The sequence below is a fragment of the Filicampus tigris genome, chromosome 3, assembly GCF_054856515.1.
Source record: "Filicampus tigris isolate MCC_2025a chromosome 3, RoL_Ftig_1.0, whole genome shotgun sequence".
Lineage (NCBI taxonomy): Eukaryota > Metazoa > Chordata > Actinopteri > Syngnathiformes > Syngnathidae > Filicampus > Filicampus tigris.
This window is the reverse complement of record NC_141219.1, coordinates 6,504,854-6,757,322: the sequence shown is the minus strand read 5'-3', so window position 1 is coordinate 6,757,322 and position 252,469 is coordinate 6,504,854. Positions and strand designations below refer to the sequence as shown.

Below are 252,469 nucleotides of genomic sequence, written 5' to 3'. Positions count from 1 at the left end.
AACTTGGGGGTTCATTTATAATGTCATAAGTGTACAAATCAAAGGTTCCGAAACAATTAAACCGTTTTTAATCATAATAATGCGGATAAAATTTCGATTTATGAGAAACTGCTCCTCAGGAAGAAAAGAAAAGAACTGAAAATGAGCATTGCAAATGAAGACAAGGCCCAATTAGGACCATCATTCGAAGGTGCTGTCAAATTAAGAGGTTCTCGGTTGCCATGACGACATGATGCGGGTAGATATAGACTGCACATTGGCCAATACCCCAGTTTTTTTTTTTGTTTTGTTTTTTTAGTGGTGGGGCGAAAATTATGCTAACGCCCGATTTGTTTAAAAATATTTATCACACCGGATGTTGACCATATTTGGACGTCACTGTGGATGATATGCAAATTATGTGTCCGAAGTATTTTCGCTTGTTTCCTCCGAGCGTCTGATTGGCTAAAAGGCTACGAGTTTTAAAAAAGAAATCCTTTATTTAGCTTAGCTACACTTTTTACTTTATGAGGATTCGAAAGTCGTTTGCTTCATCCGTTTAAGAAGTTTCCAAAAGGAATAGTTGGCTGATTAACATGTCATTGTTTGTTTGTTTTATCAGATGATGAATTATTTCATGTTGGACTAAAAGAAAAAAAGAGGGAATGAGGCACTTTTTTTCGACACCAACGAGATAAACGTTCACTTTAATACATTAATAATAAATCAACTATACATTGAAATGTGAATTTAAAAAAGTAACAAATGAAAAACATAATTTCATTTTTAAAATCATTTTTATATGAAAATAATGAAATGTTCTGTTTTTTTTTCATCTGTCAGATACACAATTTTAAAACATTCCTAAAGATGTATGAATGATATGAACTTTTAACTTTAATGAACTTTTACAAAATATATATACATGTTTTTACTTTAAATAAAAAAATCGAAACATTTCGAAGCGACGGTGAATTATTTTACCTTCCAAACACACACACACACACACATTAAAAAAGACAAAGTTTCATTTGCATTTCAAAATGAATCGAAATTTAAAAAGGTAACATTTTTTATGTATATTTTTGATTTGAGATAAAAGATACATTATTTTTCTTCTTTTTTTTCAGCAAGCGTACATTCTTTTATAATCCTATTTGTATATATTTTTTTCATTTTAATATATACAGCAAATGAAAAACATGCAACTCCAAATTGTGTTTTTTTATTTGAATCCCCCTCCCCCCCCCCCCCCCCTCCATCCAAGTTAACATCAACGATGTGAAAGGTGTGACACGTGCGACGCCTTGGAGGCCGGCCCCATATTGTTTGTGTTCTGTGAACTTTTGATCTCCTGAGCGCCCTGTAACCTCGTGCAGCATCGGAAGTGCAAGTGGAATTCCTGGAGGTTAACTGCGCGGAATGAAAAAGTGGACACACCGGGTGGGGGAGGGGTAGCACCTGCACGGACGCCCCCCCCCAACCCCTTTGTTGCTTTTCATCCACTTTGTATTGTATGTTGAATGATTCGTTTTTCATTTTCTTTCTTTTTTAAAAGTGTAATTCCATTTTGGACTTGTCCGTGTTATCATGTCGAATGTTTATCAAATCTAGACATGTCATGAATAACAAACAGACTGTATTGATATTTTTTTACAATCGAATGGTGAACTTTTCTTTTTACTGTTAATTAGTTTGAAGTATTGTGGGGAAAATGCTACGACTATGTGTCATTTATATTCGAACTTTCATTTGATTGGGACTTTTTAGAATAACATTTACAACTCTGAATATTCTTAACTTTGAATTGATCTTAACCTCACATTTTAACTTTGCTTTGTCTATCGAAAGGCAACTTTGTTTATTCTGTCAATCACATTTCATTGATTGTATTTACATTTTGTGATTTGTTTAAAAAAAAAAAAAACGTTTTAATTCAATTGAGAATTAACTTTAAAAAAAAAAAAATCATCTAAATTGGGTATGTATTGTATAGCTCACTTTCGATATTTTAAAAACCATTTTTTAAATTATTTTTGTATTGAATATATTGTGTCACAATTGTGTGTACAACTACAACTTTTATTTGGAACGTTCCAACCATCTGGGTCAGAGAAAGGAACGTTGTTCCTAGTTTTCCTTGGAGCGCCCCGCCCCCTTCAACTCATCTTAGTGATGTCTTAAAAAAAAAAGCTCCTTTATTATTTATGACCAGTAGAAATGACGTTTCAATCTTGATGTGAATTTACGGTTAAGGTGAACTTTTTGTGCAGGGATGGCCATGCACTTGTCTCAGTGGAAGAATGAATGAGTGAGGTGTGTGTGTGTGTGTGTGTGTGTGTGAGAGCGAGGTTTCATGATAGCGTGCAAAGCGAGACGTCTGTCTGTATTCGGGCACGTTACGTAAGAGCGAGTGTAATCGCTTATATAAGCAGAGAGGAGAGTGAAATGCACTGAAGCTAAATTGGTGCATTCAGTGATTTTTTTTTTTTTTTCTTCTTCTTTTTTCTCCCCTCTTCAAATCCCAACTGTTTCGTCTTCATCACATTCAAATGTCTGATTGACGTGTAGGCCTGTTAATCGGGCCGTCGTGTGACCGTGTCACATATTGAACGTTCTCGGACGGGGGTCAACAAGTCCTCGAGGGCACCGACCCTGCCTGTTTTGGATGTTTCTCTCCTCCAGCACACCTGATTCAAATGATCAGCTCATCAGCAAGCGACGCAGATAAGGATCCTGATCATTTAAATCAGGTGTGTTGGAGGAGAGAAATATCTGTGGATGGACTGTGGAATATACATTCAAAACCAAAGGCGGCAAGTAAATGTACACTTCAACTGATGTAATCAAGGAAGGACAGAAAGAAAAAAATAGTTGTTTATTTTTTAGTCCTACTCCACCATTAGAACTGTTCAATTTTGTAATCCAACTGTTGGGTTGACACTGTTGGGTCGGTTTTACCCAAAATTGGATTAAGTTAACAAACCATTAGATGGGCAAGAGATGCCCTTCTCGCAACATAAAACAAAACGCATTGTTGTTATATCCCGACTCTTAGCATGTTTTTAATCATTATCGCGTTGCAGTCATGGGTTGGAAAGGACTCTCTTCCTTCTGTAATTGATTCTGATTCCTTCTTTTTTATTCACCTGGGACTGGAACCTGCTTTGGACTGTCTGCTTTTTTTTTTAATGAGGAAGTCGATCAGGGTCGAGTTACACTATATTTTTCTGCGAGCCAGCAGTTTTTATTACTCTGAGCGTTTTTCACATTACCGCCAGACATTTTTAAACCCTCTTTTACCCTATCGTTTGGGGGGAAAAAAAACCTGAAAAATATGAATTAGTTCCTCGGATTGAATGGCTGGACTGCGAAAAGGCAAATAAATATGTCGATGGCAGTGAATGAGTTAAATAAACACAGAGTAGAATCAATCCAATGATGGTTAGCTTTGGTTAGCATTGGTTAGCATTAGCTCGTAAGCTAAATCCCCTCTTATTCTTTATGTCTGAGGATGTTGTGATGCTTGGACCGAATGTATATACTGTAGGTTTAGCAGACTGCATACGTGGATCAAATGTCTCCGGTCGAGCTGATGTTGTAATGCTGAGAATACGGAGAGAAAGGCAGGAGATTGGCTGCCATCACAGGGGCTCACACAAAGGTGTGTGTATGTGCGCGTCTGAAAGGGGGCCTCTGGGGACCCTCGGGCTGAATGGGGAGCAAGGGGGGCGTAGGTTACTGGGGAATGGGAGCGCTTTTGCAGCGCTGACCCGCCATCCCGCTTGTGTCCCGCCCCGCTTTGAGAGGCGACGTGTTTATTAGCCGCGGGTGGGCGTGGGTCTGTCACACTGAAAGCACGCCGCTGCTGACAACTTCATCCGCCGCCATGACAGGTGCACAATGGCACCATGAACCCGCAACATCATTCTACACTTCAGTAGCACGCGGGAACTTGTACCGTCACTCTAAACCTGGTTAAGTTGAGTTTACTTGAAAAATATTAATAAACCGTTTATCTAACTCTAAGTCATAAAAGGAAAAAAAAAAGTAAGTTCATTTACTTAAGCAGCTACAATTAGTAAGGAAGGTGATTCTAATGGATAAAACCAACTGCCTATTTGTTACAACTCTAAATATTAAGTAATATCTCAAATTTTGCAAACTAATAAATCAGCCTGTTCACTTAGGTGGATTTAATCCAGTCCATAATATTTCCTCTTCCGTCAATTTCTAGACTGCTTATGTGGGGCCCTAAACCGGACGTTGATCGCACATATTGACAAACAAGCGTTCACAGTTACGTCAATGAAGCGCAATCAACCTTTTGGACTGTGGGATTCCGCAAGCAGAGATGGGCATTCCGTCCCAGGGACGGAGCGGCGTGTCCGTACGTCGCGGATGGACAGACACCCATTTTGGGGACAGAGGACGGAGAATGAGAAGTTTTTTAAAAAGGACGGACCAAGCAAGGACGGAAGTGGGTTTTCGTCCGTCCCTGTAATCGTCTCGAACTTGAGCTGTCAAGTAACGACGGACATGCTGTGTTGGGTTCTTTAAAAAAGAAAGACCACTGAGCCTAGTTTGAAACCCTAAGCTTAGTTTAAAAACCCTACCTTGAAAATCGAACCCTAGTTTGAAACACTACTTTGAAACCCTACATGTAGTTTAAAATACTACTTTGAAACTCTAACCCTTGTTTAAAGCCCTACCTTCAAACCCTAGTCCTAGTTTGAAACCCAAATTTGAAACCCTATTTTGAAACCCTTACCCTAGTTTGAAAACTTAACCCCAGTTTGAAATCCTACTTCTAAACACTACCACTAGTTTGAAATCCTACTTCTATACCCAAAATCTAGTTTGAAACCCTACTTCTAAACCTTAACCCTAGTTTGAAACACAATTTGTAAACCCTAACCCTAGCTTGAAACCCTACCTCTAAACCATAACCCAAGTTTGAATACTACTTCCAAACAATAACCCTAGTTTGAAACCCCATGTGCAAACCCAAACCACAATTTGAAACCCTACTTCTCAACCCAAGCCCTAGTTTGAAACCGTAACCCTAGTTTGAAACCTTAGTTTGAAACCCTAGCCCTAGCTTGAAACCTTAACCCTAGTTTGAAACCCTACTTCTAAACCTTAACCCGAGTTTGAAACCCCACGTGCAAACCCTAACCATAATTTGAAACCCTACTTCTCAACCCAAGCCCTAGTTTGAAACCGTAACCCTAGTTTGAAACCCTAGTTTGAAACCCTAGCCCTAGTTTGAAACCTTAACCCTAGTTTGAAACCCTACCTCTAAACCGTAACCCTAGTTTGTAAACCTACTTCACACCTTGACACCACCAACAGGCCGCTTGCAGAACAGCAGGCAGCCAAAATAATGACAAAAATCATTTTTACGTCTGAGTGGCTGTTGGTTTTTCTTTTAGAGTATATTTGTATTTTAAAAGAATAACTGACACGTTATTATTAGCAGTGTTAACCTTTATTATTGTTTTGTTATTATTACTCTTTATTCATGTACACTTTGCTTCAGCTACATTTTTTTAAGCGCTCTTAGTAGAGCTGAATTTTGCCAACACTTCATCTCCCACCATCGGATCACGTTACCGCCGGTGTCTAATTGATGAGCCGCACAGCGCTCGCTAATGCAGAAGGTAATTGTGCCGGACAAAAGGCCAAACACCACACACACGCACACACACACACACACACACACACTAATACACACTCGTAGCACTTGAGCCACGTTAACACATTAGAAGCAAGTGTCGTCACCTCTGTGGCCATGTTGAATGCAAACAACACAAAAAACATTCCGGGTGGAACGCTTCACAAAATCCAGGGTTCAGTTCTTACGGTTTTGTGGTCAAGATTTTGAGACACTGAAATGCAGTGGAATCTTTTTCAAAATGGCTCTTAAAGCTCCAACCTTTACTGTAGTGCATACAAAAGAATTGACTTTCACATCCAATTGTATATTTTGTGTACATCGACGACATAAAGTCAAGCGCTGAACCGAGCAAACTGCATGAGAACAACTTTGTCTTGATTTCGTGACTTCAAGTACAGAGTAGTTTGTTTCCGTCATGAGGGATAGCGGGGATGAAGACCGCATATCGGCTTGTGGTCCCCGTGGTTGTACACGAAACATCCCAAAAGCTCGTATGCCGTATTTTTATTTTTTTACAATATGCTCTATGCGCCTCCACTAGTCCAAACACAGCATTCATGAGTCACTCGGCAAAATCCACCCGTTTTTGTCCATCTCAGGGGGGCGGCCATTTTGTCACTTGCTGTCGACCGGAAATGACGTCACATTTGCTCATTGCTCAGGTGACCACCAATCATGGCTCCGCTTCAGAAAACAGATGAGCTGTGATGTCATTTTCAGTCGACAGAAGTGACAAAATGGCCGCCCCCTGAGATGGACAAAAATGGGTGAAATTTACTTAGTGAATGCACATAGAACATATTATTGTAAAGAATATTTTTGGGTTGACTTCCCGTTTATTTTACCCCGAGCGTGGAGCCAGAGTACTGTACAAAAACTCTTTCATTTTTTTCAATTATATTTCACCCCCCCCTTCCCAGAATTTCTCTCTTTTAGACTCCAACGAGGAACGTCTTCTTGGGCTAGAGTTCCAAAGTGTTGTTCCAAAGCACCAGCATCACGGGGGTGGGGGCTGTAAAAGAGGTATCGGGGGTGTTTGTGCTGTCTGGTAGCCGTCAACGGTGACCTCGGGGTCCAGCCTCCCTCAGGATAGGCCGAGCGAGTGACGTCCCATCCCGAGGGATGACAAGAGCGACGTCTTTGTCTGGCGTCTTCGTCTTCTTCTGGGAATTGGACGAGCCGCTGCGTCGGAAAAGAAAAGAGAGGCCCTTTTTCCCGGAGTCCCCGTCCCGCCGCTGACCTCCGCCACCAAAGAAAAGCCACGCTGAAAAGGAGCCCGCCCGTCTCAAGATGGCCGCCGGGATGACAGCAGGGAAGAAAGCCAATCAGGGAGGAGATCAAAGGCCTTTCACGCCGCTCCAGAAAAGGGGATCAGGAATACGGGAACGGGAACCGAGCCCCCCCCCGCTCACACGTCCTCTGCGGCAATTAGACAACGGTGAATGGGAGAAAGGTCAAGGCCTGCCCGCAGGATGGCCTTCATCATCCTTTTATCCCAAACGCCGTTCACATCACTCACTACACACGCGCAAAAACAAACACACGGCCACAAACGACGATGTATACGAACACACGCCAAAATACATGCAAAAAACCCCCCCAGGTGTACTAATTATACACACCAAGCCGTACGTACTCATGCACGGACGCAAAAGCACGACACACTGAAATGCGCAAATTACAACATCCTGCACCAAAAAAACGCGCGGACAACCGCACACACGCATACTTGTACAAAAAATACACACACAACCACACACCAACCTATGCAAAAAAAAAAAAAAAATGCACACACAACTTACACGTGCACACAAACACGCAAGGGCACAAATAAAACATGCACAGGCACACACGCTAAAAAAATGGGCAAAAAAAGCCCACAAAAAACACACTGATATGCACACACATTTAGAGAAACACTTTTCCGCACATGGATACAAAAACACTCACAACATATAAATAGTTGTACATAAATACACTAATACACACACAATTTTGCACACGTGCACGCACGCACACGAACGACATACACCTAGCAGCATATTGTCGCTGTCCTGCGAAAAACACTTCTGTTAATTTTTTTATTTTTTTCATTTTTTTAACTTTACGTGAACGGTTAAACACACACAAACACCACTAGAGACACAAGTGCACACCCAACAAACACGCACAAATATAAACACGTGCGCGTGTCATGCTTAAGCCGTCAGTGGGGCTCTTCACTGACGGGAGCTTGTATGCCACACAAAATTGGGATATTAGGCCACAAAAATGCAACAGCGGAGTACAAAAATGTCATATCTTGGTTATTAGTATGAGTGATTTTCTAAATTCCACCATTTTTAAGATCTTCCTACAATGCTAGTTTTAGCCTCATAAATTGTATAATTTGCCGCAATCATAATAATAAAAACAACTTTTTTAATTGTAGACAAAATGTATTTTGGTATGACAATGTTCACAAAAATTCCCTTTTGCACTCCATCTTTATACTATTAAAATACACACACACACACACACACACACAGATGTCACAGAGACACTAAAAGGTCACCTGCAGTTGACGGTGCGTCAATCACAGCCGTCATACGCCTCGGGCTCCCCTGAATCGGAACGTTTGATGTCACCGTCATGGCCGCCGTGATGTGACGTCCCTCCAGTGAGACCCCCTGGAGGGATGCCAGGAACCCTCAATCCCGCTCGTTAGAGCCAGCACGTGTGTGACCGATGTGGAGTAATGACATCTTACGTTAGTTGCATTCGCGTGGGAGTGCGCGTGACATCACAGTGGCGCAAAGTAAACCTTTTTGACTGGCAAATATGTTGCAACGCATTTGCGAGTATGTTCAAACGTACTCACAAATATGTTCAAACTTCGCCCCCCTCCCCCATAATGCCACGTGGTAAGCAAATTTTTCTTGCCTGCATTATACCAATACGTATGACAATTAAGTAAACGTTTCCTCGTAATTTTACGGTTTTATTATGTCTGCACTGCATGATTTCCATCCATCCATTATCCAAACATTCACACTCACAATCTCACCTAAGGGCAATTTAGAGCGACCAATTAAACTACCGTGCATGTTTTTGGAATGTGGGAGGAAACCCACGCAAGCACGGGGAGAACATGCCAACTCCACACGGGAAGGCCGGGGACGGATTTGAACCCTCGACCTCTGCGCTGTGAGGCCGACGTGCTAACCAGTCGACCGCCACGCCACCTGCGTGATGCCAATTTGACATTTTATCCATTATGCCACGGGGTATGTGCATCAGTAGCCTGTGGCATTATGGGAAAAATGCTGAACGGAAATCATGCTTTGCAGACATAATAAAACCATTTCATTAGGAATAAACAATATTGGCTAAAATGCTAAAAGAAAAAAAAAAAGTTGTTTTTAAATTGCGAATGCACAAGTCAACACCCCCGTCGCATTAGTATCAGGAGCGGAGCCATGGGTGGGCCTGGGTGGGCAAATTGACAGACTGCCCCCCCACTTTTAAATTTTTTGTAAATGATTATTAAATTATTTTTAAATTTGTGTTTCATTGTGTTTTTTTATTTTATTGAATATTAATGAAATAATTATGGTTGTCTCAGGAAGACCTGAACTTCATATTATTTAGTTTGCCATGAGAAATGTTCAGGCCCACCCTGATTTTTCCAGGCCCACCCACTAGCCACGTTCTGGCTCCGCCCCTGATTAGCATATGGGAAAAATTATACATTTGTAAAATTTAGCCTACACGTATTTTCGAACGTAAGTACATATATTTGAACGTACTCACAAATACGTTCGAACATATCTAAATACATTCAAACGTACATACAAATATGTTTCCACAAGGACATTCGAACGTATTTGCCCGTCAAAAAATGTGTACTGGAAACTGGCAAGTCCACGCTTGCATACCTTAAGCCCTTTCCGTGTAGAAATTGACGTTGCTGATGATAATACACCAAAGGCTCACGCCGAGACCGAACAAATCCTCTGAGACTCAACTGCGGCGGCCATGTTTGTGGCACGTATAGGTGCGATTTGACTTGCTAATGTGCATCTGGTCCATATTCATTATGGTAGAGCCTGCGCTACATGCCTCTAAGTGACGCGACCTTGCCGCGACTTTGACGGCAACTCATTAATATTGAGCAGCATCGTCGACGCTAACGAGACGCCGGGGTGAGAGGTTCGACGACGTTGTCACGCCTTCTGTTGCGCAACCACCTCCGTGACCTTGTGAAGGTGACACGTGGCGAGCACAAAGTGATGAATTAGCGTAGAAATGAATTTCCCCCCCCCAACACCTCATATCACAATTTTGTCAGAATTCTGTTTTCTTAAAATTACAACCGCAACATTTTTACTCTCTCTTTTTCCACAAGTGACTTTTCTTTCTGACCAAAATTATGAATTTGTTGCGAAATTGTGACTCTCACAATAAAACTATTGACATAATATTCCAACGTTTATTTTACAACTCTTTTTGTCGGATTATTTTTTTTAAAAGTCATGACTTTTTTTCCTGAATTTTCACCTTTAATTTTTGTATCATGGAGTATTGTCAACTTTTTACTCACATTACAACTTTTATGTAACGGCTTATTTGTCATAAAACACTACCTCGTGCTTTCATCTGAGTGGATTGAGATGTTGGGATTGGGGGCTGCAGGTGTCACAGCAGGTCGTCAGAGTCCTCATGGCGATGCTAATGGCGACGCCCAAAAGCCACTGTGGGGGGCTGGGGGCGATGGATGGCCATCGTCACCAAGAGGAAAGACACTTCGCTTTGCGTGACACTGCATTTATTGCTGTTAGAATGCCAGACAATAATACGTAAATACATATTTTTTAATACATACATATATACATATATATATATATATATATATATATACATACACATACATATATATATATATACACACATATATATACATATATATATATATACACACATATATATATATATATATACATACACATACATATATATATACATATAAATACATATACACACATATATATATACATATAAATACATATACACACATATATATATACATATAAATACATATACACACATATATATATACATATAAATACATATACACATATATATATATATATATATATACATACATAAATATACATACATATATATATACATATATATATATATACATACATATACACATATATATATAAACATACATATATACATATACATATATGTGTGTCTGTGCGTGTGTAAAAACATAAAATAAAATAAAACATGAAATAAAATAAAACATCAGATATTAGGAGTAACCATTCAAAAAGTACATGAAATGAAAAGTAAACAAGTCTGTCCTTTGCTGTCTTGTGGTTTCAGTACTCAAAAGTATTCAAAAGTATAAAGTACATAAAAAAAATAAGATATTCTAAAGTCATCAATAAATGACGAAGGTGGGCGTGTTGGTCCTCAGTATTTGTCGGTTTACGTTGTCTTCTTTTTCTTGATGCCTTTCGGCTCGCTGTACTGGACCTAAAAACAACAAGAACAACGTCATCAGCATCAACATAAATCACAACAATAACAACGCCAACCTCAACCAAAGCTGAATAGTGCTCCAGAGCTGTTTTCAAAGTAAAAGCAGAAGTTGTCTTCAAAAGAAAAATCTGAATATTATCATATATCTAATGTTCACTGTGCAGTCATGTGACCACCCTGCTATGACGTGAGAAGAACTAAAATGTAGCTGATGCCGGTCTCGTCTTGGCAAAATAAAAGCCTTCGCCGTAAAACTCTATAATGACGAAGATGAGGCTACTTGTACGGCGGCAAGTGAGCAATAGGACGGAATTACGTTTGTTGTTTGCGTCTGACGCAACCGAATGGTCCAGCTTACCTTCTGCACGTCCGACGGTACCCTGCTCAGAAAGTCTATCAGCTCGTTGTTGTCGATGGCGAAAGGGTTGCGCAATCGCTTGGTGAATTTGTTGATGCCTGTAAGGAAAAAAAAATGGGAAAGAAAAGGAGAGGCGTCATTAAGACTCAGCGCTTTGTTGGCACACAAACAAAAACATCACAACTAAACATCAATTTCTGCTTGACATCTTTCCTTTCCCACACAGTCATTTCTTAGACTTTTTTTATTTAATCCTACACACTTTGGACCACCCCGACTTTGATGCTTTCTTTATTATTATTTATTGATTTTTTTTTTCCATTTCCATTTTCAGACATGTACAGTGGACCCCCTCAATTTGCTGGGGATAGATTGGGCCATAAATAGCGAAAATCCATGTTTAATATTCAAAATAATGAATTTTCTTTTTTTTGGGTTCAAATAACCTATTTTACTTGAATTTAATTTTGAATTTATTAGAAAATAAACCAATAAACGCCTACGTATTATGTTATTATTAGAATGAACTATTTTCTTTTTCTTTGATTTTTTTTTTTGCATCTGTTGGCTGAGCAGAATTCAAACGTTAATCTTTTTGGAACTTCATTCATTTTGACAGATTTTGGTTAGCAACTCAATGACGCAAATATGTCAATTAAATAGCGTTGCATTGCACGAATGTTAACTTAATCGCCCGTTAAATATCCATCCATCCATTATCTATACCGCTTGTCCTCACAAGGCAATTAATGAAATCAAAATGAGGTTGAATCTTGAACCATTTTCACGCGCTGTTAAGATGCCAAAGCGTGCGCCGTCTTTGATGTTGGCACGTCAGCGCCGCATAAAAGAAAATGCAGAAATGAAATGAAACGGTGCTGGAATTGTGGCACCTCAAGTCATTTGTAATATATATATATATTTTTTTTTCAAGTCATTTTTGAGTGCCTCTTACCCCATATCAAGACAAGGTAGCGCAGCGGGATGTAATACGTGAGCACGGTGGCTATAACAAAGAGCAGCAACGCCAGGCTGGACAGGAAGGGCTCGGACCAGTTGAACGTGCTGAACAACAACAAAACCACACACACACACACACACACACACACAAAAAAAACAAAAAAACTTTCTGACAAAACTATCAAAACATGAAATGTGGAACAAGTGTAATGGTTACTTTTTAATCCTCTCCCCGAAGTTGGCGACCTCATCCAGGAAGGTCTGAAGGCTGATGATGATGTCCTGCACCATGTGAATCTTCTCCATCAGACCTCGACGCTCCGATTCCTGATAATCAGCGACGCAAATAAACACGCTTGCGTTGTCCGCGTGTTGTTGGGAATCGATTAGTTTGGTGATTATCCTTCATTACCTTCTCATCATCCTCCTCTTCGTCACCTACGTCCATACTGCTCTGAGAAGAATCACGGCCAATGTTCACGTTAGTGAATGAAAGAATCATTTTGCCAAATTTGTTCATTTACAGAGCGGACAAAGTGTTGAAAAATGGAAATCCAGCTTACCTCCTTCAAACAAACAAACAAAAAAAAAAAACAACTGACAAACCGCAGCATGACGACGCTCACCAGGTCTTGACTGGCGTGTCCGGAGCAGATCTGCAAGTAGTTCCATGAGATGAGCAGGACCAGGATGAGGGGCAGCATGTAGAACTCCCAGTGCCACACTGTCAACAGGAACACCTGCACGCATGTCACATGATTACTCAGCCAATCATAGAACAGCAACTGCTGTACTTCCTGTTTGCCGCATCACCACTTCCTGTCCGTTCTGAGCCTCTGTGCTTTTCTTAGTCTGATTCCTTGTCCTTTCTATGCTCTGTTCTGAGTTGCTCCCCAAATTATGAGCATACGACCATTTTTTTATTGGTCTATGCAGTTCTGCCTAGCAACAAGTGACCTGATATATGAATACAGTGATCTTCTTTTTTTGTCTTTTTTTGTAAACTTGCGGGTGTTTAGTTCATAATGCCAGACTTCACTTACATGCCTCCTTAAAAAATAACAGGGAATCTGTTCACTTGAATAAAGGCCACGCCTCAATTAAACAAATCCTTAAAAGAGTATTTTGTTCAACTAAATGAATGAAACAATTTAGCACCTTTAAAAATATTGCAGGTGCTTCATCCACTTGGAAAAAATAAACGGCTTTAAAATAAAAATAAAAAAGCCTATTGCTTTTCCACATGAATAAACAAACAGCCTCACCTTAACAAAATGCCTCCTCAAAAAATATAGGCATGAGGTTTTCTTGAAGAAATAAACACTGCACGTGAATTAAAAAAAAACCTTCTTTTAACGATGCTTCTGCCATTTGAAAAATAAAAGGGCCATTTTTCGACAGCGTTTAGGGAGCCTGAAAACTAGTTTTGGTGTGTTTGTGAAGTGCAGGCCTCCGTGAGAGCCTTCACTCGTTGTTGTGAAGGCCAAGTCACGATTTGCTGTAAAAGTATCTTGGGTCATAACGATTGTAATCGTTGACTTGTGTTTCATGTGCAGAGTGGGAAACACAATCCACGGTTGAAAAAAAAAAAAAGAAAAAAGAAAAAAGAAAGGCTACCAAATGTCGCTACTGGCGGGATCTCCCAGCTTAATGCTGGAGGAAAGCGCGGCCGTGCCAGGGCGGTAATCCCAGGGACCCGAGCCAAAGTAGGGATTTAGGAAGAAGGAAGGAAATAAAAGGTGAGGCATTTAGTGTGAGAAGATGAGAGCAGATGGCCGTGCAGTGTCTGTGTCTCTTTATCTCCCTTGACTAGACCGCCGGCGAGGACCGCCCACTTCCATTCGGCTTACAAAAACAGAGAAAAAGCCGCGTTATAGAGTCATCATTCTGTGAAGTCTTCACGGGATCTCGGAACATTCCGGACCCCCGGCGAGGCTTGGAAAAGGGAACCGCAACATTTCTGATCCAGATTCTGGGAAATTTCCAGAAACTTGGGACACTTTCCGCAGGGGGGTTGTGAGAACACAAACGATAATGCAGGCAGGAAGTAGTGGTACTAAATGCTCTGCCTCAATGAAATGCCTTCTTTAAACAACGCCAAGTGCCTCGTACACTTCAATAAATAAATGCCTCGCCTCGTATGAAAAGTGCTCTGTCCACTGAAATGAATGCATCACCTCAATTCAATGCCTCTGTTTAAAAATCGGGTCTTTTGTGCACTTGAATTAATGCCTGGCCTCAGTTAAATGCCTCTTTTTAAAAGATGCTCGGCTCTTTAGCCACTTCATTGAATAAATGACTCACTTAAAGGCTTTCTATACTTAAATAAATCAACCCTGCGCTGCAATTAAGTGCCTCTTCTTCAGGTTCAACACCTCGAATGAACAAATGCCTAGCCTCAATAAAACACCTTCTTTAAGTGGACCAAGCAATTGGTGTTTTTTTTAAACACCTGGCCTCAGTTCAAAATCAACCGATTTATTTGAAAAAACACGGCACCTTCAAAAATAACTTTCTTAAAAAATAGGTGCTAAGTTAAATATTACTTTTTTTTTTTTACTTCGCTTCTTGCACTTGAATAAAAACCTTACCACAATTACACAATTAAACATCCAATTACATTGGAATAAACACCGCACCCCAATGAATGACCTCTTCACCAGGTGTTACATCCACGTAAACACCTGGCCTCTGTTAAATATCGCTGTTAAAAAAAAACAACTAGGTGCTTCGTCCACTTGAATAAAATGCTCGACTCAAATAAACGCCACTGTTTTACTTGAATAAATAAATACCTCAATGAATCTCCGCTTTCCAAAAAAAGAAACCCGGGAGTTTCTTCCACTTGAATAAACACCTGCGATCTATCAACACCATTCTGGAAGCAACTATTCTCTGCTCACCAATCAACTCACTGCATTGAGTCTAGCTCCGCCCCCTCTCAGTACTCCTCCATTGTTGTTTCGCATGCAATGGCCAAAAATTGAGTACAAAACTAAACTTCTTTACAATGCAACTTGAGAGGTTCTTAATAAAGCGAATGTCAAAAACTCACCACGAAGGCCAGCAGGCTCCTTTGGACGCTCTCCCACTGGAAGCAGCTCTTCACGTACTGCAGCGTGGACGTGATGGCCCGGTACAGCGCCTGCACTCGCAGCACGTTCCTGGCCAGAGCCTGCAAAACAAATTTAAAACAAGATTAGAACGGCGGCGCAGCGGTAAAGTGGCGCAGGTTCTAGTCACAACTCACAACCTTGACTCGAGAACATCGAAAACGTCTTTGATGCTCACGAAAAAATGTACTAGTTTAGTCTTGATCATAAAAACGACTTAAAATGTATGATTTTGTTTACACAAATGTGTTTTAACAAGAGCTCCATTGGATTGAAGTTTACAAAAACATGAACGTTAGCTTCATTGATGACAAATCATCATCGATGTTTCGTAAATTAGCATCGAGCTGGCTGTCCAAACAGCGCGCTGGAAAGTGCCGGGGCTGTGTTTTGGCATCCGGGGCTCCGCTGCAGTCGGGCGGGGAGGGTTCCACGTCAGAAATATGACCTGATTTTGTCCAACATGAAAACAAGCAGTAGGAGCCACAGCGCACGTCACAGCCACTGTAAGCCAATTTGGACGTTAGCGGGCGATGTATTGTGTGGCAACAATGAGCCTTTTGTGGGCAGTACAGACAGTCAGGCACCCGGTCTGGCACCCTGTCCCACACACTGTATATCAAACTAATGTGGCAGAACACGGCACGGTTGGCGGCCATTAAGGCTCAATTCGAAGCAGCGGGCCGCTTTTGCTTTTACCACTTCACACGAGGGAGGAACACTTGGACTGGATCCACTCATCTGCAGCAATCCAGCGGCGGGCGGTGAGTTTCGGACCTGGGCCTTCAGATCTTAATAACACCATCACGTCGCCGTAAAATGAACCGTAAGGTACATAACGTAGCGTGTATAACATATACAACAACTATGCGTGGGATTAAAGAGGCGACACGGGCATTTTGCATGTTTCATGATGATTATCACATTATCGCAAAGGGAAAGCAACAGTTACCTTATTTTCCAATATATCACCTCCGAAAAAGTCCAAGCCGCTACTCTACGGTATAGTTGTTCACAATTGGTATTTATCAAGAGAAAAAGTCAAGCCAAACATTTCATCTTTTTCCAAAATATGTTCTATGCAGGCCCACTAGCCTAAACACGGCATTCTGATTAATATTGCATTTGTGGAATAGAAGAAATCCACTTGTTTTTAGCTAGCTGAGGGGGCGGCCATTTTGTCACTTCTGTCGACTGAAGATGACATCATGGCTCAGCTTCAGAAAACAGGTGAGCCGCGATTGGTCGTTATCTGAGCCCCGAGCAACTTCAATGTCACTGGAGGGTGTTTTTTATTTATAGAAATGAAATTGTATTTACTGTATTTAAGGAGAGTGCGCAGAGAGTGCGCAGAGAGTACCATCGATCGATGTTAGGGAGAACACGCTAGACAGTAGATTGATCAAGAGTGTCACACCTCACCAGACATTTATTAGGGGTAAGTCATTTATTGGAGGTCCTTCATCTACCTCTACCGATAATACGGGCTATTTCTTTATTCAAATGGAGAGAGCGCCATTATTATATTATTTAATTTATTATTATATATTATTATATCAGTACCTTATTTACTGTTTACTAAAAATTGTGTTTCTTGACTTCTTTTAGGGGCAAGTCGTTTATTGGAGGCATGGTGCCCAGGAAATTGCTTTGCGAGAAATTAATCAAAAGTGTCTCAAACCTTTTTGGAAAATTTGGGATTATCTTCCATGAATTGTCTCTCCCGGGGCTGGAATGTTCTTATGCTGGCTCGGATCTGGATTACAAACATTAAAAAAAAAAAAAAAAATCTGTCAGAGGAGGTTGGCGCTTTGAGGAGTCCTGACATTGTGGACGTGGACTCACGGGATTGAAAATGATCTCCAGCTCCAGCGTGATGTTGCCTTTGAAGAGGCTGCCCAGGTCCTCCTTTTTCAGGGGCATGGTGATCTGCTGCCTGCTGCGGATCTGCGTCAAGCACAAACACAAGACGGGTCAGCGGGGCCGCGGGACCGACCGGGCCGTGAACCGGACCGCCAGTCCAGTCGGATCACGTCTCGGCGTGACACGGAATGCCGACACTACGCCGGAGGGAAGGCGTGACGAAGGGACGGAGGAGGGAGAGAAGGAGGCGGCTTTGTACCGAGAGAAGAGGAATGGCCACTTTTCCCAGGAAGTCTGGAGCTTTGTCTCCATCTTCATCGAAGACGGTCACCAGCAGAACCTCGTGAACGTCCCGGACAGGACTGTGGAACCACAACAACAAATTCCTCGTCGTTTACTTTTTTTTTTTGCAGCTAATTTTTTCATGTACAATATTTTATGTCTAAATTCCATTTTTTTTTTTTGTTATTTTGTTTTTAAATTCTTCATTTCAGTGTCTGAATTCATCATTGCGCACACTATTTAGCAGCTAAATTCCTTCGCTCTGCACAATTTGTCAAAATTTCTTGTCGTGCACGTATCATCTCATGTTTGTAGATTTCTTTTTACATTTGAAGTTCTTGTGTACATTGATTCTCAAAATTCATTGCTGTGTGCATTATTTAGTATCTACATTAATTTTTGTGACCAATATTTAGCATCTTTTTTTTGTTGTGTGGATTATTTAATGTTTGAGTGACTTCTTGTTAATGTTTGAATTACGACTTGAACGAATGATTTAAAGTCTTGAAATGTACAAACTAATTCTTGAGTGGTTGGTGCTTATCAAAATAAAAATATACTTACAGTACTAAATATAAGCAAACAAAAATTAAATAAGATCTGTGTAATTTTTGGATACATTCAAATATTCTGGCGTTGAAGGTGAGTTGCATTCCTATTATTACATAGCAAAAATAAATTTATAACTTTGTGAAAATACTGACAAGGTGAAGACTTTGTTCCACTCAGGCTGGAGGCTCTTGTAGATGGTGTGCGTCTGCAGCCTGTCGTTGCAGATTTCCAAGACGCAGAAGGGGTCGCTCTTGCCTACGCCACGCAAAACAAAGGTTCCCACCATGCAACGTGTTTTGCACTTGACACCGGAAACCCAAAAAAAGCTTGAGGTTACCGTTCAGATCGGCAGACAGCAGGTCGCAAGCTTTGATGACTTTGACTTGGAGAAAGCCCACGTCGCTGAGGTTCTTCAAGGACCTTTGAAGGCTCTGAAATCACCACAAGTATGATACTAATGCAACATTAAGAACACAACCGCCAATATTATGATTAATTTTGTTTGTCAATAAAAAACTTATTTTCTTTCTCTTTATTTATGTATTTCCAAATATAAAAACATGTATAGTTATGTTTTCGTTTTTGCCAAGACATTCATTGGGGGGACATTGAGCTATTTTTTAACGGCAGTTAATGATAAGATTTTAAAGTGTTAAATTAAAACTAAATCTTGGGGAAATTATGCTAGTTTAAAAAAAAAAATGTTTTTTTGCCAATACAGACATCTTTGGGAATTTCTGAGCATTAGTATGAGATTATTACTGTGCACGTAACGGAGAACATCTGGCCACATTACACTCGTTTTCAGACGAATGCTGCCATCTAGTGGCCTTCTAAAGAAGAAGGCCAGAGACATTCTTGCAATTAGGAGAAACTTGATGAACTTGTCGCTTATTTTTAAATTCTATTTCATTACATTTTTGCCAACAAAAATACATTTTTAAGCTATTTTTATGACATTATTCCAGTCTTTTTTTTCTGCCCAAAGAAGGAGAAAACCTCTTTGGTGGGGACCAAAACAAAGCGGTCGTAGTGGTACTGACATAGTTGACCAGCTGGTTGTTGTGCTCGGCCGGATCATCGAGGGGCGCCACGGGGAGGTCCGAGATGGAGACCCCGATACAGCTGGTGATCGTGACCAGGAAGACCAGACGTCCTCGGCCCGAGTCCAACGATAGCGTGAAGAGCTGCCTCTCATCTGAGGGGACGCCGGAAAGATCTACCTCACACCTGCGTGAAAAATCGAATCGTATGGAAGCGGAAGCAACGTACACAAAAGAAGTCCGCGTGCAGGGACTCACACTCCCAAACACTCCTCAGCTCGTCGCCCCTCATTGGACCAGAGTTCCACTTCCAGGATGCTGGAGCTGTCCAGGAAGTGGTTCATGGTGAACCTCTCCCTCCACTGAGGCTTGGACACCTTGCCGACATTCTGCATGGGGGGAAAACACACACACACCAATTTATAAAAAATTTTTAAAAATTTTTTAAAAAATTAAAAACAAATAAAAAACTCATTCAGCCTGCTTCGTTCTTTAACCCGACTCACCAAGCATTATCTATATTTGTCGCATTCATTTATTTATACATATACGTATATATATTTTTTTTTGGGGGGGGGGCTAATTGGTTCAATAAAATGTATTTTTTTATAGTAGTTTTATTCACTTGTTGATTTATAGTAAATAAGACCAAAAATATGAGTAAAATAAACAATTTTACATATATAGGATACTTAGTATTTTTAACACATTTTATACAATAAGTAATTAATCCATTGCAAGTAAAGATAATAGTAAAATAAATGTACACATACATATAACATAATTGTATATAACATAATACAATTATGAAATAATTGCTTGAGTAATCTATTGTAAATGGTATTGATTAAATAAACAATTGTAAATACAAACTTAACATGATTACATATTTGGTTGGTTAATCTATTGCTAATAAAATAAGTACTGGATTCATTCATTGTAAATAATAATAATCATTTTAGTTTAAAAGAATAAATGTGGCGCTTGAACAAAAAAAAGTTTGCCATGCCGTTTGACAGTTTGACGTGGTCCCGCCCCACTTTATTATTTTTGGTTTCCTTTTACCTTGCTCTTGTATCGCTGCTCGCCAAGCCGGAAGCGGACAAAAAGCTGTCCGGTCGGCGAGTCGACGGGAACATCCTGACCCTCCACCAGCGTCACCTTGGCCACTGAACTCCACAGCTGACTCTTCCTCAGCGCCTCAGACAGCCGCGAGCTCTGCTGGAAAGAAGCCGACTGTCGGAGACGGAACGCTAGTTAAACGGAGCCAGCCGCCTCTCCCTAAGGTGCTCCTGGCAGAGGCGGGAGGAAGTTTACACATGTGCAAGTCGGAAGTAGGTGTCAAATCTTGACATTCAACTTTCTCGCAAGTGCCACGTTACTGAATAGAAAATATTTCAGTAAGTTGAGTCCACACTAAATTTCAAGCAAGGCAAGTCATTATTTTCCCTGATTTTATCAAAAGTATATTTAGGTAGTCCAAGTCAAATCTCATGAATACCAAGTCAAAGTCAAGTTGGCTATTTCATAACTTTGACTCAAGCGAGTCTCAAGTTCTAAAATGGCCGACTTTAGGTCTGACTCCAGACAAGTTATGAGACTCTGGCCCCCGACTTGTGCCTCCTGGATCTCACTGCAGCGTGCAGGTGTACCTAATGTGTTATTATCGCACATGCTCGGTGAAGCAGGCAGCGCCGCATTGCGGTAGCATGCCGTCGTGCAGACATGCGTGTGGGTTTAAAAGCCGACAAAAAGCATGCATGCAATCAAACACCAGTAAACAGGGCTGGTGTACCTTTAAAAAAAAAAAAAAAAAATTAAAAAGAGGGGCCACGACGTTTCTGCGTCCCACCTTCACTGCAAAAAAAAAAAAAAAAAAAAAAATATATATATATATATATATATATATATATATATATATATATATATATAATAAAATCGCAAGCCTATACCAAACCTTTCGCGAACGAAATCAACGTTCATCATCCTGGGAGCGAAACTGCTCATTCAAAACAAATATTCATTTAAAAAAAAGATGAAGCCTTTCATGAACCCATTGCACATTTTTAAACATTTTTAACAACTACCATTAAATCAATTTATAGGTTTGTAAACATAATGTAGCCGTGACACATCAATAAAATACAAATTTAACCCAATTTGTTTTTGTAAACATTGAACACAATTTGGTCAGGGCAACATAATTCTTCACTAAACCAAATGTACTTTCATAAACCTGCTTATTAACATGTCAACTCGATCCATTAAAAAAAAAAAAAATTAAAAATGAACGTGGCTTATGAACAAAACAATGTTCATTCAACGAACATCACCTGGCATGAAAACGGTAATAGTCTTCTATTGCAGAAATGACGATGCATACACGTGATAACAAACTGTTAATGTGGCCGTGCCTTACCCGACTACTGCGTTTTCGGATTTGTGGCCAGCGCTGCGGGTGGGAGCATGCGTGTTAGGTGCGAAAAAAAAAAAAAAAGTAGTCAGGTTAGTTGGCAGTGGCTGTCACAATGCAACACTTGTTACTTACTGAACACATTAAACAAATAAAAGGCAAAGTCAGACTTCCAGGCTAATTTGTATAAAAATCATAGAGCGTATGCCCAAAATGAAAAACAGCTCCTAAAATTAAAGGGGTCATAAAAGTTTTACAAACCTTACCCGAAAAGCTCTTTAAAATGACAGATAATTAAAAAAAAAAAAAAAAAAACCATGGATAAGAGAATTTTAAAACATTCTTATAGATGTTAAGATTTGCCATTACTGTGAAGAGAGTTTGGTAAATTTTGGACATTTTTATGATTTTTTTTTTCAAAATTTCAATATCAATTTTTTATTTTATTTTTTTTTACATCGGTGCATATTTTAAGCAACTTAAATCAATTATCTATAAATTGTTTCATCCCTAGAAATTGTGATTTTCACAACATTCCTACTGATGTGAAGATTTGCCACTATAAAGCCATTTCGGGTGTACATTGTACAATTCACACGTCATTTTTCCTGCTTGCAATGTAAAGGCAAAACTAAGTTACTGTCGGTAGCGGATGCTTCAAACTACGGTCAGCTCAGACTCTGACATCTGAATGCTCAAAAATCGAATGCTAAAAAGTAAAAAACAATGTCAACTGCGAATTGGAATGACTGACTGTGCCTTTAAAAACATGACAATGCACAACAACAAGCTGCCGCTAGAAGCCATGCAACAAAGGCGTGCGAAGGCGCCCCCTACAGGTCCGCGGCGGCTGTCTCCATCTCTGCGCTTGAGGCTCATGTCCAGCAGAATCTCGCCCATGTCATCCTCAAGGCTGTTGGGGTCGTCCAGACGCAGACACAGCTCGCTCACCCTCCACAAACGAGATGGGAAAATCAAAATATCATCTGGAACGTGTCTCATAAAAGCGAGACAAACATTTGGGGAGACAAAGTAATCCCCCGCTATATCACGCTTCACGGTCCTGGTATAGCACATATTTTTGGGGGTGTTATTCCTAACATGTTTTCGTAAACATCAAGAAACAAAGAACATTTCAAGCTTGACCTACATTTTCATAGTTTGCATTATATATTTTTTTAATTAATCGGACGATAATCTGTGTTATGTATTTTTTCCTGGTAAAAATCGTCTCTAGTTTTAACGATTATTTAGTCTTGAATTAACCCGACGATGTTTGTCTGAACATCAATTTAAAGTGAGCCTATTTAAGATGCTTTTGTAAATGTCAAAGAGCATTTTAAGCCCTCAATGAAGTCTTTTTTGAGCCCCCCAATTTTTTTTTTCCTAAACAAAAACAAATGAGTTTTTAACATATTTAACAGATATTTTCGTGAATAACAATTTAGACTTCAATGAACCTAACATATAGTCTCCTAGACATCAACAGCATTTTAAAAGCAGGGGTGTCAAACTCATTTCACATTGTGGGCCACATGCGGCCTCGGTAGATGTCTTCAAATTATACCATTCTCAGCTATAAATAACCAAAATATCAAGCATTTCCTCTGTTTTGATGTAAAGAAGCACAAGAACATTAGGAAAATGTTGAAATTTAATGAACATTCCTTTTACAAAACATTTCATGAAACACCTTAGATTTCCTTAGACAAATATGCAATTTACTTTTATCATTCACATATTTGCATTGCAACTGATCCCACTGATTGTACAAAGACACAAAAATTTAGCAGGTAACTATGAAAAATACAGCAATGCACAACGTGATATATAAAGAAAGGAATTTTTACACAATGTTGCCTTCTACTCTGATCAAAACAGTGTGCCCTCTGGCGGATAATTCATGAATTGCATTGTATTAAAAATAGTATTTCTGTGTCTTTTATGCATTTTTTTCACATTTAAATGATCCTGCGGGCCTGATCGAACCTCCTCGGGGGCCGGTTCCGGCCCGCGGGCCGTATGTTTGACACCCCTGTTTTAAAATCTTGTAGCTCACACGTGTGTTTTTTTTTTTAATAAACATTCAAAAATCCATCAAAAGAGATGATTGACAGGGCTCACTTGTCCAGGTCCAAGTCGCTGAGGAGGATGCTGGCCGAGCCCATGAAGTCGTCGGTGGTCAGGTCGCGGTCGTACACCTGCGTTGTCACGGCCACGGTTACCACGGTGACAGATGAAACACTTTTTTTTTTGTTTTTTTTGTATCGGTCATCATCATGGTGATGACCCACCTTGACGTAGAGCCACTGGCTGAGGTTGCGCACGGGGACGGAAAAGCTCTCGCTCCACATGGGGTTCAGATTCTTGAGGACCACTTTGCTCTTGTAGATGGTCTTGCCGTCCAGCTTGAACTTGACGTACGGGTCGCTGGTGCCTGAAAATGAACAAATAAAAACATATAAATGATGTATAGTAGGTTGATGTAAGAATGCTAAATTGAATACAACACCAATGTCTGCAAAACGTTGAACAGGGATGGTGAATGAGGGAACATCCAATTACATTTCAACAACCAATTGATATCCATTTTCTTTATGGTCTGGATAAGGGTGTTTTTTTTGTTGTTTTTTTTTTGGGGTGATTGAAAGTCAGCTGTCCAACCCCGACAAACATAATGGCGTCTCCCATTTGTTTTCTCTCCTCCATGAACCAGGAAGTAGCCTGCTAACTAACGAACAGAAATGCAAAGCTCTTTAAATTGTTTCCATTTACGCTCGGGCTGCTCTTACTTCAGCCTTGGTGGGGGCAGGATTACTTTACTTTTTCTTACTTACTTTGCAGCAGCATTCTAGATTATAGATGATCATTATGGCATTGCTGAAACAACAAATCTAATGGTGGCCTAAGCCTTTTGCACAGTATTGTACATTAGCTATACGGAAGACTCATTTATGTTAGCTTCACTGATGACACAACATACATTCATGCCTTTTTTTTTTTTTTTTTTTTTTTTTTTTTTTACAAAACGAAACCAGAAGCAGATGAGCCTACAATAAATGTGGGGGGAAAAAAAAGTTGGAAAAAACGGTCTCTCCTTTTTGAGCATCGTTTGTATATATAAAAAAAAAAAAAAAAAAAATGTAGTTATTACTCAATGACTACTGGAAGTTACCACATGCTGCTTCCAGTAAAGAAATAATGACACCCCCTTCCAAGTCAATGGTTTGGTTTGCTGGGCCACAACTTCCTGTTTTGCTCCCACAGTAAAATTACTGCTAACCCAAGCCACATTTCCCTTTTCTAATTAGCATAGCGACCGCATTTGTTTACACTGACATTCTTTTTGCTTCTGTTACAGATCCATCTTTGACAAGTCAATCTCACAGTTGTCATATGCAACAGCAGAGGGCTACGGTGCCGAAATGCATCTTCGGTCAGGCGTACGCTTTCAATTTCAATTAACCTCGTGCGTTTTTTTTGTAAAACTTCAAAGGTGATTAAAAAAAAAAAATACCCCAATGAACATTTTGTGTACGTATAGAAAAATGTTCAATTGTTAAAAAAAACAAAAAAACAACAACTAGGGAGTATCGGGCCGATACCAGCCACCGATACTTAAGGCAAAATAAATAAATAAATCTGACATTGAAAAAGTCTTCTTTGCCAGTAGTTGGTGCTACCCAGCGGCCGTTTGACACGTCAGTGAATAATCATGTGCGTCAGAAAGACACAGAGGTTATTGTTCACAGTTATCTAATTGAATTTTTATGTATCATTAGTTGCCCTGCGACTTGCTGGCGACCGGTTCAGGGTGTAGTCCGCCTTTCGGCTGAAGTCTGCTGGGATAGGCTCCAGCATACCCCGTGACCCTGTACAAGAAAAGCAGCGTTGAAAGTGACAAGTGACATTAGTGCTAGTGGTCTCGGTACTTGGTATCGGTGAGTACTCAAGGAGTCTTGAATTAACCAAAAGGTACACTTTCTAAACATCATATCAAAGACATTTTAGTCGTCAATGAACCGAATATATTCGTTTAATCAAATTGAAGAAGTCCTTTATGAGCAATGAACAATATTGCCTGTTACTGGTTTTGCTGCAGTAACCCGAGTGTGGTGCTAACGACTAAATGGCTAATCAAACAAAGGCTCAGCTTCTGCGACTACACGCTAGCCGGCCTCAACAAAGAGAAGTAGAACTTTGACCCCTTGTCTCATGTTCGGCGTTATCTGCTCTGGAAGAGTAAAGTAAACATAGAGTAGCGGGGCGAGGCTCAGACAGGTTACAAAAGCGCCACCGGGAATCTTACCCGCAGCAACGTTGCGGCTAGCGCACCGCTAACACGCAGTGATGTTATCTCACATTCCTGACAGTCACTTATTTGACAGGCAAGATTACAGCAAACTTACAAATTGATTTAGGGAGAAGAGGTAGCCGGGCTGGGCTAATGAGTGTCGGGTAGGGCTGTAACGATTCACTCAAGCCCCGGCTCGATTTTCAGTTTCCGATTCAATTCGATTTTTTTTTTATTTTTTTTTTTAAATTGCTACCATGCTTTTCTCTGTGCGCTCGTGTGGTTCTGAAACCATTCATTAAAGCAGTTTAACTCTAACATGCCGAGTGTCGGGACAATTTATTATTGTTTTCAGCGTTGCCAACTTTGAGATTTGGTCTCTCGCAACAATTTTTGTTTAAAAAAAAAAAAGCAACGTAAGGAACTTTAGTCTTCAATGGAATATTAAAGACAATTTAGACTTCAATCACTCTAGTTTTTTTTTTTTTTTAATGCACTGAGGCTGCCTTCAACGCAGTCAAATGTCTTGAAACTTTGAAAGATTGCTTTGCAAATTTTTCTAGCAGGACTCACTTATTCTGTAGATAACCAATCGGCTGTTCACATTTGGGTTTCCAGGACAACTATTGACTTAAGCGGAGGGGCTCTCTTTGAAGAGATTTGCATGAAGGTTAACTCCCTTAACTAAAGCCGTTAACTCCCTTAACTAAAGACAGACTTTTTTGGGGGGGGCGGATAGTTTCGATTTGGCATCAAACGAGCGCTTCAAGTTCAGTAAAACCTTCATGTTTATTATAAGATTACGAGATAGGCGAGTGTCTATTGCTTGTAAAAGGAGCCCAAGTGAAACGTGATAACAGATAAGAGAGCAGAGGTGTTGTGAAAGAAAGCAAAAAGGAAATGTGATAAGAAGCAGTTAGAAAAGGAGATCAAGTCAGTTTTGATAAATCAATGCATTTGTTGCCCCGATTTAAAATAGCTCTATTCGGACCAAAGCGCCCCTACCATTTATCTTCCACGAGCTACTTTTATCACAATAAACATGCCGGACGGAGAGCTTCATGTTTAATAGCATTCATCAACATCGCAAATCACAAGTGAATATGCTCAAATTGTCCAACATGACTTAAATGCACCAACAACATATCCTGAAAAATGGTATGCTCCTGACTGTGCATTTCATAGTCCCAAAAAGAAACATTCCTTCATAAAAGGTCAATAATGTTGACCAACTTTTATTCAACCTGAAAACCCATTTCTCATTTCACACGTTGACTCAACTTGGCCAAGGAGCATCATCTAGACCACTTTCACACATCAAATGTCACATGCTGAAATGATGCGTATGTATCCTGGCAAACGACGCCGGGGACTAATGTGCGTCTCGTTTTGTCGAATCTGACTGCGGCGTTCGATACCAGGGTGGGCATTAGTGGTCGCTTTCAAGAGTGGTTTGGCTCCCGTTTAGCTGGCAGCACTTTTTGTTTTAACCTTGATTGCTCCGAGTCCCGTTCTACCCCTCTGTTGTATGGTGTTCCACAGGGATCTATTTTGGGGCCCCTGCCGGTTTCACTCTATTAACATCCCACCTTGTTGACCCGGGCGACCTGGTGTCTTATTTAAAGCCAACAGTTTCAAATTTGGGTTTTGAATTGGACAGCGATTTTAAAGCGGAAGTCAACGCAAACATATTTTTTTCAAGAATATGTTTTATGCAAGCCCGCTAGTTGAAACAGGGCATTCTGATAAATATTGCGTTTGTGGAATAAGTGCTAATCCACTCGTTTTAAGCCATCTCTGGGGGCGGCCATTTTGTCTTCTGTCGACTGAAAATGACATCACAACTGCTCACAACGACCAATCACGGCTCAGATTCAGAGAACAGGTCAGCCGTCATTGGTCGTTGTAAGCAGTCGTGATGTCCTTTTCAGTCGACAGAAGAACAAAATGGCCGCCCCCAGAGATGGCTAATTGCTACTTAACTTATATTCCACAAACACAAAATTAATCAGAATGCTGTGTTTCAACTAGTGGGCCTGTTGGGAACATATTCTTGAAAAAAAATATGCTTGGGTTGAGTTCCGCTTTAAATTTAAATTTTTTCATCTTAGGGCAGCTGGAAAAGGTAAAGCCTCTCCTTTCTCAACGGCACTTAGAAACTGAAGACTTGGAAACTTCCATGCCTTCGTTAGAGGGTTGGGGGGGAGTCTGCGATTTTGCGAAAACTCAGTCAGTTTCGCTTAGTGGCTTGAAATTGGCCAGACATGTCTACCGTAAAAGGATACATACAAAAAAAAAAAAAAAGTCTCAATGACCCATGCACGCAATTGAACGGGGAGTCCGCTATTTTAGCACGGAGACGCCATTTTGTTTTTTTTGGTCTTCTTACCGCAGCGGTCCCTGATGACAAGGTTGCGTCCCTCCTTCAGGTTGATGGTGAGCAGGAAGGAGCTCAGAGATTCTCTGCCGCTCTCGAAGACGCTGGGAGACTCCATGTCACACTGGAGGGACACGCCCACACACGGGGTTGACAATGAGTTTGTTTCATCACAACTTCCAAATTTCAATTACCTCTGAAATGTCCAACAATTTGACCAACATTTATAGGAAAAATCTGCCCCACCCTGAAAAAAAGCTGACTGAATTTCTAAAAGATTAACTCAGACTAAAAAAAAATAAAAAATAAAAAATTATTATGAAGTGTCTCTATAAAATATTTTCAACTTTAGGTCTTGCAGTATAGAAGAAAAAGCTAAAAAAAAATGTTATAGTATAGTGACAAGAAAGTGTCAACGGTAAGAAAAAAGTAATAATGTTCCAAGAAAAAGTCTTAGAAGAGAAAAGTTGCAGTTACAAGTAAACTTTAAAAAAAAAAGTTAGACAGTTTAAACAAAGCGATTGACGATCCGATTACACGCTGGAGCAATCTTGAAATAAATTGCTGTATATACTGTTTACTGCACCTCAACTAAAGTATTCTCAAGCATTTCTGTGAATATTTAACCATTTTTGCCATGCCACAAGGAAGGGCAGGAAAACAAAACAAAGAGTGCGATATGAATTTCAAGCATTTAGCCGCAAACAAATAAGCAGATCTCACACTGGAACCCTAAACTCTGAATATCCCGACAACTCTACGCAAGTATCAGAAAAGAAAGCGGCAGCCTCGATTAGCAGAGAGCAGAACAGCACAATGGCAAACATCCTTTTCACGCTTGGTCTTAAAATGCATTGTTAAGGCCAGCCGATGACAAACATCCAAGGAGGGCAACGAGGAAAACACACACACACACGCACACCACATACACAATGTGGGGACATTATAAAATAATAAAAATGAGCACGCAAGACATGGCCGCACATGCAGAATGCGCGCATTTGATGGATTTAGTGGCTGGGAAGCTTTGTTCTCACAGCACCTAATGTGTTTCTAGCGTCTATAGCGTTTGACGATCACTTCAAAGATTCAACTTGATACTTTGCAGGTTTTTTGCCCCTTAAAAAGGAAACAAAAAGAACACAGGCACAATGATACAATATTACCATCAATAATCCTTTGGCATCTTCTTGAGTTTAGTGCTCGATAAGAAACGAAAACCGCGGACAAATAGCGTAAAAAAAAAAAAATTAAAAAAAACATTCCTCACCTGGCATCATGTCAGCAAAGGTGCGCTAGCAAAACATGCCGGGCGGCCCTTTTTTTTTTTGAATTGGACCCGGCTCCCCAGTGAGCAGAAGTTTTATGCGGGCAGCGGCCGCTCCTTAATGTCCACGGCAGCAGCTGGGCGGCGGCGGTGACACGAGATACCTTGTCGGCTTTTGTTCCGGCGCCAAAACTATTTGCTCGCCGGCAAGCTTCCGTATCGCTCGGACGCCGCACAATGGCGGCAAACGTGGAAAGACTGCAGTCTGATTTGTAAACAATGGAGGCATGACATCATGACTCCTGATCGCAGTATGTACAGTGCGGGCTCAGCTGACTCCACTTTACAATAGGCAGACTCGGGGCTGAGCAATTAATCGGAATTCAATTGCAGGTACGATTAGTGCGCTCCACGATTAGGAATTTGGCATAATCGTAAAAAAAACAAACAATTATTGATATTCATTTATAGCCAACACACTGTTTGTTTACACAAGGAAATCAGACTTGAATTTATACATTTGTAGCTTAGCTTTGTTTTAATTTTTTAATAACTCATTTTATACATTTTGTTTGGTCCAAAAAGAACTTACTTACATTTATTTGTCTTTGCGTTTAAACCATAAGTGTTAACTATGGATATGAATTAGAATTTCATAACGCATTGAAAAAAAATTAAATTACTTCCTGTAGCAGCTCCGCTCACTTTGAAGGCAAATTTAGAGGAGAGTCACTGTCGCAAAGACGGACTTTAAAGTAGTTCTACTTTAAAAAGTTGCTCGACGGCTCATTGGAGAGATCCAAAATAATTTGCGCATTTTGCAAAGCCAAGTTCAAATACTACATTAGCTGTACGTCTTTGGTGTATCGTTCAGCTAGAGGAAAAGAATCGTATTCAAGGACCAAAGAAAGCTATTAGAACAGTCTTTGAATCAAAATATACTTTCAATTTTTTTTTCCACATTTATTCCAAGATTTTACTCAAGTAAATATCAGTTCTAAGCTTCATAAAAATTGTAGCTGGAAAAATACGATTCATCGCCATCAATTATGAAAAAATTCACGATTAATTAGTTAAAAATTTCTAATCGCTTGACAGCACCAGTTTAAACATTTTCTTCTTTTGTACCAAAAATATAAATGATTGTTGGAATAATCGTGATATCAATTATTACCAAAATAATCATGATTCATATTTTTTTCATAATCCTAATGCACACCTGCCAAATGAATAGGGGTTACAAAGCGAGCCGGAAAAATTTGTGAAAGACCAGCAATCTGTTTACTCCGACTGTGTTTTCATCCCGCCCATCTGACAAGCACGCTACCAAACCGTCGGTACCTCACACACAAAAACAAAACAAATTCAGCAAAACTCAGCTTGTACACGTGTTGACCGCGACCGACAACATGCTTGCGGGCGTCTCTAAGTCCGACTTCAGGTCATGCAGAGTTTGCGAGTAAACCCGCTGCCTTCGTGACACAAAAAAAAAAACATACACACACCTGCGAAGGAATGTTGACAGTGAAAGTTGCTGGATGGGATATTTCACAGCCGACTTGGGACGATTGTTACGGTGGAATTCAAACACACTTTGGAAGCGGCAGAATCAAATATCAGACTCAGTTGTGTTGTTCAAAGAAAATCTTGTGTTCCGGGATGCATCCTGAGCAAACACACCCGACACCTGTCATGTGACCCGCTTACCCAGGTGTGGGTCATGTGAGGAACAGGGACGGACGGTTGTTGAAGACCCACAATATGCTTACCTCAGTTGTGTTTATTAATAATAATTCGATGTCTTTATTAGAGCCCGATCGATAGGGATTTTTTTGAAACCAATGACGATAATTTGCCCCTTTGCGTTGTGTCATAATATCTCGGCAAAATCGGCAAAAATGGGCAGATTCTTTTTTTTGCTTTTTTTTTTCAGGGGGTTGAATGTCATTACCTTTATCCTGCCCTGCAACGTGTTAAGGAGTTCAATAAAACAAAATTGTCAAAAATTGGCCAAAGCACAGCCAATCTCTGCCAATTTTAAAAGCGCTCGCGTCGGCCGATTAATCGTTCGGGCCCTAATCTTTATATAAAGCGGTCAGATATTGTTTTGATAAACTGCTACTCACTCATGTAGATATGGCATGTTGTTATAATACCAAAATTCAAATATTAAAAGTATAAGCAGTCCTAATAAAATGACATTACCCATTAAAGTGACCCTAGTGAGGAACTAGCACCAAAAACCAACTCCTTAAGCGTTTTTAGTTGGGAGCCCCAATCATCCCGCTTTTCCCTCCGCCTTGCACGTGGCCAAGTAGGGAAATAAAAATATTTCATGACTGTAACTAAGTCGACTTTTCAGGTATCTGTAGTGAAAGAGAATGTCAACGCCCCCAAAAATATTTGCAGCAATATGTTCTATGCGCCTTCACTAGTCTAAATATGGCATTCTGATTAATATTGTGTTTGTGGAATATGAGTTAAGTCGCAAAATCCACTTTTTTTTAGCCATCTCACGGGGCGGCCATTTTGTCACTTGCTGTCGCCTGAAAATGACATCACAGTTGCTCACGTTGCTCGGACAAAAGGCTCCACAGAAAAAGAACCCATATAGGAGAATTTGTGAACAGTTAACTGCAAATAGGCAAGGGATGACTGCCTTTCGATTGTACTTCTTAGGCTAGGTTCACACCGCAGGTCTTAATGCTCAATTGTTTTTGGTGTAATCGTTCATATTACATTATGAATGCGACCTCGGTCTTGTCTGCTGTATGAACACGTGCGTCGTCAAAGTATCCGAGCCGTGGCTGAAATACTACGATTGCCATAAATGTCCACTTTATGCTTCATTTTTCAAGTGGGATTAAATTAAAGTAATATATAAAGTCAATAGTGTTACTCAAATCAACTTTGCAGATCCGTTCCCCTGCTGCCAGCTGTTTCCCTCTGCCTGCACATTTTGGGCTCCGGATGACGTCAATGTCGGATATAAGCGAACGCGTTGGAAAAGATCGGATACGTATCCGATCTAGGACCACATACGAAGGCGACGCAGGTCGGATTAAAAAAAAATCGGAATTGAGCCGTTCAGACTGTCACAAAAAAAAAAAAAAAAAAAAAAATCAGACACAGGTCGCATATGGGCAAAAAAAAAAAATTCCGATCTGGGTCGCAATTTGCCTGCGGTGTGAACCTAGCCTTCGAGACTTTGCGAGGCTCAGGTCCGTGACACCCACTAACTCCTCCATGCAAATCGTTTCTCCCGTAACTCACCCGCAAAGTGTCTTCCGCACCGTCCGGGCTGTACACGGTCATCATTTCGGGGAGGGCCAACTCCTCAGCCGCCATTCCGCCGTCACCGCCGCCTCGGGCCGACAGCCGTCGCTGTCGCCACCCTGAGGGTCCCTCGTCCATGTGCACGCTGTTGAACGACTCCTGAGAGGACGTCCAGTCGGTGTAGTCTGCAGGCACGCTTAGTGTGTGCTCGCTCCCTGTGGATGCACCTCCTCCACCTCCTCCTCCGCCTCCTCCTCCCACCCCTAAGCCATCTCGTCGGGCAGGATGGGCCAGTGGTGTGGCGGGGCTGCTGTAGCAGGGTGCGGGACTCTTGCGGAGGTAAGGCGAGGAGGAAACGGTGTGGTAGACGTCCCGCTTCAAGTCCCGCATGTCAGGAACCGAGGAGCTGAGGCGGTGGTCGATGTCGGATACTTCGAGACGGGAGGCGGCGGGCCCTTTTCTGCCCGCGCCCGACTTGTCCCGCCGCAGCTTGCGTCGCAAGTGCTGCAGCATGCTGGGATTCTCGCCGTCCTGATTTTTATTTTTATAATTTTTTTTTTTTTTAGAGAGTGCTCACGGACATCTACGACACAAAGAAAAATGTTTTTAAACACATTAGCGATGCTTCCGTAATGCGTTCTTGTCATATTTATATTAAGGACACACCGATCATCATCCAGGCCGATTATCGGTGCCGATAATCGTCGTTTTGACGAAAAGCGGCGTCTGCGTTTGTTTTTTTTTAATCGATACCGATAATAAATCAATTTAAAACTGCGTTGAAATCAAAACAACGATATGTGAAAGTTTACATTTTCTGTCGTTTTGAAATTTTGGAGGACTTCATGTATTGCAGAAAACATTTAATTGAACTTTTGAAGATATGTTGATGACCCTGGGTGCTCTTTGAACCTTTTGCTACAATTTGATGGAGATGTATATTGTCAAAAATGCATAGTTTAAATAAAAAAAATAAAAAAAACATTATGCAAATCTGAAAATTGTTGCCAATAAACATATGCTTAAACACGTTTTTTTTTTTTTTTTTTTTAATGCTAATAGTTTCTTTTTTTCTGAAAATGAACACCAGCTCCAAATATCGGTTATTGGCCTTCCTGACTACTAATAATCGGTATCGGTCCTGAAAAAAAAACAGCAACAAAAAAAAAAAACATATCGGTCCATCTCTAATTTGTATAACTGATTTTCCGTTTACTTCAACAAGATGTGGTGCAAAAAAACCCACATTTTTAACAATCTTATTTGGTTTGCAGGTGTACAAAGAAGTTCATATCAACTGAGAAAAACAACGAAAAGTCTCAATCTTGACCCTCATTGGCAAGGGTACATTTTTAACATTCTTGATTATCATACAAGTATAAAAAGAAAAGAGCATAACTATTGTTATTATTTGTTTTTTTTTTATGCATCTTAAAAATTTTTTTAAAGGACAACAGAGAAGCATGAACGTTGTTCAAGTTGCAGTGAGCAAAGTGTTGTCTGTTGACTATTGTCATCTTCTGTAATCTGAAACTCACCTTTCCGGCCCTTGAACACGCCACTAAATCGCAAGGTATGGACGCCAAGAAGTCAAAGAAGAAGAAACCACAACAAAGGCGAGTGTTTACAAAACACAAGACGCAACCAAGGGAACATGACGGCGCACGGGTGGGAAAACACTGGAGTATATTATTTTTATTCATCCACTGTCACAAACAGTTATGCGAGACGATTGATTTTTTTTTAAAATGTCAGGTACTCTATAGTTATCATTAAATTATTTACAATGTCTCAATTAGCCAATTATTTAATGAGATGCATATTTTCTCGAAAAACAATTCATAGAAAAGATGAAGCTTCAGTAAAAATTGTAAAACAGTTTTAAAAATGACAAAGTAGGAATTCATGCAAAATTTTCAATTGCAGAATTTAGAATTAATTTACGGTAATTAAAGTTAACTAGGTAAAATGTTTTTGTAAATTTTGTATTTACACTGAATCATTAAACACTTCCACCAATTATTTAATGAATAAATACTAAAACAAACAACAGTAACAGTAACAATTTTCTAAACATTTTAGATACATTTTTATCTTAATCACAGATTACATTTTTTTTTTTAATTTAATTTACAAGAAATCCAACAGTATTCCAAGAGCTAAATTAAGTTTTAAAGCAAGTAGATTTCATACATTTTAAATTTTTTTTTAGATTTAGTCAAAGAGGAGTGTTTTGATTATTTTACTAAAGTTACATTTGAATATTTACGGTACAATAAATGAATCAACTTTACTATTTTTTTAAGTAGTAATTGTTTTAACTGCTTTAAATGGGGAAATTACCTCAATCATTGGGTGCAGTAGACAAAAAGCTAAAATTTGTATGTAAAATAAGTAAAACAGTTCATTTCCAATGATTAAAAAAAAAAATACTAGCTCATTTTAATTTTGTATTGTATTATTTATTGATGAAAGACTTATTTTGTAAAATAAATATATCGTAGCCAGATTCATGAAGTCAGTGGGCCATATGTCTGCAAAGCGTACTTTGCCTCACATCAAAACCTGTGCACCGCGAGAGCATAACGCTTGCGTCACAGGTCTGCGGCCCGACCCAAATACGGGGATTAGGAGCACAGCAAAACAACACCGTTTTAGTGAGAGAGAGAGAGAGAAAAAAAAAAAAACATCTACAGGCAGGCCAATGCTGAGCGAGAGAGCAAAAGGACACACACAAGAATTGAGCATCAGACCAAAACGGAACGCTTCCTGTGTCTTTTCACACATGGCTTCTTGAGACTTTTTTTGGTGGGTCTAGTCATGATAGATATGCCCACCAAATTTCAGGTGATCCATTGAAACAGACTTCGGGGCTGGATTTTCAAGACCTTGCATTTTGATTTGTTTTGTAGCTAGCTATCAAACTTTGCCGTCATGCTTCGCCAACACACATTGATTAAAAGGAAACGTTTTCACAATGTTAAATTGGTCTGTCTCGTGTATGTTTTAGGTTTTTGCCATTTCAGTATCGGATTTGACAAACCTAAAACAGGTATGGTTTCCATTGGAAAATGTTGGTACGTATTGGGACCAAACTAAAACAAAACAATAATAATAACAACAACAATAATAATAATAACAATAATAAGAGGCACTCACTCTTTAATTTATGTGTAATCTGTGATTCTTTTCAAGTGGTTTAAATCAGCATTAGCTGTTATCTTGAAGAAATAGATGCAAATAAAAGTGTATTCATAGAGGAAACAGCTCCAATTAGGTCCCGGGCACGGACGATATGGATTTTTTTTTTTTTTTTTAGGCCGTTGCCGATTACAATATTTTAAATAAAATTTAAAAAATAAATCTTTATATTTAGGCCATACATGTATACAGCATATCATCAACATAATAAATGCAGTTATTGGCAAAACATTAATTACCGATACGCATGATTCCTTCTCACGTTGCCATCAATGTGCCAATCGGTCCACAATAATTACCTTCATCACGTTCACTCCGAATACGTTTCATGACTCATTCACAAACGACAACTACACAAGACGATTAGGCTCTCAGATTTGCTTACTAATTGCGGAGGCGGATAACCAAAGATCGTGAAAGATATGACGGCATCAGCCAGCCCACAAATGCATTTGAGCAAACCGTGGATGTTTCATGGTCTCAACATTAAAAAGCAACAAATACTGTCAAAGTGCCAACGGGTCATGGACAGACAAATGTTGTTGCAACTCCCCATCGACGACCTTGACAGTGATGAGAAAGAGAGAAAAAAAAAAAAACACAGTTGGAGGACTAATGTGATGTTAATTTACCAGGCTGTTTTTGTTTTTTTTTGCTTGTTTTTTTAAATGTCTTGCACTGCTTGCATTAACAACAAGGCTGCAAACAGAGAAGTGCTAGTATACAAATGCAGTCAGTGTTGCCCACGGAGCGATTTGGTCACGATATTTAGCCAATTCTATGACCTCTATGATGACTATTAAAGAAAAGAAAATAAAAAAAACAACAACTAATACTCATTAAGTCGTTGTAGCTTTACATTGCCATTGTTACTTTCTGAAAACAGTCCATTGATTATGTTAACCATGTAAAATGTTCATTTTATCAAGGATCATGTTTACATCTGTGTTTCTATTATTTCTGTGGAAGCTGTGTTCATGCTGAGGGGGGAAACAATGGAAGATGGAAAAAAAATTATTTCGGGCCATATTGCCTAGCCCTAGTTTTATATATTATAATGGCCGCAGTTTGATACCGTAACAGTAACTCACTCTTAGTGCCTTTGGGGGAAAAGAATCATTGTTTTGAAACGAGAGTAACTTGGAAGTCAACCAGGATTGACTTTTATTGCATCGCTAGCACACTCACTCACACACACACTCACGTGCACACTTTCTCCTGATGATGACCATGTGACTTCCTCTTCCTCACATAAATCAGTTATTAGGACACAAAATGGAGGTCTCATCACACATATAGAGAGAAGTGATTTTCACCAGATCTTATCGCCTCTGCGCCTTTTTCGTCTTCTTGTCAGTCCGTGAGTGTGCGAGCTCAACTAGAGAGTCGTGTCAGAACATGACAGAGTTCTTTCCTCGTCGCTCGTCAGACCAAAGTATGCGTCAAGAAATAGGCTGTCGACTTATTTAAGTAACTGCAACCACAACACGACTTGATCAAAGTGTGATCAACTTTCATCCGAACAAAAATCGGAATTTCTTTCTTCGTAATGTAAGATCTTACTTGCAGTAGGTTTAGGGCTGGACGACTATGGAAAAAAAAAATAATCACGATTATTTTGATTGAGATTGAAATCACAATTAAGAAAATGTATTTCAAAATTTGAAAACTTGGGATTTAACTGGCATCTCGGGAATTGTATTTTATGCCATTATCATGTGGAAATGTGCGTTGGTATGACAAAAAAAAAAAAAAAAAAGTCCCTGGATCTTTGTATCCTTGAATTTTAAGGAAACAAAAAATCCTTGAAAATTCAACTTTAAATATAAAATGGTATCGAGCCGTTTTTGACACAGAAAAATCACGGTATCCCGAGCAAGAATACATGGAGTACAGACATGGAGTTAAGAAGAAAGTTGAACTCTATTAATATAACTCATTTTTCATACATTGTCAAACATTTGTGGCTTTGGGTAAAACCCGATTGTCGCAGTGCATCGTTACATGTGCGGTGCTCTATCGCTTGGTGTGCAGGTGTGAGTCACCAACTGTTAATTGTTACGCAGCGTTTTACCTGAGGAATGCAAGTGTGAGTGGTTGTTGTTTAAATGTGCTCTAGCGAACAGTCAAGGGTGTACCCGACTCCTCTCTGCAAAAGTAAGTTTCGGTAATTGTCCATGGGCGTGAAGGTGCGTTTCTATATGTACCTGGCGAATCGATGAGTCCATTGTTTGTCTATATATGTGCTCTGACCGTGGCATTCAAATGAAGAATGCAGAGAAGCTGAAGTGTGAAAAGTAAAAGTTTGTTGGCTTTAAAGTGATTTCTAAGTGAAAATCGGACCCGGAAGCCTCGTCTTGCTTTTTCACCAACTTTCCCCAGCGTCGGATGTCAGTTTGAAGCTCAAGTTAAGAAGCTCACCTGTCCTGCTGCCCGCCCTCTCGGACACAAAAGTACAAAAGAGAGGAATATTGACGTTTATTTACCTTCGAGGCGACGGCAGAGAAACGTCTCCCTGCGAAGTGTGTACTCTCTCGCTCCCTGCGCAACTGCGACACATCGCGGTGACTGTACACAAGCCTCTAACCTGCTTCCCCTCCCGTTTTCCCCTCCTCCACCATTAGACAGTAGCGACAATGGCGCGAAAGAGTGTTTCCGTTAAATATCAAAATAAAAGCTTCAAGGGGAAACGTTTGCTTCAAAGGAGATAACGACCGTGTCTCGGTGATCTTTTTAACCGTATTTAATTGTTAATACCGGTATATATCTGGTGATAAGTCAACTAAAAATAGAGGGTACTTTAACACAGCGTTACCTAGAGTGAGTATGAAATGTACATAATGTAATTCCGCTTTTGTTTACTTGTGTTTTATGTGGATTGTTTTGTTAAACTCAGAGAACTAAATAAAGTAACGGGGAAAAGATTCAATAGAGCAAAGCAAACAACACAGGAAAGTAGCCACAGTATTTTTTAAAGTTTTTTTTTAATCTGTGTTGAGTCGTTTGCACCCCTTTGCGAATGTTGTGGAGGATGTCCTTCATTTCCTATTGTCAACACAGGAAAACCACACGTTGGCGAGTAGTGTACCGTAATGATTCTTAATTTCTCCTTCACTTTCCATCAATGCCACTCAAACCTCATCGTTTTTGATTGATCTAAAAGACTGTTTATTGGTTATTTGGAAAGTGATAGCAATAATGACATTTTGTGGGGTTTTTTTTGTTTGTTGCGAAGGCGTTTATTGGAGGCAAAGAAGAAATCTGACTTTTTTTGGGGTCAAGGGTTGGGTAAACTGTAATAGATCAACTTCCCCGCTAGATTACGCTATAGTACACTAAAACTGTACCTATTAGTCGTAAGATATGAGGGTTAATTCACAGTATTGAGAAATAGACTAAAAAGTAAATATTGTGAAGAAAATATACTTAACTGTTACGAAACAAGTGAGAGGTGAACAAACCTGCTCTGTTCAACACATATTTGAAATTTGTTGAGTTGAGATGTCTCGTTCTCTGTACTTGTTCGACAGCGTTCCTCCTCGCACTCGTCTTTCCCACTTTCTGCAGACATTTTCACAAGATAATCACAACACTTTACCCTCACACTTGCTCTTTAGCGATGTGTTGAGTTGATAAAAACGCATCTTGTTTAGGCACTAGCATGCTGAGCTACCTGCACCGAGACGAGTTTGTCCGCACACAAAGACGCAATAAATTCTGTTCATTCAATCAAAGTAGTTATAGGAATATTGTCGACCCTTCAGTCCAGTCAATACCAGTGACAGTCCAGTCAGAAGTAATTACTTAGTGGAGTGCATTTAATGACACAAGACATACACGTCGCAAAGACTAAGTTTTATGGCAACGCCACTCACTTTGACAAATTACGACATTAATGGCCATCCTGACAGCTGACAGCTATGAAACATTTGAACATACTACCGCAAAAATTATCAGCTTAACTAATGTAGGTTATAGGTTTGAATAAAATATATATTAGTATTTTTCATTTAGTCTATAAATCACTGACAACCACGTTCATCAACACATCACAAACGCAGGGATCGAAAGTATTGTCGAAAAGCGTTATGTGGAAATGCGTAGAGGACCCCGCATATTCGCGTTTGGCATTCACGAACTCACCAAATCACTGTTTTTTAATGGGGTGCAACCTATCTTCTCTTATTCGCAGAAAAACTCACCACATGTTCTGCTCCAGAATTTTTCCTCTCATATTGTAAAATGGGGGCTTGACCAATATGTAAGGGGGCTGGGAAGAAACAGACTAAATATATTTGAAAAGAAAAAAATAAATGTTGGATGGGTTTAACTGCAGCAATACAGATCTCATATATTTGTTAATTTCTGTACTGCAATAAAATTAACTAGAACATTTTTTTTTTCATTTTTGTGGAAAAATACTGTCTACAGTACGATATTTATTGTATCGTAGTATCTGTTGAGACAACGAATGGCTACTGTCAGCTGTAAACACGCCTTATAAGTATGTATCCAAATCACAAGGCAAAATCGCATGGATAAAAATGGGTGGATGTTTCATCTTATAATTCATATCAAACAAATGTATTAATTGTATAAATCAGAATACCGTGTTTATACAAGTGGAGGTGCATAGAAAATATTATGAATAAATGTTGACTTCCCCTTCAACATCTATGGAAAATTTAGTCTTCCCTGAAGCTGACAGGCATGTTTTCGGAATATGGTAGGAAGCTGGCGTATACAATGAAGACGTGATAATCACTCGTTCACCATAGTGGGAAAATATGACACACAAACAGCATAAACACATAAACTGTCTGCTAGTAAGAATAATGCAAGATCCATACTTGGGTACAGCCAAAGTGATATATTAAAGATAAAGTACTATATACACAACAATAGAGAAACATTTTTATACTGCATACATAGCAATATCCTCATCAGCATCTTGTGGCATGTTAAAGAAAATAGTAACTTTTGGGGGGAGGCGGGGGAGACCAGGAAGTGCGTCAGTTGAATCTGCATAACGGCAGCTATTCATCTAGGTGACCCAGCTGTCCACGCGAAGACGCTTGGTCACCGCACTCTCGTCAGCCTCCGAGCGAGCGACGGCCAGCGGCAGGAAGTCGGGGCGACGGCGCAGAGGATGCTCGTCCCGCTGGGCGGCGCCCTCGGAAGTAGCCGAATAGCCCCGAGGAGGAGGGGGTGAGGGGGGCTCATCCTTGATGTTGATGTTGCTGTGGTTGATGGTGATTCCTGGCCTGCAAACATGGAGGGGGAGGGGGGGAAGGGAAAAGAGGTAAATACAGTAAATGGTTCGACATTACGGGTGACAATGACATCTAGCGGACACTTTGACAACAACAATCTGTACTAACAACTTTGCTTTGCTACTACATTGTATTAAATTACTGTAAAAGTGTTCTCAGAAATGGATTAAATAAATTTTCTTCCCCAAAATTCTAGAAGCAACACCCCATAATGAACACATGAATACACATGAATAAAGTTCAGATGTGCCCCATACCCTTCCATCCTTCGCATTTATATACAATAGTCTTGTAATATTTGTTGCATTTTTGCCATTTTTCACTAAAATTGGACAATTTAATATTTTTATTCCTTTTATTTAGAAATGTTTTATTCATGTATGTCATTAACTACTCAATAATTCACATATTGTAAATACAATAAAATATTTATTATTTATATTAAATTATTTGTGTATAAATTATCCTGATTAAAATAAATTATATTATTTATTAAAAGGAAGAGAAGAATTGAGATACCGCAAAATTGAGGAAGGCATAAAATGATAGACTGAAAAATAAATAATATAAAACGAATACTCAGATGAATAGTTGCAGCTGCAGAAACAGCTGATATACAGTACGACGCAATATTATTTATATAACGTATTGCTATGTGCATTTTTTAAAAATAAATTCTTCTTCCTGAATAAGGTTTACTTGTCTACCATTGTAACAGCGGAGTCAGAAACTTGTTCATATAGTAAGACGTAAACCCAGTTAAAACTACAATTCCCATCATGCACAAGGAGCGAGAACGGCCCAATCAAAGAAGTCCATGTGTGACGCTAGGGCCCTTTATAAACGCAACACACGGCTTCTCGCTCTCTTTCTACCTCTCCCAAATCACCAGCGCAGGTCGCAAAAGACTCGAGGACAAGACAATGTAAGTTTACATATTCGCGTCATTGGCGATGTTGTGGAACAATTGAACGTTTATATTTTGCTAACAAAAGCCGCATGGAATCGTAAGTGAAGCAAGCGTGTAGAAATGTAGGCTAAAACTGAAGGCTAGGCCGAAGCTCAATGCAGTTGAGTGGGCCACATTACACGTGGTCGGCGACTTGCTTCTGCTAATACAGTACATCTTCGCCCTTTTTTCAGTGTGCCATCAAAGCAATTTTTCGTTAAAAAAAACCAAGATAGGCTATATATCTTAATGGCATGACATAAACTTGTATAAACATCAACCGGGCTCCTATCGAAGCCGTTTTTGCTCATTTAGTAGCATCGAATGGTCAAAAGGAAGCCGACAGGAAAACTTTCACCGACGGTCGCTGTTCAGTTTCAACACATAACTGATACAGCAACAATTTTGGGGAAGGATATTTTCAACAGTTATAACTAACAAGTCCACACGCACTTACGTAGTTTTGTCTTTTTCTGCAGGTGTTAGGCATATGAAGTTTTGAGGACTCCAAAGCAGAGGTATGTCTAAATTTCAACAACTGCGTACAGTGGGACTGCCAACGTCAAACACAATCTGGAGATTCACTTTTATACGTTTAATTTAAAATATTTTCCTAAAATTTTTCATAAATCTTGGAAACCAAACAGAATAAATGAAAGCCAATTGAGGTCCAACTAGTAGTTTTTGTTCCAAATGGCACACTCACAATGATGATGTTCTCCCTCTCGATTTACTGTAGTAATTACCCTCAAAAGACAAAGGCAGTTCCACTGTGCATCTGCCTCTGGCTGTGATGACAAACTTGCCCTCACTGAGATCTGTGATTGTTTTTAATTACTGAGCCATGTTGCAATCAATTACCTGAATTGATCAATGTGATCTTGTCTAATGGTCAATTTCTCTCATTTAGGGTGAAAAGTCTTCGGTGGCGATCAGGTAAATGGCCAATTAGTGTACTACTTACAAAGATGTTTGGCTTCCAGGTGAATTTTCAGGATGAACCTACATTGCAACTTTTGCCATTTAGCTCCTTGGTGTGCAAAAAGTACTTTGGGAGAAGGGGATAAACTGTCATGGTTGTGGTTCATTATATTGTTGGTTAATACTGAAACTTAAACCAGGTATCTCCACTTGTGTAGTTAAAGGGGAAGTCAACCCAAACATTTTTTTCCCCAAAATGTTTGAAATACGGCATTCTGACTAACATGGCATTTGTGGAATACAAGTTCAGCAGCAAAAGGCACTCACTTTTAGCCATCTCGGGAGGCGGCCATTTTGTCACTTATGTCGACTGAAGATGACAAAGTTGCGCAGATAACGACCAATCACGGCCCACCTGATTTCTGAAGCAGAGCAATGATTGGTCGTTCCCTGAGCATTTGTGATGTCATCTTCAGTTGACAGAAGTGACAAATGGCTGCCCCCGAGCTAGCTAAAACGGGTGGATTTCTCATATTCCACAAATGCAATATTAATCAGAATGCCGTGTTTATACTACTGGGCCTGCATAGAACATTATGGGGGGGGTAATGTTTGGGTTGACTTTCTATTGCATGCAATCTTAGGGCGCAGGCTTGTGTAGCTTGTGCCCTCAAAGTGCATGCAAGAAGATGCAGGGTGGTCTTTGACTGTTCTGACGCTACCATGGCAGCAGCAGCCACTCAACTGTCCTACAGATGAATAATGGTTGCATTACATTTGTACAAACCTCATTTTGTTCTAATTTTTATTTTCTTTTTTTTTTTTGTCTAGTTTGTCAAGTGTTAAAGGCTGACACTCTTACGGTATGTAAACTTGTTTTATGCAGTTTTTTTGTGATCTATGATGACCTTTTTAACAAGAGACTGTTGGATGAGTCTTGCGGATATGGGACTGAGATCAAGCCCACATTAATGAAGTTTGTTTAAATATCTTTGAAATACACTAAAGGTGACCTTTTTTTTTCTTCTTCCCCCTCAGGTTTTTTGAACTTCGTGTGCATCACCTGGAGTTGATGGCATTGGAGCCTCAGTCTTTTAATGTACCTTGGTTTCCTGTATTTCATGTAATTTGGAATTGCTAATAAACATTTTGCATTTTGTGGTTTGTCTTGTACATGAACGCTACCTCATAAAGGGGTTAGTAACTAATGCCCCCTCTAAAAAAGATACCCAGTTATTTGCTGAAAACGTTTTGGGTTTTTTTGGCGCTTAGGCAAAGCAATGGCTCAATTTTGCTTTCGTTGCATTTTTAGTAGCAAGAACTGAGGGTGTGAGCCAAATTTAATCAGGCCATAGCTTTGTCCGGCCTCTATATACAATTAAATTTGTGGGAAAAAATTATTTGCAGATTTTCAATATTTGTTGGTCCTTATTACTTTTTGTGGCGCTTCTAAGAATTGCAGCGTGTGATGGTTACATTATTCCATCTTAAGTCTTCACATCTTACCCCAGTGAGGTGGTCATTTGTTGTTGCCATGTGGTCATGGAGTTTAAAGCTGGTCCAGCAGGAGAGGAAAAACCTGAGAGTTCAGTGCTGTTCAGTTCGTAAACTGACAAAAAAAAGAAAAAATCATTTAGGCAATTCTATTACAATGTTTTTGGAACATATTCATACATGGGTACTAATTGATGTACACATTAAAGCATTAAATGACATTTTTCTACATTTAAAAAAACTACAACCTGGCTGGATTAGTGATTTTTAAGTTTGAAGTATAAAAGTATCTTTATTCCTCCCCCTCCCCCATTTAACTCATTCATTGCCGTACATTTTCAGACTCTTACGTTAACGTCTAACGTTTGGGGGAAAAAAAATGCACTAGCTACATCGTCATTTTGATAGACTGCGCATACTCTACTTGAGTAAATGCGATAATACCATTCCTCCTCAGATTTGGACACTATCATATTGTCAAAATATTGTACACGCGTGTTACCGTTGTTGTACGCAGAGTTGATGGTGCTGTAAAGCAGGTTGTGCTGAGTCATGCTGGGGGTGCTGATAGATACCACCGGCGTACTCAAAGCTGGACTCGAATGACAATGTTCACCCTGAAAACACACCATGACGCTAGTAGAGAATCAGATTTTTTTTTTCCCTCAAGCGTCCCTTACGTCCAATCACTGAATCGATAATGTGAGGAAATGTTTTCTTCCGTCTTTAGTTATAGCTGTGCCGCTATTTCTGGCCAAGTGGTGGCAGTATAAACACAACTATTAAAGATCTTTTCCTTTCCGATTTCTCATTGAAAAGAATATTCCAAGTTTTCCTTTAAAAATAGAAAAGGATGATTTTGTTTAACCACTAACAGTACAGACAAATGACAAGAGTATAAATCATTTTTTTATACATAGTATAAAACAAGCAGACAAAAGTGATCTATTATGATCTTTTCTTGTTAAAACTACAGGAAGTAGAAGTTTGTCTGTTTGGTGTCCTTGCGATGACCGCACCCTGGATGAGGTCATTTCATGTTAGCGCATACAACACCATGTGCTGGTGACAAATTAGTGGATGTATCACACACATTTGCTGATAGTGTAGTTCGTCACACGGCACGGATTCCTGCTCGCGGACTGTAGGTGCAAGGAAGTAATTGGCCGTATTTTGTTTTAAAATACCATTACTCCATTTAACAAAAAAATAGGCACTAACTGCATTTAGTGTATTTAAAAGTCTGTAAAGGATTTAATGTATAAATATCAAAATATTTTAAAGTATTTTACACTTTTTTTTCCTGTGATTTAAAGAATGGCAAAACATTTTTAAATGAAAAATTTGGTGCAATAAGTTGACATTTTGTTTTACAGGGGCTCACCTCACTGCTGTGCTCATAGACTAGTGACTCTCTCACCAACAGGCCACAATTGGGGAGAAACATAAAATTCATAAGCTGAGCCAAGTTTGGTTGTTACCCGAGTCCTTAATACGTCATTTTCAGATGACAGCAAAATGCATTTTTAATTGTACGTGAAAAATATAAAATTCATTCTTGGTAAAATATTAACTTCTTACTGCTGAATATTACAAAATTAGTAAAGTACCCCTTCATATAAATGCAATAATACAACACCTTATTTTGGATTTTGCATATTCAAAATGAATTTAATAAATGTTAAAGATGCAATGAGAAACATGCAAGACAATTCACAAAAGTGGAAAGTAAGGACACACAGTTGCGCGCACACACGTACATACCAGCGTGGCCAACCCAGCTTTGGACGCAGGGATGAGCACTCGCAGGTCAGACTTGCGTGCCGGCATCGGAGATTTGGGCTGGAGGATTTTTCGAGATGACTCCACAAAGCCATTCACTAACCCCCCAAAAAAAGAATTGAACATTTACGTCATGTATAACTTGAAAAAGCTCAGCAGCAGCAGCAGCAGCAGCATGAGAAGGACAAAGCGCATGTGAGTGCAGCTATTATATATTATAGAGGAGATCAGACTAAATTATTGAGCTTGTTACATAATGCCGGTGCGGCCTACGGGGGAGGGTGAGCATGAACATAAGCAAGATCGAGATACTGAATGAAGATGACACGTTTGTCATTTCAATGGTTGAAAATGGATGCCACACGTTTCACTATTAGGGTAAACAACTCTCTCTCAGCAAACTACTAATTTACTGACTACCTACTAACAACTAACCAATCAATCAGTCTTGCTGAATTGTGTCGCAGAAAAAGCCAAAGCGATTTTAAGGCAGAGCTGACAGTCAACAACCAATTTACTAACTAGCTACTGTAGGTAGGTATAATGTTACCAGAGCTGGGCAATTTATAAAAAATTTGCAGTCCCCGCCAACAACCGGGGCACCCTTCCGCCGTCCGTTTATCCGCCATTTTGTCCGACAGGAAAAAAGAATACCCGCTTATGGGCCGGTCCGCTTATGATTTTAAACGGGAATCCGTTAGCGTTTCCGATTACAAACTGCGACCAACTACCACTAAATGTTGACACGTCTAATCCCCCCCCAAAAAAATATTCATAGTCATATTCGAACAGATAGTGTGCAGTATTATGCAGTTATTTTGTGTATCTACATCATTCTGCCCAAAGAGCTTTACAAAGCCTCACATGAACTTATTTTACTTTCAAACTTAACTTTAACTCAAATTGTTTATGGTGTGTGCATTCAAGTGTCTGTGTCTGTGTGTGCCACTGTCAAGAGGAACATACCATCTGGTCCAGATCCATTTTGAAGCATCAGATCAGAACTGCTTTGCATATCATCTAAACATAAACGATTAGCAAATTAGCAAGAATTTGGTGTCCATGAAAACACACACTAGATTCATATTAAACGTAGCAACTGCAACGACCATTTTTGTTAGACGAATCTAAAATAAAGTGTCGTCATGGTTCTAACGCATGCAGACAAACCTATTGACTAACCAACTTTTCAAGTAACTGCTTCACGCATACCTGTGTCGGTGTTGCTGGTCGGCCTTTGTGTTGCGTGGACGTTCCTGTGCAGGTGAGCGTGCTGAGACGCCATCGCCATCATTCGTCCATCACTGCTTCCTCCTCCTTCCGCGTGCACCAGGTTCTGCTGCGGCGCGCTTGACGACTACAGACAGGTGACATCAGCATGTTAGTGAGTCCAGTGACTCAACACATGGCGACGAGATTAACTGACTGGCTAAATAAATGAAAAAAAAACGATTTTTGTTATGGTAGAATTGTTATAACTAGCTCTGCTGGGGTAGTAGGGAAGTAACGCAAAGCAAGATTTTCACTGGTTGAATGAAAGTTCATTTTAATTAGGGATCTGTAGGTGTTTTTCAAAGGGTGTACAAAAGATAGCAAGGTTTTTCACAAAATGTTTTCACAGCTAGTGTCTCAATAGTTAAATGTCACAAAGCACAAAGGTGAAGAGATACATCTCATAACAAAGGCGAACTGCACAAATAAGCCCTAGCAACAGCAGGGCACCGCCACATCCCATCTGGAAGGGAGGGAGAGGGCTTGGTTGTTGTTTTTTTGTGAAGATGGGTGCAGTATTTGCACCTTCTAGAATTATGGTTTAAAAAAAAAGTTCAACATTGGTTTCATCAGATATTAGTAACATCTCCCAAACAAGTGGGGGAAAAAAGCTAGGGTTTAAAAGAAACCAATGTAGAACTAACTAATAGCTCACAAGGTCTGTGTTTGAATGCCACAGATGAAATGATTGTGGGTAAGTATTGTGGGGGGAGGACCCACCATCTTGTGGCTTCTGATCATGTGATCAAAGTCATCATTGATCTTCTTGTACTTGGCTTCAGTGTTTGGTGTCAGGGCATAGGTGGCGCCGTCGGCCGCATCCGGGCTCTCGCAGCCTCGTTGCTCTTTCTTGTTCAGTGCCTTGGGGAATAAAAAAAAAAAAAAAAAAGGGGGAAAAACTGATGAAAATGTCTGACAAATAAATCAAAACAAAAAAAAAAGCAATATTGGACAAAAAAATATAAAATATCTGACAAAAATAAAAATGTTTTAGAAAATTACACATGGCATTAGCCTAATTTTGGGGAAAGTACATAAATATTAGATAATAATAATATGTTTTACTTATAATGTGCTTAGGTTTAATATGAAGCACTAGATGAAGACATGTTTTTGGAAAAAAAAAAGAAATATGTGATGAAAAATACAATATTTGGGAAAAGGACCAAAATATTGAGGGAAAAATATTAAGAACATAATATATTGGATATATATATCCAAAAATTAAATATTAAAAAAAAAAAACAATTAGGACGAATCAGAAAGTATTTGTAAAAAATAAAAACATATAGGAAAGCTATAATAATACATATAGACAATAAAATATTGGACATAATAAATATTGCCCAAAAACATTTACAAGCTAAGAAAATTAAATAAACACACCAAATATTTGTAAAACAAACAAACAAATATTTCTTTAAAATTTCTTTAAAAATTAAAAAATGATTTCAAAAATACAATATATTTGACAAAATACATTCATATAGACAGAAACACCAAATGTAAAAATGTGAAAATACTAAAAATATTAGAAAAAATACATAATACCAGGAAAAAGCACACAAATATTAAAATAAATCTGATTTGTATTTAAGTAAAAAAGAAAAAAAGTCCTAAACGTCATAAAAAAAATAAAAAAAACATCAATCAAGTAAAATGAAATGTTACCCGTAACAAGTAACAACCGATTTCACGACATAAATGACTCCAATATCTGGTGTTGCAATTGCGGTTGTGACACGTGATGAGGCAGCAGGCCTCATCGTAGCTGCACTTTGTTCATACAAGGGAGGATGCTACCGGCTGGCTGAAGTCGTCTTTCCTGGCGTGACAAACCACACTCGTGCCGAATGGTCAGCGAACACTTTTACGGCGACGACGCAGGCTGGAGTCAAATGTCAAAGCTTTGCAAATGTTTCCGTCCGCCATGTAAACCACGGCTGGGCGTCACGCTAGCAAGTGATACATGCAAGCAAATGAAGCAAAGAGAGGTTGACACAGGTGCCTTCTTGTGGTTAACACCAGTGCAACGGCTGTAATCTCATATTTGAGCGAGGGTAGGCAAAGTATGGCCTGGGACCAAAAACGGCCATTCCCATTTTTTACTCTAGCCCAACAAGCATTTTACCAAGAGTCCTGTAATATTTGTAAAATTAATTCAGCATTTTTTTCTCCCTGAAAATATGTCTATTAATCTTATTTGTGTGTATTCCCCTCATAAAATAATTGATCTATGACGAATAATAAAAGTAAACAGCATGAATAAATGAGGAAAATAAGCAATGTGACATTCTACATTTGTGTATTTATTCTACTGAGTGACTGGTAAAGAATTATAATTAATTATAAACAATACAACTCAAGCATGAGAACTAATTATTAAAATAATCGGTTTTACGGGGATTTTTATTGTTTACTTATTAATTGCTGTCATTATATAATTGTTTAATTAATTTACTGGAAATAAACTAAGGTAAAAAAAATATTTTAAAAAATTATATAATTTACACATGCAAGAGGTTTGTAATTATTTTATGAAATACTTGGCTAATTAGTCGAAATTAAATTAATTGTAACAATCTTTCAAATTAGAATTTGTTATTTTATTTAAATAAGCTTTTCAATTTTAACATTTGTATTCATTGATCACTAAATAATTGGGTAATTACTATATTGTAAATAATACAAAGACAAAATCAAATTTACATAATTTACATTTACAACATTTAACAATGATTTTATCTACTAGTACACTAATAAATTACAAAATTTTAGTGTTTATTCATGTTTTATTTTCTTTCAAGGATCTCATTTACGGCGGCACGGTGGTCGACTGGTTAGCACATCCGCCTCACAGTTCAGAGGTCGTGGGTTCGATCCCGGCTCCGGCCTCCCTGTGTGGAGTTTGCATGTTCTCCCCGTGCCTGCGTGGGTTTTCTCCGGGCACTCCGGTTTCCTCCCACATTCCAAAAACATGCATGGTAAGTTGATTGGATACTCTAAATTGCCCCTAGGTGTGATTGTGAGTGCGGATGTTTGTCTCTGTGTGCCCTGCGATTGGCTGGCAACCAGTTCAGGGTGTCCCCCGCCTACTGCCCAAAGACAGCTGGGTTAGGCTCCAGCACGCCCCGCGACCCTTGTGAGGAGAAGCGGTACAGAAAATGGATGGATGGATGGATCTCATTTACCAATTGATTTATTATTAATAATAAAATAAAAAATATTTTAAAATTATATGTTTAAAAAAAAGACATTTCAATGATTAAATAATTGTCTAATTAATCATAACTAAATTACAGCACAAATGAATCATTATTTTATCATTAACCTGAAATGTTTTACACAGACACCCTTTTTTTTTTTTTTCAAACCATATGTACCATTGATGTGGCGCATCTGTTAGTTTTCAAAATCAAATGCGGCCCTTGAGCACAAAAGCGTATCCACCCGTGCGCTCGAGACACGCTGGAAGCGCCCCCCCCGCCTCAAAAGTGGCACGAAAATGACGACAGCATGAGAAGGATGACGTCCCACCTCCACGATGTCTGTGTTGGTCCTGCTCTCATGGGGCTCGTTGTACTCGGTGTACTTGAGCAGCACTTTGTCCATGTCGGTGCTGGCGTACTGGAAGAGCTTGTTGGAGCCGTTGAAGACGATCAGGGCGATCTCGCAGTCGCACAGCACGCTCAGCTCGTACGCCTTCTTCATCAGGCCGAATTTTCTCTTCATGAACGTCACCTGCATGGACACCATTCAATTATTATTATTATTCCTTTGGAGCAATGATCAGGAGACTGAATTATCATTATTATATTGTGTGGCATTTTTCAGACCTGTGATCAGCAGCTTTAACTGTTGTCATGACATTATTAAGAACACAAGTGTTGTCTTCTAGCAGCACAGAGATGAGTAATGAGGAAAATAAAAGAGAAGTTACTAAAAGCGGAAGGCAAAGTGTGTAAATTTAGTCAAGGAGAACATAAATACACATCAGCCTACATCCAGCTCAGCCAAGACAAACTTTGATGGGATGTAAACACCACCATCCCTTGCCCCAGTGCCCATAACTCCCTCCGCACAAAACAAAAAAGCGATTAGGTACTATAGCAGTAATATTTTCATCATTTATAGTGTTGGTTTCAATAGGCATCGAATAACATTTAATTCAAGAGCTGTAGCAAATATTCTGCTTTTACAAAGACAACTAGTACAAGCTGTCCAAAAATACAAATGTTGCATAGAATAAACATCTTTTTGTGACTGAATGACAAATCAAATACTATATTTAAATGGCCTGATTTAAAAATGGCAATTTAGGAAATTAAATATAAATCCGTACAAGTACAAAGTAGGCCAAAATTTGGTACCTGTATACTTGACTTGGGGTAGGAAGAAAGAAAGGAAAGTAGGAAGGGATGGAGGAAATAAAGTAGGAGGGGGGGAAGGCAACAAGTCTGGTGGTAATGGAGGGAGGTGGGGGGGAAGATAGCGGGTGGGAAGCAAGGAAAGTCACAGGGATGATAAGAAGGGGAGGAAGGAAGAAAGCAAGGAAGGAAAGAAAGGGCACACATAAACCCACACATGCACTTGAAACCCCAACACTGGCATTGGAACCCTCATTTGAAACATTAACCCTAAACATTAAGCCTAACCCTGGTTTCAAAACTTGATCTGACACCCTAACAAACCCTAATCCAAACCCAAAACAAACTTTTGTACGTACCGAGCCTAAGAAACACCGCCGACAAAAACAAACAAACGATTTCACCTGCAATTCTTGGTTAGGTTAGCAAGATGATGCTACAGCTATGCTAACCTAATTCCGCATGTTAAACGCAAGAAATGGAAGGGAATGACTCTACTGAATTCTGTACATTGGCTCTGCGCAAGCACTGTTTTTAAGCCAATTTCTCAAGTACGCTCTTGTCAAACTCTGTCAAAAATAAAACAAAACAAAAACGTCGCACTACGAGACAGATAAAGCGGCGTTCCCGGAATAGGGAAGTAGGAGCTCAGCACACAGGCCCCTCCAGTCATGGAGACGCTCCGGTCCAGACGTGCAAACATTAAACACAAACACATATTTATTTCCCTGGCCGCGTGGCTATTTACAGCGCCGCCACCTCGCTCGCAGACAGGCCGCCGTTTGTTGCCCGATATATATTTAGCCAGCGTCGCACCGCGTGGGATTCCAGCGCACAGCGGCGGGCGGCGCGACGCTTGCCAGCAGACGTCCGGGAGAGAAGAAGGAAGAATTGTGTGTCCCGCCCTGAAAATGACAGGGTGCCGTCCGGACCAGGCTAACCCCAAATTGCCATCCTCACCGCTGAAAATGTTGAGAGTCCACAAAAGGATCCTTGAGGGATTCCTTTGCAAAGCATACAACGTATTTGCTGTACTATTTTTAACAGCAACATCAACAAGTTAATTAGCGCCCAAACCACGAGCAATAATGTTTACATTGTGTGTGTATGTGACATTTGTTTACATTATGGAATCTTTATTTTCTATATAGAGTACTAGAGGTTAAAAATGGGCACATCCTAATTTTTTTTGCTGATGCAAGCCCGGACGCGCTTGTTTGGGAATTTGCTTCATCTCCCTGCGCCACGCTGGGCGTTAAGGCGCACCGAGGCCGTTTCCTTTGATATGAGCTCGCCGCATCTGACAATTTGGCGGCTGAAAGTCGTCTGAATATACACACACATACTTACAGGGTGTCCATAGTCGCTTCACAATTGTAAGACTTTATTACAAAGGATGGTTGATATCTTAACCAAATTTATTTTACTGTAACTCTTTTAACTTTAATACGCCTCTATGTTGGCACTAGTAGTTGCGCGAAGCACGTCAAGGCACTACTCAATTTCTTGCCATTTGCTTTATTCGATACACGATATCTTTTGAATAACCCCATCGAAAGAAGTCCAACGGAGCGGTATCTGCTGAATGTGGTGGCCAAGGAATTGGCCCATTCCTTCCAATGCACCAGTCTGGAAATGTTTGCTTAAGAAACTAATGTACTGTACATGGAGTCCCTAATCTGGTATATCGTCGCTGTCCTGTGAAAAACACTTATGTCAAGTTTTTTTCATGTTTTTTTATTTTTACGTGAATGGGATTTCCGCGTTACAGGCATTGCATTAACGTGAAAAGGTGTAAAAAATAAATAAATAAATAAATAAATAAAAATAAGAAATACAAAATTGGATATACAGTACGTGTTTATACAGCGAATATATTTATTTACCTATTTATTTATTTATTTTGGACCTGTACAAATAAATGACATATCAACCCCCAGTCCAAACCTTATACAAAGTCACTAACCTGCCGGTTCCTCTCATCCACGATGCGGGTGATCTGGATCTTCTTCCGCCCCATCTCCAGAAAAAAAAAAAAAAAAAAAAAAAAAGATTTGCGCTAACCGCAAGACGGAGAAGGACGATGAACGAGTGTAAGTAGAGGTGATCCTCAAAGCATGGTCCCAATGGCGGTGTAACCTGTCCAGACACACATGACAAAGTGATTTTAGAAAAACACAGAGCAAATGCTATGTCCTTGAAAAATATTCTGGAAATGATCAACAAACTTCCATCGACATTACGCCCACATTAGTGTTGGATCATATGGACTTTAGATAAAACGTTTTTTTTTCCAGCCTTTTCTTTACGTTTCCTGATACCAAACAAGCGTTGAAACTTTTTTTTTCCAGCAAGTTTTTTTCCCCCCAGCATCAACTTCCACAGAAATAATGGAAACAAATATTTTGGTAGTTTTGAAAACCTCAAATACTTCTTGGAAATTGTCTCTTTGTCAAAACATGTACGTCAATATGAACCTCAATAAAGATATTTTAAAGAGTTATACAGGTGAGTAAAGGCGACCAAAATATTTAGGGCTTGGAAGCACATACCTCGGGTCACAAGTTTCCAACTGGAGGATAAAACCCTGCTTTTGCAACACATAAACGCTTTTGGCAATTGGCTCCGTGAGGCTATTTTTATGTGTTCCGGTTTACTCATTTTTTGCATTATCTTCAATTGCGGTTCCGAATGCTAATCAAACCGTGTACTCACTGTTTAGCGTTAACCTCGGACAATTCAATCAAGTACAATCATCGCCTACCTCGTCTGACCCTCTCGTATCCAAATCTTCCTCAGCAGGAGTGTCTCTCGCGTTCCAACACTTTCGGGCTGAACTTGCCTTTTTTCCCGCCTCCCCCTCACATTTCCCTCTCTGCTCTTAATCTCTTCCTGTCTTGGAGGAGGCATCAAGTGAGGCTATTTAGCTCATCCCCGGCTGGATTATGACACCAATGAAATGAAGAGTAAGAGCGCAACATCAAAGCCAACGCCATCCCTTTTCCATAGCGCTCGTCCTCATGAAGCAGAAGCTAACGCTGGCTGACTTTGGGCGAGGCGCGCCGTCCCGCGATCAAACGTTCCCGCGAAACCTTGAGGCGAAATGCCGTTTCACCTTCAGTGTGAATTTAGCATTACACCTTGACATTATCCTGCTTTTGGTAAGCGTTTGATTTTTTTTACGCCAGAAACAAGCATGTTTACCACAGAAACGTCAACTCTATCATTGAACAAAAATTGTTGTTAGACTATCCAGGTCAGCAAACCAACAAAGAGCTGCCAATGATGGTCAAGTAAGGGAGTTGTAGATTCTTAGAAAGTAGCACACACACTGCCCTTCTTCACACTGAAATATAACCACAGACCAGGCGCCTACACTCCATATGCTACATCATTAGCAAGAAATGCTACACATCTTCTAAGCGCAAACACTCTCCTCTTTGTCCCGCACTTTTGACAACCAATTGCTGCGGCACTTTTGTTTTTTTTGTTTGGTCAAAAGGAGCCTCAAGCGATCAACAAAACCACGAGGACAGAAAACGTCAGAGTGCGTGCGACACATACATATTTTTATCTTTATGAAACAATACCACGTCGCAATGAATGGCTCCTCTAATCAATACGCATTAACCGTGCATTTCATGGATTTTGAGTTAGACGACAGAAATGTTCCCGGCGGGGGCCCGCACCACTGGCAAGTCGCGAGGAAGGCCGATATGATGTCATGGAGCCACGCTGTTGACTCGCTGGCTGGGAAGTGTGCTTGTGGTTTTTCTTCTGATTCATTTCATTTTTTGATTCAATAGGAGATTCGGTTTCACACACACAGAAAAAAATAAATAAAAATTATACAGAAAGGTCTGACGGACAAGAGATCAGTGGATGCACACCCACTGCTTGGTCGATGTTGTGCAGCGCACGCTTCCAAGACGACTGTTTCGAAAATGCTGCATCACTTTGGAAGCGGTTAATCACGGACTCAGGAAAGCTGTAAAAGCCAAAATATGTAGAATAAAAGGATCTGCGTTGGATCCAAAGCACAGGCTCGACTGTGAAGAATGATGGAGGCCATGTCATGGCTTGGGCTTCCATGGCCGTTTCTGCGAGCGGGCTAGCTAGTCTTTACTGAAGATGTAACTCATGATGGTAGAGAATCTAAAGTCTACAAAAACATTTTGGCTGGCAATTTACAGAAATATGCATCCAAACTAATCGAGAGAAACTGCCTCATGCAGATGATGACCCAAAACACACAAGATTTCAAAGTGGAAGAAGGTCTTAAGACCGGCCAAGTCAATTACCGGACCTGAACCCTCTTTTCTTTTTTTTTTTTTAGCTGTACCATTGAGAAATTAGGTTGCCTGGGCACCCAAATTTGTGTCAGTCTCAAATCCGTTTTTGGTACTGTTCACACAGAATACATACAGGAATAAAAGGTTTTTTTGGGGTATTTGCATCAGCGATTGGGAAGTTAGCCATGGGGGGGGGATACCAGGAAGCCGGTACCAGAGTGTTAAGTTGAATACCCACGACTCACTTTGGAAACGGTTATGGTTGTTTAATTTGTCATCCAACAGTAAGCACCTAAATGGCGCCCATCCCACCATAAATATGCAAATATATTGACACATATTTCCTTTGTAAAGTCGCCATCTGATTCTTTAATCGTGCTCGGGCTAGCCGATGAATCGATAACACAACAACGTAGCTGCGAACAGAGAGGAGAAAGTTTACAGTCCGTCAGTCAGTGTTACCAATTCAGCGATTTGGTTTGCTACATTTAGCCCCTTTTCCGAGCAATCTTTTATTGTTTCTCAAAAAAGCGACTTTAATTCCCGCTAAGAAACCCTTTTCATTGTTACCGTATGAAAAGAGCTTGAGGAAGGCAATAACAGAGTCTAGCTGAACATTGCCACAAGGCATGATGTATGATTATTTAGCCACATTGAAAACTTTCGACCCGAGATACGTGCTTCCATGCTTCAAATATTTTGTCTGCGTTGCCCTGCCTCGCCTGTATGAGGAAAATAGTGCAAAAGAGTGGCAGGGTTCAAAGGATCACATTTACGTATACTACAGTTACGTTTTGACAATGTATGAGATGGAAAAAAATACATACATTTTTAGCATTTGTGTGGAAGGTAACGCAGGGGCAGGGAACTGTTTCAAAGCATTTTTTTTTGTGTCAGGAGAGACAATGTAAATCCAACAAGGGTAAAAAGAAAAATAAAGAGGGAAATTGTTTTGAATAACATAGTTGTAATTTGCTTTTTCTACAAATTGTGTTAAAGTGAAAGTGTGCTAGTTTATTTATTTATTTATTTTTAACCTAACCGCCTAACCGCCACCGAGTTGCCATCTGCATATTTAAACGACCCGCGTGGTCCCTCGTCGGCGACAGCCAATCGGTGTCGAGAACGTAATCTTCACGCCACTCGCAACAGTCACGCCGCCACAAAGAAAAAATATCAAACAAAAACAACTCACACACACACGCAAGGTACACTACACTTTTTTTTTTTCCTTACTCGGTCACGTGTCAGGAGTGCGGCACCTGCGTGTGACGTGGCACAGGCTAATTCCCTTCTCGACGCCGTTTGGCTGACACGGACTGACTGGGACAACGCGGGTCGTTTAAATATGCAGACGGGAACTCGGTGGCGGTTTGGCGATGCCCAGCTCTGGGAATATCCATCCACAATAGCAAAGAGTGGCAAGGAAGTGGCATGAAATTAGCAAAATTTCTTCTCGACAGGAAAGTTTATTACCTCTTTGATTTTGTAATTGATTGTACAATCCAAAAAATGAAAAACTTAACCAATAACTTTAGTGCTATTGTAACACTACGAATAAGTCATGCTATCAATGTAGCAGCCGTGGCTAACGTTAATTTGATTACAGGACTAATGTTAGCTTATTGCTTGGGTTGCTATTTGGTTGAAGTCGGGCAGCGTTCTCCGTGTCTGTTTATCACAACAACACATTTTCATAATTGCATGCTATTACGCAATATAAATCGCAGTGTTTGAGAACTGCACTCAAACTTTAGTTATAAAGTGAGGCTACATTCAAATCGTGCTAGCTGTTTTAAAAATGCAGCTCCTCCTTTAACATGAAAAGAAAATCCGGAGATTTTATTTTGAGGTCATATCACCCAGCCCTAAATGATGCTGATGTCTTTCACTGGCTAAGATTTTCCCACTGATGTCATGACGGCGGTGCAGATGTGCGGCGTGTTCACATCACTTTTAAATTATACGTTTGGTTTTATGAGCAGAATTGTCAGACCAAACTTGACCACATGGGAGAAAATGTGTGTCACGTGAAACTTGTCATGTAATTAGTATCATATAATATAATAATATATTATAAAACAATGATCCCTTGAAAAAAAACCTTAAAAAACTTAAATACTGTATGTTATTGAGGCAGGACGAAATATTTAAATATCACGATTTAAAATAACTTTGGGTAAAGTAAAATGTGTTTTTTAAAAAAAAAGCATCTAATAAAAATATTCAAAAATAATTTACACTAAAGGATATGTTGCGGTTTAGAAAAACAGCATATTGTCGTTGACCTGTGAAAAACACTTAGGTCCATTTCTTTCATTTTATTTTTCATAATGATAATAATAATAATAAAATAATAATAAATATTTGCAAATATTTATGTGTTAAGTATTTGATGGGCTGTAAGAAATGGTATACAAATACTTAACATTAAATATAACATTCAAAACACTTTAAGCATATCAAATTGGGTGTAAGAAATTCAATACTTTAAAACAAAAATGTTTAAACAATTAAATAATGAAGATAACGTATGTGGTAGGTTGGTCCATATCCTTAAGATCTAATCAATTATTAAAATAACCTATAGAAAGTACAATAAATGTGGCAAAGAAAATATTTGAATGTTAAATACAAATATTTACCATGATTTAAAGTGTAATATGCTGAGTGTAAGCATAAAAAAGAAGTATTTTCATATTAAATATAAATATTTTAAATAATTCAAGTTTAAGTATAAAACTTTGCGAGCTTGAGGCAAAACCAAATAAATACTCATCTGAATAGTTAAAAGTAATTTGGGGATGCCATTTGTCACACAAAAAAATAAAAACACAAAAAAATGATGACAACACTGGAAGCAGTCCCCAGAGCGCCACCCTCGGGCAGTTGCAGGAAATTAACCTTCTCACAAACGAACGCAAACACACGGCCACACACGCACACGCACGTGCACACCAGGGCTGGGCAATTAATTGAAAAATCATCATGATTTCGATTTTGTCTTCTCACGATAATAAAAAAAATTATAATCAATGAAAAAGAATTGCAAAACGACGTGGTGTGTGTTTGCAAATTCCTATGCTGTGAAAGCACCCTGCACCAAAAACTGAACACACAAAAACAATTACAATGTATATTTAAATACAAGACAAACTTAAATATAGAAACATCACCAGTGGTAATGTTACCAGTCCATGTAAAACCCCATTGACAGTTTAACAGAAAATTAGCAACAATTTCTGGGAGTAATATTCCTTTAAATAAACATGCACCTGATGGTTTGCATATTCACAGATTTAAAATAACAACAGTTAAAAAAAATGTATATCTTTTAAATTTCTTCCACTGTATAGCCTGCACAAAAGTCCCCAACATCAATAAAGTATAAGACTAGTACGTCAGCAGCCCACTTCACCTCATTCTGCTATGCAGGAATTGCAACTCATAAATCCACACGTAAACTAATTAATACAGTTTTACTTCCACACAGTGTTTGGGTATGGGATCAAATTCATACAGTAAATGTGTATTTTTTTGTAGTAAATAAATGTTCAATCAATCGATCCAAAAAATACATTATCAAGAATGGCCAATCATGGTCTACACACTTCATGTTCCCTTTACCAGTTAACATGACGTTTTACAAGTTAACGTGACTTTTTAAGACAAAAACATCATGAGGAAGCATCATTCATTCCTTCACTTGACTATGAAGCTAACGCGGCTAGCTGGCTAGCGTCACGGTTGGTCCACACTCGAGAGTTGCTTTAAAGTGTTCAGAACGAGTTGATCTCCCCCAGCCGAGTGACTCAAAGTCCAAAATGAATTATCAAAACATCTTGAAGGTTCCAAACAGCGCGTTGGAGACGTCAACGCTCGAATCCCAAACGCTTGTTTGTCGACACAAACGCGTGAAAAACACACGATTCATGCGCACTAAAGTACACTGAAGTTCACTCACCGTCGCCCACTTTCGACGAAGGAGAAGTTGAAGATGAAGGGAAGAAGGAGAAGATGAAGAAGGACGGAGCAGAAGAGGGAGTCAGTGGGTGGGAGGAGACGACTCCGCCGCTCACACGCTCACATCCTCCCCGCCCGAGGAAGCTCACGCTCCGACGACAAGCCGCGCCCACCCCTGCTGTCGTCTGCTTGACTACACGACAGTGCAGCGTGCACTACCTCGAGAAGTACTTGTCGGTCGTTACTCACCGTCGAGTACTACGGTACTCCTTTAAAAGTTATGACACACCCCCAAAAAAAAAAAAAAAACACTTCTTGTATATGTGTTACTCTTGTGAGAGTAATGACACCACACCACAAGAAATTCTTGATGACTGGGGTACCACATTCATTATTCTCTGGGCATTGAATCGCAACTGGACTGTAATTTAAAAGACGGTTTGCCTCCCTTCCGAGCAGGATTCGTCAGTTCATGCAACATTAAGGTTTGGTGAGGACAACATCGAAGGTACACCCCAAAACACGAACGGTATCATTCTTTTGGAATGTAAAACGACAGACGTTAACATGCCTTGCAATGAAGCGTCATTGGGTGGAAACTCGTAAATGTAATATGTGAACAACCAGTTTTTACAGGCATGATTTCATAAGTAGTTATTCAAGCATTTGTTGCGTATATGTATTATACATATCGCTGGCGTCGGGCCAAAACCTACTTGTACCTCCAAATGTGTCCCTTTTCAGGAGACCCCAAAAATGGCAGGTTTGTTCAACCATTTGCATCGTGAAAGAGAGCAAGCCATTTTCAACACTCTAGTTGGGTCAGTGATGTGTAAAAATAACACCGATGCGTGTGGACTGATCCAATAGTATAATTTGGGGAACAAATATGAAATTTACCAAAATTTAATTTATGAGATTGACCAACGATATGGAAAGAGAAACAAAACCATTGAGCCTCTTTGGAATAGATTAAAGTATGGACCTATCATCCATTCCAAAAACACTAAAAGACTGCAGGTGACGAAAATGTACTGTTGTAATCCAGTAAAAGTATCATCCTGTCTAATAGTAATAATGTCTAATACCCGCACCATAATCTACTCTTTTACTTCAATGAAATTATCACACCTTACTATACAAGTAATCAGTAATCTTTTATTAGAAGTGTGTCAATACTGTTGATAGTAAGCGGCAATGTCTTGACGTTCGATCGTTGCTTTCCCTTTAATTTCCCTTTGAGGGATTCCAATGAAATAAGATAAAATAAAATAGACCAATGCTCCTTCATTAGGAAAAAACATGACGTCATTCTCATTCAAATCAAGTACAGAGTAATTAGCAGTCTGATGAGTTGTCAGCCAGGCAAAGACCACTAGCACCGCCGTGTGGCCAAGCATGAGCAGCAGTATGGAAACAGCATGTGTAAACCAAACATCCATCCATCCATTATCGATACCGCTTATCCTCACAAGGGTCGCGGGGGGCGCTGGAGCCTATGCCAGCTGTCATCCGGCAGTAGGCAGGGGACACCCTGAACTGGTTGCCAGCCAATCGCAGTGTAAACAATCAAAAAAAGAGTAAATAATGGAATTGGGGAACGCGTTTTTAAATATTTGATTTAGTTTCCACGTCACTTGAGAAAGTGATTGCAAAGTCAAACATGAATCAATAAATAATAGCTTTTAAATACACATCTTTCATCTCAGTGTTAAAAAACAAACGTAAAACATTATAAATTGACTCTGTGGCCAATGTGCAAGATCCCGCTACAGGAATAAGAACGTAACAGGTGATATCAATGTGCCTCCGACACGCTGACAGTGTTTGTGGCCGCCAGGAGTGAGGAGAACAGCGAGTCGGACTTTTTCGACAACACGTCTGGAATGTCCAGTTCTGCCACCTGTAAGGTTAGGAGTAACGGTTAGGAGTTTGGATTATGGAGTCTGTCATTTGTAGCACATAACCCACTTAGGATTACTATTAGGATGTTTGTCTGTGTCAGCATGCGTGCGTGTGAGTGTGTCACCTTTCCATTGTCCATAACCAGAATGCGGTCGGCGTGCATTACGGTGTTGATACGGTGGGCAATGGTGAGCATGGTGCAGTCGTGGAAGGCATCTCTGATGGTGGTCTGGATCAGGGAGTCGGTCTCGGCATCGATGGACGCCGTCGCCTCGTCCAGAAGAATAATCTGCACGGGGGGGGGAACTTTCATTTTTACTGTAGCGTGACAGTTTTTACCACGGTCTGGGTCTGGGGCCACCGTTTGATGTGGCCACAGGTTAGGTGTTAGGATAAGGGTTTCCGAGTTACGGGTTAAGGAAGTGGAAGGGTTAAGATAAGGTTAAGATTTAGAAATTAAGATAAGGGATTTAAAGGGGGAAATCAACCCAAACATATTTTTTCAAGAATATGTTACCAGCAGGCCCACTAGTTGAAACATGGCATTCTGATTAATATTGCGTTTGTGGAATATGAGTTATACGGCAAAATACGGCATTTTGTCACTTCTGTCGACTGAAAATGACATCACACACCCTCGGGGCTCAGATAACGACCAATCACGACTCAGCTTCAGAAAACTGGTCAGCCGTGATTGGTCGTTACCAGAGCCCTGAGCAGTTGTGATGTCATTTTCAGTCGACAGAGGTGACAAAATGGCTGCCCCCTGAGATGGCTAAAAACGGGTGGATTAACTCTGATTCCACAAATGTCACATTTATCAGAATGCCTTGTTTCAACTAGTGGGCTTGCATAGAACATATTCTTGAAAACATGTGTTTGGGATGACAATTGCCTCGGGCCACCTGCTGAAGGGGCCTGCGAAAGACGGGTGACGCTGGCCCAAATGACAACGAGTCGCTGTAGGGCTGTTGTTAGCCGCTAGCTTGGAGGGGGCCCCAAGGGACGGCAGAGATTGGTCCGTATCAACAATACAACTGGAAGCAGACACTGCAATGACATGTCAAGATTTGTAAATCTCCCTTTTGGGGTCCCCTATTAGCAGCCTTGTTGGAATATATAGGTACTGTAAAATACACAATGTGTATTTTTTTGGACGAAAACATTCATTTAAGTTGGAACAACTTTAAAATATAAATGAATGATATTTATGGCAACAATGTTAGTTAGCACAACAAAGCAAGCAAGTTGTTTGTTCTAAAACAATTTGCCGAGTTGTTTTTACTTTTCGCTTTAAGTTGGGGGACAATACAAGAGACAATCAGTTCTGTAAACTCTTATTTGTTTGTTGAAATTCAATTACCAAACTTAACATTTTAGCAAAGTTTGTTGTCTTGAAATTTTGAGTTCACCCAACTTTTTTTTTTTTTTTTTTTTTTTTACAGCGTACAGTACAACAAAATGAAGGGAATTCATCATTCAGATAATGTGAAAAAACAAAAAATAAGATTATCAAAATAAACAACGTGATAGTGGCATTTAAAATTAAATACGACTTGAATTCTCAGAAGATTATGACTTCTTATATGGAAGAAATCCATCCTTATTCTTATGGCTTTTTTTTCTTGGGGAAAAAAAAAAAATTCTTATTACATTACAACTTATTTTCTCCCCCCCCCAAAAAAATTTTTTTAGTCTAACATTACAAGTTATTTTTCTAGGAACTAGGCAACTTTTTAATCCCTATACGAAATTCAGGGGTATGTACACTTTATGGTAAATTGGAATCAGGTTTACAAGGGGGTTTCTTGGAATGAATACCCCCCCTGTCAAGAGCTCCATGGACCCCAAAAGTTTGCGGGGTGCTGCATTATAGAGCACGTGGCCGCGTCCCAACCTTGGAGTTGCGTAGCAGCGCTCTCGCCATGCACATCAACTGTCGCTGTCCGACTGAGAAGTTCTCTCCATTCTCAACCACGTGCGCCTCAAGATGACCCTCCAACTTGGAGATCTGTGGGGACAAAATATCAGATGAGGACTAGTCAGGAGATGTGAATGAGCGAGCCGCAGTTGTTTCTCAAATGTTGTTCAAACGATCATGCTATTGGCGAATAATAAGAATGACAGATGCAACTTGATTTGCTGGAGAAAATGCTTTTACTTGCAATGCTAGTAGCACACAGCTGCCACTAGGTGGCTCACTCAACAACAAACCATGGAAGTGGTGAACCGCCACACACAAACAAGCCCATGGTGCATAATGAAAACTAACAGTTAATGAAAATTAATAAATAATACGGTGGGCGAACACACATAAAAAAATTGTCGCTGTCCTGTGAAAAACACTTATGTCCATTTTTTTAAAATGTTCTTATTTTTACATGGTGTTTCCGCGTTACAGACATCGCATGAACGTGAAAATGAAAATTGTTTCCATTTCATCCCTGGCGCACGGATGGCTCACCGAGTCCTTCATGTAGGTCCTCTCCAGCGCTGCCCAGATCTCCTTGTCACTGTAGCTGTTAAAGGGATCCAGGTTGTGCCTGTGGAGCGTAGACACAGGTGGTCCTCAACCACTGGCAGTCCGCAAGGCGCGCCGCATGTCCGCTTGCTATGAGTTACCTGACTGTGCCGATGAAAAGCACGGGGTCCTGGGGGATGATGGAGAGTTTGCTGCGCAGATCTTGCAGACCGATGGTCGAGATGTCAACTCCGTCTATCAGGATGCTTCCCCCCGCCGGCTCAACCAGCCGGAACAGCGCCACCCCTAAAGAGGATTTACCTGCAGACAGCGAGGCAGCAGACGGAGGACAAGGGTCAAAGACAATCATGATGTCGTAAAACAGGTTTTCACCGTTGTCGTTTTTTGGGGAGACATTTGTAAACAATCCACAGATGAGAAAACCTGGAATCTCATTATGTTGGTTGGCATGGGGGCTTCAAAAGTTGCACATTTGTCACTTAAAAAAAAAAAAAAAAAGTAAATATTTGAATGCTTACCATTTCTGATTCCGATTTTTACAAGAAATGCTACAAGACAGCACAAACATTTTTTTTTAATTACAAAAAGGAGGCTCAAGTGTGCAACAAGTCGTTTCTGAAGCCTCACCTGAACCCGTCCTTCCCACGATGCCCAGCTTCTCTCCAGCTCGGATGTGGAAGTCCAGCCCGTTCAGGACAATGGGCGTGTTCTCTCGGTACTTCATCTTGTAGTCCCGGAAGGTGATGGACCCGCCCGCGGGCCAGTTCTTTGGGATATTAGCGTCCTTGATGTGCCTGGGACCCTCGGACATACAACCCTGTTTACGAGGAGATTGCATTTGAGGTCCAACCGCATTACTGTGGATTCTGGGTTGGTTTTGTGGGGTTCTAGGAGGCCATCTGACCTTGATGTACTCCTGCAGCCTCTCCACTGAGTTGAACCTGGCCTCTACCTCTGTGGATTGCCTCACCACGAACTGTAGCATGCCCGTCAACTGCACACACAGCACATACGCCAGGTCTACTCGTAGGACGTAAAAAAATACCAATACTTTTTTTTTCCAGGTAGCTACACTTGATTCCTCTCTCTGATTAAATTGTATTTTTACTGGCCACATTTGAAAACAGATATCGGTACTTTCTAATCGTTGTTTTGAAAACTATTTAAAGTAATTTTAACATTTAGACCCCATACATTGTCTTCTTTGAACTGATAACATAAATAGTATGTTCCCTTGAAAATTAATACATAATATAAATCAAAAATAGGAAAGCGAAATAAATAATAAACTCGCCCTTGTTATGTATAACTCTTAAAATATTTAACACAAAAAATGGTCCCTTTTAAACGCGCACAACATTTTATTGACGGGCTTATGAAATGACTTCTCATTTTGGAACTAAAATTTTAGATGTTTTGCAATTGCACATACCCCCTGCAATGTGCTCGTGTACCTCTACCCTGGTTGGGAAACACTGCTTTTAGATAACCATACGCTAATGTTCTCTAAACATTCTATGCCACTTGCAGTGCTCACACTTTCGCCACCTCTGACTTCTCAACATAATTCCGCCGGCTGCCTTTATTTACCTGCGTGGTGTAGGACAAAGCCAGGCCCTTCAGGGACGGACTGATGTTCTCATTGCTACTCAGAACCACATAGAGCGACACGAACAAGGTCAACACGGCCGCCATGAAGTCAAGCCTGTAGGACAGCCAGCGGGTCCCAGCGGTAAAGAGCATGTAGTGGTTGGAGTTGATGTCGTTCAAGGACTTGAACCTAGGACATAAGACAGGACAATGGCACCCTACCATTGGTGTACCGAGCGCAACCGTTGTGATCCTGAAGAGCGTAGCAAGACGCTCGCGAATGTCATCTTACAGCTTGATGTGGCTGTCTCTCATGTTGTAGGCGTGGATGGTGCTGAGGCCCTGCAGTGTGGATGTGGTGTGAGAGACGCAGGGAGAGCGACTGATGTTCTCCATCTTCTTCATAAGGCGGATGCTCCTCTGGACCATGCTGCGGAAGCAACACTTTTTGTAACTCTTTGTCCGAGGTACAAAAGCGCACATCCCGGTGGTTCGAAGCGGAGTTAACGCACAAGAGCATGAGCGTGAACAAAAGTCCCATGATGAGCACAGGGATGAGCATTGTGGGGAAGACGGCGGAGATGGTGACCATTGTGCTGGTCACCAGCAGGCTGAACTGCAAGAAGGGATCCATGTGGAGCGGGAGAACACTGTCCAGCTCCTCCTGGTCTTTGGAGAAGCGGTTGAGAATGCGGCCAGTCGGCGTGGTGTCAAAGAAGCTCATGGGACTGCCGACGATCTGGCGAGGACGGTATCAAACAATCCATCAGCTTCATTTACGGTGCTGGGGTCCAAGTATAGACATTAAAGATTTCTTAAAACGGCCTGTTAAAGTATGCAGGGTCTGACACCTACATGGTTGAAAAGGATTTGCAAATTATATTCAGTTTTTATTTACAGCACATTTTACACAACTTCACTAGAAAATAGGTTTGTAGTTGGTATAATTGACGTAGCAGCATAAAATCACCACGTGTATGCTTTTTGATCTACTGAAATAAAATCATGATGATCAGATGAAATCAATTTGAAAGATTTTTAGCCCTCTCTGGGGCGGCCATTTTGTCACTTCTGTCCACTGAAGATGACGTCACAAACGCTCAGGGTGTGTGATGTCATTTTCAGTGGACAGAAGTGACAAAATGGCCGCCCTCTCAGATGGCTAAAAACGGGTGGATTTTGCCATTGCTCATTTTTATTGTAATAAGGCATCCGAGATACTTGAAATTACATCGCCCTGGCATTATTATTCAACAATGTAGGGTTCAGAAAAAGAGATACATATTCATCCTCTTTGATGCCTAGATAATATGGGTACCCTCTTGACCATGGTGTCATGGAAGTGGCAGGCGGCTTTCAAGGTGACTTGAGTGAAGAAGAAGCTCTTCACCATGGCCAGGGACATCATGACCAACACCATTATGCCGTAGACCATCTGGTAGAAGTGTAAGTCTGGGTTCTTGGAAATGTCGCTCGGCTCTGACCTGGTCCCGTTGGCTGACTGGACATAGTCAGCAACAAAGTCAACATGTTAGCACTGGGGACTTTGTGTTTAGTGAAGATAGTAATGGCAACAATAGGGCAAAAAATAGTAGTGACAATAATAAGAGTAGAGGAGTTGTGGTGAATAGTAGCAGTAGTAATAGTCATCATCATAGTAGCACAAGTATCGAAGTAAAATTAAGAGGTGGAGTAGTAGCTGTTTTTGAACTGGAGTTTTAAATTCATACCTCGGGCTGCATTTGTACGCTGAAAAAAAATGGAATGTTGAATTTACTCAACTTTATTTCGTCAAGTGGTTGCACTAAATATATGTCATCATCTGGATCCGGATAGATTTTCCAAGATTTTTTTTTACGTGCAACCACTTGATGAAATAAAATTGAGGAAATTCAACATTCCATTTTTTTTTTTCAGTGTACTTCAATATACGCAGTCAGCATGCATTCTTCAATCTATGCTGGCTCTTTTGAACAAAACACATTGTCTTACGTTTGTGTGTGTGTGTGCACGCGCGTGTCCGTGTGTTCTCACCCCACTGCCCTGGCCAAGCCAATAGCTGAGCCACCAGTTACTGAAGGCCGTGCAGCTGATCATCAGCACCAGGTTCAGGAAAATGAGGAAGGTGATGATGTAACCTGAAGAAATGAATGTATTCATATACAGTCGACCCCCACTATTTGAGTAGCAAAATTCCACGTAGACTTGACACCCAGTGAAAAGGAGTGGGAGAGAAATAAATACATTGGTAAAAAAGAATATTCAAAATAATGACAATAAACCTCTTATATGTGTTTTCCATGAAAAACAGGGGTTAGCTTTCCCTAAAAAAAAAAGCAACCCCCCCTGCCCCTTCATCCCACCTCCAAATATGAAATACTATTGAAAAAAAAAAGTGAAAACATTCTGAAACTGTATACGTGTGTAGATGTGTGATTTTGACCTCCTGCTGCCTTGCAGTATTGTCCGTAAATCCTCCAAGATACAGCGCCCTCTGTGGATAACTCCTTGCTGACTAGCTGGTCGCCATCCTCCACTGCTGAAATTGTTTGACTCATTAGAATATAAATATTCACACAAGATACAATAGACACACTCTTTGGACCCCTGATTATGTACACTTGCATTATCGAATGACATTCAATACAAAGCTCAGAAGTGAAACAAATTTTAATATTGTATATCTCTTTCAGGTGTACCCAAATTGTATCAAACAATCTATACAATAAAGGAGTTCCGACTCACCTTTTTGGCTGGTTATGTCTCCCACCTCAACTTCGTCTGTGATGTCGAAAGCTGTGAGGAAGAGCAGCTGTCAGTTACCTGGGTAATACAAGTCAAACACTCCAAAAAGTGCTATCATAAAACAAAAGTAACAGTTGTGTCACGGAAGGGTTCGGGTTAGAAGTAGTAGTAATTGGAGAAGTACATAGAAGTACAGGGATGTCACGATATCCAAATGTCACAATACAACAGTGCTTCTCAATTATTTTCTGTTATGCCCCCCCCAGCAAGAAGAAAACAATTCGCGCCTCCAACTCCACCACCAACTCTCCGCCGCAACTAAAAATAACAGCATTTGTCTATAAAATAGTTCTAGGTACACCTCTGCATAACATCGTTATACGAGAATACCCTTATTAACATTGTTTATTAGTCTGTAAAAGGAAAATGTTTTAAGTGCATCAATTTGCCTGAAATAAAAAAAAAAAAATCCTTGTTTAAGCTGTAAACATGTAAAAATGTTCCCCAGGGTCACACGCGCCACCCTCAGCATCGCGACCCCCAGCAACCCGGGGGGGGGGGGGGCCGCCCCACTATTTGAGAAGCACTGCAATACAATAAAAAGAAGTGCTTTGCCACCATCTTGTGGCAACTATACGCAATTACAAAAATTTTGAGAGTTTTAGAGCATCAATTACTTCTGGATTTCCGCTGTTCGCAACAGGGATTCACTCTAATCATCATAGCAGTAATAATTGAAGTAATTGTCATAATAGTGAGTAGCAGCAAAATAGCAATAGCAGTTGCAAAACTGATGGTTGCTTGGTATAATAAGTTAAAATTATACTAATCAAATATCAACTCAGTGTCCTCTCGGTAATGGTAGTCATATGTAATATAGTAGTAGTGGTACTAACTGCTGTTTCTGCTGTTTGCTCGTTCTCTCAGCTCAGCTTCCACCCCATTCACGGGCTGAGCCTCCTCTTCTTCTTTCTTAGCCTGAACACAAGAATAAAGTAATAAGTAACGCTTCAATGTTAAGAAGAGGAAGAAGGAGAAATAAAGACAAGTGAACGTCAGTCAGACTTTGGCCTGTTCTGCCTGGTAGCCACTGATGAGCTGAGCATAGCGTCCGTTGGCCTTGATCAGCGCCAAGTGGTTCCCTGACTCCAGGATCTCGCCGTTTTCCAGCACCAGGATGTCGTCGCAGAACTCCAGATACTGATGGAGTATTAATAATATTAATACATGCAATTACGTAGCCCGTTGTTGGAGGAAAGTGTGGATAAAAATTGCTTTTTGTAGTGCTTTCATTTTTGCGGCCTTGGTACCTGCAGTTGGTGTGTGACAAGGATGATAGACTTTCCCCGCAGCTGGCGCTTGATGCACTCCTCAAAGATGTGCTTGCCCACGTGGGCGTCCACGGCCGAGAGAGGGTCGTCAAGCAGGAAGATATCTTTGTTGGAGTAGACGGCCCGAGCCAGGCTGATCCTCTGCTTCTGGCCGCCCGACAGGTTCAGGCCACGCTCGCCGATCTGACCACAATAATAATAAGCACTCAAGCCTTGAAGGAAAAGTGATGGAAATACACAACAGCGGTAGAGAGCAAATACAATGTTATAACGTTCAATAACAATACAAATCAACGATAATGATGGGAAGCAACACTAGTTACAATCAAAATCAACAACAAGAATAGAAATACACTAGAAAACGCTGGAAATCAAATTACAATAGGAATCAACAATAACAACAGAAATCAACACTACTACTACTACATCTACTTTATTTCGGTTTGCAAGGACTAGGAAGCATTTTAATCCACCAGAATTGCACCTTTGGCAACAATGTGACATGGGATTTTGGTTAAGGTAAGCAAAACTTTAAAGTACAAGTTTTAAGAGTTAAAAAGGTCAGCAGGCTCCCATTTCACAGTTCAATAGATTGGCAAATAAGTGTAGGCTATGTGAAATGTCAAATGTATATGAGTGTAAAACTGTTTGAGCAGCAATCCAACATATTATGGCGTACATAGTGTACATCACTTAACATTTTAATCAAATTGGCTCAGATGGGTGGATGGATTTTTCATCAGTTGGACCTTCTTTTTTTTCCGGATTGACGGTAGAAGGACTGGCGGACCTTTGATGTTTACTGACGGAAGCGCGGTTAAAATAACATGACGGACTGTCCGACTGACGATTACAGTTAGGTTTGGCTTGAAAAAATTGACGGATGACGGACGGGTACCCAGGCTGCTGACGGATGAAGAATGACGGACCGGTCAACTTTAGTGAAATGCCCACCTCGGGTCAATAACAATATAAATCAAATAACAGAAACAAAAACAACACCAGAAATCATCCATTAACACAGAAATCAACAAGAGCAATAGAAATATTAGTACAGTAGATATAAAAACAACGTGGAGTATACCTCTGTGTGATCGGCGTGTGGGAGTATATTCAGATCGGCTCTAAGGCTGCATACGTCCAAAACTCTTTCGTATCTGCACAAAGAAACTCAGACATGAACACAACTTTTGAACTGACTCATTATTTCATGCTAAATCAGAGAGAGCGAGAACATGTTTGAATGTCCAAAATGCATGTTGACTAATGAAGTGATAAAATGTGTGTGTGTATATGTATTTATTTAGTTCAATACTATACGAAACCTGGGGTCCAATGACAACATTTTGTCTGGTCATTTGTTGTATTCTTGATCTATCATATATTCTAATGATATATTTGAAAATCAATGAAAAAAACCCCGTGCTGTGCTCAATCTTACAAAAGTTCTAATTTGCCCGTACTTTTCTGTATGTAATCTTTTTTTTTTTGCCCGTACTTTTCTGTATGTAATCTTTTTTTTTTTCCCCGTACAAAAATTGTTATACGATGTACACAATTTGAAATGATCAAAAAACGTATAAAATGCGGGGAAAACGTCTAAGTTGACAGGTATGAAAAATATTTAAATACAGCAATACTTTAGCGGTAATAGCAGTGGTAGTAATAATTGTAGTAGTCATAGCAGAAAGAATAGATAATAGTAATGTTAATAGTCGTTGTATCAAGTTCATTTTGTCTTCCTTGTTATGTATATTTTGATTGATTCATTTATAACAGATAATAGTGATTTTAGGTCGTTTAATTACCTGACATGTTTCGGCGTGTTACTTCCGCCTTCGTCAGAGTGTCATTGGTGTAGTTGTGGCGCGTCTTTATCAGCTGATGTTCCATGAGGAAACATGTCAGGTAATTAAACGAGCTAAAATCACTAAAGTCTGTTATAAATGAGTCAATCAAAATAATGTTGATAGTCATACTGTAGTGGAAGCAGCAGCAGTAATAGTAATAGTAGCAGTAGTGGTAATAGTAGTAGAGGCACAACAATTAATCAATTAATCAACATCTAATTGATTATCATATTATCATATTAACATCATATTAACTATTTTGATGAACTATTATTCGTTTAGAGACATTGTTGAATTTAAAATTAGACAAATCCTTGGAATTTCTTTCTTGGAATATTCTCAGATTTCTGTACTCCTCCATGAAAGCAGACTGATTATCTTTCTGTTTAATCAAGAAATATTTAAAACATCTGTTTTTACTTTGGAAAAGCATGATCAACATTTATGCACATGTTCTGTCAGTTGTTTTTCTTTGTCGTTTGAATTATTCCAGTCAATCGCTTGCGGTGATTTGTTTTTCATGGAGTGCATTACTTGTCTTTGTCCATAGGGTTCCCCATCAGGATGTTCTCTTGAACGGTTCCATGGAAGATCCACGCTTGCTGGCAAACGTACGCAAAGGTACCATTGGCCGAGACCGAGCCCTGGAGGAGGTGCATCTAAAAAAAACACAAAGTTGAAGTTCTTCACATTGGGATAGAGTGCCTCGGCGGAGGTGACTCACCTGTTCTAAAATGCTCGAAATCAGTGAGGACTTCCCACTTCCCACATTCCCGCAGACACCCAGCAACTTGCCCTCGGGAAGCGAGAAGGAAATGTTCCTCAAAGTGGGCCGGTGGTCGTATTTTTCATCAGCCTTGAGTCCAAGCTCCCCGTTGTCCATCACCATCCCGTCGTTGACCACGCCGGCTGGTTGCGCGTCGCTCTGGATGTCTGGTTTGTTCCAGGACAAAGTAGCGTTCGCCATCTCAATGGCCGAGCCGGCTGTCCTCTGCACCAAATAGGGATCTGGATTCTGGATCAGCAATATTTTCTGGAGGAAATGATAGGAAAGTTATACAAGGATCCCGCCAGGAGGGGTTCATGGACCTTCAGCTGTCCCTCAGGACCACCGAAAACCTCTCCAGTAACCTTCCCAATGTTATAGTAATAATATTATGACATTTTTCTTAAAAAAAAAATGCTTTTCTCTTTGCTTGTGCCAACCTTGCAGATTTTTATCAGGCCATTCAATGCTAGGCGCAAATAAAATTTGGGTAGAAATCTCAGAGTTTCATAAGGTTTGTTAAATTTCACTCATTACTACCGGCTTGAACTGCCAGTTATTCTTAATATATGCCTTTTATTTTCTTCATTCATTTATCCCTACCACAGTCTAAAATCCTTTTTTTTTTTTTTTTTTATACCTTGTGTGTTTCAGTGGAGTCGAGGATAAACATTATACATTATTATTATTCGTATAAGAACTAGATTGTGTCTGTGTGTGCTTGAATCAAAGTTATAAACCTCTATGCTGGAAAAATCTAACTCAAAGTTATCAAAGAACCTTCACAAAAAAAGACGCCGCTTGCCCCCTTAAACAACCAAAACCAGACATGGTGCCCCGTTGTTTGACTAGTGGTGGTCGAGGGTATTGCAGGCATTATTCCCAGACACCACCATAAATTAAATGTGCTCTTTAGAGCTCCCTAATTTAGACTACATTGAACGAATACCAAGTCAAGTTTCCTACCTTGAGACGAGTCACTGATACGCTGGCGTCGGCCAATGACTTCACGGACACCGGCAACAGAGCCAGGCAGAAGCGCAAGGCGTTGAAGATCGAGATGGTGGTGAAGGCCTGGTGACGACATGGGAAAAAGATCACCCTCATCGTTAAATCTCTTTGCTGGTCCAAACACAACCAGCAAACTACACTTACAACCTAAGTTTCAATACTTGTTACACAAACTTGTTTTAATTTCACCCCAACAATCTATTCTCCTCATTTTCTTGCATTTTTATTGCACAGCTTCCAGTACATGTGGATGTTAATTTTTTTTTTTTTTTGTCCACTCAGATTTCAGCCGCTATGTGTTTGCCATGCCAATGTACTCTGCCCGGGGTCTTCAGAATCAGTAATACAGTCTGATTTAACTGAAACGAGCAGACTAGCATCTCCCTCCCGCGATTGTTTTCAAGGCCGCTATTTGTGGTTTGCAGTTGTGGTGTACTCACTTCGGTGGCGTTGAGTTTCCAGCCCAACAAGGTGTGCAGCATGAAGGTGAGCACGGTGGCCAGGGTGGGGAGGAGGCTGGTGATGCTGGTGTTGATGTCCTGGATGTAACTGGCTATGCGCAGAGGTTTTTTCTCTGTTTGTCTCAACTCTGGAAGAAACCACGAAAAAGGTCACCGTCATCATTTGTCACAAAAGTCTCCAAAGAATGTAGGTGATGACATCATTTTACTCATAACTGTATGATTTTATCTTTGAAAAATACAAAAATACTCATAATATCCTGATGTTTTATATATATTTATTTTTGCATGATTTTATCATTGTTACTTGTATGATTGCATTCTTGAAAAATTACATTAATGCAATGTTTTTATGAAAAAAACGTGAATTATTTATTTTATGATTTTTGCCCAACTACAACTTTCTTTTCCCTTACGATTATGACTTTTTACTTCCAAAAATTACATGTTAAAAGATATGATGTCACTTTTCACATGATAAATTCCTTTTGATGCTGGCATTATAACCCTATTGGGTAATTTTTGTCATTTGCCCTGGAAATGAAAGCCATACCTGCGATCTTCTTCTCAAAAGAATCTTCCCAGGCGTACATCTTGATGAGCTTGATGCTGTTGAGGATCTCGTTCATGGTGCGAACGCGACTGTCCGTCAACAAAATGGCTTTGTGCCGGAACTTGTTGATGAGCTTGGCCAAGAACATCTGAACGCCAGGGAAAAAGCACAACAATTGGTGATCTTAATAGTCTCAAAATAATGGCGGCGGCGTGTTGGTTTCCTGACCTGCACTGGGATGAAGACCAGGTAGGTCCCGACACCCATCAGCGCCGTGATGCCCAGGATGAAGCAGGCGTAAAAGATGCACAAAAGGAAGAGCACCGGGATCGACAGCACAAAGCCGCCATACGCCGCCGCTTCGTACAGCTTGTGGCCGTCGCTAGTCAGGACGTTAACGATCTTTGGGGAGACAGACGGCCGTGTTTGAAACAAGTCCACTTGAAGAACAGTCATTAAAAAAGTGACAAACTTCCTCTGTCACCAAGGCCAGACATATATCTTGCATGAAAAAAAAAATCTCTAACCCCTGCATATTCGTAGTTTGGCATTTGTTGTTTTTATGTACAGGCAACAGAAATTAAAGTGTTACTTTAGTGCCACCTTGTGGCATTTTGGTGCCAAGAAACAATGTTGATGCGAGACGAGGTGCTTAATTTAAACACAAGTAGTGCTTTGCCAACATCTTGAGGCAGTTGTAAACCTTCTCATCTCATCTAAATTTACTCACAAACTCAGTGTAAAATCTGGGCCAGTTTAGCTATCATCAGATATTATTCTGTTGTATGAATGGCAACAGGTCGATACACAGGTCAATTGTACATTCCGCCATCTAGTGGAAGAGAATTGGATGGTTCTGTCCATCAGCACGTCAATGGTATGGATTCAAAACCCAAGTGGAAGCTGGACGGTAGCTACTGTACCTCTCCAATGGAGATGCCGCTGTGCACCCGCAGCGAGATGACCTTCTGGTAGGCCAGGGTGCTGAAGGCCCCCTTCAGCCGGACGGCAGTGCGCAGATTGAGAGCCCACAGCAGTGAGTTGAAGAGGCACTTGAAGAACTCAGAGGTAAACAGAGCAAAGCAGAGGCCGATTCCATGTGTCCGAGTTGACTTGGAAGGGTCGTCTATATAATTCAGGATCAGTTTTACCAGAACAGCCTGGGAGAGGTTGAAAATGGGGTTAAAAATGGTGGAAGCTTGGACCAAACAAAACCAAGGGTCCAAGCCTACTGGACCGGGGATCGCTATTACCCCCGGATCGGTATGAACCCCTTGTTACAGGGACTACACAAGATGGAGTTGACTAACCGGACCCAGAAATGCTGCCACCATGCTGACGACACCGGCCGTAACGGAGAGAATAAGCCTGGTTCTTTGGAAACGGAGAATGGTTCTGACCAAAGAGGCCTTTTCCAGACCCGATTTTGCTACCTCCTCCTCCCATAGTCTCTGGAGCCTGAGGAGAGCACAGGGATGGTTTGTTATTCCGGAATCTTTCCCATATTTGTCTCTACATCGGGTACGCCACAACATCAAGACCAAGGATCACGGTGACTGTTGATTGTCCAGAGGGGAAATTTTAGTTTTTGAGGTGTCTGTGTAGATTCTCAGTCATCCAGGTCAAGGTAAAACTGGAGTCTTCCTGGTTGTTGAAGTCACTTCTAATCCAAAAGGCTTCTTCAGTTCGAAATTTTGGTCCCCCTAATTATGTCCCCAGCGGAAGGTCACTTTAGGTTGTTATTTGATTAAAGTTGAAATGTCTTCAATGAACAGGAAGATTCCAGTTACCTCGATGCAACATTCTCCAGGAAGGATCGGTTATTTCATTTTTTTTTTTAAAAATCACGAAGAACAGCTCTGGACCTGTTCGTGCTTCCACCGGCCTCATCCAAAGCTGACAGGTTGAGGGTGCTAACGTCCAGCCTGTTTCGAAACATGGCCCACATCATGGAGTTCATCCACGTGAAGGTACTGAAGGACAGTAGCCCCGCATTGTCAATCGGATGGGGCCTAGGCAGAAGGAGCCAACAGACCTTGTGTTAACTATGGGTTAGCGACTTTTGATAATGAAGCACTGCTGAGCGAAGTGCACTGACTGCGACGAGGTCCAACGGAAAGGTTTGAGGGTCTGAATGCTCCGCTTGTACTTCCCAAAACGTGACTGGGAAGTTGCGCTGCCATCGTTATTGGGTTTTTTGATCTAAAAGTCCAAATAAGTGTTAGGCTGCTCATGAAAGCAGAGGAAGAGGTGTTTATTTGTTGCGTACTCACACAAAAGAGGTGTTTATTTTGCTGCAAATCGGGATCTTCTGCCTTCATCTTGTCCTGCAGTCACACACATAGCATTTACCACTGTTTTCCAACCTTTCATGAGCGGAAGGAAATATTTCACATGAGGAAAATCTCACAGCATGGAGCCTATGCCGGCTGAATTTGGGCAAGAGGCAGACTAGTACACCGTGGACTAGTAGCCAGAAAATCACAGGACACACATACAAACGTTTACACTCACAGTCACCAATTTGGCCTAAATAGATCTTTATACTTACAAAATAGTGTTTCTTATGAAATCCATGAAGTCCATCCATGTTTCAAAACATTTAATTTTATTTATCAAATGAACACATTTTGAACTCTTACAAAAAAAAAAAACAACAAAAAAAAAATCACATAGTTGAAGGTCTCTTTCAAATGAATTAAAAATCTGAACTTAAATGATCCATTAAGCAAACAAAAATGCTGTGTCATTCTTTGGGCTGTCGGTGCATGTAGCCTTGACCTGAATTTAAAACTACAATGGAAAAAAGAGCACTATTTCACCGAACACTGAAATTAAATATTTGCAAACTAACTTCCATGAAAATTTTACCTGCTTGATGGGACTTCTGCTCCTGAACCGCTGCGCACAGCGTCTGCAGATCAGGGCTGTAGGAAATCACTTTCATCTTTACGCAGGACTGTAAACTGCCGTCTTTTTTAAAAAAAAATTAGATTTTTTTTTTTTGTGTAAGCGTTTTTATTACATTATAATCCGCCCCCGGCCAATAGCTTTCCGGTTGGATTCTTTTAACCATGAGGAATAGTGACTACCGCCACCGGTGGTATGGAAGGGTATTACATCTCAGGCACGCATAGAATCTGTCGTTGCGGTGTATTTTTCCAGCGCGACGTACCGACAGCTGGCCCGACGCCACTGGTGGTAAGAATCTGTCACAGTTGCCCAACGTCGGATCTAGGCCTCAAGACTGTTGGCAAATCATCTTAACTGCCTTGATTTTTTTTTTTTCACCTCAACTTGGGACTTTCTTGGAATTTTAAGGTTATGACTTATCCCCACCTCTGCTAGTGACCCAATGCAACTGCTTGGGGCTGTGTGCTGAAGTCAGTTACACACATACAATGCTTTGTCAATACAACCAACCAGCCAGTAACAAGTTTATTTAGTAGCAAGTAGTTTTAAAACAAACTTTCTTCTGTGTCCAACACGCCCTGCCTTTTGGCTATAATTCCAGATGAAATGGCATGCATCTTGTTTCTCCGTGAGCCAACTGTGTTTCTGTTGTCTGTGCATTTCTCTGATGTACACGCGCACTGGGTGCCCTTTTTTTGACGCAGAATTTGGGAGAGCTGTTGTTACACCCACCCGCCCCGCCAATTCACCACCACAAACACACGCATACATATTCCACCTCAAAGTGCCGATACTTAGAAATGATGGTACAAAAAAAAAAAAAACTCACTGACAAATTTCGCTCGTGGTACTTCGTGGAAGACTAATATAGAGTTATTCATGAAAACACTCATTTCCGCATACTTTAATGCACAACTACAAACATCATTACTATAACTAGTGTTAATTGTAACTGCAACAAAGCAAGTTGGGAATGCCAATTTTCTGGTTGAGGAACATATCAACAACCTTCAGGTTACCAAATGGGCGCTCTATCACACGAGCCACGTTACACCTACTGTGAGTTAGTAAATTACTGGTGTCTCCGAAAGGAGGCGCCCCCTCCCAAATCCTCCTTTTGGAGGTACAAGTATTCCGCCTGACATCAGTGATTTACAAAAGTCACATAAGGAGCGCAATGGCTCAGGTGGTAGGATGGCAGTCTCCCAACCTGAAGGTTGTTGGTACGTTCTTCCACCGTTGTGTGACTTTTTTTTTAATAAACTAATACAATGCAAGTAAAAGTGACTCAAAATCTCTCCTTGTAAAATTTAATTCGAATTTCTGAGTGAAAAAACACTAGTGTTTTTTTTCAAGTAAATAACTCTCCAAATGTTTTTCTGTGTAAAATTTACTCTGTATATTATGCTTTTCCAAGTGTAGATTTTTAGACTGGGACCAAATATCGTCTTTTTAGAGTAAAATGTACTTTATGAAAATTACTATTTATGTTCTCATACTTGTTTAAACAAACACCGATCATGATCTTGTATGCATGTTCAGTTGTAATTTTGATTTTTGATTAAAATAGAATATGTATATTGATATTGGCGGGAATGGTAAGATATTTTAGATTGATACACCAATCAAGAGTAAAATTATACAATTTTCATTAAAGAAACACTGTGTTGCTTTAAACTTCAAAGTAAAAGTTCACTAAGGCTATTGCATTGGGATTAATGACTCAATGTATTATTTGGTAAGCTTTATTTTGAAGTTAGTGAATACCCTCTACTGAATGCGGACTAATCAGGTTGTCTTATTGTGAACACGCATTTTTTTTCACCAACCATTCTGCGGATCGTGCGCATCCTGAACCGATGCTTGATCCTTACCAATCAAAGATGATTCGTTCCACTGCATCACAGTTTTGTTTTGTTTTTTAATCACTAGTGTGTACAGGTACACAAATGCGCGTCGTGACGCAAATAACGGTTCGCATCAGTGATTTCTGTTGCGAGGTAACGAATGTAATTTTGTTTAAACAATACTTTTGTTTTTTGGATTGTTTTGGGGCTTCCGCCATGACACCAGTAATGGCGCATAGACGTTCCAATCGACTTCCTTGCTCCCATCCTCCTCAAAGTTGCTTAGTGCCAGTAAAAACGATACAGACCCCCCCAGGAAATGACAAAAGTCACATTTAATTCCATGTAAGTCAATGTTTCATCAAAAGAGTTGTGAAAACATTTTATGAAGGTGGAATTCTTGCACAGTGCTGCTTTAAAACGTTAAAACGGACTAAAGTGGGTTGGTCTGAGCCATTTTCAATGGCTGACATATGTGACTAAACGTACCTTTCAATGAGTAATACACAAATTTGAGTCGTTCAAGAGTGATAGTTAAGTTGTCACGAGTGAGACATAAAGTTACCACGATATGGAGTGACAGACACACAAAGTTCTTTAGCTATGAAGTGAGCGATGAACAAAGTTGTCTTATCGTGGAGTGGCATACAAACAAATTAACGTCACGGTAGTAGTTAAAAAACAGTTACCTGCAGGTGCGCGAAGGATGAGGAGGACAGCGTCTAGCGCTATCCAAGCTAATCGAAAGACTGAAGCAGCATTTTTTTTTCCCCCTCTGCTTTGGTTACACAAGAAGATTCAAAGGTTACAATGAGTGGAAGTGAGCACGTGTAGCACATTTACAAGCACCCATGCGCACACACCCCCTCTCGCGCACACGCGCACGCACGCACACACACACTCACGGCACATCCTGTTGTAAACACTTTCTACAAAACATTTGACTATGTGGACTGCAAATTTCTCCTTCTAATATTGTAATTTCTTGAACACTTACGGGCAGAGCAGGGCATTTGCAAGTGAAAGTTTAGTCAGACACTAGGACTCCATGGTTTTTCAACCTACCTAAACTCCCAGGCCTGGTCATTTGACCAGGAAGGGAGGGATGTGTTGGGGGAGCTATTGAAATGTTCAAGTATATTAGCCCCTCCTTTGCAATGCAATTGGCCCCCCTCCCTCACCCTCCTCAAATTCTGCAGGTTATCCACCTCAACACAAAGCCACGGGGGGGGGGGGGGTTGCTCTCTGGTATTGCAAGCAGACCATACTTCATTGGCCATTTGTTTGGGGGGGGGGGAAGCCCAACCCATGCTTGTTTGGGTAGCAACCTACCCATCATTCGACTTTGTTGCTCACAAACACATAAGACAAAACCTGGTGAAAATAACAAAATATATATACATAAAAAAAAATATATATATATATATATATATATATATATATATATATATATATATATATATATATATATATATATATATATATATATATATATATATATATAAGTGTGTCCTTTATTTAACCTGGTAGGTCAGCTGAGAACCATTTTTGATTCAAAATGACAACCTGGCCATTGTTTAACTAATAGTTGTATGATCTTATCCTTAAAAATACTTTTTCCTTCATATTACTACCTTTCCACTAAAATCACACATTTTTACTCAATTTGATGATTTTATCCTTGAAAAAAAAAATCAATTTTTCCTTCTTAATATTTGCTGAGAAATTCTTCCGCATTGTGCAGAAAACGGCTCCATGGCCGTGTCTGGATGACCTGGCATCTATTAAATAGTTCAACAGAGAATATGCAGTCTTCTGGTAGTTGCTACCAGAGCTGGGCATTTTACTAAAAATTCACGGTCCGTTTATCGCCGTCTGCTTACAGCCAGGGTACCCTTCTGCCGTTCGTTTATCCGCCATTTTGTCCGGCCACACCAAATAGTAATTGCCGATAGGCCGACCCGACTATCATTTTAAACAGACTTCCGTTAGCGTTTCCGACTACCAACTTGGACAAAAAATGTAGTTCCGCCTATGCTATTTTTAAAAAAAAAAAATTTAAGTTTCCCGTCTATCGTTTATTGCCTACAAATGGGGTGTCCGTCATTGCCGTTTAGGCAGACTGGTGCCTCACATTGGCGGTATTCCCAGCTGTGGTTACTACTATTTTGAGCATTAAAGCTAAATGCACCAAGTGAAGAGTTCCCACAGAATGTTTCAGTTATCATGTATAAAAAAAATAGAAACGATGCCTGCGTGATGGCTCTGCTAGCTGTAGAACTCCAGGTCTAGTCTTGTCTTCCCATGGGAATCTTGAGCTTTGTGGAAGCTCGGCGGAAGCTCAGGGGTGACGGCGTCAGCAAAGGTCTGCTGGAGGACGTCGCCGGTGGGCCCGGTTTGCCAGAGCATCTTCTTGATTTGCTGGTTCTCCCTGGTTGCCGCCTGCCACACCACCTCCAGCTCCTCCTCCACCTCCCTGAACAAGAAAAAGTGACGACATTACATGCAGCTCATGTCTACAACGTGTGCTATTGTTTTTGTTTTGTTTTTTTTGTTTTAAACAATGACACATTTTTACTCAGTTTTGCGATTTCTTATTGAAAAATTCCGTTTGTCATGTTTTTTTTTTAAATGAAAAATACCACGCCTTTACTCATGCGTGCATGTTTTTTTTCTAAAAGATAGTTTATTCATTGTTATCCCAAGTAAAATATGACATTTTTCTTATATGACGTTTTGTAAAGTACCGTACATTTATCACTCTCCCCTTTTCATGTCTTTGCTCTTCTCACTTTTTCTCTTTCCGCTCCCCCTTTCTTCATAACTGTAGCAGTTTCTCCTTCCCTTCCTTGAGCTCCTCTCTCCATCTTCTATTTCTCCTCCTCCCTTTCTTCTTCCTCAGCTCCTCTTTTCTCCTTCTTCCATTCATCCTTTTACCCATGTCTCCCTTTTCCTCTTTTTCTCCTCCTCACCCCTTCCCTCTGCTTTCTCCCCTCCAACAAGATCCACTGCATTCATCTCTCTACCTCTTTTCCCTCCCTCCACCTCCACCTCATCTCACTCAACGTTATTTTCTTTTTAAATTCAATTTTATGATAATTTATGAAAAAAGACTTCTTTGGTCATATTTTCAATTTCCCTCTGAAATATTGTATGATCATTTTTTTTTCCATCTCCTCCTCCCTCTCGCCCCTCTGCTCTTCTTTCCCGCCCTCATCTCCTCTTTTCCCCTTTTCTCCTCCCTCCCTTTCTGCATCTCTCCTCCTCCCGCTCCTCCTTTCTCCCATCTAACACAGTCAAGTGCATCACCCTCTCCCGCGCTCTCTCCGCCTCCCTCTCCTGCGTCCTCCTCCCTCAGCAACCATCTCCTCTTTTCTCCACTGCATCAATCGCTCCTCCCTCTCCTCATTTGTTGCCTTTCTTCCTCCTCCTCCTCCTCCTCCCACCGTTTGGACTGCAGCAGCCTCTCCTCCGCCCGCTGCCTCTCTCCCAGCAGCCTCTGCAGGTGGACCATCTCTCGGCGGTGAGAGGCCGCCTTGCCCTCCGCCGCCTCCTCCAGCGCCGCCAGTCGGCTGGACGCCAGCCTGCGGTACACCTGAGACAGAGAGCGAGACGACGGGAGAGGGACAAGAGAGAGAGAGGGGATTTGCCATGAGGGAGTTGGATGCACATGGAGGAGAACGACGTAGCAGCAACAGCGCCGAAGCGAGGTGAGTGTTGTGGTGTGATGTGTAGACGTACTGTAGCAACAGATGTGCAGCACACACAATCACACTCAAACAGGTTATGCTGCCCAACTGCTTCAAGCAAGTTGACATCACGATGAAGATGCTTTTAAGGAGTGATTATTTTGAACGTGACGTTTGACATTTTGTATTGTGTTTGTTAAAGCTGTAATTAGGGAACAAGCATCCGATTGGAATCGCATCCATCCGTCCATTTTCTAGAAAACTTGCCCTCATCCCGGTAGAGTGAACGGTGAGCTGGAGCCTATTTCAGCTGACTTAGCATATTCGCTGTTTGGTACCGATTTTTTTGGGCAACCTATGCTGTTATTTATTGAAAAACTCACCTAAGCGCTTCTTTTGTGCTCAGGCCAAAGCCCTGTCTTATACTAAAATATTGCCTTTATAATACCAAAGTAATACTTTGGTATTATAAAGGCAGAGGTTTTATTCCTAAAATATGCCTGTAATTATTATTGTAAGCTGTTGCAACATTTATGCACAGTTGAAACATTAACATTATGCACGGTTGAAATTGTGCTTGAATATAGGAAAATTAAAATGTAGTAATGATTAGATTAAAATGAGTTGAAAAAAATATATATGCTCCAATAAATCTTTAAACACAAACACTTCTTTGTCGATGTACCCAACATGTATGTTTTTGAATTGTGGAAGGAAGAGAAAACCCATGCAAGCACGGAGGACAGTCAAAATTTAAACCCTGAACTTCAGAACTGTGAGGCAGACGTGCTAACCACTCACTCCACTGTGCTGCATGGAATCTCATAGGTTGTTCATGTTATCTCAACTTTGCCACCAGGCCCCGCCCACACCCCCAAAAGTGATGAAGAGTCACAACTTTGCAATTTAGCATCACTGTCAGGTATACTTGATTACAATTGGGTGGCAAATTCTCCGGGAGGAGTTTGTTCTGGTATAACCTCTGGGAAAAATAAAGACACATTTAAAACAAAATGGCCGGCTAGTCGTGCATTTCACAGCTGGGCTTATCGACTCCTGTTGTTTAGGCCAGCTTTCCACCAGACAAAAAGATAATTGCCGGCTGTGAAAGTGGAGAAAATGTCAATTATGTGTTGTTTCTTTTTCCCCTCAGGATGACAGCTCATAAAGATGAGTTTCTTTGCTCTCACTCTGCTGAATGACGTTAAGTCACTGGAGATGTGGATTGTTTGTATTCTGGGCAACCAGAATCTGAATTAGTCTGTTAATATGAATCACTTAAAACACGCAGTATTTACAGTGAAGGGGACATAGTAGGGAAAATTGACTTTTCAGTCTGTGTATCAAAAAAAAACACAAGTAAAGTGTGAAACTTAGTAAGAAAGTCAATATTTTCTTAGCTACCTATTAGTCAATGCCTTGAAATAGTAGTTCCATGACCACGCTCGTAACTCAATCACAAATTTTTCCCCGTTGAAAGGAATGGAGATGCCTTTCCTGCCCCTCCATAAAAACCACCAAAAATTGTGTTTAAAATTGTTTGTACAAGGAGAAATAGCACTCTATAATATTGTACTTTATAAAACAGATTAATAACATAATAAAATAGAATGCAAAGAACTAAACAGTTTGCACATAACAATTTAATGCTGCAATACAATTAATTGTGCTGCTCCTTCTGGTGGTGTGCCCGTCTTGGCCACTGGGGGCTGTATAACAATGTACAGCAGATCTCAGCAAACTACGGCTGGGGGGACACATTTGGCCTGCCCAGAGTCTCTGACCGGCCCCGGTCATTTAAAAAAAAAATGAAGCAAAATTTAAAATATGCAGTGCTTGTATTTTGAAAATGTGTACTTTAATTTAATGTGCACACGTGTGGACATATTACAAGCAAACTCCTGAGGACGAGACACAACTTGCGTCTGCAATGTTGCCAACTTAGCAACGTTTTCGCTATATTTATCAACTTTTCAAACCCCTCTAGCAACTATTTTTCCAAAAAAGAGACACGCAAAAATTACAAAAGTGGTAACTAATGGTAACAATATCCATATTTCCGGCATGGTGGAAGGAAGAGGGCTAAGAAGATGTGGCCTGGTAATCCTGTATGCAAATCTACTATTTCATATACTATTCGCATTGTGTGTATTATAAGTCACCAAGTATGACTATACATTACAGTCAATAATGTTATACTTCACACTTATCTATATAGTTAGCAGCCCTGAAGAGGAACAATGAGTAGGCAGTTGGTGCAAAAAAATAACCTTACATCAACGCTTATAATTTTGTTTAAAAATTGTATTTCCTAATTATAACAATACATACCATGTATACACACGCAGCAATTAATTGCAGCAAGACAGTATGTTTTTTCGTAATACATTAAAAATAATGAAGAAGAAAGCTGAGGTTGCGATGTTGACTTGGCCCTTGACAAGTGCTCCAGTTTCTCATGTGGCCCCTTTGCAAAATTAATTGCCCACCCCTGATGTACAGTCATGCAGACACAAATGAAGAATATACTTCTACAATTACTACTACTACGACTTTAAGTCACTCAGTAAAATCCTGGAATATTAGTTGTTTTACATCGAGGATAAAGAATATATGTCTGTGATTATTGTTATATTTATCTGCCGAAATGTGTTGCTCCACCTTTTGAGTTCAAATATCCGTTTGCTTCTAAAAACCCAACTTTCATGTCCATGACAGTTTGTATTGTTTGCTAGCATTACTAAGCGTACTTTTCTAAGGCAAAGCAATGTGTTTTTTTTAAATACACAAAGTGTAATTCTCTTTTTTTAAGGCCTTGTCTACATGTACCCGAGGTTTTTTTGCATTGACAACATAAAACTCTGGCCACAGTGGAGATTTGCGGATATCTCCGGACCCGCGTTTGGCTGTGGACGGTTAGACCCGGAGATTTACGCCGTCACTAGGCGACAAAAATACTATGACGTCACTTGCCCGACTTGTGTTGTCAAGAGAGTCAACATGGATGCCCGCGGAGCTGCGTTGGTTATCGCCATTCTCCAGGCGCTTTTTGCATATTTGTCCGCAACCAACTACTGCTTCTCGTTGAAAGGTTTAAAATCAGTTCTGGCCTCTTGTCGGTCCTCACGAACGAGCCTGGCGCCGTGTTTTCGGTTTCGTAGAAGTGACGTCAAAGGACCGAATTTCCTTCTGAATGGACAGTATTTGGCTAACTACTGCCGCCTAGAGGCTTGGCGTGCGATTGAAAACGCACTTTTGCAGTGTAGTGTAGCTGCGTTTTCAACAAACGAGGATGTGTATTCCAACATGGAGTGGGGGAGAAATATTCGGTTCTTTAAAAAAAAGCCCAGTTACGTGTAGACAAGGCCTAAGTTTAAAGCAAGAGTAAACCTCAATTGGGAGTGGCATCAAACAGCCTGAAGCCTTTTTTTTAATGAGTTGCTCAATATTTGCCAAACTGCTGCTTATTTTGAAGTAAGTTGAATAGAGCTCAGTGCCACCCTACAAAGCTCATTTTTAAAGTTGGTGCTTCCATGTCAAAGCAAAATAAATAACTAATTAAATCATCCAAGTCATGGCGTTTATTTGGAAATACTCGTCAGTCGAGTCACTCATATCTCAAAGCACCACTGTATTTGTGTTTGGAGATGTGTCCACTGTATCCACCATTTGCACAGCTCCACTCCTCTAATAGCAAATAAACTCCTGACCTGTACTTAAAGTCCTTTTGAAGTGAGAATAGAAATGTCAATGTAATTAATTTGATAAGCCATAGTGTTGTTAACAGCAATGAATAAAAACAAAAAGACAATTATATAAAATGAGTTATCATTGTGAAAATGGAGATACTGTGGGCGTGTCTGCTCATCTTTCAACTCTTATCAATCAAACACAAATCAATTAATTCTAGCAGTCACCTACACATCCCTATATATTTGAGCCCCCCTGAATTCACTTTACACGGTCTTCAACAATCCGTTTTTTTTTTTTTGGAATAAGTGTCCAAAAAAAAAAAAAAAAAAAAAAGAGGATGGAATCCTATTGTTTGGTTTTGGAGGCTGTTGGGGCTACAAGGACCCTCCTGGGACTGCAATATGACCCAAAAACCGATCCCAGTTCAATGCACACTTGGTAAACAACGGTGGTCACCATTTCAGACGAAGGCAGAAAGAAGCAGTTTTACTCGGGGTAAACAATCACGCACTAATCGTTTTCCGAGCATGGCCTAAAATTCTGATCGAGAGTGCAGCAAGGAATCAGCTGAGGCGATGATATTTTCTTGCCCTCCAGTTCGAGGCCAGAGACTGGCAGAATAAAATAAAATCTAAATTCTGATTGAAAATGTCAGAGACAATGAAGGATTGATACACGATTAGCTATTCACAAATTCACCTATTCGTGTTTTTTTGCTGTGAAACTAGTCCTTAGCTACTTTCTGAAAAAGTAACCCATTGGTATTTTTGTGTTCTTTTTATAATGCTCTAAGATGCCACAAGACAGCACCAAAGCCCTGGATAATAGGAACGTGTCAAATAGTCGGTGTCAATGAAATATGACAGTGATATTTTTCAACTGAGAAAATTAGGGGTGTGCAGCTCTACACAAAAGACGATCCAATACGCTTTTCGATATGTGGGGTGCGTAACAATTCAAGGACGGTTCGAGGAGGGGCTAAATTAAGCCCGAGTTATTACTGGTGTGCATGTACACACGCACGTTAGGTGCATTTTGTAGGCATCAAACTATGTGAAAGTCATGTATTTTTAAAATTAATGTTGTATGATGACAGTTTGTACAAATAAATAAGCAATTATAAACATCCTTAGTGGGGGCATCAATAACTTTTTATTTTTTGGAATTTGCAGCAGTGCTCGGGACCAAGCCCCCACGATTAACAGGTTTTACTGCGTAAACGTCTTTTCCAGCTTCTCAAGGCCACTCGCAGATTATTACCTGTATACAGCTTGCTTTATAAGGCGCTACAGACTGCAGCAAACACACTCCAGCTTCTTTTTGGTAACACCGTCTAACTGCTCTTCGGCTAATTAACCCCTAGTGGCCTTTTGTACAACTGGAAAATATCTGGATCAACATCCTGCCACAACAACTCCATTCCATCAACAGCGAATCCAGCTCCATAGCAGGGTTAAAATCGTTTGGGAATTTTCATTATAGTTAGCTTTTATTTCGTTTTGAGTTTTTTGTTTGAATGTAGTCACTTTTAATTAGTTCTCAGAGCAAATTTGTTAGTTCTAGTTTTTGCTTTAGTTGACTTTTTATGAGTTTTAATATTATTCTTTTTATTTTGTGTACTGCTTGTGTGCAAGATTAGAAAAACTTCACAGAAAGTATTGTGTAGAAAACACTAAAAGTTATTGTATTGAAAACAACCATCCACAAATCAAATATCGGCACTGTATAATAGTCCACAGACTTTCAAGTGTAACAAGTGCAGTTCATTGTGCTGCTTTTAAAGTTAGATGAAACAGAACTCTAGCGTCTTAAATAAAGCTACACTGAAAAAAATGACGTGCTGAATTCACTCCATTTTATTTCGTCAGGCACAAAATAAAATCATCTGGATCCAGATTTTTCAAGTAAATGTAAACTCTACTTTAAAAAGGTATTAGGATCCAGATGACTATATTTTGTGCAACCACTTGACAAAAAAAAAATGGAGTAAATTCAACACAAACTTTTTTCAGTGTACGATGGTCTCACTTTCCATCCCTTATTGGATAAGTTGCCAACTTCTAGAGTGAATTTATGGCTTGAAATAAACATATTTAGAATCAAACCCAAAGGCTCATGTATTAAATTCATTGACAGATTTCACTAGTATTAGTTAGTTTTCATCAGTTTTGAAAATACTATTCATTTTGATTTTATTTATTTATTTATTTTTTATTTTTTTTTCAATTTTGCACAGTTTCAGTTATTTCCTCAGTTGTCGTTAACTATAGTAACCTTGGTCCATAATGGCGCACAAGTACGCAATAGCCAGGACGCCAAAATTTCTTTCAGTATTTAATGGCCTACGCTGTGGTTACTCGCTAAGTGCTCTTTTCATTGTCTTCCATGGTGACTCTTCCAGTCCATGGTAATGGCTTTCAGAAGCACTACAAATGACAGTCATATGAGCAGAATCATGCAAGTGTCTACAATAAGACGTGACTATCGATCCCTTGGAGACGAGACGGTGCTGGGGAACCCATTACGGGTCAAGTCAAGTTTGCTTGGATCGATGTAGGTTACAATGATAATTGTGGTCTTGGCTGGTAGGTGAAGCACGCGAGGTCTGAAGTGCACATTGGATGACGGAAGAAAAGGGGACTTAGAGATTATGTCTTGGGATGGTTCTGGTTCTTTCAGAGCTTCTTTGGTCAATAACAAAGGTAATGAATGCCAAAGTGTCCAACAATTCTACTTGAGTGATGAAGTGACTTGATGGCTTTTACGAGGGAGACATTGCACGCTTCAAAGAGAAAGTCAATCCAAAGATATTTTTTTCAAGAATGTGTTCCCAGAAGGAACCACTAGTTGAATCACGGCATTCTGATTAATATTGCGTTTGTAAAATTCTATTGCATTGTATGACTCCACAAACTAGTTTCAACTAGTAGGCTTGCATAGAACATATTATTGTAAGAAATATGTTTGGGTTGACTTCCCCTTTGCGTAATTGGCTTGGGGAAAGGAAAATGGAAGCTTTTAAATGTACTAGGGACCCATAAACACAAGTCCTATTCCAGACCAAAACTATGGACATTTTGTGAAAAGGATATAAAAACAAACATTTGACAATGTGTCTCAAAATGGAAGTTTTTGAAAGACAAAAGGACTCATGCTTGGTGTTCAGTTAGGCCCCCTAATGCTAACTAACCATAACCGTAACCGCAAACTGGAACCAGAACCCTTTTTTTTTTTATGTTTACATTTGTTTCCATGCCAGTCCGTCCAAATATTTCGTCTGGTCCATGGCGCAATAACCCCATTCCTTATCCATAACTTTAATCATAACCACAACCCTAACATCACCTACTAATTGAGCCCTCACACTTGACCCATAACTCTGACCCTAACCCTCCATAAATTGTTATCATTGATCCTCAGTCTGTCTGCTTCAGAGCGCGACTGCAAGATGAGTTGCCCTCAGGCTGAGTTGGAGGAAAAGGAGCGGCCTTCATCCGAGGAATTAGAATGTAAAATCTGCTACCAGCGCTACAATGCGCACAACCGCCAACCTAAACTCCTGGACTGCCTCCATCGGGTGTGCGCCCGCTGCCTGGTCAAGATCCTCTACGTTGCCGACGGCGCAGCCTGCATTTGCTGCCCGTTTTGTCGCCACCAAACCCAGATCGGCGAGTACGACGTATCGGCCCTGCCCGACGACGCCAATATCATGTCCCGCCTAAGGCTCCACAACAAGTCCTGGAGCTTGGACCGCAACCAGGAGGTGGTCCTCTCCCCAAAGAGTTTCTTCTCCTCCGGCCCGTCGGGCGACTCATCCAACTGCCTCTTTATCACCATCATGGACGTGCAGAGGGAGCCGCAGCGCTTCCCGAGTCACGACGGCAGCTCCGACTTGGAGCGCAACGTGGAATCGCTGTCGGCGGGTTCCAACGGGCAGGCGGACCACGACTCCCTGACCAAGTTTTGTAATCACGTGCCACGCATCCTGGTGTGGCTGCTAGGCTTCTTGTACTTTGGTTCATTGCCTCTTGGGATTTACTTGTTGGTCATCCAGAGGGTGACTCTTGGCATCGTGTGCGTCAGTTTGGTGCCGTCCAGTCTGACGGTGTGTCTGGTCTACGGCTTCTGCCAGTGCTTGTGCCAGGGCATGTGCGACTGCTCCTCAAGGGGATGAACGCCAGCCAATCAAAACCGGCGGCGGCAATATGGACGGAGACATGCATACCGTCGATCAGCCCGTAGCATTTAGAGGCAGGTCTAAGAGGTCGATCTGAATCGAATCCATGTGTATTTCCGCACAAGCGTTCAAGCATATACAACGAAAACGTACATTCGTTTCTGGAACTGTGTGGATGACCTGATGAATGCGATTTACTGAATGGTTGTGACATTTCCTATTAAGATGCTGCTTTTTTTTTTTTTTAGGAAATCACTGTGGTGGTAAAGCCCTCCTGTGTAATTCTTAAGTAAAATTCAGTCGTGTAGGTGTTTTTTTTATTAACTCATTTGATGTAATTGTATTTCTGTGAACCTGCAGCTTGGTGGCGAAATAAATTGGGATTTTTTATTTTATACACGTCTATGAATCATTACTTCATACTGCAACATTGTGGCTCTTTGTCGTTTTGTCAAGTGTATTTTGGAGCATGAAAACATTTATAAACAGGTGTCAAAACATACCTTCGATTGATATAAATGTATTGTTAAAAAAGAACCAATTAACTGACAAATCAGCAAGAAACTCAACAACCAACTTCCTGAGTAACTGACCAACCACGGAGAACTTAACCATGAATGAACAACTAAACTCCCAGACAAACTAACCAACTAACAAACATTCCAGCTATCTCAGTAACTTAATAAACAACTAACTAACCAAGTGAGCGTCCAAGTAAACAGCCAACTGACCAACCAACTACTAAAGTCAAAGACTAACAACTGACTAATCAACTGACAGTCTAACCAACCAAGTTAATAACCAAACAACTAGCTAACCAACTGATCAACCCAGTAAACAACTAACCAACCAACCAACAAACCGACCAATTAAAAAACTAACTGACCTATGACTGACTAAAGTCACTTAATAAATAACTAACAAACAATCCAGCTAACTAACCGAATAAGTAAACAATCAACCGGCTACTGACCAAGTGAACAACCAACTGCTGAACTAGCAACTAACAATTAATCCATCTGACTACACAGCCAACCAAATACGTAAGTAAGCAACCAACAAACCGCCTTACATACAACTTGACCAGTAAATTAGCTGTCTAACCATTAAAGTAAACTCAGAGACAAACTAACTGAGTAACACACTAACCAACCAACCAAGTGAACAACCCCAAAAACTAATAGACCAACTTTCCAACCAACTAGCTGACTAACTAACTAACTAATAAACAGACAACAAAAATTTCAAATTTTTGAAGATTCAAAATTAAAATCGCAGGTGAACGAGGTTTCAATGTCAGAGAGGGAACGGACAATCAAAAAAGCAAAAAAGTTTTACACCAAATTACATTTCTGGGTGCAAGGCGAGACCCAGCCGGCTGTGGCCAAGCTATCACTCTGTAGGCTCTGTGGTGAGCCTTAAGTAACTCGTCGTGAAGAGCTGCTGAACAGACAAATGAATCACTTCATACATACAAGATTGTATCAAGGTAAAAGTTGAGTTGTTTGGCAAAGGTTTCACCATTTTGACAGCAAACGCCTGACTCTGCAGCCGCCTTGCAAGTGCACATTTTGTCCATTTGACTAATAAGACACTGATCAGTGTCTCGGCTCCGGCGATAATGACGTCAGTGTGACTAAGTGGCACTTAGCCTTTCTTGAAAAAGTCTTGCGAGGCTGCCTTGATTGCCTTGCTTTCCAACCCATTTGAGTCTTCCAAAACCACATATTCCACTAATCTGCTCTCAAGTTCAATTGTTGAATGCGCAGATAGGCATCATGTAAGTAACGCTTATTGAGCGATGAACGCAAACTAAATTGCGGTCCTCATTGCAAAGTCGTGGTGTGCGAGCGCGGTAATGACTGGCAAGCGGATGCTAATGATCCTTAATTGGAGTCAGTAGCCTGTATAACAAACAACTCATGTTTCCTTTCACTGCGCTGATTGCGCTCGTCTGGCCTCCGCACAGTCATCGAGGACCTCGGAGGCGTAATGAACCCTGTCAAGAGAGATGGCTGTTTGGTGACGGCTAATGTTCATCAATCGTGTGGTGACTGACAAGAGAAGACGGGGGCTGTGAAGAGCACCAATCAATACGAAGATACTATTTTACTTTTATTGTTTGTGGAGGTGCGAATGGAGCCTGGATGGGCAAATTTTGGTGCTCACGGGCAACATTTTATAAAATTAACGCAATATGGGCCAGGTCATAAAAGATGCGGTTAAAAAAAAAAAAGTTAAAATGTGTATGTAAAATTGTGAATTATATTAAAATAATAACTAACATTTTGTAATGATAATTCTAATGAATTTCACTTGAATTAATTATTCAAGTACGATACATTTTTTAAAGTGTATGGCAAACTGTTTATTTCCATTCAAGTCAACCAAACAGTTACTTAATGATATGAATAAAATATTTTTTTTAAATATCAAAAATATATCAAATTATTTAATAAAAATAAAGAAATAAATTATACATGTCAAATTATTTGATTGACTCATTATTCTATGTTTTTAATCATACATAATTATAAATATAAAACTATCTTTTATTTTATTATTTACTTAATTAATCAACTAACAAATTATTTAATGAGATAAACGAATATGAAAAATGTGCAGTTTTGGAGCGGGAAAAAAAAACGAGTAAATGCACTAAATATTAAAGGTTTCCTGCTAATGAAATGATCTTAAATTGCGGGCTATTGTGCATAGCACCCCATCTATAGAGCAACTCACCTTGACGCGCTCCTGCAGCTTCCCGAATCGGACGGTGCCGCTCAGGATGCTATTGCTGAATCCCTGTTTTTCCTGCTGGAGTATGGAGGCCTGAGGAGGAAGAGGAGCGGTGACAGGAAGGCAAGAGTTGAGCAACACTTGAAGGAGATAGTGAGAGCCTGCCGAGTCTAGAATCACCATTCGTGAACTCACCTACTTGCGATATTTTCTGTGGAACCTAACTAATAACGACTTGCTGAAGATTGCACCTATTTATGCCCCGTTCAAATATTTTTGCAATTTTTCTGTAAAGTCCTAAGTTATGAGTCATTTACAATATATGTGTCATTGTCCTTCCACTCCTAGGAAACCAATGTGAATTGAAGATGAAAAAAAAAAAAAAATCAGCTAAGTGATGGTTCAAATTCAAATATATCGAGAAAAAAAAAACCCACATAAATCAAGGCGCTTGTATCTCAAATCAATTGTTTAGGTAATTCCAAACATTTTTAGGGGGCGCATCCATAATTTAGCAAATATTTGCTATTCGCTTTTGTGCTTGGCATGGCCTATAACCCCTCTGAAAAAAAAATCGAATGTAAACCTTTGTATAGTAAATGTCAGTAAAACTAAAGCGGTCTACTTGCACCTTGAAGATACCTGACATATGTAGCGAGAATTATGCCTCTAATAGCCCAAAGCCGTCTGTGTGCACAACTCAGATAACAAGCAACAACAAACTCTTAGCACCAGCACACGCACAAATTGGCTCCTATTATGCTCCATCTGGGCTGGCGTGTGTCAGGCTGACCTTCTACACATGACGGGCTGTCGCTTTTTAAAAGTCTGAATGTGTTGACATTTCAAAGTGTCGTGACCGTGCACACACTACGGTCCCCCCGTGTTCTACAGCAAGGCAGTTGTCACAAAGACAGGGTGACGATGGTATGCGCAGCAATGTGCGTCCTATGCCTTCGTTGTTATTGTCGACTGAAAACATTTGGACTCGACACCAACATTTGAATATGAGCTGTAGTTTACAAGTCTGCATGGACATTTTAAAAATCTGTTTAAGCTGGGTACACTTGGGCAAATTTTGATCAGCTCAAATCAGCAAAGGCCCAATGATCGGATGTGTCTGAAAGCTGATCCTGACCTATTATCCTGGTGATAGTGACTCTGCTTGGGGCGCGGGCTGAAAATCATAAATGTTATTCAACTCGTTAATGCGTGTGATCAAAAGCAAGTTCCGCCGACCTCATGAATCCGTAATTGTGGTCCAAGAAGTGAGGTATGGTGAATAAGACCAACCCACTCCACAGCACAAAATAATTGTTCACAGTGGGCTTTCGTATTTTCTAAATTGGTTAAGCTAGGCTTCCATACACGCTTCATAAAATACTTCCTGGATTTCTCAACATACTGTACGCCCTGAAACCTTGGCACAATTTGTCACAGCACTAGCCTGGACAACACAACAAACCTGCCATTTACCTTTTGCTCACATAAAAAATGGCTTCTAAGGCAGATGTAACTACATGGAAATAAAAAGTTGAAATCTTCATTCATCTTTTGAGGCCTAAATATCAGAGCTGGGCATTCCGTCCCAGGGACGTAACAGTCCGTTCGCATTTTGTGGACGGAAGGACGGACGGACGACGAAACGTTTTTTAAAAAGGTGGGACGTGGCGTCGACAGCAAAAGTAAAAGTAATGATCGTCACCGTTCCAATACTTTTGGGGGGGGGAATGTATGTTGTTCATCGACACGTTTACGGGGCTTTGCCACCTTTCTCTGGTATAATAATTCCTAGAAATTAACATTTGAGGCCTGGGCCAGTAGTCAATTGTCTCGGGGCATTCAAGCAGGTCTCTCATCTCGCCTCCAAGCTGCTTAGCTATATAAACGCGCTGTTGGAGTGTACTTGAAAACCCAAGCAATCACGCCAAGAGTGTGCAACGGTGGGCTCGGTCATTGTCCGGCCGACGCAGAATCTTCGAGATGAATGAGACTCATTCTTGTGGATGTGTGCGATACATGAACTCAACCTCCACACAGCTGCTGTCATAAAATCCTGAGAGTTGCCACGTTTGAACTTGGTACGTCTACCTGCATGTATTCTCCAAGGTACCTCGGCTGCTGACTGATGCTACCTTTGTCCCAATTCTGAGGCTACACTGCTTCTATCCACCGTGGCCACATGTTTCCAAACATTCTTTGTGCTCAGTCCTGTAAAAGAAAGTATTCAGTGCTCTTCATTTCGATTTTCAGTCATTTTTTTCCACGCAAAATTCTACACATAACATAACAAGAGTGAAAATATGACGCAATACTTTTTTTTTTTTTTTGCAAATTCATTTTTGAAAAACAGAGAATTTGGAAAAATACATAATCCCGCTCCCACGCTGAGTTTCTGCAACCATGACTTGGCAGCTAGGAAAGGAGAAGATAAAGAAGAACATAAGCAGAGCTGCAGTGTTAGCAAAGATTAGCATAGTTAGCAATAGTTTTAGCCTCATCTTTGTCTTTCTTTTGAGCACTGTTAGCTTCTGATAAGTGGCGATAATGTGTGAGTCCTTACCAGTTGCTTTTCTGAAAATAAGTCGTTACAGGGGCTATAAAAGAGTAGCACTTGCTTTGTTGTAATGGCCTAGCCCCGCCCCCCTGACTCAATATGATAACGTTAGCCATACATTACCTTTGCGTGGGACATCGCGTGATTATGAGCAGCGTGTGAAAAGTAGATGTTGAGTGTGCAATTATAACTTTTCTTTGACTGAAGAATGACAGTTTTTATTAACTCATTCACTGCCAGACATTTTCAGACCCTCTTTTATCCTAACATTTGAAAAAATTTGAAAAAAAAAGTAGAAATAAGTTCCTGGGATTGAATAGCTGGACTGTGAAAAGACAAGTAAATTTGTCAATGAGTTAAGACACCGTAAACTGCAAAAAAATTGCACAATATCCCCTAAAAGTAGATTAATATTTAACTGTCATGAAATGGAAATGGTCTAAAATAAGCCACTTGCTGTAAATGTTAAACTGTAAAACAAACCTGTCCAGTATAACTTAAGATAACCAATGATGACACTTCTATTTTTTCTTCAAAACCTAAAAGCATTATATGAAATAAGCTGTGAACTTAGCTCCTGCATGATATGTTTAGGTCTTGCGTAATGTCAGGCGACACGACGGTTCAAATGTTTTTCTTTGGATAGTTGCCAGTGTGGGACCATAAAACCTTCAAATCTAACTTGAAAGTGAGTTATGCTAACATGTAGTCCCCTAGCATAACATGCAAGGTACCAGACCGAGACAAGGCACTAGGCCGTCCTTTTTTGGATGGTGGACATTGCTAGCTCATCAACCATTTGGTGTGTTTTCTTTTTTTTTTCTTTTTTTTTTACCAGCGCGTTCTTTTCTATCGGTTTTCGGCTCCACCGATCGACTGCATCACTACTATGTGCATCACACGTGTTCTGCGTCGTCATCTCGTACCATGCGTACAAGTTGGTCACGCTCCTGCGAGATGCGATCTGCCACGGAAACAACGGCTTCCAGGTAAGTGCGCGTCTTTCCCTCCTTCAGCACGTACTCGTCCTTCTGCTGCTTCAGTGCACTCAGGCGCCTCTCCGTCCTCCTGCAATTGGTGGGAGTGCAAAGGAATGAGTAATTATGAGGAGAAAGCAAAATCAGTGGATGATGTATCATGGACGGATGGTGGCTAGATGAACGCATGGAAAGACGGCCGCATGGTGGCTAGCTGGATGGATATCCTGCTAAAAATAATAACTTGAGCTGACCTGTTGACTTGTCTGCTGCTCTCCAGCTCCGCTTGCGCCCTCTCCACAGCCGCCATCAGTTCGGCTTTGTCCGCTCGCAGACTTTGATTTTGATGGCGGAGGACATGCGCCTCGTCCACCTCACTTCTGTTCCTGCTCTGCTCCTGCTCTAGCTGCCTGAAAAATGTGATACAAAAAAAAAAAAACAGAAAATGGAACTTAGTGCCGCATGGGAAAGCAGCCCACCGCCAATACGCTGTTAAAGCAATACAATTAAGTAAATACTATCAGTTGTTGTTGTTATCATTTCGGCTTTTCCCCTCAGGGGTCGCCACAGCGAATCGAGTGCACGCTCGATTCGCATCATCGATCTGGCAAAGCATTTTAACCCTTTTAGCCGGGCACACACACAGACACCATCACTGAGAGGGAATCGATCCCACGCTGGCCGAACACAACTCGGGCGCGTGTACCACTACACTATCAGTGACTTCCAAGTAAATACTATCAGTTAGTACGACAAATTCATTTGGATCAATGCAATGTCGATACACTCATCTAACATTACATTTAGGGCATCTGGAAAATGCTCACTTTAAAGCAGCAGAATATTTTTTTGTACCCGTCCACGATCTTGTCTTGGAGGCCGACATTCAATACCATTTACTTCATGCTCGGTTTGTGTTCTGACAGTCACTGTCAACTATGGGACCTTATATAGACAGATCTGCCTTTCCAAATCATGTCCAATCAACTGAATTTAACACAGGTTGACTCCAATTAAGATGTAGGAAAACAGGATTCACCTGAGGTGAACACTGCGTAAAAATAAAAAATAAGTAAAAGTTTCTTTTTACTCTTGTCATTACACAATGCTGTGGGTTGAATTTAGAGTGAAAAATGAATTTATTCAATTTTGGAATAAGGCTCCCAAAAAAAAAAAAAAAGTGGAAGAAGTGAAGTGTTGCGATTCCTTTCTGGATACGCTGTATGACGATTACGGGGATGACATCATGACCCGCCCTTGCGGAGGTAACGCAACGCTGTACCATCTGAGCTTCCCGGCGATGCTGCAGTGCTCCTCCCAGGTGACGGCGTCCTGGAGGCGGGTCCTCAAAGTGGCCGCCTCCCTTTCGCTTTGGCGCGCCTCTCTCCTACTCTCGTCCACTTCCTCCTGCAAACGTTGGTTTTCTGCCTCGAGCAGGATCAGCTGCTTGGACGTTCGGGACACTGCGCAGGGAAGGAATGGGGATATTCATTGATGAAAGGATAGATGGATGGCTGATCATAGACACCGTAGACCTTCAGAGAGGCGCTTGCTGTGCTCGGTCTCGTTCTTGGCATTCAGAGCCTCCAGCTGCTCAATCAGCAGCTGATTCTCCTGCAGCACCAGCATGGCCTGCTGCTGTACTTGATGGCTGCGCACGCACGCACACACACACACACACACACACACAAACACACACACTTCCTTTTCAAATTCTCATCATCTACATGTCATCCTTTAAAACATTCTCTTTTTCTACTCACCATTTAAAATTGTATTCTCATATTATATCTGTAATGTTTTTTTTATAAAATGTATAATATAGTACTCATAATCTCTCGCTTTCAACCCTTCACATGCTATCTCATCTTTCCGCATCTTCCCTCCTCTTTAAAGCGGAAGTCAACCCAAACATATATATTTTTTAGAAATATGTTCTATGCAGGACCACTAGTTGAAACACCAGCATGCGGATTCATATTGTGTTTGTGTAATATGAGTTAAGCAACGAAAAACCACCCGTTTGAACCATCTCTGGGGCCATTTTGTCACTCGTGTCGACTGAAAATGACATCACACACCCTCAGATAACGACCAATCATAGCTCAGCTTCAGAAAACAGGTGAGCCGCGACTGGTCATTATCTGAGCCCTGAGCGTGTGTGATGTCATTTTCAGTCGACACAAGTGACAATCGGGAAACCCAAACCTATTTTTTTCAACAATATGTTCCCAGCTGGCCCACTAGTTGATTAATATTGCGTTTGTGGAATATGAGTTAAGAAGCAAAATCCACCCCTTTTTAGCCATCTCAGGGGGCGGCCATTTTGTCACTTCTGTCGACTGAAAATGACCTCACAGACCCTCGGGGCTCAGGTGGCAAAATGGCCAACCCCAGGGATGGCTAAAAACAGGTGGATTAACTCTTATTCCACCAACGCAATATTTATCAGAATGTCTTATTTCAACTAGTGGGCTTCCATAGAACATATTCTTGAAAAAAATGTTTGCGATGACTTCCCCTTTAACTCATATTTTATATTAATCATATTGCCTTGTTTCAACTAGTGGGCCTGCATAGAACATATTCTTGAAAAAAATAGGTTTGGGTTGACTTCCTCTTGATTTGATCAAGAGGCCACTCAGAGTGTGGTCGCCAGTTGCCCATCGCTGGTCGAAATCTGTTATAAAGCAACACCATCATGGGAAAATGCAATGCATGAGGTTGTGTCTTGTATTTACCATTCCTCCTGACTGAGGCCGGCAGTCTTCTTGGCCATTTGACGGTGAAACATCTCATTTTCTTTCACCACCTCCTCCACGTGCACCCGAAGCTTCTTCACCTCCTCCTGCGTGAATCAATCACAATCTGTTGTCATCCGTGATAAAACCGATTGGTTTAACCGTTATGTTCACATGCGTCTTGCCTCAGCAGTCCGCAGGAGAGCGTCTTTGTCATTCAACGTGTCTTCGTAGGCCAACATCAGAGGAGACAAATACTTCATGTCCACCTACATCAACCAAGGAAAAGAGGAGCAATGTTAACAGGTTATACACTGGACTGGTTGCCAGCCAATTGCAGGGCACATAAAGACAAATAAGCATTCGCACTCACATTCACACCAAAAATTTTAATTCGCACAGTATAATATTTTAAAAGAGTACAACGCTTAAAAAAAAAATTGAAATGAAATATCACAAAGTTGTTGAAGTTTGACATTGAATAGAAATATATATCAAATAATTCATATTTTACTCTTTGAATAAAATCTGTTGATGTTTTTTTTCTTCATATAAAAAAATCTTAAAATGCAATTTGTCCCCTTAAATTGTAATTGTTTTGACTTTCAAGCCATCTACCAGCCATTCTGGAAAAGGCCTAGTCATTGTCGACCATTCTATGATGACAGCACAACTGATGGTCCATTGCTATCTTTAACAGCTGACGATGTCGCCCTGGCAACAATAGAGAGAGCCTGTGAGCCATCAACATGACTATGAAGATAAATCTCCTGATTTAGATGCACCAATTACCACAAGGTATTGTACTGAGCTTACTTCAGGCAGTTTTCATCTGTTACTCACCAGCCACGGAGGAGGAGAACCCGTCTTTGGGAGGCTGCTTAATCTGGAGCTCTGCAACACAAATCACAACAACACAGTTAAGAGATTGCAATTTCTGTCGAGATTGCGTGAGAATGCTGAAAACCTGACGCTGAGCTGAAATAATGCAGAATTAATTGAAATGGAAGAAATGTTGAATGTGTGAATTGGGAAAATCAAACATGAGTTAATACACGCAATCTGGTGTGACTTTCTCCTTAAAGCTTCAATGCATACTGAGCTGCAATCAATTTCTTTTTTGTTATGTAGTGTCATTGGCGCTACAGAATCCCTGTAGACAACACCGAGCGTGCAAGGGATGGACCGATTATCAGACGGGCCGATTATCGGCTCCGATATTCAGTGTTTTGATGAATATCGGCATCTGCCGTTTTTAAAAATGTTTTGGCCGATAATAAATCAATTTAAAACTGTGTTAACTTCAAGGAACTATTTATTTACATTTTCAGTTAACTTTAAAAGTGTGCACTTTTAACATAAGTGAAATTTGAACATTTCTGTCATTTCGAATTTTTGAAGGACTTTATTTACTGTAGAAAAGTATAGGGAGCTATTGTTTAAGTTTTCATTTAAATTTTGAAGACATGCAGATGACACTTGGAGGTCCCTTTTTGTTTGAATTTTACAACAAAGAAGTATATTGGCAAACATTTACAATAATAATAATTTTAAAAAAACATTATGCAAATCTGAACAATTGTTCAAAAGACATTTCAACAAAGTTAAGTGTTTTAATTTTACTTTTTTTAGATTGTGACGCCAATATTTGCCTTTTTACTGAAAATGAATATCGGCTCCAAATATCGGTTATCCTTCTCCATGACTACTATAATAACGGTATTGGTATCAGCCGTGAAAAAAACATCGGTCTATCTCTACTTAACATTTTTGTTTTTACCTGAAAATAGTAATTTTCAAATAATAATTTGAATACTCCCACAATGCCTTTCACCATTTTCAAGGTGGAAATACCAGAGTTTCCCTTTCTCAGGTGTTCTATAATGTGCAATTATTTGTCTTTAGTGAGTCCTATGTTAGATATTTTTCTGTATTTTTTCATCCTTCATATGTGTCTTGTCAATTCTTTCTCTCTGTTGCTATTCGCTGGAGGTGAAGTACAACTGTCTGTGGTGACACAATGTGTAATGCTTTACAGAATTAATTCACCCCGAGCAAACGTCATTTTCCCTAAAAACTGTCATGTTTAGTATAGTTTTTCCTTAACTAGCAACCACGCTCCCCTGAGAAAAATAGCGTGCGATTGGTGAGAAACGCTAGTTGCCAGATTTGCAACATTACAGCTGCCAGGTAACCTTAAATTATCTGCTGTCGTGCGAAACTAAAAATCAAGTCAACTCACATCTAGATTACAGATGGCACCCCTGCAGAGCAATACTGACACCTAGAGGCGTTTTAGGGGTATCACCAGAATTGATAATCAAATGAATTGTTCATACGTACTCATGCCAGCATGGCTTGTAATCTATCCAGGTTGTACCCCGCAAAGTAAGCTCACCCAAGACCCGAACGGGGACAGGAAGCATAAAAAAACTTACTGATGGATGATTTATGTGGCTGTCAGCCAAGTATGCATGTTATTGTTTGTACCTCGTGCTTGTTGAGCGGCCTGTATTTGGTCTGGTAGGCGCTCAGCTCCACACTGAGACGATGGACGCTGCGTTTGAGAGCGTCGTTTTCGTCCACTAGCTCCTGCGCCTGTTGCCTTGCGTCCAGCAGCTCTGCCTGCGAGCCTAAAAAAAAGAAAAGAAAAAAACATTTTATAGTATTAACCTCGTCCACCTCGCTTCAATTTTGTTTAACCATTATCGGTGTGTTGATGCAAAAGTAATCGAGTTACCATGATTGGAGGTTTTTGTCTGATATTGTAAATCTTGGAAGGGGACGTCAATTCAAGCATATTTTTTTTCGAGAATATATTCTACACAGACCACTAGTTGAAACGAGGCATTCTGATTAATATTGCGTTCATGGAATATGAGTTAAGTAGGAAAATCTAGCGGGGCGGCCATTTTGTGACTTCCGTCACACATTTTTTTTTTTTATGTTTTACTATCATGGTTGATCATCTTTTTGGACAAGGGAGCAATTTTCGGCTGAAAGAAACATGTACCTGTAGGCGAGATCCTGATTGGCTGGGCTCCCCCGCGACCGACTTCCTGTTCCAGGTGTCGCAGCTTGTCCTCCAGCATGGCGTTCTTCTCCTTCAAGGCCTTCACTGCTTCCCCATCCTCAGTCAGGACGCTGGCCTCACGAAATGGCTGACTCCGTGCTTTTGGCTCTTTGGAATGGCTGGTGGCTGCGCAGGAAATAGATGACATGAAATGCTTCGGGATATGAGAGGAAGAACAAACTTGAGGTTGTGGATGCTTACATGGCATGTCTTCCTTATACTTTGTGGAGTCTTTTTTCTTCTTCATTTTCTTGCTGCCGCTGGCTTGAGGAAGCACGATGTTTTCCCTCAGCAATTCTGTCAAAAATCAGTCTATTAATACTTTCAAAATGAAATAAAATGACCAAAATCGGCGAGTTGGGAGATCAAAGAACTTCCCAGACTGATCTCTTGAGGGCATGCTGTACAGTATTCGCATGGTAACGTAGTGGATGTGACGATCCCCTTCAATTCATCCCTTCATCATCTTGGCATGCACGTCCTTGCTTTTTCTTGTATATAATAATATACTTTTAACTCATAATAGTACAACTAAAGTTCTTCCTTTAATAAACGCTTTAACTGACGCATGGTGCGCTCTGAAAGTGAGTACCAGGAATTTTAACGATTCTTTGGCTTTTTTTTTTCCCACAGAAGGAAGAATTGGAATGTAGGAAAGGGAAATTCTTTCCTGGCTGCTCAAGACAATATAGTGATGATGACACCGACTAAGGGTAGAAGCTAAGTTTTACTGTTGTTATCTTTTCCCGAACGGTATCGTTAATAAAGGTTTTGACATGACTTCAGATAGGAACATTGCATTGTTTTCTGCAATGGTTGTGAGTTTGCATGCTTCCCTCAGGGTGCATCATGAATGGCAAGCAACTAACAGGAGATCTTGTGTGACAGGTGACTACTACCTGGAGAAGATTCCCTGCTGGACATCGGGCTTGACTGAGGCGAACTTGTCTGCGAGACAAGGAGAAATATTTTGTTATAATAATATTAACTCCAAGTACTTCTAATTGAAACTGTTTCTTTTGATACAACTCTTGTACTGGATCCATTTGGAGTCCCAGTGGCCAGCATGCATCTTGAGGTTCAAGGTTCAAGACTCACAGGCAGTGTGGTGAGGGCACTCAATGCAGCACCAGAAAGCAGCATTTTTTTTGTTTGTGTGTATTTTATTTATATTCTGGTAGCACTGTTTTTTTGTATTGTGTTTGGCATCATTTCCTTAGTGAGTCCGTCCAACTTGTTCCTGAGCTATTGCTTCTTTGTTACAAATTTAATACAGAGTAGGATTCAATGCACATTCTGTAAATAGACTTATCAATTGTATTGATCTTCACCAAGTGCTTTAACGGCAAAGCGTAGACTGCTGCTTCCATGTCTGAAGACTTCTTCTGTCTGTCCAGACTATGGTAGACATGTTCCTCCTCCTCCTCCACGCCTCCCCCTTCATCTTCCTCTTCCTCCTCCACCTCACCCGCCTGTTGCTGTTCCTCTTTGGAATGGTCAGGGGAGGACAGAGGCGGACGAGCGACAAAGCCTTGTGACCATCGATCACTGAGGAGGACGGACAGTGCAAGTTAGAGTGGGAAAAAGCATTATAACGGCTCTTACTGGCATAAATAGTTATGAATGGAGCGTGTGTGTCACCGCGTGTAGAGCGCAGTGCTGATGTTGCGCTCGGAAAGCAAGGACTCGGATTGGTCGCTCTCAGAGAGAGAGCGGGCACGGGCTGGCGGGAGCACCCACGTCTGTCCGGTCAGCGAAGAAGACAAAATGGCAGCCGCTAAGGCCGATCTGCGGACAAACAAAAACAAGCTAATTGACACACAATATGAAACATCTGCATATTAAAAAAATAAATAAAATGTAAAACATTTCCAAAGAAGGTTAAGAAGGAAAGTGACAGACTTTTCTGGGGAAAAAAAGACTGACGGACAATTTCTGCAACATATAATAAAATGAAATTTAAGAAAGGATAAGAAGGCAATTCATATTCCAAAAAAGAAGAAATTACTGAGACAGGGCGTTTAACACCCAACACTCACTTCCCCGCCCTGACATGTAAACTACATCACATCAGGCGTTTGCACTGACGTCATTGTATCCAATGCCGGTAAAGTACTGTACAATAGGATGGAGGGAAGAGCAGACTGATGAGAAACAATGAGAGGAAGTTGAGGAAGTTGAGGAAGACGAGGAGAGGCGACTAGGGGTACCTGGGTCTTTCGGGTGAGGGGGCAGGGCTGCGCGGGGGTGGGGTACGAGGCACAGCAGCCTTGGGGGCGATGGAGGCGGCGGGCACCAAACCATGTGCTATGTGTTTCTACATACACGCACATACATGCGGGAGATCACACACAATAACACACAGAAAGCATATAAGCCGAAGGGAGGTGACGACACAAAATGGTCTGGTGGAGTTGTTTCTTGTACTGTGTTCAAGTCAGTCTGTTAGATAAATAACACTTTTGTCATGTCCTCTCGTGCCCTGTGCCGTTTGTACCATCATGTCCTCTGCTATTCCACCCTTTCTTGCCACATCCTGCCCCGATAAAAACCCAACTCCTAACGTTACTCTGTTACTACTGTTTACGTTGTTTTTCGTTTGCGCGAGCTCTCCGTTTACTCGAGCCCTCCGTTTACTCGGTCCCCTCTCAAACACGAGATAGGCAAACATGTCAATATTAAAGTATACAAAAACAACATTAGTGGATTAACACTCACGAATTGTTTGTTTTTCTCCCTCCAGAGGTTCAGCTTCAACATGGCGGGCGATGCGTCTCTACTAAGTTCTTCTGATATATCTCAACGCTGTGGTGTCTGGAGGACAAATGTAACGTGTCTATGGTTATCACTTCAATGTTAACTTAATGCAACTATTCGTTTTTAATGTACAAATGCTAATCTTTCAGGCTGCTACTTGTGGCTTCCTCGTATCTAGACGCTTCTCCGCCATACGGCACCTCGCTTCATCCGCCCCTCCGATTGGCTGACCTATTCCTCTCCGTCCAATCGGAGGTGCGCTTGATTTTGCCTAGCAACCGCTTGCCTAGCCATTGATTATCTTTGCCCGTAGAGGGCGATAAGGTTCCAATAACAACACTCAAAAGATTTCGTCGGTCACAGATTTTTAAAAAATAGAAATGAAAACATACAAGTCTTCTGTAGCGCTTATCCTCACTCTAGAAAAACATGTTTTTGACTTAATTTAATACGGCAAGTGGTTGTCTACGTTAAAATAGCGGGGATAAGCAGCCTAACATTGCTCATGTTGACAAAAAGAAAAATGCTAAAAATACAATGAAAAATGTGTACCGTAATTGTTTTTTTTTTAATTTGCAAATTACTAGGGAAGATTTATTTTTCTTCATTTTCAACATACCGTGGTTGTCTTTTGTACTGGGTTAAAGTAGTATAGTAGGCTGACATTTCACACAGCAAACACATGAAGAAAGGCATGTAAAAGGATTTAGCAGAATGTCATGTGAGTTGAAAAACACCACTGTTGACTCGGCGGGTGTCCATAGTCATTCCAGTCATTCTCTACCTGGTTGTAAATACAGATTTTTTTTTTTTGTTCCCTTTATTTCATTAAGATTAGATTCAACACAAGACATTCAACACAAGAATTTACATACACCACAGAGGAAAGTAATAAAACATCCCCTGAATGGAAGCCAGTTAGCAAGACAAGTTTTTTTTTGTTTGTTTGTTTGCAATATACGACGTGGGTGTACAATATATGCATAAACCTTAGGACGATACAATACACTTATAAATCATCATTATGAGCACTTTTTACAACAACATGGCACTAAGTACAATGCGTCAGAGTGTTTTCTTATGACAATGTACCAGCAAACACACACAAAAAAGGGAATAAAATACATTCCTTCAACGTGCAAAAAATGTTTTCCATTCACAAACAACACAAAAACCCAACAGGAACATATTTTTATATGACATAAATAATAAATTTGATTATCAAACATGTATAAGAATCTACTTTGTAGACAAAAGCGATCAGTCCAACACTGCAAAAGTGTCAGCAAAAATGGCCGCAGTCTTTCCGTGGAATGTTCAATTAAAGGTGATGTGGTCAGTCTGCTCCTACATTCACATTAAAAGATGCTCTATTACTAATTATGGACGTGTTATGGAAGTATTTCTGTGCCATTTGAGTTGGAATTGGAATTTCCCAAAACTTATTTTTTTTAAAATCTTAATTTATTTTAACATTGAAAAAAAAGAGGGGGAAAAAATCCCAGCAATCAAATCTAAGCATTTTGAGACATCACTCCCCCCAACTGTAAATTTATATTGATACCAAGTGCTAGAAATATGAGGTTTGAAGTTTATAACCTTGTGGGTGCTAGAAAAAAAAAATAGGTGTTTGAAATTCAAATATAAAGTCAGATGCCACAGATATACTGTACTTTCATAACATTGAGGCATTTAGTGGTACATGTGAGGCAAACATTAAATCAGTAATGCGTATTTACATTGCTTTCCAGGCACTCAAATGGAAAAAAAATAAAAAGTCAAATTTTGATGCAAACATTGGAATTTAATGTGTCCATCCAATGATGGGGACCCTTTGTAGGTCGGGTCGCTAACTAATGGCTTTGCTCAGCTTTGAAATCGGTGCACACTTAATTGAGAAGCAAAGTTGCAGAAACTAGTAAACAAGTGGTAGGCGGAGTTCTTGTACTCATAAACTCAAACAAAGACAGACGTGCACCCGGACTGGTTGGACTTCATTCTTTTGAGATCACAACTTTTTTTCTTTTTTTTTTAATTCTAAGAAATGTGACTATTTTCCTGAAGTTACTATTTTTACTCAAATCATTATGACTATTTTCATAAAATTTGATTTAAAAATTGTTTATTTTTGTGAGATTAGGCGTTTTTATCCCCAAGTAAATGTGACTCTATAATTAAAGAAGCAGTACTTTATTCTCATAAATGTATTCAGATTTTTACTCAAATAAATGCTTATTTATGGTACTAAGAATAAAATGTTTCTCAAATGAATGCAATGAAGATTGTAATTTCTTTGAAAATACAACTTTATTCTCAGATCTCTATTTTAACTCACTACTGTAACTGTTGTCAGTTTTGAGGAGAAAAACTTGATTCTGTTGGGATTATCCTTTTTTTTTTAAAAATTGAATAATCAAATTTATTCTACTAACTATAACTTGAATCAAGAAAAAAAAAATCTCAAATAGTACAACTTAAATTACGATTTTATTAGCTTTTATTTATTTGAAACAACGTGACTGAAGTTTATTGAGGTAACAATAATAATGATAATAATTCCCGTGAAATTATTTTTTCCCCTCCCAAAATAACGTGAATATCCTTGTAAAAGAAAATGTCTTTACTTGCGTAAATGCAACTTTATTCTCCGACGAAAATTCTTCTTGACGAAAATATTTTATCCCAAGAAAATATGACTTTATTCTTGTAGCATAACGCCTTTTTGACTCAAGTAAATGAGACTTTATTCTAATAAGATTAATATTGTGGGGTACATCTTTAATCTTGTAAATTTATGATTTTTATGTGACTTTTTTCACTCACATGAATTTGATCCTCTAACATTCAGAATATTTTTTAAATTAGCTATCGGGATTAGCGATTGAGGATTTAAAAAAAAATCTTAATGGGGGGCTATCGCGGCCGTCTGCCATTTTTTTTTTTTGTTTATGTTGGAAAGCGAAATCTCCAATTTCCAGGAAATTTTGCAAACGCAGCACAAGGACTCATCTAATCCAACGCTCGCTCACTCACTCATGTCACCAACTGGCTGGCTGGCTCAGGCACTTTAGTCAAGATCCCTTTAAAGGCTGTATTACAAAAACATCTGGTTAGCAGCAAAACATTTCATTCATTTGAAAAGACAATTTCTTCAATCAGCGGTTTTAAGTTGGGAGCGATATATGTGTTTGTGTACAGTATAAATATTCATTGTAAGTGTTTGTGTCCCCACAGTGTTGCGGTGTGCACCAGAGAGGGCACCTGTGCTCTCAGAAGAGGGCGGCGTCCTTGTAGGAGCTGGGGAAGGCCGGGCAGGGTTTATTCCACGACTGCTCTGCGGTGGGCAGGCTGACGGTACTGGCGCTCTTCAGTTTGTTCTTCAGGCCCCAGCTGAGGAAGGACGACTTCTTGCTGATCTTGCGCGACTTGCCGTTCTTGTCGTCGCCATCGTAGGCCAGACAGATCATGGAGTACGTCTTGGGCAGGTTGCCACAGAAGGTGGCGCTCTTTGCCGGCTGGACACACACAGATGACTTCTTTTTATGTGCTTTTTTTAAAAAAACGTTTTTAACGTGACACAACGGAATTTTATTCTCCAAAAGTACAATTCTTTTCGACAAGGCTATGTCCATTTCAATCTAAAAATGCCACTTTATTCTCGTAAAACTATGTTTTTGAAACATAGCTTTTTTTTTAGGGTGATGGGACTTCTTCTAAAATTACATTCTTTTTAGTCCAACTTGAAAACGTACAACTTTTCTCATAAAGTCGGATTTTCATTCTCGTATTTGTACAATTACGTCCTATGTCCACTGAGATGCAACTTCATTCTTGAAAAATTACTGCTTTTTTTTTTACTGGAAAAAAATATGCCCTATTTGAAAAAAAGTCTTATGGTTAGGGTTTTACTTCACTTTTTTGTACTTTACTTTATTTTCGCGAGACTGCAACTTTCTTCTCATAAAACTACATATTTTTGTGTGTGGCTATTCTCTGTAAGAGTACATTTTTTTTTTTTTTTTTTTTTTTTACTCAAATTATCCCGATTTTATTGCAACATTGGTAACGCGGCACTAGAAATAGCTTGCATTAGGCTAGTAGGACTACATTTCCCATGATTTTTAGAGGCAGGAAGTGGTCCTAGTTCCGGTATGATGAAAACATACGACATTTATCCATATATAGGGCACACCGGATTACAAGGCGCACCGTCGAGTTTTGAGTAAATTAAAGGATTTGAAGTGTGCCTCGTGGTCCGAAAAACAAAGTAAGAATTTATTCTTTTGAAATGATTTGTTTTTTGATCACTGAAATTTGTTCTTCATTCTTGTAAAGTTACATATTTTTGGAAACTCAAAAAGTACAGCTTTATTCTCATGACGGATTTTTAAAACGCAACCATCCTTGCAAGATTATGGCTTTTATTTATTTTTTATTCACCCCCGGAAATGAAGCAGGGAGCGTAGTGCGATGCGAAATAGCCTCACCATGGTCGGGTTGCTGTCTAGCACGCTGACCACCGTGATGTCCACGCCGTGCTCGTCCACGTCCTTCAGCAGCCTCATCACCTCACCCACTCCCATCCACTTGCATTCCGCCTCGCCCACGGCAACAATGTAGTCGCCCTCCTTCAGACCGTCGGCCTGCCACAGACGAGAGCGCTGACGTCAGACCTCCTGACACCGCAGAGTCAATATTTACACACCAGGTCCGCTTCACCTACTTTGATCAGCAAACACGGACTTGCTTTGCTTTTTGCTTCTCAATAACATACGGCAATCGCGAGTCCTCTGATGATTCAATTGCAGCGGTTTGCTGACTCTAAATGATTCGCTTGTATCGGTTCACTGACTCGATTCGCCACAGACACAACGGACTGAGGAGTACTCGTTTTGGCATACGGACTTGAGATGGCAGACTCACCAGAAATACTGCAGACTCAGAAGATTCAATTGTAGTGGTTTACTAATTTGAGTTTAAGGAAACACCGTCGACTCAAACGAGTTATCGCTTCACTGCATGGCTAGCATACACTGATGCATTGTAGACTTTTTTTTTCTTCTATTACTGTATGTCAATTATCAGGTAATGTTGAAATTAAACATCTAAAAATGGCGTTAAATATTGTGTCCGATCCCTATTAAGAAATCAATCAGATTGAGTTGTGTCAACCCATTTGTTGGAAACGCAGAAGATCAATGCTAATCCGACCCTATGATGATGTTTAGCTCCTTTAAATCTAAAGCTCAGGTTTTACATGCGGCTCTGAATCAGCGCTCAGGTCATCTACGGTCTAAACTCCAGAAAAGGCGGAGGAGTCACTTGGGGGTTGAAGATTTATTTAAGACGTGTTATTTTAAAGCCGTTCTTGTCAAACGTTAACAAAAGCCAGATGCTTGACATGAACTCCCTGCGGCATACTTTGAATATCAAATCACTCAACTACTCTCTCTACATTAAATAAGACGGAGAATAAAGCTCCTGATTTTAATTGAATTCCGAGTGAGCTGGGCTCATTAATAGTCGCAGACTCTAATTAAAAGCCTCGCGGGCTACGAAAGAGATTAGCAGTGTTACATAAAGCCACTCAAATGAGGTCATAAACCTCTTTAGAACCTTAATACTGCTTTCAACTCCATGTACACTGTCTGTCTCTCCTGGTGACTTAGGTCAGTGAACCAAGACCAGCAACTCATCCGAGTCTGTGGTGTTTTCCGTAATCTTGAGTCACTAAACCGATAGCACTTAATCATCAGTCACCAATGCTTCCATTATAACTCGAGTCGGTGTTTCTGGTTAGTCCAACTCAAAATCGGTGAACCATTGAGATGAAACCCTCCGAGCCCGCTGTGTTTCTACCAACTTGAATCAATGAAGCAAAACATTAAAAAAAAAAAAAACCTTCTGAATCTGCAGTGTTTCCATTGAGCCGGAGAATACAACTGAATTGTTTCAGGTCTGCCACATTCCTACTAACTTGAATCGCTGAACCAACACGAAGAAACCATCCGAGTACGTTTTCGCTACCTTGAGACCGTGAATCGATACGGCAGAATCGTCAAGAGTTCTCTGTGGTTCCGTTGAGTCTGCCAACTCGAATCATTCGAATGATTCGAATCGAATCATTGAGTCATTGACGCTGCTGTTCCCTCAACTAATCACGGAACTGATATAGCGGCTATCGATATTTGATCCCCCTCTTTATTTATAGAGCAAAACCGTCACATTTGACAATAGACATGGCATCGCCACACTTTCAATTGTCTTATTCCAAATTGACCACACAAATAAGTGAATAAGGACGACAGTTTGTACTCACAGCAGCAGGGCAAAGGGGATCAAGCGAGACAATTTGGACCGGTGCCTCCCCCTTAAGGGTGAAGCCCAGGTCTCTGTCCTCTGTGTGCAGGCGCACCTTCCGGGGGGCTGTCCAACGCTGCTTGGCAGAGAACACCGACAGAGGACCCTGAGTGGACACGCACACACATTGGACATGTGGGTCAGTATAGCCATATAGCCCCAAAATTAATCCCGTTAATCCCAAATGGAGACGATTTGTACGGCATATGTATAAACTGGACTGTTTGATAAGATGATACAAAAGGATGAAAAAGTCATCCCAAGCATTCTGTACTTTCCTTCCACTGGATACATTTATATCTGCTGGGAAAATCTCTCCTCCGCTAAATCCCGTCAAACCGTCATCGTATGACGGGATTACCCACTTTTTGGATTGAAGTCGATCAAACAAAGGCCGCAAAGAGTACTAAATAAAATCTTAAATTCCATGAACGGCTTATGCATACTGAGGTCCCCCTAAAGGCTATTAATTAGTTCTTCAGAAATACATCAAACAGTGATAATTAAAATAAATAACATCAAAACGTCTTGCTTCTCACATGCGCCGTCCTTACACAAAACTGAAATTGGTCTTCTGCTTTTCTTTAGTTCTTTCAATCAAAGAAACAAATGTACAGTTTAAATAATCAAAACAACTCAAAATAATAGTCAACCATGAAAGGTTGTGGGTGAGGTAAAAAGTGAATCGTTTCTTCCTAGTTACATGTAATATGTTCTTCCGTAATCCCGCTAAAAAAAAACAAAAACATAGAAATAAACTTCCAGCAAAAACAATACCGCTCGCCTTTGTGCATTTTCGCACTTGTTGGAGGTTATCTATTAATGAATTCTTCTGTGCTAGACGCACCACCTCATCCGTCACCAAGTTTAGCAGAAATCATCACAGCCATCAAAACAATACCTTTCACCATAGGGGAGATTAAAAATGTCATGATGGCAACATAAGACACCACTAGCGTAAACAACTAGAGTTAGACCGATGTTTTTTTTTCAGGGCCGATACCAATACCGATTATTAGTAGTCAAGGAGGCCGATGACCAATATTTGGAGCCGACATTCAATTTTAGCAAAAAGAAAAATATTGGCGTCAAAATCATTTTTTTTTTTTTTTTTTTTAATTTTGTTGTAACGTCTTTAAGCATATGTTTTTGAACATTTTTTCAGAATTGCATCATGTTTTTTATTCTTATTCTTATTATTGTTTGCCAATATGCATCTTTGTTGTAAAATTCTAACAAAAAAGGAGCTCCAAGGGCCATCAGAATGTCTTCAAAAGTTAAAATAGCTCCATATATATTTTTACAGTAAATAAAATCCTCCAAAATTTCAAAATGAAAAGTTAAAATTTCAATTATCTTTGTTTTGGTTTCAAACAAAAACAAAAAGTGGAGAGTGTTCCCAGGGTCAGTAGAATCTCTTATAAATTTAACTGGAAATTTAAATAAATAATTCTTTGAAGTTAACTCAGTTAAAAAAGGCAGATGCCGATATTCGTCAAAACACTGAATATTGGAGCCGATAATCGGCCCGGCCAATAATCAGTCTATCCCTATACATTACTGCCAGTAGTGTGAAACAAAGTACACCCTTTTTCTATTCCACTTAATAGAAGTATATGTCCCGAGCACCACTGTCCACCATTAGTATTAGTGTTTAGTGCTTGACGATGATGATGACAAAACGTACAAATACACACACATTTAATACACTAACATTGTGAGTAGGAGATTAGTAACCCACATACCAGCCTCTGGAAAAAGTCGCCGACTTTCACCTTTAAGGTGGCGGGAACCTCCATCTCTGCTTGTTGCTCGGTTTTTGCTAAAGAAGAAATAAAATCATTCAAAACAAACACGGTCATGACTGCTGTGACGTATGATACACTCTGCTCATCATGCAATCCCCCAAAAAATGTCATTTTAGCTCGGGGAGCACTCACAGATAATGTCGGGCGCGTCCAGGTAGTCCGTGAACTCCTCGTCTGTCTGGTTGTCACTGGCCTTGTGCAGCGAGCGCTGGTGGCTGGCCTTCAAGATGTCCTGCAGCACCTCCAGTTTGTTGAGGTGATGGCACAAGCAGTAGATCCTCAGTGCCTCCTCGTGGCCCGCGATGGCGCGCCGGATGTGGGCGCTTCCTATATAATGCCATTTTTTTCAAAATTCAAATTCTAAATTCAGAAGACCAAGCCATATGTTGCCAGCGAGGGAGATTGTGTGCAAAGAGCCTATTACTGTATATTCCGTGTAGTATTTGTATGTTGGATATGTGCCTATTGGGGCGTGGCCTTCTGGAAATTTTGTCAAGAGCTGGAGTAGGATCCTTACAAGCGTTCTCATTTTGTATTTGACTGTTTTTTCCTACAAATGAACGACTAAAAAAAGTGCATCCGCGACTGTCTGACGCCATTGCAGTAGCTAACCTTACTCACTCTATTTTTTATTCTCACTTAATTTTTTATTTTGGCCTCGCAACACAAAGCACATTTTTAAAAAATGCTGGGAAAACAATGAAACAAACCACAAACTATGATCTCAAAATACTTATAAATTTGTCCTAAATTACCCTGAAAAACAAACGGCTTACGTATTTTTTGATTCCGATAAATTGCGCACGTACACGCACAAACAAGAGAACATGCTCTGTAACTTCCACTAACAACCCAGGCTAAACTCCAATTTCCTAGTCTTGCAGTCGAGATGTATCAACAAACAGTTCTTCCTTGTTTCTGTACAATTTTAGTAATTGGATAGGTATTTGACATCTTTTGGCATCAAAGGGTTTTTTATTTAGAAAGAGCACAAAAAACGGAAATTGGTGACTTTTTCGGCAAATAGCTGCTGATAAGGTATGCAGAAAAAAACACTAAGCGGCGATTCACTGTATTAGGACATGCACAAATGACACAATTTGTGCATAAAGATTATATTACGTGGAATGCACAAAAACAGCATATAATAATAAGCTTTTTTTTTTTTTATTCCTATGACGGCGCTGAATGCATTTGAGAACGTCAAGACCCAATTATAGTACAGAAGTCAAGTGCATACTAACCATGAAGCAGTGTAATTAAAAGCAAGGCTTGCAGTAAATGCTGATCCAGATAAACCAGAGACCCATACTTCAAATAAAAGCAACCAAGGAATGGCAAACGCAAAAGATTCTGCACACATGAATCATGAGACGCAGCCCTCGGGTCACATGATGGCGAACTTACCAACTCGCTCTCGCTCAGATGCCTTCTTCAGAATGTCCAGAGGAGAACAACCGTCTGGGAGGTGATCATACACTTGGGACAAGGTCTTTTCCTGCTGGTCCTCGTCGTCGCCCGGACCAACTGGACACACGCAGAACACGCACAACGGGCATGACTTTTAGATTGTGCAGTTCACCAGTTAGCCAGGTTTTCGGTCTGAGTTCGAGTTTCTGTACTCAGCCACATGTTTTTAGGTCATTACGTTTTTATTTTTAACCGGTTTGTGTTTTACAGTGTGCGTGTCTCAGGTCATTATGGGATTATTTTTTAACTTGTACAGTATGTATGTATGCGTGTGCGTGTGTGTCTGTGTCCTGGGGGACAAGTGGCAGGACACATTGTTTTTTTTTTATTAATACAAAGCATTTTTGAGTGAACTTGCATTTTATGTATGAAAAGTGCTGTACAAATGAAGTTTGATTCGTTCTTACTAAAACGCTGCTCATAAAGTATTGCTTAGCACCTGTTCTTACTTCCTTGCACAGCTCTCCAAATGAAGCCAAGTGTGCTTGCTTTGGGCCGTTTATGGAAAACAGACGTGTAAAACTAAATATAATTCAATATTCTACATTTAAACAGCAAAATGTTCAACCAAACTATATAATGCAATTTAATGAAAGTCATTTCTCTTAATATTTCATATAATGAACGCCATCAAAGGGTTAACAGAGATTAGCATGTTATCACATAAAATATTACGTTTACTTCATTTTGTCCCTACTGGGACTCCGTATTCGTGCAGTTAATGGGTCTGTCCATTCACTGTTTTGCACAGGAATCCCATAATGAGCAGCCCCCCCCCCCCCCCCCCCCCGCCCCTTACCAGACCACTACTCAGTCAACATCCCATTCATGACACAAAGTACTCTTCGTCCCCACACTTAATCTCACAGCATGCTAAAGTCATTAGCGGCGAAAAGATGCCATTACAATCACAAAAGAACAGGCTTCCTTCTCTCTTATTGGGACTTTTCTTTTTCTCTGTCAGCTCTCAGCAATTCTTGGAAATGAGACTCTTTTTAGCCGGTGTGTGAGCGTGTACGTACGTGTGGTTGTGTGAGTCTCTAAATAGCCCTTATGTAACAGCATTGGGGCCTGAAGTGAGTTGGGCTGAGGAAAGTGATTTCATCCACTAACAGCAACCATTCACATCCCGACTGACAGTATGTACAGTATGTATGTACAGGACGCATGTCTTTGTTATAAACAATAACTATGGGTACACCACCCTGAACTATCCAGTCAAGAGTTGGGCAAACTATGGCTTGTTGGCCACATACAGTAGGTCAAACTTTTTTGATCCGACACACCAAGCATTTACAATATTAATGGCCATATGGTTAATAATATTAATTCAATTTACATTATTTTTCTAGGGCGGCAAATGTATGTAGGTAAAATACATCAAGTTGATTTTCATATTAAAGTAATATTAAATCGTTTTTGTTTTTTTTTAACATTAGACCGTATACAATTATTTAACTTCTGATTTAAAAAAAAACCGGACAAAATTAGGGTTGCACAATATATCGAAAAAATATTGTTATCGCGATAGTGGCCTATGCAATATGCATATCGCAAAGACATGCAATAACTGTCTTATGGAATTGTATGCTTTTATTTGAATTTGACCAGTCAGATGCAGACTTAAATGTGCATCGCATCGCCACCCAATGGGTGGACATTATCTAAATGAATTACAATGAATTAGCTAAGAACACATTGAGATTGCTTAACGTGCTGCATGAAAAAGTACTGCTTTCATTAGATAATAAAAATGTAATTTCTTGAAGTATATGCTAAATATTGCAATAATATTGATATGGCTATAGCAGCATTAAAGAAGACGGTGAGACGTTCGTAGCATGTGGGACATGCTTTGCCAGCCCCCGTTCTCGAACATCACGCTCGTTTAGGATTTCAATCAAGTGTGCAGGTGTATCTGATCGATTGGCCGGCGAGCATATTCACTATTTTCACATGCACACATCAGCTCCATGAGTCATGGGAGAATAACAACTAAAAGATACAAGTAGATAGCAGACATATTTGGGATCTATGAGATAAACAAAACCAGCCTTTTATCTATAAGCACACAATCAAGCTTCTGTTTAGAACAGTGTCTCTCAACCTTCATTGAGCCAAGGCACATATTTCAGATAGAAAAATCTCACAGCACCAAATCAAAGAGATGCTGATTATTAAACATCAGAGATGCAGATCACTACAATAAACGCTAATCAAATTTCACTTGCTCTGACCAACCAATCAGCTGACATAAAAATACTGCTTTGGCGCGCTGAATAATACATCTGATTGGTTAAAGAAACATTCCCGTTAGAATATTTGAATAATTTGAAGGACCGGAATTTGAACCCTTCCACCCAGGCTCAGTATTTTTGAAAGACCGTACATTTTTGGGGAATCTTGTCATGTTGCTACTGATTGTGTTTAAAGGCCTAGATAGACCAATCCGACGTTGGCCAACTGTGACCAACGCAGTAACGCCTGTGGCCTCTGACCGACTCTCGGCTCGTCGCTTTGGAAAAAAATGACAAAAGTACACCGCAAAAACAGACAGCGAAGCTGAGCATTAAGTAACTTCTGCACATGCGTGAGATGTAATACCCCTCCATACCATCGGTGGCGGTAGTCACTATTCCTCATGGTTAGAAAAAGCCAACTGGAAAGCTACTAGCGGGGGCGGAATATAAGAATGTAAATAATGCATTCCGCTGTATTTTTCGCTCATGATGAACTCGCACGCGAAGCAAACCCTCACTTGACACAGTGTTGTGCAATACTTACATTGTCAACCCTCGCTCGTGTACTTGTAAGAAGATTAAGGCAGCAAAGGCGAAATTCAAGGATTTCCGTCGCTGACTGTTTATCCGCATTCATCACTTCCTGTTCTTGCCCCGTGCGCTGAGCCGCTAGCTAACAGCCAATCAGAGTGAGCAAATGTCACGACTTGTGACGCCGATTGAACATGCTGAACCGCCCACCTTACGCTTCCCGATGGGATCCGATGTTACGACGTGTTCGCGACATCAATCAAACGGCGCAAAGACACTTCCCCACATCGGAATGGTCTCTTAACAATAAACAGTGGATTTACCGTGATGGTCCAGCAGGGCCGAGGCCACAAAGTAGTGCGCCATGGAGCGATAGTGGTTGGTCTTCACTTGAGACATAGTGGACCAGAAAAAGGGCACGTTGTCTTTCACCGGTGTCTGGATCATGGACTGGTGGACGTGGTCGTAGACCTCTGACACCTTGGCCGCCTCCTGCGCCATCCTGAGCAGGGACAGAACCTCGTTGCGGACGCCGGGCAGGGCGAGTTGCTCGAAGAGACACTCTTGCGCCTGCGCCAGCATCATGCGGATGAGCATGGCCAGCATGGCAGGACTCATGTCGTAGCTGGGTGTGTGTGTGAACGTCTCCTTAAGGTGGTTCAGGATGCCTGAAAGAGGAGCAACAAAAATTGTTCATTCTTTTAAATCAAGGCCAACTACAGGCCAGAGATTACTACTTGTAAACTCAAATTTATAGACAAGTTACTCCTTTGTCACTCACTAAAGTGATTCAGCTCACTTGAGTCAGTGTTATCGACTGTGATTATGTCCGTGGACTGACACAACAGAAGCATCTAAATCTACTGTGTTTTCCGCCGAGTTCTCGCACCGATACAACCCACCGGTAATCATCTGAGTCAATGTTTCCAGTGAATCCGCTACCTCAAGTCAGTGAACTGAGACAACTGACTCTTCTGAGAGTAATCTGTTGACAATCTTCATACCTGCTGCCTTCTGGAAGGCCGAAATGGCCTCCCTCAGGCCGGCCGATGTCTGCCGGTCGCTGCGGGTGCCGATCTGTGAGAAGAGGGCGGCCATATTGAAGAGCATGCTGGCCTTCTCCAGCGACAGGTTTTGCTGGCACACTGGGACACCTGTGAAGGAGTCATACCTGAAAGCAAAGATGAGAAGCATATTGTCAATTGCTGAAATTTAACATTGGCGATCAACTTGGAGACCTTGTTAGAGCGTACCAAGTGAAGAAGATGCTACTGTGATGCGTGGGTGAGAAGAATCGACTCTCCACCAGCGGAAGATGATTGAAGTACTTCGCCAGCAGCTCCACGCCAGCCTCGCTCCGACTTGGTGTCCTGCACGCCTGGAAACCAAAACAACATAAAGTTGGTCATCCATTTTATAGATGTCAGCAAATCTCGCAAGATCAGTCAACACCAATTCATCAGAGAGTGAGAACAAATTTTCTAGTTTTTGCCTTTTATTCTTAACTGTGGTTAACCTTTTTTGCATACACTTCTACAACAGTTAACATAAAACATTTCTTAGGCTTTGATGAGTTGGTTCTATCAGTTTACTGTCTTGAGTTCGCAGACTGACCAGCAACACAACGGAGTCTGATAACTCGGTTGTATCAGGTGACTGACTCGAGTTAGTGGACTCATCGGAAACATCATGAACTTTGAATGATTAGGTCTTATTGCTTCACTTCAAACACTTCAGACATTTCCCTCCATTATTTACTGTTTAAAAATTGCTCCAAGTGTTACAATTTTGTTTTGAATCTGAATCTTTTTTTCTTTGGTGCTAGGTCATTTGAAACAGACAAGCTCATGGTGACTCAAGACTGTAGTGCGGTACTGCTGTACACACTGATGTAATAAATAAACTAAAATAAACATTTGATTAATAGGGATAAAGATGTTCCTCAGGTTATGTCATAATACAGTGACTCATCAGGCCATTGTAGATTCCTCGCCACAAACAAAACCAGAAAAAGAGTCATGGTGGTTGTACGGAATGTGGGTGTGTCAAAGATAATAATAAAATGTGTCTTATAGTACCACCGACTCAAACCAAGGTGTGGTTCAGTGGAATTGTTAAGTTGAAGTTAGTTTGGTAGAGCTCTGAGCTTGTGGAGATGAGTTATTAGAGATGTGTGCTTTTACGAAGACTCTTCAAACCGCCACTACCCTCTGACTACATGCAATGACAACAAAAGGACAATTCAGGTTTAGCATCATCCTTCTGTCTAGTACACATTGTTTCAATTGGGTAGCGATTAAAAAAAAAAAAAAAATCTACAGTAGGAGTGGTTGGCCCTTGATGGAGAAGTGGAAATGGCAAAATGTTCTGAAAATGTCAGCTATAAAACAAAATGGCAGGTTTCTTGGGGCTTTTCAGCCATGTGTCCTTGTGACTTTTTTGTGAGTCTACCCATGGTAGACATGCCTTTCTAATGTATTACGGCTATGAGAAACTGGCTTGACTGGGTGAATATTTCAATTCGGGGGAACGCTACCAAGTCAATTCTCAGAGGAGTGAGTCATTAAACTTTACGGCCACATTGCGCTCCCACACAATGAGGAAAACAACAATTAGTGGCAATTTAGCCTTGGAAATTTTCAAAATTTTGTGGGCATGCCATCTGAGTGCATCTACCTGCCGCAAGTCCATTAAGTCAGCAAGCTCATCTTCGTAGTTGGCTCCATCTTCGTTGTAATGCGAAACAATGTACTCCTGTTGGAAACAAATGTCACAAAATAGTTGAGGTTTAGCCATGTTTGTCTTGAAAACACAATCACTTATTTTCGTATTTCAGTACTGTATTTTCGTCTCAGTATTGTTTTGTTCCTGAGTGAGAAAAATATTTCACAGAGTGGCAGAAGCACAGATGTGTTGACCCAAAAACATTGAACAAGAAAAACTATTCTAAACTACGATGCAACATTAGCACTTTAGCTTTTAGGTCAATAATCCAACCGGTGAAGCATCTATATTAGTGTATCTTACCCTAAATGGCGTGGAGAAGTCAACTTCTTTGGTCTCCTTCAGACCCAGGGCAATGAGCGGGATGTTGGCCATTTCCCTGTGAGAAAAACACACAAAAAGACAAATACAGAATATTTTAAAATAACATTTTCAATCATTCAAAGTTTACCTTATTAATTACAATAATATGGCAGGCGTTTTGTTTTGCAATTGTTCAGAAATGTTGAAAGTCCTTTAAGCTATTACTTTTAAAATCGGTCCCATTAAAATGGTATTAAAGAAGAAAAATAGCTTGTTAAAAGGTACAGTATATCATAAGATGAAATATGAGCTAGTAAAACTAACAAACAACAACTGTGATGTCACAAAAAGTTACAGTGCCTCCGGAGAGGATTCACAGTGCTTCACTTTTCCACATTTTGCCACATAACCTAATTTCATATTGGATAACATTAGTTTCTTTCCACAAACTTCTACATACAACATCCCATTACGACAATGTAGCTTCGACCATAACTTGAGCGAGAAGAATTCCTAACTAAAAGCTTGTAGTAGTCACTTAAAAGCACATTATGGCTAACCAGCCAAAGGCTAATTAACTAAGGTCCAATACAGAGCAGGAAAGACAGCAATTGTAATCATTATTAGTCATGATTGAATACCTTAATATTGTGCTGTAGTGGGCTGCTTCATGCTGAGAATTGTTTCTAATGTATTTGACAAAAACAAGAGATCCAAAGCAGATAATTGTTCACGAGCTGTTGCAAACTTAAAGTCCAATATCGCGCAAGAAACAAACAATTAGGTAACTACCTAGCCGACTGTTATTTTCATTTAGTGAATACGTGAAAGTTGCTATATTCATCCAATTCTGAGCTCATTAGGCTCAGGTTCGCAGGTGTTTTAGATTTAGTGCAACACAAAGTCCACACAATTGTGTGTTAAGGAAACCTCCTGGGGTGTTTTTCTTTCTTTTGGACTCTACTAACACAAACCAGGCACTCATAAAGCACCATGTTGATCAGTAGCGATCTGCTGTGGTTACAGGAAGCTGCCGACAGATGGAACACGGGTTCTTAATATCAAGGTGAACGATATGCAAACTTGCGAAAGCAACTACTGCTTCTGCCTGCCAAACAGGCTAGAGAGGATCACGTTCCTGTTCCTGCTGACTCTTGTGAATCTCAGACACTTTCCTCTACTAAGAGGATGAGCTCACCACTTTCTGGTTTGGCTGAAGGCTCTCAACCAAATGAGTGCATCTGCTCTGAAAAACCTTTAAACCTGCACACGCACATACTCGCATGTATGCACACTCCCTCTCACCTCTCACTGAAGTGTTCAAGACACGGAACAGACCCTGAAGGATCTTGTTTACATTTCAAAGTGCTCGACGTGAACCCTGAACTACATTACAATGGGGAAAAAAAACACTGTTGAGGTTTTCAGGGTACTTGAACGTTTCAGGAATCCAAACCCAGAAACACAGCTGACTTGGACAATTCACAGATTCAGATGAATTGGTTGTATCAGTTTAGTGACTTAAGTTATCGGACTTAGCAGAAACACTGCAGAGATGAATCTGTTGAGTTGATTTGCTGACTCAAGTTAGAGGACTCATTCAAAACACTGCAGACTCATTTAATTCTTAAATTCGTATGGCTTGCTTGTGTCAGATCAATGACCTAAATTAGGGGACTCCACAATAACACAGTGAGTTCATCTTAGTTGGTTTGATCGGTTCACTGACTGCAGTTACTGGACTAACCAGAAACACCACACACTCAAATGACCCTGAGGATCTCTTAGCTGATTCAAGTTAGGCCGGTTACACACATGAAGTAAATCGGGTTGTTCTAGTCCCAATTTTGCCCCTTCCCGACCGAGGATGTCAAACGACCAACTATTTTATAACTTATGAGAATGCCCTATAAAATTATCCTTATGTCTGAGGTGTGTTAAGAGTGCCTTTATCTCAATAATTGAGTCCCAAACAGATCGGGCCAACAATCTTAAATATTAAACTTATTCAATATTCAGGGAAAGACGACAACTCTCGAGTCATGTGACTCCGTCAAGTGTGACGTGAACGGAATGTAGCCAATCAAAGAAGTCGTCTAACTGACGAACAAGGAAGTGGTGGTGAATAACACAAAATGGCCGTTTCTCAATATGGAGAATGCAGAGTACGGTCTTGTGAACTCGCCAAGTAGGGTCTTCCTAAGAATGTACGATAACTTCTTCCTAAGAATGCGAGTCTCTTTGTAAATTGGAACGGCTGCGTATTTGTTAACTTACTCCACGTACTTCCGTTATAGCAGCATCAAATGGATCTTGGGATATTTTCCTAGCCAAGCCTTCACAAGTACCCAACTGATTCATCCTTGGTTTAAGCTAGGTGACCAAACTGCTAATACATCCTACCCGATGTTTTTTGTATATTCTAAAGTGTCAGTTCTTGTGTCAGACCTATGGCAGGACAGAATCTTAATATGTGTGGTGCTCTGTGTTGAGAGATTCGGAGCAGCGGATCAAAGCATACACAGCACAACCAAAACTGTTCAATTGATTTAGTGCAAACACCTCAGACCCTGATAATTTGGTTGCATCGGGTCACTGATAGATTTAGTGGACACTCAAAATGTGGATATTTTTGTGGACGTGTTTTTTGTTCTCATATTGAATGAATGTTGACAGCAGCACAGTAACGAGAGCTACGTTTATTTTCCCGTGCTTCGTGTGACGCAGGCGATTCGCACACACAGGTGAGCTCGCAGTAAAACCAGTTGAATCCGGTCAGAGTGAGATACAAACCCAGGTACAGTGAGAGCTATTCATTTGGACTCTGGGAAAAACCTAAAAGGATTTTTTTTTGTTACCCCTCAGAGTACTGTGCTTGTATTTCAGCTTCCACCATTCCCATGCACTCTTCATGTTACCCTCACGGAGAAAGCAATCTATTGTAGACTAGTACGATGACGCTGACAATGATAGGACGGGAGGACGGATAGGATAAAATGGAGGACGAGTGTGGCGTTTTGAAGACACACTGAACTCTTATCCTCTTGACTGTTTGGACTCATGGGAACACTAAGAGTGAAATATTTTAAACTCAAATAAACACAGTAGTAGTATTTTTCATTCAGAACATTGTTTTTTCACAATTTTTTTCCCCCAGAGGGACTTCAGCTCTTCATCACGTGTCTCCACTTACAGACCACTTGAAACCTCTTGAAACCATCTGTCCGAACACACAATTGAATGCATGCAGCTTTACTGAAATGCACCCTTACAACTGGACTGACAGGGAATGTCAATTTATTTGTTACATTATATAAAATTGCTTTAAAATATACTACTCCTTAAGTAATCACACACACACACACACACACCCTCTTGCACACACACACAATCACACACACTTCATGCTTCACCCATGACAACCAATAACAACAAAGCTAAGATTGTTGTGCTATGCTAACCATGGTAACCATACAGAGGATCATTAGATAGAAATTGGACAGCTCCTTGATGGTTTCTTCATTTTTCCTCGACATTGTGAAACGGGTCCACTGATGACTTTATAAACTCAACTTGGCCCCACAACAAGCCCTCATTAGTCTTTTTTTTTATGTGCCAGGCCTCTGAGCAGTCACAAACGGGAAGCTTTAAAAGCAGCTTTTAATAAATGGTTAGCGATTCGTGTGTGTGTGTGTGTGTGTGTGTGTGTGTGTGTGTGTGTGTGTGTGTGTGTGTGTGTGTGTCAGGGAGACCATCGACCTCATAACTCAAGAATCCACAGAACCACATTATTGTCTCCCGTTGGCTTATTACATTAATACTTTTACCAGCTGGGTGACAGCTAAATGGCTTTCCAGCCATTACAAATAATGGAAACAGAAATAATCCAGTGTTTCCGGTGAGTCTGCTAACTCGAGTCAATGAACCGATGCAGCCAAATCAATCGGGCGCGATGTGCTTGGTGAGTCCGCTAACTTTCATGAGTGATGCAGTTACGACCTAGTCATCTGAGTCGAATGTTTTTTTTAGTGAGTCCACTTTTGTCAGTAAGCCGATTAAACCAAATCAACAGAGTCCAATGCATTTCAAGTTAAATCGGCTAATGAACCAATTTATCCAAATCATCGGAGTCACTGGTGTTTTAGGCGAATCCACTTTGCTTTGCCATTTTGGCTTTGTTTACTGTTAAGCATCAGTCAACCAGAACAGTCATAAAGTTTAATGGAGAGTCCGACTCCTGATTCACTTGCAAGATACAAATCAACCCGAGTGATTTAGGAACCAACCAGCTCGACTTTCCGTGTATATTTGAACGTTGTATGAAAGATAAACAAACAAGAATCTCTTCCTTAATTAACATCATTAAAGAGTCGTGTCTCTTCCTTAATTAACATAATCAAAGAGTATAAGCTCATTAGCGCTAACCTGCCACTCGCCATTTAAGAGAGTTGCAACTCACCTAACAGGCAGGCGTGCGAGGAAAATTATCGACCACAACCGCAAAAACTTGTTTTATTGCGAAGCCTTAGTCTTCCAAAAACCAACCTGTCTGGTTTCAAAACAACAAATAACTCCAGTGCTTCATCTTTGTCAGCGTCGCCTTTACTCTGGCATTAATTGTCAATCACCACACGGCGCATGTTTGTCATCGGAATTTTGTCATCGGAATTTTGTCATGCAGTGAGTTACTTTTTAACGCGTGATGGTGACAACATGGATTTAAAGATAAAGGAGACAACTGTTGAAAGCATCAACTGCTTTGCATCGCTACAGTTAGCATCTTCTATGCAAATACATTTGACTGCCTTTGTTACAATATGGTGGGGCTATGCGAATCCACGCACGCAAAAGTCTGCTAACTCAAGTCTGCGAACCATTTCCGGTGAGTCCACTTGAATGAGTCAATGAATCGATATATAACTGAATGATTTAAGTCTGTTGCACCTTTGGTAATTTAACAACTCGAGTCAACAGAGGACGCTGAATCATCAGAACCTGCCGTGTTTCCAGTGAATCCACTGACTTGGGTCAGTGAACTAATGAAATTGGGTCAGTGAGTCTGCTAATTTCAGTCAATGGATCGCTATGACTCAATATGTTTCGCGTGAATCCGCTAACAGGGGTCAATTACGCAATAAAACCCAATCATCCAAGGTTTACATAATGTGTACTGTAGGAGAATGGACAGATAGTTAATTTGCATTGTTTGCATGTATGTCAATTAGGGATAAACCGATTAACAGCCGATAAGATATCAATCTGCAAGAGCTATTTATTTACATTTTCAATTAACTTTATAAGAGATGTTGCTGACCCTGGGAGTTTTCTGCACTAGGGATGTCACGATTGAATATTTTTAGACTTGATTATTCCATCAATTAACTGAATAATCAGAACCAATTTTATTTAGCATTAACGTGCATTACAAAAACATTTTCTCCACAATTACTGTTTATTAATTTATCCAGATGTTTGGAGCTTTTTTGTTAGCCTGCGTCTTCGTGTCGCGGGGTTGCCTCCCAAGCAGTCGCGTGCGGTGTCTGACACTGTTTGCAGCCGCCACCTTCTGCCTGAGTGAAGTGGCGTGAGAGTGAGGTAAGCCCTAATCAAACAAGCGCCAATGTTCAGCGAACAAAAAGTTCCAGCGAGGCTGACTGCACAGCCGAGTACGTGGAACGTGCCATTTCGGCTGTTCCGTTCCAAATTGGACGGCGTGTTGTAGGTAAAAAAACTGGGGCCATTCCTCATCCAAATAAATGTGCACATCTACTCATTTCCACTTCAGTCTCTGTAAATATCCTGACCGGTGTTTAATGCTTCGCCCGTCCTAACTGTGATCAGCAAAGAAGCAGTGTTTTGTTTTTTGTTTTTTAAGCAAAGAAGCAGTGTGCGCTCGTACCAGCATAAATCTATGTAGCTCTGCTCACTTCTACATTTCCTCATTCTCATATAAATCAGCAATGGAGAGGTTAATCCTTTTGGTATGTTGAAGTGGGCATTAGTAGGGATGTCCACATAAATGTTGGTGCCAATTGATAGCTGTTTTTGGACGTTATAAGCAATGAAAGGACAATGATTTCCAATGGAGAGTTTGGAATTGGTTCCTCCCGTGACTCCGGCCGAACAACGATAGAATGGTGGGGGGCGCGGCCATTGGCCTAATTAACGAGAGGCGTTATTCATGGAGTTACTTATTTCCTAATTTCTCCAAAATGAATGGATAAAATAGCAAATGGCAATTCTTTTCATTTTCCTGATAAAAAAATATACAAACTGAACTTGTTAGTGAAAACATGGCCATCCCGGCCCCACCGTCCCTTTAGAAGACAACCCAAACACATTTTTTTCAAGAATATGTTGAAACAAGGCATTCTGATAAATATTGTGTTTGTGGAATAAGAGTTAATCCACCCGTTTTTAGCCATCTCTTGGGGGCAGCCATTTTTTCACTTCTGTCGACTGAAAATGACATCACATTTGCTCAAGGATCAGGTAATGACCAATCACGGGTCACCTGTTTTCTGAAGCTGAGCCGTGATTGGTCATCACCTAAGCCCTATGCATTTGTGATGTCATCTTCAGTTGACAAAAGTGACAAAATGGCCAGCCCTTGAGCTAGCTAAAAACGGCTGGATTTCTCATATTCCACAAACACAATATTAACCAGAATGCCGTGTTTAGTGGGCCTGCATAGAATATATTCTGGAAGAAAATATTTGGGTTGACCTTTGGGTCCTCTTTAAACACATTTTTAAAAAGTTAATAAACTTAGTTCTTTTTTATTTGGACACCAATATTTTCCCGGCTTCAAATAGCATTTATTGGCCTCCTTGACTACGAATAACTCGTTATCAGTCCTGAGAAAAAAAACATCACTCTCTAAGTTACCGGATACTGTATATACAGTAGAACTTCACATTATGTATGGATATACAGTACTTTGAGTAGAGAGAATGTTATGCAAAGCTACAAACAAATATGATACAGTCGCACTGACTGACTGACGACCCCGTGCGTCAGGCGACTGGCTGCGGCACACAGCTGTGTTTAAATGACCGCAGGGGGCAGCACTAGCCTGCCATTACAGACCAATAATGACCACTCCTCACCACAAGCAGCAGCAGATGTTTTTCCCTAATGTGTCTTTGAAAAACAGCCAGTCTAACCACCGCGTGCGCATATATACTGACGGGGAAGATGGCCGCCATCACCCATACTCACTGGCTGCTCTGGTAGACCTCCACAGAGCTGTTGAGTCCTTCCAGCTGACTCATGAGGAGCTGCAGGTTGGAGTTGACATAGCTCAGCTCCAGCAAGACCATCTCCTTCACTTTGTTGTTGGAGGTAGCCCTGCGCACACACAAACATACGCCAATGTCAGCCTTGTTATTATATGCTATAATGCCGCCAGACCACACGCCTGCGTCATGCTACCTTACTGTCAGCTGTCATCCAAGTCCAGTTTCCATCAAGTGCTTCAATAAAATATGGAAGGTGCCAAAATCAGTACAGTAAAGCCCCCGGTATCCGTGGGGGATAGGGACCGAGTAATGCCGCAAGTAGTGAAAAAATGTGAGTAATTGCCATCTCCCTCAAAACTGTTAATAATTGCCGATATTAATTGTTTAAACAATTGACGCCCAAACTTTTCCCACTGATTGCCACATTAAATAGAAGAAAAAAGGACAACACATCACCTTGTGTTCATGAAACAGGCTGAAACCACTCCCCCCTCCCCCCAATAAATGAATAAATAAATAAATAAACACACACACACATGCATATATATATATATATATATATATATATATATATATATATATATATATATATATATATATATATATATTTTTTTTTTTTTTTTTTTTTTTTCGCCCTCAATTTTCATGGAAAACGCATAGTGAATGTTTATCAGCATGCTATTTAAGAAAATTATTGCACTATTGGTCAACTTTAAATTGTGTAACAACTCTGCACATCATCTGCACAACTGACTCATTGCGTTGTAATTATCATAACTATTGAACTACTGGTTATTAATTTTCACTATGTTTGTTTGATGACTCTCTGCATTACTTGCATAGCTGTCATTGTTTCGTATTAAGCACCAATGGCATAGTTGCATCACGTAAAGACTCTCTGTGCTTATGTGTCATGTCCTAAATGTTCTTTTTGTTCTATTGTTGCTTGCTCTGCGATACATGAGTGGCTGATACTAATGGAGAAAAATTCCTTGAGTGTTTCTACATACATGGCCAATAAAGATGATTCTGATAAGAAACCAAAAAAAAAGACACTAACCCAAATGCATTTCAATGGGCCTCAATTACATACGGTATGTAGGTTAGCATACTGTGTGCTAAGCAGTTCAATGTATTAATTAAAAGAAAAAAAACTGTCTACATGTCATCGGTGACAAAGCAAAAATTCAATGTATTAATTAAAAGAAAAAAAACTGTCTACATGTCATCGGTGACAAAGCAAAAATCTAGTATTATTACGGTACTACTTTCATATCTACTTTAAAACGTATTTTTATCTTTTAATTCAAGAAAACCCTGTATGAGATCATAACATTGACAAATTTGCTAAATAAAACTTTTTAATTTATTAAATTAAAAAAAAAAGTGATCTCTTGCAACATTACATTTTTCACAACATTTAAATATTTTATAATTTTAAATTTAAAATGTTTTCCTTTAAAAAAAAAAAACATCCGCAAACTGTTTTTTTTTTTTTTTTATGATAATGTTGTAGAATGACTTTTAAATTATAGTAAAGGTTGATGAAATCATAGTTTGCAGTAGTAGTATGTTTACAGTTTAATATAGGCTAAGTATTTTTATTTTTTTTATTTATTATTTATTTATTATTTATTTTTTGGGGGGTTGGGGGGTCGCAAACCAAAAGGTCCGTAGCAAGTGTCTGCACAGCCTAGATAAGGTTGCATTGACATGCATTGATTGCCCTGTTTGCCTCTGGATGCTTTGTGTGCATCAGGCTGATAAGATGCAACGTTTCGTTATCTGCCGTTCTTTGTCACGGGAGTCATGTTGCTTGGCCGTCGTCAATCAAAGCCTGTCGCGTGGTCACCTCTCTTAACTTCTAATTACAGAGGTTGTCGTTTTTACGAATGAAACGGTGAAACAGAGTTGCGCATTGAGGTTTCCACGCTATGTTGCAGCAACAGAGGCCACCGATGGAAAATAAACAGTGCCACTACTCATTGGACCTCCGACAAGGTGCTTGAACTGACTGACTAAGCAACCAAATAACTAGTTAACCCAATAACCAACCAAACATCTAAGACATTAACTAACCTACCAACTCACCAACCGATGGACTAGTCTACCTAGTTGGAAGTGAAACCCAAACCCTGGCTCAAACCTTAATTTGAAACCCTAACACCTTCTTTAAACCTCCAATCCAGCCCTGAAACCTTGGTGTGAAACCATAACTCGAAACTAGGGGTAGACCGATTGTCGGCTGGGCCGATTATCGGCATTTTGGCGATTATCGGCATCTGCCTTTTTTGTTTTTATTTTAAGGCCGATAAATCAAAAATTGCTTTATTTGTGCTTGCTGCAGAGTGCTTCTCTCTTTCTGTTTGTTGCACGACTGGCCCTGGCTGCACAGGCAGATTGGCCCGCCCAAAGCACCATCTGATTGGTTCCTTGTGAAGTGCGTAACAGCCAATCAGCGTAAAGCTGCGTGTGTGCTCCCTGCTCGCTCTCTCTCTGTATCTCCTGGACGAGCCAGGCACATACACGACGGGAGTGGGCGAGTTAGTAGTTCAAGGTAATGCGATAGACTTCGCCGAAATTTTTGTAAATGTCAGTCTACTATAACATTAATATGAGCCCTTCTATGTCATATAAACACAAGGGGCAGTTCTGCTCGCCACCGTAAGCTGCCTTGCGGCTCAAGCTAACCACTCCCCCAATGTCACAACAGTTAATTTGCGTTGCGAATGACATGGCTCCTGAGAGAAGTTGCTGATAATATCGGGAAATGGCGATAAAAGTAAGACGTGAGAGAGTGCCAGTGTGTGCGTGTCTGTGTGTAAGCCACGTAATGAAAAGCTAAACTCAACTTTATTTATAGAGCACTTTAAAACAACCACCGCTCCAAGTGCTGTACATGGTGCAAAAATTGACGGCAAAGTACTGCATGTGCTAGTCCGGTCTTGGAAACATGCTGATTTTTCTGGCTAGTAGCTGCGTTGGGGATTCACTTTTATGTTTTTGAACTTTAAAACAAAGGTGTGTGCAAGATAAACATTTCATTTATAGTAGATTTTTAGAAAACCATTTACTGTAAGGAGATATTTGTTAGACATGCAGTTGAGCCTGGGAGCTCCCTGCACTTTTTTGTGAGACTTAAAACAAAGTTGTCTATTTTTTAAGATCTAGGAAAGCTTTAACATCTTGTAAATCACTGAAGTTGTTTAATAAACATGGAATTAAAAGCATTTAAACTAAGTCAAGTGTTTGAGTTTTAATTTTTCATAAATTTGACACCATTTTACCACTTTCTTCTACAAATAAATATCGGCTTCAAATATCGGTTATTGGCCGACTTGACTACTAATAATCGGTATCGGCCCTGAAAAAAAGCCAATCGGTCTATCCCTGCTCGAAACCCTGACCCAAAATTAGAAACCTTGACCATGTCTTGACTTGACTGCTACCTTACAACTCGCACCGTGCTGGACGGCGTCTGTAGTTAACAAATACATGTAATAGGTGCCCTTCAAAGACAAATAGCGCTTAGTGCGGGAATTGACAAAATGTCAAACCTAAATATAACACACAACACAATATGTGCAGTACACAAACCAGGACACTGACAGCAGAGACATTAAACAGGATGGTTTGTCTTTTTTACCTTGGATAAGATAACGGCCAACTGGTCAGACCAGACCGATTTCACCTGTTGCTGATAGACACGCACACGCACGCACGCACACAAACAGAACTGCAAGGACGCAACAAAAAGGGCTGCAGTCAAGGCATCAACAGTGTGTTGTATTCTTTACAAAAGGCTTTACCTCACAGTGCACGTACAGCTATGTGGAAGGGAAAAAAAAAAAAAAAAAAAAAAAGTTGATTTGCTCCTCAGCAGGGCAGACTATGTGAAGCACTGCAGGAATGCCAGACGCCAGACAAGAAGAGGCTGCAATGTACGCATGCACACACACACACTTCTTTATTAAAAAGTCCTTCTATTTGGAAGTTTTGTGCTATGCTTTTTGTTCTGTTTTCTTGTTTGCATTGAGGGCAGCCCAGAGGAAGAGACTTCAAAGTTTTATTAACAGCGTGGGTGTGAACATGCAGCACATTTTTCATGCCCAGGTGCTATTTTAAGCAATGATAAATATAAAGATAAACAGAGATACATTAGCTACTTTATTCATCCCGGGAGGGAAATTAGCGTAACATAACGTCACGTCACGTAGCGTAGCGTAACATAATATAATATTTTTAAAAAATACTTTCCAATTTTAAAGAAATAATTGTTGGGTCCTCAAGAGCCTCAAACATGACCCGGATTTGAAAGACTAACCCTGTGTTGAAATACTATTCGTGGCTTTAAATTCTAATCTGAAATCCAAACTTCTACTTGAAAAGCTAGCTCAGGCCTAAAACCTTAATTTGAAACCCTAAAAAGGGGCGTGTCTCCCTAATTTGAATCCCAATGCCATTGAGTTTGGCTGCCATGTTTCTGTCCATATACAGTGGCTTCTTTGTTTCCTAAGCATGCTATTGTTCAGGATTGTTGCTACCTGCAATCCTGCACTGACTCACCTTTGTCCTTTCAGAACTGGTGATGACTTATGAGGGGAGGTAGAATCCGACACAAGCATGAGTGACAGCGTGCCAATGTGCTGATGTGAAGCCGTGCAAATGCATGTGAAGGCGCGTTTGTGATTTGTCTTCTTACTTAAGAAGGTTCTCGGCTCCTGCTCGCATCCTCATTTCCTTGATGATCTGCTGGTTCAGACCGGCTCGCTTGTTCTGCAGCCTGCTTCGTCCGGTCTGGGCGAACGGGTTGCAGCCCTGGTGGACACGAAAGATAAACACATAGTTCAGTTGACTGTTGGTCTTTTGGTCCTATAAGGCCACCGTACGTTCACCGTGTATCATGCGGAAGTCAAGACAAACCGAAACACGAGATTTATTGTCTTCAAAACCTCATCCTAGGTTGAAACCCTCATTTAAAGCCTCACACTGTGTCTTGAAACCCAAACTTATAAACCCAAAACCTTACTAGAAATTCAACGTAGGACTCCTAAACACATTTGGAAACACCAACCGTAGCTTGAAAAGCTAAACCTGGCCTAGAACACTGAATTAAAGCATAACCTCTATTGAAACACAAATCTAAAACCTTACACATTGTTCAAAACCCTAACCCAAGGTTAAAAACCTAACCCTGTCTTGAAACGCAAATTTCAAACCCAAACACTGGCTTGATATCCTACCTTAAACTCCTAAACCCATCTTGAAACTCCCATTTTGAAACCCTAATTCTGCCCTGGAAGCCTAATTTAAAGTATGACCCTTCTTAAAACCCTAAACATTGCTTAAAACCCTAACCCAGGCTTTAAACCCTAAACCTGTCTTGAAAACCAAACCCTGTTTGAAATCTTATCCTGGGTTTGAAAGCCTCACCCTACTTAAAAACCCTAAAACTGGCTTTAACCCCTCATTTAAAACACTTTTTATTGAAACCCTAATGCAGGCTTCAAACCCTGAATTGTAGCCAAGTGCTGCCTTCCAACCCAGATTTAAAACCTTTGCTCAAGGCTTCAGACTTAAGATCCTAACGCTGGCTTCAATGCCCAATTTAAATCACCACAACCATTTGCTCGAAATCCTAACCCAGACTTGAAACCCAAATTTGAAACCCTAAACCTACCTGTCATTTGAAAACCTAATTTGAAACCTGGCGTTTAGGACAACGACTTTCTTGAAACACTACCATGAAACCTCAAATCTGACTCAAACCCTCATTTGACACCCCCACAAAGACAAAACCCAAACTCAAACCTCAATTTGAAGTTTGAAATTTTAATCCTGGTGTGAAATGACACTCAAAACTCCTGAAACCCTAACCCTAGTTTAAAACCACAATCCTGCCATGAAACAATTGAGTGTTCAAATGTGACTTTAGACCTCCCCGATAGCTGTTTCTAATATTGTAGACATCTTGTTGAGCTTCATGAGAAAACACATACGCACACCAGAAAAACACAGCTGCTGCATGTGCGAAAAGAATAGTGTGTGTGTCATCATTTTGTATTTTAAGGGTTTCCACTGAACCACCTGCGACATCCTTCCTGCGTTTCAAGGCTGCAAGTCAGATGGTTACCACCCATTACACACGCACGCACACACACACACACACACACACACACTCAGAAGAACCCCCAGCCGCATTCACGCCTATGTAACCCTTATTCCGGTGAGGTCACGGTCTCCGTGTGCATGTGCGCGAGAGCAAGGAGTGGTCAGTAAACATCATTCTGTTCCGTTTCTCCATGTTCTGCAGCTACGTTATCAGATAGGAACCGCATTCCAAGATGATGATCCTGGCAGGAAGCGGCAAATGTACAATGGGACAAAATGAATCCAAACCTTGGAAATGAAAAAGGAACGCTGAGGCGTGACGGAAGCATATGAACTGAGGATAATAATGCTGGCGAATACATCACAGCATCTCATACATCCCTGGAAATATGCCAAATATGTACTGCCAGGAGGCATGGGCCGAGTACCGGTTTGATGGTTTGATGTGGTTTTAAAAGGTCAAGGTTTCAATAACTGGCTGACACTAGTAATGAGCTCCCCCCCCCCCCTTTTTTTTTTTTTTAAATTCTTTGAGGGGACATCTAAGCAGCGCACAATATGACTGGCTGCGTGCAGAGTTGAGTAAAAGAGCCGCCTCTTTGAAGTTACTTGCCTCCGATTCACTCCCCCCCCCCATGAGCAGAGTGGGGAGGGGTGAGCAGTTAAGGAGGGAGCAAGGAGGAGGGAGCAAGATGAAAGAAACACTGCAAACACGGATAAGCGGGTACAAGTTAGCCCCAAGGCCAACATGAAGCGAGTCTGTTCTAAAAATAGATTACTAGTGATGGGACACTGTGACTTCTGTACCAAATATTCAAATATTCACAATTTTTGTTTTGATTTCGCAGTTCAATTGAGGGAATACATCCAAATGCGGCAAAGTAAAAATACAATTATTAAAATCAAATCTTCAAAGTATTTTTTTTTTAATCAAAAAGACCCCCCCCCCAAAAAAAATGGTGTACTTCTAAAGTGTAAACAGCATTACCCCCACACCCCCGAGATGTTTGCAAAATGTCTGAGGTGTCATTCCTATCCTATGTTTACTTCAGCAGCTAATATTTACGAAGGCATTACAATTACTATGAGTGGTCCAAACTCAAGCCGATGGGCGGTGGGGGGGACCGACTAACGGGTGGGAGGACTCCCATTGCGCCACCCAAGAAGCATGAGCCATCCTTGCTGGCACACTCACAAAATGCAGCCTTTCTCCCAAACAATTAGGGCGCAAAACAACGAGTCCAGTCTGTTGTCATGAGCGGTTAATCATTCAGTGGCTTCATACTGGACTCATTATGAGTTGACCCACTAGTGTCTCCTGCACTAGTGGGACGTTCTGTCTTTTAACAAAGAACTTTTTGGGTACACGACCCCTTGCAGGAGTTTTTTTTTTCCCCAATCTTAAACTAAACTACAATGTGTACTCCAGCGGTGGATACAAAAAGTCTACACACCCCCTTTTCAAAGGCATGGTTGAGATTGAGACCAAGATAAATCATTTTAAATTTTCCACAATGAATGTGACCTAACACCTGCGCAACTCAATTGAAGAAGAAAAAAAAGAAAGAAAGAAAAGACATCCTTTTGAGAAGGAAAGTTGAACAACTGACAATGTGGTTACACAAGTGTACACACACTAAGCACATTATGTTCCCTGGTACATGAAATATGCTATATAAATAAAACTGCCTTGCCACACCTCCTATAACTGTTCAGAAGAAGTCAGCACACACCTGCCACCACAAAGTACCGCCAAATAAATTTCAGATGTTCTAGTAGGTTTTTCGTGATATTTTTGTCGTCTCATTTTAGAGCATACAGTAAGAGATGGTCAGCAGGGATCTCATTGTGCAAATGTATTAGCCAAGAAGAAGGGTACAAAATAATTTCCAAGGCATACACCATAGAAGTCAGCATCAAGTGGAGAAAATATGACACAACTTGGCAAAGGCCTGTTCACGGTTTTGACTTTTTACCGTGGTTTTAAAAAGTCAACGTTTAGTAACCGCTAATACAGTCTGTCACTGGTAATAAGCTGAGGGGACTTCAACACGGGCACAATATGATTGCTCCTTGCAGAGTTGCGTAAATAAGCCACCTCTTTGAAGTCAATTTGGGCCAGTCGAGAGGAGGGTCTTAGTCCCTAGTAAGACGAAAGAGGATGGATGCCTTTTTGCATCCAGAAATATTCAAAATTTTGTTGAAAAATAAAATAGACTGCGTTCACTGGGGACTTGTTTTTTGTTTTTTTAAAGAAAAAAACAAGGAATTTCAGAGTTAAGTGATACGGCATATCAGAACTTTTAGTTGGCTCAAAGATAAGGTTGGGAGGAGGAATTGGTTTAGGTATGCACTTCTTTTTTTTTTTTCTTAAATGAAACGTAATTTAGTACAAATTATTTTGCGGACCCATTCTAGTCCAGGAACCCCAGTTTGACAACCACTGGACTAAGTAAGGCCTTTGTTTGATTCACAAATACTTTTGTTCATTCTGTGAATGTTTTGACACCTTGTTAGGTTGTTTGCTGATTTACCACAAGAATTTGTGGGGGGTGGGGAAGATGCATGTGTCGTATTGCGCCGGCCCGGCAGGACACGTGTTGTCAATTTGAGGTTCTGGCTGCCGGGCGGCGGTGGGCCAACTGCTCTGACGTCAGCAAGAGGAGAAAGCTGACGATTTGGCTTTTTCTCCGTGCCATCTTTCCGAGAGAAACCACAGTAGCTCCCTGCAGGCAAAAAGGCCCAAAGCCAGCGTAAAGCTTGTAAATCATTCAGAAGGCGCGCGAGCAAAGGCCGAATGGGTTGTGTTTAAAGTTTGACCAGAAATCTTTCCAACACTTTTTTTTTTTTTTTTCCAACCAAGTGACAACATGACCGTGGAAGTTTTCAGCAAACATTCAGTACATTTTCACAGTCCACAGCTGTTAATAGCTCGAATTTCTCTACCTCTTAATGTGTTTGAGACCATTTGAATTCGAAGGCGTTTCCAAACCTTTGAATGGTATTGTAAATAAAAATATATCCACACATTTTGTATTCTTAAACTGTGCTAATAAAAGGAATACAATTAAATATTTTACATTCATTTTCCCATTTGTTTTTATTGTATTTAAATATGAATATAGAATTGCTATGCTGGTTAATACATGCGCTGTGTGAACAGCAATTCCCTTGAAAATGTCATCTGGTTGTGAACCTTTTTACATTTGTACTTAGTCGCCATAATGAGCAAAACCAAGATAATTAAAAAAAACAACAGCATCATATTGTGAACGCTGGTCTCCCATCATTCACACTGTGTGTGTGTGTGTGTGTGTGTGTGTGTGTGGGTGTGTGTCCCAGTAAAGGAGGCGGCGGTGGTGGTGCCAGGCTCCGCTCTTTCGCAGACACAGGAAGTGCCGTGAGGGCCTCAATCCAGACGGCGTTCCGAAGGGGATTGACAGACACAAAAGAGGAATGTTGGGATTGAGCGAGCCTGTCACAACACTCGCATGGCAACACTGGGAAAACAACAAAGAATCCACAACCTACAGTAAGGCCCGTGAGTGCCGGCGTGCTCTCCAAAATACAGAAACTAAGGAAACATCAAAGTAACTCTTAGAAAAGGCACATATGATATTGTATCGGCGATATCGGCCCTGGAATTACTGGGTATCGGAGCTATATCAAATCTGGAAGTATCGCACACCACTACTCTGTGCTGGCATCGAACCAAAATTAAAAAAATATCAAAATCTGTATCATATCTCGCATACTGACCCTGCATTTACTTGGTATGAGAATGATATCAAATCAAATGTATTCACTTGTATTAAAGCAAGCTCAAGTACAGCAGTATTTCATACCACGAGTGGGTGATAGTATTCACTTTCATTATTAAAATATATTACAATTAAAATTGCATTGGCGATACGTGCCTTATTTCTCCTTAGTATCAAATTGATACCGAATCTCGCAATATCGTACACCACTAGAATTCGAATGAATCCATCCTGATAGTTGAAAAATATGAGGCCTAACATCATATTGGCAATACTGACCATGTATTTACTTGGTATAGGATCTTTACTAAATCTTGCAGCATCACATACACTGTTGGTTAGCCAGTGCAGCACATTTATATGATAAATTGTCTCTGACAACAACACAACACAAGCGGTTCTCAAGATAACACAATGTCACGTTTTTAGCTCATCCTGTGTTATCCACAAATGCACCTTGCCGTTTGTGTAATCAAAGTTCAGCAGTTTCAGATCTCTAAAATACTCACAATGGCCCCAAACAGCCCTCATAGAGGCTTTTATTTGGAATCCAAAATGTGCTTTGTATTGGATGTCATTAGATTGTGCAGGAAGGCGTGCCTAATGGAGTGTCCAGTGAGTGTGTGGGTACGTGTGTGTGAGTCAGGAGTTTCTTGCGTAATCGTGTGACAATAAGGGTGGACACTACGGAGATGATTGAGTCATCCAAGCAATGCCAAAAATAGTGGTTTGCTTCAGGAGGCCCTTCAAAATAAAACAATCCAATGAAAATTATTAGCTATCTCATGGAGAAAATGGACTTAAACACTGCATTAGGGGTGGCATACAAAATGTATACAAAAATATGATGCAATGGTAGAACAATATCTAAACATTATATATGTTGGGCCTTTTGTATACGTTTTTTTTAAAAGGTCATTTGACTACTTTTCCATGTTTTTCCTGCTATTTTTTCCTTCCTGAAATGCAGTTTAATCTTGCATCCTTCCTTCGTTGCTTAAACCTTCAAGTTGATGAAATTTGTGAATAACATCTGTAAATAAAAAAAATACCTCCCTCCTGGTTTATTTTGATTTTGTTCATTTCATAATATAGAATTGTATATTACCGTACTGTTTGCTTCTGTAACTGCTGTTTTCCCGCTGTGGGATCAAATAGTCTTTCCACCACATCACGTTTTCCTTACATCCTTCCTTTCTTTGTTTAACCTGCTTTTCTGCCTTCTTACATTACTTTTACCTCAGTTGCGCTTTTTATCTTGCATACATCCGTGCTTCCTTCTAAATGAATTAAATTCATTAGAAACGTGTATAAATACTTTTGGCCCATCCTGTACTATAGAGTACATTATGAAAACACGTGTTTAATGTTGATCAAAGTTTGATAATAGTTTCTTCAATGTTTTAGTTTCTTCTAGAATTGCATAGGGGGCCAGAATGATCACTCCAGCTGGCCCCGACTGCGCCCACACACAATGTGTTGTCCATCCCTACTTTACATTGAGTGAGTATTGTACAGTATATGGGGCAAATATTCTTTACGAATCATCTCCGCCAAGCTTTGACTGGAATGTCCATCCACTTCCCGTTTCCTGCCAATCACATCATGCATCTTAACAGCCAGTGCAGCTCACCCACTCCCCAAACCCATTCTTTTCTTGAAGCAGTGCAAAACACACACTGCCCCACGCACGCACCTGAAGCTAACACTGCACCGGATTCTTTTGAATCCAATGATGCTGAGCTTCCCACAAACAACTTTCGTAAGTTATTTGTGCTATTTGTTACTTGTTTTCAAACGTTTACACAATTATTTTCCCCAGACACAAACCGTGACCAAGAAGCTCGTTTTAACCATTTCTCTTGGCTTGAACGAAATCTGTTCAAAGTCGATGGTCACTGAACGCACCGCGTCTCGCAAGTCCTGCACCAAACGTCTCGATAAAACATTTCATTTTTTAAAACAGAAATACAGAAAGTCATTTGTTGCACGTAAAAGAGCCATTAAATCGATGAAAGCAGTGGTGTGGGAGCACGTTTTGAGTTTTCGTTTTGAAAAAAAAAAAAAAAAAACGAAGAGGGAGAAAACTCACCTTTCTGAAAGACTTGCCGTCACCTCGACTTTCCTTGAGGCCGTTTGGTAAAAGCGCGTCCGTCATGTTGGACAAAAGGCCAATGATATAATATGATATAAATGTGAATTAAGAGCAGTCTGGTGCTGCTTTGTCAACAGGTGAGTGAGTCTCCGCTCACCTCCAAACAAGTGCTGTGAGAAATTCGCCTCTCAAAAACACACACAGTCCTCTGCTGGTGTAAGCCCCGCCTACTGGTGACGACAGCGACAATATCAATAACTTACCGTTTGTAAGTATCTTAAAATGTGTTAAATAAACAATTGTTGCAATAATAGTCATAATCATAATAAATAAATAAATAAATAATAAAAATGAAACCTTTCTTACCAAGTTTTCGCCTTCTAGCAGGCAACTGTTGACCCAAAATGGTCACTGGCAGCTTTTAAATGGTGACAGTCATGCGCATGCGCAACATTTGTGCCGCACAAAGTAGGTCAAGTCAAGGCCCAATAAACCTGAGCAGAAACAAATGTTTTAAATAAAGAAAAGATAATAAAATTAAGAACTGCGGTGTACTTCAGTTCCCTTTTCTATGACGAGGGTGTCTTATTATTGTTATTGACCCCCCCCAAAAAATTTTTTTTTTTAACTTTGGTATGAACATACATGAAATTTTGCAAACAATATACCTAGTACTGTACCTACAAAACAAGTATCTTTGCAAATGTAAGCAGTAGTACTTATAGTAGTAGTAGTACTATAAGTATCAATATTATAATTTTACATTTTAAACCTTTTACCACATTTCTCTAGTCCAGGGGTGTCAAAGTCAAATGGACGGAGGGCCAAATAAAAAAATGTGCGGCAAACCAAGCGCCGGACATGTTCATTGAAATTTTTTTAAATGTACAGATTGGATTGGGTCCTTTGTGCTTGCTGATGATGTCACGCTTTATATTTCTGTAATATATTTCTTTGCCTCTATATTTGTCACCCCCCTGACTGTTGAGTTTTTATGTTTGGAGTTACTAAATAAAAAATAAAATAAAGTACATTACTGCTACTTTTGCAAGGCAGCTCGTAGGTCACTTCGCTGCCCGTCTTGTGAAACAAGATCAGTGGAACATTTGCGTTTCTCCTACCAAACTGGAAACAATTTTCTGGTTGACTGCAAATTTGTATAAACTGTACATAATGTGAAGTAAAACGGAGAGGATCATATGATTGGTATGATGTCTCCAGCTGACTCTATTTTACAGTGGCAAAGTATGAATGTGGGTGCTCCTGTCAGAAAACACAGGTCCGTATTCCACTTGACACGTCCATTTATTGTGGTCTGCAACAACACAGACAAAGAATAACCTAGCAACATCATTCAATGCATATCCATTGGTTAACAATATGCCTAAACATTACAACTCACTGTATTAAGCAATTAAACAGTCAAACAATACAATACACATTCACACGTTTCATCACTAGAATAGTTAGCATACTAGCCGAAATAACTAACTGTTCATCAACGTGACATCACTCACTCACGAGAACATATCTAGGCTATCATGTACAGCAGTTACCTGACATGAACCTAAATAACCTTTTAACATTTACACACAACAACAAACGTGGTGAAACACTGGAAAACTGCAACTACTGAGTTTGCTGGCACGAACAAACTACTAGCTAGCTGTGTCGAAGGAGGAAAAAGAAAAGAAACCACGTCTCTCGCTATCAACACTTCAATGCCTGCTCAGTGTGGGACATCTCAAAACTAGGTCGAAACTCAATGAATTTATCAAATGCCAATAATTACTAATAATAAAACAACGTGAGATTTCTAACATGAAGTATTTCTTAATAAAGCGTGTTTTCCTCCGAATAAATTTTCACCACAATCCGATTCTGAAAGTCACGAAACAGTGACAAGAAGTCTTCAGTCGGCAGGTAGACGACCGAAGAACGAACCTCGCAAAAGTAGCAGGTAATGTTCGTTATAAGAACAGCCACGGGGTGTCAAACATAGAAAGAAATATATAACAGAAATACTGTAACGAATTGGGTTATCTGTGTTGTGGTCGAATTTGTGGCTTGCCAAGTTATGTTGTTTCCGAGGTTAATGAATGCATCGTGGGGCTCGCTGGTTGGGAGGGCATGCGAGTCCCCCCCGCCCCCAAACCATGTATCGGTCAAGCCCCCCCCCAATTTAGACCGAAGAGAGAACAAAAATCCTGGAGCCGTTGCTTCTATAGGACCTGATATTGAATTGGTCGATGATGTCTCGGTTAGAGTTGCCAGGGGAAACCCACACTTTGTACCGTGTAAGTCCATGTTCTTGTCAGGTCAGTTTAGTGCGATACAACGCGATTGTCATTGAAGGACCTGTTATAGGCTCTTACTTTTAATACTCTTTTCACTTTCATGCGTTGTGGGTGTGTTTTTATCATCCAGCCATATCATCCATAATTTTCTATAATGTTTCAATCTGTAGTTACAGTGTGTTTTATTTTAACAAGCCATACAAACAGTGCAGTCTGCAATGATTACACGAGCATCTTTTTTTTTCAACAAGGAAGAGTGGAAACGCATTCATTTCCAAGGTCACACATCTGCTTGATTTTTTTTTCACACTAGTCAGAGATGCGCCAATCAACACACTAAGCTTGTGGGTGTGTGTGTGTGCGTGTGTGTGTGTGGGGGTGTGTGTGTGTGTGCGTGTCCGTTCGCAACGTGTTCAACCAGCCGAGCTAGTGTCGATGTGGAGGTCTTTCAACCACTTAACATTTCCACACACACGGCTTAAATTGACGTGTGAGTGCACTTGGGCAATTTTTTGGTTTTGTTTACTTTTTGTGTGTGTTGGGGGGGGGGGGCTCTTCTTCTTCCACACAACACTCATCTTGTTTTGTGCACTGGGAACACAAAATGTCATTTTCCCCACTAAAATCAAGTCACCAAATTATGCACTGAACCCAATTGACCAGTAGAGGGAAGTAGAGATTCGCGTTTTAAACAACCAGGCCTGCTTCCATTTAGCATTTTCTGCAAAAGTGATGCAATTTTGAGTGAATGTGAACTCATATTCTTCGTCTTCTGCCGGCCAGGAGAATGGTTGCTCTGTCTTGGAGGGAGATTGAGGTGTCCTCCATATAGTCATGGATTAGAGAAATGGCTGTGTCTTCCTCAAACAATGATAACTTATAATTGAAGCTGTAAAGTGCGACTTTTCTTTTCTTTTTTTATTAAATTAATTATTTTTATTATGTTGCCTATTACCATTGTTTTATTTTATTTCTATTCCACTTTTTTTTCTTTGTATGTTTGTATTCCACTCAGTAGAGTTTAAATCAAAATCAATAAAAAAATATTGTTGAAAAATAAAAGAATGAAAAGCAGCACATAGTCTGATCCTCTGATGATTCAAGATTGTAACAATTTCATCTTACCGCTACTTTTATTCATTAGAAATGTCATTATTACATACAGTAATCAATAATATTTGTCTGCTTTCATTTGCTTCCAACTGGCAACAAATGTTGTGTAACATCTAAATGACCTGTAATTACAATAAAACCGTAGTTTTTAATTTACATGACTTGCATGTCTTAACTCCTCCAATGTTTGCCGCACCTGTTGAATGCAAACTACCTAGGGCACAACCCCACCTGAGGCCAAATAAATGTTTGTCTTTATCATGTGACGGCATACTGATGAAATAAGGACCTACACACACAACGGTCTCCTTGGCGGCTTTAAAGGGCCTGTATCATGCAAAATGAACTTGTTTGCGCTTTTGGTCATGTTAAAATGCTCATTCCTCACCAAAAACACACCCAAAGTGGTGTTTTCTTCAATTCATCCATCTCTGAGCATTCCTGCTCTCGATAAGCACCATTTCCACCCATTCCAAGAAAACCATTGGGTCCTCAATCTAATATGCATAGGATTGAGGGAGCCACCGCCGTACCGCCCCAGCAGACCAAATACACGCCCACTTTCTCGAGTATAAAAGCAATATATAATCATATATATATGCCTGTATCGTTAACTGTGGGAAGCTTAAAATAGCATGATACAGACAACCTCAAAATTTTCTTAACAATAATCTGAGCCAATCATGGCTCACCTGTTTCCTGTAGCTGATCAATGATTGGTTGTTACTTGAGCCCTGAGCAACTATGATGTCATTTTCAGTCGACAGCAATTGGCAAAATGGCCGCACCCTGAGATGGACAAAAACGGGTGGATTTTACTGTTTAACTATTATTCCACAAATTCAACTTTAGTCAGAATGCCGTGTTTAGACTCGTGGGGCTGCACTGAACATAATATTGTAAATACATTTTTTGGGGTTAATGACACAAGTCAAAACGGGTTTGTTGCAATTACATTTTTGACCTGATACTTTCGAGCAACTAATTCATTTCCAGTCATTAGCCTCTTTCATTTTATCATATATGTGAATATGGGGGGGAAGTTGGTCAATGGAAACTGCTGATAGGCGATTACCATTTGATCCGGCTTGACAAAAAGGCGGATAGACAGACGGCGGAAGGGACCCGAGGCTGCAGGCGGATGGTGATAAACGGGACGGTAAATTTGAGTCAAATGCCCACTTCTGCCTAACAGTACATCTTAATCAATAGAAGCAAGTTAACATAACCTAAACCTATAGGTTTAGAGTTATTTGTAGGCAATTCAAATATTTCTTTATTCTGGAAGTTGAGTTATTACATTTAAATGAATCATTGCAATTGGTTTCCTACAACAAACAAAGTTGAAAATAATCAACACGAATAACTAAGGTCGTTTTGACGCATTGTCTGATATAGTTCTGTGATTACGTGGTGTGGTGTTGTGAGCGCCACGAACCGAGGCTGCTTTTGCCTTTTCCGCTCATTTGTCTTCGCACAATAGCCGCACAGAGACGGCTCTGAGTGCATCGCCTCTCCAAGCACAAGTGGGGGGCACGGGGCAGGCGAACAACCGGCGTTAGACCCCCCGACAGGAAGCGCGGCAGCGGAGGCGGCGTTGCCATGCCGCCCCCGTTCACGGGCCGCAAGAACTCTGGCTGCCCGTGTGGTAGCAAACCACAACAAATCCATGGAGGCGGCACAGTGAGAATGCATCAAGAGGCGGATGAAAGGATAAACGAAGAGTCAAGAATGATGGCCTCCTTTCTCCCGCCTACTCTGAAGAACTTCCCCAGAATGTGTGAACTGCGTGGATGCTATCTCATACATAGCAAAAGTCAAAAAGTCAAACGAAATAAATCTAGTCACACTTTGAAGATGCTGTACCGGCGAGGGTTTGAAGTTAAATAAAGACAATGTATTGTACATAAAGAGCCTTTGAAAACATACGCACGGTACCCGTAGAATATTTTTCGTCATGACTATAGTACACAATACACGCTTACATGTTCAAGAAACTAGAGTATAAAATGACAACTGAACATATAAAAACAAATGGAGTCAAATTAAAAATCACAATACGGGGACAAAATTGCACTTCTATCAATACACTGAGCTCTTATTTTAGGAAAGTGCAAAATCACTGCCTTGTCTCCTTTTTCTCAAGGTTAAATATTCATCTGTCTTCTTTTTGGTGAAGCGCAACATCAATAGTTTGCCTTTGCGTGAAATGTTGATCGTTCCTCGGAGGGGTGTAGCAGAAGAAAATTGAGCAGCAGCTGGTTTTGATAAAAATTTTTAAATAAAATGAAATTATGGTAAATATTCGTAATAATATTGTAGAAGTATTTTAGTCAAATTTAGTCAATACACACATCACCACCAACAAAAACAGAACGGTAGGAAACGCCAGTGGTGGGCATTTTGCAAAAGTTTGCCGTTGTCCGTCATTCGTCAATCCGTCATTTTTTCAAGCCGAACCAGACTCTGTCGTCTGTCTGTCAGTACATCACGTTATTTTAACCGCGCTTCCGTCAGTAAACATCAAAGGTCCACCGGTCTGTCTGTCGTCAATCCAGACAAAAAACAATTTCAACAGATGAAAAATCCATCCATCCATTATCTGAACCGATTTGATTAAAATGGTAAATAGAGTGCACTGTGTTCATCATAATGCGTCGGCTTGCTGCTCAAAACAGCTTTACACTCACATACATTTGACATTTCACTTAGCCTACACTTATTCGCCAATCTATTGTACTGGTAAGTGGGAGCTGCTGCCGCCTTAACTGTTAAAAGTTTTACTTTTAAAGTTTTGCTTACCTTAACCAGAATCCCTTGTCACATTGTTGCCAACAGTACAATCCTGGTGGATTGAAATGCGTCCTAGCCCTCCTGCCAACCTTTTCTTTGACTTCACATCATCTTTTTCTTCTTCTTCATCTTCTTCTTCTTCTTCTCCTCCTGTCTTTTAGCGGCTGGCGAACAACTTTTGGTGCATTACTGCCACCTTCCGACACGGAGTGCGGGGCTTCAAAATACCGTTTCACAACCTTCGAACCCTACTCTTTCCCCAAATAAATATAGAAATGTAAAACTTAACTCACAAGAACTTCTCTGTAAAACTGTCTCTGTATTCAAAGCAACTTTATTACTTCTGAGTCAGCCTGACAAACATGATTCTCTCTTTGGTGTATACCGCCACCTGCTGTACATATATGTAGTCTGGGTCGCGTTTCCATCTCTCGTCAGCAAAACGGGCGTCCGTCAGTGATAGACTGTGAGGTCTGTTCGGACTTGACCAGATTAGTGATGATTACACATTACGGAGGAAAATCTACTTCCATCTGTGATTAGTCCATTTTTTTTTTTTTTAAGTTTCCCGTTTATCGTCTAACGTTAGCAAACGGACGTCTGTCAGTGACGGACGGATGGACCGGTCCGTCCGTCAGACGGAATGCCCACCTCTGGGAAACACACATAGCAGCATTAAGGAATATTATTAACACTTAATAAATGAATACAAATAAATTAAAAGATTGCTCATTATACGTCCGTGTTTTTCCCGAGTCTTCCTTGGACCGGAAAATCGTTAAAGTATTTCTTGGGTGACTTTTCGTTGTTTAATCACAATGAGACCAAGCTTCATCTGATCATTACCAGCCACTCAATGTATCTGTATGTGGGTGTGTGTGTGTGTGTGTGTGTGTGTGTGTGTGTGTGTGTGTGTGTGTGTGTGCGTGCGTGCGTCTGGGGGTGTGCATGTGTGTGTGGTGAAGTTATACAAACACAGCTTTTGGAAATGTTCCTCCACCTAAAATCCTTGTGTCGCTTTCGCTGAAACCACAGAAAGCCGCTTGGTTAGTGGCCAAAACTATGACATGGCACAAACTTGTTCGTCCACGCCATGCGACCGCCTTTGACAAATTATTATCAAATAGAAGCGTTATTATTCACACATAAAATCACAGGCAGCACAATCCACAACCAGTCAAGGGTACCAGCCGGGATAATAACACAAGTCCAAGTGAAAAGGAGACTGTTAACTGCCGAGCCCTATTTGAACTCTGAAGTTGCCAACCAAAACAGCAGCATCTACTGAGGTGCCTAAAGTCAGCCTCTTGCATGCATTACAAGTGTGTACTGTATACCTAGCCACTTCTCTGTGCAGTAATAAAAATGGTGTTCCATTAGCGTTCCATTAGATTGTGGGATTACTCCACAACTGAATAATGTATAGGCCAACACACTTGCCAGATAAAGTGTGGGATCCCTTTGGAATGACCTGGATTTCTGCATAAATTGGTCATAAAATGAAATCTCATCTTCATTTAAGTCACAGCAATATATAAACTAATAACACACAAGCAATTATGATATGTTTTCATATTTTTATTGGCTTCACCATGTAGACTTTCATAGTGCACGCTGGAAAAAAACACCCCCGGCTAATGACTTCTCCAAGAGCTAATGGGAGTCAAGACTTGGCAATCTTGAATTTCAATCAATATGATGAGACGGGAGGTACGGGTTAAAGCTGCGCTGACGTATAAAAAAAGCAAAGACATATTTGGAGTTCTATATTCTCGAAGTAGCATTACTCTTAGAAATCCTACAGTTAAGCATTGCAAGATTGAGAGTGTTGCTTAAAGAGGAAGTCAACCCAAACATAGTTTTCCCATAATATGTTCTAGGCAGGCACACTAGCTGAAACAAGGCATTCTGATTAATATTGCGTTTGTGGAATATGAGAAATCCACCTGTTTTTAGCTATCTCAGGTGGCCGCCATTCTGTTGACTGAAAATGACATCACATCACATCACGGCTCAGCTTCAGAAAACAGGTGAGCTGTGATTGGTCGTTATCTGACCCCTGAGCAACTTTGATGTCATTTTCAGTCGACGGAAGTGACAAAATGGCCGCCCTCTGAAATGGCTAAAAACAGGTGGATTTTGCTGGTTAACTCATGTTTGACAAATGCAATATTAATCAATATGCCGTGACTAGACTAGTTAAGGCGCATAGAACATATTCTGGAAAAAAACATGTTTGGGTTGACTCCCTCTTTAAAGGTGGAAAGAGAAGAATCCTACAATGTCTAAAAACTGACAGGAATAACTGGCACATGCTATCATCTCTGCAGACAAATCTACCTACGATAAGTAAAATATCAAACAAGAATGTATGTCATGACAAGACACCACTCTTGTCCCCTTCCAAAAATTGCTCCAGGTTTTAATGGTCTGACGGACCAGTTGTGCAGTCTTTCAAACGATATTCCCTCAGGGGGTTTAACAAGAGTTTACAATGTATAATATGTCCACAATAGTTAGCGCCCGTATTAGCCGCAGGATTTCTTGTGACTATTCCTATTGTGTGCAGCACACCAAGGTTAGCTTAGATGTTGAGTTCTGTGGCTACCACATTACCGTGGCCGGCTTTCTAAACTTAATGTTGCGGGTGACGGAGTCACCAAGGACTAAGGTGCGGGAGCTGAAACAGCAAGCTGTAGCGGGACTAGCTATTGCTAAGTGGGAGAATCTGTTATGCCTCTTCACAGGCTCCCCACACCTAGCAGGTCGCTGAGAGCTAATGCTAGCCAGGTTAGTAGGTTGGCTTAGGCGCGCTTGTCACATGGTTATCATATTACAGTATTTTTAATGCTGTGTAGACAATAAAAATGTGACATTTTCGTATAAACCGGTGCCACAACTTTTTCAGTGCTCTCAAATGTGATCGTGAGCAAAGAGAGGCACGACACCACCGTCTGTTTTTACTTCATTGCAATCCACTTTCAGACGTTTATATAATGGTAGTCAGTCAATCACGTAAATACAAAATGATAACACTAGAAAACAAAGATATAGTAAGCCCAAACTAAAATCCAGAAACTCACACAAATACAAACCAGACATGTTTCTGTCACTCACTAAATCTCGCCCCTTAAATGCACACATACAACAGGCGTGTTTCATCGTACAGTCGTATTACTTTATCAAGGACATATAACAAAAAATGGTGTTAAATTGAGTTACGAATGAACGGATTAAACTTACAGGTACCACTGTAGATTTGTCTTCATGTCATGTCATCTTCCAAACCGCTTATCCTATACAGGGTAACGGGGAGTTGCTGGAGCCTATCCCAGCCATCAATGGGCGAAGGCAGACTACACCCCGAACTGGTCGCCAGCCAGTCGCAGGGCAGATTTGTCTTCAGTTTAGTAAATTAATTATTAATTAATTATACCGCAGGTACCGCCCACCTACATCAACAAATTTTCAAATTAATTGAATTAACATTTTTTTTAATAGCCTAAGGCTATCATCGCATTAGATTTTACTACTCTATCAACATAGACTGTAAATTAAAAATTCCGGATAATTATTCAAATCCCTTCAGCTGGTCTGGTCTTTGGGCGACAAAGTGAAGGTCTGACGCAGCGCGACCCACCTGAGGCGGAGGATGAAGAAGGTGAGCGCTGCGCATGCGCACGCCATGTCACATCGCCGCTTGCGTGTAGGAGCGTGTGCGTGGGTGGGGGTGCGTGTGTATGTGTGTGTGTGTCATATTATTAAAGACTGTCCTCCACCACCGCCTCGGGAGCGCTCCTCGTTACTACTCGCTTGGAAGTCGACAGTCTCGGGGCCCCCGCTGGACGTGGAGCGGGACCAGAGACGATGGCGGAAGAGGCGAAGAGGAAGAAGAAGGACAAAAATAAGGACGACAGGGTGACATTGAAGAAAGAAATTGGACTTATGAGCGCGTGCGCCATCATCATCGGTAAGTTTCTGACACTTCTTGTTCAAAGTTCGAGTTCAAAACGTGAGTAATGCAACGTCCCAGTTGTTTTTGAGTATTCAAGTTACAGCAGGGACTTCAATCAGTGCTTCCCACCCCGCGCAATGACCCATTTTGACGCAAAAATGTCACCTTTTACGCACAATCGGGCATTCACTAGTGATTTCAGGCAGGATGCTGTAACTACTACACTTCATTTTTTTTTCTCTCTCTTGAGCGGAAACTATTGCATTGGTGCCTGCCTACGTGGCTGGTTTATTTTGAACTGAAAAGACGTGCGTACCACTTGTGCAGAGTAGACTAGAGAGAGTGGATCAGTTCTTGGGATTTGAGTCGCATGGCTTCATCTGCAGGAGGTTTTGCACATCAACAGGGCGGATGCTTTAAGTGCAGGAATTGGCTGGCTTACTCAGGGTCGTGTTACACACTGCATACATGCTGCAATACAGTGTGTGCCTGCGCGTGCACGCGTGTTAGTGTGTGCCTCCAGACTTGACTTTGGCACGCCGCAGTTATTTCGGTGAGCTCCTTTTACTTTGATTTATGTCTAAATAAAGCAGACATAACACAAGCAAATGGATTATGGCATGAGTGTGACTCCATCGTTAGCGCAGATTTGATGTCCCGCTATTTGGATTTGATCCACAGAGGGATAATGAGGAATTTATCTAATCCAGGGATCAAATTGTGGACTCAGGTTAAAAAAAAAATTATATATATATATATATATATATATATATATATATATATATATATATATATATATATATATATATATATACATATATAGTATCAAAAACGCTCAGTCTGAAGTACAACTTTCACTCAAGTGTATACGCAATTTAACCGCTGTTTAACCGCTTAAACTGCTTTAACAAGTAAAAATGTAAAAATAAGTTAACCTGTGAATGATATTAAAGCAAATACCTGTGATAAAGGCGTAATAATCAGTGAACCACCACACACACACACACAAACGCAACATACAAACAAACACCACACACATCATACACAAAAACACACACTTGGGCATCATGCATGAAAACTCATTGCGCACTCCGCACACGCAATTATTGATACATATTTATCACCCACAACATACACACTCACGTACACAAACACATGACACACACAAGCGCACGCTGATACAGAATGCACATTTACAAAGGGCACAGCTGTGATCCGGTGTGGTATACCCAAACATTACAAAACAAACTTGAGGATATATTAATGGCGGGTATCAATTCTAACTTAAACATTGGGCTTCTTCAACCGCACAGCCTTTCCTGCCACTCGGGACAAATGAGAACAGCAAATACGTCGGCGAGCCAGCGCGCTCACATGACTCCATTCCACGAGTTCCTTTTTAGCTGCAACGTTAGCCGGTGGAGTGGGGGAGGCCTTCAACGGGGCCCGCGGCGTCATGTTAGCCCGACCGCAGGGAGCTGGAACAATAGTGTCAGTTTTCTTGAGAGGAGAAGTTACACGCAACCACTTGGTCACGTGCTCGCCAGGCCCGTTGGCATCGTCAGCGGTTTGCCGCTCTAGCAGCCGCGGCTTTTCATGACGGCATGCTGAAAGGAAGTGATGCTTGATTGTTGTTTTAACCCGACACTCCGCCGCGCGCTCCCGTCAGGTTTACTAGTCAATTGCAGCGCAGTTTTATGAGATTATGTGTTTTTTCAGAATAAAGTCTCAAACTAACACCGTTTACTCTATGCTTAACCCCAACTCCTAAATTCAAACTACTTGAACCCTAATGTTAACCTAAAATCGTAACCCCTAACCCTTAGCAACTAATCCCTAAATACCAATCCCGAATTCGCAGAAATTCAACAATTACTATCACTCTGCTAAAGTCATGTTGGCAAGACTAACTCTAAAACCTACACCCTAACTTCTACACCAGAAACTCTATACATAAGTCTTACACGATAACCCCTTCACCTTAAAGAGGAAGCCAAGACAAAAACGTTCTTTGCAATAATATGTTTTAGGTGCTCTCAATAGTCAAAACACTGTATTCTGATTAATATTGCATGTGTGGAATAGGAATTAATATGAATATGAATTAAGCAGCAAAATACACCCATTTTCAGCCATTTGAGGGGGCACCCCCTGATTTTTCTGCTTAACCACAAATGCAACACTGGGATAGAGTAACCTTAATCCTGAAACCTTAAACTCAAAGACCAACCTTAACACTGGTTCCACTTTACCTCAAAAGTTCTCATTTTTTGCACTGTCTATTTGAAAGAATGTCCTTTTTTTGTATAACAAAGGGATGGAAATTTGAAAATAATGTTCTTTTTTCCAAATCAGGTTTATCGAGTAATTGACAGATTAATCGATTATAGAAAATAATCGTTCGTGAGGAGCTCTAAATTTGAAAAAATGCACAGCTAACGCATGTGATCGGAATCGGTATAAGATGATCCCACTCATGGATGATCGGAATCGGCAGCATAACATCGCGATCGGAATACCCCTAATAAAGGCCGTAAAAAAACATTTTTTATTGTACAGCACTATGAGTTGCATTTTTGTGTGTGAAAAGTGCTATATAAATAGAATTTGATTTGATTTGAAAAGTTTTGATTGTATTTTCACTGGCAGCATGTTGGAAAAGGGGTTAGCATATCTGACGCACAGCACAGTTCAGGCCTCAGGGATTCTGGGTTTCATTCTTGGCCCTCCTCTCTGGGTTTTGCATACATGATTTACTCCATACTTGCATGGCTTTTCGTGAGGTAAACTGGCTTCCTCCTATATCTCCAAAACGTGCATTATGTTTTAGTATGAATCAGGGGCGGAGCCATGGGTGGGCCTGGGTGTGCACAGACTGCCCACCCAGTGAGATTCATGAAAAATATATATTTTAAATTTTTAGTAAATTGTTTTTTAATTATTTTTGAATTTGTGTTTTGTTGTGATTTTTATTTTCTTGAATTTTAAGAATGACAGAATTGCGGTTGTCTAAGGAAGAGCTGAACTTCATATTATTCAAATTGACATGATATATACGATGTGTCGGGACAGGAGCATTGTGCTCAGCGAGAGAAATATTCAGACCCACCCTGATTTTTTCAGACCCACCCATCAGCCACGTTCTGGCCCCGCCCCTGGTATGAATTGCCCGTGGCTTAAAGGAGGCTTTTGAACTTCACCCTTCAAGTCAATCAGAAGACTGAATTAAAAAAAAACAACAACTCAGATTTTGCTGTGTACTGCAAATCCTAACTATTTAAAAAAAAAATCTGTCAATATGTGAATTTGCGAATGCTGAACCACAAATAAGCACTGGTTCACTGTATTTTAACAGCACTCATGCATTTTAGTGAAGCATATTCCCAAAGCAGACATGCAGTTGAACTACTATTTCGCCTGAGGCTGCTGTGGGAGTAGGTGTGGGTGGGGTTCTCCTCCTCAATACTGGTTTGGTCACTTTGCACACATTTACACTCACACACAAAACCAATGGTGGGGAGAACTCCAAAATGGGGGTGGGCTTGCTAAAATAATGAAACAGTAACTTAGGTTGGTCCTTTTTAAGAAGGATGACACGTGGTGGCGGTGGGGTGTGGGGGGGGTGCATTTGGGTGTTGGGGGATAGTTTATGACATAACAATGACAACACGGCCGTTACGCAACATCTCACACGGCCTCCACAAGTGGACGCGACAGCCATGAATTCTTCTCTCTGCTCACGCCGCATCATTAGCGGAGATGCTGAGAACACAACGGAAGTGGGGAAGGGGGTGCGCGGAGGGGGGGTCTTTGATGTATGATGATGAGGCTGCCATTGCGTGCCTCCACAGATGAAATGCTGTGAAAATTTCACATCACCGTCATTTTCATGCATGCAAACTTGGTTGGGTAATTCCACTCAGGGGGGTGGGTCGGGTATTAAAATGACGCAGAAAATGTGACTTAAAAAGATCATTTGGACGTGTAGAAGAAAAAAAAAAACATGCACTAAAGAAAATTAAAACAAGAAAATTGAGAGTTGGTCAAATTTAAAAAAAGATTTGAAAAGTGACAAAAATTTGAGTCATGCCTATCTAGTAGCTTTGCTAACAAATGACTGACCCAAAACATAACCCGAGCTTGTTTACAGAAGCAGCGAAGGCAGATTTCAAGTCCTCGTAAACACACATAGCACAGGTTGGCAAATGGTGAAGTGATTGTCGTCTGCAAAGTAGACTGTCAAAAATACGACATGACCCTCCCTACATGCACTATCGCGGACTCCGTGAGGACAAATACTGGTTACTGTTACCATGGCAGCGCTTCCAATGAGAAAGCTGTAAACATTAAGGGAACAAAAGCAGTACCCTGGAGGGTGGCGCCAAGGTGGCAACCAGATAAAAGGTAACGATAAACATAGTACAGCCAATGGCATTGGCTGCATAGGAAAGTGTCTCGTATGAGCAATACACTTAATTCATTTACACCCAAAGACAAATTTACAAGTCTTTTCACAGTCCAAGTCATTCAATCCCAGGAATTTATTCATATTTTTTTCACTTTTTTTTTCAAACCTTAGTGTAAAAGAGGGTCTGAAAATGCCTGGCAGTGAATGAGTGAAAGGGGCCTTTTTATGATAACGGACTTTGTAATGGCTTGTGCACAAATAGTTGTGTGTTTAGAGCGCATGTCCACGCATCAAGTGTGAAATTACACAACCAAGTCAATGTTCAATCCCATAGCTCCACCCCCCTCCATCATCGCAATAACAAAAACATACCCTACGATCAATTGATTTGACAGGATTTACCATGCACGGGAAAGATTGCGTTCCGTATGAACCGCCCTTGCCGGCATCACAATGGCGGCGTCCGCTAACCAATTGCTAATTTGTTTGTCCCGCCCACCTTAACATTCACCCCGTTTGCCGTGATACATCGACATCACCAGCGCAACGTTTCTGCATTTCGGTCAATGAAAGGGGCGTGAGAAAGTGTCACGGGTGGACGACTGGTGGGACGGGAAATAAAGCCTAAAAAGTGTCCCGTAGGTGGAAGCAAGTGACGGTGATCTCGATTTCCGAGGCCCCCGAGAAGGATGGGAGGGAGCCAATGAAAGGGAAGGTAATAAATCGAACCCCCCCCCATTGGTTGTGAATTAGAGTGAAGTCCATTACTATGCTGAAAGCAAAACATGGCTTTCCAACTCCCATTGAGAACCAGGAACTCCCTCGACAGGCAACTGTTGCTAATCCGGCCCATCGAGTATTTACTTTAGCAAGTCTGAAGTATTTACTTGGGTTTTTTCCCCCCCATAACAATAGTTATTTAAAATGCCTTTTTTTTGTATTCAATCATCTCATTAAATAATTGGATAATTGATTTATTGTAAAACATGAGATACATCATTTATAAGACATTTACATTAAAAAAAAAAAAAAAGTAATTGGTTAATCACAATTTAAAAATGAGGATAAGCGGTTCGGAAAATGGATGGATAGATGTATTTTTACTGAAATAATTGGTTGATGAATTCTAAGGACTAGTTCGAAATAATGTCTTGATTTTCTTTCATCAACATTCATTGCCATTGAGATATGTATCTCTCTTTTCACAGTCCAGCCATTCAATCCCAGGAATTTATTTAAATTTTATTCCAAATTTTTTCAAACGTTAGGGTAAAAGAGGGTCTAAAAAACGTCTGGCAGTGAATGAGTTAAAGAAGTCATTAATTATAATTGATAAATTACACAATTTAAAGACCACCATGTTTTCTTCAATGTCTTATTCATTTTAATGTTTGGTGCTACTAAAAGTGTATCAGGTGACTAACTGACACAAAAATATATTGGTCCCAACAAATGTACTATAGGCATTTAAAATGAATAGGATACTGAAGAAACAAGGGTGGACTCATATATTTGTTTATGGCTGTTAATACAGTATAATTTTATATATGATACAATCCAACTTTATTTATACAGCGCATTTCACGACAGCTGCAGCTGTAACAAAGCACTTTATAAGTACATAAAATATCTTTATCAATATACTGTATATCAATCTATCAAACAATCTTATGGTTGTTTGCGTTAGCATGTCTCTTTCCTGTCCTCAGGCAACATCATCGGCTCGGGCATCTTCGTGTCCCCCAAAGGTGTCTTGGAGCATGCCGGCTCGGTGGGACTGTCGCTCATCGTGTGGGTGTGCGGAGGCGGGATCTGCGTGTTGGGTTCCCTGTGCTACGCCGAGCTGGGCATTACCATCCCCAAGTCGGGAGGAGACTACACATACGTGACGGAGATCTTTGGCGGGCTCATCGGGTAAGAATATGAGAAATAAGCAGAGTCACACTGTACACCGACACTGTCAATTGTAAAACTCAAAGATTCCTAAACTCTGGACTTTAATGAAAAAGGCATAATGCAAAGGTGATTCGCATTGCAGATGGTATTTTTAAAAATATTTTATATATATTCATGATTTATTTCTTTTAATAGTTCTGACTTTTTCGCAAAATTTCCATTTTCCATCCTATACTTGACTTGTGTATTTTTGAATTATAATATATATTTTACTTGATATTTTGGGGAATATTTATTTATCCCCTGATATCTTTTTTGCATTATTTTGTAGTTGTTTTAATATTTTATTTTTCCTTAATATTTTGAGGATTCGTGAAATTTTGGTGGCCATTCTAAATTTTCATTTATTATATTAGTCACTTTTTTTGCATTCTTAATTGTTTTACAAGTGACCACACTACAAGTCTACCTACTCCACGTTAACTTATTGGTGTTCCTTTGCAAAAAAAAAAAAAAAACCCTCTTAAAACTGCTGGGTTAAATATAACCCAACACACATATTGGGTTATTTAAAAAAAAAAATAAAAAAAAAAAAAATAAAAAAAAATCAACCCAATATGGATTAAAAATAACTCGTTTTAAAAATATATATATCCACCCAATGTGGGGTAAAAGAACCCACTATTTAAAAAAAATATTGGGTTGTTAAAATTAACCCAATAGCTGTTATTTCTAACCCAGCAGTGCTAAGGGTGTTTGATGCTTGTTGAACTGAGGTCAGTTTTGTTGTTTTTTTTAACCGGTGAATTTGTTTCTAAAAGTGTTTTGTTATGTGTGCCTTAGCTTCCTGTTGCTATGGAGCGCCGTGCTCATCATGTATCCAACCACGCTGGCTGTCATCGCGCTCACCTTCGCCAACTATGTGCTGCAGCCCGCCTTCCAGAACTGCCTGCCACCTTACGCCGCCGTCCGGCTGCTGGCCACCGCCTGCGTCTGTGAGTGGCTCGCATGTCCACCGTCAATCACACTTGGGGATGAAACGGCTAATCCGTTTCAGGTGATTTGTGTTCCCGTGTCAAATGCTCATGAGTGATACAAACGTATTTCGCGGCTCTGAGAGTACCTGTCGGCTTCTGTCGTTCTGTGTGTGCTGCGACAGCAAAGGAGAGTGCAATGAGCCAGGGCAGAAGGCAGATGAGCCGGTGGCCATATTTTCATTGAAAACTTTGTATTTTTTAGCAAGTATTGTCTTATTTTAATCCAATCTGTACAATATGTTTGTGTTTAACTTTTCTAATATTTTCCCAGATTTTTTGTCAACTATTTGTGTATTTTTAGTCAATATTTTCCAATTAATTATTTAGCTGTTTTTAAAACTATTTTGTAGTATTTTAGTAGGTCTCGTCAGATATTTTTATGTCAACTGAAAAATATTTTTAGAGGTGCAATGATTATTTGATTGATAATCGACAACTAATCAATTATCATACCAAGCAAAAATTATTTTGAGAATTGATTCATCATTTAGAGACCTTGTTTAATTTAAAATTCTCCACATTCTTGGAATTTCAGCCTCTCAACGATTTCTTTGTGCTTTTGTGTTTCTGCGCTTACTTTGGAAAACAGTGATCTTATCCTATATTTGTCAATTTTCTGACATGTTACTGACTATTTATGCATTTATTTATATATCTCTTTATATAATTTATGCATTTCCTGCACTGCCAATTTGAAATAATGTGACTGTTTTTGAAAGGGATACAAATTAGTGTATTTTTTTTAGTCTGATTAATCAACTAAATAATCGACAGATTAATCGATCCTAGAATAATCATTAGTCGCAGCCCTAATATTTTCTAATATGTTTGTCGTAATAGTTTTCTATTTTTCTAACCGTTTTTTTTGATGGCGATATTTTTGTTCATTTTTTCTTTCAAACATTTTTGTATTTTTAGACAATTCTTCTTTCGTCACGTTTCGTCCCGAGAATCTGTGAAAATGCAAATCCTTGGGGGCCAAGCCGCGATTATGCAGGGGTTGACTGTAATAAGGAACGGAGAACAGACGTCTTATGGCAACAATAAAGGGACAAATTACTTTAAGGCAATTTATTTCCAATAAATTGTTTTTAGTATATTTAAAAAAAAAAAACTACTTTTTAAAATACAAATAATATTTTTTTATTGTGTTTTTAATTATTATTTTTTTTAGTTGTAATCTTTTAATTTTTTCCATGTTTTTAACTGTATCAGTGCTGTTTGTTTTCTCAATAGTTTTTTTAATCATTTATTCTATTTATCGTTTCAGAATCATTTCCTCTTGAGGTGCGTGTGTGCATAAAAGAGTGTGTGTCTTTATGAGTGAAGCAGATAGTAGGCTGCTCATTTATTCTAAGAATAGGAAACCCTTTGGCGAGCCCCCCTCAACCCACCCCCACATCCCTCCATAAACGTTAGTATTCCGCTGTCGAGCTTTTAGCTCTCACTGGCACACAGATTTACCTGCGCTGTCACTTTCCTGGACGCCTCCCTCCTGTCAGTGCCAAGACGGACGCTTGGCATGTTGGCTGTTCGAGCGGGGGAGGGGGGGGGGGACACTCTAGCATTACTGCATAGGAAAAAGAGGGGGCAGCGAAGGGGGCGGCGGTTGGCCCCACAGAAAAGCTTCAGCCAAACATCCACACAGGAAGCAGTTTGAGTGGTGGGAGGAAAAGTTTTACCCTGTGATGGATGCTCTTGAACGCGCCCCCCCTGTGAGAACGAGTGTTTAAAGGGCTATTAAAATCAAAAAGGTTGCACACTTAACTCGTGGCGTCATAATCTCTGAGCGCTGGGAGAAAATCCCTCCAAAGTTGCAACCGTTCGGCCACCGACAAAACGACCCAAACGGGAGTTTGGGCTCAGCTACTTGGATCATTGCTCATAATATCAAAGATAATAAAGAGTCTTCTTGCGTTGCAGTGTTGCTGACATGGGTGAACTGCTCCAGTGTGCGCTGGGCCACGCGGATCCAGGATGTGTTCACGGTGGGGAAACTGCTGGCCCTGACCCTCATCATCATTGTGGGACTAGTTCAAATCGGCCGAGGTAACCGCGCTTACTTTTTTTTTTTTTTTTTTTTTTTCACAATGTTCGGCTCGCTTCGGTTGGGTAACTTTTCCTGCCGGCGGTGCGTCCGGCTGACACGAAATCCGGCACACGCGTTCATGGTGATAGAATGCATTGTCCCCCCCCCCCCCCCCCAGGCTACTACGACGCTCTGGTGCCCAGTGTGGCGTTCGAGTTCAGTCAGGAACCGTCCGTTGGCCAGATCGCGCTGGCCTTTCTGCAGGCGTCCTTCGCTTACAGTGGCTGGAACTTCCTCAACTATGTCACCGAGGAGGTGGTGGAGCCACGCAAGTAAGTCGGATCCATTTTAATCCACATTGCAAAAAGTGGGAATAAAAACAAGAAGAAAATAATCATTTAAAGAATGTAGGGTGAAGTCAATCCAAATATTTTTTTTCAAGAATATTTTCTATGCAAGCCCACTAGTTGGAACAAGGCATTCTGATCAATATTGCGTTTGTGGAATAAGTGTTAATCCACTCGTTTTTAGCCATCTCTGGGGGCGGCCATTTTGTCACTCCCGTCGACTGAAAATGACATCGAAGTTGCTCAGGGCTCAGGTAACGACCAATCACGGCTTACCTGTTTTCTGAAGCTGAGCCCTGATTGGTCGTCACCTGAGCCTTGAGCAGTTGTGATGTCCTTTTCATGGCTGCCCCCAGAGATGGCTAAAAAGGCTGTGGATTTTGCTTGCTTAACTCATATTCCAAACAACATTATTAATCACAAACGCATTATTAATCAGAATGCCATGTTTCAACTAGTGGGCCTGCTGGGAACATATTTTTGAAAAAAATATGTTTGGGTTGATTTCCTCTTTAAGCAAAATGATCTGCCCCATAGAACCTGACTAGAAGCTTTCTTAAAACAAGTAAACCCCCACCATTGTCTTAAACCTGGTGTACAGTAATCCCCCCTCCATCGCCCGATTCCAGGCCGCCTGCTCAATAAGTGAAATCCACCATATAAAAATTGCATATTTACCGAAGGAATGATCTTATGCTATTTACGCCACTTTTAAAACGATACATTCGGTCATGGTGAGAGAGTGCAAGAGGACTGGATAGCAAAAATATTACCGCTACTACTACAAACAGTAAAAAACAATCTTTTTTTATGGAATTAATGGTTTCTTATTATAAGATAAACTCACTCATCTCTAGAAATAAAATCAAGACATATCTTGGCGGATGAAGAACAAGCATAATTTGCCTTGATTTGAGATACGTCATCTTGCTTCCGTTTGACTTTTTGCCTTGAGCCTACTGCATCAGTGTGTCTTCATCTCGTTAAATTAGGAACCTGCCCCGTGCTATTTACATCTCCATCCCTTTGGTGACGCTGGTGTACACCATGACCAACATCGCCTACTTCTCCTCCATGAGCCCCGAGGAGCTGCTGGCGTCCAATGCCGTGGCGGTGGTAAGCGTTTACAGTCACAGTCGCACCAGTTGGCTTCACGCTAACGGGAAGGACAGGCGCGGCAGTCACGATTTCAACGTGTGCAAAGATGCAAGTAGCCGAATGAAAATGCAAGAGGGTTGAATTTCACGTGACGGTATATTTACGAGGTCATTTTGTACTTGACAAAAAAAAAAGTTCAAAAAGAGTTCAAGAAAGAAAAACGTTCAACGCGCAGAGATGAAATGAATGGGCATGAGGCTATGATGATACTTTTGAGTAGTCGAGAGTTTTAGTTGTTAAATAAATACACCAATGAATAATCGTTTTATTAAATCGGATTTCAATGCCAATCAAAAATAAATAGTCATGATTATTTTTATTTCCTTAATCTCCTGTTTATTGTGAAACTGGTGTCGGGGCGAATGATTGGTTTTGCTTCTGAAAAATGCTCATCATCAAACTTTGACACTATGCGCCGGTGAGATTAGATGACATTAGATGGTGCAGGCAAAAAAATCTGTCGAGGTATCTGCTTACGATTGGGGCTCTTTGGGGGGATTCCCTACAATTCTCTTACAATGACTCACTTCCTGTTGAGTTTCCACCCAACTGCCGCTAGATGAAACAGGTTTCAGGGACTAAAAACTTTCTAGGGGGCGCTACTCGGTGTGTTTTTGGCCGTTGTGTTGGCTGTGACAGTTGCATCATTTTTCATTGGTAATAACAATAATTCATTGCTATCTGCTGCATCGTTCTCGTAAGAACACACATTCTTTGGCCACGAGACCGAGATCCATGTGACTGTCTTTTATGATCCGCAGTTTGCTCTAAATAATTGCCCGTGAACTTTGAACAATGATAAAACACTCAAACATATTCCAAAATGTGAGAAATCTTCGTCATATTTGGACTACCTTCGTTTCATTTTGTTCACGTACTCAAAATCCATTGCCTGACTGATGTCCGCGTTGCTATCGTGTCACGTTGCAGACTTTTGGTGAAAAGCTGCTGGGCATGTTCTCTTGGGTTATGCCCATTTCCGTGGCCCTGTCCACCTTTGGAGGCATCAACGGCTATCTCTTTACCTCCTCCAGGTAAAAGACACAAAAGCACACTCACGGCACTTCGAGAGTATGCAATGGCAAAATTAGCAGTGTTTGGCCTTGCTGGAGGTCTAAATGTGTATAATCTGTGTATGTTTGTATCTAAAATCGGTGTGTGTTTGTAGGTTATGTTTCTCAGGGGCCAGGGAGGGTCACCTACCTTACCTGCTGGCCATGATCCATCTAAAGAACTGCACGCCCATTCCCGCCCTGCTGGTCTGCGTGAGTAACTGCACTTCCTGCCACAGTGGAGCACACGACACAACATTAGGTAGACGCACTCGTGATTACGCAACATGTCTCCCGGTGTGCCGCAGTGCTTCGCCACCATCGTCATCCTGTGCATCGGTGAGACGCACAACCTGATCAACTATGTGTCCTTCATCAATTATCTGTCGTACGGCGTCACCATCGCTGCCCTGCTCTACCTCCGCAAGAAGAAGCCGGACCTGATGCGACCAATCAAGGTACTACGACCCGCTAAAACTCAGTCTCAAGAAACTGCAAAGTTACAAATAAAATTACCCCCTCACACAAGTTTCACCCGTAAACAGGAAGATAGGTGGACATCCAAAACAGGATACAAGAAAAAAAACCTTAGATGACCCCACCAAAAAAGTGGGGCTGTGCAATTAATCGTAATTCAATTACAAGTACGATTATTACACCGCGCGATTACAAAATTGGCATAATCGTAAAAAACGATTATTAATATGCTTATACTTCAATTTATGGTTGTACTTTTTTTTTAATCTTATAATAATTAATTTGATCAATTTTGTTTGGTCCAAAAGAAACATAATTATAGTGTTTCAAAGAAATGCATTTGTCTTTATATTTTTTTACGTTTAAACATTTCCTTGTTTGCCCCAAAAAATAACATTTTAATAATCGTGATTTCAATTCTTATCAAAATAATCGCAATTCATATTTTTTCCATAATCGAGAAGCACTAAAAAAAAAAAAAAATCCAAAGAAAAAGCATCCAAGTGTTTTTTTTTGTGTGTGGTTTGCAGGTGAACCTGCTGATCCCCATCACTTACATGCTGTTCTGGGTGGTGCTGCTGTGCTTCAGCTTGTACTCTGAGCCGGTGGTGTGCGGCCTGGGCATGGTCATCATGCTCACCGGCGTGCCCGTCTACTTAGTGGGCGTCTGGTGGAAGGATAAACCCAAGTGGATTTACAAAATCACGGGTGAGCGCTCGCCGACTATGTCAAGTCCGTACCTGTACGTGTGCTTCATGGTGTTCATCTCCCGCAGAGAAACTGACCTACACGGGCCAGAAGGCGTGTTACGTGATGTTCCCTCAGGAGGGCCCAGATGAGGCCCAACCCCTCACCTCGTCCAAAGACACAGACTGAGCCTTTGTCGCCCCCTGATGGGCGAATTTACACATACCCTCTTGTTAAAATGTGATGCCATGGACACACGGAACACACGAACACACTCAGGACAGACTCAAGAGCATCCGCAAAAAATATTCACAGTGCTTCACTTTTTCTACATTTGATACTTTTAGAGCAAACAGCCTTATTCCAAAATGGAATAAATGCATCGTATGTTTTTCTTGAAATGCTAAACACAATCATAACAAATAAGTAAGTGCACATTTTTTTAAAATCTTTGACTTTGCTTGGTTTGCGCTAAGACTGTCGACTGTACAAATATATTCAAAGGAATGGGAACGGGAGGCACCTGAGCTCAGTATTGACCTTCTTGGCAAAAGGCTCGGAATTACGTACATGCGATTTCTTAATTGTTTTTCAAAAAATATCTAAAGAATCAAATTATAAACAAAAACATTGTTCATGTCTTTGTGGGATGCTGTGAGCAAGTTGTTGAGGGAAAATGTTGGAATGCGGCTGTTACAGAAAATGTGGTAAAAGTGAAGTCATTATTTCGGATACACTGTGTACACACGCACACATACCAAACATACAGGACACACACACAAACGCGCACAAACACACACGCAGACAAACACTTGGGGGTGTGGTGCAGCCCACGTCAAAACGTGCACCTGCGGACCTCAAGCCTTTGCCACATTCAGTGCTACCTGTTTTTCTGACGCACAAGGGCGCCCCCCAGAGGATTGGGGTGCCTACCATAATTTTTAAACCCTTTTTTTTTCCCCCTATGCAATTTGGCTATTTTTGTCACCACTAAAACAGCTTTGAACTCACAGAAAACAGATTCATGACAAGGTGAAGACTTTCTCAGAAACTTTTTTGATATCATTATCAATGCAAAGACTTTTATTTGTTGCTTTTTATTTGGTCAACTTTTGATTTTTAAACATGTTATAGAGGATTTACTCCACTTCACTTCACTTCACTTTAGTTTTCCATGCATCCACAATGTGCCTTTTCCGTAAAATTACTTTCATGAGGTTTTCCATTGACTAAACTGGACTGACAGTGAGGTGCCGCAGCATCGCCAGCTGCTGCTCTAAAATTGATTTTAAATATGTTTTTTTAAATCCCCAAATTAAGGGGGAAAATGTTTTTAAAGTTCATCCCCGGTTGGCTTCCAATCTTTTACGTGAATGCGAATGTGCCTTATTGACGAGCATTTGTGTAGTGTGTGTATATTTTCATATTTGTTTGTCATATTTGTATTGATGCGAGGGGAACAAAGCTAAACCTTGTTGTTGTTTTTTAATATATGTTGTTGCTGATTGGCCGATCAACAAACTACAAAATGACCTCTTTCTATATTTATACGTTAAATGCATATTAATTGCTATTATACTGCCACTACTTTGTTCTCAGGTAGTTACATGTTAACTTCCTGATTTGTTTTAAAATGATAATAATAATAATAATTATAATAATTATAATATTAATATTAATAATAATAATTATAATAATAATGATAACCCAAAGATACATTTTATATATGCAAAGTGTATGTTATAATATGGACTCTTCCAATACAGTACATCTGACAAGCTAATCTATTCTCATCCTTGGATTTTTATCCTGCCGCCAACCATTTGTAAGCGTTTGCATCCGCAGTTGTTTTTAAAAATGTCTGATTTGTAACGTGTGGTACTTTGTAGAAGAACGGGAAACACTAAAAAGTCCAAAACATTGCAAAACAGAGTTATTATTGTATGGTTTTGGTCACACAGGGGTCGTGCGTCTCACTGCTCTCACATCATACGTATCGGTAGTGTGTGTTTCAAACTGTCAAAACAAATCAAGAAGAAGAATACATTTCTGCTGTCTGCAGACTCAGAAGGCTGGAGTTAAAAACAAATGCTGAAAGTTGTGTCCTGAATACTAAAATCTTAGTCGCGCGTTTCAAACCGTTGCGGACTTTCAAAACAAATCAAGACGAAGAAGATCAGGTTTCCCTCATCTATGGATTTGGCAGGCTAATGTTAAAAACAAACAGCTGGAAGTCTTGAAAACTGAAGGTGTTGGTTGTGTGTTTCAACCTGCTGTCAACTAATCAAAACTGCATCTTGAATGTATTCACTGCGCTTTACTTTTTCCATATTGGAGTACACTATATGTCACATATTATGCCACATGAGCCTTAATCTAAAATTGAGTAAATTCATTTTTTTCCCTCAAAACTCATTATTTATTTAAAATAAAACACATCTCAGTAACATACAGTTGGCATTCACAGCTTCAAAATTGAGCTCTGGTGCAGCTTTTAGGATTTTTAGTAAATTCGCATTCAAACAACGTTTTCACATTGTCATTATGAGGTATTGTATGAATAATTTTGAAGGGGAAAATGTAATCCATTTTCGAAAAAGGCTGTAACAGAAGAAAATGTGGAAAAAGTGAAGCGCTGTGAATACTTGCAAGATGCACTGTATGATACAATGTGGAATGCCGATACTAAAAACAATTGTTTCAATCAAGTGGAAGGATACCTCGAACCATCTGTCAGAAAAGTTGGCTTTTTGCCAATGCTAAAAGCAATGCTACCAACAGCTTTTCATTAAAGAAAAGTACATTTTTGGTGGATGCAGCTGACAAATTTAGAACCTGTACCATTGATGGCTTTTACTATAGGTTTTCTTTTGTCATTTTTTTTTGTAAAAATGGAAACAATAACAACGCATAGCTTATTAAATATAGCAACTTTCCAGGAGCATCATGTCTACCCAATCAACGGTGTTGGAAATGAGTATAACAGGGCTGTCAACTTTTGACCAAACCTTGGAGTGAGACACCAGACCCTTTCTTAATTAAATAACAACAGAAATGAAATTAAAGCGTGTGAGTGTGACACTGAGATATGTGTGAGTCTCACTCTCTGAAGTAATGATTCACAATTAGCTTCACTAGCGTGCTAACCAGTGGCGTCTCTGGCATGAAAGGTTGAGTGGGGCACAACAGTGGGCAATTTACAATTTACATTCACAAGCAGAATAACCTACACAATATATTCTAATTCAATTCAAGACCACAATCCGTTTTTATTCATAACCTTACAAAAAAAGGCCATGAATAAAATGTTACAAAATACAAAATAAGGCTATGAATAAAACCTTTTTGAGTGGTTCAAAACAAAAATGCTACTTACCGGTGTTGTTCATTTCTTGAATAGAAAGGATGCATGTCGATCTTTCATCAGGGCCAACTTGTCAATAACCGTCTGTCAAAGTCCAATAATTCATGAATGGATTCGTTTTCAATGGACAACATAGCCAATGCATTTAATCTCTGCTGCCCCGTTGGGTTTCTTGTAAATGTCTTGATCCTCTTCAGTGCTGAAAAGTTTCTCTCAGACTCAGCTGTGGTCATTGGTGTTGTGATAATTTTGAGCAGTGACAGTTTCGGATAAGGCATCCTGTAAATAGTCATAAATCAACTGCAGCAGAGACAGTGTTGCCAGCATGCAACTCTGTGACTGTACAGGGATTTCAGCTGCAGTTTCGAGCTTGATTTGCTGGACTTAGTGAAAAGTGTGCTGCCCACAAGCTACACGTGCTGCTATAAAGCGATCACTCAAAAATCGCAAAATCTCTCCTTGAGCCACCACGGTATCACAAGCTTCCTTCATAACTGCTGTAGTGGTTTTTTCCCTCCGTTTCTTGAGCGGTGTCTCTCTCTCTCCCTCTCTCTCTCTTTGAGCGATGACGTCCACTTTTTCTCAGTCGACTCAAATGGCTTTGAAGCTATCCATAGCACGGTTGACTGTAGCCGCATCGACACTTGTGTGTCTAAATATCCACCGCCTGATGCGGTCCCAAACGCTTAATTTAACATTTTTGCTCAAGTGTCAAAGTGCTAAATTTATTCTTTATCAATTAATCTATTTCATTCATATTGTTGGTTTGCTATTATTGTCTTTTTGCCCGATGAAAACCAACCTATCTTACAGCTGTATACAGTATTGCCATCCGCCGAAAATGAGCTTGTGATTGCGTCTTGACGTCACGTCACGTATATAATTCCGATGTTTTAATTGGATGATGGGCCCAGTTAATGTGGCCCCATGGCAGTCTATTGAGAGCAGTTTGGGACATGCGCACTATGATTTGAGTGGCTCATCACTTCAACAAGCGCTCATTGGCCGGCCCTATTTCACTCCTGTTTAGAGAAGTTAAATTATTGAATTTGGCTTTGGTAAAGCCTTTGTATTCCGCATGAATGTTTATAATGAAAGTAACATAATTGGTATTTATTGCATATTATTATTTTTGATAAAATATTTTATAAATGATTATATTTAAAGACCTATTCTATTCACAATTATTTTGAGCCTGCATAGTGCTCAACAGCGCCATCTGGTGGGGCCAGGCTCACAACATTAGCTTCAAGCCAAAGCATCCTAATACGTGAACACTGAGCTAATGGGGTGAAAACGGGTTCAAGTCCTCTGTTATGTTATATGACAATACAAATATAAATTTCTAAATAGAGTATTGTGTAAAAACATAGTTTGGTATGAAGTACCCTGACATTAAAAAAAGGTTCTAAATGCTCACATTTTATTGACCGCAGGCACAGAAACAAATGAACAATAACTATTAACTCATATTTTCTTTTTACAAGAATCTAACAAACCCATGAGAAAATTATAGTAGCTTTGCTCTTTCGGCTCAAATAGAAATAGAAATATATACTGTATATATTCATCCTACACTATCCCAGTGTTTATTAACCTGCGTGCTAACACTGCTAAACAATCCCGAGTATGTTAGTTTATACTGCATTCCAGAAAACTGAAATCCAAAAAGTCAAAAAGTTTTGAATTTCAAAATTTCATCACAGATTAAGTTACATCGATTTTGGAGGGCATTTTTTTTTTTTTTAGTTTGTGATGTTCATCTCGTCAGGGATGGCGCTATAGCCCCGTCAGAAATCTGTGTAGCCCCAGTTTAGCCCCTCCAGCATTTTACTTAATGTTCTAATATATGTATATAAAACTTTCTTAGCCCGCCCTATGTTAAAAAAAAGTTGCATAATTAACAGTTTTGTTGAACGCAGCATAACTTGCCTCTTTTAGCTGTAGCGAGCAAACATCCCCTGAGTGGAGAGATGGCATCTCTCCTACCCGTTTTTACAGTGACAATACCAAGAAAAATAAGCATTTAAGGCATTTTCGGGATCACTCAACTACTCTAGTACTCTAAGAGCAACGCAAACGTCAAAAGACGAGGCAAAGTCTGGAAAGCCGACTGAGCATTAATTTGCTATCCTTGCTAACCAGCTTACGGGCTGTCCTTTGTCCTAACTAACTGAACAACTTTGGTACACAGTGAAGGTAATAATTCAAAACATACATAAATAGCTCGACAGTTGTTCAACTAATGCTTCCAGCTTCAGTTGTTTTACCCTTGCGCTGTACTGTCCCAATTGTGAGGACAAAGAGCATGTTAGCACATGGACCTTAAGATGGTTACCAAGGATTTTGAATAAACGCACAAACGGCTTTCCACAGCAAAGAGCTTAAAACAGAGACAAGATGTAAAAAAAAATATGGCACATGGTAGGCATCTCTAATGGTGGCACGGTGCGTAAAATATCCGTCGACGCTAATGCTAATTTAAGCTACTTAAATGCATACTTGTCAAAAATACACTGGAAATTTACATTTAAAAAAGAATCTGTTTCTTGATAAGTAGTAAGTAGGCTAACTGCTGCTCCATGGATGATGAAAGGAATAGGACTTTACCACTTTCAGCCTACTCTTGAATGGAGGTGGCACTGCCATCATGACTGAAATGTCGAAGAGACATTCCACAAAACAAAAGTGGAAAAAATCCACAGGAACTAGGAAGCAGCCTGCTTATTATTTTTTGTTTTGTTTTGTTTTGTTTTTTACAGTGTTTCTTTGTCGTTTTGCCTATTTACAAGGAAGTGTCGGTATGTGTATTTTTGATGACCATACTTTATTTTGTTTGCTGGCTGAAGCAGGCTAATTTTTGGTTCATGGATGATGTGACAAATGTCGCTCTAGCATTTGTATTATTTAGTGGAGGGACAGTTCCATTATGACTTAAACATCGAAAAATCATACAGTGTGTTTTGTTTGTTCGGTAGCAACATAGCAGGCCAGGATGTTTAGACCTAATAGACTCTACTACTTTGCATTCATTCAAAAATGGTAGAAACCAGTTTGTCCATCAAATTTCATGAACCAGGAAGTTGTATGATAACTACAAAAATGTATAAATAAAACTATGCACGTTTTTGTAATGAATTTTCTCTTTTTTTGACATTTTTGGGTGTTATGAGTCCTACTAGCTAACAAACAAATGTACAAACAAAAATATGACACAATGCTTTTCTCTTTTTGACATCTGAGTCACAACACAAAAGTTCCCCCTGCTCCAGAATGCAAATGTTAGAACCAGGAAGTAGCCTGCTAGCTCACAAACAAACAAACAAATAAAAATAGGACACTCAACCATTTTTCTACACTTTTCATCAGCATCATTAGTTTTTCACCTAATCTAAAATGGCACAGTCTAGTTCTTTCGAGTTCCCAAACTATAAAACAGTGATATCTTAGCAGGCGAGCATTAAATTAACTGTCCGTTTATGGCTTGCTAGCAAAGCATATTGGCACTAGGTAGTGACTGAAAGGCGGCCATGGCGTCTCAACCTGTTAGCCTTTAGCTTGTTATACAGTAATTGTTTGATTTTTGTTCTCCAGGGTGTTTGCAATCAGTTAGAATTGACATAAGAGGGCGTGGGCCTCAAGGACACTTGTTGCCAGGTCGATTAGCGGGCGTCGCTTGTCAGCAAGGCGTCGTTTGCTGACCCAAAGGGTCGCTGCCGTCCCTCCTCTTCCTCCTCCTCCTCTTCCTCTTCTCCTTGCATCTCACGTCTGCCGCCCGACTGCCACCGTCACCTTCCGACGATGACGATGATGGGGGCACGCTCCCCAGAGGGTGGGGCAGGGTGGCAGTCGCTAGGGAATTGGCTGGCGACAGAGGCCCCAGTGGGGAGTAGCGTCTAAGCGAGACCCCCTTCATGTTTCGTGCCAGATCCAGAATCAGTTTTCTAGAGGAGCGAGGGTGCGAACCAGTAAGAAGGGGCGGTGCAGACGCGTCACTTGGACCGGGTGTCTCCGAAGACAGCGCCGCCCCTTCTGGGCTGTCACCTGATTGGTAGGAAAGAGGAGAGGCGGGACTCTCAGACGCGCACTCCAGTGGGTCGGCGCTCTCCGAGTGGCCCCGGGCAGGCTGAGCGTCCACGTCTCCTCGCGCAGTTCGATAGCTGTGTAGCCCCAGGTTGACGTGGGTGCCGGGCGGTGGGTCTAGAAGGGGGACGTGGCCTCTGGGGCGGCCTCCGTGACGGAACAGGCGACGCCACAGGTGCCCAAAGCGCCGCCGCGATGATGACGAGGAAGTGGAAGCGCGGCGGCCTGTGTGACGCCTGAGTTGTCGACTCATAGCTAAGCGAAGGTTCTGCAACACGGAGGCCTGAAAAGGAGGCGGGAGAAACGAACAAAATCTTAGTGAGGACACCAATTGTGCCGATACACAGCCAATGACCATTTATGTCAATGACACAACTTTTTTTTTTAAATAAATTGTTATTCAAAATGAACTTCTGCATAGTTGACAAACAGTTCATTGAATTGACTCGGTTTCACTGAGTCATTTGAGTCAGTTGTGAGTGAACAGTGAACCGCTAAAATGGAATCATTTGAGTCAACTGCGCTCCGGTTAGCTTAATTGCTTCAGTTCTTCAGTGAGTTAGCTTTTGCTAACTGGAGATCTGCGGTGTTTGCGCTGAGTCTGCTAATTTGAGACTGTGAACCCACACAACCGAATCATCGAAGCGAATTTGCAAATTTTGGCATTCAACTGCTTCAACTGAGTGTGCTGTGTTTCTGGTGAGTAAGATAAGTTTAGTCAGTCCCCCAATTACAAAGTACAACGGATCAACTGAGTTTGCTGTGTTTGCAGTGAGTCCGCTAACTCGAGTCAGTAAACCGATACAACCAAATCATCTAATCTCACCGTGTTACCGAAGAATCTGCTAAATTGAATCCATCACCCAAATCGACTGAATCGATGGATTCTGTGGCGTTTTATTGTCTGCTAACCCAAATCAGAGGACTGAATCAATTGAGTCTGTAGTGCTTGTGTGTGTGACTTACCTGTGCGGGGTTGTAAGCGGGAAAGTCCTCCACAGGGGGAATGAGTCCCTGCGCTATGAGTTGCCCGTAAGACGGCGGCGCCTCCCTCTGTACAAACTCGGCTTCCATGCGAGACATCTGCGTCTCGAAGACTCTGTAGTCGCGGCCGCGCAGGGCGTGCAGCTTGAGGGCGCAGCCGAGCGCCACCACTAACAGCAGGCCGCACACCAGGCTGCCGATCAAAGCCGCCGTGATCACTTTGCGCGGCACCGCGGTGGGGCAGTCACGCTCGTCGCTGCCGTCCGGACAGTCCTCCTGGCCGTCGCAGCGCCACGTTTCGAAAATGCACAGGTTGTCGCCGCAGTGGAAGTTGCCTGGCTGGCAGTCGTAGCAGTTGTTCTCGTCTGAACCGTCCGGGCACCTTCACGATTGCAGCGGCGGGACAGTAAGTAGTAGAATGCACTAATACCTCAATAACTCCAGTGCCGTACTTCATTAAACTACCTCTTCTGGTTGTTGCAGCGTTCTGACGGAGGGTAGCAGGCGCCCGCCATGTCACCACCGCACGGGAACTCGCCGTCGGGACACGCCGGGCAGGACGCCTCGTCCCGACCGGATGGGCAGTGCCAGTAGCCGTCGCAGCGCTGACGTTCCGAGTAGCAACCCTGCTCGCTGCCGCAAGGACGCTCGCCTGGGAAGCAGTAGCCTTTTACCTGCAGGACCACAGCACAAATATGGGGGTTAGAATACACCAATTTGAATTACAACGAAAATTGGTTTACTTTGGACAAGGTGACGGAAAATCAGATTTAGCCGAGTAAGCTAACTTGAGTCAATGAGCCGATTCAACGGAATCATTTGATTCTGTGGTGTGGTGGATTTCTGTTTACTTTGCTCACTCAAGTCAGTGCGTTGAATCATTTGAGTCTGCTGTGTTTCTGGGGAGTCGGCTAAATTCAGTCAAAGAACCGAATCCTTGTTTCCGGCTAGTCTGCAAACTCGAGCCACTGCCATGCAAAGCCATTGTTTCTTATACTAATGTACTGTGTGAAAGGTAGTAAAAACTCAGTTTAGGCCATGAGATCATGGGAATGACATTTTTAAGCATATCTTTTCCAACTATTTTTTTCCCCCCCCACAAAAAATGTTTACCTTATTTAAAAAAAAAAAAACATTTGTGTAAAAACATCATTTTAGAAATACATTTGCCATACCCCCCCCTTTTTTAGGCATAATTCTCCTCCTATTTTTTTAAAGCGGAAGTCAACCCAAACATATTTTTTTCAAGAATATGTTCCCACCAGGCCCACTAGTTGAAACACGGCCTTCTGATTAATTTTGTGTTTGTGTAATATAATTTAAGCAGTAAAATGCACTCGTTTTTAGCCATCTCTGGGGCGGCCATTTTGTCATTTCTGTCGACTGAAAATGACATCACAACTGCTCACAACGACCAATCACGGCTGACCTGTTCGCTGAATCTGAGCCGTGATTGGTCCTTGTGAGCAGTTGTGACGTCATTACAGTCGACGGAAGACAAAATGGCCGCCCCCGGAGATGGCTAAAAACGAGTGGATTAACTCTTATTCCACAAACGCAATATTTATCAGAATGCCCTGTTTCAACTAGTGGGCTTGCATAGAACATATTCTTGAAAAAAATATGTTTGCGTTGACTTCCGCTTTCAGCTGTCTACATTGTAACCCACCAAACTGATGTCACCTGGTAGGTAGCGTTGAACCCGTGTCCGGGACTTTGCGGTTTTGCCGTATAGAGGACGCTCATCTGTCCCCGGCTGGACTCCAGCAAGGTGGGCCGACGGTTGTTATGGTAGGACAGCACCTGGAGAAGGTTTTCGGCCCGGTGGACGGCGCCGTCGTACACGTGCAGCGCGTCCCCGGGCCCAAGACGCAGGTCCAACCGCAGCAGGATGGGTTTGGGGTCACGCGTGTCCACCACCCAGGAGCACCGAAGCTCGGCCGCCGTCACCGGAGCGGGGCGAAAAAAATCAGGCGACGCGAAGGAGCCGTAGAAGTGGCCCAGACGTTTTCCGCAGGCCGTGTCGGGGCAGCCGAGCTCGTCACTGCCGTCCGGGCAGTCCCGGGAGCGGTCGCAGCGCAGGGTGGCGGCCAGGCAGCTGGTGGACCGCCCTGTGGCGCAGGGGAGCGTCCCGCGGGGGCACGGGCCCGGCGGGGCGGCGGTGGGCGGTGGCGAGCAGCCCCGCTCGTCAGTTGCGTCGCCGCACTCGTCCTGATCGTTACACTTCCAAGAGTGCGGCACGCATTTGCCGTTACCGCACAGGAACTCGTCCGGCTGACAGCTGCTCTGACCCAGGTGACCTGCGCACCATCCGGAAAAAAATTGCACGCATATTTATTCCACCAATTTTTTTCCCTGTACCCATCACATCAACAATTTATAGGTACATTCACAAACCCCTTGAAAAAAAATCGCCCGCACTTGTTTTTACCAAACAGATACAAATTCAATTTGGTACTTTACCACGCAAAACACTCGTATCGCAAATAATCGTTCCCAATTGAAATTAATGCAAATGCCATTAATCTGTTCCAGCCTCTCCCCCACAATAAACAACTTTTGCAATAGCACTCCATAATATTATACTTTATCAAAACATACCCTAGTGACATAGTTAAATAGAATTCAAAAGAATTAAACAGTTTTTCGCCTGTAATGCCAATTATGCTGTTGATTCTGGTGTGCACATCTTAACTCATTCGCTGACAAATTTACTTGTCTTTTCACAGTCCAGCCACTCAATCCCAGGAATTTATTCATATTTTTTTTGATCAATTTCTTTCAAACGTTAGGGTAAAAGAGGGTCTGAAAATGTCTGGCAGTGAATGAGTTAACGACCTGGGGGCAGCATATAGTCCCATTCATACGGCACATTTACTATCCTGCCTGGATGCAGCAGCCACTAATATTGCAGTGGGGCGTGTCCTCCCTAAAATTCAAGTGGGAAAAGCTTCAAATTTGTTTCATGAATCTGTTTTTTTTTTTTTTTTTACTGCTCTAGATGGCACTCTCTGTTCAACATTGGGCTGAAAGCACACTGACTTGTGACAAAAATACAACAATAAACCAATGCAATATTGATTCATGAAGCAAATTTGAAGTTTCATTTTCCCGTCACTACCTTACACTTGTGTGAAGAGATCTTACATTATCGAGCGATGGCTCGTATTTAAAAAAAACAACAACTTGTAAGTCAGGTCATTCTTACTTCAAATCACCACTGCATACTCTATGATTGACATGCACGTATTCACACATATGATTATTTACCTTTGATGTACGACATGTGGAAGCCTTGAGCTTGTCCCGAGCCGTTGACTTTTGAGTGGAAGTAGAGCCAAGCGTGCCCCCTGCTGGTGATGAAGGGCAGCGGCCGCGTGGAACCGCACAGACGCTGCGAGTCCGGAGCCCCGCCGGACCACCCGGATGACGTCATCAGTAGCCAATCACCAGACTCGCATCTCCCCGGCTCGCCAACGTCAAACACCCGGAAACTGAAACACGGGACGCCATTAGCGTGCAAGTGTGTTTGTTTGTGTGTGTGTGTGTGCGTGCGCGTTACCTGATGGTAATGATCTCTCCGTGGCCAGCCTGGATGTTCCAGCTGCAGTTGAGTCCGGCGGGGTAATTTAAAGGCCAGGAGGGGCTGAAAATCACACCCCTGCGCTCCATGTGGACCTCCACCCGATCACCGCAACCTGCTGCATGCACAAACACACTATAAACGTTCATTCATCATGATTTGCAAATTCTTTTTTTTTTTTTTCCAATAATTGTTTATATTTTGTATTTTTCCCATTTTTTTCTCCAGGAAAAAAAAAAATCAAGGTACTAATCAGAGTATGGTCATGGACTGGGCCGCCAGTTGCCAAATCCTTGAGCTAGGTAATACAAATGCCCTAAAACGTGGCTTTCCCAAACAGCCATTCTAGCCTTGTACAACCAAGTGAAAGAGGACATTGTTTAGAAGATAAAACACATCCAATTTAACTCTGCCGTTACAGATATTTTGTGGCTGTTGTAAGTGTTGTGTCAATATTTGTTGAAGAGCAAGTATTTTAAACAGCTTAAATCATTTTTAGTTACATTTTATACCTAAGATGTTTTATTGTTCTATGATTTCATTGCAAATGTTCAATAAAAATGTTCCTTGAGAATTGAACGATAACTGCACTTAAAAGGGATGTACAGTTTTTTAAAAATATTTATTTTTGCTCTAACATCATTACTACCTAAAAGGCATTAAACAACAACAACAACAACAACAACAACAACCACGACACTATCGTTTTATCGTGATAGTTTAGTTTCCGGGAAAATATATCGTCCGGGACAGTTTGCTACGTAACAGGCCTAGCGAGGATTGTGTGACGTCAGAGGGAAATGACCTATTCTTCCAACACATTTTTTAAAGCATATTCATTCAATCAAAAAAATATATATTCTGAGCAGCATTATTGAAAATATCTTTGGGGGCATACTTTTTACGCTCATAAATCATTTTGCCATATGCCCCCAAATTTATAGTCGTACTTTTCCCCAACAAACATTTTTTATTAGGCTTATTTAACACATACATTCTGTACCCATAATTTGTAACAGGATACATCCTGTTAGTGGACATGACAAGGTGCTGGTGATGGCAACGTGTGTTTGTGTCTACTCTGCAGTGATGTAATGCCGATATACTGTAGCTGCATCCTCGCGGTGAAAGGCCATCCCGTGTTTCCACACTAAGACTGATCATTTAGCCACCGCAGATCGATACGGCAGTGTGTGTATGTGTGTGTCTGCAAGTGTGTGTACGCGTGTGTGACGACGTCACCAAAACAAAAGCCCACATCAATTTATTGTGAGCACCCCCCAAGGCTAGATTAAACGACCACGAGAACAGGCAGTAGGATTAACGATTACTATGAATGACCGTGAATATCACGAGTATCTTCATATTCATCATCATACATTCATCAGTGCATCGCACGGATTGTTGTCTCACCTGAAAGCAGCACAGCGGTGCAGAGCACCAGCACCAGCAGCATCCCGAGCCGCACCGTCGTCCCCATCGCTCCTCTTTTGCCGAAAATGGGCCGCCTATCTCGGACACGACCGCCACACTCCCCCCGGCGTGACTTCCATCGGCTTTCAGTCCAGCGTAGCCCACATATGAAATGGTTATTTAAAAAGGCATTGTGTCAGTGTCCTTTAGCCAGTGTGACACTACATGCAACAAAGCGAATATCCGGTTTGCAGCTTCAAATTTAAGATCAGTTTGTCGAGAAGGCGGACCGATTGAAGACATTCTATCCAATCCTGGTAATTAATTAAGTGATTAATGTAATGAGTCTTGATTGTGTCCTAGATTAGATCCGTTTCGGTTATTTAGTACAGATTTATTTATACGATCTTATTTTGAAAACGACACTGTCTCGTTTCCGCTATAATCATATGGGTTTTTATGCTAAGTATTCCGCAATCAAACTGAGCACAAAAGACTCCGTAATTGTCCAAAGTGTGCTAATATATGGATCCGAAATATCATTACGTCACCCGGATCACACAATGTACATTGATGACGGACGTTTGTTGGAAAACGGCAACGTTTCCTTCAGAATTTCCTTCCGTCCACTTAGGGTTTTAATAATAACTTGTCCATTAATTGTAATACCCCAAAAAAGGCCGTCGCTCGGGGACGTCAGTTGTGACGTTTAAGAGTCTAAAATTTAGACGTTTGATTAACCAAATTATGCAATTATTACATAAAGAAAGCTATACAGATCCGATTCCAAAAGGCACCGCTGGGATTCGAACCCAGGATCTCCTGTTTACTAGACAGGCGCTTTAACCAACTAAGCCACGGCGCCAGGTATCAAACCATTGAAAAAATCGTAATATATACTGAAAAGAAATAGATTTTCGCCAATCCGTTGACATTTTTAGCCCTCAATAAAAAAAAAAAAAACCTCGAAAGTACAGTACTCTTCCAGGGTGGAAATGCTAGGGCCAACGAACACTTTCACGTAGATGCTGCAAAACAGCCGCAATGATGTGCTGCTGTCCTTTTTTTTTTTTTTGGTTTCATATGCCAAATCATTTAAAACTAAAAACTATTTCATACAAATACGGTATATGGTAAATAAAAATAAACCAATGGTCTCCCATAAAAATTAAACGATTACTTTTTGTAAAAAAATAAATAAAAGTAACTCTCAAAAACAAAAAAAACCCGTTAAACTTCCTTTACCCCCCCAAAAAAAACTTTTAACTTGCTTTTAACCCAAAAACTCACAAGTGACGCATTTAAGATTGCCAAGACTACAACTGGCTCCGCTTATGATCTGTTCTTATTTAATTGCTTTCAGAAATTGACAAATTAAGTGACTATACCACTGCTGAACAATGCATTCTGGTGCACTTTTAATAACGAGGCATAACCTGATTCAACAATTTATTCAACAACTTAAACATTTTTGAAGTATCTTCAAGTGACTGCAGTACAAGTGTTGGAACCAAAAGCGTTATCATTTTTAAATATATTTTTTTTTTGTACATGCACAGGGTCTCACCATAGATGCAGGCTATCATCTTTTTTTGTTTGTGTGTGTGTGTGTATATACGTTATTTCTTGCTATATACGTTTTGTTTTTAAAATCACACACCGCTTTTGAGTACAGGTGAACATCAGTTGAAAGATATACACAATCTGGGATTAAAAATATAAAGAAAAGGAAGAGGATGAGGGGAAAAACATGTAAAAAGCTAGCCAGAGAAATAAAGTTGTAAAAAAAAAAAAAAAAAAAAATCAGCAACATCCTATGAGAAAACTGCTCATGTGAATGTGTCCATTTGTTAAATTACTGTAAATTCTATGAAAAAACAAAACAAAAGCAACACTCAAACGAGACATTCTCTGCCTCGGAGGAGGTAACGGTGGGATGTCTGCAGCCGCCTCTTTTAAATAAACAAAGAACAAAGTCTATTTTTGCCGCCTGCGCCCGCCTCGTCACCGCCTCCGGGCTACTGGTGGGCGCACTGGACCCCCGGGCCGTGGTGGCCGCCCTCCTCGTCCGAGCTGTCGTTGTAGGCCTCCCGGCGGCCGCCCGTCGACGAGCCCTGGCTCACGTCGTAGTCCTGAAGGTCCACCTCCTCCGTCTCGCCCGTGATGAGCGGCGCCTCCGACCGCGACGGAAGCATGTCCTCCAGCTCCTGCATGACAACGCAACACGCTTGCATGTTCAAGTGTTCAAGATGACACATGAAAGAGAGTGGAAAGCAATATCGAACATTGGCAAGATTGATGATGACGATAATAATCTTTCTGAAACTAGCTATAAATTGCTATAAAGAACGCACGGTGAAATCCGTATCGTGCACGTTTTTATATGTCAAACTTAAAAGAAAAATCTAAATCTCAAAAAACTGATGTGCTATTAAAAAAAAAAAAGTAGATTTTTTTTTTTTTTTTTTTAAATCAGCGTCAAAATACATTAAGGGACACAAAGCGATCTCTGACTAAAAATTGCTGCTGACCAGTGTAATTTTTAAAAACGAAAAGTATCATTTTCATCACGTAAAACAATTTAGGTAAGAGGAACTTCTTCAAGATAACTCAACTACATAAGGACAAAGTTTTTTTTTTTAAATATTAAAAAACACACACAAAGAACATGTAAACTTTTTAAAATGACTGTCAATACAAGAAAAAACGTTTTTTTTTTCAATTTTTATAAAAACAAAATAAAAAGAACTTTTTTTTTAAAAAATGCAATAAAAAGAACTAATGGAATTAAAATTATTTTAAACAATTTAAAATGCAACATAAAAACCAAAGAACTAAATGTTTTGAAATTGTTTCTATAAATATAAAGGAACAAAAGTAAATATTTTAATTTAAAATACATAAATGATAAAGAAACATACATATATGTTTCACATTTCATTTAATACATCAAAATAAGCAAAACAAAGCTCAAGTATTTTAAATTTTCAAAAAACATTTTGTTGAAAATAATTCATATAAAAGAAAACAAACCATTTAAAACTGAAGCAAACCAATTAAATGTTTTTTTTTAATGATTAAAAAAAAGTATTTCTGCTGAAAATGTCCATTAAAAAAGACAAATACTTCTCTTCTATAACTTTAAAAATGTAAAAGAAAACAAAAGAAAAAAAGAGAGAAAATAAAAATATATATCTTAACCCCCCCAAATCGCGGGGAAAACAAAACTAAATTGTGGTTCCTACCGCCAGTTTCTCGGGGCTGATCCAGTTGCTGGCGGGGAACTGCACCTCGAACTTAACGTACAGGTCTCCCTTCTCAAAGGGGTTGCGGTACTGCGGCATGCCCTCGCCTCGCACCACCCTCACCGAGCCTGAACAAAAAAAAAAACCAAACGACAAACAAGCTTAGTTACACTCAACTTCCTTTATGCCGCCGGACGAGTTGGGTGTACAGGAGCGGAGGCGGGGCGCTACCCGGCTCGATGACCTTGCCGGCGGGATGCTTGACCACGATCTGTCGGCCATCTAAATGTTTCAGCATGAACTGGAAGCCGCACAGCGCCTCCACCAGGCCTATCTTGTGGTTCATGAACAGGTCGTTGCCGTCTCGCCGGAATGTCTGCGAGCACAGAAGGAGGAAAACGAAATAAAACGCTCAAATTCCAAGTAACTATTGATGATTGAAGGATCTAAATCTATATGAATGGCTAGATATTAGCCAACAGGTTAACCAAAAACCAACATGGCAATTACACATTTACGGACATTGCATAATCAGTTAAAGGTGTTAAGAGTCAGTGTACCCTGATCTGACCAAGCTGGAGAGGATCAGCCCTGCAGACAGGGCCAGCCAGGGACGAGACCAGCCCCCGTTATGCTTGGATTTTAAAGACAGTATAAATGTGAGGGCTGCCCTCGCCCGTCTGAGAGCATTCACGAGGATGGAAAAGCTGCCCAAATCTGATCATTGTATGATTCCTGAACTTCAGAGATGGAAAAGAAAACAGATGAGAAGATTCAATCGACTTGTGAGTCTTTATTTACATAAATAATGTACTTTGTACATGATGTACTTTGTTAGAAAAAAAAAAAAAAAAGGACTTAATATTGATGTAACCTCTTGCTAAAAAGAAGCCAAACTATCCTTGTGTTACTAACTGAACCTATGTGACATGAAGGTTGGCACTTGCGCAGCCTGCTGTTCTAGTCGAGCAGCTTTTGTCTTATTCGAGGTGTCAAAAGGGACAAGCAGGAACTAAGTGTCATAAGCAAAGCACATGCATGCTCCATTTTTCAACATCTTTGGGTTTATTGGAAGAACAATCAAGTGGTCTCTCTCTTTTTTTTAATTATTTCAACAGCCTATGCTGTTCCAATTGATGTTGAAATGGCCTGGCCTGACTTTTTGGGGACAATTTTGAGCCTGGGATTTACTGATAATAATAATAAAAAAATTAAAAAAAAAAAAAAGAAGTTTTTTTCTGACCAAGTTTCTGATGTACAGCATATTGTGACTGTAAATTGCAGCTACGTCTTTTCCTGCACGGGACTACAGATGTAAATAAGCATTGTGCAAAATCCTGTGTAATTCCGGAAAAGCTTTGCAGGTCCACTAATTGGTGAATCATATTGAAAAGGAAAAAAAACCAAAAAACATTCTATCCAAATTTCCAGCCCTTTCTCCAGTTGGCTGCAGGCTGCAGAGTACGAGCTGCGGATGATTGGATTTTGTGGTCGGTAATGAAAGGCATTGATCGACATGACGATCACATAATTTTCCACGGACATCAGCCGATCATGATCGGCGGCTGGTCGATTGGAGCACGACTATTTAATACAAGCCAGACGTGCGAACTTCGCTGCTGTAACAATTTGATTTATTTTCCCTATGGAATGTATAGTTTCGATCTAGCTCAAGTGTTTCCCAAACTTTGATTCAAGGCACAGATTTGACATTGGGATAATGTCATGGCATCTCGCCAAACGAGAGGGGATTTTTTTTTTTTTTTTTTTTAAATAAAGATACACATTTTTTACCTGCTGCTGTCTAGTGGAAGAGCTTTTAATTGTTCTGTCTAATCCACTGGTGCGGATGACAATAGAAGCATTACTTTGAGTTTTATTAAATGGCTAAATTTTGGATCAATTTAGTGGAATGGGATCACCGTCTCCACCACATATCTGATGATCTCTCACAGCACACTCATGTGGCAAGGCACAGTGGTTGGGAATCATTAATCCATCGCAACGGATCCTCCGTAGCGACTCCGGCTTTGGATGAAAAGCGAGGTGTCAGAACAACGTGCCGCTGCTGATCAAGATGAGAAGTCAAAAGCAGCAGCAGCTGCTGGCGACGACGGCGCTCTAATGCCCATCTACTGATGATGTGTGCCAACATTTTCAATGAAAATCAGTGTAAAAAAAAAAAAAAAAAAAAAAAAGATTTCCGTTTAATTTCTGAAGTGTATTTTATAATTTGTAATGGATTTATTTTTGACCACATACTGATAAAAATGAAAGCAAGTATAACCTCACTCTGGGGTTGGTAGTGATCATGAAACAGTGTCAACTCGAGGTGCCCTGATTAATTGATTAACATAAATTAATTAATTTCTGTTTGTCCGTTTTAAAATAATGTTCTGTTTTGGAATAGGACATTAAAAAAAAAAAAAAAAATCTCCACTTAAGGGTTTCTTGGCCTTGCTCTAAGGCCCACCTACTGATGCCTGCCAACATTTACAATGCAAATAAATGCAAAAAAAAAAAAAAGAAGAAAAAAACAGGTTTGCTGCTACGATTAAAGGATGAAAACTACTGAAGTTGTGCACCCACCTCGTGCTCTTTCTCCTGCAGCACCAGGACGATGTCACCCGGCTCCACCCCTGGCGCCTGATCCGCCTCCCCGCCAAAGGTGATCTTCTGGCCGTGCTTCATGCCCTTGTCCACGTGGACCTCCAGGATCTTCACCTCCTTCACCACCTTCTTGCCCTCACACTTTTTGCAGCGGTCCTTCTCGCTGATCACCTCGCCTGAGAGCGGAGAACCGCGGGGAATCGGTTAAAAACACAAATGAACTGCGGCGGAGCACTTGATTCTTAGCCGAAGGCCACTATTAAGCATGATTGATTCAAAGTAGCGAGAAACATTGACAAAGCCAAATGCGGACGAGACCATAAACCGTTCCACTCTCTCTACCGTTCTATATCTACACGACTTTGGTGTGGTTTGGAGAAACAATTACAAATACACATTACAGTCAATAGTAACAGTAACAACAACAACAACAAACGTCACAAAGTAGGATTCAAATCTATTCAATTCACAAACACTGTGTTATACCACACAACACAACTAATGTACAAAGACAAAAACAACAACCTAACAGAGAACATTCAAAATCGGTTTCAGAATAGGGAAAGGAATTATCTATGTTCAACACTAAAAATAATTAACATGCAAAATTATGAACTGTTTTTGCTCATTTGTGGTGTGAAACTGTCAAACGGGAGAAGTGAGGAATTACATGTGGACAAATGGTTGGTGCCCCTCTGTTAAAGTGAAAGTCAACCTCCCAAAATTATTTGCAGTAATGTTTTCTATGCGCCTTCACTAGTCTAAACATGGCATTCTGATTAATGCTTTTGTGGAATATGAGTTAAGCATCAAAATCCACCCTTTTTTAGCCATCTGAGGGGACGGCCATTTTGTCACTTCTGTCAAGTGAAAATGACATCACAGTTGCTCAGGGCTCTGGTAAGGACCAATCACGGCTCACCTGTTTTCTGAAGCTGAGCCACGATTGGTCATTACGTGAGACGAGAGTGACTGTGATGTCATTTTCAGTGGACGGCAAGTGACAAAATGGCCGCTTCCCTAGATTGAAAAAAAGGGGTGGATTTTTTTTTTTTACTTTGGTGAGGGGAAAAAAAGAGGGGGGAGGGGGATTTTATTGCCTAACTCATATTCCACAAACACAATATTAATCAGAATGCTATGTTTCAACTTTTGGGCCTGCACAGAACATATTTTTGTAAAGAAAATGTTTGGGTTGACTTCCCCTTAATGGGGAAAAAAAAATTCCACGGTGGTCACAGAAATCAGACAATGCTTTTGAATTGTGATCCAACAGAGTTCTTTTAAAAACCAAACTCATGCAACTGGCCTGGACAAAAACGATGGTAGCCCTAGGAAAGACATGTGAAGGCGGTCTTGAAACTTGTAATAAGTCAGCCGGCCAGTTAAAAGGGTGACATGGTCACTGTTCTGTTTGGTGACATGTCGGGACCACACTAAACAGTGCAGCGGATGTGAAGGAGAGTAAAGGCAAAGTCGAGAAGACCATCTACAAGCAGGTTGATGCTCCTTTGACTACAGTCGCACATATTCAGAAACTAAAGATCCCGGGACTGTAGCCAACCTCGTTGGACATGGCCGTAGTAGGAAAATTTATGACAAATTGAAGACCGAGATAATTAAAAAAAAAAAAAAAAGGCCAGGACAAGCTCCAAAGAAATGAAACGCACCTTCTCCATTACAGTCCGTGCAGACGGATTGCATCTGTTGCACCATGCCCGGTGCCAGCTGTCTGATCATGATGCGCATGCCACGCCCTCGGCAGGCGGTGCACTTCTGTACGGCACCCGTCTTGCCGCCCTGCCTGCAACGCAGCGCCACAACATGTTAGACAGAGCGTTCTTAAGACAGTTCAAGACAATGGAGGCGGATGAAACGTACCCATTGCAAGTGCTACACAGTACATTTTTGCTAAGTTGCAGTTTGGTCGTCTTGCCATTGTAAAGGTCCTCCAGTGATACTCTGCAAGAGAAACAACAGTTTGAGAGCGCAACCACATTTTAGGGGGAGGGTCAAAACAAGACATCTGCCATTTTAACCACAGATTAAAAGGGTTCCGAGGCAGACTGTTTCAGGAGGTTTGCCGTGTCATGATAATGAACCACTGCTCAACCTGCTTCTCCTCTAAAACACCATCAGCACACAACACCATGAGTCCGTTGACATGAACAAATTTAATAAGACTGTAATTTTTAAAAAATGTGACGTGTACAACAAAGGTTTATTGTGTGGAATTTGGAGGAAAAAAAAAATTCCAATCAACCTATCATTTACTGGGTCAATTGTAAAACCTGGTTGTGGATTTCCATGATCCCTTTTCACACAATCAAGCGAGGGGTTAACCAACTACCCAAAACCACTCAGGGTCATATGTAAAAATAGTTAAACACTGATAGAATCCAACACGGTTGCGCTCATTACGATCTGTGTCATGCTACAAATATAGATCAATACTGAACTCATTCAATGCCAGACATTTTCAGACCCTCTTTTACCCTAACGTTTGAAAAAAATATAAATAAGTTCCTGGGATTGAATGGCTTGACTGTGAAAAGACAAGTCAATTCGTCAATGGCGGTGAATGAGTTATGGCCTCCATTTCCCGCAGCTCTTTTGGTCGTACTTGAGTGGGTGCACCATGTCCTCGCCTCTCCGCCGGCCACCGTTGCGCGAGCGTCCGCTCTGGCCCATGAAGCCAAAGAGCCCGCCGCCGAAGATGTGCGAGAAGATGTCGTCCATGCCCGGGCCGCCGCCGCCGCCCTCCCGCAGGCCCTGCTCGCCATAGCGGTCATAAAGCTCCTTCTTCTCGGGGTTGGTCAGCACCTCATAGGCAAAGCTGATTTCCTTGAACTGAAGCAGTTAACGGGAGATGTTTGAGAAGGAACTCGACAAGTCAACGTTTGCAAACTATGGTCTGAGGACCACTGGTGGTCTGCAAAAATAAATATGGAAAAAAATATGTATCATTTTTCAGCTTCTTCTCATGCTCGTGTAGTGTTGTGTGGATATATATGATACGTAGTGTCACATAAAAACATCCACCCGTGCCTTATAACCCTGGTGGTATTTTGACAAGCGTATATTGAGTTAGTGTTTGGAATGAACAGGACTTCAACAGAGCAAAGTTTGCCCGTCGACTACATATGCTCTTTGGTTGCACACACTGAGGGGCAAACTGTTAAGATGCTATTCGTCGTCGTACTCTGGAGCAAAAATGGATATTCCACCCGTGGCCTTCCAGCGCACCAACACTGGAAGGCCATGGGTGGACCATCCATGAAAACCAGTTGTCCTTCCATTAGATAACCAATGATCCTGCTCCAAGGGAGGTGCTGAAGCTCATTAGTTATAAATGTAAAATAGGAGAATGTGCTTCTAAACGGTGCTCCTGTAATTCCTCAAACCTGAATTGTTATGAGTTATGTGGGTGCCAGAAGTGTCATAATGTTACCAGTTCTGCTAGTCAAACGGACATGTCTGAGAACAGTGATGACAGCGATGTTGATTGTTCAGTTTAACTTTAAAGAATGTTTGCAACTTAATTGGAGCACTTTATTATTTTTTGTTTGAAAAATCAAATCTGAAAGGGGTACTTGAAAAACTAGGTCCCACTGTGTGCTTGTTTCAATAGGACATTATTTTTGAAAAATTACCTGTTTTCCAAAAACGTTTTCTCGGCAACCAGTGCTCCTTTTTAATCTAACATTTTATATTAAGTATAATTTGCATTGGCTGCATAAATGTGGCATTTTCAGCTTGTGGCATTTTTACTTTGAGATAATTGGAATCAAAAGTGCTACCAGAGGCTAAAATGTCCAATTTTTCATAAATTACCAGACTTTGGAACATGATTACTTCTTACTGCAGGGAATCTGCTTGTGAAACTTTTGGGGGAATAAGTTCAACTAGTTGTATGTAAAGTACTTGGTTACAGCTCTAGCTGTTGTGAAATGCGTTATACAAATAAAATTGTATTGTATTGTACTGTACCGTATTTATTAAATAAAAAGACAATTTTAGTATAGTAGTAAAGTATTTTCCAGATGCTGGAACGAAAATAATTTTCTAGGTACTTTCTCAGAGCTAGTCGATGGCCTAAGAGAGGGGAGAGGTGCACAGTTACACCCACAGAGCAGGGAGAGGGAGGGAGGGAGTTGAAAGACATTTAGACACCGCACACTCCAGCATACCTTTACTCTGTTCACTAATGTGCATTGTCCTTTAAAAAAATAAAAATAAAAAACATGGTGCCAGCGGGTACTAGTTACACCCAAGGACAACATGGGTAGCCCAAGGGTTTGTTCTAAAATTAGCTCACCGGGGGATGGTACTTACTAAGAATTACAACTGGATAATATAAACTTAATTGGCATTAGGTTTATCAGGGGGTAATTAAAAACGTAAGGAGATCCTGGACCCGAAAACATTTGCATCAATCTCCGACGATACCGATCTTTTACCTTGTCGCCAGCGTTAGGGTTCTTGTCTGGATGGTACTCTTTGGCCAGCTTCCTGTATGCCTGAAGAGATAGCACAACACCAATCATTATCACTCCACCAGCACGTGTGCTTCGCCCTCAATGACGTCACGTCATCTGCTGATGACGGAAGCCAAAGATTAGAATTTTTGGCTTACATAAAACGAGGTCAAAAAGAGCAGTCGATCTAGTTAGTTTGCTCACACTTGGCTTTTCGTATAAAATGGCGGCTCGAGATGTGTATGAAACGTTGTGCAATTGAGAAAACGGCTATTAGCATCGTAGGCTAGCGATTGGCACAACGTATTGTATAAACTTCCATGACGGCAGGGGTCCCGTTTTATTCAATTTATTCGTCCCATTTCCTAAACATATGTGTCTTTATCGAGAATATGATTTTGAATCAATAAAGCCATGTCGAGGCTCTTGACAGGCTTGGCGTCATGACTAACATCTGGACGGTTGCTAAGGGGGGAGGTCAACCGCTAAATGACTCACACATACTTTAAATAAAGTCAAGTAATTGTTAATCTACAGTGTCTGTTTTTTTATTAGAGTAAACGTTTGGAAGGTCAACCCGCCGCCTCGGACCTTTTTATCGCGTTTCCATCAGCATCATCGCACACACGAGCATCCAGGCCGGTTAGCATGATGGCGCGCTAACATTAGCACACCATGCTAACGACGTACTTCCTGCTTACAATTTTTTTCCAAGTGCCCCGGCGGGTCAAAGACAGCTGGGGCTCGGGTGCCGTTTCGCCGGCTTTATAGCAAGGCCGCCCTCCCCCTGCCCGCTTTACCTTCTTCAGTTCGTTTTCGGAAGCAGACGGTGACACGCCGAGGATGTCGTAGAGCTTGGTGTCGACAACATTGGCCATGGTTGTCGCTGCGGATGTTGCTCTCAGCGCGGAGGTGGACGGACAAAGAGACGGCGCCGGGTGGAAAATGTTTCACTTGTCTTCCGCACCTCCACTTCCGGTTGTGGTTAAAAGCGCTGTGCGGCCACTGTTGCCCTCTTCAGTCGGATGACTGACATTACAGCCACAACACAAAAGGGGATCTTATCTACGAAGTCTTGCCACCAGCAGGGACTCCAGGGAGTGTCTTTTGCACCAACATTAGGGAAGTGATATAAGAGAAGGAATGACAACAAATCTGTGATATTGTTCCATCTGTAAGACTTTCCTTGAGGCAAGGTGATATTGCTGACACGGTTAAGACTGGACCATTGTGTGCTTGCCAGTGTCAGTCGCGTGTAAATATCTACTTAGGAAACGTCATGGTGGCTGCTGAGAGTTCTGTGGTTTAATAAAAAAAAATAAAAAACCGTAGAACATTTATTATTGCAGTACACAGCTCAAAGGAAAATATTTTCAGAACAAGAGACATCAGAACTAAAGGCTTCACACTGGCTCGCAGGGTGCCATTCAAGATAGGACCACCGATGGTAATTAAGTGTATGTAAAAAAAAATATGCACATAACAAAATTTGCCACAGTGATTGTCAGTCTACTCCACAAACATAAATCATGGCATGGACTAGTGGTGGATAGTTAGTAATTGACAGCAAGCTGAGATTTACAGCAAACTCTGAGGCCATCTACATACAGTATAGGGACAACGTCTGTAGTTCTTAAAGAACCTACTAAGGCATTTTAATGTGGACAATGAACTGTTTTATCAAATCTTTATCCAGTCTATTTTTTTCACCTTGTATCGCAGCACTGTGGCGACAGAAAAAATGGCTCGGATTGTGAAGGTGCCCTTCAGACTCCTCTGATGGCTGCTGGCTTTGAAAAGCAGGTCTTCATAAAGGCCAAAGTCATACTGGTCTGGGAAGGAAATCCTCCTCACCATACTTTGAGGTCCTTCCCTCTGGCCGGAGATAAAGAGTCTACTTTTACAGTACAAATAGGACCGGAGACTCTTTTGTCCCCAGAGCAATAAAAATAAATGTATTGCTTCAAATGGCTAAAGTAGTTTGTGTGCCTTCATTTTTATCTGTCAACTGTTTCCCTCTGGGCCAATCTAGTATACTCTCTTATGTTATTTTATATTAGTTATGTTGAAGATATCGTGTATTAAAGCAGTAGTCAACCAAACATTTTTTTCACGAATATGTTCCCAGCAGGCCCACTAGTCGAAAAACGGCATTCTGATTAATATTGCGTTTGTGGAATATAAGATAAGCAGCAATATACACTCGTTTTTAGCCATCTCTGGGGCGGCCATTTTGTCTTCTGTCACCGTATCGAAAATGACATCAGAACTGCTCTTGATATGCTTCATGAAGCTAGTGATGCCCATATAGATGTGAACTCCTCTTACAATGTTACCATTCAAAATAAATGGCTGATATTTGATTTGATCTCAATAAAAAAGAAAAATCACTAGAGGTGCAAGGACACTGGCGTATGTCTGTATTTTCATTTCATTTCATTTCAAAATAACAATCACTACTTTGTTATTGGCTGTTTTATTACGTTTTGATGTATAGTGAGAGGCAGCACTGAATGAAACAGAAAGACTCTTCCCCAAAGTGGCAAAAGGTTCAATCAACCTGTGTATTATCCACCTGCTGCCACCCATACAAGAAAATAATAATGTTTACATTAAAGCTGATATTTAATCATAGCGCCCAGAGCCAACAAGTCGCTGTGATGATCTTTCATGTCTGGCCGGGCAGTACAGTTAAGTTCTATTTAGGGCTGCATGTGCGTCACAACAAGACAGGCAGCACATTTGAGCAGAGACTAACGTGTTTGTGAAGGTGACATGTTTAAGAGAGCCGCCTGGAGCACCACAGAGGACAAATGCATGATGGCAGGCGGCGATGGGGAAGGCAGAGTGCAAATTTGTCAGCGAGCAGCAGCCTGACTAATGCAGCTGTGTATGTATGTGTGTGTGCTGCAAACTTCTCACATCAAAGTAAAAAAACAAAAACAATAACAAATTGTGTCAAATAATAATTGTCTCTAATCATTTAATCAACCAATTAAATATTTAAATCAAATTCAGTCCAAATGTAATATTTTGATATCAACCAAAAATCGAAATGTGTTTTTTTTTTGTGTTAGATTGACAAACAAATATCAAAACAATGACTCACTTGTTTATCTTTTGATTGCCAATTGTTAATTCTAAATGGAAAGAATGACTACTCAATATTGTTTCTCATCTGTTTTCCTTGACAGCTTGTTTTTTAAATTACCGATTACAGTGACGAGGGACATTAACCATTAATCTACTCAAATGCAGAGAGTAACTATTAGGGCTCACACTAGCCTTTACTTGTAAAATATCTTATTTGGTTAACGACACACAGTGACACATGCTAGAATGGAATTTTGAAGGGAAATTTCTGGGAAAAATAGATTCCTATTTGCGGAAAGGCATTAATTTGACAGTTTTTATAACACTGTAAAATGAAGCTCCCACAGGCTGGTGAGAAGGTTCTCTTTTAATCCAACAGAATTAAATCATACATAGTGGTTAAATCATCATCATTTTTCTCTTTAAGGGAAGTTGTGCTTTTTCTTTTCTTTTTTTTTTTTTTTTTACATTTCACATGGAGAATTAAAAAATAAAAACACTTTCCTCTTACCAAAATAAGAGTCTCTTGGTGTGCTCTTCCCGTGGCGAGATGGAGCTATAGGCGTTATGTCTGCATGTGTACGTGTGTGTGTGTGTGTGTGTGTGTGAGAGGTAAGGAAGGCTGCTATTTCAACAAAGGCCGACACTCCATCACGAGTGCTGTCCTGACCTTAATGGATTCAGCGAGTCCAGTGCAGCGCTGCCAAAAGGTACAAGAGGACATGTCTTGTAATACCGCTCTTTTCCTTAGGAGGCGCCGGTGAGTCACAGCGCTGCAAAACCAGCCCAAACAGACAGTTTAAGGGCGCTTCCACACCAGCACCTTATCGACTGCTCATTGTACTCCGGTTCGTTGACCCCCTGGTGCAGAGACTTTGGTCAGGACAGGTGTAAAATTAATAACAAAACTCTGGTGCGGACCAAACCAACTGGGCTTCCTCTTCAAGGGGGGCTTTCACACTGTACCTTGTTCCCCACTTCGTTTGGTCAGGTGCGTACAGCGTAAACAAATTCAGATATGGCTCAAACTAAACACACTACCACTTCTTGGGACGCTTTCATACTTTGGTCCTTTTAAATTAACCAGTTTGTCTTCCCCCTGTTATGGATAATTTGGTCCTGTGTGAGCATAATAACTAGACTCTGGTACGGAACAAACCATTTTTAAGGGTGTTCTTACACTGTGTTGTGTTTTCCCATCCTGATGCAGTGCGTTTGGTGCGGCGTGAATACAATAACGAAGCATTGGTGTGCACCAAACCAGATTAAGAGTGCTTTTACACCTTTTTGGGCCGTTTTAATCGCACTCTAGTTTGGGTTCCCTCTTCGTGTGGTTTATTTGGTTAAGTGTGGATACAGTAATTGAACCAGACCAAGATCAATCAATTAGTCAGACCAAACCAAACATATTACCAGTTCTAAGGGTGCTTTCACACATTGGTCCATTTTAATCCAACTGTAACATTTGATTCTCTGTGTGGTTCATTTTATCAGGTGTAAAGTTGGTCCGTTTTAACCCTGCTTCCCCTCCTTGGTGCATTTCTGACAACATCTCTTGAATAAAATCTTGCATGGTCCAGTTGTGAACATTCAAGTTGTGAATTTGGAGACCCTAAGCATCATAATAATGACGTAGTCTACAGACTAAGATCAATCGGTCCGAAACCTCCCAGAGAAAACCGAACGGTTCGGAATGAAGTCTAGCACGGTCTAGTTGTGAAGCGACCGGGTTTGGAGATTCTTAATATCATAATGGCGATGCAACAACAAAGGTGATTGCTGACTTACTGATCAAGTTTTTACTTTCGCCACCTTAAAGTGCACTTGGCTATTTGCTTGTGTACTCGATTATCCAGCAGTACCATACGGTCAAAACTACTTTCTGTTTACATTCCTGTGACCAATAAGTGAAGAGAGCGGCATCACATGGTTTGCTGTGATGCAATCCAACTACAGGAGGCGAGAAACGGGCCAGGCGATTGTGACTGGGACCAGACCTTGGGTCACCAACTCCGGTAATCGAGTGCACCTGTCCTGCAGGTTTTCAATCTCTCCCTGCTGTAACACACCCGTTAAAATGATCAGCTCATCAGCAAGATCTTGAAAATCCTGATAACAAACCTGATCATTCTAACAGGTGTGTTACAGCAGGGAGAGATTGAAAACCTGCAGGACAGGTGCCCTCGAGGACCGGAGTTGGTGACCCCTGGACCAGACAAATTGAATTACTGGTGTGTGAAAGTGTCTTTGGACTAATCTACTTGGGTAAAACCAAAAGACAGAACTCGGAGATCTCGTCAATTCCCATCATGTCACACGGCCAATGGATCCTACTTGTGACAGTAAGGGAAAACACACCAAAATAATAAGAAATCAAATAAATTATTTGAAGACACATTACTGTATATATTTATATACTATGCATTTACAGTATATCTCTTTTATCTGTGCATGGCAGGTGAACGGATGTAAAAAGTTCAGAAGGTCTCTCGATGGGTTGCTCTCACTGACTGGTTACTTGGTCCAACCGAGTGTCTGCATGCAGGTCTGAATTCAGACCGTCTTGGTTGTTCCAGTTGTTGTGGTTCTTTGCAACAGGTTTTGCCTCCAAGGGTGAGAATATTCTCCGATAAGTCCATGGACATGGAGCGCTGTTGGTAGTGGACCACTGAGGTTCTGTTCTGCTTCCTTGATCTCTGTTTTCCAACCCCACAGAGGGAACATTCTTCCACGAGAAGTTCATAGACATGGAGTGCTGTTGGTAGTGGACCGCTGAAGTTCTGTTTTGGTTCCTTCATTCCGGTTTTCCAATCCCACAAAGGGAAGATTCTCCTTCTGTAAGTCCATGGACATGGAACGCCGTTGGTGGTTGACCGCTAAGGTTCTGTTCTGGTTCCCTTAGCCCAGTTTTCAAGCCCCATGGAAGGAAGATTCTTCTAGAAGTCCATGGACATGGAGCGCTGTTGTGGGTCCACCACCGAGGTGTTGTTCCGGGTGCTGTTGCCACGGATGGTGAGTGTGCCGCAGGCTCCCCCCATCCCACCGCCGATGCCCCCGGCGATGCCGCTAGGCCCGGCCATGGCCACTCCCCCCGCCATACCCATACCTCCAGCCATGGCCACTCCCCCCGTGATGCCCACCGCCCCTCCGATGCCCACGCCGCCTGTGGCCCCGCCACCTCGGTTGTAGATCTCGCAGGGTATCTCCTCAGTGACACGGTCCTCGATGACCTGCTGGTCACAGTCGTGAGTCTGCGCGTGCTGCTTGTAGCCGTAGCAGCTTTTCTTATAGGTGCCGGTGGAGTTGAAGGTCTTCATGGGTGGTGGCTTGGAGAAGTCGTTGTGGTAGGAGAGCTCCATGGAGCTCAGCGTGGTGCGGCTGAGCTTCATGCTGCCCCCGCCCCCGCCGCCCGTCCCCACGGAGCCCTGCGAGCCGCAGTGGTGCTCATGTACGCAGCGCGACATGGTGGACGAGCGCCGCACCTTGTGGAAACTGTCCAGCTCCTCTGACAAATCAGCCAGGTCCGATGACATCTCCTTGTCACGCAGAGAGAAGAGCTCGTAGTGTGGCGGGTCGAAGACCTCCTGGAGACCCGCTTTGTTGAAGACACCTGGACGGCGGGCGACCACCTGGGCAAAACACATGACCATGTTTGAGTAATGAACAACTACTACTAAAAACTAATACAATGCGACTTATTCTATGTTGCAGGGCTACAGTGCCCACTAGTGGTCTGGCATACACACTACATACTCGACTTTGGGAAAGCTGCTCGTCTGACTTACCTTTTTCCGGGGCTGCTTCATCTGGACCAGGATGGAAATGATGAGGAGAACCAGGACGATCCCGGATGAGACACCGATGACCGTGCCGTGGGTCTTGGTGATCTGGTGGAAGAGACCCCTCGATCTCTTCTCTAGATGTGTAGGGAGGACACAGATGAGCAAGAGATGGGAGAAAATCACACATGTGCAACTCAAAAGTCTCAAGTCTTAACCTTCAAAACATTTCTTTGCAGAATTGCAGACTTTCAAAGACAAACATGCAAGAAATGTCTTGCATGTTTGCATTTGAAAGTGAAGTTGAGTCTTTCATACATTTTAGATAAGCACGTCGCAAGTGATTAACCCATTCACTGCCAGACATTTTCAGACCCTCTTTTACCCTAATGTTCGAAAAAAATGGAAAAAAATATAAATAAATTCCTGGGATTGAATGGCTGGACTGTGAAAGGACAAATAAATACGTCAATGGCAGTGAATGAGTTAATTGTGGTCAAATGCTCTTACCTTTGCAGTGATTTTCATCCCATGGGTAGACACAGTTCTGGACACCATTGCACACAAGCGAGTTGTTGATGCACATGTTGCTGTGACAGAAGAAGGTGTTGGCCGAGCAAGGGGCTGCAGGCGAGAGACAGAAACATGATTAAAAATAACATGGTGTGAAAAGGGCCGGCAGATATTTTGACGGTAATAAAAACACAAAAGAAAACACTGGAGGTCTAATGGAGAGCAGACCATCATTTATCCAGCCGCTGCCCAGCTAACATGACTGAGCTAGTTTACCACAGTACAGCTTTCGGTAAGCATAATGTAAGGAGAAAAACAGTAGGCAATACGAAATAAGAAAATGACCAGAAAATGTATAAGATAAGATAGGATAAGATAATGAAAGAGATAAAAAAAGGTGTCAGAGTCTGCTAGTTTTTTAAGGAGTCCGTTGTCGTTGAATCCATGACTCAGAGAAACAAATCATCTGAAACACTGCCACAGTTTGGCTTTAGCCGCAGGTGCTTCTACTCAACCGGCAGGTAAATTAGCAAATTTTTTTTACTAAAAATTTGCGGTACGTTTATCGCCTTCCGCCTACAACCGGGGTACCTTTCCACCGTCCGATTATGCGCCATTTTGTCCGGACGGACCAAATAGTAATCGCCTATAGGCCGGTTGGCCTATCATTTTAAACGGGCTACCGTTATTGTTTCCGACTGCCAACTTCAACAAGCTCCTCGCCCGTGGGCGATATTCTAAATGAAAACGAAAGACTCGCCGTGGCATGTAAAACTCACAAAGGCCGGACTAAATACGTCGCCTTTTAGGACCTTTTTGGACCTTTATGAACCTTTGAGGACCTCCGCGTGAGGCTTCCATTTCCCGTTGGCTGCGGCAGAGGCCCTCAAAGGTTCAAAAAGGTCCTAAAAGGTTCTGAAAGGAGACCTTTATGTACTTTTGAGGACCTCGGCTGCGGCAAACGGGAAATGGGAGCCTCGCAGCGGACGTTGAAGCCTCACCGCAAAAATCGACGAGAGACAATTCCATTGACGGAAAAAATGGGCTTCCGACTATTTGTTTAAGTTTCCCGTCTATCGTTTATCGTCTACAAAATGGGCATCCGTCAAAGGCGGATAGACGGACCGCTCCATCACATAGGCGGAATGCCCAGCTCTGCCGATTTGGATTTGGAGAAGACAAGAGTGGACTCACGGTCCACGAAAGAGGTGAAGAGCAAGCGAAAGCGGCTGAGTCGGCTCTTCTCGTCGGCCCACATGCGCACGACGCCCACGCCGTTCTCCAGCATGACGTCGTTGGCCACCGTGCTGCAGAACTTGGCCTTCAGGTTCTCGATGGCGCTGCTGCCATCGTAGATGGCCACAAAGTTCTTCTTGCACTCGTTGGAGTGCTCCATCTGGTACTCCATGAAGCGCAGGTAGATCTGCACACACGCATGCACAAACGCACGGATGAGGGATGAGGGGTTGTTGATGGCAGATGGCCACCCAGCTATGAGCTTTAGTTGATTTTTACTGTGGGCTCAGAAATGGACAGTATTGTTCGCATGATGTGAGTGATGATATGTGGATGTGAGTTGAGCAGACAGACAGTGTCAGCTATAGTTTTGTCAAGAAGGTTTGGGGTTAAAAAATGTTTTGGTTTTTTTCAATTAATTTCAATGGGCATTAATTATACAGCTGTCCCCCACAAACCTGTGGTCCGGCATTCACGATTTTGCATATCAGCAGATTTAAAAAAATATATATTGTAATATTAGAGTTTTTTTTCTTAAACCCCCCCCATTTTTAGAGAATATTTATTTTGAATGTTTCGCACTGTATTTTGTTTTTCTTAAGATTTTGGCGGGTTTGGGGGATTTGTTTTTCAATGCTTTTCAATGGCCTTCAATTACACAGTCAATCGCCACATATTCGCAGTTCAGCACTCGCAGTTTCGCAATCAAAACCCTCTTAAAATAATAGCCTGTGTTATATTTTGACAATTTATTTTTTGTTGTTTAAATATCTCTTCAGGATGCTGGCTACCGCTGCTAAAATTGACAACATCCTTAGTGAAATGGATCATTCAATTCTACCCCTGAAATGAAATTATTATAAGTAATAAGTATAAGATAATCCGTATTTGGTTCAACCTTTTTGTGTTTTCTGAAAAAAAAAAAAAGACATAGGCCATTATTTCAGGAAGGTGACAGTTTCAAAAAAGCGTTTTTTTTATTTCCCCCTTTTCTTTTTATTTTATGGCATTTCATTGGCCATCAACAATACCGGTATTTTCATATTCGTGGAGCATATAGGGACCAGGGGGACTGTAAATGTAATGCATGACGTATATTTGTAAACAATATCAGCAGTAGACAACATTCTAATATTATGACTTACAATGTTTGTCATTCCATGTTAATGACTTTACCTAAATGAAATTGCAATGACATGCCAGCAGCCTTCTGTAGCCCACGCATAAACACGGCAAACATGCCGTGGCACCACTCATGTCACTGAATCAGATGTGCATGAATTTGTGTCGTTGCCTTGTCGCGGCGGAGGTGAGCCGCTCTGGAGCATGCGCGTGACTCATTTACTCCAGGGAAGGCGATGCTAGGTTAGCCTTGCCTGTGAGTCACGGCTGCCTTTTTTTTACACGTCAACTCACTTAAAAAGTGAATTCAACATCAAATCTAGGAAAAGCGATGCTAAACCAAAAATATTTCAAGGAAAAGCAGCCTGTATGGGAAAGATGGTGTCATTATGTGTGAATCTACACATGTATGTGAATGGGCAGACTGACGTTTTAATTGTGTGCATGAACGGTTCGGTGCGTTTGATGCGGTCTAGCTGATGATTTGTGTGGAAGCAGCACTATTCAGGTGTGTGCAAGACCTTAGACTGAGGGGGAGCCCTGATGGTCCAGATGCAGTCCAGGGCGTCACCCGGCTTCACCCGCTTGGCTTCGTCCACCTGACTGGAGCGAATGATCCCGTCGAAGCCGCTGAGCTCAAACTGACAGTCTGGAGGATGAAGAACAGCGGAGGATGATTAGATGAGGACGCCGTTTTCTTTCAAAATAAAAGCCAAGAGGAGCTTACCCGGGATTGGGTTTAACAGTCCGCCCACATGCAGGTGGAAGTCAGGGTCTGAAAAAAAAAAACCACAGAATAAACTTCTGCTCCTTTTTTTTTTTTTTTTTTTTTAATTGCGGTTGTGGGTGAGTTGATGTGTATCCCAGCTGACTTTGGGTGAGAAAAATGGGCTGAACTTTGGACTGGTCGGCAGCCAATGAAACTTTTATGTTTAGGTATATGTATAAAACTAAACAAGAATAAATGTAAATATAGCAAAATTATCCTTCGTTTTGGTCTTTGTCAATTAATTACATATGAGCCTTCAGGTTGATTTTAAACATCTATTTTGGTGTTGCTTTATGGAACAGTCATTAGGAAATTGTAATGTTTTCTGTTCCAATTCATTTCCTGCTTCCGTCTATATGCTGCACCTGTAACCTGTAAAATGTGTTTTTGAGAGGGGAGGGGCTGAGAGAGTCTTTCATTTCCTTGGGCGTTTGGGCAAAGATTTCGTACATATTAAAAAATATATTAAAAAAAAAAAACTAAAACTAATCCTAAAACAATAATACAAAGCATTTTTGGAAAAAAACAAAACAAACAAACAAACCTGCTCTAATAAACAATCAAAACTAAATAAAATGAAACTAAAACTAACTATAATGAAAAATACAAAACTATGATGATAACGCTGATATGGACAAACAGGTAGTCACAATTACGAACAATTTTGAGTTGTTTGTAGAAAACCCCCGCAAGCAAAAGCCACACGGGAGGGATTAAGACTAGATTTGAACCCCAAACCTCAGAAATGTGAGAGAGGCTATATTAACCACACACCTACTGTACTGCCAAACCAAACATCAACAGTAACTACAAAGTACATGCAGACTGAAATGAACTTGAACATGACATCATGACTTCAAGAAACCTCGAACCGTTGTTGTTTCGGAAATTTGTGGTTGTTGAGTTGTCCTTACCTGCAACGAATGTGTACTTGATGCGGAATCCGAGGCCCTCCAGCTCCTCGTCGCTGGTGAACTTGATCCACATGAAGCGCCCGGTGGAGGTGACCAGTCCCGGGTTCTTCCCTCCGCACACCCGGTCGATAAGCGGCGAGAAGCCGAAGGGCCCGTCGCGGATCTCGATGTGGTCGAAGCGGCACTCAAAGGACGGCTCGATGTAGTAGTTTTTATCGAACGCCAGCTGGATCCTCTGCCTGGGCAGCGCTGCTTGGTGACAGGCAAGAAAGGTCACGTTAGAATGCAGCCGGAAACACATTCATCAATTTATGGAAGCTAGAAAATAAGATCACTAAGTGGTCAGTCGGCATGTATTTTTCCACTTTCAACAGTCTTCTGGAAAGTAACAAATAAACAAGTTGGGGAGTTTCTGTATATGTATTAATTTGGGCATTTTACATTTCAAATTGTATCTATACTTTGTGTTCATCCATCTCAAGAAATATATTTTAAAAAAACGTTTGTAAAATAAATAAAACATGTCATTCCTGATTTGGCATTAGAGACAAACTGGGGCATGTGTCAGCATTCACACATTCACTGGTTGGTCTTTGGTGTCGATAATTATACCAGAAGCGCTACTAAGTCAGTCAAGTTGTGACAATATTCATTGGGAGAACGTCCATCTGTCTGTGTGGTCGGCTGCAAGAAGTCAAGTTTAGTAGCTGTAATGCCTATTTTGTTCTACAGGGAGAGCAATTGAACCACGTTTGGATGGGAACCTCCTCCAAGTGTAGCGTGACGTCATCATTTCGTGTAAAGAAACGAGCGGCAAAGTTGAGCTGCTGAAGAAGGCCCACATTGAATAGAAAAAAATACTTGTAGAAGAATAAAGTCATATTCATATGACAATAAGAAAAATGTCATTACTACAAGGAAGTGCCTTTTTTAAATGATGAAGATTTTTTTTTTGTTCACACAATAAGTACATACACAGTAATCATACTGTATGTACAATATATATATATATATATATATATATATATATATATATATATATATAGTCTAAATCTAAATCTCTTGCAATTACATATTATATTTCCTATATAATATCTACTGTATATGATATATGAGTTCAGAAGTCAAATAAAAAAAATGTTTGAATGACAGCTTGTATGGCAAAAAACTCATACGTTATTTCTATCTCAAGGCACCACTGTATAGTTAATCACAGAAGAATTAATTTGAAAAAAAATGTTGGGGAATCCCCTCACGATGTTAATGTTATGCCCTCATTTGACTTCAGCTCTATGATTATTTTTTCAGCATAAGTGTACATTTTCCAGATTCTCGCTCGTGCGCTTTTAGTTTTATACTTAGTTGCTGGAAAAATCTCTTTTTCGAAATCTCATAAAATTGCCTGGCAATGTTTATGAAAGTAAGAAACAAATATTTTTTGCATCCCATTTTTTTTTTTTAAATGCTTCTTTCTTTACACCTCCATAACACCTTAATAAACAGTCGGGTAGATTGGATGGCTGGCTACCCACAATGCACCTGGCTCACCTTCCAGGATGTAGACGCACTCCTTGTTCGGTGGATACGTGTCCGGGTATTTTGGCGACGTGAACACGCCGCCGTTGATGTTGCGCACCCACGTTCCGCAATCATTCTGGTTCGGGCTCTGGATGCCATTGTCGCTCAGGGAGTCTTTGAAAAGAAACACAGATTGAAGTATTTAGATGATAACATCATTTCGAATCATATTTTCTCTTGTCTTGCTTACCTTTAGTTCTCTGTGCCAGAGCGAGGCCCTCTTCTATGAGAACGATGAGGATCCACGCTGGAAAAAAAAAAAAAAAGAAATTATATCATGCATACATCGTTGGAATTATGATGAGAGATATCCTGATGTTTGGAGATGGTAGTTTCCTGATTTATCGCAAAGTTCTGAAGACGCGGGGCAGTTTTATTGGAAATGGGCAAACTCAAGCGCAGGTTCAATGCGACTACTGAGACACTTTTTCGCCTTCATCGTTCCTTATGTTTTAATTTCATCAAAGAAAAAACGGGGTGACGTAAAAGGCGACTCGTCAGGCTTCTGCGTTCTGTCTCCCTCTGCTGGTCGTCGTCTTTTTATGTCTCTTAGACGGATTGTCACTAATGTGAATTTTCGTTGGTGTGTACTTTACAATGACAATAAATTCCATTCCATTTCATATGAATAGGAAATAGAAGGGTTTCCAATATTTGATACGTATAAAGTCTTTAATACTTTTACGTTATGTATTATTATTCTGTATATTTATTTTGTATTATTCATTTATAGTATATTTCTAATAGAGACACATGAGTACAGTGTATAGATTCATTTAGCCTAATGAGTTATTGTTAATTTTTTGGGGGTCTCTGGTAAGGCTCCATATAAATCTGAGCTTTTATTATTATTGTTAGAATTCTTATCATAATCATTAGGGTTACTTCATTGAGTAATCAAATACCACTTTACAATACTATCTCTATTATGGCAAATGCGTTACCTCTTGTTGCCGATAGGCTGGGAGAGGTCACGTGGTTCTTCTGCTATATAAAAGAGTCACATGGCATTCATTCTGACTAACTTACCAAAGCAAATATGGTTGGTGGATTGGCTTCAGTACGTTGTTTTTTCTCAAAAGGTGGCCTGCCTCAAATAGATGATTAATTTAATAATTACTTTTCCTTTGGTATCCACCAATTTAAAGAGTTTTGGTCACTACATCCTGACTTGTTTTGATTGAAGATGTGGAGCTACGTGATGCTTAGTGCCTGAGATTCAGTGACTACAACAATGATGAAATAAAAAAACAAGGATTTATTTCCACAAACCAAGTTGTGACAACTGTCTCATGAACAGATCACCTGATCACTAAAACAAATAAAATGCATTTGACATCATCTCACAGCTGTGCAGCAACCAAGGTGATTATAGTTAAAGCTGAAGTCAACCCAAACATATATATTTTTTTCCAGAATATCTATGCAGGCCCACTAGTTGAAACAAGGCAATATTATTAATATGAAATATGAGTTAAGCAGCGAAAAATAAATACAACTAAAATTGAACAACATTTATAAAACCAACTAAAACTAAATATAAATATCGTGAAAATGTCCTTTGTTTTTGTCTAAATTATCATATATGAGCATTCGGGGTTAATTTGAAATGTATTTATTTCGGTATTGCTGTACATCTGTACAGAAGAAGGTAGGTCAAACAGTCGTTTGAAATGGCAGTGTACCTTTACTCTATTACACTATAATTAGTGACCTTTTCTTTTTTTTTTTATTTTGCACTCGATAAGTACCCCATACACTTAAAAAAAACAACTAAAACCAATGCAAAAACTAATAAAAACTAAATAAAAAATGAAGCATTAAAAAAAATACTTCTAAAAACCAACAAACCTGCTCTAAAAACTAATTCAAACTAATTGAACTAACTGCAACAGAGTGTTCTTTTACTATGCATTCATAGTCTGACCGGTTTAGGCAAGGCAGTTTTATTTATATAGCACATTTCATACACAAGGCAACTCAATGTGCTTCACACAAGCAAAGGCAACACCTACAAGCATTTACAAACAACAGTTAACATTCAAAAGCAAAGAAGAGAAAACCAAAGTAGCTAACAAAATTACAACATTCAAACACAGTAGCAGAAAACTTTAAAAACGTTTAAAAGTAAAGTAAAAAAAAATAAAAGTGGGTTTCTAAAAGATATATTGTAAAAGAAAAAAAATGATTTAAAATTGTTTAGAGGACTTTAATCAAAGGTATGAGAAAAAAAAAAAAAGCAAAGTTTTTAACCTGGATTTTAAAGCATTTACAATTGGGGCTGACTTAACTTATGTTGGCATCTTATTTCATTTGTGCGCAGCATAACAGCTAAATGCAACTTCACCATGTTTACCTTCAACTCTGAGCTCCACTAATTGACCCAAGTCTGTAGATCGCAGAGCCCTACAGGGATTATATTCAATCAGCATTTCATTCGTGTATTCAGGACCCAAACCATTCTGTGATTTATAGACTGCTTGATAGATGGCTGACCTGTTTTCTGAAGCTGAGCCGTGATTGGTTGTTACCTGAGCCCTGAATAGTTGTGATGTAATTTTCAGTTGACAGAAGAGACAAAATGGCCGCCCCCCTGTGATGGCTAAAAAGATGTGGATTTTGCTGCTTAACTCATATTTCAACTAGTGGGCCTGCTGAGAACATATTCAGGATAAAAATATGTTTGGGTTGATTTCCCTGTTAAGATCTTTGTTGCTTGGGGAGGGGCTAAGTTTAGTCAGGTTTCCAGCGGAGGCAGCAGAGAGTCTTCACCACATTTACGTTTGTGAACTCATATGATCTGTAAGGTATTTATTTAAATGGGAATGTTAAAATGACTTTTGAAATGAATCCAGACATTCAATCCCAGCTACGTATTTTTATGCTTTTTGTTTTTTTGACATGGGAGGGTAAATGATCATCTTAAAATAGCTGGCAATGAATGATTTAAGTGTTTTGGGATCACTAATGCTTATGTATTAAATTATTATTATTATTATAAGTAATTACTTGTAGTTTTCTGCTATTTTCAACAGACACAGCATCCCGCAATCACATAATTAGATGACCTCTGGTACGGGGTATAAAATAGTTGTGTCCCAAAACTTGTGGGACAGCGTCGATTGCTTTGAAGACCACAATTGTCCAGCGTTAAACTAGACTTGCCTCATCCTGGCATTGCAAAATACTTTTCCACACAGGGGCTGTCCCGACTCTTATTACGGCTCTAAAGGCAAAATATTTCTGGTCCACTTGGGCCCTCCGTCAGTGCCATTCATGGAAAAAAGCTGCGAAAAAGTCGGCTTTGACAATGAAATAGGTTCACATTCCATTTCCAATTGGAAGTAAGAATTATTTGACCACCAGTGAATCACACTGGGCATCTGATGTCAATTCAACATCAAAATGACATCAAAATCATTCAATTGATGTCTTAATGATGTTGAATTAAGCACCCATCTACTGCCCCATTCATCAATCTCTCAGTCAATCTATCCATCAATCTATCAGTCTATCCAATCGAAAAGTCAATCTACCCATATATCTGTCTATCATCAATCTATATATCAATCTATCAATTATCCATCCGTCTATCAATCCATCCATCCATTTATCTATCCGTCCTTTCGTCCACCCACTCACCCATCCACCCATTAACCCATCCATATTTTGGGGACATCCAGGTGTGAAACCCGGTGAAGCACGCCGTTATCGTGGCGCTTCACCCGGCCGCGCTGCGTCCGATAATGGAATTACATTCGCCCGGCCGGTCGTGGCGCTCACTTTGCATATGAAATGAAGAGGCGGCATTTTAATTGAATAAAAGTGCAAGTTAAGTACGCACTTTGACCCGGCCCTCACTCTGACCTGGCCCTCACGGCGTGTACACATTCGTGGTCACCACTTCGTGATTTTACGCACTAAATCCCTTCGCCACCAGCGGCTCCATTGGATGCAGTTAACGACGCTGATACACAAGCCGCGACGATGCTCGTTCACCACACGCACACACGCCGCCAAACACACACGCAAAATTAGTTTTGGACCCGTGGATCATTCCAGGTAGTGGTTTAGTTATTTTCTACGCGATTTTCCAATGGAATCTCATGGTTCCAAATGGTGCTTAATTAGGATGGAGCTAATTATTTCTGATAAAGTTTCGATTTTAATGAAGTCCAAATTAAATAGGGGGAAAAAAATACCACCAAAACAGTCTTACCTCTGTGCATTATTTCCTCTGCAAAAACGCTCCCTTTTTCTACGAGAATCTTCCCGTCGCGTCAATCTTCAGAGGAGCGCCCAGCAAACATCTACAAGGGGGTACATCCATCACGCGTGTTCCGCACCCGGCGGCTCCTCCTCGGCTTGTGTGCGCGGTGGATGTCCGGTGGAGCTTCTCAGCCTCTTGTCACCCCCCAGCTGCGGCTTCCTCCTGGGACTCAAACCCCAGTGAGATTTCAGGTAGATATCCAAACAGATGGACAGAGAGAGCGAGAGAGCGAGAAAGAGGGAAACAATAGACAAGACGAGGAAGGAGGTGGAGGGGGATGATGATGATGAGGGGGATGTGGTCCACTCCGCTCCCAATTCCGTGGGCGCACAGAGGAGGAGCTGCGCCCGCATGAGAAGCATTTAAAGCCGCGGGCGTTGCTGACATCCTGCGTGAGTCGTCACCAGCGTCGTCAAGGCATATCACATCGACACCGACCTTGTTCCGGTTGGAATCTTTAAAAATAAAACGCTACAAAGTAAATACAGTGCAGTATGTCAAAAATATTTGAGGAGTGTTAAGGCCAGGGACGCCCAGTGGGTGAAAATTACATTGTAAAATACGCAAAGTTGGGACAACTTCCAAATATAAATTCTTGACATTCATGGCAACAATGTTAGTACGCACAACAAAGCAAGCAAGTTGTTTGCTCCAAAATAATTTGCAGAGTTATTTAGACTTATATTTGACTTGGGGGGGGGCAATACAAGAGACAATTAGTTCTGTAAACGCTTATTTGTTGCGAATGGGAGAAAGCTCATGTTCACAACAGCAAAACTTAAGGTATTTTGTTGAATCGCCCAGCTTCAAATTTGATCGGTTTGTTGCATTGAAAATTTGAGTTCAGCCAACTTTTATTGTAGCGACACGCCTTAAAACCAGTTAAACAAATTTAGACGTATCAAATACTTTTGTCTAATGATAGTCCGCTATCGTAATGGTAACATTCTGCACACACAAAAAAAGATTTCTTTAGTTAAAAATTACAATGTATTATCTTATTAAAATTAACTTTTTTTTACTTTTAGAATGATAATGATTTTTTTTTTTTTTGTCGTTTATTAATCTCTTTTGCCAATCTGGTTGTGGTAAACAGGAAGGTTATATGTTATATACTACTTATTACTCAGGACAGATTAGTATTAAGAAAATCCAGGACTTAGAGGGGGAGTTTTTTTTTTTGGTATTTATACATTTTTGGGGAGGGGGAAAAACTTCTATTATGTTCACTTTCTGTATGTTCCTTTACTTGTTGATTGAATAAAAAAAAAAGATGTGAGAATACTAATGAAGTTGTCATTTTGTCTACTTCAAGGCTATCATCACTATGGTGCTTATTTCAAAAACAAAAGCATATATATATATACATATATAATACACTGAAAATTGTGCAGTTTTCAGTTGAACTGTAAATAATAATGTCAATTTTACATAATTTTGGGAATGCCATGCGTGTACATTAGTTTCGGTGTGAACATAAATACTGCATGTACCTAAATGTGTTCATGTTACCGGTACATGTTTTTCCACATTTAACCATGCATGTTTGAAATCAGCATAACAAATTGAACAGGTAATGACAAATGTCAAGGATGTCATGCTTGAAAGTGGCTCTGGATCTTCCCCCATCCCAGCTGACAATGACTTGGGGAGAAAAACATGTGTGGGGCGATTATTATGTAAATCAGCCCGACTGTTACAACATAATCTGGTAAAATTCTAGGCAGCTCACTCACGGCCACATTTTTTCCAGAAATGTCTAAATAACAAGGATTGACTTGGTTGTTCAATCTCACATTTGATGCTATTATGTTGAAACCGGGACGAGTTCCGGATGTACTCTGCGTTAAGTGGACCACCCGTACAAACACGCTGTGAATAGCACATGATTGGAAGTCTGCATGGCATTGATGTGAGTATAAAAATGCTTACAATATCACACTCGTGTCTCTGCTCTACATGTTTTATGCAGGAGGCTGCAAGGAGGGAAAGAGAGTGTGTGTGTGTGTGTGTGGGGGGGGGTCTTCTCAGTAAAATAAAAAGCTGTTTCATTTCACTGCTGCACTTAAATCAATAAAAGAAAGGAGCTCGGGGATGGGGTGGGGGTGGGGGGGGTGTTCCAAACTGCAGCCCGGAGTGCGTTTTCAGGCTGAGGCAGAAAGCACACAAACTTCTCAGCTCACAGTCAATAACTTTTATTATTCACATTGAGTAGCTGCGGCGTTCGCAAAACCAAATAAATTACACAATTGTTAAAATAAAAAGTGCAAATCCCAAACCACGTAAAAAGACTTAGGGAACTAACCGTCGCACTGGGCCCACAGTAGCTTCGTAAAGACAAGCAAAAGAGTTTACAGACAAGCGTTGATTAGATTTAAACGACTTCAAGACAAAGCCTCGGCAACATGGGTAACAGGGGAAAAAAAAAAACGTGAACGAAAATGGAATGGAGTCGGACAATAACACTGTGCAATGTGCATGCTCCGACAGCAGCCATTTTGCCAAAACAGGCTAACAACGTGGCGAAGTCGGCATTAAAAACGCGAGTCATTTCTCAACACGGATATCAACCAGATAAGAAAATGAGCCGCAAGGAAACATTTTGGACAAATGACTCACTGCTTTGCCAAAGAGGGATGAGGATCTGAATAGTAAAAGCTAAAAGTAGCTAAAAGGAGACGTGTATAGGTGGACAGGTAAAGTCAAGTGGGGCCGATAAAGTCAACAGGTGAAAGGGGGCAGGTAATATGCACGTCAAGTGGTGCAAGTAAGGCGGCCAGGCAACGGTAACAGCAGGTAAAGGACAGCAGGTATGGGTGGGCGGGTAAAGGGGGATCAGGTGGTGGCGTCCACCTACGACGACGCGGCGCTGGCCCGTCACATGGCATCAAAATGGAAGCGGTGGGCTTCCTGCCTCTTCTCTCGGTCGTCTGCTTTCTGAAGCGCACAAAAACACAACGAGAAAAAAAAAAAAAAAAAATCAATGAGGACGACACAAAGGCAAGAGGACGCCATTAGGTCACAATCAAAAGACCCTCCCCCACGACTCCCCTCGCTCGCCCCGCCGCAATTCCCCTCACACTCGTCACTCATCCCCTTCACATGACAAGCTGAGAATATTCATCCCGGCCGAAAAGGTTTTCGCCGACAGCAGCAATTTCTCAGTACGCCGTCGAGTTTCTTTGAAGTGACAGCTGACGTCTTATTGAAACCGCGTGCACGCACACACAAAGATTCTTGTCCTTGATTTTTAATGCACCTTCTCTACCACTACAAGATTGTTTTATTTTTATTTTTCATTACCATCGAGTAACATTCATGTACCACGTTTTGGGCAAACTAAGTGATGCTTACTTACCGCACTTGCGGTCACAAAATGAATTGATGCAAACTCTCATTCAACATTTCCCATCAGTCAAATATAGGTGGTTCCAATTTGTCAGCAATCAAACAAAATCTCAAGGATAATTTTGTCTTTGAAGAACCCCTGGAAAAGGCCAACGTGTCCCTCAAATGGCAGACTTAATGTGAACATATAAACGTCAAACAGACGATTACATATGCGGAACATGATTCAGTTTGGCTCACTTCTTCATTACAATATCTGAAGTATGGTGGCAGTTAAGCGTGTTTTAAAAAAAAAAAAAAAAAAAAAAAAGACTACTGAATCATCAAGTTGCCAAGAACGGAATCTCACCCAGAATAGACGCAATTTAGAACATGAGTCAGATTTGTATGTGTTCAAAGTTGTAACGGCCCTCCGAGGGATTCCATAACTATGATGTGGCCCGCGACAAAAATGAATTTGACAGCCCAGCTTTATTGGATGAAAAAAAATAAATAAATAAACCACTGTAACATTATGTACAGTTTGAACATTTAATTCAGTGATTCTAAGTGATCCAGACCGCATTTTGAGAGTCATTGGTTAAGGTGTAAAAAAAAAAAAAAAAAAAAAATTGTCCGATGTTTTTTTTCTTACCGGGTGCAAAAATTTCAAGCGGAAAGCATTGTATTGTTGTAGAAATACTTGTGGGCCAGGTTAACATGAATCTTTATTTTACCATCATACCAAAAGTTGAGTTTAAAAGATATCGAAATTCCTCCTGATGTTGGCTCCTTCTACCTGAAAGATAATGTATAGTTTGTCAGTCTGTCACTACTGTTTACCCCCGCCCCCACCCCCCAAATCAATAGTTGATTCATCTTGCCAGGTATGGACTGATGGTCCTGCATCTTGTTTTTTTTTTTTTTTCCTATTTCTTTTCAGCGGTTAAGATGAAACGCTGTGATGTTCTTTGCTTTGGCAAGGCACTCCGCCATCGACGTGGATGCTCTAATCAGGCATCTGGGGGACGGCATCTGTCATCCGGGACCGCGTGAATCATCATTAAGCAGCGGCACATTGATTTGTGTCCATCCGACGCTTTTAATGACACCGTCGTTTCTGATGTGGATTAATTAAGTCGGACGCTGCGCCTCAGGTGGGGGGGACGATTCCTTTGGAGTGATTGATCGGCCTCCTTAAATATTCTTTTGCTTTGCTCCATATGGATGTTTGCCGCGCTAAGTTAGCAACTGGCTCGTATTCACGTCTGTCCTCCACCTGACTTTGTTGTTGGGAGAGCAAATGCCAGCCAAATGCTAAATACCAGTCAGCCTTCTGGTGCTGAACTTATGTTACTACTAAAATGGAACTTTTTTTTTTTTTTTTTTTTTTTAAATACAGCCCCCCGAGCCAGTTTCACTAAGCAACATTAAAGTCACTAACAGTGTTGATCATGAGTAGACCCACAAAAAAGTCTCTAGAAGCCATGCCAGAAAAGACACCGCAAGTCTGCCATTTTGGTTCATAGCAACCCTTTCAACATGCAGTTTGTCCAAGCGTCTTTCAAAAACAAATTTGTCCTGGATAGAATTTTGACTACAACATTTGAATTTCAACAATCTTTGGAAAATGCTTTTAATGAGCTTTAAGAAAATGTATGTACAGTAGCTTAGTTTCTTCAATTTGATGCAAGTGATCGGTTTTGTACTGGAGGGTCAGGAATATCTTGAAAAGGTCCGCCCCCAATGCCAGTTTCACTTAGCAACATTAAATGTAATAGCACTGACTATCATGAGAAGACCCGCTAAAAAGTCTCAAGAAAATCTGCCATTTTGGTTCAAAGCAGCCATTTTAGGGTCCATACTGGCCATTTTCAGGTCTGTTAAAACGAACACATCCAACGGCATGTTGTTTGATTGCTTTGAACTATGTAAAAAAATCTTGAGTATTTGCAGCAAGGTCTGGGTGGAGCATGACTGTGAAAGTTGACTTGACTCTCCATAAGGTCATAGCTTGACAATTTGCTCGAAAATGCAGCATGCGAAGCCAGTTTCATTCATCAACATGAAATTTTGCAGCGCTGTCGAGCAATGAGTACACCCACCGAAAACTCTCAAGGACCGATGTCCAAAAAGACGGGCAGTGCGCCATTTCAGTTTGAAAGCAACCACTTTCGAGTCCATTTTGACCTTTTTCGGGGGTCCATTAAATTACCTAGCGATTTTGTTTCATTGCTACTAAATTGTAACTACTACACAGAAAGGTGATAGTAAATTGTCACGGATTCGAGTAATCGTCATTGTGTGGTTGGGTCGTCATGGCGGCAAAGCCCAAAAAAACCATGACAATTTTTGTCGCGGGCCACACCGTAGTTTCACTCGGAGGGCCATTGCGACTGTTAACCCGTGTGAATGTATGATCGGCTTATAAACAACTAATTGACGGATCACTAGTTTTGAAATCAGAAACCAGTAAATAGTTCATTCAATTATTTTTCAATGTATTTTAAAGGAAGGATTGGTAACAAATGCTTGAAATATCGAATATTTTGTGTTAACAGTGAAGACTATGTAAAAAAAAAAAACATGTCAAGTCAACACATGATTTGTCGTCGCGGGCCACATAAAATGATGTCGCGGGCCGGATCTGGCCCCCGGGCCTTGAGTTTGGCATTTTCTCTACAGGGTCAGAACTCGGAAAAAAAAACAGCATTAAATGTAGTAGCCATGAGTAGATAACATAAAAAAAATTATAAAACCCCAAGTTGGAAAACAGACAGGCTGCCATTTTAGTCTGAGGTGGCCATTTTGGATTTACTTCCACGGGTCCTTAATATTTTGTATGCATACTGTAACGTATACTAGCAGATGGGTGATGTGAGAATGCGAAGAATCTGATTTTATCCCTGCACGTGGGTGAAGTTTGCCGACTGCCCATAAAAACACAGAAATCTCAGGGTCACATTTTTACACAAACGCACGCATGCGCGCACACACAAACTCCTTCGCACACACATGGCAGATGGCTGGGCGAGGATGCCAGCGACGACCGAGCTCAGCGGTCGGTGTTCACGCTGTGCGCGGCAAAGAAGGAAAAATACCATAAAAACAAGCAAAAAGTTGCACGTTCTCCTGTGTTTGTGGTGTGGGAGCGACCGAGTAGGAAAGACGGGACAATAAGCGGCGGCGGCGGCTCCCCGGGAGGGTGTATTTATGTGACTAATGAAAGAGCAGCTCCGCCAAGCTGAAAGGACAGAAGACGCCAATAAATGAGTCCTTCCGGGTCTTAAAGGGGGATATTAGCTGTGTGTGTGTGTGTGTGTGTGCTTGCGTGTGTGCCCGACCTTCTCCTGCCAGTGGAGGATGCCGATGATGACGAGGATGAAAACGCACACGCCGATGAGGGCAATGGCGGTCAGCAGCACACTGTTACTGGGTGTCAGGTACAGTTTGGCGCTCCAGCTGCAGACCAAAAGAGAACAAAAAGTCATCATTTTGATTGGTTAGCCTCGTTTTAGCCATGGTGAGTGGTAGTGGCGCCTCCCTAATGGATACAATCAATCGCAATGGAAGATATGGAATATATGAAGGATTACCATGATGATTTCATGACATCATTGATAGAATTGGTATATAGTGCGATCATGTAAATTATTGCGCCATATCTCGATACGACTAATAGTGTTGGAGAAGAGAGTGACGAAACTTTTTATCGTGCTGTATCGTGATACAACGGAAAGCATTGTAAAAAAAAAAAAGTGTGTTTTTGTGTTGTTTATAACAGCGCTATTGTGATGCCACTGACTTAATTAGAAAATTTCTCAATATCAATCGCTGTGTCATGATATCACCAAAACTGCAGGGAATAAAAACGTCTACAATGCTGTATCATGATACCACCAATGGCTTTGGCAAAGATCGGCATATCATCAATCATACCAATATTTAATTGACAAAAATTTCAATAATGTGGTTTATTGTGCCGTATCATGATACCACTGAAAGCGGTGACAACTGGTGACATTGATTATCGTGATACTGTTGATATCAAAAAGTAAATGATGTCAATTATTGCGCTTATTATGATACAAGTGAAAGTGTTGGAAACGATTGTTAGGATATTGTTTATTACGCGGAAGAAACCATCTGCTCCTGGAAGATCATGATGGTATACAGTTTGCTGCATCCATGTTGTGTGCACTTGTGTGCTGCCATCTGTATTGTCAATTGTGACACCACACACACACACACACACACACACACACACAACATGAAATTACATGCTGTGTGTGTGTGTGTGTGTTTACACAACACCAGAAAATCTGTGCCGCTAACTTAAGTGTGTTGTCGCTTAGTGGTGGCAGATGAGGTGCTGCCGCTAAGCCAACGGTGTCCATGGCAACGAGCGCCCTGAGTGTCCCATGGCGAGGGAGGGAGTGCATATGTGTGTGTGTGTGTGTACCTGCTGGGCTGATTGTGCGGGTATGGGATGACAATGAGCTGAGAGTTGGGGATGATGGCTGTCCACTCCTTTTTCCTGGACTCCTGCGGGGGTACACATCAATTATTCCTCGTCTCAAGACAGCGTTTGGATAGCATTGGAAAAGATTGCGATCACGAACTAGCGGTCAATTTCAGGTTTGAAAACATCAAATGATGTCTGTAACATTAATCCAAATCTTCTCCGGGCTCTAGTATATATTCAACGTTTCGAGCGGGTCAGCATTCAAGAATCCAAAAAATAAGTAGAAATAAAATAAGATGATTCGCCTGCAGCTAAATGTTGAACACTGTTTGCAATTCGCCCCCCCTATCTTTTAGTGTCAGTTTCCTGACTTGGAGCAAAAACATCCAGTTAAGGCAGCTGATATCAAGAACGCATACACGCCCACGCACGTGTATCGTGTGCACACTTAGGCACACGTGCGTGCACACTGCTTCAGCAATAAGAGCTCACTAAGCATTGACACATTCACTTGATTTCAATGGATAACTCACTCAGTAGCCCCGCAAGATAGTTTGAAGACAATTAGTCAGACACCTGTTTTTACCGACTGACACAAAATGAGTTAGGCCATGTCGATCATAACGCGTGAAAAAGACTGGAGGACCCAAGGCCATAACTGAACAGGAAGAAGGCCACTTTGATTTGAAAAGACACACAAAGGAGAGTGATATCGCCAGTTATTAGAACGGAAACTAGCGTGATGATGTAAATTATAGTACCGCATACTGTTACCATTTGACAAAAATATTGTGGTAATGGGATTATAGCAATGGATTGTGATACAATCGATAGTGTTGTAAAAAACGGTGGTGTTAATTGATTACAACTCTGTATTGTCACACCTTTGATAGCGTTGGAAATATTGCCAACAATTCTATTATTGGCCTGTTTTGTGGTACAGTCCATACCGTTGCAATATGACCTTGACAATTATTATGACATTGAGATCTATCGCATTGGAAAAAACTGATGATATTGATTAGTGCGCCCGAACGTGATACCTTTACAAGCACCGGGGGGGAAAAAAGCATCAACATATCAATAAGCTCGCTGTATTTTGATATGTTTGAACATGTCGGAAAAGACAACTAAGAATTCGATTATTGGGCCAAATTGTGGCATCATGACGAGAAATAAAAAAATCAAAACTGGAGTTTGAACGACCAATCACAGCTCACACAGCTGTTTTCTGAAGCGGAGCCATGATTTGTCGTTCATTGAGCCATGAGCAACTGTGATGTCATTTTCAGTCGACAGAAGTGACAAAATGGCCGCCCCCTGAGATGGCTAAAAATGGGTGGATTTTGCTGCTTAACTCATATTCCACAAACGCAATATTAATCAGAATGCCGTATTTCAACTAGTGGGCCTGCATTGAACATATTCTTGAAAAAAAATGTTTGTGTTGACTTCACTTTAATATAAACACGTACTAATCCTATTCCACATGCCCAAGTGGTACAGTACATGTACATCTTTGTACTTGTTTATAAATAGAAGAGTTAAGAAAGTCTTCATTAACACAACCTGACCACACATCAGCTCTCCTCTTCCTCCGCTCCCATGTAGTGAGTTGATTAGACTTGCAGACAGCTGAGAGTTGAGCAGCTTTGTTGTCATCGCGTTCCCACGTGTAGCCTTAATAAAGTGGAGCAGACATGGATGCCGCCAAGTGTGTATTGTGAAAGCAGAAGCGGGAGGATGATCAGGAGAAGAAAAAAAAAAACGACGATGAAAACCTATTGTGTGTCTGAAGCTGTAACTAACCTTGGCTTCAAACCCTAATTTGAGACGCCAAACCCGTCTTAAAACCCAAACCCATTTGAAACCCTAACCTTTTTGAAAGAGAGTTATGGCGATTGCAGATGACAGGCAAACTATACAGGGTTGTGTTGCGCCATTATTTAAAACAGCACACACTATCATGGCAGTGAACAGCAAAGTTTCACACACCACTTCTCCGGGCCGGTGCGGGATGCCGACTACCAAGTGGTCCAGGAAGTTGGCGCTGCGTCCTAGGCCTAGCACAGTGTAGGGCAGCTGCAGGGAGAAGTGCGCCGACTGGCTCAACTGTCCAGCTGCAGGAAGACAAAAATGATAACTCAATAATACAAAACACACAAAAAACATAACATTTATTGAGCTAAATGAGGCTATTTTTCTGAAATTAATGATGAAACATGAAATGAAACGAAAGCAAAATAAGTTGAAAAAAGACATTGAATAAAATGGAAAGAATTGATTCATTTTCACAATTTTAATAATCAGCGCTGGGTGTAGTGTGATAGAAAAGTAACATGTTACAGTAATATATTACATTTAGACAATAACTAAGTAATATAACAAGTTGCAATATCGGTGCCACAAGAAATTATTAGACGCAAAAAAAAAAAATACATCAAGAGAAAGTAACCCATTACAACATAGATTTTCCACTGAATCAAGCGCCACCAGTAGAATTTCTATCTTGTCAAAGGTAATCAATCAGGCATTAGTTGACTACAGTACGTATTCTAAAGAATCTCACTTTCAAATTATTCCTTTCACACCATAGTCAGCATATAAAATGGCTGAGAAGTCATTGTTTTTCAGTCCATCCATAGTCATAGTTCATGAAATAAAATACAATGCAAAACATGATCAAAATACCAAAAAAAAAAAAAAACAAGGTCAAAAAGCAGAATTTAGAATTGTGAAAATAGCAAAAATCTGCATTTAATTGATGGCCGCTGTGAATGCACTGAAAAAGAATTATTTTTTTAACACCCCCAAAAAGTCCAAACAGGTATTTAAAGAACAACAACAAGAAAACTCCTCATAATTGTAGAGACATATTCCTTTGGCGCAACTCTTTTAATCAAATTCAATGCACTAAATGTGGAAACCAGGAAGCGCCAAATGCATGTCTCATGCACATATTATAAGATGGATGAAGAAATAAAAAACGGCCTTGTTATGGACTCTTAAACATTATGACCTTAATGGCTACTTAAATGAAATTAAACATCAAATGCAAATACTCTTTTATGAGCAGCATCCAATATAAATCTATTACCTCTCTGGCCTGACTTGTTCCACCCCCACCCCCACCCCCACCTTCTACCTTCTACACCCTGCACCCCCCCCAACATCAGCTGCTGGGTCTCACCCACGCTACCCGACTCTTCCAAGTGCAGCCGACATAAATCAACCTCTACGTGGTAAACAAAGATGGGAGGAGAGAGAGCAAAGCAGAGCGAGCGAGCGAGCGAGCGAGCCTGGAGGCAGCCAGTGATCAGAACTAATGTGGATGGACTGCACATTGCAAAGCTCTGCCTCCGCCTCGCTTAAACCTCGACATTGGCCGCTTCCTTCCAGTCCGAGGAACCTCAAGAGGGTCAGGTCACAAACGCACAAACACACTGGAGCTCTCTGAGGGTAAAACCATTAAGCAAGGCTGCTACACGCACAAGCAATCCATTTTGACTGGATTTTTTTGCCCTTTTCCAAGCGCTTCTTCAAAGACAAACCCCGTCCGACTGATCTTGTCTAAGTGCAAGTCTTAACCACGACTATCGATAGGTAAGCCTATCACGGTTAGACCCACAGTCTCCAGAACCCGATGCTTCAAGGCCGCCAAAACCAATCGACGGATTTGATCGCAAACACTTATGAACCACGTGTAATAGACTGACGAGTAGTTTAGCTAAATTGCTAAAACTCTTGATATTCATCATATTTCATCATTGCATGATGCCAGAGCGTGGCGGCGACCTTTGATGACACACACAAGACTTTTTACAAAACTATTGTGGTGACGGACAAAGGCAAAACTGTACAAATACTTGGCCCTCGCAGTGTGTGGGCTCTAAAGTGTCCAGTGCTATTTGTTTGGGATGTTTTTTTAGCTGCTTCATGCGGCTCGGGCTCACTGGATTGTGCGCGCGTATTTGTGTGTTGATCAAGCAAGGCTGGAGGCTGGCTTTAGAGTCTGATGTGTGTGTGTGTGTGTATTGGCTAAAAGAATACAGGAAATGTGGCAATGGCTGGGGGAAAGCCATCTCACAACATGAGGACGCTGGCATAGTATGTGCGCGCGTGTGTGCGTGTGTTACATCCCAAAGCCAAGTTAGCTCGGACTTGGCAGGGAATTCCAGCCAGCACACATGACTGATAGTCAACATTGGATCTCTGAGAAGTCTGTGTGCCCTTCGGTGTTTATTTTAAAGTCTGTATTATTATTGGGAAATCGCTAAGTATGCATGTTTGTGTGTATATTAATACACAGGTACATGAGAGTATACGTTTCTCAAAGCTCACTGGGTCAACCCATCAGTGAAACGAAAAATGAAGGACTCGAAGCTGCATCCATAAGGGATATGTTGTCTTGAACGACCTCGTAGCATAACATATCGAGTAGAACATGCTCATTTATGCATGCTGACAGGAGATATATACACGGTGCGCCTGGGAAGTTCCAGGACTGGCGTCACAAAAGATAGATTTCAAAATCAAAGTTTTTTCCCTTCAAAGTGAATCCCCTTGGAGTGTAACACACTTTCCCAGGCTTCTGTGCCACACCTTCATGCATTCTATGAAGAATTCTTTCAGGAGCATCCGCAGCACCGCTGTTGTGGCCATTCTGATGTCGCCCATGTCTTCAAAACGCGTACCCTTGATGAACCCAATGAGCTTGGGAAAGAGGGGGGTAAAACAATAATTAAAAAATAAAATAAAATCTCACGGTGCTATTTCAGGTGAGTGGAGAGGTCACTCTAGCGCGGCAATATACTTCTCGGCCAGGAACTGTCAGATGCTCGGGGAGCGATGTCATGGTTAAGCAGCCACGAAATGGCATGCCAAAATCGTCACATCTTATTTTTATAGAGTGCTGGTTCATTGTCTGGCCCAAACTGAAGGAGAGAAGTTAGTTTTTAGTTTAGGGTTTGTGATATATCTTTTGTGACACCAGTCCAGGAAGATTTTTTTTAAACACTTTGTATACGGTATAATAACAATTTTGCGCAGCAGTGACACAGCAACATTTCATGTCACTCAATGAAACTTGTGACAGGGGATAATTTTGAAGTTTTGAAAGTATGCTTCACCCACAATAAAAAAAAATGCTTCACATCTTTGCATCACCCGTATATTTAATGTACCTGGTTTTGCTTGGGTCTCATTTGGGCAAATTCTCTAGTAGCATTTCATCAAAGGAAAAACTTTCCTCGTGTCCTGTTATGATAGATATGTCGACCCATTTTCGTGCTGATGGATGCGGGCTATTTTCTTTTAACTCATTCACTGCCATTGGCGGATTTACTTGTCTTTTCACAGTCCAGCCATTCAATCCCAGGTATTTATTTATATATTTTCAATTTTTTTCAAACATTAGAATAAAAGAGGGTCTGAAAATGTCTGGCAGTGAATGAGTTAAGAATGGGCCCTTTTTAATTTTTTTTTTAAAGTGTTGCTTTTTTTAACAGCGCATCCTCAAAATCATCATTAAACTTTGACAGATTTACGAAAACTGGTGTCTCCAGGCATATTGAGGAATTACTATTACAATCATTACTATTGTTGTTGATTGTGTTTTATGTTATATTACCTTCATTCTGTACCGCACTGTTGCAAGTGCTGTTCTTTTTTATGTGCTCTATGAACACAGTTGAGTTGAGCGATACCAAGAGGATCATTCGGCAAATACAAAAGAAACTACATGAGTGATTCATTAAGGAAGCAAAGTGGTATTTCCGGACTAATTCCCATTTTCTGTGCCAGTCGCTATAGAAACCGTTCCTGATGGCGATAAAAGGAGCAAATTGCAGAGGTTGAGAAGAAGCAGGGTGAGACCTCCAGGGCTCACTCTTGGTGTGGCGTGAACATTCGGAAACTGTGGAGGAAAGATCAAGGTGCATCTGTGTCAGGTCGCACCATCCGTAGACGTTTGAGCCAAAATGTACTTCATGGGAGACGACCAAGGAGGATACCACTGTTGAAAATTAATGATAAAAAAGCGAGAGTGGAATTTGCTAAACTGCATGTTGACAAGCCACAAAGAATCTGAAAGAATGTCCTATGGACATACGAGACAAAATTGGAACTTTTGGGCAAGGCACATTAGCTCTATGTTCACAGATGCAAAAATGAAGCATACCAAGAAAAGAACACTGTCCCTACTGTGAAACATGAAGGAGGCTCTATTATGATTTGGGGCCGTTTTGGTACATCTGATATAAAGTATCTTGAATCAGGGTACAATTAAATCTCAAGACTCAAGTATTCTAGCGAGAAATGAGCTGCATAGTGTCAGAAAGCTTGCTCTCGGTCACAGGTCATTGGTCGAACAAAAGGGTAATGACCCAAAAACAGCTAAAAACATCCAAGAATGGCTAAGAGCATAATATTGGACTATTCTGAAGTGGCCTTCTATGAGACTTGATTTAAATCCTATTGAACATCTGTAGAAGGAGCAGACACATCCCGTCTGAAGAAAGCACCCTTCAAACCTCAGACATCTGGAGCAGATTGCTCATGAAGAATGGGACAAAACGTCTGCGGACAAGTGTAGAAATCTGATTGAAAGTCACAAAAATCACTTGACTGCAGGAATTTTCTCAAAACGTTGCAGCAAAATATTAAGTTACAGTTGCCATAATTTTTGTCCAGGCCTGCTTCAAGAGGTTTTTTTTTTTTTTTTTTTAAACAATTCTATTGAACCACAATTCACAAGCAACGTCCGATTTTTTATTGGTTAATTTTCATTATATTTTAATTTATTATTACTTTTGTCAGAATGAAGTTATTTCTGTGACCATGTGTTTTTTCTTGCATTAATAGAGGAGTACCAGCAATTTTGTCCTATTCAGTAAATATGTACTCCTATACACTGCCTTGGTCATTCTATATGGAAAAAAAAAATCAATCAATCAATCAAAAGGTTTGCGACTGTGTTTCTTCTCAGTTAATTAAATGTTTCAAGCATTGTAAACGTACAAGAAATACAGTTATGACCTTTGGCAACCTCAAACAGCAGGATGAGGACAGAAAAAAGCTATTTCTCAGGACATCAAAACAGACAAGACAACAAAGGTGGAGAGTTTTGTTGTAGTGATTTATGACATCCCTAAAGTGGCGTCGGCCTCGTGGACGTGAAGGTGGCTGTGAGATTACGGGGTCACTCATGAAAGTGAAGAGACAAGACCGGCATGAGTGAAGAGGAGAGCACCTTACCATCATGAAGGACATAAAAACAAGGACGGGAGGACTGATCAATAACAACTTTCCATATCACTTTCTCCCTCCCCTTCTCTCTCTGTGGAGGTCATCCCCTTTCTTATATTCCTTGCAGAAGAGGCGTTTCTCTCCATCACTATGTCTTCCTCTCATCCTCTACTCCCTACAGTTTAACACAGTAAACTAATCATCAAAGTTTTCTTTTGAAAAAGTGTGAAATTTCAATTAACAACAATTTCACCAAGTAGCCAACCAACCAACCGGACCGACAATCAACCAAATTAACAAACAACTGACCAACTAATTAGCCACTTAACTACCAACCAACATAACAACTGACCAACCATCTACCAAACAAAACAACCAACAGGCATCAAACAACCAAACAAGACTAACGACCCAGTGAACTAACAACTGACCAACCATCCATGAAACAAAAGACCATCCAACAAACGAACGAACCAACCAACCAACAAACAAACCCGACTGAGAGCCAATTAACCAACCTCTTTAAAATGTAACAACCAACAGTCAAATCAACCAGCCAAATAGCTGACCAACCATGCAACCGCAGTGACAACCAACCAACCAACCAACCAACCCGGTTCGCTTCAGTCTGTTATACATTTTTCAGTATTTCCATTGATCCACAGAAGATTGTCAGTTGTCATAATTTTATGACAGAACATAAGAATGAAATGGAATTAAAAACAGTGCCATCTAAGTGTAACGCTTGGTGTAAATGCTTGAATCTGCAGGTAGACACAATCCAGGCTTCAAGTTGTTTTGAATCTTTCTAAATACTAATACATGATCCATATGCATGTGGATGACTACTGTTTCATTTCCAAAAGGTCACGCATGCATGTAGAATGAGCAGATAGAGTAAGTGTGCAGTGAGATTGTGTGAGTTACTAATCCCCACAAGTCATTAGGCTAATTGGACGGAGTGAAGAAAGCTCCACATTGATTCCCTCCCCACGAGCACACTGATCTCCATCTACCAGACCAACATTTTCTGACTGGTTTTAGAAGAGGACTCTCACACTAGAATCCATCCCGTAACAATATTACATACATCAAATAATCAAACTACATTGGTACTGAGCAGACATCCACAGAGCGATCCTTATTTGGAAAAACAACAGGGAAAACTAAAAATCAACCAAGTGACTGACTAACACCCAACAAATTGGACTCACAACCAAGTGACCAAACTAACAAGCAACTATCCGGATAACCAACCAAACAAATGAACAAACAATCTACCTACCTACCAACAAACCAACCAGTTGGACAACCAAGCAACCAACCACCAACCAATCAAACCTGAAAAACTACCAACATAAAAAACAAGCCCTCGAGAAACAACTTGGCAACCAACTGAAAGAATGACCAGCCAGTCAACTGACCCAAAATACAACTGACCAAATCAGACAAACAAACCAAAAAAGCAACAAACATTTGACAAAAACAACCGCACCACAAACCCACCAAAAAACTACCAACCCAACCAAGCAACTGGACTAACAATCCATCCAACCAGACTAAAGACTAACCAAACAAGTGATCAAAGTAACAACCAACCAATTACTTAACCAACCACTCAAAAACCAACCAACAAGACTACCCACCAACCATCCATCCATTATCGATACCGCTTATCCTCATCAACCAATCAACCGAAAAAAACGTACACTCCAAAAAACGGATGGCTCATCCTTAATGTGAGGTACTAACTTGCAGAAAAAAATGTTGCAGGCGTTCATCACTGCGAGCCCCACACTCTCAGCAGGAAGTCACTGATGAGTGTGCTGCTTGCCACCCTCATCCATCCTACCTGTTTAGCATGTTAGCAGGCAGATGCTCAACCATAAGTGAGCACTCACACGCATACTAAAGATGCACACTCACTACACCACAACCTACTCCTGGTGATCATCTGCCTTGCTCTTTGCTCTCTATCATGGAGACTAAAGGCGAATGAAGTTCACAGCATGGCCTCATGCAGCGAGTGCTCATCCCTTACAGTCCCTAGAGCAACAAACTACAAAATAAACACACTTGAAATCGCCACACACAAGCCAATGTGCACGCACACGCATACACACCCACACCCACACACACACAAGTAGCAGTTCCCTGGCAGCATTTTGCTGCTGTTAAATGAGGAGTCAGGGGAACAGTGCTGGCGAGGCCTTGGGCTACTCAGCTTCTCCTTCACCATGTGCACTCCAGTGGAAACACACTGGAAAAAAATAGAGGCAGCTGAATTACAACAAGCCAGACAGCAATCATCCGTAATGTTCTGATATCAAATAATTTGGCGTTCTGCTTGAAATGCGACAGAGAGAGAGATAAAGTTGATGCCTTTATAGTTGCATCATACAAAAGATGATCTGTCTTCAGTCTATATCTCAATAGAAGAAGTTAACAGTCTAAATACAACCATAGCAGCATATCGTCGTTGTCCTGTGAAAAACACTTATCTCCAATTTTGGAAACTTTTTTGATTTTCACTTTAATGCGATGTCTGTAACGCGGAAACATGATTCATGTAAAAATAAGAAAATGAAAAAGAAAATGGAGATAAGTGTTTTTCACATGACAGCGACGATATGCTACTGCAAAACAAACAGATAAGCAAGCAAGCAACAAATCAACCAAACTAACAAAGAACCGTGCTAAAAGCTGCGATCAGACTTAAGGCAATTTGAGCTATTCTTGCAACGTGATGATATATAAAGTCAAAGCAGTTTGCGTAAATAGGTGGGAATCCATGCCGGGCGGCATGATGGATGCGTTCGAGGCGACGCGAGTGGGGATCAGCACATTCACTTAAGTTAGTAATTTTTTTGATTTCACCAACCAATTCAAGAAACACACGCGTGCCGAACTGTGCATGGAGAGTAATCCATACAGATCATGGATCATAAATGACCATGCCGCAATCAGAACGGAGAGACAGGAGGCGGCTGAATTGAAAGGAAGTTCCTGACTGGAGCATCTGTGTACATAGTGGGGATGGGGAAGGCTGGAGTTCTCCACAAGGCAAAAATGTTTGCGGGGGAAAGCGTCCGGCAGCCCAGTCCGAGGAGCCACACGGATGAACAGGGCAACTTCAAAACAGACGCTGGTGTCCGGAAAGGAGCCAATGGTGGTGGTCGACGTTGGCCAGGACAGATGAACCAGAGAAAGTAAAGCACGATCAACCGCAGCATGGCAGATAGGAAACAGTTGAAGGTGGAGCAGCATAACCACAGCATGACTGAAAGTTGTCCATCTGAGCCATCAGAATGGAAGCAATCGAGAGATTGCTGGCTCATCTAGGGCGCTAGCTAGCTAGCTGGTACAAAAAGGGGGTCGTGGTCCCAAGCAGCGACAGCATACTGCACCAAGAAAGGTGAAGGTTCCACCTTCGGCATGGTACGACGGTTAACGTGATTGCTGAGCGCCTGCCCAACTATGTCACTGGCTAAGAACCTATAGGAGGGGAAGGGCAACTTATGGCAGGGGCCCAAGGGCTCCAACAAATCAAATGGTGAAAAACAGTTTAACACTATATTTTCCCACGATTTAGTAGTTGATAGTTCTCCGTCTTTCCACACTTTTGGCAATTAACTTCAAAAATACAAATATAACATATTTAGAAACAAATTGCTGATTCCCCTTTACAAGGAATTTTAACTGTTTTGGGACCAAAGTTACAGGTTTATTTGGAGTTTAAACTATTATTAACACTATTATGGAGTTTTAATTATTATTATTTTCCTTGTCATAGCAGGTCTTGGTCCCTAAACTAGGGTTCACCGTACAGTTCATTTTCCCACAACAAATACCACTAATGATGATGATACATGTAATGGCATCATTGGCAGCAGCTTTAAAAGCACACTTTTGCAGTGATTCTATTCCAAAAGCTAAAACACGACCATTTGTACATCAGAAGCGAGTGTAAACACAACAATAGGAGCAATACAGCAACATCCACAACACGCAGGCTATATTTATCCCTGACACCACTGGCTTGCCAGTGTAGTGCAACATCAGTTTATTGCAGCTAATGCTAATGTCCCATCTCATCATAAGTACATCCTGTCATTATGGCTTGGCTTTTTTAAACGTGGCTTCGTGTGACAGCAGGTCACTGCACAGGTTACATCATAGTCTAAAAGATGGTGGCCTACATTGTTCGTGGAGTAGGCCTTGGTCAGAACATAAAGGAAAACAATCACAACGAGGCAGAGAAATCGGCTGTTTTCCTGGCCGCTGTCTCCCCCCTGATGCAATGTGCAGGACGCTATCTTGAAAGAGGACGACTGAGGAACGAGGAAATAAAATAAAAGAATCTTTGGAGACTTCAGAGGAGGCTCAACACAATGTTTCCAACATAGCCCAGCGGGAAGTAAAAAAAGCATTTTATCACACCGAAGCCGCCTGCAGGATCCTTATGTGACTGATGCAAGTGAAGTCCAATGAAGACAAGAAATGGCTTGTTTCCTTTGCCTATTTAGAACATTGAATAAACTGCAGTGGAGAATGTGACTGATAGAAAATTCTCCATGCAAGTAGAAACTGTCCTCGCAAGTCAGTGAGGCGATAAAACTGAATTAACTGAGTCTATGGTGTTTCCAGTGAAGTTCAAGGTGAGCTGACTCGACTAACTCAAGTCAATAATCAATGTAAAGGACCACACAAGTCATTGTAGGCTTTTGTTTTGTCAGGACTAAAGCAGGTTTTATTACTTAAATGTTTTGTTTACGTTGTCCTTTTTTATGAATATAAAGATTTAATGAAGAGTGTTTTCGCTTTCTATTTTTGCTTTGGATGGATGTGTGAAGTTGGGATATGTGTATGGGTCTTGTGTATGTACTTTGTGGATTGAATTTTGTCCCTTGAATGACACCATAGCGCCACAAGAACCTGAGCTGTAAAGGTAGCCACACAGGTGTGGGAAATTTGGAAGCTGATTTGTTTGGGCCTGCGCCACAAGGTTTTATCACCAGGCTCTAGCTTGATGCTTCATTTTCACTCAGAAGGGGACATTGACACCTGTGTTGGACTGCAGAAGAGACAATTTTACATTAAGAAATCTTGGTGAGTGCACTGAGTTATGTTTGTTGATGTTTTAATATTGATGCAAACATTGGATTGTACTGTGAGGATTGTGTGGTGATTTGCTTTTTTGTGTTTTGTATGTCCTGGCATGCAGTTTTCGCAGTGCTAGGGTGGACCCAATGATGATGCTACAGAAAGTAAAATAAAGGACACCTAAGCATCAGTCAAGACTCTTTCTTTGGGGATCCAAGGGTTGCTTGCAATCAATAATCAGAGGCTACAGTGTTTCCAATGAGTGCTCCAACTCAAGTCAGTGCAGTATAAAAAAAGAATCATCTTAGTCTGCTGTGATTCCAGTGAGTCGACGAACCCGTCTCTCCAGACCAATACAACCAAATAATCAGGAGTTTGTGGTGTTTCAACTGGGTGTGCCAAGTCCAGCCAGTGAACCGATAAAACAAAATCTGAGCCTGGGGTGTTTCGGTGGGTCAAACTGATACAACACTGTCAAATGACTGTGGTGAGTACGCTAACCCCAGCCAGTGAACCGATACAACCGGATTGTCTGACTCTTTCAGTAAGTTGAGGAATTGATACATTAAAATTGTCTTTGTGTTCAGTGCTTCTCGTAAGTTTGCTAAATAAAGTCAGTGAACCGATGAGTCCAGTGTTTCCAGTTAGTCCCTTTAACTCCAGTTAGTTCATTAACTGATGCAGCTGTATCATTTCATTCCGTAGTGAGTTCTCTAACTTGAGTCAGTGAACCGATGAAATGGAATCATCTGAATCCACAGCATTTTTGGGGAGTATGCAAAATTGAGTAAGTGATACGAACCAGTCTGTGATGTTTCTGGGCAGTCTGCTAACTAGAATTTATGGACCGAATTAAAAGGAATCATACGCGTCCGCTGTGTTTCTGATGAGGTACTAACTCGAGTCAGTGGACCAAATCATCAGCGTCAGCAACATTTACAATGACTCCGCCAACTTGAGTCGGTAAACTGGTAAAACCGAATTGTTTGAGTCTACTGGAAACCTCAGACGCGTGTTTCCTGATTCAGTACAAAGATTTAAATCAGGGGTGAAGGTTGGAATAGAATGTGCTACAGATTGGAGTTGATTTCCTCGCTACGTTACAGCATGTGGTGAGGATGGCGCTTTGTTTAATTCGCCATTACTACTTTATACTCTACATATAGTATAAAACAAAATCAATAGCAACTCCCCAACTAAAAGCTATGTAAGCTACTCACCTGAGGCGTTCTTCAGGTAGCCGTTGGAGTCCACCGTGGTGTACATGACGTACGGTCCTGGCTGATTAACGCCAAATGGCTGCAAACAAGACAAAACACCAGCAGAATGTTTTTATGACTTGATGACTCAGCAAAATGTTGTCAAAATGCCACAAACAAGAAGAAAATGAGGAGGAGGTGTGACTAAGACAAAAAGAAAAAAGACTGAGGAGGTGATGGATGGCAGTGGCGAGGAGCACAAATAGCCGCCGGCAGCCCGCCTGCCACATTGACAATTCGACTGACAGGGAAAGCAAAACAAATGCCGCGAGAAGCGGCGGCATTCTTGGCAAGTGGAGAGCTTGCTTGCGGCTAACGTGAAAAGCTAAGAAATCGTTTCATGAAAGGAAAAATAACTTAAGAGATATATACTGTGTTTGTCATTACATTAGGCTATTAGCTGGTGGCTAGCGTGAAAAGCTAAGAGCTGCATCTATATATGGCGAACCCCAGCTAATTTGTGGTTCACGATTTACGAATTCACCTGTTGGTGTATTCCTATCTTTAGATACCCGCTAAAGATTTCACCTATTCATAGCTATCAAGTGTATTTTTGTGGTAACTGGTGTCAGCTAAGTATGTGATGCAGATATTTTGTATGTCGGCAAAGGAGAGGAGTTTAGCTTAGGCTGTTCGCAGAAGAAGTTAGAAGAGGATCTTTGCCACGTGTATGTTTCTGCTCTTAAAAATGGATACTAAAAAGAAATAAAATAATCTGTATGTCATTTATTTGAATGTTTGTGTAAGATGAGTCTAAAATTATGTTCAAGTGTTCTGGCGCAAGAAAAAAAAACAGTCTACAATCTGGAGACATATTTTTAGTGTGATTCGAATCATTTGTTATACCATAACAAGTTAGCAGCTAGCTGGTGCCTAGCAAGCAGCTAGTGCGAGAAGCAACGCATTCACAATGTATTTGACAAGCTACAGAACTGTCACACCAGTATCAATGCTAAGGTTTTGATGAATTGAATTTTGGTCTGTTACGATCCAGAAAAAAACTACCTCACTTCCTTGCTCCAGGCCCAAATCCAACACACAAATACTGCACTATGTAGTACTGTACACTACGAGTATGTGCCATAATTCTACTTCATAAAGCTGTTTTATTTATTCACATTTTCATTTATTATGTTTTTGTATAATACAACAGTATTTTTCTTTATTCAGATGTCACAAAAACAATTTGATATACGAAGCTTGTTAAAAGTCACTCATAACAAGGTCGGTACACTTACGACAAAATAAGCAGTCTTGAAAACACAAAGGCATTCATTTGAAAGTTTGGACACAATGAGGATACTCGTCGCTATTTCTGTGCATGCGTGTGTGCCTATTTCTCTGGAGGATAATAAAAATGCATGTGTGTACCATAAAAACCTGAGGCCACACACTCAGAAATGCTTCCTATGCAAAAAGTCACCGTAATGTGATTTTATTATGATCATATTGCGAACTAAATAATCAATTGCCGTACGACCTAGCACAAAGTACAACAAATGTATTTATATTATATAACTTAAAACACATTTAAACTTCAAATAAATGTAACGTTAACTAAATATTGAAATGTATTCAAATGAAATTCTAACATCAAATGTATGAAGAATATAAGTTGTAAACACAAAACAAATACGTTTTTATAATAGAATTATAGCTTTATAATCAGGTGCTCTGGAAACATTCAACTGCGTCCCAGATTCAAGCCTGTCACGTTTTAAATACAGCCGCTCCTGTTCCACACACAAGCACAGAACTGTGTCCCCGTCAACCCGCTTTCATGAGCTGCGCTGTAGTACACAGCAAGCACTCCTGTGAGGGAGAACAATTACCCAATACAAGACATTATACTTCTCCGTGGTGAGCTAGCGTGGTTCGCATATGCATTTTGCTGACGAAAATTTGACAACTATTAGGTCACGAAACTAATGAAATGTGCCAGCTAGATGGTTGTAAACCGTGAAGGGCTACCTTAATTAATAATGTTTATGTGAAGAGAAAACCTGCTGCGGTGCGGTTTTCATGTACCATTTAAGCTAAACAAAATTAAATTGTTACCACAGTTAGTGATGCCTCCTGTGATAAATGTTTATCTGCTTTGAAACTGATCAAAATACACACCAGAACAATGACAGACAATACTAAATATTGAGTCTTAGAGGGCTTAATCTTTTGGTATGGAAAAAAAAGAGTCAAACAATTTGATTTCCAGCTCTATACTTCCCTCACGGATGAACAAGATCCTATGATCCCCGAACATAAGAGGGCATTCAACAATTTTTTGACTGAGGAACATGGCCTCAGATTTGGAGGTGCTAACACTCGGCTGCGAAACGCTCCAGCTAGAGTGGAAGATCGTGCCTTGATTAAACCAACAGAACCACATAATCTGCAAAAAGAAGAGATGTGATCGTGAGGCCACCCAATGGGACCACCACGATGCCTTGGCTGTGCCTAAAAGTTATTAAAGAATCGGTGACAAAGTGCGGCCTTGGCAGATTCCAACCCTCACGGGAAACAAAAACCTTTGGAATTATGGCCCCAAAAATTCAACATCGGTTTCTTTGTTCATAACACGGGAGTTTTTAAAGTTTTTTTTTTATAAGATTCCATCATGCCACCCTACCCCACCCCTAGCACAGAGATATGTTGGTAGATTATTGTAACTTGTTACAAGTACTAAACAGCCAATACTTGCCAGAAATGCCTGCAGCTCCTTCAACGTTGCCCTCAGCCTCTTGGCAGCTTCTCTGACCAGTTTTCTTCCCTTCTTTTTATCAATTTTGAAGGGACTTCCAGTTCTTGGTAATGTCACTCTTGGAGCATATTTTCTCCACTTCATAATGACTGGCTTCGCAATGTTCCATGGTATATTTAATGCTTTCGAAATTATATTGTACCCTTCACCTGACAGATACTTTTTAACGAGAGGCCTATGATGCTGTCAGATATGATACGTCTGAACATTATTTGGGATTTATCCAGTGCTTTTGAACTACTTTTGTGTTTTGGTTCGGAAAAAAATGTTCTGCAATACAGAAATTTCACATATAAAGAGTCTTTGCATGACAACACTACAATTCCTATTGTGGCCCAACAAGGATGGTATCATGCCGCTTACCTTAACATTTGCAGGACAGGCGTTAGAGCAGAGACCGCTGAGCACTGCATAGGACAGACAGTACACAAATAGATTAAAATCCAATTTAAGGGAACACAGTCTCCATAAAGTACATAACACAAAGTGTACAGTATACATGCATATGTACGTGTGATGGATGGATTTGACAAGCGCAAATGAAAGGAATTTACGTACAGTAGGTATGTAATTACATGACATGCCGAATGTGCGTGTGTGCATGTGTGTCCGCCTGTGTGTGTGTGGCACAAAATCAACTGAATTGCTAATCAGTCATTAGAGGCGAGGTGACTTTATTAGAATGCTAATGAGGTCCTGTGTCGAGGTCGCTTTGATTGGTGCGCCACAGTCAAGCTAAATGAAGCTTTGCATTTGATTAATCAGGTTTGAAAAAGACACTCCCGTTCAAAATAGGACTTCTGGATCGCGGCGGATAGACCGCTGGACTCTACACATTAGAAAGTAGGCGGGGAGATTATGATTATGGTTGTGATATATATATATATATATATATATATATATATATATATATATATATATATATACACACATACATACATCTATGTATAAAATATTGAACTGATTGCGCAGAGCATGGACATCTGGCTGCAAGAGGAAATGCTGTGAATGAAAATAAAAGAGAGGCAAGCAAGCACATAAAACTTGCTGCACAACTGCAAGCTGGTAAACACTGCTAATTAATACAGAGTGCAAGCTTTTTTTCCCTGGATTCGTGTCCATGTTCATCGCAGCTGAACTACATTGCGCAAATACTAATACTAATAATGCGTTAGCAGAGCTCCATGGCAACATTAATTTGCTCTATAAGAGGCACCCAGATGCTTTTTATGGGACTTGTGGTGACTTGAACCACATAAAGTTGACAGATGGCTTGCCCTGTCTTTACCATCATGTCAATATACCGACATGGGGCATGAACACTTTGGAGCAAGTGTACAGAAACATCCCCCGCCCACACATCCGTCTCGCTAATTACATCTCTATCACATGTATCCCGGTTTCCTGTTGCCCACATAAGAACAGCAGACCAGAGCGGAGGACCATCACCGTATTGTCTCGCGAATCCCAAAACATCGTTTACAGCTCCAGAATCACTGCTACACCAGTTGAGATGCCCCCCAGAATTACTCAGGCGAATGTGAAGAGGTCCCTAAGATGAGATAAGATGAACTCTGAATGCTGCTCGCCCCAACAACATCTTACGACAGGTTCCTCAGAAATAATCAACACCTTCCTCTCTGCGGTAGTCATCCCTTGATGCATCAAGACGCCCACCATCATTTCAGTACCCAAAGGGTCCACAGAGAAGAGCCTGAAACACTCTCATCCTGTCTCCAACTCCTCACATATCTAAGTGACTAAGCTTTCAAAAACATCATCTTACGTACACTGGCAGAGATAACTACACACACCAGGACCGAGTCCCTCCCTTTGCAGCTGGATGCAGGACTTCCTTATCAACCGACCACAGACTGTCAGGATCCGTGGCAATTCTATCTCTATCTTCTCAGGGATGCGTGCTGAGCACCCTTCTCTTCATTGCATTGTTTGTAAAGTGCTTTGTTACAGCTCTAGCTGTTATGAAATGCGCTATATAAATAAAATTGTATTATTGTATTATTGTATATTGTTAAGCTTGTGGATGACATAGCTGTAGTACGATGCATCACCAGCGGTGTTAAATCTGTATACAAGGCGGAAGTCAGAGCCATACAGTAAATTCCTGCTATAGTGCAAATCGGTTTTCGCAGTCATGCTAATATCGATTTTTTATATTTTTTTTTGCAACAGTTATTTAACTTTAAACTTCATTAAACTCATTAAAAGCATGTTTAAAGACCTTTAAATTGCTACAAATACATGCCTAGGTTGAATTTATAGGATATTTCTCGACGCGGATTTTCCTTGTTGAGGGGGTGATCTGGAATGTAACCCCCATGATGGAGGGGGGTTACTGTATTCCATGTATAATATTCTCCACACCCCCTCACATTTCAAAGCAGCATAGTGAAAACACGAAAAACATTTTTGCTTGCAAATATAATACAAAGTTTGTTGACTTCATGCTTGGTTTGTGTTCTGACTGTGGAATGTTATATCAGGATGTTTGTGCATTTATTTCCAAACCATGTCATGATTCAGTGTCATGTGAACAATTTAATACATTTCTGAATGCGGCTGTTAGAAAATGTGTAAAAATGGAAGTATTGTGAATACTTTCGGGACACATCATATGTGACTGAAACAATAAGATCACATCATCTTTGTGTGAAATAAATGGGACAAATCACTATAATAACATGTCATTTTGTCCATTTGGGCGGCCTCTTGAGAGCGTCACTATGTGCTTTGATCTCTTTGAAGCAAAAAAAAAAAAAAAATGCAAAATGTTGTTGACTGCAGTCCACTCTTCGTCCATGATGCTTCTTTCTTCCTTTTTTCCCCACTTACATGAACTCCCATCTGATTTAAAGCATGTTTTGCGTTTATCACTTCCTTTGATCAAAGTGGTACTCTGCTTTGTAAAGTACAGTTAAGTGGTAACTAGTGTTAATGGATCAATGTAAAAGAAGGGTGACTAATTCATTAGTCCTCTTTTTAAGGTCTGTTATCATTAAGAAGGAGCATAAACCCTGAAGAAAGCCTCAAGATATTTTGCGCCATTCAGTTCCTCAAAGTCTTGATGCTGACTTGGTCTTGCACCCCTCAATGTCTTGGTATTGACTTTACTCCTCAAAAACCTGGTCTCAACTCTTCAAAGTCTTGTTCTTGACTTAGTCTCAACCCCACAAAGAATTGCTCTCAACTCCTCAAAGACTTGGTCTTGCCTTCTGAAAGTCTTGGTCTCGCCTCTCCCGAGTCTTGGTCTCAGTTTTTCAAAGTCTTGGTCTGATCCGGATCTACACTCTTCAGAGTCCTGGTCATTGATAACGATACACTTTGACACCAAGTCAAGGCAAAGACTTTGGGGAGTCAGGACCAAGACTTCGAAGAGTCAAGAAAAACCTAATACCATGTTTTTGAGGAGTCAAGACGAACACCAAGACTTTGAAGAAAAAGAAGTGAAGAACAATACTTTAAAGACTAAAGACACGGATCTTAGAATGTGTTCAGGCTTGACTGACACTGTGCGCAGATCAGCGAGGGAGCTAAAAACAAGTGCTCCTTTTTCTCTGCCAGACTGCTTTTGTTGTACACGCTTTTGTCCCAAGGTGACACATAACAAGCGAGTGCTCCTGGAAATAACTCAATGTTCTTGCACTGAGCACCTCGTCGGCGTCTCCTGTGATCAAATGCACGCCTGTCTCGCTTGTGTAGAGCACCGTCCGTGGCGGGACTCAGCTGGCAGGCGGGGAGGGAATGCTATGAGCATTATGATGGGACTCAGCGGGTCTGTTTGGGTTGCTGACTGTACAGTTTCAAGAGTGTTAAAGTCAGCGTGTCAGGAACAAAAGCCCAATTTTGGGCCTACAAAGCCAGCTTTTCCCACCATATGTGTACGGTATTAATTTTAACATGGAAATAAAATCAGATGAGAGGCTGGTATGCTCAATATCGAGATCAGATTCATACGTATTGATAAGGTAATTTAAAGTCATAAAAACATGATAGATATTTTATCTAATTGTATGAATGATATCAATATTTTGATCTGGTAAGACAATTGTCATTTGTTTTTCAGTATTACGACGCAGTAACACAATTCTCAATTATTGCGCAGTGTTGTTGTCACACTGTGATTCCCACTTGTAATTTTTTTTGCATGTAATCCATACCAATACAGTAATTAAAAACACGTAATTTAGTTGAGAAGCTGATCACATACGTCTCAAGGTGCTGCCGTTTTGGCTAGCAAGGGTGTTCCACTGGGCTCCTGTTCTGTGTGTTATGTAATCAAACTAAAATTAGCTCTTGGTCAAAGCGTGCTACGAGTATCTAAAATGCGCATCCCTCAGTCTGTGCGTGTCTTTTTTTAACCTCACCGAGCTTGGCTTTTTTGCACTCGGACCTCACCTGCGCGCCGACTCGGCCACGCTGTCAGGTCACATGACATCACAAACACACACGCACACAAACACAGACTAAATGTGAGGAGCAAACCTTGACAGAGGGCCATGATGTGCTGTGTCAGCGCTAGTGGCTACAAGCATCCATGCCAACATGCACGGGTGCACGCATTTCATGCACGCATACGTACACGTGCACACAACAACACACACGCACACATATATATATATACATACTACTCTACAATGTGACAGCTGAATTCTGTTCACAGATGTCAGTTTATGCTGATGGAGTACACTCTATGAACTAGTGAAGTCGAGTAGTCTAGTCCAGTCTAATAAAGTCTACTCCTGTCTGGTTTAGTAATTCAACCTAGCCTTGTTAAGTATGGACTGGTTCGATCTTGTACCGTCTAGTGACTAGTCCAACCTTATTGAGCGAATCAACCATTTTAGGTAAGAAACTCACGGAACACCACTAAGCAAAAATTACACAAAAAGCATGAAAACTGAAATAATGACGATCATGTCTCAATTTATTTGTAAATGTAGTTATAATTTACTTTACATGTATGTATGGACTAGTTTAGTCTTGTCTAGTCTTGAATAGTGTAGTTCAGGCAAGTATATTTGATTCCAGTCATGTAATATATGGACATGTTCATACTAAGGTATACAATATAATTCAGTCTAGTATTGTCAAGTATTGTCTAGTTCACTCTTTTAAACCTAAAATTATCTAGTGCGGTTTATCAAAATTAACTGGAGTCATGTTTAATATAGTCTAATATTGTCAAGTGTAGTCTAGTCTCGTCTGTTTTTTTTTTGTCAACGTCTCTATTTCCATCTTGATGTCCTCCAGAAAAATTACAATTTTCCTGAGCATGAGTCTGACAAAAAGGCGGCCGTGTCCCAGTCTGACACCATTAGATAAACTTCAAGTGGCTGTGTCCTGTCTGGCCAAGCTTTAAGTAAGACGGAACGCTGCACTTCAGCGGGGCGACTTGAGCGCAACATGCAGAGTGATAGAGAGCAGTGTTCACGGTCCCCCATCTGTCATACACCTTTCACTTTAAACCTCTGCCCCATGCCATGCGATCATGCCGACATGGTAATGAATAAAGTGAATTGGCAAGGGGCTGGATTAGATTAGCCCTTTGAGAGGAAAATCAGACCGTATGCTCGATTTTAATCACAAATTAGGTGATGCCATACTCACCTTTTAAAGTGATACACAATCTTTGACCCAACATTATACAGCCTAGAACAGTGGTTCTCAACTGTTGCCACCCTGGGATCTTCCTATTGTCACAGAGCCGTGACACATTTGATAGAATTTAAGAACAATAAAGCATTTGGGGTTTTAAAAATAGCCACTTAAAATACATGTACAGTATGTTGCATTTTTAAATGCAGTTTCAAATGAGTTTGACACAGCGACAAAAGCATATTGCGAGCAATGACATCCGCTACCCAGAGGCTGAAATGCTCTTAAACGACTACCTGGACAATAGAGCCCAAGTGAATAGCATTTCCTGATACATACCCTATATTGTATATTCTATGTGGGAATTTGGTATGCCTCAGTACTGTTCTGAAAAATAATCTGAATACAAATACGCATGCACAAATACATGTATTTTTTTTACTAGCTGTCCGCAAACCACCAAAACCAGTTGAGAATCACTATCCTAAAACAGTCTAGTTCAGTCTGCTATAATCCAGTCTAATCGTGCATGACAAATACGGACTAGTTCAGAATCGTATAACCTAGATTAGAATATTCCTTATAGTCCACTCTAGACTGTTTTAGTATAGTCTAGTCCTTTCGTATAGCCTAGAATAGTCTTGTCCAGTCTAGTACAATCCATTAGTCATGTGAGTTTAAATATGGACCGGTTTAGTCTCTATAGTCTAGGATAGTTTAATCCAGTCGTGTCTCGGAAAGGTCAAGGAAAGGTAGCTTTATTTATATAGTGCATTTCATACACAAGATAATACAATGTGCTCTACATGATTAAAAATTCAACATTTAAAGGCATTTAACAAATAACTAAAGACATTTAAGAACAAAGTACAGAAATGAAATACCAAAATTACTACAAGAACGTATAGTGCAAGTACGAGAGTAAAAATAAATGATTTAAAAAATGACCTCTAACGTAAGTATGAGAAAAAAGAATAATTTTTAACCTGGACTGAAAACCATTCACACTTTGGGCTCACAGGCATCTTATTCCATTTGTGTGCAGCTCCACAGCTACATGCAGCTTCACCATCTTTGCTTTGAATTCTGAGTTCCACTATTTGACTTGAGTCTGAATACCTCCGAGCCATACTGGCCTTATGTTCCATTGGTATTTCTTGAATGTATTCAGAACCTAAACCACCCATCCATCCATTCTTTGTACCACCGTTTTGCACCTAAACCATTCAGTGATCAATAGCCAGTAAAAGAACTTTAAAGTCTATTTTATAGCTGACTGGGTGCAGTGCAAAGACTTAAAAAGCACACATTACCAACTTTAATACAGTATCTGAGAACAACTGGGCTTTTATACAGGATTTACAGGAGGAGGGTGGGAGCTCGTCTAACCTGGGAGAGCAGCTCATTCCAGAGCTTGGGGGCTGCAAAAGTAAAGGCTCTGTATCCACTGCATTTCAACCTAGCTCTTGGGACGATAAGGAGAGATCTGTCGGCAGACCTCAGAGACCGTGATGGGAGTATATGGTTGTAAAAGGTCCGTGATGTAGGACGAAGCCAGCCCATTCAGTTCTTTACAAGCAAAAACAATAAAATTATTAAATGTATTTTAAAATGCATTGGGAGCCAGTGGAGGGAAGCCAGTACAGGTGAGATGTGCTCTCGCCTGCGTGTTCCAGTTAAAAGTCAAGAAGAAGCATTCTATTTAGTCCAGTCCATTCTACATCGCGTTACAAATTATGCAAATGATGTTTTTCTCTAGATTTGTATAATTCGTCTATGCAAATAAACTCAGCATCATTTTGAAGTCATCAACTGTTATATATATATATATATATATATATATATATATATATATATATATATATATATATATATATATATATATATATATATATATATACACATATATAAATAATTAGAATGTTTATAAACTAACCTTCCAATGATAACAGTATTACTTGCACAAATAAAATAGTTTTGTTAAAATGCATTATTCCAAATTATTATGCACAGCAATGTGTCAAGTCAAGTGAAAATAGTAATTTGTTTAATTTGCAGCAATAGGAGGTTGTATTTGGTGTAATCAAAAGCTATTTAACTCAAAAACATCTTAACAGGTCATGTGAGATTTTAACCTCTTATTTGATTGCAGCTTCACAATCCTTGCATCAATTGAACTTGTTGAATTTCTTCCCAGAATGTCAGAATAGCCTTTAAAGCTGTTTGGATATGAACTATCTGGATATTCTCTAACAGTTGATGACTTTAAAATTATGGTGAGTGCCACTCTATTTACAACAAATATGTACTACCTCAGTCTCGTATATCTTAAAACAGTGTATTGGTCCTGTGCCGTCTGTGCCGATATAGTACTGTTTAGTCCTTTTGTATAGCCTAAAACTGTTTTGTATCATCTTCTATAGTCTACTCTCGTCAACAAGTATAGATTTGCTCAGTTTCATATAGCCTTGCTCAGTCATGGAATATATTTATTTGAAGAGTGTTTCACGGTTTTGAATACCAACATTTGTTAACGTCTTTTATCATTTGCAAGTCTATTTCAAATAGTAATTTGTTCCTCCCAAAAAATATTGCACAGTTTATTCATTCTTTGCCATTGACTGCTATAGATGGCAAATGTGCATTGTAAATTGAGTTGGTAGTGAATGAGTTTAAATGGTTGTGAATCTGTAACATATTACTTCTAATACTTCGATAGGAAAATAAAAGATCCAAATAGCTGGCAGACTTTCAAAACAAAAGGCCACTACGTGAATGACAACCCCTTGTAAACAGTGCTTTTTGATCTACTGTAACATTATTGGATCCACTGTATGTCTTGTCCGAATGCTCAGTCCTAGACTCAAATCCTCCCCCGGATGCATGCAGTGAAAGGCTTCATGTAAACATGCTCAGACAGAATGACAACTCTGAGTGACAGACTGAAGCAGGACGAAAAGAGGACGAGGAAGATGTTGGCTAGAGCGGTGAAGACAAAGGAGTAGGAGGATGAATGACAAGAGGTGAGAGAGAGAGAGCGAGAGAGACAGAGACAGAGAGAGACAGAGATAGAGAGAAAAGAAAGAAGAGAGAGAGAGAAAGAGAGAGAGAAAGAGAGAGAGAGAGAGAGATAGATGCTCACAGATGTTATTCAGTGCGGCTAATCTGCATGCTAATAAGTGAGCAGGAAACTAATCAAGCACTACAGTTCTGCCTGTCACTCTCTACGTCTCACGCGTACACATACAGCATGCACACACTTGAAAAGATTCTGACTATCATTCTAATTTTAGAGTTTAAGACTTCTCAGCGGTAATGAGTTGTCGGCTCCATCTGTCCACACTACCTCCATTTTGTGGCTTTAAAGTGGAGCGCCACTCTTTGTCGCTCACTTCATAGTCCTTTGACAGTTTTTTTTGTTGTTGTTGTTGTTGTTGTTGGCCACGGGGGTGGGTGGCGCTGGTGGTCCCCTGACAAAGACGTCTGACTCATTATAGGAAATATGGCGAGCGGTTGCCATGATGGGTAAGGTATAGGTTATATAGGATAGGTAAAGATAAGATGAACTCAGATAAGGGAGGGTTTGAAGGGCAAATCTGCAGTTCCCCACACTTTTCAAGTGTGTTGAGATGAACAAAAGTGGACCGCTTGGTGGAATAATGTTCTAAAAATACACACGTGCTCAATGTGGCCTGACTGGAGATGTTCTCTTATCACTTACAGCAGTCCTCCTCTATAACCAGATCCATTATTAAAATGGCGGCAGTGTCATCCATCCACGTTGGCACCGCTGTCTGAGGACAGCGGCGTGTCCATTAGCGTCTCTCACAGCGGCGCCGCCTTAACACGAGTAGCCGTCATCAGTCACGGCGTGAAGGATCGTCGCTGCCATCATATCAAAGTCACCGAACGGCTCATTTTAGCCATATGCAGGGTTCCTTCAAAGACAAATTACTTCTCCAGATTTGGTCTGATAACTTCAAAATTTGGGCCTAGTATACTGTTAGGACTTCTCCATTCTTTATAGTGACCCCAAAAATTGTCTCAGTGGTGCCACCTGGGATGTTGGGAATTCAGAACCCGCAGCCTTTTTTAATTGATGAAATTAGGTAGGTAACTATCACAAGTCGACGCACAAAAATGTCTCAATAGCCCACCTTGGTAAGACGGGAAGTCTGCCATTTTGCTTCGAACATCCAATTCAAGATTTTAAAGATCATTCTGGACATTTTCAAAAGGTCCTTGAAGGAGGAAATATCTAACTTTTTTTTTATGGGTCCCAGATTCTAACCACATATACAAAATGAGAGATAAGAAATAAATGGTACTAAATTATGAAACAACTGAGTTCATATCATTGCGTGTGGGCAGCACATGGCGGCAAAGTTTGACAACTCACCATAAAGCAGCTTCACTGCCTTAAAAATTCAGCCCTCAAAGCCATTTTCCTTAACATTAAATTTAATAGATGTGCCTGTCTTGGCACTTGGGCTATGTTCATATTGCAGGTGAATTCAGTTGTTTTGCCCAATGTGACATGCATCAGATTTTATTTTCATGTCAATGTGAACATTACAATTCCGATTCTTTTTTTAATTAAAAAAAATATTTTTTTTAACAAATCCGACAGGGGCCTCATTTCAACGGTTGGTATTCGATGTAAATACGGCTGTCTATATTTATCTGGTGATGTTAAACAGCTTCCCGTCTGGAGATTGTGTTAAATGCGGTGTGTAGTAAAGTGTTGTTTTATTTACAAGCGTACACTGATGATACAAGTGTGTGTGTGTGTGCGCGTTCTTGCAGGCAGAAGATGAGCAACTTACAAACACACAGACACATCGCCCACCCCTCCCTAAAGACAAGGGAACAACTGTTCGCCAACTGCGCTGCAGAAAAAGAAGGATGAACGATGCTCTTTTCCTACTAATGAGCCACACAGAGTGACGGATTACGCAGAGCGTGCCTCCCCCGTAACCACTGCCCTTCCTCTTTCCTCTATTTTTTGCTCTCCTCACATATTGCCAGCTAGTACCGACAATTTGACTTTAAAAGAAGCTGTCTTGATGCAGTGAGTGGAATAAAAAGACAAAACTATGATGGGCAAAAGCTAGAAACAGACCTTTTTTCATTGGTAGCTGTCTGGTTCAAAGCGAGTGTGAAAGCTATTGTCACATAATGAATTACTAAACACAATGAAAAGTCATCTTTTACTCATGTTCCGTACCAATTACTAATATTCCTAATAAATCGATAGGCAGCGTCAAATTACACTTCCCACTTTGTACTAATAGGACAAATATTACTGTTGCACAATTAGACTACTTACATTTTACATATACCAACATGTTTTTTTTGTTTAGATTAGATTCACGTTTCTTTGTTGTTGTTTTTTCTGTACTTTGTTGGTTGTATGAGATTATTAAGACATACCTTTATATGTGACTATTGCTGGTGTCACAGACTGAAAAATCGATTTCATCCGTCCATCCATCCATCCCTAATGGTAAGTACGTAATGTAATGTCGGTTAAATGCATTTTGTCTGAGCAAGAAGCCCCGCGCCTAACCCTAACACTCGTCTCGCATGAAGACGGCAACGCTAAGGAGCTCGGGGCTGGGAATCTAAATTACAGACGGCAGATAATAGTCCCCGCCATCTGCTCGCCACGCTGGGGGCGAAAAAAAAAAAAAAGACGAAGAAAATAGTTGCTTGCGTTGACTTACTCTAATGAGTCCGGGAGGGGAACAATAGGGGAAAAAAATAAATAAATATGCAAGATATTCAAATTAGACTGCGAATCTCTCCACTCTCCCCTCTTGACGACAGAGAGATTTTCCTGGGGGAGGAAGGCTAAGAGTGCGAAGAGTGGCGAGAGGATAGCGCCAAGAATTTGACTCACCCATGACTTTCACAAAGTAGGCATCAGCTTCAAAGTTGTTCTTCAAGGCGTGGATGACCAGGTCTCGCTTGCCCTCCACTTGATTCACCACCAGCATGTCCAATATGCCCTGCGCACCAAATACTCAATTGGACGTCTCACCTTTACAACACCATCTTTTTAATTTATTCCTTTGGAGGGTGAGAGAGAGGAGAAATTCTACAGGCAGATGGAATGCAGTAGTACACAAGATGTTTGGACTAATGCAGTTGCTCAAAATTGAGCTTTGGTGCATTTCCACTTTTCCCGCTCATCACCCCCAAGATGTTTTCACAAAATAATTGTGGGGTCATCTGCGGGCAATTACATTGCTTGGATATGATTTGGAAAAAAAAAGACACTTGTCTATATACAGAGCATTTGGAAAAAGTTCACAGCGTTTCATTTTTCCCGCATTTTATGTTGCTTTTTGCATATTTGCAAAACTATAACAAACAAAAACAATTGAATCTTTATGATAAAAATGTTTTTGCAAATGAATTATAAATAAAAATGTTGTTTATGATGGTATTATGCAGCCTTGTGTGCAGAATTTTGAGGAAAATAAATCAAAAGGGAAAGCCCCCCAAAATTATTTGCAATAATATGTTCCATGCGCCTTCACTAGTGGAAACATGGCATTCTGATTATTATTGCGTTTGTGAAATATGAGTTAGTAAGCATTAAAATCAACCCATTTTTGTCCATCTCTGGGGGCGGCCATTTTGTCACTTCTGACGACTGAAAACGGCATCACAGTTGCTCAGGGCTCAGATAACAACTAATCATGGCTCAGCTTCAGAAAACAGGTGAAATAAGTCAAGATTATTACCTCGTCTTACTTTTAGATGCCCCTTCTTCTGAGTAACTGGAAACTATTGCATCTTTTTAATCATTAACTGTAAATAACAGTACACTCGTGCTTGTTACCTGATAACAAATGCATGTTTGTGATTAGAAGACATTTTATTTATTTGAAGGGGGACTGCAGCTGCCTTGCAAATGGCAATCCATAGACTATGAAATCTCTCCTGTTTCTTGCAGTTGTTGATTCAAAGTAAGCAATACGATCTTTTTGATGGATTATGCTTGCACTCAGCTCTCGCACAGCGTCTATTTTTACATTTACCTGGTCTTGCTCATGACATTAGCAGTAATAATGAATCCTATAAAAAGCACATGAAGCATGGAGAGCTAGAGTAATACAACTGTGTGTGTGTATTCAGCCCGGGAGCACAATGACAAGAAATGGATGTCTCATCTTGCACAAACAACAGCTGGCTGAAAGTCGCCTCATGGACTTGAATGTGCCTTTAACTGCAGTTGTAATGCCCAGACACAGACACATGCACTGAGACAAACACAAAGACCCACACACGGACACAGAGTAACACACTCACACAAAGAGGCATACACACAAAGAAAGATACACACTTTTCCACTGTTATTCACACACACGCAACTGACACACACAGACACAAACAAAACAAGACACAATTGAGACAAGATTCATGCACCCGCACACACACACACACACACACATGCACAGCTCAAGTAATACTTTTACTCAGGCAAGAAAGTCATTTTTGTTGATATGAGTGGTGGAAAAGCTTAAGACCTAATCCACTTTTCTGCTTTAGAAGGGAAATTCATATTCTGTGTTGGATGGTGGATTTCTTCTTGTTCTTATGCCCCATCTGCCATCAAATTTCTCTAATAACAGACGTCACTATAACAAAAAAAAGAAAACCAACGTTGAGGGGCCGAAGAAGTGTAAGGATCTACTCACATCCTCGTAGATGTCAAAGAAGGTGGCCATGATGGCATTGGGGATGGCGCCCAGGTCTGACTGGTCCCAGTGGATGCGGAACATCCGGCCAATGCTCTGGCAGGGCAGAGCGGAGTTGGTGCATGGAACGTTCTCCAACAGGAAGGCTTGCTGAGCACTGGAACCAGTACAGAAACACAGATTTATTAGCATCTTAGAAAAAGGAGTTGGACAAAAATCACTCGTCTAAGATCATCATTGATGGAAGCCCGGAAATGGTAAAAATGAAGTTAACTCATTCACTGCCAGACATTTTCAGACCTTCTTTTACCCCAACGTTTGAAAAAAATGTGAAAAAAATAGAAATAAATTCCTGGGATTGAATGGCTGGACTGTGAAAAGACAAATTCGTCAATGGCAGTGAATGAGTTAAATGGCTGCTTTATTCCAAAATGGCAAATTTTCTGTTCGTTTTAAGGCATGGCTTCTTCAGGCTTTTTGTGCGTCTACCTGTGATGGACACATCTGACAAATTTCATGTTTCTCAGTGAAACTGGCTACGGGGCTGAATTTTTATAAAGATTTGGTGAAGTGCCTTATAGTAACCGTAATATTTGTGGGGAAGTCATAAATAGATGCTATGAGAAAAACTTTCTTTCTAGCAATTTAGTGTTGCCCATCTGGCAATGATATGTAGTCCAGATTCTTAAAATTCAGACAGAATCAATGGGACAAGTTTAGCTATTGCCTGGAAATGGCCACAGTAACTCAAAAGCTTTATATTTATATTTTGTGGGTCTACTCATGATAGTCATGCCTACCAAAATGTATATTGCTAAGTGAAACCTGCTTCATGGGGTGGATTGAAAAACAATTCCACGGGAGTGGAACGACTAGCAACGTAAAATTTCACCGAGAAGAACATGGCTGCGTGAATTGGTGACTTTTCTCGGGATAGAAAAACCTTCAAAGTGCAGATTAAATGGAAAGGAAATATGACAATGCAGTTTAATGAGATGCAGACTTGAATGCCATTTTGGATCTTAAATAAGATATCTTTGGGTCACTATTGTTAACAGTCCTACCCTGACGGAGTTCTACGCTGATAAAAAAATGCACAACGCTAAATTCCACTTCGCCTCCTCACTTATTTCTGTCGCCGTTTCGCATTAATTCTCGGGGGAGGTTGAACCACCCCCTTTCCAATCTCCATCCTAGTGTCTTTTGAGACAAGTTCTCTCTGCTCTCACATCTCGGTGGGAGTGATACGCACAAAAAACATGAAAACACTTTAAAAATAGAACATATCGGTGAAAGGTTTTGAGACGACTCTCTTTGGCTAGCAGTGTGTTTCTACCATGTAAGGGTGTGTGCAGACGTCTGCTAAGAGAACAGTGAACGCCATGCTAAGCGTTGGAATTTTTGCCCGGGTAAAATGTTGACTGATGCCGTTTAAGTAGTTGACACAAACACCGTTGAGCCTTGCACACATACATAAACACAACAAAAAGGAAAACAGATGTAGCTGTAAAGCAGGTGAAAGACATAATGTAGGTATTGTAGTTTCAATGCAATGTGTACAAATTGCTACCTTTGAGGTGGCAGTTCAGTATAGTACTTCATTTTAATAATCCAACCTCAGATTAGGGATGTGCGGATATGGATAAAAAATTACATCCTGATAGTTAAATTATTTTACAAAAGTTATATATATTTTATATGACCAATAATGAAACTACAGCAGTTATCTGGTATCTTTTGTCTATTCATGAAAATAAGTATTTCATATAGGCCATACAACCAAATGAAAAAAGATGAATAAATAAAACAAATATCCATTAGCCAAATAAATACCATTGAAAATATCTGACTGGTATTATAACCACTTTTGATAGAATGCAGTAAAGTGCAAATAATTCAAATAAATACTACACAGCGCTTCAACTAACACTGAAGGACGCCTACCATTTATCAATTAGAAGTGCTAAAAAATTTAACTGCTTCAGAGTTTGACTTTTAGGAACACAAGACTGTCAGCTTGCTTTGAAGGCCTGACTGCGACGCCTCAGTCTGAAAATTACGGGCACCACGTAAAAGCGGGACGTATAGATAAGACATGAATAAAAATATCGTCGCGTGGATGGATACTGTTTACAAGTAGATAGATGGATGCCATGTTGGCTCTGTGTGCTGAACTGTAAATGAAGTGAATGAAAAAAGAAATCCTGATTGGCGTACGCATATTACTTAGGTGGAAAAACAAACTACAGCATTCCCTCAGTAGGGAAGAGGGAAATCAAACCATAGATCGACAATGACCTCTTTGTGTCTTTTGATATTGATTAATGTATGTGTACACACACACACACACACACCCATGCACACACACACAAAGGCAATATAAATGATATACCATTATATCGTACGACAGACGTTTTCGTATATACGGTATGATAAATATCCTATCCTTATATCGCACAACTCTACCTCGGCTAATGGACGTAATATTTTGAGCAGATGACTGACAAGATGGGGTGCTGAGTGTACATTAATGAGAAATAAAATGAACTTTTTTTTGATTTTACCAAATGGCTGCAATGACACAGAGAGTGAAACATGTCAAGGGGTCTGAATACTTTCCGTACCCACTGGAAGTGGAGATCAGCTTGGATAAAGAACAATGTTTCGAGCAGGTACGGTAATTGACATGGATTGTATAAGATCAGGTGGCTAAATTAAGCTTTAGTTGAATTTTAATTTTAACCGAGAGTGCTCATCAGCCGATCACTTTTAATGAAGCGAGTGAGTTCACACGGACGATGCTGTAGATTCCACAAGGATATGGAGGAATGAAATTCATTCTTAAAGCGTACAAGTAATGCTTCTGGTTCGCTGATTAAAAACAACGAACCTCGAGTTTGGGTCATGTCAAATGTCAAGTTTCTCAACAGAAGAGCTTGGCGAATCAGATTTGCTTTTAGCTGGGTCGTCGCGGGCAACTGGGGGGCTCGAGGGTGGGACTTGAGCTGGATTAAACCACTCCAATTACACACCAAGTGTATATGTTGAGATCTGAAGGTTTAGATCATGTATGCTGCTGTTTAATCCATAAGCATTTGCTCCGTACTTCTCTTCCTCATTATGATGACAGTTTGGAGAGTGTGTGTGCACGCAATTGAACTTTAGAACCATTTCTCATTTCAATTCAATTCATTTAATTTATTCCAATTAATTTCAAAATTTGGAATCATATTAAAATCCCTTTCACCATGGTGTGTGTTGATGTGTCCTTTCTGGGATTGTAGGACTTCAAAAGAACCCCTTTCAGCGCTGCAGGGGTGGAGGTGAACTCAAAGTCATGAGGTGGAGAATATTTCTCTTTCCATCGCTACCGACGAGGGAAAACTGATTGTAAAGCATATTACAGGAAAGTATTCAACAACAAAGACGAATTTCAGTATTCTTTGATTCAACCTTCATGGATCGATGCTAGTCATTGAGTCACCTAGCCTTTTCTCGAAATTCTTTCAGCGGTGTTAAAAGTAATAACCACAGCTGACCTTATCTCATTCACTGGCAGACATTTTCAGACCCTCTTCTACCCTAACGTTTGGAAAAAAAAAATTGGAAAAAAAATCTAAATAAATTCCTGGGATTGAATGGCTGGGCTGTGGAAAGACAAGTAAATTCGTCAATGGCAGTGAATGAGTGTGAGCAAATGAGTCATTTTCAAGTAAAACCTGAGTTTTTGTCCATTGTGTGCCAAGGTATGTGTGGACGTACCTTTGGGGCATCAATTATGGCATGAACTACATGTCTGCAGGGAGTCTCCTATTTCTAGCACTTCCCTCCACCCATCTAATTGATCCCTGGAGGGGGGTGGTTGGCCCGCGGGAGCTCAGACAGATGATCATGCCGAGAAATTGCTACTAGGCTATGTTGAGCGCATGCCTAGCTGTGATTTGCCAATCAACGCTCAGGTTTGCAGGCTACATTAACCCGACCGTCTGCTTCTTGATCTGCATCCTCTTTGACTTTTCTCTGTCACATCCTTGGACACGAGCAAAAAAAAAAAAAAAAAAAAGAAAAAAAATCACAACACTGCATTCTTTAGCTATGGAACATTCCTAGTTCCCACACTAAACATACAGTGCTTTGCGAAAGTGTCAGCCTCCGCCCCTACCTTTAACTTTTGACCTGTTCCCACATTTCAGGCTTCAAACAAAGGTATAAAAATATATATATATATATATATATATATTTTTTGTGAAGAATCAACACAAAGTGGGACACAATCCTGGAGTGGAACGAAATGAATATTGTAGTCTAATTTATGTATATAGTTTTTCAACTAATTAACTAATTCACTGGCAGACATTTTCAGACCCTCTTTTACCTTAACGTTTGAAAAAAAATGGAAAAAAATATAAATAAGTTAATGGAATTGAATGGCTGGGCTGGGAAAAGCCAAATAAATACATCAATGGCAGTGAAAGAGTTAAAAAACCCTGTCCTTAAATGTTTTTAAATCTAAGCAGAAAGACATGGAAACAGCTTCCAGAGACAGTCATCGTTTTAGCTTGGCTGTTTGAGCAATTTATTGAAGGCTTAATCCACAATGTTGTGCATTGTGATCTGTTCGTTGTCTCTCTTTTTGTCTGTAACTTTGTCTATTTTTACTGCTGCCTGTCATGGTCAAGTATCTCTTGGAAAAGAAGTTGTTAACCTCAATGTGACCAACCTGGTTAAATAAAGGTTAAAAAAAGGAAAAAGTTGCAGCTCAGGTAGATTAGATTCCAGTTTAAATTGTAGCTTTTGCTTTATGTTTAGGATCATTGTCTTGTTGGAAGGTAAACCTCTGTCAGTCTCAGGTCTTTTGCAGACGCCAACAGGTTTTTGTCTAAAATAGCCCTGTGAATTTGACTCCATCCATCTTCCCATCAACTCTATCTTCCCTGACCCTGCTGAAGTAAAGCAAGTTAAATGTGAATCATGCCCAGTAGAGAGAGTTAGGCTGCAAAATTGTGAAGAACCTGAGTTTTTGTCATTGTGTGTGGGTGTAGAATGACACCAGAGTTTGATAACTCGCCATAAAACAAACTAACAAATCAAATCCACAAGGTCTGAGTCTGACCAAACATATTTCAACATTAAAGCCAGTTTCCCTTGACAGCATGGTCAGCAAGTGTATCACGAGTTGACCCCAAATGCTTGAAAAACACCATGCCGACCATTTTTGTTCAAAGCGGACCCTTTTCAAGTCATCTTGGCCATCTCCAGGTGTCTTCCAAAGAAAAACTCCTCCTGGAGATTTTGACTCTACAAATTTGGATTTTTCTTCATCTTTTTGTAAAATGACGACTAATATTCAAAGCCATAAGACTCCAGTGCCACCATACAAGGCATTGGCTATCAAAATGAACATTTTTTTTTGTGTGTGTATTTTTTAACCTTCACGGTTGATGTTTAACTTGTTTTAGCTTGATGCCTTCATCATTATGGTTGAAATATCTTTTAAGATTCATCGAGGCTATCATGCTTGTATGAAAAAAGTGTGCAGTGTTAATCTAAACAAAGTATTATTTTTGAATTAGCGATAAGCGTACCTGAGGGCCCTATGCTTATAGATGTCACTGTGAGTAACAGTTTACAGAGTAGACCACAGCTAAGTGTGCATTCTTTGTTTGAGTCCTAAAAAGCCTGGGGCCGACTCGGGGAAATCGGGATTATCCGCCATAATCCCAAATGGCGATCCTTTTATATGCCAGCGATTAGCTGAATGCACCGGAGTGTCGGCACGCTGTTGCGGCATCGCTGGGATTAAAGGTTCCGTTGCAGTCAAAACACCTCACGGGGAGGTTCCTGTTACTGTCATTGACACGCTCCTTGACAAAACAAAAGGACAGGATTACAGAAATATTAGGAGTAGCTCTGTGTCTGACACATTGTAGCAATAATAAATTGATTATCCCTGTGTTTGACACATGACCAAAGAGGCCCAGTGGTCAAAGAAAACACTGCGGTTGACTAACGAGGCAGATATCAGCGTTCGCTGTATAAAAAACAAAAACAATACAAAACAGGAGACGACAAGACGACGTCTCCGGCATCCAGGAGTGATTTGAAATGGCATCGCCTAGCAACAGCCTGCTAAACTCTTGGCAGCGGCTTGGTTGGGCTGCATACAGATAAATGGCAAGAAAGACAGAAACACACACACAGACATACAAACACACACGAGTAGACAATGTTGGGTAATCGCTCTATTAAAAGTTGTGATGAAGTTCTGGTTAGGGCCCCCAGATTCGGGTCAATCACCTTGACTAAAACACTTTTAAGTCGTGTCGGTCCTATCTCAAGGCACCATTATTCCCTATAGGAGAAAAAAATCATATGGTGCTCCACTTCATCTGTAATTAAATCTATTTTAAACATTTTCATACACAAAGAAGACCATTGTGATATGATGTTGGAACCAGCCCCAGCGGAGGTTAACTATATTCTCGTATTATCTGGCTAGCGTTGACCTACAGCTCGGAGCTGTGCACGTCACATTTATGTCTTCATCTCCCTAAGGCTTGTCTTGTTAATTTGCGCTCAAAAACACGTTTGATAAAAAGCGTGACATTAAATGGCGATTTAAACGCCTCGCACGGTGTCAGGTGCTGTGCTAGGAGTTGCTCCGGTTCAGCCATTTTGCATCTGTGACCTCATTTCACCTTCCCAAAATAGCTCAACGTGTGCGTCGCAAGGTTGGCGGGTGACATTTAGACCCCTCCTGCTGTCCTGGCGGTCTCATGAAAGCCAGGCGGACCCATTCTGCATCAAACGCTGGGAGGCGGCATGATGCTCGGCCTCCCCCGAGTTGGAAGGAAAGGGAAGTGTGAAGTGGACGAGGGAGTCCATCGGAGACACAAAGCTGCCTGTGTTTAACTCATTCAGTACCAGACTTTTTCACACCCGCTGTGAATTGACATAAATATGCCATTGGAATAGAATGAGTTAACTGTCCTGCTCTGCATGTGAAATGAGATAGAAAAAATGCTTTAAAGGGAAGTCAACCCAAACATATTTTTCTCAAGAATATGTTCTATGCAGGCCCAGTAGTTGAAACACAGCATTCTGGTTAATATTGTCTTTGTGGAATTCAAGCAGCAAAATTTAGCCATCTCACAGGGCGGCCATTTTGTCACTTCTGTCGACTGAAAATGACATCACAGATCGGGCTCGGATAACGACCAATCATGGCTCACCTTCAAAAAAACAGGTGAGATGTGATTGGTCGTTACCTGAGCCCTGAGCAACTGTGATGTCATTTTAAGTCGAAAGAAGCAACAAAATGGCCGCCCCTTGAGATGGCTAAAAATGGGTGGATTGTGCTGCTTAACTCATATTGCACAAACGCGATAATTATCAGAATGCCTTGTTTCAACTAGTGGGCCTGCATACAACATTCTTGAAAAATAAATGTTTGGTTTGACTTCCCGTTTAAGTTTTCTCCTCTCATTCTTGGCTGTGCTTTATTTTCCTAATGACGATTTGTGGTCGTAGTAGCATAAGAGGACTAAGCACAAAACCTATAATAATTCAGCCTAAGTGCTCCCATTCTGACTCACTGCAATGAACAATAGGAGCTAAATTTACCAACAAGTGAGAAACACTCGCAAGTCGAATTTTAAGTGGAGCCCACTTCAAACTCAGTTTGTAACTTGATCACTCAAGAGCAGGGTGACGGAAAATATAGCCGATTCCCGCAGCAGGAAGAATCAATCGTGTTTTAATATGAATACGGATGCAAGTCCCTCAAAGTGACCTCTTTTTTACCACCCCCATGAAAAAAATGTCCACTATATTAATAGCTGTAATTATCTCAGTTCATAGATAAGATTAATATGATGAACACATTTACCCCCCAAGTCACATTACCTCTTCAATAGGTGGGTGATGCAGAAACAATTTAACAGATTTCTATAGCAAGAACCCCCTATCTAATTTTTTTGTGGACTGGGATACAGGTCGATAGCCTTTTTTTTTTTTTTTTTTGCTGTCAACTAAGATAGAAGGCAAAAATGTGTTCCTCATAGATTTCCTTTTACCACCATAGGGAAAAAAAAACAAAAGAAAAACATTTCTCAGAAACTTGAGATGGTAGATGAAACTGACAGCTATTTCTAATTAAGGTTTTGTTGGCATATCCAAAGCCTAAAACAGTCTTGAAATAATTTTGAAAGTCTTACTCTTAAAGGTCCCTTTAATCCCTCTGCAATTGAGTAAATAAACGCCCCCGGGCACGATACATGGAAATGCAGTATAATGTGTCCATGTCAGAAAGAAACACACTTGTAAGATGTTACAATTCCTAATTCATACCAGTAAAAACGCTGAAACAATAACTTAAAAAAATATATATACATGTCATAATATGCTATATTGCTTTTTAGATATCTGGAAAGCCAGCATCGAGGACTTCAATTTGAGAAATGGTTTAGGCGTTTTGTTGAATTTTTTTGTTGCATTTTTTACCTGGTAATAAACATACATGACACAAACTGAAAAAAAAAAGCATAGTAATTATTAAAAACAATAATAACAAAATATAAGCATTTTCTCTGAACATTTTCAGGCTTAAACAGGAGGTAGGCTCAATACAGGTGTACACTGTGATATTGGTTGAATTGGGATTATTTGGCCTTTTAAGCATTCATGTTTAAATTGGGAGTTAATGATTTTGTAACCTAATTCAGCAGTCACATTTATAGGCACTTGAATAACATGTTGTGAGAACAATGGAGCACATTTTCTGCTGGCCTTGGGTGAACGCTTACCTCCAGCAGGACCTTGACTCCTTTGTCAAGAGTTCTGTCTGCACTATATAAAACACACGCATATTCAGTGTGCGTCGCCATGGCAACATTCCGAGCTGATCTCCATCAGCGTGGATCAAAGTCATTTTTGAAACTCAGCTCAAATTGCTTTCGCTTCTGAACGGAGCAATACTGACATTGCTGTCAAGTAGCTTTCTCTTTAGTACGATTTCAAACAAAAATAGAACAGTGGGTTTTGTGAAACAAAATGCATTTTTTCCAATGGAATCAAAAAGCCTTCCAGAGAATTTTCCTCAAAATATTCCAAACATTTTTAAATGATCAACTACTGATAAATTGTGCTTTTTATTTGGTTTTGAGGCAAAATATGAAAACTGATTTAAAAAATTTAATAAAAAAACATCACACAAGACTACAGTTAATCTCATGAGACTTGTCACACAAGTTCTCAACAAACCACGCGAGACCTCTTCAAATCACGTGGGACTTCAGACCACACTAATACACCGGCTTGTGTGTTTGTGTGTGTGTGTGTGTGTGTGTGTGTTAACAGTGATGATGGAGAATAAATGTCTATTCCTGGCTTCTCGCAGGTACTTTATACAGTAAGTCTATATGGATGATGAAAAAAAAAAATCTCCGGCAGTGAGACTCGCCTCCCAGGCCCTGTGCAGGAATTTCCCTCTGCAATTTTGTGGTAGTTTCATGTAGTTGTACTTAATTTGAATTTGATACAGTGTCCTGAGACAATTGTATTTTTAAACATGTCTAAAGTTTCCCTTTCAGTAAAAAATGAAGTAAATATTTTTTTCCCATCCACATGATACTGACAGTAAGTACACAGACCCTCTAAATCCCTCTGAGAGCCACAAAAGTGTAACAAGGAAGATTAA

General features: G+C 40.7%; 11 protein-coding genes, 3 long non-coding RNA genes and 3 other non-coding genes across 35 annotated transcripts in view; 6 read left to right on the top strand and 11 right to left on the bottom strand.

Annotated features, from left to right (window-relative positions):
- Positions 1 to 10,771: 10,771 nt before the first annotated feature.
- On the bottom strand, positions 10,772 to 38,829 carry mctp2b (multiple C2 domains, transmembrane 2b). 7 transcript variants are annotated; one of them, XM_086025882.1, is made up of 22 exons: positions 38,680 to 38,829; positions 32,990 to 33,575; positions 28,462 to 28,573; positions 24,073 to 24,215; positions 23,903 to 23,979; positions 22,616 to 22,730; positions 21,785 to 21,817; positions 20,431 to 20,601; positions 19,624 to 19,754; positions 19,366 to 19,552; positions 18,660 to 18,753; positions 18,475 to 18,577; positions 17,748 to 17,850; positions 17,471 to 17,572; positions 17,307 to 17,381; positions 15,568 to 15,687; positions 13,139 to 13,252; positions 12,925 to 12,966; positions 12,730 to 12,839; positions 12,508 to 12,617; positions 11,553 to 11,650; positions 10,775 to 11,188 (listed from the first exon to the last, which is right to left on the bottom strand). In XM_086025882.1, exons 2-22 carry the CDS (start codon positions 33,503 to 33,505, stop codon positions 11,141 to 11,143), a joined length of 2,604 nt encoding a protein of 867 aa, XP_085882008.1. In that variant the 5' UTR covers positions 33,506 to 33,575; positions 38,680 to 38,829; the 3' UTR covers positions 10,775 to 11,140. The 7 variants fall into 7 exon arrangements, with proteins under 7 accessions (XP_085882014.1, XP_085882008.1, XP_085882009.1 ...); XM_086025883.1 differs by having other exon boundaries at positions 20,431 to 20,586; XM_086025884.1 differs by having other exon boundaries at positions 20,431 to 20,583.
- A 2,214-nt stretch (positions 38,830 to 41,043) lies between these two features.
- On the bottom strand, positions 41,044 to 60,718 carry LOC147149698 (myocyte-specific enhancer factor 2A-like). Of its 4 annotated transcripts, none has more exons than XM_086026583.1 (10): positions 60,508 to 60,718; positions 54,218 to 54,390; positions 51,422 to 51,625; positions 48,605 to 48,745; positions 47,825 to 47,969; positions 47,579 to 47,632; positions 46,595 to 46,710; positions 45,333 to 45,447; positions 44,843 to 44,945; positions 41,044 to 41,457 (listed from the first exon to the last, which is right to left on the bottom strand). In XM_086026583.1, exons 2-10 carry the CDS (start codon positions 54,269 to 54,271, stop codon positions 41,238 to 41,240), a joined length of 1,152 nt encoding a protein of 383 aa, XP_085882709.1. In that variant the 5' UTR covers positions 54,272 to 54,390; positions 60,508 to 60,718; the 3' UTR covers positions 41,044 to 41,237. The 4 variants fall into 4 exon arrangements, with proteins under 4 accessions (XP_085882709.1, XP_085882710.1, XP_085882711.1 ...); XM_086026584.1 differs by lacking the exons at positions 54,218 to 54,390; positions 60,508 to 60,718 and adding exons at positions 51,721 to 51,778; positions 53,068 to 53,130; XM_086026585.1 differs by lacking the exons at positions 54,218 to 54,390; positions 60,508 to 60,718 and adding exons at positions 51,721 to 51,778; positions 52,611 to 52,978.
- On the top strand, positions 42,279 to 44,495 carry LOC147149699 (uncharacterized). The gene is made up of 5 exons (XR_015086277.1): positions 42,279 to 42,391; positions 42,895 to 42,933; positions 43,326 to 43,351; positions 44,168 to 44,199; positions 44,375 to 44,495. It is a non-coding gene; the product is annotated as an uncharacterized LOC147149699 (long non-coding RNA).
- On the top strand, positions 42,696 to 42,836 carry LOC147149701 (small nucleolar RNA SNORA16B/SNORA16A family). The gene has a single exon (XR_015086355.1). It is a non-coding gene; the product is annotated as a small nucleolar RNA SNORA16B/SNORA16A family (small nucleolar RNA).
- LOC147149700 (small nucleolar RNA SNORD99) lies at positions 44,229 to 44,299 on the top strand. Its single transcript, XR_015086353.1, has one exon. It is a non-coding gene; the product is annotated as a small nucleolar RNA SNORD99 (small nucleolar RNA).
- A 926-nt stretch (positions 60,719 to 61,644) lies between the features above and the next one.
- abcc12 (ATP-binding cassette, sub-family C (CFTR/MRP), member 12) lies at positions 61,645 to 81,388 on the bottom strand. Of its 3 annotated transcripts, none has more exons than XM_086025373.1 (31): positions 77,752 to 81,388; positions 77,474 to 77,527; positions 77,299 to 77,402; positions 77,066 to 77,212; positions 76,511 to 76,658; positions 76,124 to 76,360; positions 75,429 to 75,602; positions 75,201 to 75,348; positions 74,627 to 74,775; positions 74,142 to 74,249; positions 73,134 to 73,442; positions 72,944 to 73,068; positions 71,644 to 71,716; positions 70,539 to 70,742; positions 70,294 to 70,428; positions 70,125 to 70,206; positions 69,229 to 69,279; positions 68,927 to 69,022; positions 68,518 to 68,621; positions 67,802 to 67,984; positions 66,996 to 67,222; positions 66,776 to 66,913; positions 66,484 to 66,673; positions 65,798 to 65,887; positions 65,521 to 65,710; positions 65,412 to 65,441; positions 65,034 to 65,193; positions 64,876 to 64,954; positions 64,309 to 64,422; positions 62,536 to 62,700; positions 61,645 to 62,409 (listed from the first exon to the last, which is right to left on the bottom strand). In XM_086025373.1, the coding sequence occupies exons 1-31, from the start codon at positions 77,788 to 77,790 to the stop codon at positions 62,305 to 62,307; spliced, it is 4,158 nt and encodes a 1,385-aa protein (XP_085881499.1). In that variant the 5' UTR covers positions 77,791 to 81,388; the 3' UTR covers positions 61,645 to 62,304. The 3 variants fall into 3 exon arrangements, with proteins under 3 accessions (XP_085881499.1, XP_085881500.1, XP_085881501.1); XM_086025374.1 differs by having other exon boundaries at positions 68,927 to 69,019; XM_086025375.1 differs by lacking the exon at positions 65,412 to 65,441.
- Positions 81,389 to 81,427: 39 nt separating this feature from the next.
- Positions 81,428 to 106,571, bottom strand: cep89 (centrosomal protein 89). 3 transcript variants are annotated; one of them, XM_086026230.1, is made up of 18 exons: positions 106,325 to 106,571; positions 105,817 to 105,923; positions 105,248 to 105,394; positions 104,938 to 105,154; positions 104,503 to 104,554; positions 103,808 to 103,903; positions 103,547 to 103,732; positions 103,024 to 103,166; positions 101,377 to 101,427; positions 100,719 to 100,802; positions 100,534 to 100,640; positions 99,328 to 99,443; positions 99,075 to 99,255; positions 98,047 to 98,202; positions 97,742 to 97,883; positions 94,262 to 94,351; positions 83,407 to 83,555; positions 81,428 to 82,436 (listed from the first exon to the last, which is right to left on the bottom strand). In XM_086026230.1, the coding sequence occupies exons 1-18, from the start codon at positions 106,364 to 106,366 to the stop codon at positions 82,229 to 82,231; spliced, it is 2,274 nt and encodes a 757-aa protein (XP_085882356.1). In that variant the 5' UTR covers positions 106,367 to 106,571; the 3' UTR covers positions 81,428 to 82,228. The 3 variants fall into 3 exon arrangements, 2 of the variants coding, with proteins under 2 accessions (XP_085882356.1, XP_085882358.1); XM_086026232.1 differs by having other exon boundaries at positions 104,506 to 104,554; XR_015086241.1 differs by lacking the exons at positions 81,428 to 82,436; positions 83,407 to 83,555 and adding an exon at positions 96,350 to 96,469 and having other exon boundaries at positions 94,325 to 94,351.
- LOC147149696 (E3 ubiquitin-protein ligase RNF182) lies at positions 83,262 to 91,908 on the top strand. 2 transcript variants are annotated; one of them, XM_086026234.1, is made up of 2 exons: positions 83,262 to 83,670; positions 90,777 to 91,908. In XM_086026234.1, exons 1-2 carry the CDS (start codon positions 83,625 to 83,627, stop codon positions 91,514 to 91,516), a joined length of 786 nt encoding a protein of 261 aa, XP_085882360.1. In that variant the 5' UTR covers positions 83,262 to 83,624; the 3' UTR covers positions 91,517 to 91,908. The 2 variants fall into 2 exon arrangements, with proteins under 2 accessions (XP_085882360.1, XP_085882359.1); XM_086026233.1 differs by having other exon boundaries at positions 90,763 to 91,908.
- A 577-nt stretch (positions 106,572 to 107,148) lies between the features above and the next one.
- On the bottom strand, positions 107,149 to 147,316 carry rhpn2 (rhophilin, Rho GTPase binding protein 2). 2 transcript variants are annotated; one of them, XM_086025272.1, is made up of 14 exons: positions 147,220 to 147,316; positions 133,743 to 133,858; positions 129,021 to 129,149; positions 121,800 to 121,875; positions 121,449 to 121,526; positions 120,026 to 120,150; positions 119,777 to 119,943; positions 119,096 to 119,440; positions 115,939 to 116,058; positions 114,664 to 114,858; positions 114,469 to 114,545; positions 112,683 to 112,829; positions 110,851 to 111,006; positions 107,149 to 109,878 (listed from the first exon to the last, which is right to left on the bottom strand). In XM_086025272.1, exons 2-14 carry the CDS (start codon positions 133,775 to 133,777, stop codon positions 109,633 to 109,635), a joined length of 1,896 nt encoding a protein of 631 aa, XP_085881398.1. In that variant the 5' UTR covers positions 133,778 to 133,858; positions 147,220 to 147,316; the 3' UTR covers positions 107,149 to 109,632. The 2 variants fall into 2 exon arrangements, with proteins under 2 accessions (XP_085881398.1, XP_085881397.1); XM_086025271.1 differs by lacking the exon at positions 147,220 to 147,316 and adding an exon at positions 141,005 to 141,201.
- A 3,603-nt stretch (positions 147,317 to 150,919) lies between these two features.
- On the top strand, positions 150,920 to 166,326 carry slc7a10a (solute carrier family 7 member 10a). Its single transcript, XM_086025277.1, has 11 exons — positions 150,920 to 151,180; positions 157,283 to 157,487; positions 158,313 to 158,464; positions 160,430 to 160,555; positions 160,714 to 160,867; positions 161,875 to 161,998; positions 162,971 to 163,074; positions 163,209 to 163,305; positions 163,401 to 163,550; positions 164,100 to 164,277; positions 164,345 to 166,326. Exons 1-11 carry the CDS (start codon positions 151,078 to 151,080, stop codon positions 164,443 to 164,445), a joined length of 1,494 nt encoding a protein of 497 aa, XP_085881403.1. The 5' UTR covers positions 150,920 to 151,077; the 3' UTR covers positions 164,446 to 166,326.
- On the bottom strand, positions 164,119 to 168,448 carry LOC147149692 (uncharacterized). The gene is made up of 3 exons (XR_015086090.1): positions 167,633 to 168,448; positions 164,310 to 164,459; positions 164,119 to 164,236 (listed from the first exon to the last, which is right to left on the bottom strand). It is a non-coding gene; the product is annotated as an uncharacterized LOC147149692 (long non-coding RNA).
- A 578-nt stretch (positions 168,449 to 169,026) lies between these two features.
- lrp3 (low density lipoprotein receptor-related protein 3) lies at positions 169,027 to 177,899 on the bottom strand. 2 transcript variants are annotated; one of them, XM_086025269.1, is made up of 7 exons: positions 177,684 to 177,899; positions 176,250 to 176,388; positions 175,958 to 176,181; positions 174,371 to 174,987; positions 173,153 to 173,361; positions 172,670 to 173,069; positions 169,027 to 171,986 (listed from the first exon to the last, which is right to left on the bottom strand). In XM_086025269.1, exons 1-7 carry the CDS (start codon positions 177,748 to 177,750, stop codon positions 171,300 to 171,302), a joined length of 2,343 nt encoding a protein of 780 aa, XP_085881395.1. In that variant the 5' UTR covers positions 177,751 to 177,899; the 3' UTR covers positions 169,027 to 171,299. The 2 variants fall into 2 exon arrangements, with proteins under 2 accessions (XP_085881395.1, XP_085881396.1); XM_086025270.1 differs by having other exon boundaries at positions 176,250 to 176,385.
- Positions 177,900 to 178,474: 575 nt separating this feature from the next.
- trnat-agu (transfer RNA threonine (anticodon AGU)) lies at positions 178,475 to 178,548 on the bottom strand. The gene has a single exon. It is a non-coding gene; the product is annotated as a tRNA-Thr (tRNA).
- A 571-nt stretch (positions 178,549 to 179,119) lies between these two features.
- Positions 179,120 to 188,998, bottom strand: dnaja2a (DnaJ heat shock protein family (Hsp40) member A2a). The gene is made up of 9 exons (XM_086025278.1): positions 188,817 to 188,998; positions 187,999 to 188,058; positions 186,162 to 186,388; positions 185,420 to 185,500; positions 185,209 to 185,342; positions 183,518 to 183,714; positions 181,160 to 181,304; positions 180,929 to 181,056; positions 179,120 to 179,890 (listed from the first exon to the last, which is right to left on the bottom strand). The coding sequence occupies exons 1-9, from the start codon at positions 188,892 to 188,894 to the stop codon at positions 179,702 to 179,704; spliced, it is 1,239 nt and encodes a 412-aa protein (XP_085881404.1). The 5' UTR covers positions 188,895 to 188,998; the 3' UTR covers positions 179,120 to 179,701.
- A 2,858-nt stretch (positions 188,999 to 191,856) lies between these two features.
- On the top strand, positions 191,857 to 198,743 carry LOC147149688 (uncharacterized). Of its 2 annotated transcripts, XR_015086089.1 has the most exons (7): positions 191,857 to 192,100; positions 193,066 to 193,124; positions 193,247 to 193,451; positions 193,568 to 193,654; positions 193,825 to 193,946; positions 194,012 to 194,121; positions 194,821 to 198,743. It is a non-coding gene; the product is annotated as an uncharacterized LOC147149688 (long non-coding RNA). The 2 variants fall into 2 exon arrangements; XR_015086088.1 differs by lacking the exons at positions 193,066 to 193,124; positions 193,247 to 193,451.
- neto2a (neuropilin (NRP) and tolloid (TLL)-like 2a) lies at positions 193,992 to 206,176 on the bottom strand. Of its 2 annotated transcripts, none has more exons than XM_086025274.1 (10): positions 205,240 to 206,176; positions 201,211 to 201,267; positions 200,991 to 201,134; positions 199,443 to 199,694; positions 198,487 to 198,534; positions 198,281 to 198,408; positions 196,596 to 196,824; positions 195,399 to 195,512; positions 194,895 to 195,025; positions 193,992 to 194,738 (listed from the first exon to the last, which is right to left on the bottom strand). In XM_086025274.1, the coding sequence occupies exons 1-10, from the start codon at positions 205,247 to 205,249 to the stop codon at positions 194,046 to 194,048; spliced, it is 1,806 nt and encodes a 601-aa protein (XP_085881400.1). In that variant the 5' UTR covers positions 205,250 to 206,176; the 3' UTR covers positions 193,992 to 194,045. The 2 variants fall into 2 exon arrangements, with proteins under 2 accessions (XP_085881400.1, XP_085881401.1); XM_086025275.1 differs by having other exon boundaries at positions 199,443 to 199,691; positions 205,240 to 206,173.
- Positions 206,177 to 207,469: 1,293 nt separating this feature from the next.
- Positions 207,470 to 252,469, bottom strand: part of itfg1 (integrin alpha FG-GAP repeat containing 1) — a 94,881-nt gene continuing 49,881 nt past the window's right edge. Inside the window, exons 11-18 of the mRNA XM_086025273.1 lie at positions 242,773 to 242,929; positions 240,966 to 241,074; positions 229,811 to 229,854; positions 226,651 to 226,729; positions 215,078 to 215,202; positions 213,080 to 213,162; positions 211,962 to 212,079; positions 207,470 to 208,227 (exon numbers count right to left, since the gene is read on the bottom strand). Coding sequence (XP_085881399.1) covers positions 208,168 to 208,227; positions 211,962 to 212,079; positions 213,080 to 213,162; positions 215,078 to 215,202; positions 226,651 to 226,729; positions 229,811 to 229,854; positions 240,966 to 241,074; positions 242,773 to 242,929 — 775 coding nt within the window. The 3' untranslated portion in view covers positions 207,470 to 208,167. The remainder of the gene's footprint in view (positions 208,228 to 211,961; positions 212,080 to 213,079; positions 213,163 to 215,077; positions 215,203 to 226,650; positions 226,730 to 229,810; positions 229,855 to 240,965; positions 241,075 to 242,772; positions 242,930 to 252,469) is intronic.

Coding starts and splice junctions, on each gene's coding strand:
- cep89 (XM_086026230.1), bottom strand. CDS start 106,366: ATGTTGAAGCTGAACCTCTGGAGGGAGAAAAACAAACAATTC. Junction 103,733..103,807: donor GTATAAGGAAGACATGCCAT/GTAAGCATCCAC, acceptor TTTCCTGCGCAG/CCACCAGCCATTCCAAAGAG. Junction 83,556..94,261: donor AGCTGCAGGAGCGCGTCAAG/GTGAGTTGCTCT, acceptor TCTCTGTCTCAG/GTGTACCGCAGGCTGGCGTC.
- rhpn2 (XM_086025271.1), bottom strand. CDS start 141,070: ATGACGGACGCGCTTTTACCAAACGGCCTCAAGGAAAGTCGAGGTGAC. Junction 129,150..133,742: donor GGAGCCGAGAACCTTCTTAA/GTAAGAAGACAA, acceptor GTGTGTGCGCAG/GGCTACCTCCAACAACAAAG. Junction 116,059..119,095: donor GGCCCTGCTGGACCATCACG/GTAAATCCACTG, acceptor GCGTGTGTCCAG/TTGGTCCGGGCGACGACGAG.
- LOC147149696 (XM_086026233.1), top strand. CDS start 83,612: ATGAGGGAGTTGGATGCACATGGAGGAGAACGACGTAGCAGCAACAGC. Junction 83,671..90,762: donor AGCAACAGCGCCGAAGCGAG/GTGAGTGTTGTG, acceptor ATTGATCCTCAG/TCTGTCTGCTTCAGAGCGCG.
- lrp3 (XM_086025269.1), bottom strand. CDS start 177,750: ATGGGGACGACGGTGCGGCTCGGGATGCTGCTGGTGCTGGTGCTCTGC. Junction 174,988..175,957: donor CCACATGTCGTACATCAAAG/GTAAATAATCAT, acceptor GATGGTGCGCAG/GTCACCTGGGTCAGAGCAGC. Junction 173,070..173,152: donor CGCTGCAACAACCAGAAGAG/GTAGTTTAATGA, acceptor GCAATCGTGAAG/GTGCCCGGACGGTTCAGACG.
- mctp2b (XM_086025882.1), bottom strand. CDS start 33,505: ATGCTGCAGCACTTGCGACGCAAGCTGCGGCGGGACAAGTCGGGCGCG. Junction 18,578..18,659: donor GCTGTCTGCCGATCTGAACG/GTAACCTCAAGC, acceptor TGCGTGGCGTAG/GCAAGAGCGACCCCTTCTGC. Junction 17,573..17,747: donor TGGCCATTCCTCTTCTCTCG/GTACAAAGCCGC, acceptor TGCTTGACGCAG/ATCCGCAGCAGGCAGCAGAT.
- abcc12 (XM_086025373.1), bottom strand. CDS start 77,790: ATGGATGGACTTCATGGATTTCATAAGAAACACTATTTT. Junction 71,717..72,943: donor AACCCTATGGACAAAGACAA/GTAATGCACTCC, acceptor TTCTTTGTGCAG/ATACGAAAGAGTTTTGGACG. Junction 65,711..65,797: donor GGCTGCAGGAGTACATCAAG/GTCAGATGGCCT, acceptor CCTCGTAAACAG/GGTTGTATGTCCGAGGGTCC.
- slc7a10a (XM_086025277.1), top strand. CDS start 151,078: ATGGCGGAAGAGGCGAAGAGGAAGAAGAAGGACAAAAATAAGGACGAC. Junction 160,556..160,713: donor ACTAGTTCAAATCGGCCGAG/GTAACCGCGCTT, acceptor CCCCCCCCCCAG/GCTACTACGACGCTCTGGTG. Junction 163,306..163,400: donor TTCCCGCCCTGCTGGTCTGC/GTGAGTAACTGC, acceptor GGTGTGCCGCAG/TGCTTCGCCACCATCGTCAT.
- dnaja2a (XM_086025278.1), bottom strand. CDS start 188,894: ATGGCCAATGTTGTCGACACCAAGCTCTACGACATCCTCGGCGTGTCA. Junction 188,059..188,816: donor CCGAAAACGAACTGAAGAAG/GTAAAGCGGGCA, acceptor CTATCTCTTCAG/GCATACAGGAAGCTGGCCAA. Junction 181,057..181,159: donor CGGCAAGGTCATCGAGCCGG/GTAGCGCCCCGC, acceptor TTTTTTGTTCAG/GCTCGGTGAGGGTGGTGCGA.
- neto2a (XM_086025274.1), bottom strand. Junction 198,409..198,486: donor ACTGTTAAACCCAATCCCGG/GTAAGCTCCTCT, acceptor TTCATCCTCCAG/ACTGTCAGTTTGAGCTCAGC. Junction 195,513..196,595: donor CTTCACCTCTTTCGTGGACC/GTGAGTCCACTC, acceptor TCTCGCCTGCAG/CCCCTTGCTCGGCCAACACC.
- LOC147149698 (XM_086026583.1), bottom strand. CDS start 54,271: ATGGGGCGGAAGAAGATCCAGATCACCCGCATCGTGGATGAGAGGAAC. Junction 48,746..51,421: donor CCAACACAGACATCGTGGAG/GTGGGACGTCAT, acceptor TTATTCCCCAAG/GCACTGAACAAGAAAGAGCA. Junction 41,458..44,842: donor CAAATGACCACCTCACTGGG/GTAAGATGTGAA, acceptor CCATGTTTGCAG/GCCAGGAATCACCATCAACC.